Source organism: Elgaria multicarinata, chromosome 5 (assembly GCF_023053635.1).
Source record: "Elgaria multicarinata webbii isolate HBS135686 ecotype San Diego chromosome 5, rElgMul1.1.pri, whole genome shotgun sequence".
Taxonomy (NCBI): domain Eukaryota; kingdom Metazoa; phylum Chordata; class Lepidosauria; order Squamata; family Anguidae; genus Elgaria; species Elgaria multicarinata.
This window is the reverse complement of record NC_086175.1, coordinates 45,955,492-46,182,614: the sequence shown is the minus strand read 5'-3', so window position 1 is coordinate 46,182,614 and position 227,123 is coordinate 45,955,492. Positions and strand designations below refer to the sequence as shown.

General features: G+C 40.8%; 4 protein-coding genes across 7 annotated transcripts; 1 reads left to right on the top strand and 3 right to left on the bottom strand.

Moving 5' to 3' along the window:
• Positions 1–3,789: 3,789 nt before the first annotated feature.
• INPP4A (inositol polyphosphate-4-phosphatase type I A) lies at positions 3,790–116,535 on the bottom strand. Of its 3 annotated transcripts, XM_063126294.1 has the most exons (26): positions 116,319–116,535; positions 75,282–75,460; positions 62,535–62,753; positions 61,059–61,103; positions 59,512–59,630; positions 59,298–59,414; positions 57,927–58,006; positions 56,983–57,094; positions 55,506–55,596; positions 53,232–53,379; positions 48,379–48,509; positions 46,034–46,138; positions 43,264–43,372; positions 40,910–40,927; positions 37,775–37,958; positions 36,863–37,081; positions 33,272–33,410; positions 27,781–27,813; positions 25,058–25,230; positions 23,277–23,400; positions 20,751–20,877; positions 18,291–18,431; positions 17,005–17,102; positions 13,154–13,266; positions 12,034–12,188; positions 3,790–5,427 (listed from the first exon to the last, which is right to left on the bottom strand). In XM_063126294.1, the coding sequence occupies exons 3-26, from the start codon at positions 62,638–62,640 to the stop codon at positions 5,295–5,297; spliced, it is 2,820 nt and encodes a 939-aa protein (XP_062982364.1). In that variant the 5' UTR covers positions 62,641–62,753; positions 75,282–75,460; positions 116,319–116,535; the 3' UTR covers positions 3,790–5,294. The 3 variants fall into 3 exon arrangements, with proteins under 3 accessions (XP_062982364.1, XP_062982363.1, XP_062982365.1); XM_063126293.1 differs by lacking the exon at positions 40,910–40,927 and having other exon boundaries at positions 33,146–33,410; XM_063126295.1 differs by lacking the exon at positions 40,910–40,927.
• Positions 116,536–121,646: 5,111 nt separating this feature from the next.
• LOC134398788 (cytochrome c oxidase assembly factor 5) lies at positions 121,647–124,841 on the bottom strand. The gene is made up of 3 exons (XM_063126296.1): positions 124,595–124,841; positions 123,718–123,801; positions 121,647–121,944 (listed from the first exon to the last, which is right to left on the bottom strand). The coding sequence occupies exons 1-3, from the start codon at positions 124,694–124,696 to the stop codon at positions 121,903–121,905; spliced, it is 228 nt and encodes a 75-aa protein (XP_062982366.1). The 5' UTR covers positions 124,697–124,841; the 3' UTR covers positions 121,647–121,902.
• Positions 124,842–126,029: 1,188 nt separating this feature from the next.
• UNC50 (unc-50 inner nuclear membrane RNA binding protein) lies at positions 126,030–137,278 on the top strand. Its single transcript, XM_063126286.1, has 6 exons — positions 126,030–126,194; positions 130,926–131,209; positions 133,384–133,504; positions 134,510–134,649; positions 134,730–134,831; positions 136,918–137,278. The coding sequence occupies exons 2-6, from the start codon at positions 130,930–130,932 to the stop codon at positions 137,052–137,054; spliced, it is 780 nt and encodes a 259-aa protein (XP_062982356.1). The 5' UTR covers positions 126,030–126,194; positions 130,926–130,929; the 3' UTR covers positions 137,055–137,278.
• Positions 137,279–138,001: 723 nt separating this feature from the next.
• MGAT4A (alpha-1,3-mannosyl-glycoprotein 4-beta-N-acetylglucosaminyltransferase A) lies at positions 138,002–210,206 on the bottom strand. 2 transcript variants are annotated; one of them, XM_063126283.1, is made up of 17 exons: positions 210,048–210,206; positions 207,306–207,636; positions 173,454–173,621; positions 171,477–171,617; positions 168,076–168,209; positions 160,815–160,861; positions 159,729–159,842; positions 159,019–159,094; positions 155,848–155,962; positions 154,881–155,011; positions 154,004–154,111; positions 150,605–150,798; positions 147,394–147,472; positions 145,748–145,814; positions 144,182–144,294; positions 141,265–141,320; positions 138,002–138,512 (listed from the first exon to the last, which is right to left on the bottom strand). In XM_063126283.1, the coding sequence occupies exons 2-17, from the start codon at positions 207,397–207,399 to the stop codon at positions 138,377–138,379; spliced, it is 1,773 nt and encodes a 590-aa protein (XP_062982353.1). In that variant the 5' UTR covers positions 207,400–207,636; positions 210,048–210,206; the 3' UTR covers positions 138,002–138,376. The 2 variants fall into 2 exon arrangements, with proteins under 2 accessions (XP_062982353.1, XP_062982354.1); XM_063126284.1 differs by lacking the exons at positions 138,002–138,512; positions 141,265–141,320 and adding an exon at positions 142,232–142,768.
• Positions 210,207–227,123: the final 16,917 nt, after the last annotated feature.

Below are 227,123 nucleotides of genomic sequence, written 5' to 3'. Positions count from 1 at the left end.
CCAAGCTGTGTTCAAAAGACACTTTAAACCATGGCTTTAACCATGGTGAATACAGCAAAAAGCCTTATTCACCATGGTTAAAGCTGTGGTTTAAGATGTCTTCTGAATGGGCCCAGAGAGAAATGAGATTCTGCAGCAGAAAAATCTGGGAAGACCTAACTGTCCATTTCTTTGTGTATCCATACGGAGAAGCTGCCCTCTGCTGTAGGTCCTCGGAGATCTGTTCTTTGCCCCTCTGGTCTCTTGCCAGAGGGGCAAGAGACTAAGGTCCTTGAGGTGCCTTAGAAAATCCTATGACTTTCAGGGCACATCTACATGAAGTGTTTTCCCCAGGGTTGCTTCGCAGTAGCAGCAAGTCATCTATATGATGTAGCCGCCATTGCAAAGCCATCTGGGGGCAAACCCTGGAAACTCCGCTCCAAAAAAGTTATGCACTTACCCCAACTTTTTTGGCAGCAGAGCCCATGGGTCCCTGTAAAAGTAAAAACAAAACAAAAAATGGGGGGGAGGAGGAGAGGAACAGTCATGTGATGTAAGTCATGTGATGAACTTGGGATGGTTATGCTGCCCCTGATTACGCTGATAAGGAGGGGGAGGGGATATTCGATCCTCCATTTTGGGATCCAGTATTCTCATAAGTGTTTTCCCTTCTGGTCAAAGCACACAGACTCTATTGCTGGTGGATCACTGAAAGAAATCATGTAGTTTTTATAGTAATAAAGCAGAAACTAATTTTAGATTCTGTTTTCAGGAATAAAAGTAAATTAAAGCCAAATTGGGTAGCATTACCTAATAGAGGGGATGAGCCCTCAGAGAACAAAGTCCCAGCTTCTGGTGGCATAAAATCCTCCTCCTTCACTGTAGAGCCCTGCTGCAGAACAGCTAAATAAGATGTTCTCTGAATCTCACAAAAAGTAAAGGTAGTTTAATCTAGTCACCCATCCACCCTGCCAAACTTATCTTTTATAACATCTTGCCTGAAGAAGAGATCTGGGGATCTCAAAACCTTACACAATTTTGGGTGTTCTTTTCATTGGCCTAATAAAAGCATTGCAGCAACATGGATTTTAGAAATTGTCTTATGGTCAACAAGGCTACCTTTGCTTTTTTGTGCATAACCAAATGTACAACCTAAATCCTTGAGAGTTGCACCATCTTTGTAGTGTGTTTAAAAATAAAAAAGTCATCTCAATGTTCTTGTCAGTTCTTTATTATTTTTTATCCCTAAAGACTAGCACATTTACAGCATACATGAATTGGATGAATAAAGACTATATAAAACAGTAACCATATGTTTATGGTATATTAATACTGCCCCCAAACAAATAAATAATAAAATTTCAATGCACAAAGCTTGGCAAATACAACTGTGTTGGGACAAAACTGTGCTCTATTTTACCATAGCTCTACATACATAAATGAAACCCAAAGGCAACTGTGCTGTGGGTGCTTTCACAGAACATACACAGAACGTACTTGGCAGCAGTTTCTTTCGTACCCCTCTAGTATGTTTCATTTTTAAAAATGTACTTCATTGAACTTTGTGTAACAGTAAACTTTAAGAATGCCTTTTCTGTGCAAAAACAAAACATTACAAAAAATAATAATTTACCCACATGAAGTTTCCTACATGGATTTATGATTTCACAGTTTCCCATTTCTGATCAAGCCCTATTCAGCCTATCCTTCATGGAACCCTATGTGTATGTTTAGTTATCTATATAAAACATTAGCTGGCTAAGTTGGTCTACACATGGCAAGCAGCCAAAAGAATGAAATTGGGAGTATCACATCCCTTCCCCACATTTAATGCAGTATTATAACCTCGTGATCTGACACTCTAAAAGGGGAAGGGTGGGCAAAGCATGCACATAAGTTTGGAAATTATTTAGAGAAGTACTGCGTGCCTTCTGTTAGCAGAGCCTCCCTGAAGTGAATGCAAATTTATTTTAAAAAGAAGCCATTTTTAGTAGTGTAATTCAAGTAGGAATGTAAAATGAAGGCTCATTGTAATTCAGAGGGAGTAAAACTAAACATTTGATTCTAAACATTTATTGCCTCCATTCTAGCCTCTTTTCAGTGCTGCCACGGTCCCAATTCAGAGTTTTATTTATCTTCTGGTGCATATATATCTCTAAAGAGAGCATGCATGTGGGTTTCATATTCATTTCCATGGAAAATGCATCTCTGCATGCATCTCTTTGCATGTGCAATGTTTTCCTTTCCCATTAAAAGAATACAGAAACACTTGTAATAAGTGGAAGCCCCCATGCCTGCAAAACATGGCTGAAACAGGCCAAGAATGATATACCATGTCATGTCATGCTGGAAATAGTCTGTAAATTCAATCCTAAACGTTTATTGCTGGCAAAATGTCTTAGGATCCAGACCATTTAAACTAATGCAACCTTCTCTAATAACTTCATAGTTCTTCCCTCCAAAATAGCATTTTAAAACTGAAGTATAATAAGTTAATTGTTTAAGTAAATTTAAAAATAAGAGGGTGGTGAAAAGAGTATAAATAAAAACTAATACAAGTTTAACATTGATCAAAAGGTAGTTTGCCTGCTAAATCAGTAGGAGTTTTTCCAATAGTACAATTTTAACATAGTCAACACAATTGTACATTTGGTGCAGAGTTCTGAAGTTAAACATGTTACGGGGTCCTTAACTCTGAAACTGCAAGAACAGTTGAAATAGTAATAAAAACCCCTAATTCAGCAATATCTTAATCAGCATGTGTAAAAACACAGGAAATCTGCTAAACTGCTAAAGGCTAACGATAACGATGAAACAATTTTCTGTGGGCCTAGAATAAACACTGAAAACCGCCAAAAAAATTAAAAGTGCAAAGATAAGTAACAGGGAGAATTAAAATACATTTAGAAAATGTAACAGATTCTAACTTTGTCTAGAAAAAGTGAACCGCATTTCCCATTAGAAGGCCATGATACCAAGCACACTTATACTGTTTTGGATTACAGCTTTAGAATGAAAAGGAAAAATGTTGACTATCATATATGGGATTAAACAACTCTACAGAAAATTAAGTATGATACAATTCAAAAAGTAATGCTTAATTTACATTTTAGAATACATACTGTTTACAGGGACTCTTTTTAAAAAGAGCTGCTAATCACATATTAGTGGTTAACAGAGGAATGTACTGTTCTTCCATGAGCATGATTCACATCTTTTTAGTTAAACTGATACAATCTGCAAGTAGTACTTCATGTCATTCTCTCTAAAGTTTGTGTTTGATGCCTGGTATCTTCTCACAAATATCTCCCAATAGCAGACAATGACCCAGGTCAGATGTAAGGCTAAACAATGGTTTGCCGTTACAGCAAGCCTCAGGCCCATGCACTCCTATCCCCTCTTCTAAAGCAACTGTGCAGAGGAGATTGAAAGCATCTGCTTCCTGGTTTAAACTAACCAGAGATTCTTGTTATATCCACACTGGGAGCTTTCATTAATGTAAATTATGTGTTAAAACAAGCAGGAGCAGAAACCAGTTTGATCCTGATTTGTTCCAATAAATCATTGTTTAATCTAACCATTGTTTCTGGACATAATGATAAACTCTGGCTAGCTAAACAGGAAGTGGATACTTCCAATCTCCTGCTCAAGGCCAAGCCAGAGAAGGAGAGGAGGGAAGTGCGAAATGCCAAGGTTTGCTCACATAGTAGTACTAAACTAAGGATTAGCTGTATGTCTGACCTATGCCAATGTGGTAAAACCACCATGTGTAGACTTTTATCCCAAGTTGAAGATGTGAATTGGCTTTACCAGGACTGGGATGAATGGCATTCTAGATCTTAGAGGTCAAGTGTTCATTAAAAAATAAATCAAGGAAATGTGTTTCCTGCAATATACCATTCTGATAATGCAAAGATTGATGCAGTTTTAAAAGGGGGAGAATGGGTAACAAATCTGAAATAGTGGGATAGTCTGAAATTCAGTGTTAACATGCTCAATTGTGGATATTGATTTGGTGAAAATTAATAAAAAGTCATGGGAAACTTTGTGTATAAAACAATGTTGCAAATGTAAGAGTCCTTAGTTTATAGTTAATAATTGCCATTTTCAATGGAAGTAGTTGAAGGGAGAAGAATGGGAAGTTAAGGAACAACTGATTTCAATGGGCTAAAGAATATCTAAATTCTGTATAGGATCTACCTGTCAATCCAGCAAATATTTTATGTACTTGGAAGAAGCCTTGCGTGTATGTAACAGCTGTCCTGTGCAAATAAGCTTGCATAAGATCCTGTTACTCATGACAATAATGGATTTAGAGTTCTACCTTCTGCATTTAATGGTTTTCACTGAATGTCAGTGTGCAGTAAACTGTCAGAAAGAGGTTCAAATTGACTGGGATTGGAAACATATCAAGATGTAGATGTGCTGGTGACTTGGCTTCTGCAATCCTCACTGGCACACTTCAAAGAACAAATGAGAATGCACTTGCCTATCTGATCTGTAATGCCAATAAAAAAACATACCTTAATTGCTACCCCAGATCCTCTGCTTATACTCTCACGCATTACTATTTCTTGCTTAGGCCTTGCATGTATTATCTGTGAGCTCTAGCTGCTCAAAGCTATTGAAACATAAGATGTTTCCCAAATCAAATGAAACCATCATAGGTCTAATCCAGTTTCTGAACCAAGTAGAACTGGGTCCCGTGTCAGTTCCTGGCCTTTTATATCACAACTCTCGCCCACCTCTTCCCATTAAGATAGTGTTCTAATAAAGTTAAACATTTTAAGCTTATGGACTTATATTTACTGTGCTGCCTTATCTTAAAAACTGAGCTTAACTTTCTCCTGCATGATAATGCCTCTTGTACTTCTCAACCTGCCTCATGTCAAATGTATTTACTATTTACAACTCTGAGGTTTTAAAAAGTATTATGAAAGTCTTAATCTCAAATCAAATCAGTATAAAAAGATGAGTGAAGCAGCTGCCTAAACATCTTTCATAAAATCCTTGACAGTCCGGGAATTATATTTCTTATTTAGGCATATAGGTAAGAAATCAATGGTATAGTATACTCAGGCATCTTACATACACTGATGGCTAGTTACGTGAGCAGTCATTACATTATTTTCATGTTACAAGGGGTCAGCAAATAACCTTTTTCCTATGGAATCCAATTTAATAAAATTACATGCTCAGAATTACCTAGTGAAACATAGAAAAATTGTTGCTGACATTGTTGTCAAAGTTCAAATACTAAAGCTGAGTGTATCCACATGTTTTAATGAAACAACTAATTACAAGACACAGTAATCTTATGATTCAACTTTTCCATAAGTTCCTTCGGGAGGCCTGTAATACTTGGGGAAAGCCTTCAGCTGCAGAGAATTAAATGCATACTTGCGACATCCAACATTCTTCATTGTATTTTCTCTTCGACAACCCTCACTAGGGAAAAAAGACAAGCACAAAAAAATGACAGCAGTAAAAACAAAAACAAACAAAAGCAAAAACAAACAAACAAAAAACCCAAAATATTTTAACTATAATGAAGTGCTTGAATAATTTGCCATTGCAAATATTAAAAGCAGTGAATCACTAAATGATGATGGCACATGAAATAGAAACATGCCGTGTCTAGTTGCTAGTCTTGAAAATCTAAAAAGCAGCAATATATCTAGTTGCGATGCACAGTAATATCTGCAATGTTCTCAAGTATTTCATGGCATATATACCGTGAAGTTTTAGCTCATTCCATTGCACAAAGAGACACTTGCTATTAACGCTGAAAGAAAATACTATACTCTAAATAAACGCTTTTCAATAACAATTATTCCCTTCATATCAGTTTAGCAATGGCTGTACTGAAGGTTAGAAGAATAACTGGATAACCTGACATGCATAAATAGCACACTTGGTGGGAAAATCAACTAGTACTAACACAATCACAGTTCCTTCATATTTATACTATTTGATTGTTTGAAAAACACTTTTTTCATGTACAGCCATCAACCATATATAATGCACTTTCAACATTTAGGTTTGCAACCTTTCTTTGTATTTATCTATTATAGGTGTAATGCTGCTAATCTCCTAAACTAGGAAATCAAGAGTGGACTGTGGGCTTGTGCAGTGTCTTCGCCACCCCTCTCCAGTGCAAATTCCCACTCCCTTCCCTTCCTGGCTTTAGCTATGATGCACCAGTGCTAACTATAACTAATGGTAACCAGCCAGGTTCTCTCCTCACCAATGCTTACAAACCAGCTTCAACCCCTACTTACAATGGATATCTGTTTTAGCATTGTTACAAATTGTAAGCCATATTTAAAGCCAGGAAGGGGAGGAAGAACTTGCATGAGAAATTGGGAGGCCAGTATGTTCCATTAACCATAGTTAAGAGACTGGCAGTATAATGTCTATTCCAGGCCACTGTGGCAAAGCCCACTTTTTTGTGTGAAAGGCAGTGCTACAGTCAGGGCCTTTGCCATCTGGTTCTGAACTCTATTGCACTTTTATACAATAACCCTGAAATCTATTGTAAAGGCCATTAGATTTTATAAAACCAAAGAGCGTTCAACGGCAGCTGTACATGGAAGCACATCATTTTGGTTCATATAAATTAACTTAAACCATCAAAATATATTTTCCTTTGGCTCCTTTGAACACAGAAGATTAAAAAAAAAGTTTCATGATAGGCTATAAGTGTAAGGTTATACACAAACATATGGCTGAGACAATTTATTCATGTTTTAACAACTAGGGACAGCAACATTTAACATGCTCCTGGTTAAATTATAGCAGCTTTGATTCCAAGGTGCACTGGGATTTCAATTTATAAAAAAATATTCCAGTATCAGCATAAGGCAAGATCCAGCCAAACAAGCTTTTTAAAAGTTCTGTTGATTTCAGTGGCAGTATTAAGCAGATTGTTAACTCCCTCATATTGAAATCAACAGGACTTAAATGTGTTTTACCTTTTATGGATCATGCTCATATTGTTATAGAAGTGGAACTAACTGACTTCATTAACTAAGTTGGTATTCTATAATATTTTTTATACTGTAATTTCAAGGCTACGTGATTTTATTGTCCTTTTAAGACACTCCACTGGAACCTTGAAAGAATTTATTGTATCTGTAGTGACTTCCATTTATACTATTCAGTGTCCCTTCTATCCATTTTAAAGCACAGAAATTTTCTAAGAAAAAGTGTTACATTTGTGAAAACAATTTGTATACATTTTCTGATCTAGCAGTGTTACATGAGAAAGTTATGAGTGTATTTTCTGATTTAGTGCGCTCAACATATATTTATACAGGGTGGGCACCAAAACTCATTTAGTGGAAACCTGGTTTCTTCTGGATTCCAATGTGTACACAAGGCTCTGCAGATACAGGAGCCACCCTGTTCTCTCCTTCAGTATCGCAGAAGAGGAGGGAAGGGAAGCTGAACGTTGCAGAATTTACTAACCCATTTGCCTTACGTTAATCATTTTGTGGCACATTGATAATCAGTGGATTTAATGATAACTTCCAATGCACAGGCAAAGGTTCCTGTCAGACAGGAAAAGGAAATGAGACACTGTATAGCATGCACTATGTAGAAATAAATTTGATTGCTGTCATGCAATATGCTCGGATTTGGAGCAAAAATCTTGCACTATATTGTAATAAATTTGTCAAGAGGACCTGTTACTATTACCTGAATAGTGTGGCTGCTGCTCACACACTATTCTAGTAATGTCTGTCAAAAACAGGCTCATGAGTCTCACACAACTCCCCACAGCAATGTCCTTGCCCCCTAGGGAAAAGGCGACGTTGGCGTGTGAAGTAACCATATGATGGCTTCCTACAAATATTCTGGGCCAGCAGAGCATTGAGTTACAGGGAAAGCAGATCCCATGCCACTCTAGTAACATACAAATCACTCCATAAAAAGCAATAGTCGAGCCTCCACTTCTTTATGCCAGGTGTCAAAATGAATGTGATCCAACACACTAGCGTTAAGTGCAATATAGAACAACAGAGCATGCCATTTAAAATTCTTTTTTAAGCCTTATAACTATTATTAATATTTAATGATTTTATCTACAAAATCATAAATTTAGTATTACAGCTATAAAAGCCATCTCAATGCTGCCATATGCATATTTGAGCAAATGCATATAATAACCATAGAAAGTAACTGATAATTCTCTGTTGCCCATTGACGTTTTAGGTAATTTTCTGGAAACAGTCACTGGTGGTATATGTTAGCATCTTTCAAATATTTTAGCAGTGAGTTGAAAGAGCTAATTAGTGCATCTTTTATGGTAATATTTAATGTCAGTATTAACATATGATAATACACATACTGTAAAAATATTTTTTTACGAATATTTAAAGGAAATTACAGCTACTCTTTCTACATACTGTTCCCTTTTTGATGTAATAAAAAGTAGATATATAAATATCCTGAAATTATATTGCATGCAGTTTACTGCCGTTCAAGTTTATTTTTTTTAAAAGCTGGTATAATAATGTTGCAACAGATTTAACTAGGAGAAAGGAAACAAGTACATGAGCAAGGACTGATCGCTATAATATAAAGGTTATGTTTGGAAATCATACTAGAAAGGTGCTTAAGTATATTTGTTTAGATCAACATATTATAAACCCCCACTTTTTTCTTCTCATATTATGTAAATATGAAAGGCAAGATTGACACACTTTTAAGAATATACAAAAAGATACAAATTCTTTTTAGACAGAGTTCCTTTCTCTGGAATACATGAAACATGTGAAACAAAACTGTATGTATCTATAGAGAGAGAAAGAAAGAGACTCAGGATTTGGATGCCTGAAAAATATTTGGTAAGAGAAACTAATCTTCAGGTCGGCTAAAGTGCCGAGATAACAGGCTGCTGTCAGACTGTTACAAGCACTGGAAGCGTAACAACAGTTTAAGCGTTCAATAACAATTCCTTTTCATAAAATAATTTGATGTGTATTTACAAGTTTAGTACAAGAGAAACATAAAATTGTAAGGCATAATAATAATTCTTGGCAGACAATGCTATGAGACATTCTTTTGACAAATAGGTACCAGGTGGCAATAAATATTCTGGCACTTCATTGGATTTTTGCTTTATTTGCTTATTAACTCGTCTTCACTTGCAACGTAATCTGGCCACCAGATATGCAATGCTCAGAAACAGCCACACAACCAGTAAATTGGGGCTTAGAGCTAGTAAAGGAATAGAGTAGAGAAGACTGGGATCTAGCCTGAAATCCCGGATGGGCACCAGGCCACACAAGTTCTTCTGGGTGACTACCTCCCGTGTTCCAATACTGTGAAAAGGAAGAAGTTTGGGGAGAAAGGAAAATAAGAGGAAGAAAGGGACACAGACATGCAATGGATGTACCAAACGATAAGAACGAACCAACGAGGCAAAATAAAACAATCAAATTAAGAAGAGGGGGAGGGGGAGAGAAAGAAACTTTGAAGAAGCCACAACAGAAAGTAGAACGTGTTAGATAAAAGAATAGGGAGGTGTGCCAATTTAAAAAAATAATAATAAAAGGCGCAATTACAGAATAAAGGAGAGAGAAAGAGAATAAAAAGAGAAAATAAGAAAGAATACTGTAGTCTACTGAAAATAAATACATGTAGGTTGAACAAGAATGGTTTTCCATGTTCATTTTCTCATTTGGCCAAGCAATGTTCCATGCTGCTCTGCCATGCTTCCACATGCTGCAAAGAAATGGAGCTCTGAAAAGCAAAACTGAACATGAATAACCATTGTAGCATTTGACCATTTCAAGAATTCTTCAATGCAAGTGAACTGAATTAGTTTAATAATCTAGCTATCAAATACAGGAGCGTAAAAAGTGCCTTAGCCTCAATGCAGGTTATTTCTAAAAATTATTTCCCAATAGACATAAAAAAAGAGGAAAGAAACATAATGATCAAGGTAAATTGGCCTCTTTCCCAGCCAAAAATACCACCTGCTAAGAACAGGGTGTGAGTTTAAAAGGTGTTTTGTCTGTTTTTTTATCTACCATTTATTGTGGACCACGATTCTGACCTTATTTGCTGTCCCATTTAATTTTTTTAAGGAATTTTAAAGTTTTTGAGCTCGCAAATACCTACAGATCAGAAACAAATCTCACCACAGGTAGCTTTTGCATGTATAATCACCAACATAGTTTAGGCTGAAGAGATGCAGCCTGAACTATGCATAAAAACTATTGCACGTGCAAAAAATTAGCACTAGGTCAAGGTGTCTGTATAGAAATATAAGCCTTTCAGGAAAAATTAACTATTTGTAGCAGTCCTTGGTAGCATTCCAACATTCATTTCAAGTGGCATGGATGAATTTTACTTGAACTTTGTCCAAGCCACCAACTAGCAGCTATTTAACAATTTAGTAAGGTGTTAATGAAACAATCCCAGGAGAGAGAAGTAACTTTTGGATATTGCATCTCTTCAAATCCAAACTAACATGGGAGGCAGGCAAGTGTGTCCTCCTATCTCCATTTTATTTAATGTTTATGTTAATGTGGTGTCTGATGATGATGCAATCCTTCCACACGTCTTCCGCTCCTTCTGTTATTTTCCCTGCTTCAAAATACCACTCAGAAAATTCGATTCTTCTAGTTGTAATGGAAATTGGCACTATTTTCTGCCGTGTGCAGGAGAGGCTGCGCCATAAAAACGCCCACTGAATGGGCCACGTGGTCGTTGCTTGCTTCCTCTTTCTTCCCGTGTGAGGAAAGAGGAAGCTGCTTGTCCCATTGTGGGACAGAAGCAGGAGGCAAACTGACAGTAGGAAAATCTGATTTCCCCCTGTCTGATGATCCTCTAAGTCCAGAATTGGGCTAAAAATACTAGCTGAACTCAACTGGACTTTAAAGTGATTGTTTGACTGGATTGTGTCCACTTTTATTCAAAATGTAGCTAGTATTATCAGAAGGACAACAATGAAATATTACAATGGGAATACATTTGAGCAGATTTGATCTCTCACATATTTGGTGTGACATGGTTTTAATCAGGAAGCTTATTTAATAATACTTCAGCTGCACTTCAGGACAATTCCACATTATGGGATTCTGTGGCTAATATACTAGTTTCTGTGTAGGATTCAGAAAATAACATTTGCTGAAGTAATAAGGTGACACCAGAAAACATTTTTTACAAATAGAACATTGAAGATTTAGAAAGGGTCAAATAGCAAAAACATACAGAAAGGATAAGAGAATTGAACACTTTTGAGAATTTGGTGAGAAGACACACAGTACAGTACATTCAGCAAGAGTGAATGTTGAAAACAGGACTCCACAGCAGTGTTAAACTACACCGATAAAGACTAAAACTGGATTTCTTATCCTTTCTTTTTTGGTATGTAAAATTGTAGCTTTCCAGCAGTGCTTGAAACAATATATTGAACAACAGTAAACAGATTCCCTTTTTTATATATAAAAATAGAAAAGAATTTTGAAAACATGTCTGCTGCTTCAGAAAACAGGTTAAACTGATATGACCACAGTACACCGACAGGTTGTGATGGATTTTGATTGCTGTATCATGAAACATTCATAAAGACACTTTGCTGAAAGAGCAAACTGTATTGCTTTGAGGAGTAAGCATAGCAAACCAATGCAACCTGCAGATGTGTATCCTTTATAGACCAGGTAATTATGCAGAAAAATGACAGCCAGGGCAATGTCACAATTGCATAGTTTTCACACTGGTAGAGCAGCAAGAGCTGCATGCCACCAATACTTTTCGTTATATCTCAGTTATTATCCAATGAACTAATACAAAGCTAACAAACTATTTTCCTCTTTTGAAGAGCTTAGAAAAAAGTACACAAATATGGCAACTATGACAAAAAAGACTAAGTGAGCTCTAAAGTGTGTCAGGCAGCTGTAGTCCATGTGGTTAATCTTTCTTGATAGTTATATTTGTTATATAATTATCCCCTTCAAAGATGGAGAGAACCACCATCTGCAGTTTACATGGCTCCAGGATTGGGGCGGGGGAGTGGCTAGTGAGCAGACGATTTTTTACCTTCTCATGCACTCCAAGGCTTGGGTGAAGACCTGTGGAGCCATTCCATGTTCATGTTGCAATATTAGACACTGTTCCAGTGTCACCGACATGGCAGTCCTATCCTTGGCACTTTTACAACTTGTAAATCGGACACCATTTAGTCTGCGGCAAATCTACCAAAAAAAGAGAGTTATCTATCAATTCCACCGCAATGCCAAGAAAAAGAATATGACCACTCCAGAGTTATTAAGAGAACGTCTACACAGTCTCTAGACATGGGATGACAGTAGAGCTTGAAAAACAGGAAATTAAATTGAGTCAGCTTTGAATCAATTTACACGAGGAATGAGGAGCCTGTTTCCAGCTAGTTAGGTACACCAATCAGGTGGACCTCTTCCAGTCAGGTTTTCTAGGTCAATAGATAAGGAAGAAACAAGTGGCATTTACCAATATGTCAGTGTTTGGAATGAATCTTTGGGAAAGGCTGTCCACCACTGCTTAGTTTGCCTTGGATTTTCTCACTTATCTCATTGCCAAAGCACACTCCTGAAGGAGCAGTATGTCATCTAAGATATAGGGGACTCTGTCTTGCCTACAGTCATGGGAATTCATGGCTGTATACTCTAGGAAGGAAAGAGATGGCAAGGAAGGCTCTCTCCAAGGGAGAGTGGAGCAACCCATCCAAATAAACAATAAGTAATTCCCTCTCCCTCTGACAAATTGAAAGTGCAGAAAAAGGCAACTAAAATGATCAAAGGGCTGGAGCATCTCCCCTTTGAGGGAAGGTTACAACAGCTGGCATTGTTTAGCTTGGAAAAAAGGAGGCTAAGGGGAGACATGATAGAGCTGTACAAAATGATGCATGGTGTGGAGAATGTGGATAGGGACATATTTTTCCCTCTCCCATAATACTAGAACCCAGGATCATATAACAGACACAGCGCCAATTCGCAGCCCCCACAGGGCAAAGACGATGGTTAGACAACCCTCAAGAAATGTGATATGGTAATGTGGATGGTAATGTGCGCAAGCAGGCACTGTTTGTTGATTTGCTGTTTACCGTTTTCACATGGGGCAAGTGGCAGTGTGCTCTGTATCCATTAAAATGTTGCTAGAATGAGCTAACAATAATAAATACCTCAGCAGCTTGCCAAAGAATATCAACATTCTTGTTTTTCCTTGCATGTACATTCTGTCCAAGGAACCGCAACAGTTCAGGCAGGCACGTTTGACTACGGGATCGAGGTAGACCTAAGAAACAAAGAAAGAAAATACAGAGAAAGTGTAAGGGCATGACCTGTTCCTAATGGTCAGTATCTGCACAAGCATGTGTCATCCCATTCATGAAGTGCGGGAAAAGCAGGATATTTGCAAAAAAATTCAGTATGAACTTTACATTCAATCATGTTTTCGTCAATGCCTTAAAACGTTTGTAGGACTACTAGTTGATCACATGACGTTTCATACTTCGAATCTATTTAATAAGAACCTGGGAAACTACCATGTCACTGTTATATAAATCACAAGTATGGATGCTGGAGAAATCCACTGCAGAGTCAAATGAGACCAGATTCCAAAAAAGTTAACCTTCAGACTCTACAGCAAACCTTACTTCTGTGTCCACAAGTGTTCCTGCAAGGTGGCTCTACAGCTTTCAAAAAGATGTGATAGGCTAACGGTGGCCGCCATTAGTGATGGCCACCAATTTGGATGGCTTTAAACGGGGGTTGGATAAATTCATGGAGGCGAAGGCTATCAATGGCTACTAGCCCTGATGGTTGTGTGCTATCTCCAGTATTCGAGGCAGTAAGCCTGTGTGCACCAGTTGCTGGGGAACATGGGTGAGAGGGTGCTGTTGCACCATGTCCTGCTTGTTCATCCCTGGCTGTTGGTTGGTTGGCCACTGTGTGAACAGAGTGCTAGACTAGATGGACCCTTGGTCGGATCCAGCATGGCTCTTCTTATGTTCTCAAAGCTGGAGGACCACTCTGCAAACTCTGGTGGACTTGGCAGGGCTCCGTGGAAATCTGTGGGGCTTCAAGTGGCCAGATTTCCCTACAGCGGGCCCCTCCGCAGACCGAACATCATGGCATTCGCCCATCCTTAACCAAAAGTTTAAAAAGTAGTTTTTAATTAGGTCTGCACAGTTTAATAATAAAAACCCCACTCTGAATTGATTAAAAAGGTGTCCTTAATTTTTTTTAAAAAATTAAAATATAAAATTTTAATGCAAGTACTTTAAAAACTGTGCTTGTCAAGAACATCTTCTAAGATGAAACCTGCATATTATGAAGAATACTTCCTGGTTGTACAATATTGTTTTGAAAATATGCAATAGAATATAATGATATGTACACAAGACCAGGTTTTTAAAAAAGAACAAACAAATTTAAAATACAAAATCTATAAAATGAAGCCATACTCCTATTTAACAGTTTCAAGAATTAGTTAAATAATTGAATAACTGCATTATTTATTTATTTATTATTACATTTTTATACCGCCCAATAGCCGAAGCTCTCTGGGCGGTTCACAAAAATTAAAACCATAATAAAACAACCAACAGGTTAAAAGCACAAATACAAAATACAGTATAAAAAGCACAACCAGGATAAAACCACGCAGCAAAATTGATATAAGATTAAATACAGAGTTAAAACAGTAAAATTTAAATTTAAGTTAAAATTAAGTGTTAAAATACTGAGTGAATAAAAAGGTTATTATTTCAATTATTATTATTGAATTATTATTTCAATAATTCAGCCCAATTATTTACTTGAATTTGATTATATCTATTCCAATATTGAAAGACTTCCCAAGAGCAACTTATCTCTCCTACATATCTCCCTTTACCTTCTCTAATGGACATGGCTTGTACATTTTAAAGACATCAACATGGACCAATACTTTATCTCAATGTTGGTGTTTTGCAAGTCCCACCAGCATTGCACAAGATTTTTCCTCCCATTAATAAACAAAACATTATCTCTTATTGGAACCAATGTCCTTCAGATATCCTAACATCATAATGAATGTCATGGTACTAACATTCCAACCATTAATTTATTCATATTTATTTGTTTATGAATCACCTTAAAAGAATTTCTAAGCACTGTACAAAAATACTTTATGCTGGGATTTATTTAATTATTTTTTGCAGTAGGCACAGGCTAGCCCCTGTCCAATCTGTAGTGGGAAAGAGTTCCAGAGAGTGGGCACTAGGATACTAAATGCCCTATTCCAAGCCATCATGGAACAGAACTCTGAAATCTTGGGCACTACCAGCAGAGTATTGACTTGGAGGGTAAGAGGTCAGGCAATCTCTTAAGAATCCTGATCCTGATTTGTTGAGGGCTTCCGTTACTAGCCTAGCTGCAGCATTCTACTCCAACTGTAGTTTCCAGACTAAACTCAAGGGCAGACACACATAAAGGGCATTGCAGTAATCCAATTTTGAGTTCAACAATGCATTGACCACAAGCATTGGACAGAATGGCTGTAGCTGTGTTACCTGCTGGAGTGGTAAAAGGCACTCCTAGCTATCAAAGACACCTGTTCCTCCAATGATAGTGCTGGATCAATGAGCCCCACAGACTATGCACCTGCTCCTTCAGGGGAAATATAACCCATCCAGAGCAGGCAACTGACACTGGAACCACTCACCCACTGAGCCTTCATCTTGCCAGGATTCAGACTCAATTTTTCTGGGCCTCATCCAACCCACCAGTGCATCCAGCCCACCAGTCCAAGGTTTGCACAGCCTCTGATTCACATGTTATAGAGAAATAGTGCTGGGTGTCTTCAGGATACTGATGGCTGGTTTCCCCATCTCTCAGCAGCAGCACCCACCCTCCAGTGCAACCTCCCATACTATTTCTGAGAATTGTGGAGGTTTTAGGAGAGCATAGGAGACTACAGGGGGATGGAGCAATCAAAACAATCACCTCCTTCCCTGATCAGACAGCTGGATTCCTCTGCTGGATCAACAGCCTTCTATGGACTGAACGAGCCCTTCCATTTGTTGGAGTCACAGACTGGATCCAAGCCTTTATATTTGGATTAGTCCTTATTGTTATTGCCAGATTTAAGACAAAGATGTCAAAAATATAGAAGATAAAGGGTTCCTGTCTACTGCCTCAGCCTCTACCCAAGAATATATTTTATACCTTAAGCTGAAATCCTATCTACAATGACATGTTTGTGCAGCCACATGAGCAGGTTTAGGATCATTATTTACTATTTATTTATTCTTAACTTTTATATACCATCTTTTTCGCTAAAAAGCCATCAATGTGGGGCACAACAATTCAAAACTATTTAAAGTAACAAAACACCAAAAAACCAATAAAACAGTAAAACACAATTTAAAAGGCTATTTTAAAAAAAGATGAGTCTTCACACCCTTTCTAAAACCAAGAGAGTGGAGCCCAATTGTAATTTTGTGGGAAGCACATTGCTCAGTTTGGGAGTGACACAGGAGAAAGTCCTTCCACGTGTGCCCAACAAGTGGGCCTTTGCAGGCAAAGCTGCCCTCAAGACCTTGTTACAGTTCTTAATAAGTGGACAAGTTTATAACAAGACAGGAGGTTCTCTTAAACAGGTCATAAGCCCTTTAGTGCTATAAGTTAAAAATCAACACCCTGAATTGAGCACAGAAAGCAATTCGCAACTAGCGAATGTCCTTCAAGACAGGTGATAGACAGTCCCGCTGCTATGCGCTGGTTAGCAGCCTAGCTGCCTCATTTTGTACCTACTGAAACTTCTAGGCACTTTTCCAGGGTAGCCCCAGCTAGAGTGCATTGCAATGCTTGCATAGATAGTTCAAATATTTGATTTCACCAAGTCCTGCTGAACGCATTTGGGAAAAACTAGCTGTTCATCTTTCCCTATCTGGAAAAAAATCATTGTATACAATCAGTGGTTTGAGTTAAACATTGTCTAATTTAAATTCAGGCATATTGGATACAAGTATTTGCTCTTCACACTTACAGTCTTCGGGCAAAACTTCTTTGAACTGCTCAAAGTAGGAATTCAATCTTACTAAGCTTTCCATGTTAATCATTTCTTGTAATGAGGTGTCTCCAAACCTTTAAAGATCAAAAGGGCCACATTAGCAAAGAAATATTCCACATACATACATACACCTTCCAAACAAAGCTACCTCTTCAAAGTCTTAACATTTTCTATTCATGCTATCACATTTTATTGATTACAGCAATCTCGTTGAACATAGGACAAGCAACCTGGCTGTTTGAAATTATGTTTTTAATTGTGATACTGTGTTTTATGGTTATTCATATTATACTCTCTGCTAACCTCCTATGGGGACTTTGCCCTAAATGCACAAATAAATAAATAAATAATAAGATACATTTAAAATGTTCACTCAAATCCATGAGCATAAAAAGTGTGATGATAGGACCAAATAATGGCCTGAGGGCACAGCAGATCAGGTTCAAAACTTATTTACTGGTCCTTATAGCATAAGTAGAGACAAACACAGACTCTTACATGGCGTCTTGTGGACCAACAGAGTAAATCCAGATGCGATGCATGGGCACAGTAGCCTGACCCTGATTTAAGTTGGTTAAGGCACTTTAAAAATGGCAAGCATTGAACACTGCTGTAATTTCAGCAAAGGAACCCATCAAGACAGGGCTGCAACTGTAATCCCAAATAACAGACTTTATATATTACACAGCAGTTGGGTTTTGTGAAGGTGAACAGCAACCTGAGGAACTGAGATAAGGTAAACATATAATCAATGCTTCAAACAGGAAGTTGATGTAACTCAATCTGGTTTGATTTTTCTAACTTCAATTAAGCATGAAGCATTTTAAAAATAATATATTTATGAAATGATGGTACATATACCGATGGACCCACTGTATGTTTTACTTGGTTATGTTAAAGATTTAAATTTAAGCTGTGATTTGGAGCTTACTGTTAATCTTTTAACAGCTAGTAAAATACTGATAGCTTCTTTCTGGAAGAAGATCAAGATCCCAATTAATGCAGATTGATTTCAGAAGGTCTAGGACAAGATTCATATAATAAAATTAACTTATTTAAAAAGATATAAAGAACAAGTCTCTGTTAAGTTTATTCAGAATTGGTCACTTTTTGTGATGTATTGGAATTCTAAATTCATGGATGGTTGGAGTCCTTATGTTATGCTTACAATGTTGTAAGCGTCCCTTCTTTTCTTTACCTTTTTCTTGCTGAGATTTAGGAAAATAAGTTTTTTTTAAAAAAAAAATAGTGTACATATATACTTCTCTGCTAAGGTTTGTTGTTCATTGATCCCCACGTTGAAGAGAACAGGCTGAACTCTCAGCAACATGCCACTCTGGATCTCGCGGGGCAACGCATCAAACAAGGTGCTTGGCAGGGGAATTCGCACATTAAACCCATCACTAATGGTAGAACAAGAAAAAGAAAAAAGGTTAAACATAGATCAGACTACCCACTTTTTAAAGGAGCCTTTCTTTTAAGGCAGAGAAATGTGTGACTGCACAGCAGGTTATCAATTCAATTAAAATCAAGGCTGCTAGTACCTTCTTTTAAGCAACTTCTTCATAAAGTCCAGAAAGAAGTGGAAATGTAGATTAGGAGCAGACACATAGACCTGGTTCACACATGAGATCAGGAATCCTGGCTTAATAAACCATGATGTGCATGAGAAGCATGCTAGTGCATGCAGTCTGTTCACTCCTGCTTTGCTCCTCCCTTTGTATAAGTGTTTAAGCAAACCAGGGAGTAGTAATTTTGTGTTACATTTAAAACCAGGATTATGGTTAAGTGTACCCAACCAAGGCAAGTTTTGTAAGTGAACTTTAAAATCTGATTTTAAGCTGACTTCCGATCCTGGCTTGTTTGAGCACTCACACCTATAATCTTGGGTTTGGACACAAAAAGAAGCCATCCTTTCCTTGTTCATCTGCTCAGGGTAAAGCAAGAGAGAACAGGCTGTGTGCACATTAAGCCAGGCTCAACATGACAAGCAAACTGGCCCTATCTCTCCCCATGTATCTTCAAATAGTCTCTCTTCCTCACACTGTCAAAATGTTTTTGTAAAAGTAAAGATGATTTTCCCATTCTTTCAGCACTGAAGAATGGACATAGCTTAGGAAAAATAAATGAATTTTTACTGTGCCCCATAGGAAATTAAAGGTTAGTTAAATCTAGTGCAATGAACCATTAGCTTATGTATTAACGAATCCTATATAGCATTCATTTCTTTTCTCCTTAACTCTGTTTCCTTAACTCTGTACATTTTAGTTCAGCGACTGAATTTATTATTGGTGATTCTTTGAATATGTAGGCAAGGATTGCAGGGAGGGGTGCTCAAATTGGTTCAACTGTTCTCTGTTATACATTCAGTGAGAGCTGTCTTCAGTCAGTCTTGTTTCTAGAATACCTGGATTTAGCTGAAAGAAGTAAACCTTCAACTTATTATGTGGCAATTATAATTCCTGCACCCTCAAGAGGGCTGGCCTTAGTATGCCAGAATTTTGGCAAGTTTTGAGTTTGAATGACATCTCAAAGGTAAAGTCTGGATCTGTGACAAAAATGGTGCAGAAACAATTTTATGTAGAAAGAATTTGTATTGGGATAAAGATAGAAATACGATAGGAAAATATAAAGTTAAATGGATGTTCTGCCAATATTTTATTTGATTCCCCCCCCCCCGAACTTTGGGGCAGGCGGTGGGATAGGTGGAGGTGCAGAATCACAGTTTCCTGCTCTTGAATAGTGCATGCTCATTTTAAGGTCAGAATAGAGTCCCTGCACTTTTGGCCTTCTCCGAGGCTGTTCAAACTACTTGCTAAACCACACTGTGGTTGAGTGGATTGTTTTGAACCATGGGTTCATGTGTTGTCTGAATGCAGCCAGGGTGGCTTGTTAACCACCCTGAACAACCAAAGAACAAACCATGGGTTAAGGTGGGTTCTTCAAGAAAATAAGCTACAACACAAGGTTAACAAGCTAACCTGCATTCAGACAACATGATAACCCATAGTTCAACAAACAACCCACGGTTCAAAACAACCCATACTCAACCAGTGAGTGTGGGTTAGTGTGTTTTGCCAACAGCCCATGTGATCAGGAACCCTAACAAAGCAGGGATCCTGACTGCACTTAGGGGACCATAATAATATTTAAGATTTGTGTAGCGCTTACAAGTATTCAAAGCACAACACATTATATTATTGTAATCTTTACAACACCACAGTCCTGTCACCAATCTTCTCCCATACTTTTAACACCTAAATTAGTCTTATTCCACTTCCAGGGAAAGGAAATGCTTTATTTTGCAATATTTTGAGCAAACAAAGAAGACTGGTGACAAGCAACATTTCCTCTCAAAACAGAAAATAAAAGTGCATTCCAGTGCACCATTAGTCTCCCACCTTGCATACATGTGAAACAAATAGTTTGTTAAATACTATTTTTCTCCAAAAATCACTTCTGAGATGTTAATACATATTCAGAAAAATAACAGAATCTGGATTTTGGGTTGTTTTCTAGCCTCCTTTAAACTGATCTAGGTAAAATTCAATGTTGACTAAAATCAGGTTCAAAAACATTTCTGTACAAGACAGCTAGACTTTTGGCCAGAGTTTTGCTTTTATACGTGTCATTCAAGTGTCCAATCTTAATCAGAACTTGTTTTCACGACTTCTATTCCCTTGTTCCCCTCACCACCACCACCACCCATTATTATTTTTTACCGATTTCCTGTAATGACGGGCAGCATGTCAGCAGACGCATTCGACGTGGCCTGGGTTACTTTAAACGTTACATTCCTCAAGTCCATTATACCAACACTCATATCCTCTAGCATTGCCAGCTCTTCACCTAAACAAAGAAAGCATCATAAGAAGTATTTTTTACATACAAAAAGTGCTGCTAACTGACTATAGCCCTATTTACATGTTAGTTGTGGGTTGGGCAGTGCTGCAGTGAAGCAGGAGATGGGTGATGCTTCTGGTGCTGCCTCTGAGGTGACATGTTAAACTTGCCCTTCCACATCCACATGAGTGGGATTGTCTGCAGAGGAACCCCTACAGCTTAGAGGTTCTGTTATAGACAATCGTGCTCAGCATGTGGATGTCGGAAGATGGGGCCAGCACAAGAACACAATGGCCGGAGCGGGACCAGAATCAGAGGCTTGCTCCTGCTTCTCCATGGGACTACCTTACATGCAAGTAACACAGAAATAGGTCTTAGGAGTCAGACACACTACATAGGAACACAGGAAGCTGCCTTATACTGAGTCAGAGCATTGGTTCATCTGGCCCAATACTGTTGACATTTTCATTGGTTCTCCAGATAAGGCAGGAGATTTTCCTGCCTTACCTGGAGATGCCAGGGATTAAACCTGGGACCTTCTGCATGCAAAGCTAATACTCTACCACTGAGCCACGGCTGCTCCAACATAGTATAAAGAAGAAAATGTGTGCTCTTCTCATACATGCCCCCCTTGCCCATTTTACACAACTCTATGGGCCCATCCAGAAGACACCTTAAACCATGGCTTTAACCATGGTGGTTAATCCAGAAAGCCAGGCCGTGTTCAGAAGACACCTTAAACTATGGCTTTAACCATGGTGAATAAGGCTTTCTGGGTTAACCACCATGGCTAAAGCCATGGTTTAAGATGTCTTCTAAATGGGGCCACTGAAAAGTTAATCTAGCTACACTCCAAAGTGTTCTCCACTTCAGTTGTGCTGCAAAACCTATATGCTTAGTTCAAGGGCCTAGCATCTGCCACATGTATTTTACAAAGGGCAGAAAATATAAATGTATTTTCATGTTCTTATCCTAAGAGAAAAGTAATTTTTACCAATATTTTGATATTTCATCAAACTCAAGTTTCGCTGCTGTGTAGTTTTCAGTAAAAATGAAATGTTGGCACAAACGCAAAAAAAGTTGGGAAATTCAGAATTTAAAATACTGCGAATCAAAAAGAATGCATTTGAAATTTGATGCTGAGACAAACGCAATCTCAATGTTCTGAACCTATTCCATCTTTAATTGGAAGTAACAATTATTTCCAGTGAACCTGCTTCTAAATCAATGCGTTAAGCTATCAGGCCATTAGTTTTGTGGATACATTTTAAGGCAATAATGTCCAGTATGAAACTTGTTGAACTCACTGGTTTGCATCCAGATATGTGTCTATGGAAGATAGAAATCTGGACCCACTCCCTGCCAGTCCCCAGAACCCCTGATTAGGGTGGTTTGTGATGCTGGGGAGGGGGTTGAATGGGAAGGAGTTCATGGAAAGTTGGGCAGACACCTTGTGTGAATGGGACAGAAGCTCTGTCTCCCCCTGATTTTCTGCAAACTCCACTCTGTGACACAGCCCACCTCACTCAGCAGGATTGCCTTACCCTTGGGGGAGCATTTTTAGTGGACTCTAGGGACTAGCAGAGAGATATGAAGGTGGGGAAATCAGCTTCCACCTACCTCTTGCAGAGGGAGATATCTGGATAAAACTCAGTACTATTACACATTGTTTCTATGAACAACAGCCTTGATTAGTTGGGAATATTGGCGGGGGGGGGGGGGCGGAGAATCAAACTGGGTGGTTTTTTTTGTTTTAGGTTTTGCACCAAATTCAAATTAAGATAACTTGCTCAAGAGTTTCCCCCACAATTTGTTTCAACTGTGTTATTTCCAAAGCGTTTGGAATCTTGTTCATTCTTCCACCTTAACTCCTCATCTGCTCTTACAGGTGTGTGTTTGGCTACCCCCTAAGTAAAGCTTTGTCACTATTTGAAAAGAGAACATAATCCAGAAAACTATTTTCATTGCATCCAAAAAGTATGTGTATCTAGCAGGATTTTATTTATTTTTACTTTTAAAAAACTGGAACAATAGGCAGCCATTTTGAAACTTATCCAAGTCCCTGATTATGTGGCACAGTGGGAGGCTGCTCTCTTGGTGCTTGAGAATACCCTCAGAGCCAATAGCACAGTTTCTGGATTTGGACAAAATTCATCAAAGTACAAACACATTCTTCTACTTTTCGTTGCATAGCATCTTATGTATGGATTTAAAATATAACATAGCTTCATGGTTCTGTTCTAACACACACCCTCCTTTTGCTGCTGAATAGCAAGACTTGTGTAAATCTTCTACATACACCTTGTCAAAGCACTTCTTTGGATGAAACTCAGTAAGTCATAAGTGAAAGGATGTGCTTGCCCCATGCAAAGTCGTGTTGCTGGGTTGTTGTTGGTTTTTTTTACCGTAAGTGCTCAAAAGGCTTTCAAACTGTGCCAGCAGGCCAATCGTGTAGAGCTGCCTCAGGAATCCATTATCATGCAGGCAGTTCCTCAACTTGATAATGAAGCCACAGATAAGGGCTGTGAGCTGCACAAGAGAATATAGAAATAAAGTAATTACAGAGTCCCCTTGCCCATACTTTCAAAAATCTTCATGCCACCACACCAATCTGCTTCTGGACAGGTAGCCCCAAGCACTAATCATCATTGCTTTTCCACTGTTCGCTACAAGCAGAACTGCAACTGATTTTCCACACTAGCAGGGATATTGCACTGTTTCTGTAGTTCATCACATTATGCCCCTTCCATGCCACTGAGTGTGGCAGAGCTACAGTGGGTGGGGAGGTGGAAGGTCCAATCCACCTAAGCAGCCATTTGAAGCTGAGCACATATTGCTATAACATTTGCAGTGGCCACCATTTTATAACTCTATGGTGTGTGTTTTTAAATAGAGCTTTTAATTAGCACTGAAATGTTTATCCAGATAAGATTTTTTAAAAAATAGTGAAACACTACTTAGATGAAATAGTGTTATATGGATATTACACTAAAATGCAACAATGATCATTCTTAACATGATAGGGGGAGAAACTTTTCCATTTTACCAATGTGATTAACAGTGGTGACCAGAAAGTTTATAGTGCTGTAACACTCTCTGATGTCAGTGATATTTCACTGTTTATTTATTTTTAAACAACACCTAGGAATTTTACCACTCTTTAAAAGACCAATTAAAAAGAAACAAAGGGGGTGATAAAAAAGGTGCCCACCACAAAAGTTACAGTGAAGGTGTGCTGAGTTGTGACTCAGGGTTTGCCTGCCTGATACATCACTGCCTACTTCCAACCTCACCCTTTTAAAAAGATGTAAGAGTAGCACTGTGGGCATCTATGTCTGTGGAGCTTGTGCTACTCTTCCATTCATCTCGGGGTGGGGGTGGGGATCCTGGACTTTCTGCAGTCTGAGTAAAGAAAGAACTGGGAACAGACAAGATGATCATTATTGGATGACGGCGTTGTGAGGACACCCCATAAAAAATGAGTGGACAGAGTAGGGCAGTTCCACACTAAATGTGGGAGCAGCCTCAGTAGCTCAATCCTTAATTGTAAGAGTAGCTGCATATTTAACTTCAGTAGTTTCATAATGCACCTGAAATGCGAAGCTGGACCAGAAAAAGACCTTTGAGAAAGGAAGCCCAACTGTTCTTGTGAAAAAAGATAGAAATTTTACACATCCAATAGTTCATCAAAACAGAAGCTCTGTTTAACAAGCAAACATTTCCACAATCACTTGCTCAAAGGCCCATAGGATGCTGAATAAAAACACTAGAGGGAGCTTTGTGCCTTCAGGTATGGCACCAAGTGCAAGTTATGTGATGATACTATATCGCACTAGGGACGCTGTTTGCTAGTTCCAGCATTTTCACAAAGCTATCTAAAGGCAGCAATGCAGGGATTCAAGGGTCCAGTATCTCAGTCACCTCTGACAATAGGGGACCCATTATTGGTAGGTTAATGTGGGATTAAGTGGACTTTGAGATATGCTGGTCCAAATCCTAAACGGCTTTCAAACTGTGACCAAGGACCCAGGAAGGGTTGCAGCTGGCACACCAGCCAAAGCTGGTGAAATAGAGTATGTGGCAGGCGTTTAGCAATGGTGCAATCTATCTCACTGCTTTCAAAGTTACATCTTTCATAATACACATATCCCGAGCCTAACGAAATCCATTCCCCTTTCTTGCTTACAGTTTGGCAAAAGACAACATCCCTCCGGTATTGAAGGCTCAAGCAAAGAGCTATTGTAGGGGCACTATCTTGCATCAAGAGAAAGACCATTGCTTTCTTTGCCTTGTCACTCATCATGGCCACACAGTCTGTGAGCGTTGTCAGCAATGGGTAAAGGGCCTCACTCCATTCACCTATAGTTTTGAGAAGGAAAAAGAAGACATTTTTTTTTTAAAAGGCAGCTTTTAAGAAGAATTCTAATACAGATGTAAGAATGCATATCTCTCAACCGTAGTTAAGTGGTTGGAAGTGGACCTAGGGGCTGTTCACCCCTTTCCCCTCCCTTTTCAGCATTAACCACAGTGTAGGAATCGTTCAACAATATAGCTAAAGGAGCTACATCCACATTGGGCCAAAGTAGAAAGCTATAAATATCCTAAGAGTGCAATCCAAGCTGGCTGGGGAATGCTGGGAGTTGTAGGACTTTTTTGCCTGAACACACAAAGGACTGTGCACTGTTACATATAAACGTTTATTTCTCCTGTGTGGCCTTTTTACTATCTCTAGAACTATATATTTCCCTTTGATATTAATGTGAAACAAGCACCTGAAAAACAGATTCTAACATTTGAGGTACAAGGATCAGGAAGGGAGTTCTAGAAAAAGGTCTCATTGGCTTTCATTGAGAAAGATTAAGAACTTATTTGTGAAAAGCAGATACAATGGAGCATTGACACAGACCACATAAACACATGCAGAGACTTTATTATGTGTGTAGAGAGGGGCAAAATTTTGTGATGTAAACAAAACAAAAAAAGGTTAGATATGCAGCATAGCTGAAGACATTTTGGGGGGTCAAAACTTCTTTACAAGGTTCAATTAGCAAAGGAAAATTACTCCAATCCTTTACCACTCCTAAATTACCTACCAAATGTCTATATTTAATTAATTTATATCACACCTTTCCACCAAACTATTCATTCTGTTTGTTATGTTGCATGGAAAGATGAGAAGTATAAGCAAAATATGAAAAATATACTAACTACTCAACATCTCTAGATGGCAGAGCTGGGTAGGCTTTGACTAGAGAGATCTCCAAATCCTGGAGAGTTGCTCCTTAACCCTTTATTAAAAACCTACCCAAAATCCTCAGACAGGGAGTGGTATAAAAATATTGTAAATAAAATAATAAATAAAATAGTGTCCCATGAAACCTTTACTCTACTTGCAAAATAGGATGTGTGTATAGCTTTCTAACACACAGCGTCAAATTTTATCTTTGAGATACAACAGAATAGGAGTAGACGCCCAACCACTATTAGCTTTTAGCATGCAAAGTGGCACACGAGACTTCTGTAATTATTAATATAGGGAAAGGTCACATCAGGTCTTTGCCTGGAACTACAATTAACTTTGATAAATATATATATAATTGCGCAACTACTTTTAGTTCCTTGACAGTCATCCAAACAAAGGGCAGCTATGGAAAGTTTTAAAATAAAAATAAGGGACAAGATCAGCAAATGTGATGTTTTAAATCTGTGTCCCGTCTTGAAGATAGATGATCAAACAAAATACGTGCAGACAAGTTATTTGGCTCTATTCCTCAGCACACAGTTGGATTCCTTTAACAGGAAAGTTGTTCTTTACAATGCATTTTTTCCAAAACAATCCAGTACTCTAAAAGAGAGATCTAACTATGCAATTAAAATAAAGACTATTCTTTGAAATGTTTGCTCTGAAAAGCTTTTAATAGATTTAAAAAAACAAAAAAAAACAAGAATAGTTCTTCAGGCACTGTTATTTCCAGCATACAGAAATTAATAAACATTTCTTTAAAATAGCCCAGATAAAGGGACAAAAATTCAAAATAATGATAATACATATCTGGTAATGTGGCTAAAACTAATGGAAACTTTAAAAAAAATCATGATACACTCATATTCACAAATCTCAACGTTTTAATTTTTAAAAAGTGCTGAGGAGCAATTCAAGGTTTTTCCTTGTTACACTGAAATTTTACAGAGCAACTGAGATTAACATGGTTTTTGGATACAGGTTCAAATCCTCTCAGTCACAGAGCTCACAGTGGGCAAGTCACCTGCTCCCAGACTCATTTACTTTTCAGGATTGTTTTAACGGAGGGCAAACAGCACTGTCTACCCAGAAAAGTACCACAGAAATACTAAAATGAATAAAAATGCTGTCAATAAATTAGTGCAGCAAGGAGTTTTCCATTCCTAGTGTACAGACTGCTTCTTGCAAATTAAAGCAGGTCAGATTCAGACGGGTGAGGGCCATGTAGTACCAATATAAGGGCTTCTCACATGGCCCATGCAACAACATGAGGAGGGTGTCACCTTTAGTCTCTAACCACAAGAGCTAAATTAAGTGTTACCAGCATTCTGCAACTACATACAGGAAGAGGCAACTCTGAGCTTAACCACACAGCTGCAGTTCTATATCGCTGCCTCCTCATCCAATGTATTTCTAAATGGCTTCTTCATGGCTCCCTCTCACACAATTGCTGTGTGTCAAAACCCATTGGCAAGGAAAGGCCAGGTAATAAGAAGATTGCTTCAGTACTTCCCGCTCTCAAAGATACTAAACTAACACAATACTTTTGTCATTGTAGTACACACTTTAGTACCAGCAAGACTCCATTATGTTAAATGCAAAGAAACTTTTTCTTTTGCAGTCTTTCAGAAGCAAACACCATGAATGGAGGAAAAACTCAGACGTACCTGGGCTGGACTCTTCAGGAGTGGGACTGCAATCTGCACAAAAATGGAGGTGTAACGTGCATGATTAAGGGGAAGCAACACATTTTAAACATAAGCAACTGAAATGCTTAGCACAGCCATTCTCAAACATGTTTTTCTTTTTGGCATAGTGGTTCACTATAGGCAGTTTGTCCGATGGGCCATTTCTCCTCTTGGTTGTGTCAGAGTAAAATGCTTTGAACCCAACATCTGTGCTCTGAATTATTTTTAGTCTTTGGCTAAAACTAGGAGGAGAAAGGAGTCCTGTATTGGAACAAAAACAGCTCTCTGTGGTCCACCAGCAACAACTGTATATAAGCCACAGACCACAACAGTTTGAGAACCACCAGTTTAATGGCTTGCATTAAAAGCAGCTAAATAGAATAGCAGAACACCAACAGATTTAGGGTGGACAAAGTAACCCTAATGTACACGTGTGACATTTTTAAGGTGTACATCTCAGATACTTTACATGTACGCTTGAAAATGTAAAGTATGAATACAACATATGCATTTTACAGGGAAGCTCATCAGGCAGCACATTCAGCTATCTTGTACAAATTTTGAATGGGGAGGGGTATATAAATATTGTAAATAAACAAACAAACTGGACAATGACGTCCCACCAATGATTAAGCTTAGCAATAGGACAACATCTTCCCATTTCTTTCAGTGTTTCTTCACACCAAGAAATGCTTTTTAAGCTTCCCCATTTTTAAAAAAGCAGTTTGGGGCTTTGGGAAAAGAAACAGAAACGGATGAAAAGGGAAACGTCTTCTTGGGCACTCACACTTTCAACAGTCCGTGTACCAAACGGTTTAAGAAACCAGTGGGGATGCTGATGAAAGGGAAAGTACCAGAGGAACGGTGTGCATCGATGTCTTACATATAGTACGCCTCTGGCTGGTAACCTCTGTTAGACTCTAGCAAATGGGGATCTGTCTTCTAAGCACACTCCTCTGAGAGCACCATTATCCCATTTAGTCTCCTTGACTTCTTATATTTCTCCAAACCTATTTACAAGGTAGGTATGGGACTGATTCACATGACAACTAGATTATTGCAACACAGTCATCTCCTTACCCAACATCTAATAATCCTTCAGTTCAAATCAGAGCAACAGCAGACTTTTAAAGTGCAAACATAAAACATAATAAGTTTTTCCCCATGCAATGATATGACCAAAACCTGGCTGGAACTGTCTATAGGGGAGACAGCAGAAGAATATTAAAGACAGAAGGACCTTAGCCCAACAGAACCTACATAGGTAGGTTATGTTTATTTTTTCCACGCTTGCAAAACGATTCATAAGGCGTTTCGCTCAGAAAAAGTGGTTTGAAACTGACGTTCCATTATGTGGAAGTTCTTTAAAGCAAATGCCTAAGTGAATGAAGGAGTAGGCATTTATGCTGTGTTGGTACATTTTAACTTTTTTCTTAGAGCAGACCCATGTCTTTCTGATTTCACTGGGTCTACTTTAAGCATGACTAAATCTGGATCCAACTCATTCTATGGGTTCGATGGCAAATTCCTCAGGAGTTTTTTGGTATGGGGGAATGAGAGTCAGTCAGGCCGGAACTGCACATTATAACAGTCAAAAGAAAAGAGCAAGCCTGCACCTTCTCATCCTCCCTTTCTCTCCAGCAATACAAAACGTATGACTTCAGGTCACTGCACTATAAGCTTCCTTGCCCCTGCTCAGCTTCACTGGCTGCTGCATGCAAGGGCAGGAAAAACATGCAGCAGACGGCATCACATCACCTGTTTTGTATTGCAAGACATTACCAGGGAGAGGGGAACAACAAGAGGTGGGTTTGCTTTTCTTCAGCTGCAGCCCTGCATCTGTCTGAAATCTAATTTTAGCCCGAGAATGCTAAAATTGATAGATTTTTGCATAAATTTAAATATTTATTCCATTTATATACTGCCCCATAGCCGAAGCTCTCTGGGCAGTTTACAAAGGTTAAAAACAGTGAACATTAAAAACAACTATAAAAATTTAAAACCATCAAAAGCATAAAAACAACAATGTCCATTTAAAACAACTATTCTGGGGTCATTTAAAAACTCAGCATATGTTGGTAACTGCCTGGGAGAAGAGAAAAGTCTTGACCTGGTGCTGAAAAGATAATAATGTTGGCGCCAGGCAAGACTCGTCAGGGAGAATCGGGGGGCCACCACTGAAAAGGCCCTCTTCCCTTGTGGCCATCCTCCAAGCTTCCCTCGGAGTAGGCACCCGGAGGAGGACCTTAGATGTTGAGTGTAGTGTATTATTATTATTATTATTATTATTATTATTATTATTTATTTATATAGCACCATCAATGTACATGGTGCTGTACAGAGTAAAACAGTAAATAGCAAGACCCTGCCGCATAGGCTTACATTCTAATAATGTAATAAAGTAATAAAGTAAATAATAAATAAAGTAAATAAGTAATAAAGTAAGAGACACGTTCCATCAGGCTTTATGGTCCCAAGCTGTGTAAGGTTTTATAGGTTAAAAACAGCACCTTGAATTGGGCTTGGAAACATATAGGCAGCCAATGCAAGCAGGCCAGAGTCGGTCTTATATGCTTGAACTTTCTGGTTCCAGTTATCAATCTGACCACTGCACGAACCATCTTCAAAGGCAGCCCCATGTAGAGCGCATTGCAGTAATCTAATTTGGAGGTTACCAGAGTATGGACAACTGAAGCTAGGTTATCCCTGTCCAGATAGGGGCGTAGCTAGGCCACCAACTGAAGTTGGTAGAAGGCACTCCGTGCCAAATATTAACTCTAGAACAGATGCAGATAAAGCAACATAAACATCTTCAGGTAGAAAATGAAAAGAACTTTTTTATCATTAAAATTATGTTATTCTGTTGGCAGGTTTAATATTACAGCTTCACAATGCAATAACTTTATATTTTTCTTCTACTAACTGCTCTTTGCATTGGCTTCCCATTCCATTCTACATTCAATATAAACTGCTCAATCTCACTTTAATGTCATTAGATTACATTCTGTTCTCTCTATTTCTTCCCTGATCTCCCACTATTCTCCAACTCATTCTATGTTTCTTTGATTTTACTTGTTAAGGCACAAATCTCTGCTTCATTTGTGTACACACCCAAACTCTCTTGCCTCATTTTACAGGTGGAATTCTTTACATTTTTCTTGTTAAAACTTACCTCTACCTATTTGACTTTGCACCTCCTGAAAGTACTCTTAACAAAAGTTTCTATCTATGGTAGCATCACCTTTTAATTTTTTTTAATTTGTTATTCCTTCACATACCCTTTCCTTTTGGTGCCTTATTTGATAGATATGTTACAAACTTTATTGCTTGTCATTAAAAGGCCATCATAGTCTGTATCTGTAGTTTATAAGCCAATGACAGAGAGGCTTGTTTGATTTTTAAATTGTATGGTGCGTACCACAACATCAGCTGCTTTATAAAGTTAAAAACATCCTGTTTTCAGGGATATTCCACATGAAGCTGATGTAGCATCTTAATATGCTTTTGATTGCAAATTAAGGTACTTGATTTGAAAACGCATTTCAACTCTGTGCATGTTAATATAAAAAGAGCAAGAGACACATCTTGAGCTGAACACAACTGTAGACATTGAAACCTACTGATAAACAATTTCAATGGTTCTCGGACAATAAGTATTAGGAAATGCTTGAGGAATGTACAGAGAAAATTTTCCCATAAAAATCTTGCTATGTTTTAGTCTACAATAGAGTGCTATATATAAAAGATTGAGGTAGGCAACTTGTGGCCCTCTAGATGTTTTGGTCCCATCATCCCTCACTTTTGATTATGTTGGCTAAGGCTGATGGGAGTTGTAGGCCAAAATACCTGTAGGGCCACAAGTTGCCCACCCCTGTAATATATGCTGGCTGAATTGCCCAAGTGACAGGAGTGATCATAGAAATCTTTAGCCATGACTGTTATTAAACTTATTTAGCCAAAAGATTTTGTCCATGTGCTCACACAGGTCCTTCATATATATTTAAAAGTTTTTAAAATACAGTTTTGGATCTGCAAACAGCTGAAGCATCATTAGTTCTCATGTTCTATAAGCCATTTGACAGAGATCAACACATTCAGCTCTCCATTGTCATATCTTGCTAATATCTAACAACATATGAAATGAATAAACACATAAACAGAAGGCTCAACAAATCAGTCATCCAGTTCTATACCTAAGAAGTTAAAGGATACATTTCAGTTATTTCATATGACAGCATTTCACTTTTTTCTACATGTTGTACTTCAAAAATATTAATGATGAAATGACTGAAATCACAAACACACAACACTGTTGTAAGGAAGTGTAATGAAGAGACAGTATGAGAAAAACAATTTCACTTTCTGAATCATATTTTTAAAGAATTTTTGAAATGTCATGCAAGCAAATGGAACAGATTAATTTCTCACTTCTATGCAATTCTGACATCTCTCTCTTTGGAATGTGATCTATACTTTGGTAGGGCAGCCTTACACATTGTAATAGGCATGGGGGAAAGTGCCGTTAATACCTGTTTCTGTAACAAACATGTAACATGTGAAAACCACACATGTGTACATGTAACTTTAAAACATTGGTATACATATGTCTAAGGAAATTGGTCCAATCTAACAACTATAATGTGTAGACATGCCTTTTCTTGTATAAATTTCCCAAACTGTTCTCCCTTTTCAATATGTTGCTTTTCCAACAGAAAACACTGGAATAAGGATCCTTTGTCTTTTCCTCTTCTTTCAAGGATGCTGCTACATAAATGAGTAAACATAGCCATGTTTTGCTTGAAAGTAAGAGCTGGGTTGCATTTTATTTTTGTCAGATTACTTGTGCCTTTAAGTGCTCACGTCAGAGGAGGGGGATTAGGGAAATCCACAGATCACCTTCTATGAGCAGGGATTTTCTGTTTCAAATCACACCTCCTCACAGAGCAAATATGTAGGGTTCCTCAAGCTTCATCTTATAGCACGAGCTGGTAAACCATTCATGGTAATGCACAAAAACAACATCTGAACTGGCCGGCATCTTACTTCAAATCTGGCTGGCATCTTACTTCAAAAGTACTCCCTAATTCTTGCCGTAAAAATTAATGGCTGCTCACTATACGGGTGTGTGACATGCATGGGAAAGACCTGTGCAATGGGCCCTGTGGCCACATAGTGCAGGATCTTTAAAGGTTGCTCCTGTATTTTTCCTGTAATGTAATGTATAAAAGGCACCTGACATACGGATAAATAAAAATCACATGGAGCACGATCATGAAAAGGCTAAGAAAAAATGCCAAAGCAGAGCAAAGCAGCAACAGGAAGAAGCCATGGCTGTCATACGCACTTGTGATTCTGGGGCAATGGCATGCAGAGGATGATATGGATGAAGATGATGGTAGGGATGATGAAGATGATGAGATCTCATTTAAGGCGTTTGGCTTTATCCAGTATGCACGGGTATCCCGTTTACCTTTCTTGCTAGAACAGCTGATGTCGCACTGGAAAACATCTTCGCAGCTATCACTTTGTAATCGCTCTTTCTGGAGAAGTTTGTCCACCCTCTGAATAATGCATTCAAGACTTTTGTCAACATTCACCCAGACCTTTTCCTGGGAAGGAAAATACAAACAAAGAAACAAACAATTAAATGCACTTGTGATTTAAAAATAGGCAAAAGAAGGCACACAGGAGGGTCTTTTCTGATCTCTGTGCGGGGAGAATCCTCAGACAAAATAGAACCCGAAGAGACCCAAAGTGTTAGAGAACAAACTGTTTAACCCAATGGGCCCAGTTGAAACCATATTGATATTATCTTTCAAAAATGCATTTTCCATTGGTATCAGTGTTCTCATATGAAGATGCATTTTATAGGCACACCCTGAAAGGCAGTTAGAATATTTGCTTTTATTTCACTGGATAAATTGCCCCTTCAAAGTCTATTCCAGTTATTTTAATTGAACAACAGGGTTAAAAAAATCCATCAGTTTCCATTTGGGCAAAACTGCAAACCTTGATTCAAACTAGAAGCTGTTATAGCACTGTTGCTTTCCATATCACATCATCACATCCCTGTGAAGGCTGAAAAACCCATTTAGATCTAATGGCTTAATTTTGATAGCAGGGGTGGGCAACTTGTGGCCCTCTAGATGCTTTGGCCTACAGACTCCCCGGGCCACCTAGCCAATGGTGAAGGATAATGGGAGCTGTAGGCCAAAACATCCTGGAAGGGCACAAGTTGCCCATCCCTGTTTTAAGGGCAACTCAGAAAAAGAGTGAGGGAGAGACACATTTTCTAAATATTTAGAGAAAACCATTAAAATGGTAAACTATTTCATACTGGCATAAATCATCAAAGTTTGGTTCTGTTTTGGATGAAAAAGGCCTTTGCCACTTATCAGTTAATTGACAGCTGGCCTACTGGAATTTATTTATTTATTTATTTTTATTTATTTATTTATTACATTTTTATACCGCCCAATAGCCGAAGCTCTCTGGGCGGTTCACAAAAATTAAAATCATCATAAAACAACCAACAAGTTAAAAATACAAATACAAAATACAATATAAAAAGCACAACCAGGATAAAACCACGCAGCAAAATTGATATAAGGTTAAAATACAGAGTTAAAACAGTATAATTTAAATTTAAGTTAAAATTAAGTGTTAAAATACTGAGTGAATAAAAAGGTCTTCAGCTGGCGACGAAAGGAGTACAGTGTAGGCGCCAGGCGGACCTCTCTGGGGAGCTCATTCCACAACCGGGGTGCCACAGCGGAGAAAGCCCTCCTCCTAGTAGCCACCTGCCTCACTTCCTTTGGCAGGGGCTCACGGAGAAGGGCCCCTGTAGATGATCTTAAGGTCCGGGTAGGTACATATGGGAGGAGGCGTTCCTTCAAATAACCTGGCCCCAAACCGTTTAGGGCTTTAAATGTCAATACCAGCACTTTGAATCGGGCCCGGACCTGGACTGGCAGCCAATGAAGTTGTAAAAGGACTGGCGTAATGTGATCTCGCCAGCCAGTCCCTGTTAGTAAACGGGCTGCCCTGTTTTGTACCAGCTGAAGCTTCCGGACCGTTTTCAAAGGCAGCCCCACGTATAACGCATTGCAGTAATCCAAACGAGAGGTTATCAGAGCATGGATAACTGTAGCTAGGCTATCACTGTCCAGATAAGGGCGCAGTTGGTATATCAGCCTAAGCTGATAAAAGGTGCTCTTTGCCACTGAGTTCACCTGTGCCTCAAGTGACAGTTCTGGATCGAAGAGCACCCCCAAACTACGTACCCGATCCTTTAGAGAGAGTGCAACCCCGTCCAGGACAGGGCAAACATCACCTCGCCGGACAAATGAACCACCCGCTAACAGTACCTCCGTCTTGTCTGGATTGAGTCTCAGTTTGTTAGCCCTCATCCAGTCCATTACCGTGCCCAGGCACTGGTTCAGAACAGCCACTGCCTCACCTGGGTTTGATGAAAAGGAAAGGTAGAGCTGGGTGTCATCCGCATATTGATGACACCTCAGTCCACATCTCCGGATAACCTCCCCCAGCGGCTTCATGTATATGTTAAACAGCATAGGGGATAAAATAGAGCCCTGCGGAACCCCATGGCTTAGGAGCCACGGCACAGAGCAATAATCCCCCAGCACCACCTTCTGGAATCGGCCATCCAAGTAGGAGCGGAACCACTGCAACGCAGTACCTCCAACTCCCAGCTCAGACAACCTATCCAGAAGGATACCATGGTCGATGGTATCGAAGGCCGCTGAGAGGTCCAGGAGAACCAACAGGGTCGCACTCCCCCTGTCTCTCTCCCGACAGAGGTCATCCCACAGGGCGACCAAGGCAGTTTCTGTTCCAAAACCAGGCCTGAAACCCGATTGAAATGGATCTAGATAATCCGTTTCATTCAAGAGTGCCTGGAGTTGTCCTGCAACCACCCGCTCAAGCACCTTGCCCAGGAAAGGGATATTAGCCACCGGCCTGTAGTTGTTAACCTCCTCCAGGTCCAGATTAGGCTTCTTCAGGAGTGGTCTAATTACCGCCTCTTTTAAAGAGGCCGGCACCACTCCCTCTCTCAAGGAGGCATTTACAACCTCCTGGACCCAGCCGGCGATCCCCTCCTTATTTGATGTAATGAGCCACGAGGGGCAAGGGTCAAGCACACAGGTGGTCGACCGGACTTGGCCAAGCACCTTGTCCACATCCTCGGGCCTCAATAACTGAAACTCATCCAATAAAACTGAGCCGGACGGCGCTCTGAACGCCTCTACTAGTGGTGCTGCATTAAGTGTGGTGTCCAATTCATGACGAATCTGAGCGACTTTATCTTCAAAGTGCCGTGCAAACTCGTCACAGCGTGCTACCGAGGGTTCAACTATCTCACGCCCTGGCCCAGAGTGTAACAGGCCACGAACCACTCGGAAAAGCTCCGCCGGACGACACCGAGAAGACGCAATGCTGGTGGAAAAGAACTGCCTCTTTGCCACCCTCACCGCCACAGAGTAGGCTCGATAGTGAGCTCTAGCCCGTGTTCGATCAGACCCAGCACGAGTTTTCCTCCACCTGCGTTCTAGCCGTCTCCCCTCTTGCTTCATCACCCTCAGCTCAGATGTATACCAAGGAGCTGACCGGGCTCTGCTCAGAGGGAGAGGACGCTTGGGCGCGATCGTGTCAACCGCCCGAGTCATCTCTGCATTCCACAGAGCGACCTGGGCTTCGACAGGAGCACCGGCCATATCAGCAGGAAAATCCCCCAGAGCCCTCTGGAATCCATCGGAGTCCATTAGCCTCCGGGGGCGGACCATTTTAATAGGCCCCCCACCCTTGCAGGTCTTCCACTTACTGATTTCATTACTCGTTAGCTTTTGTTTTCTGTAGAACGTTCTTCTAAAGAATGAAATGATCGAAGTATCACTACATCACTGTTTCTTAACCACTCTTTGGATGGTCTGCCTCGAAAAGCCTTCCAAAGACAACTGCATGGCATGACATTATGTAAAGGATGTCTTCAAAATAACTCCTATATCAGTGTAGAAAATGAACCCTAAGACAACAAACCTACCCATTCTTCTTCATGCCAGTCCACCTGCAGAGAAGATCGGCTATTTCTTCCTGTCCATCTGGCCACCAGAGTGTCTTGGTCATTCCTTAGCACCACTTGTTCTTCCTCTGTAGAAGTTGGAGAGGCCTTGGAGGCTATATAATCTGGTCTTGCGGCATTCAGTGCATGTATAGAATTTGCTAACAGCTTGCAGTCACAGACAGTGACAAGCTGCCGTGTCTGGAAAAGATCAACATAACACACTTTTTTAGAAAAAAGAAAAAAGTATTGCTCATTTTTCAATTATTTCTACACTTATTATTTCACTATGAAAGTTATGTAGGGTTGCATACATTTATAACAAAACAATAATAAAAAGCCAACATGGCCAGCTGGATGGAAGAGAGGCGGCATTGATGTGGATAGCATTACCTTCCACTCACTTCCATGATCATATTATACCCAGAATGCAAAGTGGTTTCCAAGCTATAGACCTTCAGATTGAGCCCTTTAAGGAGAATCTCAATGGAACTGTAGCCACTTTCATTTTTTATTTTGCCTTTTAAAAATGATTTTAATATATTTAAATGCCTGATACAGGGTCCAGAGCAAGCTCCAATGTACAATCAAACCTCTTAATAAAATTAGGCTACGTAAGCTCAAATCCCAGATATTTAGAAGCTCAACACTGGCCACCAAAGGTAGCCCAAATAAAGAAAAAATTGAAAGTCTTGCAGCACTTCCAAGAAATACTCAACAGGCTTTGGTAGGCTTCTGAGAGAAAGAGTTCTACAAGTGCAGGGCAACCAGCAAAAATATCTGCTATTGACTTTTGCAGACCAAATATTAAAACAGGATAATCAAGAAGGCATTCACAGTTAACTAAAGGGGATCGCAATGGGACATAGGGACTATTGGTCTTACATCCCATACCTTATCTGCCAAAATGGCAAGTGTTCTTTCAAGTCCATTGGCTGATCTGTCTTTGGCCGCTCTGGAGAGTCTTTCTGCATAGTAACTAACTTGAGTTTTCAGGGTATTGATTTGGGCAATGATCTCCTTTGCTCGAATAATATCCTGTGGTATGTACACTATCGACTGAGAAGAGGTTGCAGTGCTAGAGGTGGGGGAGAAAAAGGATCCATTTTAAAAATAAATCCGAGAAATGGGCACTGCAATCTCATTTTTGTTCATGCTAAAAAAACAAGTAAGTGCAGGCAACAGTTTCTCTGAATTAACTCTCAAAAGCAAAAAGACTGACACAGTACACTACACTGCAAGGTCTCATATTCAGACAACCACCGTGCAATTCTGCATTTAATGAAAGCATTTGGATGCAGATGTACACATTGTACATGCCAAGTGCTGGCTCAGAGGTCTCGCAGAAGAGAGACAAAAGCCCAAACACATGAAATAGCAATCACTGAATGGTGACAGAATTTTAAAGAAGTGTCCCCAAATGTTATTTTTTCCTCCTGAAAGAACTCAAGGCGGCAAACATAATCCTCCTCCTCTCCATTTTTATCCTCACAACAGTAACCCAGTGAGGTAAGTTGGGCTGAGAGTCTGTGACTGGCCCAAAGTCACCCAGTGAGCTTCTATGGTTGAGTGGGAACTAGAATTCATATCTCCCAACTCCCAGTCCAACAGTCTAACCACTACACTGGCTCTTGTGGCACACATCTCTTGCTTAGATCAAATGGCTCTGAAGTTCCTAAATTTGAGGGATCTAAATTCTAAATTCTGCTTTTTAAGGTGGGCAACCTGTGGCTCTGAATCTTTATTTTTATTTTCACATCTTCAATGTGCATTGAATACATTGAGTACATTGAAGATTTGAAAATAAAAATAAAGATTCAAAGCACCAGAGCTTCGCTCTCCATTTTTCCTCCGTTTGGTGTGCTTCTTTCCCTCACTTTTGCACCAACCTGTGGCTCCCCAGATCTTGTTGGAGTACAACTCCCATTATCCCCCACCATTGCCTATGCTGCCTACAGATGATGGAAACTGCAGTCAAACAACTTCTGGAGGGCCATATTTTCCCCACCCTGTCTTAAAGCAATGGATTTGGAAATATATATTTACTGAAACTCAAGTATCAAAAACAGGTAGTAATTTGGCATTGATCAAAGGTATTTGAAGAGATTACTGTAGGACTTTCCTTTAAGAGTGAGATAGAGAGACAGTCTTTTTACGAGTTGGGTCATTTAGGGTTCTCCTGATCATCTGTTTTAACAATAGCATTCCTCTTTCCTACAAGGGGCAGGCGTTTAACGATCTTTACATCTTACAAACATTCACATCAAAATGTCTGGATTTGACAACAGATATTATTCTTACATTATAGGAGAGATACCATGCAGAATTAGGATATAATTGGCAGCAAACTACATGCAGCATTATTCTAGCCAAGCTCATATTAAAAAGAGAGGAAGCAAATCAATTGCCAAAATGAGAGGAACTAAATTATTTGATGGCATGAGGTTCACAAACACATCTGCTTTCTGAAACCACTTTCCCAAATGAACAGCTATCATCCTTCAGCGGCACCTTGAACTGCAAATTTATTTATTTTTTAAAAACAGATGATTTACATACATTTGTGGATGCACATAAAAGCTCAATATGAGTGCTTTCCGGAGAAAATCTACAAGACTTTTTTAAAGCCACATTTGTGGGCAACGTTTTTAGTGCAGACACTGATGAACAGGATATACTGTTATGACTAATTTAAATCTGATGCTCCTGTGATGCCCATAAGGAATAGAAAGTTAACACTATTTCCTTATCTAACGAGTTTGCAAAAAAAGTCTTTTAAGTAAGTTACTATTGTGCCGATTTTACAAACAGGAGATCTAAGAACACTGTTCTACAAGCCTTCCTGTGTAGTCCCATTGAACCCAAGAGCATCTAGTCTTGGATGAGTGGAAATTCAGGGTCCTTCCGCATGGAGGGCTCCTAGCACTAACAATCAAATAAGACATTGCACCTATTCATTATTCCCCCTTAATTTTTTTTTTTTTTTTTTTGTGGAAAGAAAAAAAGCTGGAAGCAATGGCAGGGAGAGCTATAAATTGAAGGTGATGACATCCAGACACCCCATAAAATTCCAAGTTTGAAGCAGTGCAATTGCACAATAATAGCCCTGTCTAGAAGCACCTGTAGGCTCATGTATTTGGATCAAATACCAATTCTAGACTTGATCCAGATCCACACACAGCTCTGCAATTACAGGCCACCCCATTCCGTTAAAAGGTGAAAGAAATCTGTGAACAGAGTCTTTCCTATGCATGGGTCTGATTTATCCATTGAAATGAATGAAGCAGCCATTATGGGTAAGGGAACTACATGTGTGTATCCAAAAATCTATGACTGGGATCCTTAAAGCACCCACAGGACAAAGAGTAGAGACATCTAGGCACCAGGATTTAATATGAGCTATGGTTCAGAATTTATTTTACCACCAGAGCCCAGTTTTGTAATTAATTAGAGGCATGTACCACCTCCTTCCCCACATATCACTGATGTCATAGCCTCCACATACTTGGAGAGACAAGGGTTTCCAGCCAGACAGTGTGATTTGCAAGCATTTTGAACCCAAGCACTCATACAAATTATGCATAATGTGTTCCTACAGTCATCCACTACATCAACATATAGTTGTGTTATTTATTAAATCAATACAAATATTAAATATTGTTAATCTCTGGGGGGTAACGTTCAAGTAGTACTTTGAGAAATTTCAGTTTCTAACAAACTGCAGTTATCTCAGCAAGTTGTAGAATTCTAATTAAATTGTCACCTAACGTTTCATCTACCAAAATTGACTTATAAATGTTAGCTGTTCATTAACAAAGCAAACGATGCAGGTCGAAAGGACAACTTCAGGCATACAGTACACCTCAGTGTACAACCACGTACATATAATGAAGCTAAATAAGCAAGAGCCAGGGTGCAAAGTATTAAAAATAATAAAGGGGAAAACCCTCCGTATATTAACACATCAACTTTTCTTTTAAAAGAGGTCAAAGAAAGTTCTATCTGCAAACTCAGAAACAGAAAACTCACCAACATTCCTCATAACTGCTAAAAAAAAATGAAAACCAAAGGAAAATTAGCCATTATTTATTAGCAAATACCGAAAGCAGAAAACAAAGCAAAGCAACATTAGATAAATGTTAATTGTTTAAATATTTTCCAAGAAGACTTGTTCACATCATTAAATTGGTATGTAAGCAAAACAAAATCACAGTTAATGCAAAATGGTAGATGAGTTGCAGCCCATTGATTTCTGGCTACATCAGGACAAGGAGCAGGTTACACATTACATAAGGAACCCTGCAAGCAAAATGCTTGAGTAGCTCTTCAATTTGATAGCACTAATTCCAGTATCCAAATATCTATGGCCAGGATCTAGAGAGCCACACCATTCATTTTGTACACATAGCAGGGAACGGTCAGGGTTCATGTTAGCCCTCCATACCACATGGCAAACTGCTTTTGAAACTGAAGGAACTTTCAAAAGCAGATTCTGAAATGCCATGAGTGTCTTCTGTCCAAAGTGGCAACAAAGAATATTTTTGAAAAAGAAAAAAGAACATCACTGGGTAGGCATCTCCAGCTCTTTAAATTTACTTAAATTTGCTCTTTGAATCCTGACCTATGTAAGGGCTTCATAATGAGACTCCCATGCAGATCCAAAAATCAACCCCCATTGCTGTGAACAGGGGACTTCCAGAGGCAGGCAGGCAGGCAGGGGGGCAGGCAGGATTGGAGATGATACAGAGTCGAGAAGCAAATGCAACAGGCTAGGTGGCTTCCTCTCCCGCCCTCTCAGCCATGCAACACTGGCATTATCATATTAAACATCCAACATTTTTAGAGGGCTGCAATGCCCATGTTCTCTCCAGCCACTGTTGGTATTCAAGGGATTACTGTGACAGCACATGGAAAAATAATACAAATCTGGCATCCCCAGAAAGGTTACACAAGTAATGGAAGGCAGTAGTTTTTAAGTAGTACTATATAAAGTGCCAAAAAGGCACACAACTACTAGTAGTTATTAAGTGTGCCTTTTTGGCACTTTATATAGTACTATCCCCAGAAAGGTTTGCATAGAAAGGGCCTCCTTAAAAAGAAAACCATTACAATTTTTTTAAAAAATGGGAAAAGAGATTTGTTCTAAACTTGAGGTTACTTTTCATCCTGTCTATTAGCGATCTGTTGCAAATTAAGTCAGAGTATGCAAACTGTGTGGATATGCTCTGTTTCAATTCTAACCACACCCTGGTGTTGCAAAGCATGAATTTGTTTTAGTGATACATGCATGCTTACCGAAGGAAGAGGAGGGCCAGAGAGACCGTGGCCCAGTTTGCATGGTCACTACTAGGCAAATACGCCATGGTGGGGATTAGCATAATTACCCTCGGTAGGGCAGTTTGCCATGTTGTGAGAACCCAGCCAAAGTGACTTGTTGCCATGGTTAACAAAGACATCCTAGAACCCTACAACAGCACATGACACATGTCAAAGCTTGTACTACTGATGCACAAATTCATACTTTGCACTAGCAGAGTAGTTAGGATTGAAACAGAAAACATTTGTCAATACGGGCAATGTTCTTATAATGGCATAATGTGCAGCATAGTTAAGAGATACTGTCATTGCCACTTCTATCAAATATTGAGGTGCTGGATAAAAGTATTAAAAGATTAAAAAAAATGTTGAGGTGCTGGGTTGGAGAGGAGGAATATAGCTCAACCTGGACACAGAACTCCTGAGCTCAAATCCCACATCAGTTATGGATTCATTGGTGGGTCTGGGCAAACCACCCTTCTGCTGGAGGAAGACTATACCAACAAAGAGAACATTTAAAGAATATCAATCTAGATTTTCCCCACAGATTATTTTTGCCATGCAATGATCTATTTTGTGTTGACAGTAATGCATCCGTAGGTTGGTAACAGATGCATGCCCAAAATTAAGCTTCTTCCACAGTGACTTCAAGGAAGGCAGCTCTCAAAATGGCCGTTGTCAGAAAGCAGTGCAGTAGCAGAATCAGGAGCAGACAGTGCCCCAAGAAGAGCGGCCTCTATCAAGTTTCAGAAGCTCAGGGCAAAGGCCCAAAGCAGCCCAGGTCCTGCAAGAAACGTCACATGCAGTCCTAACCGTCACACCTCTGCACAGAAAAGGCTCATACTTCCATGTAAAAACAGCTTAGTAAGCATTATCTACTAAAAGCTGAAGTAAAATTACTTTAAAAACCCAGGGGGAAAGTCTTCTACAGCACCACTCTTTGCATGAAGCACACCTAACCACTGTGGTCTTGGAGTGAAGCTAAATGGCAACTAAAACAAGGAAGGAGGTGCTTTTTACAAAACCGAGGCCACAGGGAGTGGGCATGCCATCATCATTCTACTTACTGCTTCTTGGCATCTTCAAATTTATGCAGCTTCTTCCGCAGGCCTCCAGCTTTAAAGGCTTGGCAGTGAGCAGCCGGTGCCCCTATAGTTACGATGTCATAATTCTGATCTAAACAGACAAACATGGGAAGAGAGTGGGGTGGAGGGAGGGTTAAAGGAGAGCGCTCATAATCTGGACTTAGAATGCAAGTCTGTGGAAATGCAAGCTAATCAAAGAGTAAGATCTAGTGCTCTGCTTGATCAGCCATCCAAATGTGTTGGATTGCATCTGCCATAGTTCCTGGGAATGATGGGAGTGGTAGTCCAACAGATCTGGTGGCTCCCAGCTTCCGGAAGCCTGTGCTAGATAATCTATTACTTTTATAAACTTTGTACAAACACTAAGGATTGCATTAAGTCATCTCTAGAACTAGCTGGATGCTACAAAATGTTCAGCTCTGGAACCATGATTGCCTAGTCATAAAGTTTTCTATGTAAAGATTATGACAGGATCTGATGTAACAAAGGTAACATTATTTATTAACCTGTGTGCCAGTTAACCCACGAGGCCACTGGAAATGCAGGGCCATCAAGCGCAAGAGCTGTTCACTGAGATGTCCAATCATGTAAACAGTGTCCATGCCTGTACCAACACCTGCCAAGAATGTGAAAATGAGGAAGTCCAAAGTCCTAAATTATATTAAAAAGCCTGATTTCACTACGTCAGTAAATCAATTATAGACCGGTGCTCTGATCAAGAGGGTACTTGAGCACAATAGAGAAGGAAGCTCCACGTGCACATCTTTGGTGCTCGTGGAGCTCCCTCTTCCACTGAAGTGAATAGGGTGCTCACTGAGGTCGACACTGGCAGTTTGCGGTGAGATTGTTACATGGCACATGCAAAATAAAACACTGCAGTTTAGTCCAGAGATTATACACTTGGATGGAACAGAAAATTTAGATGCTGTTAACATAGGAACATAAGAAGAACTGAAGTATTACACATAGGCCTGGAAATTCCACGTTGACTGCACACTGTCCGGGGGGGTAAACAAGCTTCTGTGGTAATCTTCCTCCCAGTTAATTGGACATTGTTAATTGTCTAAGAGAATGAGTCATGCTTTGACTTCCACCTTAATCCGGGAACAAACTTGTTAAGAGAGCTAGTTACCAAACCTCCTGTTTACCTTGTTTACCTTCTGCCTCACACAAGAGCAAGGTGATAATTGGGTTGCCTCACATAGGAACAGCAGAAGAAGAGGGGAGGGAAGAATAGTATATAAACCCTGGATGTATCCTCAATAAACGTGATATTCCATCATCACCCATCGTGTGCGTGAGTATTTACTACAAAGAACCATGCTGGATTAGACCAAGGGTCCATCTACTCCAACATTCTGTTCACGCTGTGGCCAACCAGCTGCCCATGGGAAACCCACAAGTGCAACTGCACCCTCCTGCCCATGTTCTCCAACAACTGGTGAACAAAGGCATACTGCCTCTGATACTGGAGGTGGCCATCTGGGCTAATAGCCATTGATAGCCTTCTCCTCCAGGCATTTGTCTAACCCCCTTTTAAATCCATCCAAATGGGTGGCCATCACTAAGTCCTGTAGTAGTGAATTCCATAATTTAACTATACACTGTGTGATGAAATACTTCCTTTTATCTGTCCTGATTCTCCCACCAATCAGCTTCATAGCATGACCCTAGGTTCTAGTATAATTAGAGAGCGAGAAAAATGTCGGGGTTGCTCCATTTCCCCCAAATGACAAGCAGGAATAATTTCATATGACAGAGAGCCTCAAATGTCTATGGATATGAGACATCTATGGAGAGGTCTGTTCAGGAAAATGCCAAGAATTATGTAGATAAGATGTTCAAAGCTTGTCTACCATCACTAACCCCCATTCCTTAGACTCAAAGGTCTTCACAAGCCCCTGCCATGACAGGCACTTTCCCTAATCAGCAAACACTTTTCCAGTATATGCGTTCACTCAAGTTTCCCATCCAGGCAGCAGAAATCCGCTCACTACCTTTTCCCATTCTTCAGCCCCTCTTTCCACACCACCAAGAAGCACACCATGGGCCTGTTCAGACAACAACTAAACTGTGGTTAAGGCGCTAACCCTTTCGCAGCAAATGGTTAGTGAGTGTGTTTAAACCGTGGTTATGTAGCCACAATTGTTAGGAATGGTTCACACGACACACTAAGCCATAATGTTTAAGTCAAAATGCTTAACCACTATGGCTTTAGCGTGTCGTCTGAACAGGTCATAGGGAAACCTAACACAAACATTTCAGTATTCTACCCCAACAACTGGGACCTGCAATAAAACATTGCAGTGTTGAGCTCTCCTATTCAGGATTTCAGCCAGCCATGACCTCTTCCAGGCTACTCCATTCTATCCCCTGGTCTTCCCTTTGTTTACTGAGTCCCTGTTGGAGGGGGGAGTTCTTAAAGATTTTTTCTACTTCTGTAATTTCTACTCGGTAATTCCCCTCAGTATGCTGATACCTCTTTTGTGTGTGGCTAATGCTATTTTGTCTATATACGCATCCACATTTGGAGAACTGAATTTGCTACTACCGTATTTCTTCAATTCTAAGACGCACTTTTTTCCCCATATAAACATCTTTAAAAACGGGGTGCGTCTTAGAATCGCGGGTGTGTCTTAGGGTTTTTTTTTTCTGTTGATGGTACTGAAATTAGCGTGCGTCTTACAATCGATGGCGTCTTACAATCGATGAAATACGGTAGTACATAGGATATGGGAGCAAGAAAAAGTACCTGATCCTGCATCATCCTGGACTCTCATTCGCTGTATGTGTAAATTCGTGGGTACAAATTCCAGCTTTTTATCAGCTTTCAGGCTACTTGCTTTGAATGATGGACCTGAGGACACGTATGAAAAGAGAAATTTCTGCACATTCAGTCCACAAAAATACAACCACTGAGAGAGAGAAGGGCAGTAACAAATTGCAGTACAGAAACCAAAGCATTAGGTTCACATCAGTAACTAGATTTTCTAGAGAGCCACTCCGATAGTGGGATGCTTTAGGGTGGATTCCTGCATTGAGCAGGGGGTTGGACTCGATGGCCTTGTAGGCCCCTTCCAACTCTGCTATTCTATGATTCTATGAGTCAGGTTTAAGAACCTGAACTCCTGTCCCCAAGATAGTCCATTGGGTTGACATAAGGGTGCTTGCGCTACACCCTTCCTTTGCTCCTATGGGCCAGGTGGTCCAGGCATTGCAGTTCGTGAAGCCTAGTGCAATTCCTCAAAAGATATAGAGATTTACAATGTACTGTTCATTATAATCACAGCTAATCCCCCAACCCACAGCTTGCCTCCTCATCACTTCTCTCCCGGTTTTCCTCTTCAGTGGAGCTCCAACACCAGAAATGGTCTTGGCTGGGTAAAAAGCACTTGGGAGCTGGAAGGAGGTACACAGGGCAAGTGGCTGGGAGAATTCAGCTGTTAAAATACAACCTAATCTTCCTATGCAACTGGGACAGTACTGGGTTTAGACACATGGAACTGCTCCCATCACCTCTAGTTTGGTCCTTAGTGGCAAGTTTTTTGTTCATTTGTTTGTTTTAAAAAGAGTAGGCCAAACCCCAGATAAGAGAATGGTGATGGGAAAAGTTAAGGGACATGATCCGGTTACACTAAAGACACAGTGCCTATGTGCAGAGAATCCCAATGGGACTCCATGGAGCCCTGTTTTCTCCCTTCTTTTATTTTTTCATGCACACAAACACCTCTTTGATATCTTTTATAGGACAGCCAAGGACCCTGCTGTTGTTTTGCACTTTTCATGGTATCTACATTAATGCTTTTAATGATTTTCTGCTGCTGCTTTTCTCTGCTGGACCTGCTGTTGTTGTTTGCCTTGTGGTTCTATTGCCATGTTTGAGGCTGCTTGTATTTTATTGCTTTTACTGACTGTTGTGAGCTGCCCTTGGTATTTGCATCCAAAGGGGAGGTATAAATCCTAAACCAACAAACATTTGAGGAATGGAAGGCAATTAACATTAATCCTACAGATACTGCAGTTCCTCTTCTCGGTGATTGCACAGCGGTAGGTACCTGCTGGTTATAGGTGAGGCTCATGTGAAAAGTTCTGTATTGTACCCATGGATGATATATAATGTCTATGGATTCTATAGACAGTCAATTGTGAATGGCCCAGAGAGCCTCGGCTATTGGGCAGTATAAAAATGAAATAAATAAATAGAACCATGTCTAGGCTTCCCTCTAGAAACTTGCACTGGACAGAGAAAGCTGACAGGCTGGGGATATGGTGTCTCATTCCTCCTAACGTCCTATCTTGCTGCATGTGCCTGGGCAGCCAGGGAAGCAAAGGAAGGGGAAAACCAAAGCTTTATTGAGCAAGATTGCACCTGAGATGCGAGGAGAGTGTGCCCACAATGTTCTTAATTGCAATTTTGCCTCTAAAGCACAGGACCCAAGGGCCAAATTCAATTTTGGGGCTGCCTTCTAGTGACAGGTGGTGGTGAAGGCAAAGGTGAGGGTCAGTACCTCAGCCTTAGGAGAGACATTTCCACCTCTTTTAGAAGGGGGGAGGCTGCACAAAAGCTGGGACATCACCATATGACTGGGGGTTGGCAGAAAGGTAATGGGGCTGGGGGAAGGGCTTGTGGCCCTGTGGAAAACCCCAGAGGGACAGATTGGAACTCAGAGGGGAGCCGGGCGGATTTGGACCCAGGGACCTAAAGCTCCCTACTCCTGTGCTGGAAGAGAAGGCAAAGGATAGCCAGTGTGGTGTAGTGGCTAAAGTGTTAGACTGGGAATCGGGAGACCCAGGTTCTAGTCCCCACTCGGCCATGGAAACACACTGGGTGACTTTGGGCCAGTCACAGACTCTCAGCCCAGCCTACCTCACAGGGTTGCTGTTGTGAGAATAGAATGGAAAGGAGGATTATGTATGCCGCCTTGGGCTCCTTGGAGGAAAAAAGGCGGGATATAAATGAAACAAACAAACAAACAAACAAATAAATAAATAAATAAATAAATAAATAAATGGATAACATAGTAGGTGATTATTTTCAAAAACAAAATCATAGCTGAAATGAGTAATTCTGTATTATAGAAAAGAGATGTCAGTTACCTTTGTATTGATGAAGGTTTGTGAGGTTTTCCTGGTAAGTCAGAATAATTGTTTGGTACTGAGTAACTATTTGCCGACGAAGACTTTCCCAACAAGGAGACAGCTCTCCCAGCTCTTCGAGTTCACAAACCCTACCAAAACATCCAAAGATAGCAAAATGCTATTAGATCAGCCTGAACAAAACAAAGTTCCCCCTTCAACCATGTGTACCTTGACCCTTCCCCAAACAGTCCAATCCCATTTTTTTAGACATTTATCAAACTCGGGCTGGTTTCTCAGTTGTTTCATTGGTTAACCTGACTGACTTGTAGATCAACAGAAGAGGTATTAATGGACATCCACCTTCATATCTTGGCTATTAAACTATCCCACCTTCCAGGTACTGAGTGGGGTTGAGAGCTTTATTTCTGGCATGACTCCCATGCCTTTAACATGCAGAAATTCAACAGGCGTGGCTTTCCCAATAAGGAAATACAGTGAGGGAAGAAGCTACACTTGTTTAGTTTCTCCCATCTGTGCAAGGGGGGGGGGGTTTCCCTCATATATATGAAATTTTGCCAGTCTGTATTTGAAATATTGAATTCCAAAAAGATTAGAAAGCTACATTACACACGTAGGGGTAGTATCCAACAGGGCCGCTCCACTAGTTTCATTGTGTTCACAAGACCAAGTGCTTGTGCAATGGGGACATGACACTTCTAAAAATAACCCCAGAAGCTAGCAGAAATGTTCATTTCTGGAATAGGGCTGGTCAATGGAGCTCCCTTCTGCAAGCTCTGCTATTCTGCACCCTTCCAGAAATGAATGTTTCAGTTAATTTCGGATTGCTTTGGGAACCACTAGGTTCCTATTGTGCTAGCAGGAGGTTCCACTGGAATACAGGCAGGATTGGATACTGCCCATAGAGACTGGCCACTTCCCTCCAACCAATTCCCTCTGCCTTCAGTTGTGGTTTCAACTGGAAGTTATATGAGGAACATAAGGTGCTGACAGCATAACACTTCAATGTGTACAACAGTGTTCTTGACAGAGGGATAGAGAAGTAGGTGTGTGAGTGAGAGGGGGGATTTTTTTTTTCTAAACAAGGAAACTACAATTGAACTTTGAGATGTTCATAGGATTTTCAAATGAGAGTCTGGTGCTTCCCAAACATAGGCTCATAAACGTACCAGATTAAGTTGTAGTTGTGTCTGATTTAAAAGCCTGCTAATATAAGCATCAGCTGTTGCTTGTTGTGGCAGATTGTATAGCACATTTTGGAGATAATATGTGTAACTGCATCCTGACACATTGTTATTTCTTAGGGAAAAAAGCCAAGGTGCTTTGGGAAGGAAGAGCTCCAAAGAAAGAATCAGCTGGGTAGAGAGACTGGGCCCCCAAGTATTTCAGCACCCCAACACACTGAAGTATTGATGCTTCTGTGAAGATTATATCCATATCACAAACCATTCTGTGAAAGCATCACAAAGGATCTCAAGGTGTTTGCTGACAGCCCAGCTGTACAAAACACTAGCTGGAAAATAATCAGATGGGGGACTGTTGTGCTGATGTCCTGCTACAACATGTGGCATTGCACTGGCATCATAAGCTAACACAGAATGCTGCACATGGCCCAGACACATGGGACAACATTGTGGTCACTCCTGTGGCAGATGCGCTAAAACTGGAGCAATGGAGAAAACTGCTGCACTGGCATGACAGAACTCAAGACACACAGAAGAGGAATACCATTACTGGGCAGAACAGGAGATTACCTGCATGCTGCCAAAAGGGCCTTCTGGCCGTCACAGAAACAGTTACATTAATACACTACCATGTGCCCGGTATTTTGTATTACAATTTATAATAGGATTAGAATGGATGTGTAACACAGCCAGAATGACAACCTAACTGGCCTTACAGAGGATCCTTAAAGTAGACATGCCAGCATAAGCTACCACTGGAACCACCACCAGGTAGGCCCTATTCAGGCATTCTGAACCTGAATAGGTCAAATGTCTGAGGAGAAGGAGAGCTTCAGCTCCGCCCCTCTCCTTCATCATATTCATTGCCCTCTACTCATGGAGGACAACTGTCTGAAGAGGAGAACTTCTTGTATCTGTGATGCAAGCCAGAATGCTGGAAAATCCATGTTCTGGCTCGTGTGGAACGCCTCCACAGAGGCGGCTTTCCTCTTCAGACAGTCGCCCTCCACAAGTAGAGAGCAAGGAATGCGAGGAGGGGGAGGGCTAGAACATTCCTTCTCCTCATGCATTTGCCCTGTTCATGTTCAGAACGCTGAAATGGGGCTGCAGCGATCCTCAAAAGCAAGATCTACTGTAGTGAAGTGCCTGAGCTGTAAGCAATGTTTCGCCATCCTGAGAACAATTTAGGCAGAGGTGGGGGGAAGGGGTCAGATGAGCAAGACTAAGACTTTAGGCAGTCGATGGCAGTTTGCCTGTGGAAGTAATCAATTCTAAATTTGCAATTCTAAAAAGGGCACATTCTTTGAAGGGTGAAAACGTAAGCGGTTGGCTCACTGTCAAGACTTGGAAGAGATCACTCCTCACTGTGTGGTTCGATCAAGCTCAGCAACTACCATCCCCTTCCAAAATACTGAGTCATTTTTTCCCCTCTCTAAATCCACTTCTTTTTCATTCCTCTGTGGCTTTCATGCATGTGAACTCGCTTAAGCCTTCTGAAATATTTTGCAGAGGAAAAGCTTGTGCGATACATTTTCCCTACATCAATTTTACTAATCCCAGAAGGGTAGCCCTGTTACTCTGTTACAGCAAAAGCAACAAGGAGTTTTGTAAAACTTCAAAGACCAACAGACTGATTATGGCATAAGCTTTTGTGGACTACAGTCCACTCCATCAGATGTGTCAAGCTTTAACCTGAGTTACAGGTATACATATACATACTCGGGAGTTGTAAATAGCGAGTTTAGAGGGAAATTAAATGCAGTGTTAACATAATCATCATCAAAAGACTTTTGCAGGCTAGGCAGGACGGAAATAGGTGGAGGACACCAAGAAACACCATCCAGCCAATTGACTGCATGTTTGGCTACAGGGGTTGAGATGGATACACAAGCCACACATTTGTGTGCCTTTTTATGGGATATATTTGTCTCTCTTCAAAGCAATGGAAATTGATGAATGCATACACAATTTCCTGTGACACCTACATTGACCCTTCCATTATTTTTTGCTATAGATGCTGCTGATTTTACCTTGGCACTGCCCTGCAGGGAATCCCTCAAGTAGGCAAGGCCTAATTTAAAGCTTCCCAATTCAATACAAACCCCTTGGAGAAAAGGGCAGAGTATCCCCAGGCCTCCATATGAACAGAGATCTTACTCCTCACTGCAGCATCCGAGCAACAAGGAAAGCAGATGATACAGGCAGAAATCAAACTTTCAAAGGTAGTATTTCATCACTTCCCCCCTTACTTTTCAACTAGGCTAAGGAACACCAGGAGCTTTTTTAACACTAAGAGACCACAGGAACCCATTCTCATTAAAGATTTACCTCAGTGCCTAAGGTTGCTTTTTATAGAACGGCACATTATCAGCTGAATAATATAATAGCAACAGCAGAACACCTCTTGGTTTATTTAACTTAACCTGCTCACACTATTATAATACTCGAATTAGCGAGATTCTCTTTATATCTACCTGAAGTATTAGGAATGGCAACCAAAAAGTCTTCCTTAACCTGGTGCCCTCCTGATGGGTTTTTGACTACCACTCCCATCAGCCCCAGCCAACATGGCCAATGGTCAGCAATGATGGGAGTTGTACTCCAAATCATCTAGAGAGAACAAGGTGGGAAGGCACTGACAACGCACAGTAGTACATAAGCTGCTAATGTCATCATGGGATCATTTCATTTGAGGGGGCAGAAGGGGATTCTTTCCTACCGGTTTGTTTACTAGGCTAGAAATAATCTATGACAGATATAGAAGTTATCTGACTGTGCCCTTAGCAGCCTGATACTCTGCAGATGTTATCAACTTCATCAGTACTTCATCTGATATATCAATCAATCAATCATCATGATTGCAAAATGAAAATCAAGTCCCTGCACACAAAAGCCAAATCCACTAAAAGAGGCATCCCCAAATCAATCAATCAATCAATCAATAGCTGCTCTACCTCAAAAATAGATAATCAGAGTCTAAAAGCTTCAACTTTGGCTCAAGTGTTTCAGTAGGAGGGGGAAAATAATTTCCAGAATAGTCAGGGAAGAGATCTTCCAACCTCTGTAGTGAACTGAGCATGGAACTATATGTTATTATTTACATATGAGGAAAAGACAAGGAGTTCAACAGTATGCTTTCCTTAATAGGCAAATGTGGGGGCGGGGACACTTGTGGAGGATCATTGGGGGGGGCAATGAATCCTTCCCCTGCCCAGTGACTTTCTCTCCTGCAGATTCCACCCACCATAAGGAAACCCAGTGGTCTTAAGGGAAGAATATGAGATTATCAGCAGGTATGGAAGTGCTTGTGCCATCCACCAGTTCTCCTGCATAAGTGCCACCCTGCACTGTTATCTCAAACAGAGATTGGGAACACCTGTTTACCTAGGCAACATGTGTTTGCAACCATGAAGCCCTGGAGAAAGTGCAAAGCAAACAGTGCAAGTGTTTATGCCGTCACATAGTAGTCATGGTTGCAAAATACTTACAGACCTGGTCAGGGATGAAGTAAATCAAAACAGGGAGCTCAACACAATGGCCAGGTAGTTACTACAAAACTGCATTACTTGCAACAATAACTTATTTCCCCTGTAATGTCAAAAGCACCGGTGTAACAAGCATTAGTGCACTGGCTGACATCTGCTCTGCTTTTATTTCTTTATTTTCTACCTTGCAGCATCTTCCTCAAGTAGCAGCTTCACAAACTGTCTGGGGATGTGTAGGGAGAGCACACTCTCTGCCATTTGTTCCAAGATCCTCAGGTGGTTCCCATCCGTGGTGGGGAAACGGTACATCCGGCAAATGGCCCCTCCGAAAACTAAGATATGAAAACAATGATTTAAGTACATATTTTGCAATTAGGGCATACAAATTTCATTCCCCTAATGCTGAAGTTAACTAACCAGAAATAACACAAATCTTTTTTTCCCTAAATGTACAAAACCTAGTTAACAAAACATTACATTGTCTTAGCTTATTTCCATAAAAGGAGTTGTATTCAATGAGGTTACTCTGCTAATGCAAAGCTTCTACCACTAGTGAAAACCCTAGTTTTATCCTCATGCAGGTGTCAAATCCAATACTTTAATTCTGTTTGTGCACAAAGCATTCTGCAAATCGTTGTTCAAGACATTGCACAACTCATTATGATTTCATTAAACTAGGTGTTGCTTCCATTAGTTATGCTAGTTCTGGATTATATCCAACATTGTGCTGGTGGGAAAATAACAAGGTAGCTTTGTTCTGCTAGTGGTTGCACAACTGCTGTCAGAACGAACACACCTAGTGCATGCGCTAGTAACTTCCCGATTAGACTACTGCAATGTACTCTACGTGGGGCTGCCCTTGAAGACGACTTGGAAGTTGCAGCTAGTGTAAAATGCAGCAGCTAGACTGCAGACAGGAACATCACGAAGAGACCATATAACACCAGTCTTAAAGGAATTGCATTGGCTGCCTATATGCTTCCGGTAAGAATTCAAGGTGTTAGCAATGACTATTAAAGTCCTAAATAGCTTGGGACCTCAATACTTGAGAGAGGAGCTCTCCCTATATATGCCTGCCTGAGATTTGAGATCTGTTGGAGGAATCCTCCTCTGTGTCTCACCAACATGAGACACGTGTTATGGAGGGACATGAGAGAGGGCTTTCTCTGTTGTGGCAACCCGGTTGTGGAATGCCTTCCCTTTGGAGGTCTGACTGGTGCTGATGGTGGCTTCATTTTAGTGTCAAGTTAAAATGTGGGTTTTTATTAAAGTCTTTGAGGGCTAAAGTTGCACATAATTTTAATTGTTGTTATTGCTTTGACATTTTCTGTTTTGAGCTTGTAAATGGTTTAATATGTTTTTAGCTGTGTACATTACTTATTGTTTTGTACTGTTTGATTTTCATCTGTATGCCACCCTGAGATCCCAATGATGTAGGGCGGTATACAAATGTTTCAATAAATAAAGTAATAAACTAGCGCAAGCGACACCTAGTCTAATGAATTCATAGTGAGTTGTACAATGACTTGTGCAATACCTGCAGTGGCGTTCCCCCCACCCCATTTCATCTAATTGTTTTGGATAAAACCTTGTAAAAACAACTACTTTTTTATCAAAGTCTTTAAGGGCTAAATTCCCCATGGTTACACATAGTTTAAATTTATTTTAATTGTTTTATTGCTTTTAAAAAATTTCTACTCGTTTTAATTTGTTATCAATTTAATAAATTTTTAGCTGTGCAAATTATGTTTATATTGTTCTAATTTTATCTGTACGCTGCCCTGAGATCCCAGTGATAATAGGGCGGGATACAAATGTTTGAATTAATAAATAAATCGATCAATCGATCGATAAATACTTGCCTTAAAAACTACTGCTGATACTGCAAATATGATACCACTGCTCACAATACTGTATGAACCTAAGCTCAGCACTAGCTTCAGCTATAGGGCGGTATAAAAATGCAATAAATAAATATTCACATGACTTATCCATGTAGCCGAGATGGGAACCAGTTAAAACTAACAGATGTGTCCAGCTGCTTTTATGTGATCAAGACTGTGAGGAAGCTTACATCTGAAGATTAGAAAGCTACAAGTGGGACCTGCAACAAAACACTGCAGTCCACAGTATTCCCTGTTCAGTATTCCAGCCTCTCCATTCCGTTCCACCCTCCCAGTCAGTCAGTCAGTCAGCCGTCTGTAGCACTGAGCAGGCTCAGTTCCCACTGGGCGGTTTTGAGTTCTCCCCAACCCCCTTAGAACACTGTTTTCTAAATATTTTCATGTACGTCTCTGGGGTTCTGCCAAGCCTGCTGATACCTCCCTTTTGTGCATTAGTTTTGGCTACATAATCAACGGCATTCACAATATGAACATCAAAAATAAAGGACTGATGATTCACTAGACCATTCAGGTGTGAGACCCAGAAATATGAAGCAGCACAGATAACTACTTACCAGATTTTAACAAAACATCTTTCCGTAATGAAGCATATTTGGATCGGATACCTAAAGACTCTGTTAAACTTTCATCAACTGGCAGAACAGTCTGAAGAAAAAATGTAAACAATAAAAAAAAATAAGATGTCAAAATTCATCATCAGCCCTGACCAAAATATGCTCATGACTGAGTTAGAAAGGGCTGTTTACTTCCGAAATAATTGCTCAGAGTTTTAACAAGATCCGCTACCTTTTGGCAGGTAAGAACACACAAATAACATATGATGCTGCTTTATATGCAGCTGCAGCTACAACTCCCATCATCCCTAGGAGTCATGTAGTCCAAAACATCTGGAGGGCATCAGATTGGGGAAGGCTGAGCTTCAGAATATACAATTACAGTTAAATTGGTGCAGGGGATTGTTGTATCCTGCTACCCATTGTAACCTTCAGTGGAGTCCATGGACTATCTACATGGTTCTGACTTCCCCCTTCTGTGATTACCATTGGCTTTAAACAAATAAAAATGATATAAATGGAACTTGCTTTTCAAATTTTAATTTCATGAAGAATTTCTCAGTCAGTGCAAAAGAAAATTCAGAAGACAGAGTTTCATATAAACGTCCAACCTTTCAGTTTCTTGAGACCTTATGCATTGAAGGACCAGAATGGAAGTCACTAGAATGGTGGACTTAGGCCAAGGAGATCCTGATTCAAATCCCAGGGTCAATGGGGTGACATTGGGTGAGTCATTCTCTCAGCTAAACCTACCTAGCTAGACCACCGTGAGAACAAAATGATGGCAGGACCATGAACACCACCTTGCACTTCTTGGAGGAAAGCTAGGAAAAACACAATAAGCAAATAAAATGGACTGACTAGAGTGGGCGTCTAGATGTATGAAACCCAGGTTCAGATCAATGAGTGGTTTGTGGTAATTCAGTATTACTCAGCATAACCTACTACACATAGTAGTAGTGATTGTTTTTAAATGGGATAAGTACGTATACACTGTATTAAACTCCTCAGAGGAAGAGAGAGAGATAATTGTGGCTAATAAGCAAATATAAGAAACAAAAAATTGATTGTACTAAAAAAAGAAAAAGACAATTGCTTGCTCACTCTTTTTAAAAGATAAAGGCAGTTTGCCTTTAAAAACCATGGACCAATTCACGCAATATGCTTTTCCATAGGCTTAAAGATCAAACAAACTGGGCAAATATGACAAGCAGCAAATCCCTCTGAGCATAGTGGCACTTGTGAGCATGAGAACTGTTGCTGGTCATATTCATCATTGCTTGATTCTCAAAATATGTTTGCACATGAAATCTTGTACCCAAGCAAGGTCTGAACTGCCGGGGGGTTGGGGAGAAAGCATTGTGTGAACAAGTCCATGAGGAGAGAGGGCTGGTAAAGTGTGGAGAAAAGGAGATGTTGAGGCAATTGCCAATCACATCATTTATATACAGTACTGTCCTGAGATGGAGACACTCACCCTTCCATTGATAGTGTCAGGAGACCTGGTAACAGGAGGCCTTTGGTCTGTTTTTTCCTCCATTTGCCATCCTATGACTGTAATGTTACCGACACGGTCACTTTCAGCAGATCTGCAACACATACATTATCGCTGTGATCAATCCGATAAATAATCTTAACTGTTACATATTCAGACAAATGTTCAGACCCTAGTCTTGACAATAGACTATGCCCATCACCCTTTATAGCTACACAAATAGTCCAGATGCAAACTAAAGATCAGGATTCAACCCTGAAACTACCAAAAAAAAACACAAATTAAGATGTAAGGAAGATTCCAAACATATGGATATGTGCAGCCTAGGAAAGGCAACTGCATCAGGGGCAACTGCAACTGCAAGGTTAATTCATTGTAGGCATACTGTTGTGCTTTAAGAAGTTTACCATTTAAGTTTCAAAGGCAGGGGAAGGCAATGAAGGAAAGATGTTAACATCTAAAGTCCTATACAGCTTGGGATCCCGGTACCTTAAGACCTGCCTTCTTTTCCCTCCCTGCATGCTTCTATATTATCATATGAGGCACTACTTCAAATCCACCAGCATCATGAAGTTTGGCAGGCAACCACAACATCTAGAGCAGGGGTGGTTATGGCTTACAACTGCCAGCATTCCTCACCATTGGTTATGCAGACTAGAGATAATGGGAGCTGTAGGCCAAAACATCTGGAAGGCCACAAGTTGCCGCCCCTTGGTCTAGAGCCCTCACTGAGGTTGCAGACACCTTGTGGAATGCTCTATCAACAGAGATTTGTCAGGCCCGAACAATGTACAATTTGAGGTGGGTTTTGGTTTTATCCAAGTTTATAGAGCATCAGTTGTGCAGTTAAATGGCCTGGTTGTCCTGTAATAAGCACAGCTGTTGCTCACCAATCTGTTTCAAGTAGAATAAAACCAAGTACGAACCTTAGTGTTAAATGCAACCTATGGTTCCTCTCCTTAAGTACGTCCTTTACAGTGAAGATCACAGAACCCAATAAATACATCTGGAAAAGACAAGCATGGTAAATGCAGAGGACATCTCAATAGCTTATTGGCTGACCAAAATATATGGTCAGTGGCAATATCAGAAAAAATAACTCACAATTTGCTTCTAATCCAAGGAAAAACAGAATCGCTATCCTTTTATGCTATATGGAGGAGATTTATTCAACATACATCACAACCGGACTTACAACAATATATGCCCACTTGAGCTTTGAACATTTGGACATTGTAACAACAAATGAAGATCATACAGCATACTTATTAATTAGTATAATTGTTTATTTAGTTATTTTTATATTATTATCCTGGGCTTCTCTCCCCAGCCACAACCTTCCTGAGAATTCCTACGTGGCAGTGACCAATAGTAATATATATATATATATATATATATATATATATATATATATACTCAACAACTTCTTTGCAAGGATTTATTCATTTATTTACAATATTTATTTACTGCTCCATATCTATAAGAGATTCCAGAGTGGTGAACCTTAAGAAATAATACAGTAAAAAGGTAAAAACAGCATATTAAAATCGTTCATTTTAAAACTATCAGTAACTGCAGCAGGAGGGGTGGTTTTCAGGAAGAATCACAACTGGGAAAGGATTAAGGGCTCATCTACACCAAGCAGGATATTCCACTATGAAAGCAGTATGGAAGCAGTATAGAAAAGGCAGGAGCCACACTACTGCTTTATAGCGGTACTTAAGTGCACTGACAACTATTGGGGCCCATTGACACATACCATATACTGCTTTCATTCAACTTTCGCAGTCTTATATCCTGCTTGGTGTAGATGTATCATGGGCCCCAAAAGTTGTCAGTGTACTTCAATACCACTATAAAGCAGAAGTGTAGATCCTACAGTGCACTCCAATACCGCTATAAAGCAGTAGTGTGGCTCCTGCCTTTTATATACCACTTTCATACTGGAATATCCTGCTTGGTGTAGATGAGCCCTAAGACTCCCTCCTGCATGCTATCATCCTGATGCAGAGTGCCCGTGAGCTTACTTTTAATGTAAAAATAAATAAATCCATTAACCATTTTGTGGTTAAGAAGCATGGTTTAACGTGTTGTCTGAACGGGGCCTATGTATTTAACATAATGTGTAGTTTGACCCTAAGGATCTTCAACTACAGATTTACAATCCTAGCTCCTAACTTTCTGATGAGTTAAAATAAATGCTGGCCTTTTGAACAAGCCCAGGCATCTGGGACCAGAAGCGTGCAAAATTTGCAGCAACATAAATGACAACGAAGACATTTGTAAAGTAGACTTACAGTTCCCTGAGATCTATCTTTAACATCATATACAGAAAGTTTTATTTGTGTCATCTGATTAATAAGAGAGTCTTGAAAAAAGGCAATACTGCTGAGAAAGATAGGATTGCTGGTTCCCTGTAATTAAAAACAAGAGAAACAGAAATGTTAATATGGATAATTTGGGATCAGATGAAATTAACCACTAGGCCACAGCAAACATGCGATCACTTACCTCAATAATTTCAGTCTGTGCATGTTTTGTCCAGAATGCCTGAGGAGGTGTAGTTACACTCACTGCTACAAAACTATTTGGCTTTCTATCAAGAGATGGAGTAAGCAGCTCACTGCAAGCTATAGGAAATCAACAATATCAGTTTTACATACTGAGGCACTGTGTCGCACAGATATAATATGCAAAGAATAAGGGGGCGGGGTGGAAATCTGCCCACTTTTCACTTGTCTGGATGCAGTACAATTTTTGTAAACCGCCCAGAGAGCTTCGGCTATGGGGCAGTAAATAAAATCAATCAATCAATCAATCAATCAATCAATAAAATCTCTGAGCCTGTTGTTAAGCAAAATAGGCTCTTGTCTAAATTGACAGGGGGCGGGAGACCAGAGGGAAGGAATGAGAGAGACAAAAGGAAATTATGTCAGTAGGTTCTGTAACATGCACTTCCAGCTGGGAATGAGGCAGTTCTTGATGAGGGATTTGAAGGAAAGAAGAGAGGTGGCACGAAGTATATGGTCCGAGAGAGAGTTTCACACACAGGTGAGATCAAGGAAAAAAGGTTGGCATCATTTAAGGAAGCAGGAGACCTTAGGTTGGCTGAAGGTCATAGTATTGAAGGAGCAGAGGTCACGGGTGGGGGGGGGGAGATGCTGATTTGGTTTTCTGCTGCTTAGTTTTGGTTTATTTTACTATATTATTATTATTATTGTTATTATTATTATTATTATTATTATTATTATTATTGATTTTGTTTTACGGTTGTTTTATTGTGATGTTTTGTTTTGTTGGTACATCATGAAGGCTTCCCCATCCCCCAGAAAAGTGGAATAGAAGCAAAATATACAATTGAACAAATAAAAACAAACAAACAAAAGGCTAAAAGACAGAGCGTGGTAATACTACATACAGCTTTAAGGAGTTTGTGCTGGATAATGTAAAAAGTACTTTGCTATCCATCTGGGAAAGTAGGCTCTACATATAAAAGTATATCAGAGTATATTTGTTAGTTTTTAAGGCAGGGATGCAGAAACTCTTTCAGCTTGAGGGCCAAATTCAATATCAAGGATGTTTGTTTTTTGAGGGGGGCACATTCCAGTGGAGGGCGGGTCTGAAGGAAAAAGTGGCAGGCCAAAAATATACCAATATACCAAAATTAATAGCATATTTTAGTTTAGAACTCTTACTTGTAGTAACTACATTTTAGGAGAGGCATTTCAACCTTTCAGAATAGGGGAAAACTGCAAAAGTCAGGAAAACCAAATGCAATAGGCAGTAGGGGGAAAGGGAGTGGAATCAGCGAAGTGGGCGTGGCCATTTGAGGAAAGCTGGAGGGCCAGACTGGATTCCTAGGAGGGCCGGATTTGGCCCCTGGGCCTGAGGTTCCCCAACCCTGCTTTAAGGTCTTACAGGGCCATGCAGAGTATAATCTACTTTCTACTCACTACATATGACAAGCAGCTATTTATATACAATGACCTTCACATCAACAGATACAAAAGAAATATTTTAAAAGCAGCGGGGAAAGAAAGCATCACAAAGCTACTTACCTAAACTGAATTCTAAGATTGGCTCGTCTGGATCCTGGATGTTTCCTACAAAGAACAAAAATTACTGTAAGTTCTACAACATACTGTTCTGATGCAAGTCAATTTTATTCATATTCAAATGTAAAGAAGCTGTCATTAGAAAGCAGAGGGTTTTCTTTTTCACAAAAACTGAAATGATTTGAAAAACAAAAAACAAGTAAAAATTAAACAGGCCAAGACTCAAAGAACTATGTAACTAGCTCGCCAAGGGAACTTCAGTTTTCATCTATCTCAAAGAGCACCCCACTACCACCACACCCTAATTTCAAACCACTTTCGAAATGGATGAGAGGAAGAAAGCTCTAATGGTGTTCAAAAAAATAATAATAGTGAGGGGACAGGAATCCACTTGGTTATCTTATTGTCATCTACTGTATTCTTTGGATGGAGACCTATTTTTAAAACCTGCAACTTGTGATGTAATTTAAAAAAAAAAAATTAAGGGAGTATGAAGTGAAAAGCTTTGATGAAAAGTATAGAAGTTGGTAATGTTCAGAGGAGGGCAACCAGGATGATCAGGGGTCTGGAAACAAAGCCCTATGAAGAGAGACTGAAAGAACTGGGCATGTTTAGCCTGGAGAAGAGAAGATTGAGGGGAGACATGATAGCACTCTTCAAATACTTAAAAGGTTGTCACACAGAGGAGGGCCAGGATCACTTCTCGATCCTCCCAGAGTGCAGGACACGGAATAACGGGCTCAAGTTACAGGAAACCAGATTCCAGCTGGACATCAGGAAAAACTTCCTGACTGTTAGAGCAGTACGACAATGGAATCAGTTACCTAGGGAGGTTGTGCGCTCTCCCACACTAGAGGCCTTCAAGAGGCAGCTGGACAACCATCTGTCAGGGATGCTTTAAGGTGGAGTCCTGCATTGAGCAGGGGGGGTTGGACTTGATGGCCTTGTAGACCCCTTCCAACTCTGCTATTCTATGATTCTATGAAATACATAAAATGCACAATCTCCTGATCTAGTTTGTCCTCTGTTCCTTGTTTAGGCTGTTCCCAACTCTAGTCTCTGCCTGCTACATATAACCTGGGGCGATGGGAGGGGGAGAAGGTATGTATTACAATCTGTCTGTGTGCATGTGTGTGTGTTTTCAACATTCATTATTATTTATTTGTTACTTTCCTATCCCACCTTTTCGTCCAAGGCAGCGTACATGACCTCGTTTTTCTCCATTGTATCCTCACAATTAGGGTTGGTTTGAGTTAGGTTTGACTGAGAGTCACTGCTGGGCCCAAAGTCACCCTTCTAGAACTCAGATCTAATGTGTCCCAGTCCAATAATATTAATCACTACTCCATACTAGTTTTCCCCATCATCATTTGGGTGGGGGAAATCTACTGAAAAGTTTCAAACTTCAAACATCAAAACAACATGAATGAAGAATTAAATACAAGTGTGAAAGCAAAGGAAGACGAAAAAGATACTCACCTGACAAAGACAAACCTAACATGTCAGAAGCAACATCAATAGTTGAGGCCCGCTGCATACTGCGTGATTTTGCACCATGCCGGGGGCTGTGTTCTTTCGTTGACATGTTGTCATGGGGAAAACGCCTCTTTTCACTGTTTGACCACAGCAATATCTTGGTGAAATGTCAAAATACAGCAGAGTGTCGTCTTCACTTGCAGCTCTTACAACGTTAGCATGCTAAAACATTTTAAAAAAACACCCAATTTTAATTAGGTGCCACATTATGCTCATTTAAATGCTCATTTTATCAAGGAATAGTTTAAAGTAGGGATGAACAACCTTGGTCAATCTGGGGGCCAATTTCACCCCCCTATACCCCACCAAGGGCTGTGCTCCTACCATGGCAGCAAAAACATAAAATAAAATAAAGCTAAATTTGTCTATGCTAAGCCTCTGTAGCAATTTGGCACCGAATTTCAGCCCCATACCGCAATTTTACCATGGCCTTCTAAATAAATAAATTCTAAATAAAGTTCAAAATAAACAAGTTCTAAATAATAAATAAAAGCCCAGTAAGCCTCACATTCACACACTCTCCCCTCCCTTTCTCCAGCATGGCTATCAGTCCAGTTTTGTGTAGGGCACCCCACATCCTTGAACAACTACGCTTCTGACAGCAGCTTCCCACTCCCACCGCAACACTTCAAAATTGCTTTCCCCCAGAAATGTCTTGGCAACCCTGCCTGCCAACCACAAACTCAAAATTGTCCCTTCCTGCTAGGCATGGCCTAAGGAAACCCTCAGGTAGGTGTGAGCTGAGCTTCTGGGTGATCTGTTGTATGTATTGCACATCCAAGTAGCATCCAAGCCAAGCCAAAGAAAGGCTTTGACTAATACAGCAACAAATAAGATTAGTAAAACAAGAAACAGGAATAAGTCTTCAAAAGGAAAATGTTCTAATTGGGATTTTTCACACACACACATCAAGTTTGAGATATTTCCCAGGATTATACAAGTATTCTACCCACCCAAATTGTGAACTACAATCAGTTTACACGAAGCTCCTCACAGTAAGACAAATTTCATCGTCTGTGTGACATTTTATACTAAGCACCTTTATACTTAAAGGGGGTTATTATCCTCTTGGGTACGACTTGCATGGCATTGAATTTTTTAAAGGCGGATTTATTTTCCCATCTAAAAAACAAAACACACATTCTGTTATTCTGGCAAAGCATCTAAAATTGTTATTGATTTTAAATACATACTTCTATTTCGACTTGTAATCGTATCTGATCGCTTTGCCACTGTGAACTTCACTGCTGTAATCACTTTAGGTGTGTGATAAGGATTTTAAAGTGATTCAACAATAACACTCTTAAGAAGCTTGCCGACTTTAAAACCATCCTATTTCAGAAAGGGGAGCAAGCAGCTATAAAAGCAATGAACTTATGTGCAATGGGAATTATCTCAAATTAGTACTTTACTAATTATCCTTTGCTACTTGTTAAGTAGTAAAGGAAAACAGAAGAAAAGCTATAAGCCCAGATAAAAGCAAGGCTTCTCTATGGTTAAGTCTTAAAAAAAAATCCAGGCTCATAACCAACCATTATTATTATTATTATTTATTTATTTATATAGCACCATCAATATACAGGTGACGTGATGTGTGATGCACAGCACTCCAACAAAACAAAACAAATCACCACTATTAGTGCATCCAGTTTATAGATTTTTATATAGATTTTTAACATTCTTAGATGTTTTAACATTTAAAATTTTATAGTTTTAAAAATTTAAACATATATGAACAGATTTTAAATTGTGAAACGTTTCGGTATAAAACACCACCTTCAGTCCCCTCTATTGTAGGGCTTCATAACCTCTATGTTAGCCGCAATCAAAAATGGTTGCGCAGGCTGTGATCTGCAGAACAAAGATATTTATAAGGAAATTCTGAATTCAATAAGATCAGCAAGATCTCTAGGTTTTGCTCACTTTTGGAAGTGTGACAGAACTCCAATTGAGGTTGAGAGCAATTGTCCGAGACGCCCGGATGGGGCTGGCAATTGTGTGTGTTTATAAATGCCATGCTCAATGTTTCCACACTGTCACAAACATCCCAACTTAACATCCTGAAACAGGCCTCACAGCAGACCAGTTTGTTGCCCCTCCCATCAGCTGCCTCACCACCCTTGAATGGGGGGGGGGGAGAACACTGGCCCCCAGGTCACATGTGGTCCCTGACACGCCTGCTGCATGCATATTGCCCCTCCTACCCCAGAATTCATTACAATTTGGAGGGAGAAACCACTGGCATCCTTAGCAACTACATAGCACCAAAAGGGCCAAAAATAGTGCGCTTGCAAGCTAATTTTGATTGTTTTAGTGCTCTGTAGCTGTTATGGATGCCATTTTTATTTTATTTTTTAAAAATGGTGCTGGTAAGGGGGGGGGTCAGCCCACTGGGGGGATAAAAGGGGGCAAAAATGGCCCCTGGACCTTCCACAGTTGCCCACCCCTGTCCTAGAGCAGCAGCAGCACTTGATGCTCCAGGGTGATATGTGGCTGCCTGTACGGCCTGCCATCTCACCAGCAAGAGTGCTCAATGGCATTGCTAGGCACTGGCAGGTAGGATCTTGGAAGATTGCCACAACATCCGAATCAGAGGGCCCACAAGGCCCAGCAGTCGCAGCAAAGGCACTGCAATATGGCAGCAACGCCTGGCTTGCATTATGAGCTCCTCACTAGCCAACAAGTAAATGAATGAATGAGTCAATTAATTAAAGTGCAGAAATCCTCCAAATTTTATTGACTTTTAGGTTAAGTGTTATGCCAAATAAAGGAACATAAGAAGTGCCATGCTGGATCAGACCAAGGGTCCATCGAGTCCAGCACTCTGTTCACGCAGTGGCCAACCAGATGTCGGCCAGGAACCAACAACGCTGGACATGGTGCAACAGCACCCTCCCACCCATGTTCCCCAGCAACTGGTGCACACAGGCTTACTGCCTCGAATACTGGAGATAGCACACAACCATCAGGTCTAGTAGCCATTGATAACCTTCACCTCCAGGAATTTACCCAACCCCCTTTTAAAGCCATCCAAATTGGTGGCCATCTCTCTCTCTCTCCCAACTCACTCTTTAAACTCTCTTCCCATGTAAATAGAGCATCATGGGAGCCACTTCCCCGTGGTGCATTACCATGTGGCTTTGGTATGTGTGTCCAATACCAGGAACATGTGGTCAGGGCCTATTTTGCAGTCGCCCCCACTAATGCAGTTTATTTATTATTGCATTTATACCCCGCCTTTTTTCTCCAAGGAACCCAAGGTGGTGTACATAATCCTTCTCCTCCTCTCCATTTTATCCTCACAACAACCAACCTGTGAGGTAAGCTGGGCTGAGAGTCTGTGACTGGCCCAAAGTTACCCAGTGGGTTTCCATGGCCACGTGAAGTCTAGAACCTGGGTCTCCTGACTCCCAGTCCAACACTTTAGCCACTACACCACAGTGGCTCTAGTTTCAGAATTCAGACATATATCACATGGAAGAAGAATTGTACTAGATGAAGAAATGGCACAGGGTGCCACTTGGGATGGATGCCTATCAAATCGCAGGTCATTCCTCAGGATTATTGCAAAATATAAAAGGTGATGATAATCAGTGTTCATCATCAATATACTTTCCTTTCGCACATTTCAAGAGGAGACAACTGAATCATAATTTGAATTCCATCACATTGAATCATTTGCCACCGCCTCCTACCACAATTGAAAGGGCCCCTTTTACTCTGGGTACATGTGAAGAGGAGTTAGACATGAGTTATAATGGGTTGGTTTCTCCATTTTGAACCTACTTCGAAACCAGGGGCTGAAAATCTTGTCCAGGCAGACACTTTACGCCTACCTGTGTACAGATTAAGCCACAAGTAACTGTTTCCACTGCACAAATGTCCCACATCACAGCATGATGTTCTCATCTCTAATAACTTCCTGCCACTAGAGACATGCTTTTCTGACCCCAGAAAGGAAGTAATTAGTTTCAAGAAACCTATCTTAATGGCGGCGGCAGTAGATCTAACATCTGATCCAATATCAGTCACAATTAAATTTGAAAGTGTTGAACTGAAATCTACCAATTTGGCCAGGAATTCAACACTCTTGTGGATGGAGACTGTATTCACAGCAAATTTATAGCCTGCTTCCGTTCTTTTATTTGCTCATTCTACTCTAATTAATATTATTTTCTCCCAGCTACAATATTCTAATTACTTTAATTCAAGTTCAGTTCATACAAAATAAGCACGCCTACAGCCAGAAATGAGTACTCATTAAGGAAACAAATAGAGCATTAAAGCAGATAAGTTTCTGTGCCATAATTTAACATAGTTTAACTTGGGGAGCTCCAGACAAGGCTTTTATCATGCAAATTGCCCTGCCTCGTTCACATAATTTTAACCCCCTCATTTATAACCCTCTCATTTCTTCCCACTGTTTCTTCCACCTTTTTACTTTACAGAAAAGAAATCCATTAAGAGCAGGGGTAGGCAACTTGTGGCCTTCCAGATGTTTTGGCCTACAACTCCCATCAACCCTAGCCAGCAGAGCCGAAGGTGAGGGATGACGGGAGATGTAGGCTAAAACATCTGAAGTTGCCCACCCCTGACCCAAAGGCTGCACTGGTTACTCATTAGTAGCCAGGCTCCCCTCAAAAGTGCTGTTTTAACATTTTAAACCCTAAATCAGCGCTAGGGAATGTGCAACCCTCCAAATGTTGTAGGACTGCAATTTCCATCATCCCTCACTATCAGCTATGTTGGCTAGGGCTGATGGGAGTAGTAGGCCAAAACAGGTGCAGTCCAAAAACAGCTGGAAGGCTATGGCCCTGGCTTAAACAGTCTGGGTCCAAAGTATTTGAAGGAACACCAGCTCTTGTAAGCTTCACCTCAAGATCTGCTGAAAGACTCTACTCTACACACCCTTTACTGACTGAAGAACAGTGAACGTCTCAGAGGCCTTCTCGTTTAGGATTGCCAGGTACCCAAGGCTCAGACTCTGGGAGCTAATGGCGGTACCTCACAGATTGGCCAGAACCTAGTGAGGCCTGGTGGGAGCAGGGATGGCACCTGGTGCATCGTGGCAGATCCTGGCAGCTCAGCTTGGAGCCTGAAGAATAGGGAGATCTTGGGAAAGAGGTTAAAACTCAAAAACTTCAGATCAAAACCTAAGATATGGCAACCCTACTCTTGATGCTGGCACTCTCACTGTGGAACTCCATCTTTGAGAAGACCCATTTAGCTCATCTCTTCTGGGCTGGATCTATACCACTGCTTTAAAGTGCTTTAAAGCACTTTATAACAGTTTTGAGAACTGTATATGGAGTGTGTCCTGGGCCCCAACAGTTGTCAAAACTGTTGCAAAGCACTTTAAAGCACTTAAAAGCAGTAGTGTAGATCCTGCCTTGGTCCCTCAGGAAACTTGTGAATCCTTTTCTGTTTTGGTTGCTGATGCACTGGGATGGGCTTAAATGGGTTCATGCTAATACTGAAACTTCTGGTAAAGAAAGATGGCTGATTGGAAGGAGCCAAGACTGAAGTGGTGACTCATACAGAGAAGCAGTGGGCAGCCTCCTCTGGATGTGAGTGCTGTAAGATCATACGAACTTTTCATATTTTAAGTTTCTTTAGTGCTTGCAGCACATTAGCAATTCTCTCCTCATATCTGAATGTATACTGGCACACAGTTTAAGAATTGTTTCTTTATTATTATTATTATTATTAATAATAATAATAATAATAATAATAATAATAATAATAATATAACTGCCCCCAGAATAAAATGTTTTGCTTACACCACTAAAACAACAGAACATTTTCCCACTATAACCAAGAGGAACAACCCACCTGCTTAGCAGAGGAGAGTTTTTCACATTACCATATATCCAGAATATGAATTTATTCTTGCCAGATGGATGGGGATTTAAAGTGATAGTGTGAAAGAAAAAATCTTTGACTAACTAGCTTTTAAAACAGGGTGATCTCTTTTATTTTCTAAGTTTTTAAGAAGCTTCATTCTTTTATTCAACATTCAAACTGTATGTTTGTTTTTAATAGGAAACGTACTGCCAGAGTTAAGAGTAACCACCAAAGCAAAGTCTGAGAGGAATTAAGAGAATCCTGCCAAGGAGAAATACTTCATAGGACTAGTGACATTTTTAATAGTAACAGTTTTAGTACTAGTGTCAACTCTGATAAGACTAGTGCCATTTCTCAAGGATGTAATCAGAATTAAGGTGCCAACCATGGCATCAGTTTTGCCGTTCCATTTTTTTCCGTAAGTTTTTTCTTAAGTGTAGTAATCTTTTCAATTTGAGAAGTCCTGCTGTCCAAGAAGCGCAATGTGCCTTTGTGTCCATATTTATAGAACAAACTTCCCCTCAAACCAATTTAATTCCAGTTATAAATAGAAAACTGCAGGAGTCTGAAGTTTCATGACTATGTTCCCCCCCACCCCCCTCTTCATTCCTTCTAGGACTCGGGACACATTATCTAAGTATGGATTTTCAAACAAACTATGAAGATATTTTTAGACTTTGGGAGGGTGAGGGGTGCCCTAGTAAAAAAATAATTCAGATTTGAAATCCCATGAACTATGTTCTCATAGAACAACAAGATAGAATTTGGAGAAACTTGGCTTCTTGTTCATCACCTGCATGCTGCTACATGCAACCTGTTCGCTCCCACTTGGCTCCTACCACCAGCAAGGGTGACTAAACAGGAAACAAAAGCTTAATCTGGCATCTAAAACGGGACTCCTGTCTTGTTGTGCCCCTTACAAGCCAGAATCACAAACCAGGATTTGTTCTTGGTTGACAGTTCTTGGCTTGTATAGCCCCACATCCCCATGACACCCTTGTGCAATTCCCAGCATTCCTGATCATTGGACATGAGCCCGGGACTGATATGAGTTGAAGTTCAAAAGATCTGGAGACTACCAGGTTGGGGAAGGCTGTTCTATACCTCCCTTTACTGTCTACACCACTTTCCCTCACTGGAGAGCCTAGTTTGGGTCTTCTTCACCCAACCAGAATAGTGTTTAAGACAGTATGTTAAGTTTTGAATATGGTTTGAGACTGTCACAGGCATCTACTGACTAGTGCCCATGTCATTATTATTATTATTATTATTATTATTATTATTATTTATTTATTTATTTATTTATTTATATTCCATACTGACTGTTAACAATATTGTTTTCTATTAACAGTTCAATATTAACAATTAAAGTATTATACGAGCAGAGCTCTTAGAAAGATTAATAAAGCAGTAATCTACCAGATTTTCTGAAAAAGCATTTACCTGTTAATCTGTATTTAGATTCCATACTGTCACACTCTATATCCACCAAGTCAATGCTAGTTTGAAAACTTACTTTAAAATATGTTTAGTTGTCCCTCTTTGTTTCCTTAAGAGCAATCTCCACCATACCAATTCAACATATCTGCTATTGCAGATTTGTTTAAAAGTCTTTTTAAAGCTCTTGCTGAACACCAGTAACAAAATCCTCTTCTCCTATAATATTTCTCAGCCATTCTTTCGAACATCCCCCTTTTAAAAATGTAGCTCTAGGCAGTGTGTTCCATAGTGTATATTCCCATTATTTAAACAGGGGAAGACAAGGCTGCTGCAGTATGTTGTTGTTTATTCATTCAGTCGCTTCCGACTCTTCGTGACTTCATGGACCAGCCCACGCCAGAGCTTTCTGTCGGCTGTCGCCACCTCTAGCTCCCCCAAGGTCAAGTCTGTCACCTCCAGAATATCATCCATCCATCTTGCCCTTGGTCGGCCCCTCTTCCTTTTGCCATACCATACCATACTTCTTTATTGTGATCCATAGATCCATGGAAAAACAAGACTCAAACATGAAATCATACAGTTAGAGCTATTATCAACTTTAGTCTAATACACAGAGAGCTCTAATCCTGGCCGCCACTGTAAGAAATTTAGCAACAGCCAAAGTTACTCTTGAGGACTTATCTTCCAACAGAAACTTAACATAAAATTTGTCTGAACTTCTGGACAGTTTGCTCAACAATGGGGTGATCATAAGATGCCGGGCCTGATTATAAAAGCTACAGGACAGAAGGATATGCTCCATCGTCTCCACTTCCATATTCCTACAGGGGCACCGTCGTTCCTGATAAGCATATCTGCCCTGAAGTAATTCAATAGAACAAACATTGCATCTGGCCTTGGAGAAAGCAATACGATATTTAGCGACCGACAGGTTCTTTAGATAGTCAGCCAGCTGAAGAGGCCCAACGTAATGAACGTGCAATGCACTGGGAGAGCAAGAAACATGAGAGCAAGCGCGTAAGTCGCAGAAGGCTATATCCCACAGTCTTTGTTTAACAGATTTAAAAGCAAAATTCAAGCCCAGATTAAGGAGGAGAGAAGAGGAGAGACCTATTGAAGCTGCCTTCCTGGCAAGAAGCTTGGACCAGCTGTTCACATAGTTGTCCTGAGCCAGACATGGAAGCAGACCTGAGTCCCTCCCAAAAAGACTAACTTCCATCCAAAATTTTAAGGCAGACCACCAAGCCCTAAGCGAAAGAGAGCTTTCCCCGGTTTCCAACAAAAGTACAGAATTAGGGACACACTTTGGGAGTTGAAGAAGGGTCCTCAAAAACCTTGTCTGTAGCCTATCTATCTCAGATGTTAACCCCCCTATCCAGATGTTGGAGGCATATAAAAGCTGGGCTGCAGACTTGGCTTTAAACACTTTGATAGCAGACGGTCATTTACTAAATTCCCCCTTTAGTAAAGAAAAAGCGTGTTATTGCGGCTGACCTGACTGAAGCTTTATTAAGGGTGGCTGATCTATGGGCACTCCAGGACAGGGTATGATGGAATAACAGCCCCAGGTAAGAGAAATTTTTCACCTGTTCCAGGATATGCCCATCAAGGGACCACCGACGTTGAAAAAAATCTATTTTCAAAGACCATGACTTTAGATTTCTCAAAATTAATTTTCAGATCGTTGGTCAAACAAAAGTTGAAGAATTTCATTAAAAGATGTTTCAAACCAGGTCTAGAGCGGGAGAGAATAACAGCATCGTCTGCGTAAAGTAAAATAGGAATTTTCCTTGCGCCAAGTTTGGGCAAGTGTCCTTCGTGGTCAGACAGTGCCTCCTCAATATCGTTTATGTATAAGTTAAATAGCGTAGGTGCGAGGATACAGCCCTGTCTTACTCCTCTAGACATAAGAATTTCATCTGAAAGCTGTCCCTGTGTGCCACATCTAACTTGCATCCTGCTGTCGCTGTATAGAACCATGATAAGATTAAGAAGTCTTTTGTCCACCAGGAGCAGTCTGGCTTTATTTCCTGGAGTATGGACTGGTTTGATCTTCTTGCAGTCCAAGGCACTCTCAGAATTTTCCTCCAACACCACAGTTCAAAAGCATCTATCTTCCTTCGCTCAGCTTTCCTTATGGTCCAGCTTTCGCAGCCATAGGTTACTACGGGGAATACCATTGCTTTAACTATGCAGACCTTTGTTGTCAGTGTGGTGTCTCTGCTCTTAACTATTTTGTCAAGATTTGTCATTGCTCTCCTCCCAAGAAGTAAACGTCTTCTGATTTCCTGGCTGCAGTCAGCGTCCGCAGTAATCTTTGCACCCAGAAATACAAAGTCTGTCACTGCCTCCACATTTTCTCCCTCTATTTGCCAGTTATCAATCAAGCTGGTTGCCATAATCTTGGGTTTTTTGAGGTTTAACTGCAACCCGACTTTTGCACTTTCTTCTTTCACCTTTGTCATAAGGCTCCTCAGCTCCTCCTCGCTTTCAGCCATCAAAGTGGTGTCATCTGCATATCTGAGATTGTTCATGTTTCTTCCTGCGATTTTAACTCCAGCCTTGGATTCGGCAAGCCCAGCACATCGCATGATGTGTTCTGCATACAAGTTGAATAGGTAAGGTGAGAGTATACAACCCTGCCGTACTCCTTTCCCAATCTTAAACCAGTCCGTTGTTCCTTGGTCTGTTCTTACCGTTGCTACTTGTTCGTTATACAGATTCCTCAGGAGGCAGACTAGATGACTTGGTATCCCCATACCACCAAGAACTTGCCACAGTTTGTTATGATCCACACAGTCAAAGGCTTTAGAATAGTCAATAAAACAGAAATATATGTTTTTCTGGAACTATAGCCACTGCCTTTTCAACAAGACAACTCTGTCTCCACATCTCTTTCCCTGTTCATAGAAAGGGGGTTCACATAATCCTCCACCACATGTTGAAAGAACGCACGAAGGGCTGTGGGGCCATGTAGGCCAATATCACTCTTGCCCGCATGCTGCAGCCCTGCCCCAAAGTGTGCTACTGCCATGCCTTCCCCACTGACTGCATGCTCAGCCAATGTGTGAAGGGTCTCTAAGCACTCTATGCAAAGATGGCAAGGAACTTGGCTACTCCACACACCATGAGCAGGACTAGTCCATGTGGCTAGTTGAGCCCCTCATGCATTCTTTCAACATAGGGAGTAGTGTGAGTCCCCCTAGTGTGTGAGTATGAAACAAGGCCCGTATGGAGAAAAGACTCATGTTTAGATACAAGAACCTCTTCTTCAGTAACTCCATTTTGATTTCTTAGTTACTTTTCAGCTACCCAAAGAAGCCACCTATTACCTGTCAGGCACAAAGCATATATGCTGATAAACTGACTCCAGGAAACCTGCTCAGAAAGTACTATGTCTAACAGGAGCAGAGGGTTTTCCCGCAGGAGAGACAGGAAAAGATTCCCACCTTTTGATCTTTGGAATCCATCAATTTCTCCTATTAGGGCTGAGTGTTACATGCAAGACCCCATTTTCATAGATCTCATCCCAGAAGCAGTCTGTTGACCCACCTGACAGGCAAAATCTACTCCTATTTGATGCAGGGAAGAAGCCCACCTCCACTTCCTAGGAGATGACTGGGCAAACTGCCCACCCCCACCCACCCCTGAGAAGCAGAACTGAAATTCCTTTTCGAGCCCATGAAAATGTTGCCACAGCTGTTTTACCTGGAAAAGAACAGCTGGTCTTCAGGGTTTGAGTATCCAGAACTTTAGAATCCACCTAGATTTTCCAGATGTATAGGTAAGATAGCATGGGGTTGTTGTTTTTAATTTCTTTATTTTTGAACTATCTGTTTTGATCCCCAACTCTTTGTGTTTCTGTTTCCTGATCCTAAATAAATGTCTTTACATTTGGAGACCTGTTTTGGGATGTGACCTCAAAACTCAGGAGTTCCCGCCACCTACCCACCAGCTTAGCTGTTTATGATAAAGAGTTTGGGAACAAGACGGAAGAGGAAGCTAAAGAAAGCCTTTGGTCAATAGTGACTGGATGGAGGAGGCATTGCTCTTGCACAAATCCCCTCCAAGTTTTCTTCTGGCTACAGAGAAAGGGAGAATGAACCAGAAGTTGGTTCAAAGTAGGATTCAAAATTCTTCACTCGCCCTTGCTGCCTCCATTCCTGCACTCCACTAGCACAGCATGGATCAGAGTTCCCAATAGCTACAGCCAGGCTATGCGCTTTCCCCTTTCTGGCAAGGGGGTACATCCTAGCTTATTTTTCAACTTTGCTAACCAACATTAAGTCAGACTCCCTGGGTTTAGATGTAATGGAAAGCTCCAACTTACTACAAACCAGGATCTTTGTGCCAAAGCCAGTGCACTGTGTGAGGGATGGGGAGGAAGGGTGAAAGAAGGAGGACTCAGCCCCATCACTCATTCCTGCCTTCACCAGGGCTTATGAAGCCTCAAAGCAAGCATCTGAAATGTATACTTGAAGAGGGCTTATTTTTACTTTATCCCACAGAAGTTTCCATTTCCTCATATTTTCAAGCACCATCAATCTCCAACATCTGCTTAACTTCAGCCACTAGTGGAACAAAATGAAAAGAAAAGCTATAGACGACTAGTTACCCGGATCTTTTAAAGTAGTGTGCAGGTAGTTTTCAAACGTCCTGCTAACAGAAACCTTTTTCAAGTGACACCTGCTGACTGGGACCCCCCTGCATGTCAGCCATGGAATGCTATGCATTACTGAGCATTGTGGACATGTTCTAGGGTACACATTCAGTTCCTGTGAGATACTAACACCCCATGTGTGCTGATAGTGAGCACTAGAACACGCCCAACACAACTCTGTGGCTACAAAATGCCCACTATCACTGCAGTCTTTTTCAGTGGGGGGAAATATCTGACATGATGGATCTTCTCATTCAGGAACCCTTGATAAGCTTCCAAGGAATTTCAGGGTTCCCCTCAGAACACAGTTTGAAAACCATCACACTAAATAACACCAGAACAAAGTTTTGATAACAGTGTCTCTCATGATAAGGAAGTGCCCATTTGCTATTCATTGGCTTGGCTTGAATACATCTTTAAAGGTTTTTGGATCACTAAATTTTCATGTCACAATACCTGTTATGAAAACAAAAGGCCATAGTCTGTGTTCTAATTAAAACCAAGCAGCAACGTAACCCACATTCTGCAGCAAGGAAAGATTTCAAAGCAAAGTAAGATCCACACAATCTATTTATGCTTCTGCTAGTTATGGGAGGGGGGAACAGGACTAGCCATTTCTGTGGACATTTGCAAAAGTGCACTGGAGACCCACCCTCTGACCACTGAAAACCTATTTTAGCGCACGCACGCGCAGCCTAACACCAGAGACTAGTTTACTGACACAGCCTTAAGTACTAGAAACTTACCTTTCTGGTTTTCAAAGAAAAGTTGAAAATTGCAAGATAACTAATCTCAAATTTTGCACTTGTTCAATGTAATTGCAGAATCAGGAAATACATGCAGCCCCGGCCATGTTGTCTTAATTCATTGTCATGGGGATGTGCTGCTCTGGCTCCCAGACTTAAGTGTCTCCTATACATAAAACCTGAAAATTAAGAAAAGGGATTCTCTAGTAAGTGATAACAAATGAATGTCATAAATAACACTGTAAAAAGATCAACTCTCCAAAATTTCACTTGCAAGCTGGCTTGGTCCATAAAGGTCAAAATCATGTAATTTCAACACTTCATTGTTGGTTCTGGGAAGTGCACCCATCGGTTGATAAATATTTGAGCAAATTAATGAATTTAGGCAGAAACAAAAAGTACATTTTAAGTTGACAGGCATGTTTGACAAGTTGTGATTAAGGTCAGAGCACTCTCCAATCCCAGAAGAGTCGCTTCTGAAAGTCTATAGCAGAAAACCACAAGGGGCTTCCTGTGGCAGCCTTGAATATGGGCAAATATATTGTGGCAAGAACATTCATAGCCTTCTCCACCTGGGTTGCTCTAGAAAGGAAGTGAAGCCTCTCAGGACTGTAGTAGGGTCATGCCATGTCCTGCTTTGTTGGTACCTGGCCGACAGCTGGTTGGCCACTGTGTGAACAGAGTGCTGGACTAGATGGACCCTCAGTCTGATCCAGCGTGGCACTTATGTTCTTATGCTATACCACATGTACCAATTAAGAATGTGAGAATTAAAAATCTACTCTGAGATTTCAATGAAGGTTACAAAATGTTTTTCTGCTCTTATGTCATTAGTTAATTGGGAGCCTTTGTGAATTATTGCATAAAAACTGACATTGCAAAACTCAAGGAACTATCTAGATCGCATACAACTAGGTCAAGCATCTTATTACAGAAAACGTCATGAATTTGCTTCCCCTGTTGCACTTAAACCCAGCATCTCCTGGGATTATGCCAAGGCTCCAGTACCCAGTCAGTGGCTCCAAATGACGTATCTGCTACTAGATTGTACCACTTCAGATTGCAAATAGGGCAACAAATGATTTACTCCTTCCATCCCCAATAAAAATAAAATCCCTATACATACAAAACTAGCACATCTAGAAGAGATTTCTGGACTACTTTTGCCCAGCCATACAGATTTTCAAGGCATAGGGAATGTTTGTTTTGTTTGCATAAGAGAAGATCCAACATGCAGTCTCCTCTCTACAACTGGAAGTGCCACCGCCCAGCTATGAAAACACCAGGATGACAGTGCGTAAAATGAAAGTCATACACGACCCAGCAATCCATTCTAATGCAAGAAAGGAATCATTTTACTCAATGACAAATGGCCTTATTCCATGTTGCAATTACAGCTCCTCAACTGGTATGGTATAACAGCCTTGCACCTTATGAAGCAGTCCAGTGAAAGGAAAAGTAAGAGACAGAAATATCAGCTTTACATAAAACAATAAGGGTTGCTCTATGGAAGCACAAGATGATTATTTACAGATCCCCTTAATAAAAGGAAAACATCACGTCAAACAATTGAAAGTACTGCTGCAACCAGGCAATCAATTTATAGCACAACAGAAACACACTGCTTGTTTGTTGCACAGAATCCTAATGGAGCCCTAAAGATATTCTATTCAGGAATATCATATTTTCCCATCAATCAGTCAAAACATTTGCAATGCTGAGCAAGTGTCAAAGGCAGCTCCTGCAATGTTCCCAGCACTGAATACAAAGGTCAGAACTTTCCCCTGTCATGTTTTTCCCATGTTTTGATTTTAAACCCAGTAGCCGGACATCTATCAATATGGTAAGTTGAAAAGGTGGGGCTCCTGTTATTTGGATATTAAGTAAAAATGACAATAATCATTTCACCAATATTAACATGATTTCAAATACCATATATTCAAGTGAGATTCCATTGTTTTAATATACTGAACAGAAGCAAAACGTGCCCATTCTGACTACTTAATGCTTACTTAGCATGTATATACTGCAAGCAACAAAAATGCTCCACACATGTTACCCCAGTGCGATAACCCTCTAAAGAATGCAGTATTATCATCCCAATATTACAGAAGAGAGGTGAGCCTTCTTCCAATATGTTCTCATGCTGTTCTATCCCTTGTCTTTGGCAAGATCTCTTTAAAACAACGTTTTTTAAAAGTCAATTTTTCGGAGAGTTTAAGATCTTACAAAGTAATCATTTCCAATACTCCCTAGATATGTTAAAATGCCAAAATGCACTTTGTAACTCTTCAGTGCCCTGATCAAGAAGTTAAATACAAATGCTTCCTTCACTCTGCCAAAGATTTGCTTAAAAGTAGATGCTATTGTTAATAACTTTTTAAGCATGGCACCTTATAAGAATTGGAGAAAATTATTTGTAACTCCCAGAGAAAGGTTTTACTCTAGTTTGGGAGACGTTGTGTGGATTTTGTTCCTAAAATGTATATTCTCCTCCTTTGTATGGGAATATGGTCATTACTAAAGGATGTGGGGGGAGATGTTTTAGTATTGTGTAATGCTTACAGTGTATCACTAGATGCCACTATAGAGCAGAACCCAATTACAACTATTACCCCTCTAAGAAGAGGTGTCTATTACCTCCCAAATTGCTGCCCATTGTGATTTTAATGGTAGTAACAGCATAAAACATTTCAGTTCTGCAGGAGAAACATGAACATATTCACATCAATTAGTAAAGCGGTGAAAGGAGACAGAAAGAACAACAAATCAGAGGACCTTTGCAGGAAAAGGGCTGCTCAGAAATGTGGTTTTAAAAAACTGTACCTACAAAGCTTACGATACAGGCAACAGTGACCTGCGTGAGATAGAAGTAAGCCTTGTGAAAATACAAGGGTCCATAAATTTTGGCTGGTCTTGGAAGCTAGAAACAAATCTACTTGCTAGAGGCCCTGAACTACTACAGAGCCAAGGTCCCAGAGAGCCAGTGCAGTATAGTGGCTAGAGTGTTGGACTGGGAGTCCGAAGATCCGGGTTCTAGTCCCCACTCGGTCATGGAAGCTCACTGGGTGACTTTGGGTCAGTCACAGACTCTCAGCCCAACCTACCTAACAGGATTGTCATTGTGAGGATAAAATGGAGAGGAGGAAGATTATGTACGCCGCCTTCAGTTCCTTGAAGGAAAAAAGGTGGGATATAAATGTAATGAATGAATAAATAAAACTAAATACTAAATAAGGTTCCAGCCCTCCTCTTAGATCTAAACTGGAGGAGGGATGGGGAGCTGGTCCTTTCAGAAGGGATTGAAAAATCCGGTCAGCACAACTGGAAGGGCAAGTGCTTCTCTCTCCTCCCACCCCCATGGGATTTGGGGGGGGGGGCTGTCATCTCTGTTGCATTAGGTTTGGAGATATTTGGACGGTGCCCCGATGTCTCTTTGCTTTCTGAGTAACTCCAAAGTTCAATGCAAAGCCACAGAGAGCCCCAGCCTTTCCCCAGAGCATCAAGAAGATGCTAGCAAGCCTATTTGCAGACCTCCTGATTAGCTAACCAATCACATTTGAGATACTGTTCCACTGTATTCTTGCTAAAAGGGGTCAGAGCTGCTATTCACACACCAAAAGCACCATTTAAGGTAATGCACTTTGTACTTTAAAACAATGTGGTGGCAAAAATGCATATCCTGTCTCCGTGACAGCTTTCACTGCTGAAGCTGTGCCAATGCAGAAAAATACATACAAGGTTTCAAAGTCAAGAGAGGCCCAATTCTGTTCATGTTTACAGAAAAGCAAGTCCTGCTGGTTTCAAGGGAGTTTGCTCTCCAGTAAATGGCACATAATACCTGCAGTTTAAGGCTCAATTACATTCCCCCACACCACCACTTTTCATCAGACTCCCTTGTGCTTCAGTCTCTAAAATCAGCAACACCTTGCAGGGTTGGTCCACAATTGCCTGCATTTTATGTACTGCACATAAAAGTCCAAGACAGATAAAAAAATGAGAGACCCAATTAACGTACACATGCTCCCGGGACTTCAGCAATGTTGTGTGTTTTTCATTAGGAATTCAACAGTATATCCTGCACCTCAACCAGATCTTCCTAAGGATTCTTAACAAGAAAAATGTATACAAACCTAATATGCTATGATACTCATGTATTTTTCCAAGAAATAGCCAAGTATTGTCATTTGCCAGATGCTGGTTAGTGCTGAAGCAGATAAGAGACTTCAGTTATAAGTGAACAGTGAAGGGACAAGAGAATATGTATGGGAGCAGGGAGTGCATGCAAGCCCACACTATATAACACATCTCCCAAGTGTTGAGGAACATTTTATGTGCTCCAGGTCCTGCTGAATTAAGGTTGTTTTCTGATCTACAATAGGTTGTTTCTGATTGCTCCTCCGTCTTGCATCACGTAACAATGAACGAAGAGATATTAAAACTCATTATTAAACACAATGTTAGTCTACCTTGCCCCATTCATTTTAATGGGTCTACTCTAAGCTGAACCAACATTGGATACATTCCACTTTTCCCTCAAATGAGAGTGACTTTGTACTGCATAACCAATACCAATGCTGTCCAATACTAGAGTAATGCTCCTGTTTTCAAGAGGGAAGTGGAAGCTCAAAGAAAAACTAAGCTAATCCCAGATTTATGTTCTATCTATCTCAGAGCAGTCAGAATAAAAAAGAACTGGGTATCCTGTAATTAAACTGCTTACCAGCAAATTCAGTTGTCACACACTAGAACAGAGTTCATGGTGCGATATCCATTTCTGAAAGACTTGCTTAGAATAATCACATCTCAACTATGATCAGATCTCAACTACGTTAAAGACATTTCCCCTAAAAGGCAGTAGAAAAATGTACCTGAGCTGCACTCTGAATCACATAGGGACATGCATCATTTTCTGCATTGACCATTCTTACTGGTTGAAGAAGAACGTAGCTGCTAAGACTGAACCTATACAAGATCTAGAAGCTGAGTGTCAGCCCTAACACCAATAGTACCACAGAGTTTGTTGGCTGGCATATTCTGCCCCTCCATTTGTGGGGAGGAGGAAGAAATACTCCACAAGTGCAGGAAGCGTCCATGCAGGAATACATTAATATTAATACATTAATATTAATATTAATATTAACATTAATACATTAATAATACATTAATACACTAACCCATTAACTCTTTCAGAAACATGAGCCACAACCTCACTAATGAGGTGGCTGCAGGGCTGTGACATTTAGATGACCCAGTGCTTGAAGCCGCAGAATGCTTGTGGAGACCATGACCCACTTGGAAGAACAGTTAGAGAGGAAAATCTTAAATGGGGCTCTAAAGTATTTCCCAGCTTACAGAATTACCTCTGCTACTAACTCTACTGATGCTAAAGACTGAACATAATTCACTGATTAATCCAATGGTTTTACCATATTTCAAAATACTAAGCATTTGTATTTTCCACTTCAGGTATTCATCTGGCTTTACATACATTATCTCAGTAATTCTTACACCTTCCTGCTAAAGTAAGCTAGTATTCTTACATTGCAGAAGGAAGAAATAGTGGCTTGCCTAAAGCCACCTAGTGAGTTTATGGTTGAGGTGAGCTTTGAACTAGAACTTCCTGGCTCACAGACGGTATTCTGCATCAGCTCTTTGTTGGGAGAGGGGAGGGGGGTCTTTAATGTCAATCATGCCCAGAAACCAGAAGAAAAAAACAGCCGAAGTGGTACTGTTAATTATTTCCTGACTTAAAAAAGGCAATGTAGGTGAAACAGAAAATTGCTGAGAAAACAAATCGAAAAGAGTTATGCTTTCTGTGCAGTGATTAAATGTAAAGTGGCACATTTTGTTTTCTGCATCTTAATACCATGCCAAATTAATACATTATTGTAACAAGAATAATAGAGGAGTGATTGGCAGCAAGAACCAGAATGGAATAACAAGTGGAATTAGAAGACTTGTTCAGATTACATAAAACTGAGTAGAGTAAACATGCAAGGAGAGAACGCTTATTTAGAGATACGGGCAGGATCTACACTACTGATTTTAAATGGTTTATAACAGTAGTGACAACTGTTGGGCCCAGGAAACACTCCATATACAGTTTTCAAACTGTTTTCAAAGTGTCATATCCTGCTTGATGTAGATCTGGCCACAGACTACTTATATTTATGTATATATTTGAAATGGAAGTGTTCTTGTTTGTGCTCTTGTTCGTTTTTCTTCTTCTCCCCTTATCAGAAGAGATGTTAATGATTATTGTAGATTGATATGTTTTGTGATCAGAATTCCTCCCATTTTTTTGCTTTGTTGCTGCTGCTGCTATTGTGTTGCAAATAAATATTTTTTTAAAGTCATGCAAGGAGATGGAGCATGCTTGCCCTACCACCATCCTCCTCATGTGTCTGTTGCTCTGTGGAGGACAACGTTCTGAAGAGAGTCTTCTGTATGAAATAAAAATTATGGTTTAATTTTTTGTGAACCGCCCAGTGCGCTTCGGCTATTGGGTGGTATAAAAATGTAATAAATAAATAAATAAATAAATAAATGTATATGTATCCACGTGACCCAGAATGCTAGAAAATCAGGCGGGGGGGGGATGCTACTTCTCCTTCCCACCCTGTCAGCATGAACCAGGCAGAGCTTTAAATAAGGTGGTCCCTCCACCTTTGGTTTTCCACACACTGATGGGATGGCGTTCAGAGTTCTCCCCACCCCTATTGGTAGGATTGCTCTACTCAAGACTGACTGTGGGTATCCAAGGTAGCAACCAAGATATAGTTAGAAGAAACCATAAAAGAAACCATAAGATCCAGGTGGGAACAGCCAAATGGATAAAAGTAGCCCTACGACATATTCATAATCTAAACTATATAGAACTTGGCAGCTAACTTATGCCAATGGACGAAGCAATAACATGAAAAGGGGGGTTGCTTTTGAAAGTAGCAGCTTGAATTCATGGAATCTCTCACCCTGGATCATGCTTTTGAAGGACAACGTCCTTGATTATACGTCTACCAATATTAAAAGGAAAACAAACAATAAATAAATTCCAAGCTTCTCCCTTCTAGAGACCTTTGGGAAGATCAACCAGAATATAGTAAATATGAAATATGGTAAGCATGCGTATACAATGTATACATGATTAAACACAACATAAAAACAGCTTGCACAAGTTTATATTAAAAATGCATATCCTGCCTTAGTGTAAAGGAAAAAATAAATGGAACTCTCAAGCTGGCTTACCAATAGCTGAAACATACAACTGAAACACAGTAAAAACTTCTGCCAATTAAAACAAATGAACTAAGGCCAGTTTACATGAGTAACAGCAGCAAGGTTTTTTGTAAACCACCCAGAGAGCTTTGGCTATGGGTTGGTATATAAATGTAATAAATAAATAAATAAATAAATAAATAAATAAAGATCAGCCAGGGTCGCAAATGCCTGTCTTAGGACAATTACCCAAAATAGTTCAGAACCAGCTTGCCCAAAGTTGTAAGCCTTGGGCCCCTGGCATGCCAAGCCTGGTTTGCTATTTGCTAGATGCTTGATAAACCCTCTTCTTTTGTACTTCCCTTAAGAATTGCAAAACCAGGAGAGTCATCCAACGTCTCCTTGGCCACCATACATGACTAATGTTGTACATATGGCTAAGGCAGCAGACAGGAGCACAGCTCAATCTATCGAAGTAGTTCCAGAGCTAAAGTGGTTATACAGTGTCCAGGAATCATTCCCCACCTGCAAAGAGGGCTTAAATGCCAACAGTATACCAGGTCTACAAGTTCCTATCAGCAATCCTGCATACAGCCATGGGATGGAAAGACTAGCAAGTCAAAAAGCCAATGGCACAATCTTCAGTCTACTATATTTTGTTTCAGTGCATCAGTTCTGACCACTGCTATAACTATGCTCACTAGAGTGAAAAATACTGCTTTTGTTTGCTACTTAAAGAAATCAAACATATTTTCCCATCTACATACACATAATAAGTATATACTATAATATTTCACCACATCAAAATACAAATACTACCTTCATAACTAGGGGCTTTAATAACAATGAGTTTCCTCTGTAAGGTTAAGGTGAACTGTCATAAACCATTATTGTTCCATTCCATTACTTGATGACTGGAACTTCCCTCCAGAAAGAATAGAAGCAAACACACAAATGGTCAGACTTCCTAAAAGCCATGCTCCTTGATAAGGAATGTTTAGAAAGTCTTGTGTGCACAATGAGAACAGCTTACAATCGATAGATGCGTTGGCCTACTTTTCATACCAGAGATGCACAAAAAGGATTTCTAGTTAATTTAGATGCCAGAGAGACCCATCATAGACTTTCTTTTTGGGGAGGGTAAATAAAGTGAACAAAAAGCTTGGACAATTGCTTTGTGATCTTTCAATTGGTCTAATAATTGTATTACAGCAACATGGCTTGGGGGGGATTACGGTCAACACGGCTACCAGAGCTTTAATTGGGAATGTAACCCTGAACGTATTTGACAAAAATTACTACTTTTATAACGTTCCACACCATGGAACCAAAACAGCTTCTCATACAAGAGATTTCAGAACTTTAGGGTATTTCCACATGGAGAGATCCTAGCGCTATCATCTTTTCCTCCCTAACAGATTTTTTCTTGCAAGAAAAATGATGGAAACAGCAGTGGGAAAACATGGGAAGGCTAAAATGGAAGGTGCTTTCATCTGGACCCTCTCCTAAAATTCCAAGAATGAAGCAGAGCAATTGCCCAATAAAGGCCTCACCTGGAAGCACCCTCAGGAATTCAGTCTAAGTTTGATGCTCCTTCATGAGAAATGGAGCGACTCTTGTTCAATGTTTACTATGCCCCCAAAGCACTGGAAACTCCATAAATGCGCAGCTGCTATTCAAGTGGAACTAAGCAGGCCTCCAGACAACAGTGCAGAATCTGCATGACTTATTGGCATATTGACTACCTTTCAGAAACTTTGCCTCATCCCAGATGCATGGGCCCAATTCATTAATAGCTACAAGAAATCTGGGGAGAGGGATGAACATGCATGCAGATGTACACACTGAGTATAAATGCTGGCATAGAATCATAGAATATTAGAGTTGGAAGGGGCTTACAATGCCATCGAATCCAACCCCCTGCTCATTGCAGGAATCTACCCTACAACATATCTGACAGATGGCTGTTAAGCTGCCTCTTGAATGCCTCTAGTGTGGGAGAGCCCACAACCTCCCTAGGTAACTGGTTCCATTGTCATACTGCTCTAACAGTCAGAAAGTTTTTCCTGATGTCTAGCCAGAATCTGGCTTCCTGTAACTTGAGCCCATTATTCCGTGTCCTGCACTGATCCTCTGGGAGGATCAAGAAGAGATCATAGCCCTCATCTGTGTGACAACCTTTCAAGTATTTAAAGAGTGCTATCATGTCTCCCCTCAATCTTCTCTTCTCCAGACTAAATATGCCTAGTTCTTTCAGTCTCTGCTCATAAGGCTTTATTTCCAGACCCCTGATCATCCTCGTTGCCCTCCTCTGAACTCGCTCCAGCTTGTCTGTGTCCTTCTTGAAGTGTGGTGCCCAGAACTGGCCGGAATACTCAAGGTGAGGCCTAACCAGGGCTGAATAGAGGGGAACCAGTACCTCGCGTGATTTGGAAGCTATACTTCTATTAATGCAGCCCAAAATAGCATTTGTTTTTGTAGCTATGTCACACTGTTGGCTCATTGAAAATAGGTCCCATGGTTAAGCCCTGCCTCAAATCATCCTATCAGTAAACTCAGTAAAAATTAAAGCTCCTTTTCTAAATAAGTTACTTTTAAAAAAAAGCAACCTCACGTTATATGATTTTATACACACACACACCCCTCTACCACAAGGCAATTTTTTAAAAACTATCAACTGATACTGTAATTCAGACTCAGTCTTGCGCTTTACAAATATTCTAGGCCAGTGTAGGTGTTTGAGCACAACAAGTGAGGGGGACTGGCATGAGCTTGTTCAAAAATGAATAACTGTTTGGATTATTCCTTAGCTCACCTTTCCTAAACTACAATGTGTAGGTTATTGTAATGTTCAGATTGCCTATGCAGAATGCAAACAGGGGTGAACAATTTTAAATTCTGTATCTTATGATGAACAATGTATTATCAAAGAACTGCAAGAGCTTAAAAAAAAAGGACCAAACTCACGGATTTGACTCTTGAGACTGCGAAACTACAGCGACTCCCAAAGGGCTGAATTAATACTATGTGCAATAACAACTCTTAGTAACAAGCACTCATCCTCCACTATGCCCAACATGGCTGTGGAGCATTATATCACACAGGGAGCCATGAATGCATATCCCTATTTAGTTTCCTAAGGCAAGCACTGCCGGTTAGCCATGAAATACTCTGTAACCCAATCCAAGCAGTGCTGAGGCTGCTTGGTTAAAAGTGACAAGGCAACGAAGATAGGCAACATCTGACAAAAAGCAAATAATCTGATAACTGATTTCCAAGTCTATCCAGCATGTTTGTAGAGAGTGGCTCAGATTGTTACCTTTGACGTGGAAGGCACATCTTCAGAAGAAATCATTTGGTTTTAATTTTTGTGAATCGCCCAGAGAGCTTCGCCTATTGGGCGGTATAGAAATGCAATAAATAAATAAAATGTGAAGATTTTATTGCTATTATTCTACAAAAGTGAGTTTCACACTAAACGTTTTTATGAAAATGAAATGCAACTTGTGCTAAGAAACGGATCTAAAATACGCAATAACTAAGGCTTGGCATTGACCAAACTACCCACTCCTATTCAATGATAGTAATCCAGCAGATATCAGTTGCACAGCAGCCAAGAGCTTCCTTATATAATCTTTAAACACATCCAGACCAATTGAGAACTTTAGTAGTCAAGGTAAACCCTCCCCTCCCCTGGGTACATACATTTATGCCTGGTATGTCCAGCTGCGACAAACCCCCACCCTGCAAGGTAGGAGAGGCAGGAAAACACCCTTTCATCTGTATTCCTCAGAAGTAGCAGTGCCACCACTCCCGTGTCTTTTTAATAGCCTGTATCTGCCCATGGGAGAAGGGGAGGGGACGTAGCTCAGTGGTAGAGCACCTGCTTTGCATAGAGAAGATCCCGGGTTCAATTCCCGGCATCTCCAGGTGGGGCAGGAAAAACTCCTGCCTGAAACCCTGGACAGCCCCTGCCAATCAGTGTTGACAATACCAGGCTAGATGGAGCAAAGTTCGGACTCAGCATAAGGTAGTTTCCCTTGTTCCTATTTTCCTAAAGGCTTTTGGCTTCTAGAGAGAGAGAGAGAAGAATAGGTGCCTGTTTCAGAGCTTCTGAACTCCTTAACAACCTGGTTAGCCTGTTTGCCAAGCACTCTGGCGCAAGAGTAAGACTAACTCTAGGCTAGACGAGACCATCAACTGAACGACAGTTTCCAGTTCAATACATGTATTAAAGAATCAAGCAGAGAGAACTTTAGAAATAATCAGTTGCTCTTTTTATTTTATTAAAAATAAAATGAAACATCAAACTAGTTCATCTTATTTATCAAGATCCTAACTCACAAAACCAGCATACCGGGGAGGGGGGCACACCTGGGACTTCCTGGCATAGCTAGGCTGATGTTGCCTCTTTGCTTTCACATGAAGACATAGGACATTTCAAAAATCCTGGGGAGTTCCCAGAGAGGGACATTCAAATTGACCAATCAATAGCCTAGGAGGCTTCGACATGCATCCTCCAGGTCAGCTTTTCCCAAGCTGGCACCATCCAGATGTGTTGAACTACAATTCCCAGAAATGCTGACTGGTGGTGGTGGGAGACTCTATGAGTTGCAGTCCAACCCATCTGGCAGGCTCCAGTTTGGGGAAGGCTGCTCCTGGTGATTTATACAATACCTCTAACCTGCGTCATAGAGGAAGCAAAGGCAAAGCTGCAAAGCCAGTCCAGAATGTATAGTGCTGCAAATTTAGATGTCTATTGCAGCCTTGCCTTGTTCTTGTTCAAGCATATTTCTATTAAAATTGGGTGGGGGGAGGCTTAGTTCATCCAACCAGAATTTCAATAAACACGTTGTACAATACACACATCCTGCTAAAGTCAACAGAAAAACTCCCATTAATTTTAATGCATAGTCCTTGTGTTTCACAAGTTCAGTATGAATATAGGCTTCCTTAATTGTAAAGATGCATGAATGCACATTTGCCCTCTAGGAAAAAAAAGTCAACTTGACAAATGATGCAGAGACCAGAACAGTGTCATCCAAGCCAGTCTTCCTGGGACTGTCCTATAAAGCCACCAGCCAAAAGAACAGCTCTGTTAAAATGTGCAGGCATGCATTTCATCCCTTTAATAAAAACTTTGTACATGTTTTTCTTCAGAAAATAGCAAAACGTATCTTCCCTTCCTCCCACATTTATAAACACAGAAGCTCTCATATCTTTTGCACCCAAACACAATTAAAAGAAAAATAAGTTGAATCAATTCAAATCTGTAATGTAGCCATTTTAGGGCACTTTAGCTGCAATCGTATCAGTTTCTTATATGGATAGAAGCACTCCTGACTCTTGTGCTATTTAGATTTTACAGCTGTTTATACTGCTATAGTTTGCCTCCAGCTCTGAGCAGTCAAGGGAAGTATCCTAATAAAAAATAAAAAAACAGTAATTATACATAATAAAGGGTTCCTCCCCTTGCAACGGGTTTTAAACAAAATTAGTTCCATCACAGAACGTATGTTTTATGTCTATAAGATCTCAGGCTCAGAAAGCAATGTGCACAGTAGCAATGACTATAGATTGGCTGTTGGGAAATACTACATGAAGGTGTGAGAAGTTCTATGTGTCCTTTGGCTTGAGGCAGGTCCCAGTTTATTGGAAGCAGAGCATATCAGGGCTTAAATCTTGAACCTGTTTCTAGTGCAAGGCTTAGATGTGGAACATCTGATGTAAAGTGGCATAGTCGGTACACCTTCCTCTCTTTCACCATTGAGCAATCACTTCCTACACACACCTCTTTCTATAATGCAGAATTTCCAGTCAGAAGGCATAACTTGAATTAGGGTTGCCACTGCCCTCTTCTCCCACACGTTGCCCGTGACTTTAAAAGAAGAAATTCTACAGGTGCATCTTTCCCCATCTACACATTCCTATGCTAAAGAAAGCTGCAAGCCGCAAGGCTGTTAAAGGCACAGAGCGGGGGGGAAAGGCAACAGAAACCCTTTGCCTGAACCAAGCATCTCTCTTATTATAAAATTAACTCCTTCTGGTCAGCTATGTAAAGATTTTGCCCCACTGCTCTCCATTTTAAGAATATCCCTCTTTCCACTGGCCTAGATAGCAGCCCCATCAGAACTGGACTCACTCCTGTTATCTTTTCAGGGGTAGTTATAATAAGCATGCTCTGTCCCAAATACAGCATCAACAGGGTACCATCCATCCTTTGAGAAGGGAACCTTTGCTTCAGAAGACTCAACAGATAACACAACATTTAGGAGAAAAGGTTTGCCTACCTGGATTTGTTTTGTTATGCAATTTTACAAAAGTAAAAGGGGTGATGCCATGCCACGGAAGAAACAATATCTGACTCGCACATCCATCGTTAGGGATGCTCCTTCCCAGCAGTGGCATGTCCGAGTGCTACAACTGAAAAATGTGCTGCCATAAATCACAGGCAGGGAGCAGCACTCATAACTATGGATGCATCAGACAAAGCTAATGCAGGCATTTTCTTCACGGCTTTATCTGTGTAGATAAGTGTTTGCATAAATGGTCTATGTATGTGAGGGTCTAAAGATCAGCTCACGGAAGATCACAGCAGCTGTTTCTACTCAACAAGTATCCCACTCGTAAAGGGTGGCCTACTCACAATGAAACTGTCCTGGCTGGGTCTTATGCAATAGTCTTTCCCACCTGGCCATTTAATCAGGAATGGAATGGAAATTGTGGGAATTCTGCATGCAAAGTATGTGCTCCAGGGCTAAGCTATGGCCCCTGCCCCCCATAACTACGGCGATCAGCTCCTTCAATGTCACACAGCTAATGCAAGCAAACCATTTATACAAAGAGACAATTGTGCAGCATTTGTGCCGTCCCCCAAACTAACGCCTGCTTTGGCTGACAAATATTAGTTCTACCACATGGCTGCAACCAGCCAGCTGCACAATGTGGAGGAATTTCAAGCACCTGAATTCGCCTGATGTAGCACAGTCTGAAAACATACCAAAACACGCCTGGCAATTCTTCTTGAAAAACCTCTCTCTCTCTCCCCACCCCCAATATTTTTTCTTCACAGGGAAATAAAGTACCTCTATTACAGATCATACTTCACTGGATAAGGCATTCCGAAAAAGTGACGGGGGGGAAACCACTCTCTACATTCAACTACGTGCTAGACTTCTATGAGCTAAGCTCACTCTCAAGAAATAATGCTTCTGTCATGGTTGCTTCCAATTTCTTAGACTAGCTTCCACAATATATGGACTGCTATCTTTCTAACTGAAATGGGCTGGAAATATCCCAGGTACCTACAAATGTGGTATAAAAAGAAAAAGAAGAAACTCAGCATGGCATAGTTGGCACTTTTAAATCTAATGCTGTGACAACTGGTTGATCTGCAAATCTACCCTGCTTGGTTGGACAGGCTGAAATACACTCTTTGCCTATATTCCTCAGAGGTAGCACCCACCCCCCACCCCCACGTCTTTTTAATATCCTGCCCACAGAAGAAGGCATGCTTTTGGCTTTTATATATGGAGAAGGATAAGATGCCTTTTTCAGCGCTCTCTTTAAACTCCTTAACAACCTGGTTAGTGTGTTTGCCAAGCAGTGCAGCACATGAATAAGACCAACTCAAATCAACTCGTTTCCTCTAGACAAGACCATCAATCAATGCCAGTTTCCGATCCAATATATTTATTAAAGAACCAAGCAGAGAGAAGCTGAGAAATAGTCAGTTGGTTTTAAAACCAAAATGAAACTTCGACCTAGCTCACAAAACCTAACTTATCATGGCCCTAAGAGTAACTCACTAAAGCAGCTTAAAACGTGGAAGTGAGCCTTGACTGTGCTCACTAGCTGAAAGACCAAGAAAGGATCGCACAAAACAAGTGTTTGCATGGGGACTGAGCAGCTCCCAGAGAGGGGAAATTCAAACTGACCAAGTAATAGACTGGGAGGACCTGGTCATGCATTCTCCAGGTCATCTCTACAATATCTCCTTAAAAGTCATGGATAGACGTGTAGAGATGTAAATTTGGAGGTCTGGCGCAGTCTTGCCTTTCTTCAGATGCCAAGGAGCAGTACAGATGCTAACACTTAAATATTTGTAATAGGTTTACCACCCTTGTGTTACAAAAGCTGGTCCTATTTGCACAGCAGGATGCGCTACCTAAAAAGGGGGAGACTTCTATCCCTAGAGAATAACCCCTATAACAACAGTGCTACTAGATATGAATCTCTACTATTTTCAAACAACTCAGGAGAGAGACAGTAGTGAACGACTAGGTACATTAAATCAGTTCAAATTAATACATAAAGCTTCATGAACAAATTTGCTCTAATGCTTTCTGGAGATGTGTGGACTGTTAACAGGCATATTTCCTACTGTTTTGAAACATGGAGCCCTCCATTTTAAATCAATTCCTCTTTAACTATTACGGAACTGATCCTCCATCCTTTTTCATGTAAATACTATCTGCTCATCTATTTCCTGTATTGGGAAAACCACTTCCGTCTTTGCTTGCTTCCACTCTGGGTCCCTTTAGCATTGCTGAGGCATTGGTTTTCTGCAATGAGCAGGAAGCAGAATTAAACTTAATATAACTTTATTTTCATAGAATCATAGAATCATAGAAAAGCAGAGTTGGAAGGGGCCTACAAGGCCATTGAGTCCAACCCCCTGCTCAATGCAGGAATCCACCCTAAAGCATCCCTGACAGATGGTTGTCCAGCTGCCTCTTGAAGGCCTCTAGTGTGGGAGAGCCCACAACCTCCCTAGGTAACTGATTCCATTGTCGTACTGCTCTAACAGTCAGGAAGTTTTTCCTGATGTCCAGCTGGAATCTGGCTTCCTTTAACTTGAGCCCGTTATTCCGTGTCCTGCACTCTGGGAGGATCAAGAAGAGATCCTGGCCCTCCTCTGTGTGACAACCTTTTAAGTATTTGAAGAGTGCTATCATGTCTCCCCTCAATCTTCTCTTCTCCAGGCTAAACATGCCCAGTTGTTTCAGTCTCTCTTCATAGGGCTTTGTTTCCAGACCCCTGATCATCCTTGGTTGCCCTCCTCTGAACACGCTCCAGCTTGTCTGTGTCCTTCCTGAATTGTGGAGCCCAGAACTGGACGCAATACTCTAGATGAGGCCTAACCACGGCTGAATAGAGGGGAACCAGTACCTCACGTGATTTGGAAGCAATACTTCTATTAATGCAGCCCAAAATGGCATTTGCCTTTCTTGCAGCTATATTGCACTGTTGGCTCATATTCAGCTTGCGATCTACAACAATTCCAAGATCCTTCTCGTTTGTAGTATTGCTGAGCCAAGTATCTCCCATCTTGTAACTGTGCCTTTGGTTTCTATTTCCTAAATGTAGAACTTGGCATTTATCCCTATTAAATTTCACTCTGTTGTTTTCAGCCCAGCACTCCAGCCTATCAAGATCACTTTGAAGTTTGTTTCTGTCTTTCAGGGTATTAGCTATCCCACCCAATTTTGTGTCATCTGCAAATTTGATCAGCGTTCCCTGCACCTCCTCATCCAAATCATTAATAAAAATGTTGAAGAGCACTGGGCCCAGGACTGAGCCCTGCGGTACCCCACTCGTTGCCTCTCCCCAGTTTGAGAAGGTTCCATTGATAAGTACTCTTTGAGTCCGATTCTGTAGCCAACTGTGAATCCACCTAATAGTTGTTCCATCTAGCCCACTTTTAGCTAGTTTGTTAATCAGAATGTCATGGAGCACTTTGTCAAAAGCTTTGCTGAAGTCAAGATATATGACGTCCACAGCATTCCCACAGTCCACAAGGGAGGTTACCCGATCAAAAAATGAGATCAAATTAGTCTGACAGGATTTGTTCCTGACAAATCCATGTTGGCTTCTAGTAATCATTGCATTGATTTCAAGGTGTTTACAGATTGACTTCTTTATAATCTGCTCCAGAATTTTCCCAGGGATGGATGTCAGACTGACTGGTCTGTAGTTCCCAGGTTCCTCCTTTCTACCCTTTTTCTCCATTAAAATCCAGCAGCGGCCGCCCTTCTTTGGTGAGGTCCTACTATATGTTTTGGCAGAAATAGCTACTGTTCAAAAGACACTGTTTCTTCCTGCAACTGGTCCTTGAATTATTAGCTTTTTCCTCCCCCCTCAACTTCAAAGTGGTTAATTAATTGCTTTCCGTTCACTCACCACATATTACTGAATTGACCCTATTCCTTTAATGGTGGCACCATTGGGGGAGGAGGGCTGACATTATTGGTTTCTTCTTTGTAGCCAGAACAATTGGTCATTAATTTTTTTCTCTTAGGACTGCAATTGTGAAATTGGGTTTGGTTTGGGACCTTTGAACCAGGCCATTGTAAGTCTAAACAAAAGTGAAAGATAAGCCTAGAGCCAATTAATTCTAAGTCAATGAGATGCTAATGATATGCTATTGTCTACTTTAAACAATTACATTTCTATATACTATCAATATTGCAGCTGTTCAAGGACTTCAGTTCTGTTCATTCCAAGCTTTTCTACACTGCTCTCTGTTAAGCTTAGCTATTCTGTATTCAACAAATTCAATGTTCTGGCAAATCGGCAGTGGTAGACTTACTGATTGTTCATTTTATGTGGCATCTTGCAAAATATATCAGTCTTAATACTAAAAATAGACTGAATGTTAACTTCTATTGTCTACACCAAGACTTGATGCAATACTGCAACACAACACAGATTTATTGGCTGTGTTCACACAACACACTAACTTACCATGGGTTATCATGTTGTCTGAACGCAGTGAATTTTCTATAGCATGGGTTATCGCAGCGTCTTTTCCACAGCGTAGCTTGTAAACCATGCAGTAGCTCTATTTTTCTCAAAAAAAGCCATCTTGAGAATCCATGGCTTATTTTTAGGTTGTTCAGGGTGGTTAACAGGCAACCTTGGAGAAAACACGTTCAATTCAGACAACATAATTACCCACCTGCATAAAAAGCATTGTGTCCAGACAACATTACAACCCACCCTGCGGAAAACATGCTGCATTCAGATAACATGATAACACACGGTTCAACAACAACTCACACTGGATGATTTAGCATGTTGTGTGAACCCAGCCATTTTCATTATTATTTTTAAAGATGGCCTTTTTGGATGTGTTTTTACATACCCTCCAGCATTTGACAGGTGAAAATAAGAACAGTCTTGGGAACAAGTAGAGGATGTTCTACAGTTCCAAATGCAAGCATGCCACAAGCAGAAAACTGGACTGAAGGAAATGCCTTATACACAGACCTGATTTGCATACAACGAACAACCCACGGTTAACAAACCCATCGGAGCATGTGGAAGTGAGCAATCTATCCCCCAACCGTTCAATTGCTTCCACTGCACTAAACAACCCAGGAACAAACCTGAAACTCTGAGTTGTTGAGGGGAAAAACAACCCAGAATATGAACCCATGGTTTGTTCTTGGTTTATAACTCTGCATTGTTCTCCCTTAACAACTTAAGAGTTCTGGGTTCACATGTCAACCTGGGTGTCCCTGTATTGTTTAGCACAGCAGAAATGGGCAAACTATGAGGAGTCAGCTCACATACTCCTAAAAAACCCACGGTTCGTTAACCCTGAGTTATCCATTGTTGGCAAACCGGGTCAAAGTTGCAAAAGTCTGAGACTGAGGTCTCTTTGCACTAACAGGCATCGTGCAGCTCTTCTGTCTTTCTCCTTAACTGATTTTCTGCAGTAAGGAAAATGATGGAGGAAGTCATGGGGGAGTACAGGAAGGTTAAGAGTGCAAGTCAACAAGATCTTCCCCTGCCCCTGTAAAATTCTGTAATTAAAGCAGGATGGTGGTGCAGTGAAAGGCTAGCTTGGAAGCACCCTGTGACCCCGTTCAGACAACACGCTAAACCATGCTGCTTAACCACAAAATGGCTAACGGAATGCTTAACCATGGTTTACGATAATCTGACACATGTTTTCCCTAACCATCTGCCCTGTTAACCACATTGTGGTTAGGCTCACTAAGGAAAACTTAACCAAAAAAGGGTAAAAAGCGTTGTCTGCAAGCATTCCGTATGTGGTTAACCACAGCTGAACATGGTTAAGCTAACCACAAATCCCAGAGTGCTGTCTGAACTAGGCCTGTATCGGATAAGTCACACTAACACAGCCCAGATGGCTCAAATGAGTAACTCAAGTGCAAAAACATCCCACACTTCTTCTGATCTGCCTACAGTTACCAGCTATGCCCCAATGATGAAGCAAACTCTGTTTTTTGAGAGAACTTGGTATATAATCTCCACAAGCAGTTACTAGCTTTTATTTAAGGCTCAAAAGACAGGCACCTTGCACTTCTCATCCTTATTATTTATTTCCCACAACTACTAACACTGAATGGCACCTCGGCTTGTTAATACTAATGCCCTTGATCTGTCTGCAGTACTTCCTCCCACTGCAACAGTCCTGCTGCAATAAGAAAGAGCGCCAGCATCTCCGACTAAAGAGTGGCAGCTACACTTGCTGGTTCAAGTCAGCCTGTATACCTTTCAAAACTAGCAGAATCATCACCGATTATCAATAGACATTTGCAACAATGTCAGGAAATTCGAGATAGCTTGAGGGTACGTGCTCATGGTAAGGAAAGGAACCTCTCGTGCAAGCACTGAGTCTTGGAGGGACGCCAGCTTTCGCTGACGTTTTCTTGGCAGGCCTTATAGCGGGGTGGTTTGCCGTTGCCGTCCCCGGCCGTTATTACCTTTCCCCCAGCTAACTGGGTACTCATTTTACCGACCTCGGGAGGATGGAAGGCTGAGTCGACCTGAGCCGGCTGCCTGAAAACAGCTTCCGCTGGGATCGAACTCAGGCCGTGGGGAGAGTTTCAGCTGCAGAAATTGCTGCTTTACCGCTCTGCGCTATCCAAATTCATTTCAATACAAAACATACAAATGCATCTGCGTACGTCGTAAGAGTCAAACACACACACCTCTAACTACTAAAAATAAAGAATCATTCATATAAATAAATAAATAAATTCCTTCACTTTCTTTTTATTTTGCAGACACTGAGGAACTCATGATTTAATTAACAAAGCTTGTTCAGAGGAGGGCAACGGGTATGATCAGGGGTCTGGAAACAAAGCCCTATGTGGAGAGACTGAAAGAACCAGGCATGTTTAGCCTTGAGAAGAGAAGGCTGAGGGGAGACATGATTGCACTCTTCAAATACTTGAAAGGTAAACCATTCATACAAAGAGACAATTGTGCAGCACAGAGGAGGGCCAGGATCTCTTCTCGATCATCCCAGAGTGCAGGACACAGAATAATGGCCTCAAGTTACAAAAAGCCAGATTCCAGCTGGACATCAGGAAAAACTTCCTGACTGTTAGAGCAGTACAATAATAGAACCAATTACCTAGGGAGGTTGTGGGCTCTCCCACACTAGAGGCATTCAAGAGGCAGCTGGACAACCGTATGTCAGGGATGCTTTAAGGTAGATTCCTGCAATGAGCAGGGGGTTGGACTCGAAGGCCTTGTAGGCCCCTTCCAATTCTACTGTTCTATGATTCTACGATCTATGATTCTATGAAAAAATAACAGTTTTGATTGTTTACAATGGGTCAGAATTTCCCTCCATTCCTTATTCATATGAAGAGAGCTACTTACGGAAGAGAACTCCATGCTTAAAAACATCTACCAGGGTGACAGCAGATCTCAACAGGACTGTGTGCATGCCCTTGTTCTAAAGTACCCAGGGGTACTTTAGAACTTGCTCAAAAGGGAAAATACATTGGCCCACATAAAATTAAAAATATGAATAAAGTTTGACAAGTCAAAACTTAAATTGACTTCAGATCATTTGGGAGATTATTCAAAAACTAGGCCAGGTCAAGAGAAGAAAAGCTGACAAGCTACAACACAGTTTCAAGAAATGCTGTTATGTGAGACCGCATACGAGTTGCAGATTCTCTCTGCAGTCTACACAGTTCCATGTGCTGAAACCCTATTGATTTCAGGGATTCTTCAGTAAATGTAAGTATGCACCAGGGTTCAGCTGAATCACAGATAGACTCACAACATGTCCAATCCTGCAGCATTTAAATAAAACCGAAGATGCCATTTTTAAGATGAAACCAACTGCAGAAATATGTTGTTGTTGTTTTAAAAAAATGTCCTTGATTTAGTCATTTCAACCATTGGAAAGTCAATTTTGCGGTTATTCTTCTATGCAAAGCAAAAAATGATGTAATGGACCAAAAGGTGCAGAAACCTGCTGTCATAGGAACTACCTGGCGGGGCAACCCTACAGGCCCTAGACTGAGTCTGGAAGGCCATAGGATAGCTTGGATTTTTGGACCTGAGATTGGAAACAACCCTCTGATCTCGGAGCCAGGAACCTAAGCTCCTCTCCCCCTCGTGCTGACTGCCTCTCTGAGCTCACAAAAGCGACCTTGGAGAAGAGAGAAAGGGGGAAATGCCGGTGGGTGGGGACATGACTGGGAGGCTAGTTTACACCACATCCCCATGCCACCCCAGCCTTGTTCCCTCCTGCTCTGCAGAGCCCCAACTAGGTGGGCGAGGAGCGTGGAGGTGAAGATCACTTCTGCCACTCCTCTCACTTCACACTGGATGGTCATAAGCCTCCAAGTTCAGAGGCTTACAGCCATCCTGGTAGGATTGCGCCCTTAAGGGATCAAACCTAAGGTCTATCTAGTAGAGATGCTCCTGAGAAGTTCACAATCAGAGCATGATGGCGAGAGCTACCATGTGCACAAAGTTAGATAGAAATTTAAATAAATAAAAATAATAATAACACTTCTCTGTTCCCAATCATGTCTCATGCATACTGCCATGAACATGAAGCTTATTTTCCTAGCTCTCATGGATTGCAGTTGACAGCCAGATCAATCCATCATCATCATCATCATCATAATTTATTTCTTACCCGCCTCTCCATTTTGATCGAGGCGGGGAACAAAAGTAAATATAAAATACATAAAACTGAATTAAAACATAATATACATTGTTAAAACATCCTAAAAACTGTCTAAAAACATTCATGATTATTAATTCCTTGTTAGCCATCCCTGTACCTTGTTGCAATTAATTCTCTAAGTTAAAGCGTTGGTTGAAGAAATCTTTCCCTTTGTGTGTGTCTTAAACCTCCAACCAATCAATTTCAGTGAATGACGCAAAATTTGAAGAGAGAAAACATACTACATAACAAAAAGTTTGTTATATTTCTCTCAGTCTCCTTCTTCCTGGATAAGAATTTCACCCTCCTCCTTTCACCTTCTACATTCTTAAGTCTTTCTTCAAAATGAAGACAAATTAACCCCCTAGTTTTATCTGTCTTTTACTGTACCTTCTTTGGCTCTAAAGGGTGACCAGAACTGCATACAGTATTCTGAAAGTAAACAAGCCATATATTTACATAGCTGGAGATAAAGACAAACGCAAGAATAAAAACATTCATCATCTGTAAACACCTCTCTGTGTCACCTCCTCTTCAAATGTCTTGTATCAAATCTATCCTACCTTGGGTCTGACTATTGTAGAACTAGTTTTAAAGCTAGGTTACATTGGTTTGGCAAGACAACTGGGTTACCCAACCATAATAGTACAGTCACATATTCAGATGGCTTTGGCAGCATTCCACTGAACAAATGTCAAAGAAATGTTTTGATCTTTCTTTCAGCAATATTGGACAAGTATATCAGGCCTGGTCAAAAGTAAAATCCTGAAATGGTAGAATGAGGATAGTAAGATGAAAGTGGCATGTGAGGATCACATTTTTGAATGCTTCTCATGTAAAAAACAAAAACAAAATACTCCCTGAAAGTAGAAACTATCACAGCAGGAATCAGACTGGGGCAGAACCTCTCCCCTTCATGCTATATTTTCTACTTGCAGGGTATTTGTTTTTTTGTGGATGGATATTTTTAAAATGTGACACACACTCACCCCACACACACACCTCTGAAGTGATATCACACTGGCTCCAATTTGGGAGGGGGTGCTTTGGGTAAAACACCCTCAGGGTGTCTCTCACCCACTTTGTAGATCCCAGTCCCTCAGTGGGTCTGCCTTCACTAGTGCCGCTGTGACTAACTAATGCTGCTTCTCACTATTGCTACCACCCAGTCACTTGCAAGTGAGAGAACTGGCAAGGAAACAAGTGGGTGGCAGCTGCTGTTGCTTCTCCACACTACTACCATCCACTTACTCACACACACCTCAGAACCAGAAGGAAAGGGTGGCTAAACGAGTGGGTGGCAAGGAAGAGGAGCAACAGCAGAACAAGGGTGCTCTTGAGTGTGGGCCTCACTCCTGGGACATAGGCATTGACAGGTGGCGCAACCATGCTGACCCCTCTGACATCAGGCCTGAGTGGTACTGTCTGCTCTGTCACTTTAAAATTGTATAACTTCATTCTGCTGCATGCGTAGACAACACTTCATATTATTCAGAACGTCATCCTAAAGCCACAAGAATGGAGTGTGTTTAACAATGGTGGAGAGACCTTGCCTGTTTGCTCAGTGGGGGCCAATTGTGTGCTATCAGTATTTTGGAAAAACTGCAGCACGCTTAACAAGATTGTGCCCGGATAGCAATGTTTGCACGAAACAAACTATGCATAAACTTCCCATTCCAGTTGCCAAATTGTCAAGGGGCAAATAGCTTTATATCTGGTTCTTAATAGTGGCATCACCCAAGAAAAGGAAAAGATTAAGCCTTGACCTCAATGGTACTCCTTAGTTGACCCCTTCACTTCCTCCCGCGGATATGAATGGCTGCCATTTATTCCTATGGAGAAAAGTAAAGCACTGCATTTCGGAACAAAGCTTGCCCTTTCCTTCTTAACACCAAGTAGTCACTGACAAGGATCCTATAGAAAGGCACAAGGTGAGTTTGTGCACTAAACATGCAGAAAGGTACTTTATCCTTTGTAATATAACATGCGCCTCCCTACACACACACACACACACCACTCCATAATGGGAGATTTGGGGCCGTATCCAATGGTATCTGCCCATCCGTAGAATGAAACATGTGATTTTTCCCTTCCCCCATGCGCATGGGTGTATGTGGTGGGGTGTGGGGGGAGGGGAGCAAGGGAAAGTCCTATTGCATGAGTAGAAGTCCACTCACATGTTAGATGTAACCCCCCTATTCTTGTAACACAAAGACCAAAGATTTCAAAATAGGTTTCTCACCCAAGCCTCTGGGGCACATCTATTTTTATTACCAACCCAGCAAAAGCTAATTTGCTAAGTTCCACCAAAAATAGGCTACATAATTTACTTTGGAAACCATGCAGAGAAAAATACAGAAGAAAAACATCTAAATCGGACCTTTCTACCGACCGCAAAAACACTACTTTAGAAACCAATTTTTAGAAACTGGTTTGGTTTTCAAGAACTTCTTCAAGGTCTCGAAGGAAGATGCCCAAAGAGAATGAGGACACATTGGGGGGGGGGGGGGAAGCACATGCAATTGTTGTTGGGGTTAAAAATGAAACCAATGCACTCTTGAAACAATTTCTCATCAGCCTAATTGAAGAGTGCGTGTTCTATTGCAACCTTTCCCAAGCTGGTACTTTCCAGATCTTTTTGGACTACAACTCCAACAGCACTAACTGGTATGGTTAATGTTCAGGGATTATGGGATTTATAGTCCAAAACATCTGGAGGGCACCAAGTTAGAGAAGGCTGTTCTACCGGGTTTAAAAGACACACCTCAACTTTGGAGAAGTCACCACACATTCAAAACTGTGCTCGCTAGAATTCTCTAGTAGCATTTGTTATTGCCTAAATACCATTCGCCCACCCTTGTATTATGAAATTCCACTTTCCCTATACCAGGCAATCCTTACAGATTAGCAGTGGCGAACATGTTTCACAGTCCAGGAGTAAAAGCTGCAATCTAATTTGTAGTCAAATCTAATTTGGAAGTCAGGAATGTTATCAGTGGTGTGTGTGTGTGTGTGTGTGTGTGTAACAGTTATAAAGAGGAAGGAAACTAAATATGCCAGCCTCACAGCGACATCTGGATGAGGATAACAAGCTCAAACTGTAATGGCTTAAAAAATTACAAGAAAAAATGGTTGCACTTTCGAAACGACTCTCACATATTCCTTCCACTTTTGGCACCATGTGCCACACAGCCCTAAGGGGAGCTGAGGCTGGCCTGTAAACAATGTATGCATTTGGTCTTGTGCAAACAGTAAAGTTATTTAAACTTTACTCGCCAGCATATGGATTGCAGATACAGGGAAGGGCTTTTGGGGGTCAACAATGGGTGACATACAAATTGTTTATTAGTGATGCTTTAAAAGTCAGTGTGGTGCAGTGGCTAAGGAGTTGGACTGGGAGTCAGGAGATCCCGGTTCTAGTCCCCACTTGGCCATGGAAACCCACTGGGTGACTTTGGGCCAGTCACAGACTCTCAGCCCAACCTACCACACACGGTTGTTGAGAGGATAAATGGAGAGGATGAGGATTATGTATGCCACCTTGGGTTCCTTAAGAGGAAAAAAGGCCGGATATAAATGCAAAAATAAATAAATAAAAGTTGGATTTTGTTCTACTCACCGGGCCTAAGATTTCTTCTTCTTTTTCTCTCTCTCTGTTCTGCTCCTATGGCATGCCCTGCTTCCCAACATATGGCCAGCTCCATCTGTGCCTATATATTTAAATAGCAGCTGACGTCCCACCTCTTTCCTCCTCAATCCCCCACCCCTTTTGAGCCTGACTAGTCTTTAAGACTGATTTCAGGAGTTCCTGGAAGATTTCAGGGGTTCCTGAGGTAACTGGAGGCAAATATGGTACTCCATATAGTATTTGCATTCCATTTACAAATATACAGGTTGAGCAAAGGTGGAGGTTCACAGCTTAGCACTCCAAAGTTCACTGCCCCCCCTCAATCAGATTTTGGGGTGGGGGAGCCAGCACCTGATGATCCTAGCAAAGAGCAACTCAGCCCCCTGTCTCTTTTAGACATCTCCCCCCACCCAAACTTACAGTCTGAACTTTTCCTTGCCTGCTTACAGAGAGAGAGAGACCTTGATTAACACATTCCATAGTGGAAAATATCTATTTGGATCTTTGCTGGGCTACTGAAGAAGACAGCCATCAGCTAATCTCCATAACCATTCTGACCATTTCTGAAGTCTCTTCTTACAATCACAAAAGCACACAGTTGGAGGAACCCAAGTGATCATCCGGCTCAACCCCCAAATTCTACAACAATACTATGCTACTTGTGCATACTATGCTACTGGTGCAAGAAAAGCTACTTTCTTGCAGCCATATTGCACTATTGGCTCATATTCAGCTTGTGATCTACAACACTATATCCCATGCTGCCTGTAATGAATGAAAGGCATCACCTTGCCCAGAAAGGAGATCATCTATTTGCCACTTAAAGTAAAATTTAAAAAACAAGCCATAGGAGGTGTGTTATTTTTAAAGTGGAAAACAGATTATCCCTTCTCAGCAGTGAAACCTTTTCCATCTATTACATATAGGAAGGGGTATGGGATACTGTGCTCCGGGGTAGGGATAGGATTCTGCATCAGTACAACATTATCCCATTCCTGTCCAAATGTAATAGATTAAAGAGTCAGCGCTGCTGTATAAGGGGAAATCTGTTTACCACTTTAATGAAATGGCTAGCATAAGTATAAATTTCAGAGGAAAGTTGTGGGGTAGAGCTTCCTCCTATCCCAAAAAAGAGTGCTGGAGAAACAGATGTAAGCCTCTCTGAACTATTTGAAGGAAGCAATTACTGTGTACTGTGCTTAAAAGATATGAATCAGTAAGGAGAAAACCTGAAGCTTGCAATCCTATGCACACATACTTCAAGAGTAGGCACATTTTGAACACGGTCGGTTTCACTTCCGAATGAACATATACAGCAGCCTCCGCCCAAGATGGTACCCTCCATCTGCGTTGGACTGCAAGTCCCATCATTCCCATCTGGGGGGCACTGGGTTGGTGACCACTGATGTACAGGATTGCAATGCATATTTGCAATGAAGGTCTTGAGGCGCAAATAAACTGAATGCTGAGGTTTAGTGCTTTTTTCTTTCTTAGGTGGATGGAGAGGTTTTGTGGTTTTTGTTAAAACAAAGTCATGTTAAACTTATTGCATAACTTGCACTACAGCTGATCTAAACACACACACACTGAACTAACACCTGCAGCTGTATTTTCTGTTTAAAAGCAGGTATTCCTAGCTAGATTGACAGGGCCTGTCAGGGACATATTCTTTGGCCAATTTCTTTATTCATCTTTTCCCCTCAACACCCACATGGTTCTTACCTATTCAGCCCTGCTTATTTTGGAAAAAGTTAACCACTGGAAAGTTTTTAGTTTATTCTTAGCTTCTCTTAACCTGGCTTACAAAGTGGAAACAAGGCAGAAAGCCAGAAACATGCAACCAGACAAACCCCAACCAAATGGTTGGCTTGGAACCATTTGCCCAATAAGGAACGATAGGGGCTGTTTGTATGACACGACAGCCCACCGTGGGTTATTTATTTAACCCATGTTGAGGCTGTGGTGAGTGCGGACACCATTTTGAATATGCAACACCCGCTTGGGGGTTGTCATGTCATGCAACGCCAGGGTAATTAAACAACCCTCATGTAACACATGGTTTATTTAACCCTTGCATAACCCACGCTCACAGTGTCAGCATGGCATGGCAAGCCCTGAGCAGGGGGTGCGGCTTAAATAACCTATGACAAGCTCTGCCATGTCATCTGAACCCGGTCATAGAGTTGGAAGAGACCGTGGACATTATCCAGGCCAACCCCCTGCTCAATGCAGGATCTGCAATGTAGGATGTAACCACAGCATGCCTGACAGATTGTCATCCAGCCTCTGCTTAAATGCCTCCAAGTGAAGGAGAATTCACCGCCACTTTTTCACTGCTGAACAGCCCTCATTGTTAGGGTGTTTTCCAAATGTTTAGTTGAAATTGGCTTTCCTTCCAATCCCACCCCCTCATTGGTTTTAGCCCTTCCCTCTGGAGCAACAGAGATCAAGTCTGCTCCATCCTTTGCATGACCACCTTTCAGATCTTTAAAGACTGCTATCATTCTTCCCTAAATCTTCTCCCCTCCAGGTAGGCAATGAAGAACTCATGGGGCACCCTCCCAAGGGCTGCCAGGCCAGGCCTGTTGCGGGCAGCCTGGCCAAGCGCTCAGCAATGCACACTTTCAAGGGCCTATGGAAAGTGCATAATTCCCCTGGCATGCCATTAACATGCTGGGAGAATTGCACACTTTCTGGAGGCCCCAGAAAATGTGCTTTGTCTCCCCTCCCCACCACACCAATAGTGATCTTAAAGGCCCTCTTAAATTAATGGCATGGTTGGGGAAATCTGTGCACCTCCCGGAGGTCCAGAAAACAGTCACACACACACACCCACGTGCCAATCAGGGCCTGAAAGAGCCTCTTACTGCAAGCATTAAGAGGTCCTTTCAGGCCCGATTGGTGCAGGGGGGGGGGGGGAACAGAAGCATTTTCTAATGGGGGCCACCAATGGGGGCCTTAAAGGGAAGGGAGAAAATATGCAAATTCCCCAGCCTTGGGAAAATCATGTTTCTCCCCCTACCTGCAGATGGGGGTCTTAAAGGTCTTATTAAAGGTCCTGTTGTGAAGGGAGAAAATACGCCATCTCTCCATCCTTGGGGAAATTGTGTATTTTTCCCTGCTGCATAAATGGCTGCCGGCCACCATTAACTTGGTGGGGGAAAGGACAAAGGGTGTATGCAGGTCAGGGTAGAAGTGAGTTCCTCCCAGACCTGTGCCTCCTTTGTCCTCAAAGCAGTGATGGGGTGAAAATCTGCCTGGTGTGTCCATCGAGGCCCAGGAGGCCTGGATGCAGGGGCCTCTGCTGCCCTCACGGTCCCTGCCGGATTTTTACCCCATCACTACCTCCAGGCTAGACAACCCCAGCTCTTTCAATCATTCCTCATAGGACTTGATTTCCAGTCCCCTCAACAACCTGGGCACTCTTCTCTGAACATGCTCCAGTTGTAGATGTCAACAGAAGAACAATGGTAGCGCGTATATAAATATTTCTCCCAGCATGAATGTTCCAGTTGTATTGTAGCCCATTCATTTCTAAGATTGACCAAGTGTAGAAACAAACCAAAGTGTTGCAACTTTCAGCATGCCAAAAAAAAAAAAAGATACAAGTAGCCAATTTCTAACTCCAGAAAGTATGGAAACTTCTCCATAGCCTTGCACAAAATATTAAACACACTTCGTAAATATGCAGAATTGGAGCACATTCGTTATGTAGAACTAAACCAAAGTTTGTGGTGCCTTTCCTGTGCTTAACATTCCAAAGGAGAAAAGAAAGCTGCAGAAACCTGGGAGAAGGGGGAATTAATGTTCAACTCTAAGGAGAAGGGTTTCTAAAAGAACCGATTTTGACCCACAAACATCTAAAGTCCCTCCCAATCCTCTTTCCTTTTGTGTCATGTTTTTTAGATTGTAAGCCTGTGGGCAGGGACTGTCTTAAGAAATATTGTTGTAAGCCGCCTTGAGGGCCCTTTTTGCTAAAGGGCAGGATAAAAGTGCTAAAATAAATAAACTTACCAGCAAAGTGTTACCAAAGATGCACAGGCAATGTGTGCACAAAACCATTTGACAAAATTCTTGCCTCCTCTTCCGGTTCTGGGGTGATCAACAGCCAGGTCCTATTGTTAGTTTGTAAATGGTGATGGTGAAATAATTTAGAACACTTTCAAAACACTCGCTTTCTTTGCAAAATATTGCAGACGTTTGAAGATTTGTTGCTCCGGCTTCCCTCCCAAACCAAATACCAGCATTGGGGGGGGGGGGAATTTTTGCCAGGTCTGTAGCATATCATGCACCATTTTCCAGATCCTGATCAGGAGCCCTTACAATTGCTATTTAATGTTTTTTAAAAGACTCATTCAGCTGAAAAATTAACATGATGTGTAGCTTGGCCCTTGAGACCCAATGTATGCATTACAGACCTCATATGAAGCTTTCATGAGGCAGCAATTTACCACATAGAGAGATGTTCCTGTGCAAGGGTTCACTGTGTGTACATAGTCTGTGGGACAAAACAGACATTACTTTAAATCTGCATCTAGCAGCTATGCCTTTTCTTCATTTTTACTCTAGAGTAGATGCAGAGGGCCTGATCCAAATGTTAAAAGTTTTTCGACATACACAACCCGCCATGCTACGGTCCGAATACAGATCAGGGGCCCTGTGCCTACTCTAGAGTAAAAATGAAGATAGTCATAAGCTGCCAGACCCAGATCTAAACTCTGTTGGCATTTGGTGTATGCGGGATTATCTTCTCCACACATTCAGAGATCCTTTTTGGACATAAAACAATTTACGATGTAGTTACATCTGCCACGTGGAACAATTTAAAATAGCCTCCATATGCTCAGTGTGATTCATGCACTATTTTTGCCACTGAAATTCATTTTGAGATCTCTTATGATTTCAAAACATACTTCCTGAAGCTGCAAGGGAGTTCTGCTTGTGGAAACAGGTGTATCTGCTCATAGGTGCTGTGCATACACAACTTAGCAGATCCGAATGTGAATCAGCAACCACACTGAAATGTTCGTGTGGGCCCCACTGAACCCATTGCATGCATCTTTGGATGAGAATGGAAATCCATATATCCATGGAGGACTACTATCTGTTGCATTAGACTACTATGCTACTAGAGGTGTCTCAGGGACATAGCTCATCAAACTACCATGTCCATATGATGAACTTGAGAGAAACACCTATCATCAAACTTACAAACAGTATTTTTATATTCTTACATAAGTTAAACCAACTTTACTTAGCCTCCTCCATTATCTTTGGTTGGTTTTTTTAAAAAGAGCATTTGCTCTTAAGCTTCTGCAAGTAAAATTATCTACCTGAAAATCCATGCATACAATGCACAATGCAAGTATGATTTGCATTGTGCAAGTCAGAAATCAATTTAAATCTATAAAGAAAAATTAACTAGGTATAAACTAAAGCAACAACTGGTAATAAATTCTGTAAGTAACCAGAAGTTAAGAAATGAATATGCTGGGAGAGTCGGTAAATGCATATTTGTTATTATGTCACAGAAATACAATGTTGCAGTGACAGAGAAGACAAATTACACATTCTGCTCTCGGTGTTAACGGTAGCAATAAACAGTGCAATACTATATCCAGAAATAGAGGAGGCTAAAAAGAGAGGAAAATGTGCTAAAATGGAAAGAAGCAATCAAGTAATTACACCTAGGACTTCACCCCATTAGTTCATTTCTCCTTACTCCTTGAGGACTAAAGAAAGGTCTACCAAAAACATCAGGAATCAATGCAAATGCCACCACTCCAGAAACTGCACTTGCACAATCATTGCACCACAAGCCAGGCAAATTTTCTTTGGATGCTTAACCAAGGTACAAAAATATATACAGGATGAGATCACAGTTACCAAGCATAGAACAAGCAGGCGTTTCCTTGTACCCTTTTTACCTCCACCCATCCTTGTGTGCATTCAGTCTGACGAACAATTTGTCCATTCAGTCACTTCTAAGTAGGCCTATTTCCACCCCCCAACCCCCCGAATTGGAACAAGGGTGGACAACTTGTAGGTTGCCAATTAATTTGGCCTACAGCTCACATCAGGCTTCATCAGCAATGGTGAGGAATCATGGGACTTGTAGGCCAAAACATCTGGAAGGACATAAGGTGCCCATCCTTGCTCAAATTTCTATTTGTGTTTTGCATTTCTGATGTGTTTTACTGCACAGACTTGAAGCTGGGCATCTGAGCTAGCCATGGTTACATATGCCTAAGTTACATGAAGACTGGATACCTGCAATGCAGTCTCCAGAAACTTCCAGAATGCAGCAACAAGGGTGTTAATGGGTGCTGATCATGTTGTAGTGGCAAATTTTGCAGGGCAGGCACTCATCATAGCCACAACCTCAAGGAAAGTCCATAAAATGCAAGCAGTTGTGTTGATCAACAGAACAATTCCAGCCATTTTAATCTACAGCAGGACCAAAAAACACAGAAGGATCAGGGAACTGGAGGGAGGCAGAGGCAGATGACTTTATTATCCCTGCTAATGAAAAATCTGAGATCCTGGAAGCCCTGGCTCCACTAGACGACTGGTGGTCATTCATGGGAGCTTATCACACCCATTCTACAAAAGGTTCACAGCTTGCTGATTCATTCCTGGGCACAACTCCCAAGTGCTGGAGGATAGCCTTTAAGATCCTAACTTGCTTGGCTCCAGGACACCCAAGGGACCATCTCTTCCCAAAAGTCTGTTTGGTCCCCTCTCTCTTTGCCTATTGCCACCCAGCCTTTTAACAAAAATTCTGGGAGGCACTTGACCTGCCAGGTTAACCCACACACCTGGCTCTGCTTTGGTTGTAGTTGTTGGGTTTATAGTCCTAATTTGTGTTAGATGGTATTGCTTTAAAGTTGTAAACTACCCTGAATTCTGTACGTAGTAGAAGGGTGGGATATAAAATGTTCTAAATAACTACAGAAATAAACCTCCTGCAATAAATGCAGCACATTAACCCCACATTATCTTCTGGCATATCAGCTGAGCTGCTGTGTTAAAAGACTCCTGACAAGCATTCTTATGGCTAAGGATCAGCTGCAGAATTCTGACATTCGGTCCAGCTGCTTTTATGGGAAGGAGAAGTCTGGAGGTATTTTCCTCTAGCAGAACCACATGGGGACATGAGGGGATATGTGGTTGGCAGGAAGAGGAAAGGCAGAGTTCCTGTGGAAGCAGAGGGCTTGACCTAAGCTAATTCCTTTTTAAAAAATGTGTGTTTGTGTGGTATGAGAGAACACATTTGTTCTGTGACTTCTGTGACAGTGCACATTTTTTGAAATAAAAAATTGTGGGCATTCTATTTGGAAATATTTATGACAGTCCTGAAATACAAAATTGAAATATTTAGTAATTCTTTTAATAAACCACGAACCTGCTGTCAGCAAACTTCAATGCAAAAGGCCTACATCCCAGAATAATTCCTGAAAGATCCTTGTCAATTACTTCATCTGAAACCTGCTGGGCCAACTAACAAGGTGTTTTGCAATCCTCAACCACCTAAGGTCAGTATAATTTCTGAAAATTATCTTTTGTTCTATTTTTAACCAGGAGCCAGACAAAAACAACTTCTAACCAACTACATCAGAACAAGGTGCATGACACCTAATGAGAAAAGCTTATGTTTCCACAGACTGCAAATAGCTTGGGCTAGGTTGAAAAAAAGCCATCTTCTGAGCAAAGGGAAACTTGTCATGCATATACATTCACTGCAGTGTCCACCCTCCATTTGTACCTTCATACAAAAGTATGATTTCATTATAAATCTTTTCCCACTCCAACAACCCCTTTTATTTCAACTCAAGGCACAGCAACAACAATATCGTAGGTTGCTGAGGGAAAATTCAAAGACACAGATCTATATAAGAAGAGCCCTGCTGAATCAGACCAAAGGCCCACCCAGTCCAACATCCTGTTCTCACAGTGGCCAACCAACTGTCTATAGTGCAACTGGCATTCAGAAGCACGCTGACTCTGAGGTAATATATAGCCATCATGACTAGGAAACCACTGATTGCCTTATCGAGGGTAACCATGCATAAGGCTTAATAGGGCCACAATGATTTCAAAATCCCCACCCAGCCCAGTGCTTTGGGCTTTTTGGAGCAGGACAGCAGCCTACCCAGTCCCCTCCCCTCCCAGCCAAAGAGGAGGTGATCGCTTTTGGTCACGGTTAGAGCTTTAGAGTGCCACAGAAGGCAGGACAGCACTGCTTTCAGCCCGAGGGCTGAATTGGGAAGCTCTTGGGGACATCCCACAAATAATTTAAATACTGTATTATCTAGGTGTTTTTGTGTGTGTGTTTTAAAAAAGTGAGATTACCGGGGAAAAGCATGGGACACATCTTGGAGGTTGACAGAATCATGTAAAAGACTCCCAAAGTTCTGTGAGTGGCCAATCGCAAGTGTGCAATAAATTGCTCATGTAGAGAAGCTTCCAGGAGAGCATAAATCAAGACTAAAAAAAAAAAGGCTATGCACTTCAAACCAAGTAAGATTTCTTCAAAAACAGAAAAGAAAGGAGTGTGCATTTCCTGGAGCAGTGCTAGTGCCATACAAAAAAGGAAGGGGGAGAGTACCTAATTCAAGAGGTACCAGATAAGCCACTGGAGGGGGGTGTTTTGATGCCACAGTTGCTGTGCCACTTCTACCAATCCTGCTAGTCTATTTAGGATGCAAATCCATGCACATATAGACAGAAAAAAGCCCTATAGTATTGCTGGCAGGGGAATGCTGGGAGCTGTAGGATGTTTTCCTCATTGGTAGCGATCACACACAGATCATCACAGTCTCCATGTGGATTGTAGGTGTGGAATACATTGACAGAGCAAAACCTGTCCCTTGCAAAAAGTCTCTGGATAGAAAGAAGCTGTGGTGTTACACCCCACAAGTCAGTTCCCTAATGCATGTCTAGAATTTGTAAGTCTGGTGTGTTTAGAATGTTGACCTGAGTGGGTGGAGTTAGAATGTCTTGGGAGTGGGAGGAGTGATATATAAGGGAATGACTGAGGAGATTGTGAGCTCTCTCTGTGTTAGCTCTGTATGTTAGCTCTTGGTGTGTAGATAGGTTCTGAAGAATTTGAGGTTCAGTGTAGAGAGTGGTGTCTTTTGAGGGTAGTGTGCTGATAGTCAGTTGGTGTATATTAATCAATACTGATAATAAAGAAAGTTCAAGAGTGAATGTGTGAGAGAAAGGAAAGTGTGTATGAGAAGAGTGAAAGGATTGGATGAGAGGCTTTAAAAAGGTTTTTTTAACTGTTTTATTATGAAACAAAGCTTGTGAACTTTTAAAATAAAATTTTAATCAGTTTATTTTAACTACCACAAAAATCCCACGTGTCTGTTTAGCAATTATCATCTGCAGTTATTTACATTTAACACCCACTCTGTCAATAATTCTCCTCAGTACATATAATTCACAGTGCTTTAATTTATTACTGAAATCCTTCCAATTTAACCCCTTTCTCCACATAGTTTGGAGAAAGGCAGTGGTTGTCCCTCGCCTCAGGCTCCTCAAGTGGTGGGACTTCGCTTGAGCAGGGAGTGTCCGCAGCCAGGCCTGTTGTTCAGAGCCTGTGTTGTGGCAGAAGCACTTTTAAAAAACAAAGCTAAATCATCTCCAGAAATTTTCCAGAAAAAGCCATCAATTTGATTGCACAGTCCTCTCATTCTGAGAACGGAATGAGTAAACCAACTTTTGCTTTTTATCCCTTTTCACTAGATGAGTCAGTGACTGATCACACTCTTCATGTATTTCTATTAGCTCATTTTCTTAGTGTGTGTATGCAGGGTAGGGGAAGTGATGTAGAATTTTATGTAGAATAGCAACAACTAGGTGGGTTTGTTAAGCACATGAACAGCTCACACTATGGAACTGTCAGGTAAGAAACATGCTTTGCATTTAACATTTATGACAGCCTTCACCATCCTTGTGCCCTCCAGATGTTTTAAACTACAATTCCCATCATGCCAGTAAGCATCCGACAAACTTTTTCCCGCTAGAAATGGTTTGTGGGTGAAGGAAAAGGGAAGGAACCTAACAATCACAATTTTGGGCTTGGCTAGTAAGGCCAGGCAAAAATGGTAGACCCCCTACTTATAAAAAGTCTACAAAAAATTGCTAACTGCCAACAGGGGCCTGCTAATGGACATGCACCAAAATCACATCTTCTATGTAATTCACTGTTCAGCAATCCAGCCTAAGGTCAAACAGCATTTACATAAGGCAACAGCCTAATTTCCCAAACAGAAAACAATCTTTCAGAATAATCAGAAAGCCATTGAACAGATCCCCCTCTTCAACTGCAATGGCTTAAATACCCTTCTCTGTCCTCATCTATTATGAATAGTCCTAGGCTATCAGTGTTAGTGATTCATAGAAGATTCCCAGCTAAACTAGGAACTTTGCCATCATTTTGCAGTCAACATTGATTAGTAAGATTAGACAATACTGCAAACAGAAGTCAGTATCTCTGACACCATCCAGGGAACCAGGATTTCACATTCATGCATATGGGCTTTAGCATACATAGCAATCCACAACAGCTTATTCTGAGATATCAGAAAAGGAAGCATTTTTATACTGGTCAAGAAGAAAAACATTCTTCTTTTCAAGAAGAAAAACACTGACCTACTTTGTAAAGCATCAAAAAGTCCTTAACTGGCTTTCAAAATACAATCTAGGGAACCGTGGGTTTCCTCAAAAGCTTACCAGGAGTTCCACAGGAAGATGGTTAATGGTAGGCAAGCTTCCTGAAAGTCAGCTTGCTCATCTCTACCAATCTTCTACTTCAATATGCAGTCCCAGCGGAGTGTTCTTTGTGCTGTAGAGCATCTTCTCATTCCATATGAAGCAACTGTTCTTATGTGGTAAACTAGTCCAAACTATCTTCACTCTGGTTCACATCTTTTACTTGTCCATGTTGGACATCCCTATGACAGATATAGGAAGCAGCAATTTCCATGATTTTGGGAGCTAAGATACTGCCACGTACTGCTCTCTGCAGGCCTGGCCAAAGTCACCCAAGATGGAACACTTCCCCAAATCCTAAGCGACAACAAGGAGTTCCATCACAAGACATGCCAGGGTTTACATGAAAAAGATTTCCCTGAAACTAGAACATCTGAAAACCATAGTATGAGATTAATATACAATTTCTTTTCCATGTCTGAGTGCCTTTTTTGGTAGAAAGAGAAAATACAACTGTAATAAATGATGTAACATAAAATGAATAAATGCTTCCCCCGCCAAGGAAAAAATAAATAAAAGCCAACTCAGTGCACATAAAAAACAAGCACATCGAGAAGACTCTAGGTTGAACTCTTTACCCACAATGAGCTGCAGTGGGCATCAAATTGCATATGCAACCCCCACCCAGGAGTTATCGGGTTGTATGAACCCAGTAAGTGTGGGTTATATGAAGATTAAACAACCCATGTATAACCCACAACAAAACAACCCCCAAGTGGGGATTGCACTCTTCAAATAATTGAAAGGTTGTTACATGGAGGAGGGCCAGGATCTCTTCTTGATCATCCCACAGAATAATGGGCTCAAGTTACAGGAAGCCCAATTCCAGCCGGACATCAGAAAAAACTTCCTGACTGTTAGAGCAGTACGACAATGTAACCAATCACCTAGGGTGGTCATGGGCTCTCCCACACTAGAGACATTCAAGAGGCAGCTGGACAACCATGCAAACTGTCATCCAAATCCATTTGGCGGGGGGCAGAGAAATGAGTACATGCCCTGAGAGACAGAACATTAATTTTTGGAAGTGTGGGGGAAAGAAGTTAAGGTCACATTTGCACAACTGTGAAAATCCATACCTGAGGCAGAAGGTATTGCAGAATTCTATGAGAGCAGTACATGACAATATCTCAGCCACCAAAACCATGGAAATTGCTGCTTCCTATATCTGTCATAGGCATGTCACCACATGGGCAAGTAAAAGATGTAAATCAGGCTGAGGATAGCAGGGAACAGTCTTTCATAACATAATAACTGTATGTGAACCAGACCCTAGATCAGAGGTGGGCAACTTGTGGCCCTCCAGATGTTGCAGCCTACAGGTCCTATCTTTCCTCACCATTGGCTGTGCTGGTTATAGCTAATGGGAGCTGTAGGCCAAAACAGCTGGAGGGCTACAAGTTGCTCACCCCTACCCTAGACAATATGTATTTTTAAATGCATCTCACGTAATTATTATGACAGACAGTCAAGTGACACATACTAATAAATCCAACATTCACTTTAGATTTTCAACTAGGTTTACACTCTTGATAGAGGTTCAGTTCAGACAAAACATTTCTCAACAGTGGTTTTAGAACTCCACGGTGTTGTTGTTACACCAACGTTGACAAATGTGTTGTCTGGAGGGAAACTCCACCCCAGGGTGGAGGATTTTTTAAAAATTTTTTTTAAGAAAACACTCCGCTCTGAATATCCACACTGTGCAAAGGAGAGTTCCTGCACAACCGTTGTGTTCCGTGTTGTCTGGAGGGCTCCAAGGAGTTTCTTGCTGCACTGAGTGGAGTTTCCCCACTGGCTACAGTTCAACAACAACCCATACTCAACCACCGAGTGTGGCTTAGTGTGTTGTCTGAACAGTCTCACACATTTGTCTCACAAAGTCTCACACATTTGTCCTGCAGTTCTGAACAAATGCAGGATTTAGACTCCAGAAATGACATCAGATGAAACTCACAAATACAACCGATCTGAGTTCACCCCTAATGTTAATCACTGAATGCATTATTGATTGGTCACTGTTGGAAAACTTGACTTTGATATGATCCAGCTAAACAATACTTTTATTCTTTGTTCAAATAGATCAACATTTCAAACAAAGGCTTTTTAACAGAGGCAATTCATACCTTAAGCTGAGAATTGAGAGAGAAAGACTTGCATCATTTTCAGCCTTCACAAAGGGCTCTTTCGTGACCACTGGGACCATTACACCTGTAATACCCACATGTCTTATTGTAAAGGGTGCAATTTATATCCTGCCTCTCCTCCAATAAGCTCCAGGGGCATAACCAGTAAAAAAAGAAAAGAAAAAAGGATGCATAAAGAAGTTTCAAAAATCGAAGTATAAAAAGAAGAATTTAATCTAGAAAGGGAAGAGGACCATTCTCCACCAATCAGAAACACACACACACACACACACACACACACACACACACGGATGGGGAACAGGGAAGAGAATGGGTTCTTGGCCTCCCCTTTTTGAAATTGCCCAATCCTATTGTTCTAAAATGGACAGATAAATGGATGAAGTTCAAAGCATTGCATCAGTTCAACAGAACATGTGAGAGATGTTAGCACTATAATGTAAGAGGCAGATACATTTTCATCTATGTATTCCTCAGAGGTATTATTAGAAGACCTCTGAGGAATACATAGATGAAAATATACATAGCAACACAGGTAAACCCACCACAGTAGCAAGGGGCTATAGAGCCACCATTCCAAGCAAACACTTGCTACCACTTGAGCATAAGGCAAGAAAAAGCCACCAATCTGAGCCTCCTGGCACACATATACATGGTTTCTAAAAATAAATTAAAAAATACATGGTAACATGACATTCTAAAATGGATAATTCTTTTAAAATTGAATTCATGAAGAAGCTCTACAAAAATCAAGATTGAGGGCCATGAATGGGAGGTACAGCACATTTGGACAGCTGATTTCAATAACATTTATGTCCAAGTAAATGTACTTAGAATCAAGGTGACAGATTCAAAACTTCAGCCAACTATAATGCTCAAAGCCTACAGCTACTGTGGGAATAAAGAATTATAGAGTACTTTGTATACAAAGTGAACAGAAATTATGAACAAAGAAGCCCAAGATTAAAATCAAGGAAGTTAATTCAGCTGTTTGCAGGATGCATTCATCATGGGGTTGTTTACATTCTTTTTAAAGTTTAACTCTATACTTTTATCAATGTGACAAATATTTATAAGTATTTCCCCAGCAAAAATAAATGTTCTCTTTAAGAACAGTGTTCTTAAAGGTTTTGGCATGGAAACCAGTGGCACTCTAGAGCAAGGGTGGGCAATTTGTGGCCTTCCAGATGTTTTGGCCTACAATTCCCCTCACTATTGGCTATGCTGACTAGAGCTGTTGGGAGTTCTAGGCAAAAACATCAGGTGGGGCCACAAGTTGCCCATCTCTGCTGTAAAGCAACCTCCCCCAACCTGGTACCCTCCAGATGTTTTGGAATATGACTTCTAGAATTCCTGGCCATTGGCCATGCAGCTTGGGGTTAATGGGAGTTGAAGTTCAAACATCTGAGTGGAAGGCCCAGTTTGAGGAAGGCTGCTTTAGAGGAAAACGCATGATCTTCAAACAGCTTTAAAAGATCTATTTTGCTGCCATAAGACCTTTCGGATGCCTTTGTGAAGCATCAAGGCCTTTTCAAAATGGATGTTCCGTATAAGCGCCTTACTATCTTAGTTTACATGGATTAAGGAGCAAGTAGTGCATATATAATCTAGTTTGAGTATAACACAGCACACGCAGACTGTTTATTTCTAGGTTTACAAAGATCACAGAAGCAAAGCAACGCCCTCCACCAATCTGGGCCAAGAAGGCCTGTGCGCCTAGTCCCCCAAAACAAATCCTCAATGCCCTAGCAACAACGCAAGCACCTACAGATCGGCGATCTCACTGCAGTTCGAGGATTGTGCCTTTTCCTGCCAACGGATGCCCTCAAGTTTTTGCATCACACAAAGCCAGCGCCCAGACACCACCACAAACAAGCGCGGGGAGGGGAGGAATACACCAACATCCATCCTGCCGCTGTAGCTACACGTCAGCTGTCATTACAGATGTCCTCAACGCAGCATCCGCGTTAAAAGCAAAGCACGGCACGCTCGGCTTTCCCAAAGTCTTCAGAACAAAACAAAAATAATAAAGCCGCGCTAAACAGGAGTAAATCATGAACCCTCCCTCTCTCGCTGGCTCTTATCTTGACAGCTCCTTGCGAACCAGGAAGCCACCCGAGCTAAGGATGGGGAGGACTCCCGATCACCTTTTCTCTCCCCACTTCGACTCCGTCTTGTTTTGGCTGCCAGTCTCTTTGCTGCAGAGATTCAACACGCCCTCCCCACCCACCCACCCACCCGCTCCAAACAATTCGCAGGCAAGGGGGCTCGGAAGCGGCGGAATGAGAGCCCATTTGCAAACAAGCCCCTCTTACCTCGCAGCTCTGCTTCGGGGTGGGGGGGAGCCCCGACTCTTTTCACCAAGTCCTGCGCAACATGCTTGACAGGATCGTACCCGCTTTGGTCCGGGGAGCGACTGCAGCCCCTCCTTCCTGCGGCGGCGGCGGCGGCGGCGGCGGCTCCCCACACCCCAGGGCAGCCTCTGCCGCTGCAGCAACCCCGGCACCCGAACGCGCATACACCCAGCCGGCTATGACGCCACAAACCAGTAGCCCGGCTCCTCCTCCGGCTGGGTTCCTGCTCTTCAGCAACTCCGCCCCCTACAGGATCGCTGCAGGCAGTGCATGCTCCTCGGATTAATTCAGCCTCTAGCATAGGCTTCAGTGCAACGTTGCGCACGCGTGCTGAGAAAGAAGCTTCCCTTGGTACTTACCTTGGTTGTTTACTCCTGAGTAAACAGGATGTCTCCGAGAATCGTGCTGTTTGCTGGACGCCACAGCTGACTGCATTATTCCGGAGGGAGCGCAAGCAGTCCATCCAACTCAAGGGCGACATCTGTTTTCTTGGGGGTTGTAGCCAATATTAGTCCTACAGACCCATTGAATTGGGCTTAAATTAGACTAACATTGGATACAAGCCTTGGTCGCGCCTCTACCCTCCTATCAGAACAGGAGCTAATTTTTCACTTTATGGTCTAGTTATTCATGATGTGTACCTAACACTCAAGAAGAACCTTCCCTCACTACATGTTAGAAGTTGAAACAATGTTCAGTTCCCCTTTTAGTATATAAATTCCTAGAATCAAACCACCCCAGTAGGTCAAGTGGGTTACAGTTCCTCCCACCGTCCCCAGGTGTGTACCTAACTCACACAAACCTTCATTGCCATTTGTTTGAAATATAAAAATGTCTCCACTGTCAAATTCACTGGTTACTGAACTGTTCCTAAAGGAGTGTACATATCCCAACCTTATTTTTTTCTCTGTAGTGCAATATAATCTGGATAACTGTAGGAGAAAAGCAAGAGCTCCATCAGACAAGCGTTTTATTGCACACTCGTTATTGGGCACTCACAGATTTTTGCGGGTCTCTCTCACTACATCATCTGCCTCTTGCGTGCCTCCAGTCCCTTCTAAGCCTTCTTCGCGCAACAAAAACAACACCCCAGTAAGTCCAACTTATTTTTAAAGGCGGAAGTTGCCGCTATCTCCTGCTGTGTGCAGAAGCAGCAGAATCAAAACGGCCCACTGAATCAGCCACGTGCACGTTGTTTACTTCCTCTTTCAAAAGAGGAAGTAATGAGGGACAAACACATGGACGGAGAAGTGACGGTAAGCAAACGTGATTTTCCCGTGTGATGACGCTCAAAATGAGAACAGTGGATAGGAACAAGGTTATAAAAGACAGGCAAAACTGAAGTAGTTCTATCTTTTTCTCCTTTACGAATAAGGATTTTTAAAGACAGATTATTGTTCAGAAGTTCAAATGTGGGTTCTCGAAAGACATGACCCTGCCCTCTTAGCCCATTGTTACTCTATCCTCCAAAAGCTTTGAGATTCAACTTCCACGTTATGAGCATCCAACTGGTTCAAACTGGGGCACAGGTTATTTCCTACAGCTATGTTGATCTCACCTGCTAGCTGTAGGAAATAATCTGATATTCGGACTCAATTCAAAGCACTGATGCTGACCTTTAAAGTCCTGAACAGACTGTGCAAGTCTTCCAATGGGAACCTGCCTGAACACCAGATGCCTTGTTTCGTATTCCTCTACCATTGGATCTGTCGTGCATAACACAAGGAGCAGAGGGGCTTTTATGTTCTGAAGTCAACTTTGAAACATCCCTCCAAAGAAGGGTCTGTCTGGCTCCATCTTTAGGCAGGCTGTAAAGATGGGTTTATTTCAGTAGGCCTTTGGTTCCTCTTATTCAAGTTTTTTTTAACTACTTAGCACCTTTGTCTGGATTTATCTATTTTTGTTTGTTGTTCTCAAATTAGACTTCTATATTTGGTGAGCCACTATCTTCTTTGACAGTAGAGCAAGATGAGTTTTTTTTTAAAGCCTTTAAAATAAGTAGAGGAAGACAAAGCTTGCTACTTTCCTATGCTAATAGAAGCTAAACCTGGTATTTTGCAATCCCAGAATCTGGTTATTCCATAGTCCCTATCTCAAATCTAAGATAGGGTCTACATACATACACACACACACTTCTGCTAAGATTAATTGCACACTATAACCCCTGAGCTGGCATGTACAAGAAACAAGTGAATATTTTTCGCAGGAGGAAATGGCAAAAAAGAGAAGAAACATGATAGAACTGCTAGACAGTATTCCCTGACAGGAATATAGTTTTTTCACTTCAAACCATGTTTAAAAATGGGTGAACATACACCATTATATCCTGGGATCAAGTTCAAAACCAGAGCCACAAACATGGAGTGCCATTAACCTAGCCTTGCAGGCGACCACTCACTTAGGATGTTTGGCACTTCGTGGTAAGTGCAAGCCGGCAGGCAGTCTAGCAACATTTGTTCTACTCCCCTGCAGAGCTGTGCTGTCGACTGAAAAGCCTCTCTTCGGGTTAAAAAAAACTTGAATGTCACAACATTGAGACCATGAAGGATATTACTATTAGTTATTGTTACTGCTGCCTCTGTTATTAAATACTTATAATGCATCCAAATTTTTCTAAGGATTATTTTATGTAGCTATTCTTTCATTTAAAAACAAAGATCTGCAAGTTTAAAAACAAATATCTAGAGTAGTACCCTATTCAGCACTAGTGCCAACATAAATTATGTTACCCTAAGTGTAAGCTACATTTAGAAACTCAGCTGCTTTGAGACCACAACGCAATATATATATATATATATATATATATATATATATATATATATATCGTAACTAATTGTTGTTAGTGATCTGCTGCTAACAACAATGACAGACAATATTAATAAGAACATAAGACATGCCCTGCTGGATCAGACCAAGGGTCCATCTAGTCCAGCACTCTGTTCAGACAGTGGCCAACCAGCTGTCGACCAGGGACCAACAAAGCAGGACACGGTACAGCAGCACCCTCCCACCAATATGCCCCAGCAACTGGTGCACACAAGCTTACTGCCTCAGATACTGGAGGTAGCACATAACCATTAAGACTAATAGCCATTGATAGCCTTCACCTCCAGGAATTTATCCAACCCCCTTTTAAAACTATCCAAATTCGTAGCCATCACTGTATCTTGTGGTAACGAATTCCCTAATTTAACAATGCACTGTGTGAAGTATTTCCTTTTATTTGTCCTGAATCTCCCACCAATCAGCTTCATGGGATGGCACCAAGTTCTAGTATTTTGAGGGGGAAACATGTCCCCCTATCCATATTCTCCACAACATGCATGATTTTGTACACCTCTATCACGTCTTCCCTTAGCCTCCTTCTTTCCAAGCTAAACAATGCCAGCTCTTGTAAACTTCCCTCATAGGAGAAATGCTCCAGTCCCTTCATTTTAGTTGCCCCTTTCTGTACTTTTTCCAGCTCTATAATATCCTCTTTTTTTAGGTGTGGTGGCCAGAACTGTGCACAGTATTCTAAGTGTGGTCGCACCATAAATTTGTATAAAGCTTGTAGTTTATTTGTGGCTTGCTTTGAGACTGGCTACAATTCTGGTGCACTTACTTGGAAAGAATTCTTATTGCAGTATGGCTTGCTTCTGAATAAACATGCTCTGGATCTGGCGACATATCAGCTTAAATGCCAGCTGGATTTATAGGCAATTTCTTCCACTAACGGTATGCTGGATTTAAGGCCATCGTATTTCATAGAACTGTATCTTAGGTAAATGTGCAGTTATGGATATTTTAATCAGAAATCTATGAAATCAAATTAGAAAGGGATCTCTCTGGAGAAAACAGGTACTTAGCAATTGAAAGAGTATGCTAATGAATAGCTTAGGAGCATACAAGCTATAATAAAACTACTATCTCTATCCTTATAAATTAACCCAAGTGGAAATGAGGATAACCTCAAATCACCAGTTTCTACTTATAAAGTACAGAAAAAGCAACAAGAATTCCTGTTGGGATACCAATTCTACCGTTCCACCATTTTATTTTAGTCTCTTTATACTAGTGCAAGGGTAAGAAACCTTTTTGGGCCAATGCGCACATTTGTGCTGGGCACCACCACAAAATGGCTGCCATGCAAAGCATGGCTAGTCACAAAGGACAAGTAACCTGCCCAAAAGGCTTAGTGCAAGGCATAGATGGGTCTGAGCCTCAACTCACAGAACAACTCCTTTGAACCCAGTTTTCAGTGCCAACATAAACCTATTTTACAGGGGTGTGTGTGGTTTCTCTCTATGCCATCCATGCTGGTTCCCCGACCCCACCACCCCCAGCCGACTTATCACTGCTCTGTCCCCCCGCCCTGCAAGTTTACCAGAGAGCAAAGACAGCAGACCCTTTTTTCTTTTCTCCCTTCTTTTCCTTGGTGGCAGGGCACACTGCAATGGAACCCTTGGGTTATAGAGGAACCTGTACGTTATTCTGCATGCTTGCCAATGTTTCATGGATGATGATGATAATAATAATAATAATAATAATAATAATAATAATAATGCATTTATTACCCGCCTCTCCCTCTGGATCGAGGCGGGGAACACTAAATGGCACTGTCACTTGCAGCAAATACCCTTCAGGCTTTAAAGAATCCCAGTGCTGAAGATTGTTGAGGAGATTCGCCTCCTCAGTTGTCTAAGTTGCCAAAGCTAGTTACAATGTTCAGTTATGGTGTTTTATAAGTATTTCTCCAAATGCCCTACAGGGGAACCTGAAGAATCCTATGGTCCCTAGGACCATAGGATTGCTGTCTTACTGACTTAGCTCAAGGGATGAATTTGATAAATATAAGTTAATCTTATACATAAAATAACTATGTATTAATAAAATGATGTGATAGGTAAAGAATGCCATAGAATACAATTTTACCACTTTATTATTGAGCATTAACCATCTATTGAAACTACTGTATTTGCAGAAAATGATCCTGATCCAGCTCTAAGTGCACACAGCAATTAGTGGGTCTGAATGGGTGTATACATACTGTTCTACATCAAACACATGCACAGCTAGTTCAACAAGGCCTGGATGAACATTGTGACTGTGCTGATTCCACACTTGGATGTTCTTTCCAGGACTGGAGCATCTCTCCCTCATGCGAATAAACTGTTTAACTACTTCTGTATCACTGAGAATAATTGTAAGCAAATTAGAAAGTCCAGTACTGTGTGAGTTGGGAGAGATAAGACCTATTCAATCTTTCAATTTCTAGAGGAAGTAACTCCAAAGATGAAGCAGTTCAGGTGGAGTACTTATGGAGATATATTTATTTGGAAAATATATCATCACCACGAATTTCCAGACTTGATTTTCATTTTTGTACATCTAGGAGTCAGCAATATTAGTCATTCAGCACTTAAAAGACAAATAGTTTTCATCCACAAGAGTGAAGAAGGGCTTGGGGGAAACACAGAATGTAATCTCTTCATTCTGGTTCTTTAATCTTGAGGTAACAACACATGCAGGATTGCCCATGCTTGCTGTTTCTTAACAGAGAGCTTCAGTATCCCTTTTTTCCTCTGAATCTCGCTCTGCAATCCAACTTTTAAGAAGAAACAAATTTAAATTAGAGTTATAACATTCCAATACTACAACTACCAGTCTTCTATTATTGGTAACATAAAACACACACACAAGAGAAAATACAATAAAGAAAAGTTTATAACACTTAAGATGTTATTGAGATTATTTTTGAAGGAATCCTAAACAGATAGCTGTCCATTTAAAATATTCATAAACCTTCTTTCATAAATTTAAGATGGTTTACATAAAAATGAAATAAAGTTGGCCAATATACCACAAAAGCAACAAATCCAGTGATTTACATCAGCCACCCATCAAATTAGCCTCCAATGCTACCAAATTCAGCAGAAGCCTAAAACGGAAGAATTAGATTTGACATGAACAGGGATGTCGTTGCAATTGGGCCAATCGCAGTAAAAGGCCCCTTCTCCTAGTTCTTGATGACTTTACCTTACATAAAAGGCTGATCAAAATATTTTAACCATCATGGATGTTCATATATGGAGAGGTAATATCTGAAATATTTTGGTCCAGGCCAGTAACACTTTAAAAGTAAGCACCTTAAATTGATCCTAGAAGCTTCCAAGTAAACAAATGCAACTGCAGCATAATTTGTTTTATATGTTCTTGCCTCCCTATATTCATCACGGCTGTGGCATTCTGTTGCAGTTTTGGAAGTCCCACATAACAGTAGTGGGCATACTTGAGCTTTCAGGGATCTTCTTTGTTTTTAGAGTCCTGAGTTGCACTGAGAGATTGGAATAAGCCTATATATACCAGTTGAAGGGGAACATGGGTGGGAGGGTACTGTTGCACCATGTCTTGCTTGTGGGTCCCTGATCGAGAGCTGCTTGACCACTGTGTGAATAGAATGTTGGAATAGATGGACCCTTGGTCTGATCCAGCCATGTTGCCCAGCAACTGGTGTATATAGGCTTTCTGCCTTGGATACTGGAGGTAACACATAGCCATCAAGACTAATAGCCTTTGATAGCCTTTTCCTCCAGGAATTTATCCAACTCCCCTTTTAAAGCCATCCAAATTGGTGGCCATCACTACATCTTGTAGTAGAGAATTCCACAGTTTAACTATGTGCTGTTAACTATGTACTGTTAGGGGAGATGTTCCAGTCCCTTGATAATTTCAGTTGCCCTTTTCTTCACTTTTTTCATCTCTACAATATCTTTTTTTTAAAGTGTGGCGACCAGAACTGTACACAGTATTCTAAGTGTGGTCAACACTGCAGTTCCAAGACTGGGAGTCAATGATTTATATGTTACAAAGTAAAGAGGCTCCCAAATCTTGGCATCTGTTTCCAATTCAGATATTGAGATAATGGGAAAGCATCGGCTTAAGGATACCATTGGAATAGGGTTTACGTACGCTCCCTTATTTTCTCCTATATAAAGACTTCATTTCCAGAGTTCAGGAAAGTAATTAAATACCACAGTATTTCCTGTCTCAAAGTTCTTGGTTTAATATTATTGACTGAAAATACAGGTAAAAGTTATTACTCATACATGCACCTTCTATTCATTTTACAACATGGTGACCTTTCCCTCAACAAAACTCTGTACATTTTAACAAGATGTTTACTTAAGCTGTCACAGCAAACTTTCCCCAGGTGATATATAGCTGTATCTTCTGCTGCTTTATGGGAAAGAAATGAAATCTGTACATAAAATAAAGCAATCAGAAGGGCCAACTTATCCGCAATACACTCACATTGGTCTTATAAAAATGGCACTTTTAAAAAAGGGAGAATAATTTGCTGTAGAATCTACCAACTCACCATTGATCTTTTGCATTCAAAAAATGTATATGCTAAAGCTTTACAATGTCCTTCTTTCAAGCACAGTCTGGGCGTTTTTCCTTCCTGTCACAAAAGATAAAAGAGTAAGCACCCAAAAGGCACAGAAAACAGACACTCAACAAGCACATTCAGCACAGAAATTTTAATTTATTTATTTAAAACTGCCTTTCAAAGTAAAACTTTCTAAGGCAGTTTATAGTATGTAAAAACAATAGTATTTTTCTTTTCATAGGTTTTAAAATGTAAATATTTAAAATTTTGTAAGGCCACCTTGGGCAAAAGGTGGGATACAACTAAATATAATAACAACAACAACAACAACAACAACAATAATAATAATAATAAATATAATAACCACCCTATGCATGGTTCTCAGAAATCAATTCTACACCGACAGAGTTGCCACCCAAAGGGCTCCAAAATAAGGAACACACCATGATACCATACCAGATCCACACCAAGCAGGATAAAACACTTTGAAAACAGTTTGAAAACTATATATGGAGTGTGTTCTGAGCTCCAATAGCTGTCAATACTGTTATAAAGTGTTTTAAAGCAGTAGTGTAGATCCTGCCCATGTTACATGCACCAGAACATTAACCCTACTTCAGTACTGTTGTTCTGCACACGGGATATTTGACCTTTCTTGAGCAGTTGAGAAAAGAGTTTCATTTTAATACATGAATAAAGAAGCGGCGGCAAGACTACCCACGGACTTGTGCGGGAAGCACCCCCCCCCCATTAACCGTAGTAACGCGGGGGGAGGAGGAGGAGGAGGCCGCCCTCCTCACAAGCAAAGCCCTCTCCCCCCCCCCGGCGTTGCCTAAGCGACGCCTCGAGTGTCCCCCTTCACTACCTTGGCAAAACAATCACAGGTGATCAAGCAGTCTATCAAGTCCTCGCGCAGCCCCGCGCACGCGCGCCCGTCCGTCTCTTTGTCTTCGTAGTACTTGGGCATCACGGCTACCCCGCAGCCCCTGCTCTCCTTTCACTCTCCCGCGATTAATCAGCTCAGCGATGGCAGCAGCGGCGGCGGCAGCAGCAACCGACTCTGGCCTCCCAGCCCAGGAGGCCACCATCCCGGTCAACCAATCACCTGATCAAGCTCCCACAGAGCTAGAAAAAGGGTATAGAGAACTCCCGCACTGTCCGGATATGTCATTTCCTGGCTCCTAGTCGAAAAGCCATTTTTAATGGACCCTCCGTGGCGGAAGTGAAGACTTAGCTGCCTGTAGAAACCAACGGAGAAATCCCAAGATTTAAACGTAGCTGCTATTTGGCAGCAGCGTGTGCACCCCGCAAACAAAAGGCAGTAGCAAAGAGGAGTACCTGTTCTTTCCAGCTTTATCCGTTTCTTATTTTGCGTGAAAAAGTATTATTTTTTAGTCTTTTGATAGTTAAATAAATAGACCTGCAGTGCAGCTACAAATTCAGGTCAGCAAGTCCCTATTGCAGTTGGGAAGGGTCTGTAGCTTATATGACAGCCCTGTAGTGGCATTGACTTTGGCTATTGGAAGTTGTGGAGGCTGAGATTTACAAGAGTGATTTACAACAACCCTGCGATGCAGTCCAGTAGTTAGACCCCCCGTTCAGGGTCCTTTGGATAGTTAAATAGAGAAATGGTACAGAATTAGACAAATATTGTAGATCGGGCTGAGGCTTGGAAAATAGTATACCACAGGCTCGTAGCGGGTTTGGGGCCAGGCTGAGATAACAGCAGTCAACGATCCTGCAATGTAGTCCCCGTATCCCACATACAGGATGGGCGGGGCTGTGCGGAGAGTTGCTGATTAGAGCCTTGCAAGGTAGCACGGATTTTCATTTTTTAAAACCCCCATACAAAACGGCCCCTCGGTCAATCAGCTTCCATTGCCTCCTCAGACCTGCCTCAAGACAAATAGAGCACGCAGTTCCATGCATGAGCCTCATACTCCACTGAGTTCCGTGCAGATTTCACAGACTCAACATAAATTTTCACCCGAAATAAGAATCGAGTTTGAAAGAGCAGGAACTCATACTTTGCAGTGACACGCTTCGGTTTGTTTTTTTGGTTTTTGCTGCTGCCCAATCACAGCTACGTTACAAGGCAGCTTTAACTTCCGCCACATGAGGAAAAAGGGAAATTAGTGAAACCCACAAGTCAAGCTACGGTTCCCCTCTAAACTTTTAAAAGCTCTGTACACTTTACGAAACAGCGAACCGTCACCATCTCACGCCTGGAAGCTACCCGCCATGCACCGCGGCGCTCGCGCCTGCGCTTTGCCGCGTTCTTGCCGGAAGTTACGGGGGAAAACAGCAGCTCAGCTGTTGTGAGTTGGCAACGGCGGGGTCGGAGGCGAAAAGAAGAGACCCTTTGAGCGGGGTGGGCGGGCCTCTTTCAATCCCCCCACCCGGCGCAGCAAAGAAAGAGGCGGGGGCGGGTCGCCGCAGTGACGCGAAAGCGGGTGGAACGTTCGGTGAGTTCTCTGTGCGGGTTCTAGAGCGTGGAGGTCCCGGGAGCGGCCGGTCCCCGCTCGTGTCTTTAACAGGCGCGCGCTCACGACTGCCGCCCCTCCCCCCTGCTTTTTCTTCACCCTCGGAAGACACCGACGGGCTTCCCTGTGCCGTTGCCTGAGCAGCTGCTCTCAGCTTCGCTCCTCTCGTCAAGCCAGCCTTACGAAGGGGGCGGCTTATGTTGCCTTGTGACATACTTCTCATAGAATCATAGAATAGCAGAGTTGGAAGGGGTCTACAAGGCCATCGAGTCCAACCCCCTGCTCAATGCAGGAATCCACCCTAAAGCATCCCTGACAGATGGTTGTCCAGCTGCCCCTTGAAGGCCTCGAGTGTGGGAGAAGAGCCCACAACCTCCCTAGGTAACTGATTCCATTGTCGTACTGCTCTAACAGTCAGGAAGTTTTTCCTGATGTCCAGCTGGAATCTGGCTTCCTTTAACTTGAGCCCGTGTCCTACACTCTGGGAGGATTGAGAAGAGATCCTGGCCCTCCTCTGTGTGACAACCTTTTAAGTATTTGAAGACTGCTATCATGTCTCCCCTCAATCTTCTCTTCTCCAGGCTAAACATGGCCAGTTCTTTCAGTCTCTCTTCATAGGGCTTTGTTTCCAGACCCCTGATCATCCTTGGTTGCCCTCCTCTGAACACGCTCCAGCTTGTCTGCGTCCTTCTTGAATTGTGGAGCCCAGAACTGGACGCAATACTCTAGATGAGGCCTAACCACGGCCGAATAGAGAGGAACCAGTACCTCACGTGATTTGGAAGCTATACTTCTATTAATGCAGCCCAAAATAGCATTTGCCTTTCTTGTAGCCATATCGCACTGTTGGCACATCATGCGCTTAGTCCTACCTTCTCCACCCTTGGGCCCTCAAGACGTTTAGGACCACAACTCCCAGCATTCCTGACTGTTGGCTGGGCGGGCTGGGACTGATGGGAGTTGAAGGGTGATTTTGGAGCTTGTCTTGTGACTGGCTGAAATTCTGGGCACAAACTCCATGGGACAGACAGCTGACTGAAGTGCTGAGGCTGTGCCTGTTTTGGTCTGACTTTGTTAAAAGTGCAATTGTAGAGCTCCTTGTTTCTTTCCTTGTAAGTGGGCTGCCTTTTTTTGTTCATCCCTCCATCCCACATCCATGTAGCTGGCTATATATAGCATTCTGGTAAAGCACAGACTGTAGTGTTGTTTTAACACATTTCTATTGTACATCTTTCCTATCCACAGGGAAACCGCCTTTGCAAATGTTCAGTCGCTGCTCTTTATCTTTCCAGTTCTCTTGATTGACTGTTGTTATTTCCTTCTGTTCGTACTCATGTCTGTCATATGCGTTCATGATCCCCACCCCTCACTGGCTGATTGAGAATCTTGTTTTAGAAGTCAATGGGAAAGATAGCAGCTCAGTTGTTCCTTATTTGGTTTTGTTGTTGTTGCATATACAATTGGAACTTTTTACCAGGTACTGTCATTCACTGCAACGTTACAGTGTGATTCTACAGCATCCCATGCTTTAAGGTTGGACTTCTCTCCTGAGAGGCCTCAGAAAAGGGTATTTGGGAAAGATATACAAGGGGTTCTTGTTCGTCAGTTTATTCTTTGGTTTTTTCAGCTTTTTAAAACTCAAAAGCTTTTATCTGATGAATTTAGGGATCTTTTAGAGGTGCTTCATGATGTAAATGATGCAGGATCTGATCCTTACTTAGGCCCAGTTCTCGGTGAGAAGATAAACTCATACCTGGGCAGTACTGGAAGCATAAATCTCCTCTTCTTAGGTTCGAAGGTGAGGTGGAGCACACAGACCCAAGGTCCATGGCTTTATTTGTTATTTCATCTGACCTGGACCTAGGTGTCAGTGTAGTTTTGAATGGAGGAGCATTTTAACAGCTGTGAGGTGCTATATTGTAGATACAGGTTTGGCCACCTCTGAGAACCGTGTCTTTATAAAAGCCAAAACACAGTTTCTTTCCAAGGTAAAAGTGAGGGGCGTAGTCAGGAGTGCTGCATACGGTTAATGATATTTAACTGAGTTTTATGGTTTGAACTAGTCTACAATAATGGATAGACTTTGGCCTAGGAGAAGGATTCAAATTCTCACCATCCTGAAGCTAACTGGGTAGCTATACTTATATCTCAAGATAACCCTCCCTCACTTGAATTATTATTAGTATAAAATGGATACCCCCATGCATGCCAAATTGGAGTAAGGGTGAACCACAAACTATTAAAATCCACATAGATTGCTGAATCTATGAGGTTAGGTATTTTGCACATATTTTGAAATAAATGGAAGCACATGTTAAAACTTATGAATATACCCACCAGTAATCTGTAGTATAGTCTTTAGGAAACTTGCTTGTGACCAAATTGTTGAAAGCAAGGAGATATATTGACCCTTCTTGGTGTTTTAATGTATTTGTTTTATTGTTTTCACAACAGTTTCTTTAGGGAAAATGCTTGGATCATTGTTTTTGATTGAGCACCATTTTTTGGTGGCAAGTTAAGGTATAAATGAAATGAATATTAAATACTTTTAACAGAAGAGCTAAAGTAGCACCAGTTTCCATTCCATATAGCTCTCACTGCATGTAAAGACAGAGCTTTTAGCGCTATACAGCCTTTGAGTTTAAAATTGAACAAAATAATCAACATATTTAAAACAAGCCCTATTTTATCTTGGGTAATATGAAAGACAAATATTGGTTGCACCACTGATGCATGAATGTGTATAACTAGGCACAGGGCTGTCACTACAAGCTCTTGACAATGGTAACAGGACAGAGTGAATTGAAAGTAACACAGCCTGGAATCCTAGGCATGCTGACACCCCTGTCTTAACCCCATCTACTTAGATATCCAACTGATACTAATAATAGTTATTTAAGGAAGTCTTATTATTGCAGCCTTAGTTGCAAGTAAGTTCTATAGTAGTTTTCCAAATAGCTTGGGGACAATTGCCCATCCCTCCTCTGCTTACCTGCTCCAATCTTCTCTGCTTCTGCTTGGTTCTCCTCCTCCTCCCCCTGCTCCCTGTCCTCTTTTCTTCTTTTGAAGTTTAATGGTAGATCAAGGCCCCCCAAAATCTTTCCTCTCCCACCGCCATACCACCATGCATACCTAGTTTCCATCTCCCCTATTCTCAAAGAGCTGTGGGCCAATTGTAGCTTGAAAATAGTGGAGCCGAGTCATGCGTGCCATTACTGAGTGCTAAGTCATGTACTCATAGTGCCCTCTGAGACTAGAGAAGGGAGCAGCATCTATATGATCCAGCTTTGAAAGAGGTTTTTAGATTTTAAGATTATTTTAAACATTGCTGATTTTGTTTGTTTACCACCTTGAGTTCCCTGTTAAGGAAATAAGTGAGATACAGGCTTTTAGATTAAAATAAATTTAAAAAGCAAGGGAGAGTGCATTTGCTAAGTGTCACTAAGATACTCAGAAGTGATCCTACAAAAAGTTGGAAGTGACCCCCTCTAAATTTGTGGAGCTGGTAACAAATCATGAATTTGAATTACAAAATCTGGGCTTGCAGTCCAGTGTTAAGTCAGGTGACAAGGGTGTGGAATTTTAAACATGCTCGGCTTTATATTTGATTCCTCGCTCTCCTTTATTCCTCATATCGAGGCAGTAGCTAAATCTTGTCGTTTCTTCCTGTATAATATTGCCAGGATTCGACCATTTTTGTCTGTCTCTTCTGCCAAGACTCTCGTTCACGCACTGGTTATCTCTCGGTTGGACTACTGCAACCTCCTTCTCTCTGGCCTCCCCTCATCTCACATCAGTCCGCTGGTCTCTGTCCACCACTCTGCCGCTAAGATCATCTTCCTGGCCCGCCGCTCTGACCATGTCACTCCGCTTCTGAAATCTCTTCATTGGCTTCCAATTCACTCCAGAATCCAATATAAACTTCTCCTGTTGACCTTCAAAGCTTCTCACGGTCTAGCTCCTGCCTATCTCTCCTCTCTCATCTCACACTATTGCCCCGCTCGTGCTCTTCGCTCCTCTGATGCCATGCTTCTCGCCTGCCCAAAGACCTCCACTTCCCTTACTCGGCTTCGTCCTTTTTCCTCTGCTGCCCCTCATGCCTGGAACGCTCTTCCAGAACACTTGAGAACTACCAACTCAATCACTGCTTTTAAAACTCAGCTAAAAACTTTTCTTTTCCCTATAGCTTTTAAACTTTGAGTTTGTTCTGACTCTATACTGTTAGCTTCACCCTACCCGGTGCCTGTTTACACTTCCCTGTGCCTGTTTGCATTCTCTTTCCCTCCTTATTGTTTACTACAACTTTATTAGATTGTAAGCCTATGCGGCAGGGTCTTGCTATTTACTGTGTGGTCTGTGCAGCACCATGTACATCGATGGTGCTATATAAATAAATAATAATAATAATAATAATAATAATAATAATAATAACATGTAAGCATGTCTAAGACTAGGCTGTAAGATCTCCACTTGAACTCTTTCCTGACTGGTTTTGTTTCACAACTGGTAAAGATTCACTTATTAAAGTATTACATGCTTAATAGCAGGATCCTATTTATCTTTACTCATAAGTAAAACCCACTGTGTTATTTGGGGCTTACTTCCTAGTAAGTGTTCAGGACTGCAGCCTACATGTGGTCACTTACACCTGTTGTCTCAAAGCTATGACTTAACTTTATTTTAAAAAAAATATCCTGTTTTCTTTTCCTTTAGCAAGATGTTGCCGACTACATCAGTTAATTCCCGAGATCAGGGCAATGGATCTATAAACTCTATGGAAGCGGCAAGGCACACAGCAGGAGCAAAGCGGTATAAATATTTGAGGAGACTCCTTCACTTTCAGCACATGGACTTTGAATTTGCTGTATGGCAGATGCTGTATCTATTCACTTCGCCGCAGAAGGTGTACAGAAACTTTCAGTATAGGAAACAAACAAAAGACCAGTGGGCAAGAGATGACCCTGCCTTCCTTGTGTTGTTGAGTATCTGGCTGTGTGGTGAGTACCTGAGAACATTCTTGAATACCTTAGATGCCAACAATGTAGGCGCAACAGTTATCCTTGGGGCTGGGCTTGCACCAGAAAAAAACATCAAGCAATAGTTCTTAGTTGCTTTTAGCTAAAACTCAAGCCTATGATCCTGATGTAATGAAATCATAAATGCAGTACATATTCCCTCTTGCGCCTTGCCTGTCAAAACCATGATTTGTGAGAAACCTAAAGATTTCAGTGCAAGTGATTTTCACACTGGTAAACGTTGACCTGGTTCCCACAACACGGCAGCCCATTGTGGGTTAGTTTATTCTCAAGGAACTGCAATGCCAGCTGGCCACCATTATAAAAAAGCAGCCCCCAATCAAGAGTTGCCATGGCTTGTCATGTCAAGTGAACCTGGCTAGCAGGGGCTATTTGAGGGTTAAGCAAGCCTCACATAATCCACAATGTTTTAGGTTATGAAAGAGTTGTTTAACCTTAAAATAACCCTTCCCTCCTGACTGGCTTCATACAACCTGACAACCCGCAGCAACCTCTGGTTAGGGATTGCATATTCATAATGGTGGCCGGCATGCACCACAGCTCCTCAAGGGTAAATTAACCTACAGTGGGCTGTTGTGTCATGTGAATTGGCCCATTCTCTCGAATTCTGGCTGCCACTTGTTTATATCATTGCATTTAGTTTCAGTATATGATCTCTGGCAAGCTGCAAAGAATTACAGGCTCCAAGTACTAAAAACTCAAGTATCCTTGCAAAATTATGAAACAGGAATCTTGTGATTTGAGAACTTTATGGGTTTCTTTATTTTTGCACCTTTCAACAAGAAGTGACTGGCACTTTTAAAAAATGAGAATTTGACTCTCTCTTTTTTTACCATCACTCACACCCTATGCAAAGATTCACCAATGGCCATACAATTTTCCATTTCTTGCTTTATTTATTAATGTAGAGAATATGATCCAGTTAGCCCAAGCCATGCCTGACCAAAGCTTTTAATCTCCTCCAGATTATAGTAATAAATGATTCCTCAACAATATATTTTACGCTGTGTTCCTTCAAGAGTACAACACTAAAGAATTGAAAGATGCAAGTACTGTTCCTATAAATTCATTAAGATTATATGCAAGTATTCACATATTCAGTTCCTGACTATATGTGGACTAACTCAGCCTTGCATTTAAGCACTAGCTTGGTAGCCATAGGTGACCAGGAATTCCAGGTGGCTGAGAGGGATTGGTGGAGAAGTGGTGAAGCACTCCAGTCCTCCTCTGTACCCAGCATAGAAACTAAACAACTAGAGGAGGGAAGCTCCCCTCCTCTGTGCCTGCCATAGCAAAGCAGCTGGCCATCTCTCTTCTGCCAGCCTGCAGCAGGTTAGATAAATAATAATAATAATAATAATAATAATAATAATAATTATTATTATTATTATTATTTTCTTACCTGCCTCTCCGACTGGACAACAGCAAGCATAAAATACATAAAATACTGATTAAAAACATAGTATACACTGTTTAAAAAACATCCTAAAAGCATACTAAAAGTATCCTAAAATTCTACTGGATAGGCCTGCCGGAAGAGATCAGTCTTGATAGCTTTCTTGAATGCTAAAAGATTGTTAAGCTGACGAGTCTACTCCGGCAGGCTACACCACAGTCTGGGAATAGCCAGACTGTGAGATAGATAGGCAGGCAAGCAACTGAGCTTATTTACAGGGCTGGACTAACTGGTGAATTAAAAAGGTTATTAACTACATCTCTAAAGAAGAGTTTTACAAGTTTATAAATGTTTAGCTAGGAAGATGTTACTGAGATGTACCAAGTATAAGAGCCATAATTTTTCATCTGTCAGCAAAGGAGTAAGAAACATTTGGTTGAAAAGATGGGCCTCTCCAAGCAGGATAATTTTTAGGGGATAACTGCATATACTGTAATTTAGACAGTGACTAATGTTTGATGAAGGCTCTTTGAATAATATGATTTAAGTCAGACTTTTCCAATTTAGTTCTAGGCTAGCTGGGGATAATGGAAGTTGTAGTCCACATCTGGAGGGCACAGGTTGGGGAAGGCTGATCTAAGTGAAGGAAATTCTGGGCCTGTGGGTATTATTTGAAGGTTTAGCATTTTGCATGCCAAGAATTAATCATGTGTTTCTGCTGTTTGTTTTCCTCCTTTAGTATCCACGATAGGATTTGGCTTTGTGTTGGGCTTTGGATTTTTTGAAATGATTACGCTTCTGCTTTGGGTTGTGTTTATAGACTGTGTAGGAGTTGGTCTCCTAATTGCAACTTTAATGTGGTAAGTCCCTTTAATCTGAGTACGGATTGAAGTGTGTGTGTTTAACATTTGAATCTCACAATATACTGTATGATAATAATTATTAGAAAAGAAAGACTTCAGCCCTAAGAATGTATTGTTAGAATGAGCCCCACTGAAATGAGTGGGTTTATTTTAAAATAAATATCTTTACAATCTTGAGGGCTAAATAAATAATGCTGTACTGGCAAAAGACATCAGTTTTAAAGTTTGGCTAAAACGCTACAACACTTGAAATATACTATATAAATGTTAGGTGGTGGTGTTTTCACAGCTACCAACTCAAATATCAGAATTAGCTTCTAAGGTAGCCACAAAGGTGGAAAAACTACTGGTAACAGTCTGTTTGCTGCCATATTAGTCAGCATTTTAGTCTAATAGAGAGAGAGAGATTTGTGCATTAAAGACAAAATGCAAGTGCCGATGACTACAGCAGCCTTCTACAACGTGGTGCCCTCAAGATAGTTTGGACTAAGACTGCCAGCGTTCCTGGCCATTGGCTGTGCTGGCTGGGGCTGATGGTGTTGAAGTCCAAAGCGTCCAGAGGGCACCTGTTTGGGAAGGCTGGAGTACAGGATGACTAGAAAAAATGTGTGCAGTGGGGGTTTTTTTTTGGTTAGAACAGGGCATATTGAAGTCGATACAATGGGAAAGAAAGAAACCTTTCCTTGCATACCCTGATTCTGGAGGGGAGGCTGGAAACAAGCAATCTTCCTACCGAAGTATACGTTTGTATTTCTATTAGCCCGTTTGTAGGAAATAAAAAAACTTCATGCATTTTCAGTGATTCTTTTTATTTATTGTGGATCTCTGGGCCAAAAGCATTTGGCTTTATGGGTACTACAAAACATGACAAATGGTAAAAAGTAAAGGCCAGCTTTTTCCATGTGTGTAATTGCAATCTGATGTTAAAACGGTCAAGCTTGGCACTCTTGTTATATATATATTTTTAATGAATTGGTTTTGAATTTTCCCTTTCAAAAAAAGGTTCATCTCCAATAAGTACTTGATAAAGCACAAGAGCAGAGACTTTGATGTGGAGTGGGGATATGCCTTTGATGTGCATTTGAATGCTTTCTATCCACTTCTTGTCATCTTGCATTTCATCCAGCTGATCTTCATTCACTGTAAGTAAAACCTTCCCTTTGCTTACTTAAAGCATTTTTGTTTCCATGTTGTATATCAACACTATAATTGTCTCTTCCAGATATAATTCTGTTGGATTCATTTGTTGGCTATTTCGTTGGGAATACCTTCTGGTTGATTGCAATTAGTTATTACGTCTATGTGACATTTCTAGGATACAATGGTAAGTAATGTCTCAAAAGTCCTTTCTTCTTTTCTTTATGGAGCATTTTCAATTATAAGGAGACTTGGGTGGAAAGGATGTAGTGTGTGTGTGTGTGTGTGTGTGTGTGTGTGTAAAAGAGAGAGAGAGAGTCTTAACTGCAGCTGTACAAGGTAGGTAGGTACTCATCACTTGAAATCCAATATCAGAGACAGTAAGCCTATATGTTCTCCATCACCACTTGCTGGGGAACATGGATGGGAGGGTGCTGTTGCACCGTGTCCTGCTTGTGAGTCCCTGGTTGACAACTGGCTGGCCACTGTATGAACAGAATACTGGGCTAGATGGACCCTTGGTCTGATCCAGCATGGCTCTTGTTATGTTCTTATGAAATGCTCTGTATAAATAGCATGTAATGGTTTTAACTCACATTCCAAGATTACTTTACCACCATTTCTGAAGGCATTGCGCTAGCTGTAGCTGGGACTTGGAGCAAACAAAATATCAAAATGGATATTTTGATCTAAAACTATACATGCTTTTGGTGTGAACACTGCACATGAACTTTAACAAGTGAGACCTGCAACATGATGTTGCAATGTAGAATGCTGCTGTTGAGGGTGCCCGCCAGTCATGCCCTTTTTCCAGGTTACTCTTATTCCAGGGATGAGGAACATGTGGCCCTCCAGATATTGTTGGACTGCAACTCCCGTACCCCTCTCTATTAGCTATCCTGGCTGGGACTGATGGGAGTTGTAGTCCACCAACTACCCAACACAGTCCTATTCCATCCCCCAACAGTCAGCATTACTTGGCCATTGAGCATGGCATTATTTTGGCATTCCCACTTAAGTGTGTGTGTTTTCCTAAAGATTTTTTTTCTTCTGTAAACCTTGGGGTTCCCCCAAACCTCTGAGTTACCTCTCTTTTGTGCCATTTTTGGCTACATACAGATCCGCACTCTCATAATTAAATTGCTATTAGAATATCAAGTTGACAGTATAAGTAAGTATGGGTTAGGCTCACATAGTAGGATTTAATAATAATAATAATAATAATAATAATAATAATTTATTTGTTACCCGCCTCTCCCTCTGGATCGAGGCAGAGAACAACACAAATAAAAACACTATAAAACACATACAACTAATTCAAACGTTTAAAACCAGTGCATCATTAAAAGCAGCACACCATTAAAAAAGGCATCTTAAAATTCAGCTGGGTAGGCCGGCCGGAAGAGATCAGTCTTTATGGCTTTCTTAAATTCTGGAAGACTGTTAAGTTGACGAATCTCTCCCTGCAAGCCATTCCACAAACTGGGAGCAGCAGAAGAAAAGGTCCTCTGGGTAATAGTTGTCAGCCTTGTTTTTGTTGGCTGGAGTAAATTCTTCCCAGAGGACCTGAGTGTGCGGTGTGGATTGTACGGGAGGAGGCGATCCCGCAGGTAGCCTGGACCCAAACCATGTAGGGCTTTAAAGGTGATAACCAACACTTTATACTTTGCCCGGAAACTAATTGGCAGGCAGAGAATAGTTTTTAAAACTGGTGTAATGTGGCCACCCCTAGGTGTACTGGAGACCAACCTGGCTGCCATATTTTGAACTAGTTGAAGTTTCCGGACTAGGCACGAAGGTAGCCCTATGTAGAGCGCATTGCAGAAGTCGAGCCTCGAGGTTACCAGCGCCTGCATTACCATCTTTAGGTCTTCCAACTCTATATCCATTTGCACTTCTTTGAAGCAGCGGATTGTGTCGGGAGTGGGCAGTCTGCTCCTCTGTACACAGAACCAGCTATGTGATCCCCCCCGGATAACAACCAGTGCTGTTCTACTTAATTAGCCTTTACTCTTGAGCCCTCTCTCTTTCTCTTTGGAGCTCAATATGTTCATTTAAACCTTCCTTTTGTGTGAAGAAAGTATGCATTTTACTAGAAATAACAATTGCTCTTGGAGTGTGGGTTTTGTTGGAGGCTCTTTAGCCTTCAGCTTTTTTAGGGTAGCAGATCTTAAGAAATGGGGGATCCCCACACAGTTTCCTGTTGTTGACCTCAGTGGAAGAATGTGCTGCCTTGCATTGTATTGAAGCTCCCACTTCTTTCTCTCTCTCAGCACTGCCGTTCCTGAAGAACACTGTCATTCTTCTATATCCATTTGCACTTCTTATCCTGCTCTACGTGGTTTCATTAGCGATGGGATGGAATTTCACAAAAGCACTTTGCATTTTCTACACATACAGAGTGAAATAAACTGGACTCTTTATCAACAAATTGGTTGATCTGGCCTCTTGTACAAATAGGTGAGAAATATACTCTTGTAAATTACTGTAAATAACTTGCTCTTCGCTGTAGATCAGTGTGTACAAAATACCTGGTTTTTAAAATACAATGGCGGGCATACTAATTCTGTATTCTTCTGCTGTCCTTTCCTCATTGAAAGAGTTGTACATCTCCTAATAAAGTTTTTTTTTTAATCAAGTGTTTGTGGCTTTGAACAGCATAGCTATGCTGAGCTACTTGCAGCAGCATTATTGAAGCCATTCACAAGAAGTGTTTAGTTTCAAGATAATTGGAATGGCTTCAGTTCTGAGGGTGGTCCATTTTACATGTGAACAACTTCTGTGCGTCTATAGAAATCTTTGTTTCCTGCTGGGGCATTGGCTACGCTAAGAAGAATCAAGAAGAGTTGTCGTTTCGGCGTTTGTCACCTTCTAAATACGTGGGGACTGAAAATGGATGTCGAAATATTAAATATGAGGGCTCAGGAGAGAAAGAAAACTGATTGGTGGAGAGTGTTTCTGTACGCTTCTGAGTTGTAAGCCATCTCTTCACAATTTCAAATCTGATACCCAGCCCAAGCTGCAAAAGGCTTAGGTGAGCCTAAATTCGACTATTGGGCGGTATAGAAATGCAATAAATTAAAGTATTTTGGGCAATTCTGTCAGTAGCAATAATACTGGCAGTTCAAAGATCTTTCCTAAGCAGCAGGTCGCCGTCATAATAGAATGCATGTTCATTCAGTTCTAATACCAGTAATTGTTTGAAGATGTATATAGCAAACTAAAGTACTAGGTGGCATTTTACAGATAAAGACAGGTTTCGGGTCTTCCCACTTTATGTATATATTTTTGCTAACTTAATGATTCCAGAGAGCAGTTGTTTTTTAAAATATTTATTTCAAATATTACATGGGCAGCTGTGGCACATAGAACATTGATGAAAGGCACAGTTAACATGACCCAGTTAGGTTTTCAAATATAGCAGCAAGATTAACAAAGTCAAAAATCTAGCTCTAAAAGGAAGTTTAACAGCAGCTACTGTAAATGGAAACATGGAGTGTCCGAGAAAAAGGCTGGTTGTAGAACCAAAGTTGCAGATCATACAAGAGCAAGAACAAACACACCTATAAAGCAGACAGGCTGAAGGGAATGGGGCATCTCTCTAAATTAAGCCATTTATTAATGATGATCAAGATATTCAATTACTAAAATTTATTTATTTTTCTTAAGAAAAAGAAAACAGACCTGTGAGCCATTCTTACTCTATTTAGCCATTATTAAGGCTTATAACATTCAAAATGGCATGTTCAAACCTTGGCAAATATCATAATTCAAGTAAAGCACACACTTGTTTAAACCTTTCAGGAAGCGAGAGATACAATCTGTGAGGCTGATTGTGTTGTAGTGTAGTTCTAAAGAAGGGACGTACCTGGCCCACAAGAAAATCATGATGTCATAGTTGCTCTTTGCAGGGTGGGTGGGAGGGAGGGAAGGAAGGAAGAAAAGCAGGTGGTTCCGGAGCCCCTACTTTTTATTGGGGACCTTTTAGCACCAAAGATGATCCAAACACCCTTTCATTAATAAACATTTGAAACTGCTTTGTTTAATCACTTTCAGAAAAACCTTGATCCTTTCGTTTTAAGATTCATGCTCAATAGTGTCAATAATGAACAGTTCAACAACATTTGCAGTAAGAGTTAACCACTCAAAGCACTCAACTGTGAGGGTACACCTTAACACATAATTTGAATAATGTACCATCACTGGAAGAGATCATTTTCACTTTTCTATTTAAATTGTTTTATACCATGAAATCAAGCCTCGCGCCTGCGAACAGAATCTAGTTTTCTAGTAGCCCTACAAGCACTATCCAATCAGTACCGCTGCGTTCAAGTTCTGCTCACTTTATTTGTGAAGGTTGTCTACATATCTGCTGAAAAGCAGTAATTTTATTCAGGTATTTATTCTTAGAATCAATTGTGAAAATAAAATATAAATAAAAGCTTTTATACATCTCACTCTTTTTATAAAGCTTAGGCCTTTCCTGATCTATTACTACAACATAAAACCCAACATGTGTAATGTTATCCTTAATAGTTTCTAGCATATCCTCAGATATTCATAGAAAGCATTCAGCGTAATTTTCCAAAACCACAATGTTGCTACAACAAGCAGCAAGGGCTAGTGCATAGGCTCCTTTCTTTACTGGGGCAAGGGCCAATACGGAAGTTTAGAGTAAGACTTAAATTTTATGTTGTTACACTGGTTGGCACATCCAGCTGTCCTTACACAACTGTCCAATAGGAGCATAGAGTCATAGAATAGTAGAGTTGGAAGGGGGCTATAAGGCCATCGAGTCCATTTGGGGTTTGATGTTGTTACCTGATGTAAGATTGCGCCAGAGTTTGATCTAGTGCTGCTGGGGCAGGTTGCCTACCCCTTAAAAAAAAACCTGGCAATATAGACAATTGTTAGCCATTTCTTTGCTGCAGGACATTTTCCTTATTTCCAATTAGCAATACAAAAAGCTTTGAGTTGGACCTACAATCTGCCTTCCATGGACAGAAGGGCTCCACCCATGAAAGCTAACTCCACTTGATTTGGGGGGATTCCCTCTCCCCTCATGGTTCACCATTCAACAAGGTTCCCTCCAAGCCTCTGTGTACTATTTTCAGGGGGTTGGAGGGGCTGCCAGGGGAGGAGGACAGAGTAGGGAAGTCTACTTCTGCCTACAACTGGATCCAACCTTTTCGTGGTTGTTCTGCCACTGTGCCCACACTGCATCTGTGTGTTTGTGACATGAGGTGGGTTATAAGTTGGAATTTATTTCCATAAGGGGGTGTTGTAAGTTGCCAAAAATTTATGCTAGGACTCAGTGTAGAGAGACATGCTGAAATCCTAAATACACTTATTAGGGAATAAACCTCACTAAATATGGTGGAATGTCTGAGTAAACATGCAGAGGATTGCACTGGAAGAAGTAAGTTTTGATTTCTGTATAACCCTTTGATTAATTAGCAAACAAAACCAGGCGCAGTAGTAAACAAGCCACTTTTCCCAAAGAGCATGAACTCAAAAAGGGGACTGATCTGTTGGTCTCTAGAGTTTGGTAAGAGAACAGCTCAATAAACTCAATAATACTTTATCGCTAAAGGTTAGACCAGCCTTTAATTCATAGCACCAAATGTTGATGAATTTCCATAAAACCTATTGGAATAAAGTGTTGGGAACAGCAATGTCAAGCTTACAGTCAGGAACTCAAAGCCCAGTGATTTGCTGCGTTAGCAGGACAGATGCACCAATTGATTGTGTAGTTGTGCAGCTTGTTAAGAGCAAAGGAAAGATATGTTCATTTTCACGTACTGTGTTTGAATAATTAGTCCACATGGAACACAAATACAAAGTGGCTATTTTGAACATTTTCCAACCAGGTCTCAGAATTTTTCTTATCCAACTCTAACTTTGAATAAATACGTGTCATTCCCAGTGCTCATGAAAAATTGATCCTAAGTGTGCAACTATCCAACTTCTTAGCTGGTTTGTGAATACTAAAATTCAATTCGATACATGTTTGGTGTCGTAGACAGCTTACAGCTTTTCTAATGACAATTATAATACTTAGTATATATATAGCAGTCTGGAGGTCAAAAACTGTCTTGCATTATCTCATAAATCTTTACAACAACCCTGTATTATTATCCCCATATCTTAGATGTAGGGCTAGGTCAGAAAAGATGGCTTGCCGAAAGTCCATCTGGGGATTTCATGGAAGAGGTGATATTTGAAGATCAGGCCTTTAGCCACTGTACTACACAAGTTCTTAAAAGCATATGCATGCTCCCAGCCAAAGAATTCCATAAATATAGGCTAGACCTAACTAAAGAAAAGCAGAAAAACCTCTCTATTGTGGAAATACCTTGAACCTATTTGAAATTTGATTAAAATTTGTTATGATATTGTGGTTACTATTTCTTCAGAAACAGTCAGGCTCACCACAGACTCAAAGAGAAAGCAAAGTAGGCCGACACCTAATTGCATCAATATAGTACAAAATATTATGACCCTTGAGAGAAGGCAAGACAAAACAACAATTTTTGGCAAAAGCCTATATCCAAGACACAGAAGTATCTAAGAATTAGCTCCTGACACAAACTACCACCATTTAAGTAAACTTCGTTTACCTGCATGACTCACGTATGTGCAGGTGAGGTAAAAAGCTTAGCTTCTCATTTCTTGGCTGGGGTTGGTTAAGAAAAAAATTAATTTTGTTACTATTATTAGTTTACTATTGCATGTTTACTGTGCTGCAAAGCACAAAGTGCTTGAATTGCCTCTCTTCAAGGCTACTAACCAAGCATCTCATTCTTCTTGAAGTACAAAAGACAACAAGCATTTGGATCACATGAGCTCTCCCGCTTCAGTCAGTTGGAGTGCAATGCTTTTAGCGGGAGCTGGGCCCTCTTAAGGAGGAAAAAAAATCACTTCAACATTTAAAGACTGACACAGTCACGTTTTAAAAAGCTCAGCTGAGGTTATTGTGTATCTATTTCTATTATTATTCCTAATAAAATGGTCAATGTAGTCATTCCAAAGGACTGAATGGAGTTCGTACAAAAGGGGAGGCAAAGCAAAGAAAAAAAGAAAGGAATCTTAGAATGCTTTTCTATCCAAATAAATAACTTGGGTGCATTTCTGAAGATTTTACAAAGGTTAAAAAGGAACCTGTTATCAAAATTTCCCTTTAATGGGAGATGAATCAAACAACTGCAGATTTCACACACCATACTGAAGTACAAAATTCCTCAACATGCTAAGATAACATGTTTTGGACTGCGAACATTATGGGTGATGTTCTTCAAAGTCCTTGCATGTCATGTGTATTACGCCTTTGAACAACATATCCTAGTCAAGACACAGCCATCGGGAAGTTCTGTGCAAGCCCTACTCAATGGGCTTTATGCAGGAGAACTTTTCAGTGGACTGTGTCCTTGGTATGGTACAAAAGTGCTTCATTTGCAAACTTAGTTTAACTGTTCTAACCATGGCAGTATATTACAAAATATGGTTACTTCATTATCAAAGCAAAATGTAGACTTAACTCAAGAAGTAAGTTAATTCATTAAAAAAACTGCATCGTTATTACCTGCATAAAAATATGTACTTTTCAAATCATTTAATAAATTAAATATCCCTAATGCTTTTGAATATATATCCCTGATAATCTATAAAAGAGGGTTTGCATTAGCAAAATAAATGGACCTCCAAAAAGTACCCCCTTCATAAAATGTATTTAACAATTATATATTTTTTTCATCTTCAAGGAATGTAAGAATATGTACAACTTTTACCTAGCATATCCCATCACTGCTGGATAGTTTAAAGAGATTACTTGATCCTTAGGCAGCAAAGTCACGTTCAAATGGATAAAATCGTGGATCTAGATAAATTATACCAGCAGAGTATCAGTTTCTAGATTGTAATAAACCCTTCTTGTTGCATTAATCTTCTCATCTACAGTAGATTCCACAGGAGGTAGAGTTTCAGTGAGAAATAAGAGTTGGAAATAAGGTGCATGCTCATTGTCTTCACTCTGAAGTTTGGAGGACTTCGTAGAAAAGCATTTAAAAGATGAAGATTTTTTTTCTTCCTCTTGACTGATTAATTGGGGAGCTTTTTAATATGAATCTGCAATAAAGAATTGAAAAGTGGCTAAGAAATATGCACTTGTTTATTAAGACGGCCAAACATCAGAGCAAAACATAGTTCCTTGTGTTTTTTTCTGTGTGGTTTAACCATATTTTCTGCAAGTTTTAACAGGTGCTTGGGCAGCACAGACCAAACACAGCTTCTGGATGTACAGTACATGTACTGTATTGTCTATTTTGACACCAAAAATGCCCTTTAAATGTTAGAAAGAAGAAACAATTGTAGAATCACAGGGGCACCTATGATGATGATAATGATGTATACGTTTGCTCTAGTGAGCTCTTAGCCACAACTTCCCAGTTAATCTAAACTTATTTTTCATACAGAACGATACAGTTGCAAAAGACATTCAATTGCTCTTAAATGTTTTCGAATTGCAGGTGGCAATGAATTGGATCCAATAACTCCATGGGCAGTTATCCTATTGTGCTCATGCCCAAGCTACTGACCTCTAATGCAGTAGGGAGTTAGCGCTTCTCAAAGCGATCCTAAGCAAGTGGAAATGCTGGTTTCTAGAATGGGGCAAGTCAGTGGAGCTTGCAGAAGGAAACTCCATTTCCGCTTCTTTCCAGGGTTGCTTTTAGAACTGCTAACTCCTCATTGTGCTAGTGTTCGGTCCAACTGGTGCAACAGAATTAGCGGGAGTGCAGCGGCCCCATTGGATACTGCCCCATGAACAGAACTCTGTTCACAGAAAGGATGCTCCTAGCGCCTTCCAACCGGAGAGAGGGAGGAAGCAGTTAGTGCTGATTTCCCTTACAGCCCCCTTCAAATCAGCATCCAAGGATTAAGGGCCCTATAGAATAGCACAGAAGGTGGTTCAGGGGGCAGAGGCAAGATCTAGGGTCCTTCTATGGATAGATGGGCAACTTCGGATCCAACCCAATATCCTAAGGTACGTAAGACAGCATTAGAAAGTGCTCTCAAAGAAGCATGCAAAAAGTCAATCTGCTGAGTTCTGCATATGATTCCAGCATTCATATGGCCTCAGTGTATGGCAACACAGATTGACTATGTGCATGCACACATGCCAGCATGGAGAGGTTCACCAGTGTGATGTAGTGTTGGACTGGGAGTCAGGAGATCTGGGTTCTAGTCTCCACTCAGCCATGGAAACCCACTGGGTGACTTTGGGCCAGTCACAGACTCTCAGCCCAACCTACCTCACAGGGTTGTTGGGAGGATAAAATGGAGAGGAGGATTATGTATGCTGCCTTGGGTTCCTTGGAGGAAAAAAGGCGGGATATAAATGTAATAATAATAATAATAATAATAATAATAATTAGACCCATAAGCATATCAAAAAAATGTTTCTGAAAAAAGGGGCTTAGAGTTGAAATACATGGAGGACCTGTGGTCTTGCTATACAAGGCATTTTTGTTTAATTCTTACCTCATTTAGAATTGCCCAGACAGACGAATTCTGAATTACCAGAAGCCGGATAGCTGCAATTGGATTTAGACTGGGATCAACTGCTCCTTCAGCTATACTGTTCTCAAATTTGCCTTCAAAAAGCAAAATACATTCTAAACAGGAACATGCTAAACAAACCAAAGCCATCAGACTTATAGACACCTCTCATGCAAATTACTCAACTTAGGGTGGGGCTCACACCTGCAGTAGCTCCACACTATTGGCTCTAAGAGAATGTAGAGATGAACAAACAATGCTTCAAAGGCTAGTAAGCCAGTAAAAATAACCAACCTAAATAAAATGACCTGGTTTCCACATAATATGAATCCACAGTTTATTTAATCCATTGGTTGTTGAATTTTGAGTTGCTGTGATGTGCAAAACCATCCATACTAACAAATCATGGTTTGTTAACAACAAACAACCCAGAAAGAAAACCCATGGTTTGCTGTTGGGTTGTGCATTCTGGGTTGTTTAAACCATGGGTTGTCATTATGTGCAAACCCTAAAATGTAGGTTGTTCATGTGTTGTTTTAGCAGGCTACAGAGGTGGCATGCGAGAGTGGTAAAAAAACCAGCTGCTCTACTTGCCAATACTATAGTGCCATAAAGGTATTTGGGATACAGGGAAGGGAGTGGGTGAAGAAAGGGAAAACAAGAGATGGAGAAAATAAACCATGGTTTGTTTGTCTGCCATATAAACCTTGGGTAGGGCAACAAACCATGGGTTAGCTTTATGTACAAATCTGGTCATTATTTTCAAAGTTATTATTCTTCCAGATATATTGTTTAGTTGTAATTAAAGAATAATTTAAGCACCTCCCTTTAAAAAATCACCCCTTATCTAGAACCTACGAGGGAAGGTTACATCAACGGGGATTGTTTAGCTTGGAAAAGAGGAGACTAAGGGGAGGCATGATAGAGGTGTACAAAATTATGCATGTTATGGAGAATGTGGACAGGGAGACATTTTTCTCCCTCTCTCAAAATACTAGAACCTGGGGTCATCCCATGAAACTGATTGGTGGGAGATCCAGGACAAATAAAAGGAAGTACTTCTTCACACAGCGCATAGTTAAATTAAGGAACTCAATACTACAAGATGTAGTGATAGCCATCAATCTGGATGGCTTTAAAAGGGGGTTGGATAAATTCTTGGAGGTGAAGGCTATCAATGGCTACTAGCCCTGATGGTTGTGTGCTCTATCCAGTATTCGAGGCAGTAAGCCTGTGTGCACCAGTTGCTGGGGAACATGGGTGGGAGGGTGCTGTTGCACCATGTCCTGCTTGTTCATCCCTGGCCGATGGCTGGTTGGCCACTGTGTGATCAGAGTGCTGGACTAGATGGACCCTTGGTCTGATCCAGCATGGCATTTCTTATGTTCTTAGAAGTTCTACTAAAATCAAATCACAGATCCTGAAGAAATTCAGGAATAGGTGCAATTATTATTTTAGCTGGGGGGGAAATGCTGTTCAAATAGTGTAAAATTCTCTGTTCAAACACTGTAAAATGTAACATGTTATTCCTTTTTACCCAAGTATTACCTATTCTGAAATACCCATCTTCCAACCGTTTCTCTTTGGTTTCTTTGCCTAAAACCAGCTCTTCAGTCTGAAAACCAAAATGTAACATATAAGCACTACTATATATAACAATGTAGTAAGACATGTTTTTACACCTATTTTACAAATCAAATGAATTTTATCTTTCCTTTCTTTTCTTCTGTCTGATAAGGAGCCTAGTATCATAAATAAGGGTCACATTTGGACATCACACTAGCCCACGACGAGTTAATAAGCTCCTCACAGTAGCTTGTTTTTTAAATAGCCCATGATCCTGGCCACACAAGCAGGCTAATAAGCTACTGTATGTAATCTGAGTCATCCCCCTCCCCATGTCCTGCTGCAGTCTTCCTGCCTGAGCAGTGGTGCTGATTCATCTCTGAAGCACTGGAAGTTTGCAGGATTGGGACAAAACTTCATACACCACCTCCCCCAGTCAGAAGGCACCCAATCCACCATCGAACCTCTGAGTGATAACTCACCAAGGAGGGAAAATCCAGAGTGCACCAAAAAGTGGGAAGTGGCTAGAAAACCATGGGGGTTTGCAGGATCAGGATGAAACTGCACACACAGCCTCTCCTAGTCAGGAGGCATCAGATCCACCATCAAACCCTACACATTTACTACACTCCATTGTTATCTATCCTCTACTTCAATTTACTGGATCTCAGTTCAGCATTTCTAAACCGCTTCCATTTAGCATGAAATTGCCATTATCTTGATATAGCATGAAATTGCAATTCTCCCCCTCCAAAGTATGTATGTATGTATGTAAGTATTTATTGTATTTCTATTCCACCCAATAGCCAAAGCCCTCTCAGCATCAGCTCCCAGTATCAGAGCAATTTCGGCATGTGGCTATATCATCGTGTAGATATAAGGACGAATAGATAAATTGTTGATATATCGACGTTTGGCTAGTTACAAGGAAGAGTTCTAGGATACCTTCCACTATTGTTTAGATGGAAAATGTGCTAGCAAGCAAAGCTGTTGGTGCAGAACTGACTACTCAGGTTTCCAGACAGAAGGCTATGCTCATTTTTGAGGATGCCTCATTCCCTTCACTATGGTTTTCTTTTCCACAGAGCAGGAAATAGAGAGGGGCAGGAGAACAATGATTCCAGGCTGATGTTCATGTAGACTGCTGGGACTCTATCCAAACCATCGGAAAATAAAGAGTAGAGTCCAGTGTGACTGCTGTAACCACTTGGTTTGGGAGAGGCATCGTCCGTGTTTTTTAGGTCCATGAGACCCTGTCGTATCGGAGCGGAAATCATCAGATACACTATGAAAACCCAGTGTCCTAATTCTGAAAGCAGTGAAAATCCTAGGTGCACCAAAAAAAGGGGAGATGCCCATAACACCTTGGGGGTTTGCAGGATCAGGATAAAACCTCATAGCCAGCCTCCTCTACTAAGGAGGCACCTGATGCATTATGAAGGTGCAGTGTTCAACAAGTCAACTGTAGTTGGCTTTTGGAGGTGGATCGAAGCACACTTTTTTTATTGTTTCAGCAAAAAGAAAATTGCATTCTCTTACATCATTAGAAGTGCCATGAATGAAAAACAATAATTTTTACTCTTACGGACATGCAAAGGAGGAAGAAAAAGACTTCTCTATATGCATACCTTAAAAGGCAATACTTCCACTGTTGTATTGACAAATACATCTCCTGGATGTTCTGGGTTGCCACTATGGAACAGGTATCTTTTCATGCAAAAGAATAGGGAGGGCCGGGGGGGGGGGGGGTAAGATCAGTCATGGCTAATAAGTACGGAAGCACACACAGGTCATCTCGAAGATATTCATACAGTACAATCCTAAACTTATTTACTGGTGGTAAGTAAGCCTCACCACGTTTAATTGTGCCAAAGACACTAAAAGACTTCCCAACAAAACATGAAAGACGGCTTTGTTCTTGTACAAACCAAAGGACTCAAATAAATGTCTTATCTTGCATTTTCGAAGATAAATTTATATCTTGGGAAGATAAAATGGGACCAGAACAGAAAAGCAGAATTAAAAGGAACAAGACCATTTGTCTAACATTTTAAGCTTCATTTGTCTAACATTTCATGGACTAGTACCATTCAGAGAAGGGTTTTTAATTAACAAATAGTGCACCATACAAACAAATGAAACAAATCTGCTTATACACTTCTGGATATATAATTATCATTGGCCTGGTTTAGATGATCAACTAAACCATGATTAGATTACTGTGAACAAACTGCAAGTCTTGGGTTTTTGAATTCCTTCTCCCCTTCATACCTGAAAGGTGGAAGCTTCTAGTTTTAACCAATATATAGTTGCCACTTATGTATGAACATGAGGAACTATCACTCATTCTAACTCTAGTTAGTTATCAAACCATGGTTTGAGTCTCGTTCATTTTGACTAACTTTGATTAGTAAAAACTAGAGTTCCCCAAGTTTGGGTGTAACATCGAAATGTGTTTTTTGTTCTAAAGTATTACCTGAGAAAAGGCAGGAGCATGAGAGTCCAAAGTTCACTGTGTAGTGGTTCATTTCCAGTCACCTAAATCAGCTGACTGACTGAACCAGGGTTTCTGGCTCCCAACTGTCTAACAATGGCTGCAACTAAAACATTTTCCTTAATTAGGTTGCTATAAAGGAACACTTGTGGGTAAATAAAGAATGGTGTGTGGGTGAAAAGACTTTGGAACTTGGTTCTGGTACTGATCACAAATTCTTGGGTGGAGGATATGCTCAGAGGCACACTGCTCCTTAACTGTTAGCATTAGCTGCCCACTAGAATCATTATTTCACACCTGGTTCTAGTAAAAAATGAAGTGGATCCTGCCATTGTTGCCATTTTTCTACTTTGAAACCATGACTGAGAATCAATATATTCATAGTTGGAGCCTGTGTGAATGAATTAATTTATGCTATTCAGGTTGCTTAAAGTTAAAAAAAAAGCCAATGACTTCCACACAGCAATACACACTATATTTAGTATGTACTGCTGCTATGCAATGAAAGGAACCAGTCAATTATACCACTAGGTGGTATCTCTGCTTATGAAAGTATTAATACAGTTGATAATTTCTAGAATACAGACTAGCTTTCAGATTAACATCCACAGAGAGACTCTGTGTAGCCACTTGGATTTTGTACTTAAATTCAAGATTTTATTAACTGAGTTTTTAGTAAACTAAATGCATAGATTAAAAAAAAAACCAGACCCAGAAATCATTAACTCATTTCAACTAGAATTTTAAAACAGATTAATGTAAAAGGCTATCTGACATAAGGAGTAGAAATAACTTTGCCAAACTCTCAGGATATATTCTGCCCTAGGATGGGTCATACCTGCATAGCACAGAACACTTTGGGGCCCCACCTCAAACATCCATGATGACATTTTGACTTATCATTGGAACTCCAAAGTTAACGTAATTATATTTTCATGTGTCTGGTCTGAGAGTCTTGGACCCTTCCTTCACAGAACCGTGTTGATGCCGCTCTGCTGCCAAACCCGGCTGTATCGCTGCAGCGGGGGTGGCAGTGAGTAATCCTAACTAGAGGAGGTAGTACAGGCTTTCCAACAGCCATTCAGCTCGCTGGGCCCTCCCCATGCCCCTTGCCTGTCTTTTGACAACCAATCGGAGGTTGCCCTCTGCCCAGGAATGCTCCTGGGGCGATGCCAGGGCAAGATCAGACAATGGAAAAGCTGTAGTGACCTCACTGCAGAGGGAAAAGTCAGAGAAGTCCAACTTTTCCAATGCTCAGGTTTTCAGGAAAAAAAACTCATGCCAATAAAAAATCACCCTAAAACACATCTAGGAGCTCATCAGACCGGAGTGGGGAAATCGCTGGAAATCACGTTTCCTTACTGGTTCTCTCTGGCTTTCAAAACAAGTACTTTTCACAGAGATGAGACCTCATGGCCTGTAGATTTCAATGGGGACACGGCCCTCTAGTAGGCAATTTATAGTGCAACCTCAGAAGACTCAGATTAAACAGGTTTATTTTGTCACTCTAAAACTGAGAAAAGGAGCGGGAGGCGTGTAGGAGACGGACGTCGTCATCAAAAGGACCCTTGAAAAACCATGATTGGCCAGTAACCAGCATGCAATAAAACGCTCATCCGATAACGCTCCTAAACTATGGTTTGGACATTCGTCTGAACTGGTAAGCTAGTCTTTTGACATACTATAGCCACTGCAGTGGAGATTAGCAGGGATAGGTAAGTTTTTATGAGAATTTTTTTTAAAAAAAACCAAATTGCTTTATGTACTTCTATCCCACACTGCAGCTTCATATAATATAGATGTGTACATGTGTATGTGTAATGTATAAACTGTCAATAGCAGAATTTATGGTTCTGCTGCCAACTTTGTTGAAAAAGTGACAGAATTTCTCATGTGGCCTATTTTTTTAAAACTGGATGGAGGTGACTACAGCTGGCAAAGCTCTGCTTATGGAATATGCCTTTGCTCAATTTCCAGGGATCCTTCTTCCCCCCTCAGGATCCTTCCTTCCCTCTCAGCCTCCTGCACTACAGCCTGACCCATTCAGTAGGGTCCCCCGAACTTCTGTGTAGCATTTTCAGGGCCTGGGGAAGTCTGCTTCTGCCAGACCCATTGCACACATCTCAGTTTGGATCCAAGGCAATTAGGTTTGGGGAGTTTCCTCCACCCAAAGGAATGCTGATTGAAAATACAACAATTTAGAAGAAAATGTTAAAAGAAGTAAACTACTCATTCAGTTGGATACTATGAGCAGCCATTTTTAAAGTTGTTAGATTTACTGCTATCCCAATTTTATCTGAAGGAACAGCAGAAGTTTAATTTTGATTTGAAAACCAAACACGTACCTTTCTACATTGACTGGCTTGTCAAATTTAAACAGGATATAATCCCCAGCAATTGGCGTAACTGCCCAAAAAAAGTCTTCACCCATGTAGGCTTTTTCAAGAGCATGACCTTGATAGACCTTTAAAGTTGTAGATACTTCTGCAGGTGGATTCACATGGATTTTATGCAATAATGGTTTCAGGAAGTCTTTATCCTAAAGGAAGATAAGATATGATGTTAGGCTGAGAACATAATAACAAAACAGAAGGGTAGCTGCACATTAGATATGGTTCACAACTAATGTTAAATGTTTCATGATAAAAACTGCTTGGGAAAACTTTTCACTACAGACTTTGCTGAGGTGAGCTGTAACGAAAATTTGTCGTAGGCAGATTTTAATCAAGAAGCATTTAACATTTTCTCAAAACATGTTGGAAACCACATCTATTGTGAAACTGCCTCCCCCCCCACCCCCTACAGCTGCTAATGCTCCTCTCTATTTATGTTGAAAAGCTGACCATCGACATTGATTCATTGTTTCCCTGCTACTGGCTTATTTTGCTTTACTTTAGTTTAAATTAAAATTCAGTGCCATTTCTTGCACATGCTATATATATATATAGCAAGTCTTGCTTGGATTAAGCCAGTTACAAATCTGCAATTTTTAAAGTTTTTGTTTAAAATTTATTTACGACATAGAACAGTTTTTCTAAAAGACAGAAAAAGACCCCTTGTAAATAATTTTATCAGCCTTTATTTTATTATAGTGGATGAAAATTTATTCTTGGATTATGTCATTAAAACCCTTAAAATGGAAGATTGTTTTATACCACTGGCCTAATTAGCAAGCATCGTTTCCTCGGATTGGCATTGGCTTCCCTGGATCTCAGCAACAGTTCTTCCCACTTTCTTCTACTTAGGAAACTTTTAACTGGAGGTGCTGAAGCAGCCTTCCCCAAACTGGTCCCCACTCCTCCTAGTATTTCAGAGCATTGGCAAGCGCTGGCTGGGGCTGATGGGTGGGGGTAGAGCCCCTGTTTTGCATGCCAAAGGTCCCAGGTTCAATCCCCGGCATTTCCAGGCAGGAATAAATGATCTGGAATTAGGAGCGAGCAGTGAAGTGGCCAAGTTTGCCAACGACACCAAATTATTTAAGGTTGTTAAAACACAAAGGGATTGTGAAGAGCTCCAAAGGGATCTCTCCAAGCTGGGAGACTGGGCATCCAAATGGCAGATGCAGTTCAATGGGAGCAAGTGTAAGGTGATGCACGTTGGGGGGGGGGGGGGGAACAACTTCAAGTATAACCTAATGGGATCTCAGCTGGCGGTGACCAAACAAGAAAGAGATCTTGGGATTGTGGTGGACAGCTCGATGAAAATGTCCACCCAGTGTGCAGCCGCTGTAAAGAAGGCAAACTCCAAGTTAGGCATTTTAAGAAAAGGAATTGAGTCTAAAACAGCCAGTATCATACTGCAGTGCGACCACACTTAGAATACTGTGTACAGTTCTGGTCACCAGATCTAAAAAAAAAGGATATTATGGAGCTGGAAAAAGTGCAGAAAATATTTGATTTGATTTATTACATTTATATACCGCTCCATAGCCGAAGCTCTCTGGGCGGTTTACAAAAGTTAAAAACAGTGAACATTAAAAAGTATACAAAATTTAAAGCCATCAAAAACATAAATAGAAACAATGGTATCCATTTTTTAAAAAAACAGTTCTTTATGATTAAAATGATTAAGGAGCTGGAGCATCTTCCCTACAAGGGAAGGTTACATCAACTGGGATTGTTTAGCTTGGAAAAAAGGAGGCTAAGGGGAGACATGATAGAGGTGTACGAAATGATCCATGGCATGGAGACATTTTTCTCCCTCTCTCAAAATACTAGAACCAGGGTACATCCCATGAAGCTGATTGGTGGAAGATCCAGGACAAATAAAAGGAAGTACTTCTTCACACAGGGCATAGTTAAATTATGGAACTCACTACCACAAGATGTAGTGATGACCACCAATTTAGATGGCTTCAAAAGGGGGTTGGATAAATTCCTGGAGGCGAAGGCTATCAATGGCTACTAGCCCTGATGGTTGTGTGCTATCTCCAGTATTCGAGGCAGTAAGCCTGTGTGCACCAGTTGCTGGGGAACATGGGTGGGAGGGTGCTGTTGCACCATGTCCTGCTTGTTCATCCCTGGCCGATGGCTGGTTGGCCACTGTGTGAACAGAGTGCTGGACTAGATGGACCTTGGTCTGATCCAGCAGGGCACTTCTTATGTTCTTATGACTGTAAAAAATCCCGCCTGAACCCGGAAGACCCATTCCTGTCAGTCAGTGTCAACAATACTGGGCTAAATGGATCCAGGGTGCAACTCAGTATAAGGCAGCTTCCTAGGTTCCTAGAAAAGAGAGAAGTCCAATGTATCAGGAGGATACTAGACTGGAGAAGGTGTCCCTAGAGGGGCAGTACTAGGGTCTGAAACTGTAACTCTGTGAATGTTTATCTGAAAACTAGTCTGTATTCTAGAAATGATAAACTATATTCATACCTTCATAAGCAGAGATATTGCCTAGTGGTATAATTGGCTGGCTTCTCTCATTACCCAACAGTACACACTAAATATAGTAGGTTGTATCCAGATTTATGCTGGACCAACTGAACTGATGGAAGTGGACTTCCCCAGCCTTTTCATAGCAGCCTCCTACAGCTCCCCTAAAATACCACTGGGTTCAGATGACATGATAAACCACAATGGGTTAAATAAACCACGATGGTTTATTTAACCCACTCTGGGTTATCGTGTCATCTCTTGGGCACCATGGGTTATTTTGACACATACAGAGTTGTGTGAGAAGAGTGATTCAAATCACTGCCGCCGCTCTGCGCCTCACAGGCATTCTCTGTGTAAGAATGAATGAGCTGTACTGTGTTGTGGAGAAGCTTTGTGTCAGGTCTTGCCCCGCTCCTGCAAAGTTCCAAGGGTTTACAGATGCCACCCCTGTTCCGGTGAACCCAAGATTTTCTCTTCCCTGCATGTAATTAAGCAGGGTTTTGGTGCATCAGGTGCCTTCCTACCAGGGAAAGCTGTGTCAAGTTTTGTCTCAATCCCACAAAGTTCCAAAATGTTTACAGACAACACTCCTTTTTTGGCACCCAGGATTTGTGCCTTTAAACCCATAGCAAATATTTCAGTAGCTGGTTTCAGCTGTCCCCCCGCAGTTGTGTGTTTTAACCCATAGGAGGTACTGCGATATAACGACTGAGCAAATTAGCTCAGCGGAGGTATTGGGGATAGCTGAAACCGGCTACTACAGTATTCTCTATGGGTTTAAAAGACTCTCATTACATCAAGGTTGACTAATATACAAATTATTAAAACCTGGTCTTGTGAGGAAAGAAAAAATTCTGAAGTACTCACAGTAAGTTTTTGAATTTTTCCTGCTAGAGAGGAGTGCAGGCCAACGTGCTGGAAAAGCGAAGGCCTGAAGCGTATTCTAAGATTTGATTTTTGTCGATCACAATGTTTCTTAAAAGGAAAAAGAGAAGGGAAATAACTTTTAGTAGCACAGAACGTTCAGTTGTTAAGCAGCATCATTTATGCATGCCATGGTCAAAGCATTTACTGCACTCTTGATCCCAGTTTTCCACAGCCTGACAGTTTTATTTGACAGACATGATGCTCTGCCGTTCTTTCAGGGTGCTTCCAAACGGAGGGCTTCTAGCATTGTCAAGCATTGCTCTTCCCCTGTAAGCTAAAAGTATAATCCCACTGATTGTCCACACTTCAGGGGGTCTATCTCTTTTGGCCTGTGCTTCTCACTATGTTCTGTTTACATAGTGGCCACGATACAGCCAAATGAACAGTGCTAATCCATCCCCTTTCCAACCCCTCATGGACACCACACAACCCTTCTCCTGCCATTTTAGAGCTGGCCCTTCTCAGTGATATTTTAGCACCCTGTTTTATGTGTGTGTTTAATTTATTATTTTTTAAAAGCGTCTACAGCATAAGGACAAGTGGAATGCACTTTTACTTCCAAATAAATATGTTTATGATGAAGCTGTAAATCCTAGCCTTTTCTGGTCAGTTTCCAACCCAGCTAGGAAATTGAGAGAGCTTTGGCTACTGGGCGGTACAAAAATATAATAAATAAATAAATAAATAAAATGTCTCTTTCTTTTCTAGAGAGAGAGAGAGAAGAGACACCACTATCTTTCCTCTTAGTGTGATTACTTACATTCACATAACATAGACAACATTTGTTAGAGACATTAAATACTCAAACAAAACTTACTGCATCTTTCTCAGGGTTGCAAACTTTCACCCAAAGAATGTGATCCAAGAGCCAATCAATGGGTTTCTCTTTATAAAACATAAATATGAACTCTACAATGAGTGTAATATCTGGAGACTGGAACATTTTACCTGTAAACAATATGAAGTTAAATCAACAATTATCCAGCACTTTCTAACTGTAAACCCAGCCTCCCACTACAAAGTGTGACGTCAGTTAGCGTGAATAAAATGGTATTAACAGAAATTCGTGAAAAAGCAAGCTGTAGTGGGGTGTTTTTTTTTTTACTTAAACTCCCCACTAAAAAGTTTTGGACTGGTGTTCTTTTTATGTAATGTTGCCACAAATAGAAAAAGAAAAGGTAGCACTCAAAGAACTTGCAGGGGGCAGGGTAGGGTTACTGAGGCAGAATGACAGGAGGCTGTGGATCTTGGGGAGAGTCAGGGGAAAGTGCTGTTCAGAACCTTCCTTGGTTTTTCATCATTTATCAACAACCACTGACCATGTGTCATTCCCCCTGCCCCCACATCTTCAAGAATGCTTTAACCCTTCTTTTTAAAACCTTTGCCAAACTTGGCTCCCGTAATCTGCATTTAAGTTTATTTTCAATGTTTTTTTGTGGCACAAACACATCTTTTGAGCTAATTGTATTCCTCTTCCTGGGGCTGTCTATACGTTGTGTTTGCCCCGGGATGGCTCTGAATTGGCGCTGCATTGGTTATATTGTGCAGCCACCAATTTGGAGCCACCCTGGGGCATCCCCTCTATTTTTCAGCAGTTGGATTTTATCACACCAAGCTACGTATAACCTGACACGTCAAATTAACACTGGAAATGTTGCAGTATTAGGTTTTACATTTCCATTATTTTAAAACGTTGAGTCATTTTTGTGGATTATCTGAACTTAAAGTGCTTCTCCTCCCTGCCCCCTCTTCAAATCTGCTGAAGGGTGTGTGTTTTTTCTTACCAATGAATCCCAGCTGAGAAAATTCTAGAATCATCCAGTCTTCAGATGCCAACTGAAGTGCAAAATTTTTTATTGTGCTGAAGTAATTCTGCTTGACAACGATGTCATCCTCAAGCTAAGGGAACCAAACAGCAAGAAAGCCAAAGGAAAGAAATGAAATTGGGGGAGGGGGAGGGGATGATAGACAAACATCATTTCAAACACTCTCTCACATACATATTTACGCACAACTAACATATTTGCCTGGTGTACAAGCCTGATCAAATCTTATACTCACCTAGCTGGACGTAAGTCCCACTGAACTCAATGGGACTTACTTCTGAGTAGACTTGCAAAGGATTTTGCTGTTAATCCAGAAATTAAGTGGAAAAGAAACACACACACACACACACCCCAAATTGACCTCCACAAAATGCACTAAAAATAACACACAGAGAACACCACACACACATACAAACCCCCACCTAAATACAAAAAGCCCAGGCAGCAGCCCCTTCAACCCCCAGACAACCCCCCCCCAAAAAAATACTCTCTAGAAAACAATCCCCACACATAAAAAGCATCAGCACTCTCCTCCCGAAGAGGCAACAAACACACAGGCACCTTTGGGCACTGTGCTGGAGACCCAGCTTTAGAGACTATCAACATTATCGGAATAACTGGGCCTGTTGGGTCTGTATGATTAAAATCTTTTCATGGGAGGCTGTGTTTTATTTTATTTTTAAAAATCCTGCCCTACAGCAATTCTCTCCTTTCCTCCTTGCCAACCTGTAATTTATAGATAGTCAGGCACGGCTAACTTTATATGGGATGGGCAGGACAACGTAGGAACATTGCATAAAGGTTAAAACACAGTGGGGGTCTGTGTGAAGAGACCTCAAGTACTAGATCCACTGGGTTAGCTTGGGCTATCTCCTACTGCTAAACCATGGTTTGGGAATCAGACTCTTACACTCTTCCCCCCTTTCCCAAATTCCCTTTCTGATAACAACTACGCCCCGTGACATCTGAACCAGGCCATTAAAGCCCATTAAAAGTCCAAATTTTCTCTCATGATGTCGGATCTAAGCCAGTTATGAAAACGATTGTGCAGCTCCAAAGTTATTACAAGAGATTGCCTTAAATCCCATTCAAGCAAGAAATGACACAGCTGCTTGGTTTTACAGGAGCGAATTAGTTTCACTGAATTAGTGTCAGCTACTCGGAGTGTGTGAAACTAAGCATGTGCATCTCTCTCTTTTTCGGTGTGACCTTACTGCAGCCATATGTGACATATTTACAAAGCATGACCTTGGCAATTATAGATGCTTCCGAAGATATAAACAGAGTCTTGGCTCTGCAGTCAGAAGTCTGGAAGGGAGCTTGGGGGTATTTTTTTTTTTTAAGAAAAATTAAGTCATTTAAATAATGCATGTTAACATTTTAAATTAAACTGTTTAATGCAACAGTCTACAAAATCAACTTGCTCGATTAGCTTCCTTTATTTTTTCCCACAAAATGTAATTTATTTTCTGTTTTTTTCAATTATACCATTATTTATTAGTTGCCCTTCAGTCCCAAAGGAAACATATAAATTAAAACAAATAAAATAAAATATTGCAATGAACAAATATTATGTTAAACAAGTTAAAAGCAGGAGAAAATTCATTTTTAACAGCACAATTACATTTGGAATAATTCAAACACTAACCATGAAAAAAAAGCATTTAATGGCCTGGCTAATACTAACAAAGGAGGAGCCTATCTAACCCAACGTTAAGAGTTCCACAGTCAGGGTTCTGCCATAGAAAAGATGCGGTTCTATGTTTCCCACCAACTCCAGCTCTCTTGGTGATGGGATGTGCAGCAGGCCTCTAAAAGCAGATATTAAACTACAAGTAGGTTCATATGGGAGGATGTGGTCCTTCAGATATCCTGGCTCCAAAAAATTTAGGGTTTTACAGGTAAGCATCAGCATTTTGAATTGTGCCCAGAAACAAACTGGAAACCCATGCAGTTGGTATAGGATCTGTGTAATATGTTAAGGAAATGCACATCTGAAAGCAATCTGGTCACCACACTTTTTAGCGGCAGCCCCGTGTAGAATACACTGCAGTAGTCTGGCATAGATCATGGTGCCCAGATTTCTCCAGGAAAGACAAAGCTGGGCAAGCCACTTCTGGCCACTGGAGCTACCTGACCCAAAAGCATTCCCAAGCTATGAAATGGATCCTCCAGCTGGGGTGGAACCTTATTCAGGACAGGTTGTACCCCAATCCTCAATGCAGCTACTGACCAACAGTACATCAGTTTTGTCTGGGCTGAGTGTCAGCATGTTAGCCAACATCTAATCTATCACCACTTCCAGACAACAGTTCAGGGCTTCAACAACCACCTTGGAATCAGTTGAAAAAGCGACAGAGCTGGACATCATCAGCATAATGAGACCCAACCCCAAAACTCCAGATGACCGTTAAAGGCAATTAACCTTTAAATACCCTGCAAAAAACTGAGTTGTGCATTTTGCGGGCATGAGAGCTGCTGCACTGGAACTTACTCCTGAGTAAATTCGCATAGAATTGAGCTATTTTTGTATGCTTGGTGGGAAAATGTCCAAACTGATAGAATTACATCTGGCCTTTCTCTTTCCTTAGTCCCACCACCCTGCATCCTTAGCCCAGCTGACTACAGGCCCTGAGACCCTTCCCAAATTGGAATTTGGCCCCTAGGCAAAAAATGTTCAACACCCCCTGTCGTAGGCCAATGGCCAAAAAGCATTAGTTGCCTACCCTGCACCACCTACACGGAACACTCAGTCAGATAAGACTGGAACCACTCCGAAACAACACCCAATAAGTCTTGTACTGGCCAAAAGAACCAGAAGAATACCATAGTCAATGGTATCAATTGGTCCAGCAGAACCAACAGGACTCAGTGTAGGTCATCCATCAAGATGACCAAAGACAGGCTAAATTAGCTTTATTTATTTATTTTTGTTTAGTCTACACAGGTTTAGACTACAGATATATGACTACTTCCCATATATTATGCCTAAATTGCAACTCAACTAAATAAATTGCAATTAATCTAAATTAAACCAAAAAACTGTACTTATGTCATGCTTATTATCACGAGTTCTTAGGCACGTCTTAGATATTAGGTTTTACAAATTAAAATGTATAGACATTTTACCTGAATGTAGTAAACACCTTTTTTCTGTGCATACATCATAAGAAAACAATAGTCCAGATTTTGCTTTGTCCGCCATCTGAAATTAAATATAGTGAGATAGTTTTCTAGACTGAACATCTCAGAAATCACTGAAAACATACAGATTCTTCAGAAGGAATTTATGGGGGACAGAAGGCCACCCATTCACACAGAGGTGAGGAGTAACAGCAGAAGCAGCATCCACTTCCTAAGGATCTTCCTGTCAGCCAGTTCATTGGAGCCTCTGGGGAGGTCAAAGAGGCCATCAGTGGCTACCCAGAGTTCTCCACTGTACCCACTTCCTCTCAGCCATCACAATTCCCTTAGCGGTCCAAGGCTAATCACTGTGTGTGCTGCCCTCTGTGGGCAGGAATATTCACCAGCACCATGAGAAGTGCATATGTGCAATCCTTACCAAGGGCATTCTGTGGAGAAGCCAATTCATTCCAACCACGCTGGCCTTCTAACATTAGGCCAAAGTATGTGTGATATGAGAAATCCATGAAAGGGGTCTCGTGTGGTTTAAAAAAATTTTTTAATAATCCCCTGCAGCCCCATTATTGTGGCACTTGGGGCAGGAGGGTTTGAATCCTTTCCCCTCTATATAATTTCCCAATTAAAATGAACTCCCTCTTCCAATGCTATTTGTTCCAAGGAACAAACACACACACACACACAGAGGAAATTCTTACCTGACTCTTTCTTTTGAGTCTCCAAATGTTTCTTTTAGATTCGTCAAGTCAGGATAGTAGGATGCAGGTGGAGCTATTACTTCCACCAAGCCAGAACTGATTTCTGTAGAAAATCTATTATTGGAGAGGTCAACTTGGTTATTTTATTCCAGAGAACACTATATTCTAGACATTCAGTATGATGAAATAGACAGAATGTTGGACTTGGGTTCAATTTTCCATCCACCCATGATGCTCACTAGGTGGTACTGGGCAAGTTTAATATCTTGAACTGCAGATGTGGACACATAGATCAAGCTAGGGGCAACATCCAATGTTGTCACAGTATTAGCACTAATGATGAAGTTACACTATCATAAATCAATGCTAGTGCAATGTCATTAGTCCTTGATAGGCAAAGGGAAAAAAACAGTGATTTGCTGCCTAATTGCCACCACATCACCACTCTTTCCCTTTGCCTAGCAAGTATTAATGATGTTGTACTCGTGTTGGTTTATGCCAGTGCACCATCATTAGCGCTAGCGCTGTGACAGCATTGGACACTGCCCTATAAATATATGCTGTGATCCAAAGACTTGTGAAGTGGCTTCTGTGTGCACACACCAGGCCTTTGATCTCCCCCTCCTAGAATAGTTCCCCATGTCCCTTGAACATCCATGCCAGAGAGTCATTGATACAGCATCAACGATGCATGAATGGCTGCAACCAGACAGGAAATATCAGCCAAGTACTCTAAGCAAACAGAAATACTTTATGCATGTCATAATCTATTATTTAAAGCCACCATATGCATTAACTTCTTAAGTATGTGGGCATTCTCTTCTGTACTTTAGCATTAACATAGTAGCTTTAGTGTGGGTCCCACACAATCCATTTATTTCATTCCAGCATAATCTGTTTAGGCCCGTCTGAATCTTTTAATCCCATTTGCTGTTTTACTAGTGAACTTATTTAAGTGCTCCATGCAATTGACTATAATATACAACCCATGCATCTGTCCAAGTTATTACTTTTGAACTGCAGCGACTATAAGAAATAGCAGGTAACTAAAACATTTCAATGATAACGTATGTAGAACAAACTCACTCTTTTTCTAGGCTTGCTACAACTCCATTTACGTAGTCAAGATCCGTCTAGAAAAAAAAAGTTAGCTAATTAGTCCCAGGTGACTACAAAAAAATTTATAGCCCTTTTTAGTATTCAAGTAATAGGAGAAACACTACCACTTTTCAACCAAAAGGTCGGCATGAAGTTAAGCACACAAAACATGTTCATTAGAACACTGCATACAGAAAAATTAAATCGCACTCACAGAAGCTGGCCATCACAACTTTCAATTCAGGAAATTGTCTTTATAAATATACCATTTTAATTTGTTAAGCAAATGTCAATGTTAAGCCTGTCACTCCTAACAGAGCCAAATAAGGTGACATAATACCCATACTTTACATCAATTGTGAATGACATTTTTTTTTAAAGCACTGCTTTCCCTGGCAAAATAACAAGCAGAAAACGATGGGCAAAGGTGCAGGGGTGCATCATATGCAAGAAGTTGGAACACCTGAATATGGACGCAGTGTACAAAGAAACTTGACAGAATCCAAATCTCTCTCCTGTCCTTCTTCTTACCTCTCGCAAGTGTTCCCCATCCTCACTGAAACAATGCATATGCATATTTGCGTATCATTATGTCTTGGTACAAAATGAAATTAGATTCTAAGCTGATTCTGGAAATAAAATGGCTTTTAGTGTGTGTGTGCTCTCTCTCAAACTTGAATGTGCCCCAAGACACCCTAAAATCCCCTAATAAATTCATTCAAAAAATTGTTCAACTTTGATTGTATACTAAAATGGTACTGCTTAAATGGTGACTTTTAGTGCTGCAGTCCATCTCTATCTAATAAAAATATCATTGTTACTTACTCTGCATGTCCCATTTTATGATTCCAACACAAGAACAACCTGAATTATCTACTTCAAAGAACAACATAAGAGAGACAACAAATATCAGAAGAAAAGCAGAGAATGCTCTGTATCTTTGGCATGAACATTGGAACAAGATCTGAAAAACAGAAATGTAGTTCAATAGATACCAACCTTAGTTTTTTCTTGATCAATCATATGCTGTTTGAAATGCAGAACTATAGAAACCTGTGTTCTTACAAACACAGGCACATTGCTGTAAGCATTTGAATATGAAGTATTCCCCACTTGTGGACAATACACATCTGCCGATTATTATTATTATTATTATTATTATTATTATTATTATTATTATTACTACTACTACTACTACTACTACTTATTACATTTATATACCACCACATAGCCAAAGCACTCTGGGTGGTTTACAAAGATTAAAACACAGAACATTAAAAACAAATGTACATAAAAAGCATAAAAGCAGATTACATATAATATCCATCTATTCTGGGTCAGTTAAAAAATCAGTATCTGCTGTTAAATGTCTGGGAGAAGAGAAAAGTCTTGACCTGGTGCCAAAAAGATAATAATGTTGGCGCCAGGTAAGCCTCATCAGCGAGATCGTTCCGTAACTGGGGTGGGGGTACAACTGAAAAGGCCCTCTCCTTTGTTGCCATCCTCCGAGCTTCCCTTGGAGTAGGCACCCGGAGGAGGACCTTAGATGTTGAGTGTAGTGTATGGGTAGGTTCATGTTGGGAGAAGCATTCCATCAGGTATTGTGGTCCCAGGCCGTGTAAGGCTTTATAGGTTAAAACCAGCACCTTGAATCGGGCTCGGAAATGTACAGGTAGCCAAAGGAAGTGGGCCACAGTCAGTCTTATATGTTCGAACTTTCTGGTTCCAGTTATCAATCTGGCCACTGCATTTTGCATAAGCTGAAGCTTCCGAACCATCTTCAAAGGCAGCCCCACATAGAGTGCATTGCAGTAATCTAACTTGGAGGTTACCAGAGCATAGACAACTGACTCCAGTTTTTCCCTGTCCAGAAAGCTGGGCCACCAAACAAAGTTGGTAGAAGGCACTCCATGCCACCGAGTCCACCTGAGCCTCAAGTGACAGATGTGGTTTTAGGAAAAAACCCAAGCTACATATCTGCTCCTTCAGGGGGAGTGTAACCCCATCCAGAACAGGTTGAACACCCAGTATCCAGTCAGAAGAACCACCCATTAACAGCATCTCAATCTTGTCTGGATTGAGTTACAGTTTATTAGCCCTCATCCAGTCCATTGTCACAGCCAGACACCAGTTCAGCACATCCACAGCCTCACCAGTTGAAGACGAAAAGGAGAAATAGAGCTGTGTGTCATCAGCATACTGATGACAATGCACTCCAAAACTCCAGATGACCACACCCAACATTTTCATGTAAATGTTAAACAGTATATGGTAATATATTCTCATGGAGGGATGAAAAGGAATATGGAATGTAACAGTGCATTCCCATATTTATTTATTTATTTATTTATTTATTTCACTTATATACCGCCCCCATAGCCAGAGCTCTCTGGGCGGTTTACAGAAATTCTAAAATTGAGATAAAAACAAGTATACAAAATTTAAAATTTTAAAACACAGAACATACACACATAAAGCATTAGAAACCATTAAAAAAACTCCCTCACCCTGTTTTGTCTCCATAGAGAAGAGTTAAAGGAAATGCGATGCAAAGCTTACTCCAGAAACCTCTCCTCTGACTAACTGCAGGTTGGATCCAGATTTAATCATTTTATTTATTTATTTATTTATTACATTTCTATACCACCCAATAGCCAGAGCTCTCTGGGCGGTTCACAAATCATGACTAACTTGAGTCACATTGATTTCAATGAGAATACTCTAAGTATGACTTAATCTAGATCCAACCCTACATCTTTCACATCTGTGTTTTTTCACCACTAAACGGAGCCTCTGTGATTCCTCCACCCTCCTTTTTGAACTGAAATTCTTTGGAAGAGCTGTGCTCCTGCAATCTCTGCCTACAGCCAGATTAATTTTTAAAAGGAACAAAACAATAGTAGGGCTACTCTGCCCCAGCCAACAGCAGGGTCAGGTCTACTGCTTAATAGAGGGGTTGTGAAGAGAACTGCTGGTGCTATTGTGTCTACCACTCAGCAATACATAACTGAATGTGGCTGATATGGGAAGAGAAAAGGGAGATGGGAGGAAATTGTTGTCTTGGGACTTTAGCTGCATGAGATCACAAAAAAGAAAAGAAAACTGCTTCCACACTACTCTTCCCCAAGCGGTCAAATTCAAGATGGCAACTATATCAACCATGCTTCCCTCCAAAGCTACTTTAATCTCCATTCATGGGGCTGTCTTTATGCAGTTTTCCCTGTGGCTTGGCTGCATTGTGAGATCCTTTGCGGCACATGACGTCATGTCCAGCATGCTCCCAACCAGCCGCTTTTGCCTGGAAAAGCCAGCGTATCGGAAAATCCTTTTACTCCATTCTTTTTAAAGCGGCTGCCAAGCACTTGATCTGCAATGTGCCCCTGCCCCGTGCCTCCACATTAAATCCTGGGTGTGCCTGTGACCTGCCTGCAATGTGTGCTGGTCCTACCCCCATTTACTTCTTTAGCATTCCCACTGAGAGACATCTATGCGCTTCCTGCATTAATTAACTCCAGAACTTTGTTAAATTGCTCCTGTGATGTGGTGTGAGCTCTGGAGCTGTGCAGCCTCAGAGTTGGGAGCTGCATTAATTGGTAGTGCACGCACTGGTAACTTCGAGGACTGACTTCTGCAATGAGCTGTACATAGGGCTACCTTTGTGCCTAGTCCAGAAACTTCAACTAGTTCAAAATATGGCAGCCAGGTTGGTCACCAGTACACCTAGGAGGTCACCATATTACACAATTTTAAAATTACTTCACTGGCTGCCAATTAGTTTCCGTGTGAAGTATAAAGTGTTGGTTATTACCTTTAAAGCCCTTCAATGTTTGGGTCCAGGTTACCTGCGGGATCGCCTTCTCCCATACAATCCACCCCGCACACTCAGGTCCTCTGGAAAGGATTTACTTCAGTCAGCCAAAACTAGGCTGACAACCATTACTCAGAAGACCTTCTCTTCTGCTGCTCCGAGACTGTGGAATGGCTTGCCGGAAGAGATTCACCAACTTGACAGTCTTTCTGAATTTAAAAAAGCTATAAAGACTGATACCTTCCAGCAGGCCTACCCAGTCAAATTTTAAGATGTTTGGCTGTTATTTTAATAATGTATTCATTTTATATGTTTTTAATCAGTTTTATGTATTTTTGTATTCAGTGTTGTTCCCCGCCTCAATCCAGAGGGAGAGATGGATAAGAATTATTATTATTATTATTATTATTATTATTATTATTATTATTATTATACGTAGTGTTAGGGTCGGTGTGATACTTTTGGAGTGGGGTTTATTTTGTGCCGGTTGGGTGCCCTCATGGGGAGCCAGTATTATGAGTTAGTTACTCCCCATTCCCATTCATTAAACTGTAGTGGCAGGGAAACCTAGAGAGGGGTGGGTAACAAGCCTCTCTCCAGATGACGTTGGCTCCTCTCTCTCTCCCCGCCCTCCCTGAACTATGTCTTTTCTGGCACTGAAAAGTCAGATTTTAGGGATGCCTGGCTCTGCCTTGTAACAATGAAGAGCCAATTCCAGCATACTGTGGAGAATAACAATGCACGCTCCTCCTGTGCTCGTGAAGATGAGGCCCATGTCATAACCAACAACCAAAAGGGGCATATGATGCATGCAAAACTACACATCAGTTGTAATAGAGAGAAAAATCCAATATCTGCATGGTGTATCACACATTTCTCCCAGATAATAAAAATATAACGGTCTGAACATTTTTTTAAAAAAAGAACCTGTGATATATCCACAAAAAAAGTACAACTTTGAGGAAAGACATGCTGCAAAATTAGAAAAACGCAGAGATTACTTGGAAATACTCTAATATTCTGGGACATACAGACTGCATTATATTTGGAACGAGTGGTATTTATAATCTCACCCAAAAAAACACCCCTCCTTTACATGCTATTCAGAAGCAGACAGGCTCAAATACAGGTTTGCATAACCTCCATGCTAACTCAGTTGCCGCTCCAGGCTCAAAGCCAGTAGTTGCTTCCGTTATTAAACAAGCAATATGTAGACATACTGCAACAGTCTAACCTTATACAGTATTTGCAGAGTTGGCAGCCTTCGTAAGCAAACAGAGTATATTTTCCCCAAATGGTAAAAACACCCCACAATACTCATTTTGTGCAGCTCAATCCATCTTACAAAGAAGCACATTTATATTTTTAATGAAGTTTGCTTAAGCAATCTCTTTCAAGCTCCACAGTTATGAATTTATAGGGTCCAAAGAAGTCATTCTGCACAGAGAACTGGCAGGTTTTCACAGTTCGTCTAAAATTCATCTGGCTGCCATTAAAGGCCTTTCTGCATGATCTGTCAATGGGTGCCTAACCACATTTTAGCCTTTCCACAAATCCTATTCCAGAGTCAACATAACAGGCTTGCTTCTATTATCCTGCTCTCCCTACCATATCCCCTTTTTCATTTTAACCTGCAATATGAAACTGGAAAAATATTACTGTCAAATGTGCCAGATTGGACGCTATCCAGAAATAGATCGTTCTTAGGATACAATCCTAGCATTCTTACCTGGAAATAAGACCCACTGAGCTAAGCGGAGCTTACTTCTGATTAAAGTTGCATAGGTTGGACATTTTACTTTCTGTGGTTTGTTCTAGTTGTTCACTGCTTTACTGTTTAACCTTCAATCCAAATATAAAATATATTCCAATGTTAACTGCACAACGAGAACAGGCTATAATATATGGTATTAATTAGGCATGTTTGAATGTCTGTCTCAGTGTAAGAAAATCCTTCCAATTAGAAAGAGCAGCAAGTTAGAACCTCAGTACACTTAACAGGTTTTACTTGAAGAAATAAAAATATGGTCTACAAAGGCTTCAGAGTAGACTTCTGCTACTATATTTGCATACAATTCAATTTGAACTAAACGCCATGACTCTGGAATAATGGTAGAATAAATATAGGCACTTTTGGTGATTCACTTAACATCTTTGATACAACTATAGAACCAAAGTATTTAAGAACTAGTCGGATCTCTGTTTTGCATTCTAATGGACTGATCTCCAGAAATAAGCAAGCTTTCTGGGAGACCACAATCAACCTTAATTTGTTTCAGCGATGCACATTCATTTTTATGTGTCTTATAACCTATTGACTAGTATTAATTTGGCAATTCAACAGCCGTGTGTTAACGTGCGTGATGTAGTGATGTATTCTCTATTGATTTTTTTAAAAAAAGAAGAGAGAAAGCAAGAGGTTCTATCCACTTTAGCTAAACCACTAGCAGTTTGTTGAAAGAGCTGCATTATTTTTAGAGCTAAAGCTTGCCTTTTTTTACTTGATTTATTCCAAAGAAAGCACCATGAACATGGATTCCATTATTATTAAAATCATCATAAAGCAGCTTAACACAAAATTTCTGCTGTTCAACTGCAAAGCATGGGATTGTGCTCAGGGATCTCACTGCTAGTTCAAGTGGAACCAAATAATTCCCCTTTTCCATGGCTAAAATCCAACCCCACTCTTCTGTATGGGAGAGTAGCAACCTCCCACAGTGCTGCTCTTGTGTTGGGAAAGAGCACAAATGTATGGTTCTTCTGTATTCAAGTGTGTTTAGAAATGGAGGCAAGGTGGCCCTTGAATCTTAAAGGCTGATAGAATGGTCTTGAGTGATTGAATGGCTGATAGTCTTGGCATTTGGCAGAATGCCTTTGCATGATTGTACCACACAGGAAGTGGAGAAATAGGTTTCCCATTGAGTCACAAGTATAAGTGAGCCCCGACCTATTTCGTGTACACTGCATATACCAAAATAGTTCTTATGGCATAAGCCTCTGTTTCCTCTGTATATGCCTGCAGCAAGTGATTATCATCAGACTTCCTATATTGTACCTTACTAGACTTTCTGCCACACATAGTTAGGCTTTACCCACTCACCAGAAAACTAACCAGTCCTTGATCAGAAAAACAGAACTCACCCAAATATCCTTGAATCTCACAGATGGACAAATATTCAAATGTGGAATATTTGAAAACCTATTTAATTCTCCCTCCCGAAATTAAGCCCAGGTAGTGTAGGACAGTGAAAGAAGATTTAATCCTACAAACAGCTGCAGTGATCCTCTTTGTATATTGAGAAACCAGAGTAATGATTTAGACTATGACAATATATCAGGAAGAGATTAAAAGTGATATATACAAGAAGCGTGTGTGTGAGAAAGAGAGAACTACTAGAAAAAGTAGATTGGGAAAAATCTGAAAATATATAATACAATTACCTCTCCTATGAAGACAATCATAACACAGTCTAATTTCTCTTCCGGAGACAGCTTATCGATCAGTGAGTGAAGAGTTTCTGTTAGGTAAGATTTTACTTTTCTCTTTACAGTAGGAATTCCCATTACTATAGAAACTGAAAACAGACAAAGATTAATTCGCTTAGATTGCTTGAACAGGAAAGTAAAGTGTTTGTTATGCAACAGTCACACATTTCTGAGACATTTTTTAAGCTATCACTCATGTGCAATTCTTTGTAGTAATCAAATTATTTCTGCACCTTTCTAGAAAGTGTACTCCAAACCCCGAAATCCATAAAATACAAGCTGCAATGCATACTGTGGTATTTCAATATGAAACATTCAAGCCCAAATTTCAATTCAATTATAAAACTCAGTAGGGTAGAGTGACCAGATGACATGGAAAACCCCAGAGACCTCCAAAAAACCCGAGGATCTCTAGGGCAATCAGGGCTGGGCCCCAATTTAGCAGGGAAAAGGCCCAGAGAATGCGTTCCTGGACTTCTGGGAATGTGTCCTCTGCCCCCAGAGAATGTGTCCTCTGGCCTTCTTCTTGGCTAGTGCAATTGCGCCGGCCAAGGAGAAGGCTCAGATCAGCCCTAGGGGCATCGAAGGAAGAAGCAAGTAGGAGAAGAAGCAAGAGAAGAAGCAAGTAGGTAAGACTGAGGTGTGTGTGTGTGTGTGTGTGTGTGTGTGTGTGTGTGTGTGTGTGTGAGAGAGAGAGAGAGAGAGAGAGAGAGAGAGAGAGAAAGAATGGGTGAATAGGGTGCATGGGGTATCTGTTTGTTTGAGTGGATGTGTGTGTGCATGTGTTTTGGAGTGGGTGATCCTGAGAGTGTGTGTGTGCCCATGCTGGCAATGTGTGAGTGTACTGATGTGATGATGTCTGAATGGGATGCCTGGGTTGTTTGATTATGGGTGCATATGCATGTTTGCAGTGCGTGTGGGGGGGGGGAGGGCTGTAGTTTTCTGTGTGTGAGTTAGGAGGGATGATTTGGAGGTGGTATTCCTATTAAATAATGCATTTTGACCCATAGACCTTCCTCTCCAATTTGTTTGATATAACTGGCATAACTATATTTTGTAAAAATTGCTGATAATTGTTCATCCTTCTTAAAAATCTTTTTAAAAAATTCACAGAGTTGCCATTATCATCATCATCATCTTCTATGTCTCTTTTCTTGCTTGTGGTGGTTTTTCTAGAAGAACATGATGGGCTTTGCCAAGTCATGCTGTCTTTTACTGATTCAGAAATTTCCTGACTATTGAACATGTTTTAAGTATGATTGCTTTCTGGATGTTGGCATGCATGTATTTTGATAGGCCTGATTTCTGAAGGTTTTCTGTAAAAAAAAAAATGATGTGATGCTGGTGACTGATGTGACTAATGGAATAATTGTATTTTTTTCCTGTTGCCATAGGTTTTTAACTTCCATAGCCAGTGTTGTATATTTTTCTCTCTTGTCCTCTTCCTTTTCTGCAGCATTTTTGTTACAAGGTATTGCTATGTCAATGAGGTAGGTGTGTTTTTCTTGGTTGTTTTTGACTGTTATGTCTGGTTGAAGTTGAAACAAGCTAAGAGGTGCTAGCTTTTAGTCCATTTTGTTCCATGGCTAACGTCTACAGGGTAATAGCAGTTTATACTCTTTCTGAATGCTTGGTTGCTTGTTAGTTGTACTAGATTTTTCTGTACTTGTCAACAGCTTCATTTGTTCAGTAGTAGCAGTATGCTGAATCTGAGTATGGATATGAGAAAGGTGATGGGGAAAGAGTGTTAAATGTTAGGAAAGCTGAGACTAGGGTCATCCAATGAAGGATTTGCAGTCAGAAAAGATATCTGAGGGAAAGGGAGACTGTATCACACAGAGTATAGCAAAAGCTTCAAAGTACAGCAAAAGCTACAAGTAGGAATAAGTGAAGTTAATTTCAGATACATTGAATGTCTCACTTGTTCTTCATTCCAGTGATTTTAACATTAAGACGTTATGTAGAACAGGTTTGTCTTAATTCTGTGCCTTGAAATCAGACATGTGACCAAGGCCATGTTTGGGTAGGAACACCCCTTTGGGGGCTGGACATGTTGTCCTCCTTTTTGATTTCCAAAATATGGTCACCCTACAGTAGGGTGGTACTCAGCACATCCCCATACTACACCTCACCGATATAACAATAACCTAGTAAGGACAAGTTTTTAAATGATATATACATATAAAGAAAGTGCCTTTTGCCTGTTGAACCATTTTCCTTTAAAAGCACGCATATAACCTACATTCATGCATGTGTATAACCTACATATAAAGCACAGTGTTTAATCATGTGCCTTTCATACCTGACATGCAGTACAACCAGGCATATTGTAAAATCAATGCAGAACAAAGCCTATAAGATGCAACATCTCACTATACCTAATTATTCTATAAACAAAAAGAAAAAAGCAAGCCAACAGGAAGTAGATTATGAAAACATCAGGCTCAGTAACAACCAGAGCAGAAGTAAAAATAATGCTTCACAGACATCTAATATACTAGTAAGCATTTCTCTGGAAGTATGTTCCTAACTGGGTCCTATTCATCTAACTTGCAGAACCAGCATCCAAAAGCATCATCATATGCATGAAAGAATAAAAACCAATTGCAGAACATGGAATGTATGGCACACTTAGCTTAATTGGGACCTAAGAACTACACACGCAATTGGTCTCCCTTTCTCTGCCCTGAGCTGCATAAAATGCTACTTCTGCATCATACTCTACATTTTCCTAGATATAGCAGGATACACACATTTACCATAATGTCTGGAGTATACTACAAGTTTTTTGTATCACATATACAGAGCTACAAGGCACTTCTTCATAGGCTGTGGGGAAGCTGGTACTGAGGAAAAGAAATATAATTGCTAACACTATGCAAGCCACACAAAAATGTCTACAGCTGCATAGGGAGGAGTTCACTGGATCAAGATAGTGTTTTAATTGAACTAGAGGTACAGTTTAAATACTTACATTTTACGTTCTATGAAACCTAGACAGCATGGAAACCTTAATCTACTAGTTTATGAGCTTCTAAAAATTCCATGCATTGGTATTTAAAAAACAACAACTTAATTTAAAAACACACACATGCTGCTTCAAATTAGTGCCTTTCATTATACCTTAACATCAAAAGTGTGGGATCTTCATGAGACAATGAGAGAGAAGGTTGAAGGCAAAGTTCTTTACTCTTGGAGTTCAACCTGAATTCTAAGAGAGACCCAACAAAGAAAATAAGATTCCTTTGATCTTCTGTTTGCCACACTTCATACTGAGCCTTGTTACTTCATCCACAGAGTTTCACAGAGCTTCATACCCATCTTTAAGCGTACCCATATAAATTTTGCCAGTTTACCTCCTGTTCGTCCCAGGCCAACCTGCACTGAAGGTCGAAGGCTTCCTTCATTTTTCAACAAATGAGGCAAGTGGTAATATATATTTGGCACTTGAAGAGCTTTTCGGCTTGTTAGCTCCTTTAACAATTTTAACGTTTCATCTGTAAACAGTTAAGATAAAATATGTAACTACAAATCCATCCAACTGTGAGTCCTAATGAAAATGTAATCCAAAATGTAAGCATTAGAAGCATTTTTCAGATTGATACAGCAGAGAAGACAAAAATAGAATCCCCCTCTAATTAGATAGTCATTAAAAGATAGAAAATAATGGTTCTGCTGAAAACTGAAGCAGGAGCATCTTATGCAATATTTGCAGCTCAGTTACATCTGAAGGAGAGAAACAACAAATGCAGAGGCATGGATAGAGATAGAGACAGAAATAGAGATAAAACTACTGTGGATTACAGCAAGCAGGAGAGAGCCCCAGTGACAAAGTGATGAAGAAAAGGACAAGGAGCCAAGCAAATTAAGAAACTGTGTAAGTTTAGAAACAGGGTAAGATAGCCAGTGCAGTAAAATCTCTTTCCTTCAGTACAGTAAGCTTAAAAAGAAGTATTACCTAGCCTCACAACTGTAGTAATAATAATAATAATAATAATAATAATAATAATAATAATAATAACAACAACAACAACAACAACAACAACAATGTTGCATCCAAAGTTACACAATTTGGAGTCTGCTTACGCAATGGAGACATCTTGCTCTATTCTGCCCCACCCCCGAACAGCCTCTCTCTAGGTTCAGGGAGCCTTCAGAAAAGGCCTGAGATGTGGTATAAGGAGATGGGGAAATCACTGAAAAATGATCAGAAGTAGTTTGTCCAAGCAGACATTATATGGAGAAGAGGAATGATCAATTATGAGGGACCTAGTGGTGAACTGATGTAGGTCAATTTATATGCTGCTTTCCCACAAGCAAGTTGCAGTAATAATACTACCAAAAGGATTAAAGTATATGGGGGGTGGGGTGGCAACCTACCTCATACCTGCCTTCAATCCCATCCTCACAACAGTGGAGGGGTAGGGAAGAGAATGTCCTCCAATTATGACAGTAGCACTCTATGTCAGCTCAGTAGGACCAATACCAGAGAGTGCACTGCTGAAAACATGCTGCCTTCCTCTATGCTGAGAGAGGCACGAAGATAGGGAATTGGCAAGCAGTGGGAGTAATACCCGCTCTTCCCAGAGCCACCTGAGAGCCCGGCTTCACACACCACTCATGTGAATCCTATAATCCATTAAGCAAGATCCACTTGCTACTGGCAAAAAAGAATGTTTCTCCCATTGCCCTCACACTATCCTGCCATAAAGTCCAGAACCACTAAATCAATTCGTGTCTCAAGATAATGGGGGGGGGGGGGGGGGACAAACACTGACATTGATCGCCATATTAGAAAAGGGAAGATTCCTTTCAGAATTTCCAATCTGAATTTGCCAGGTTTAAAGCAACACAAATAACCCCTTAAATTAATCCAGATGAGCAACATAAAACAAGTGCACAAATCCATGTACTGATGAAACCACTTACTTTCCACCTCTCCTTAAGGTGGAACAAAGTTTGTGCTAGCTTCTGAAGGAAAAAACACAGTAGGAGATGGAAGCTAAGGGGTGTAGTGGCTAAAGTGTTGGACTGGGAGTCGGGAGATCCAGGTTCTAGTCCCCACTCAGCCATGGAAACCCACTGGGTGACTTTGGGCCAGCCACAGACTCTCAGCGCAACCTACCTCACAGGGTTATTGTTGTGAGGATAAAATGGAGAGGATGTGGATTATGTATGCCGCCTTAGGTTCTTTGGAGGAAAAAGGCGGGATATAATTGCAAATAATAATAATAATAATAATAATAATAATAATAATAATAATAATAATAATAATGTATCTTTAGTTACAATTTCATTGAAAAATGATTTTTTACAAATACATAGGCCTGTACCTGAAACACTGCTCAGCGCATCCTTACTTCCATTTGTTTCTGCCACTGCCCGTCTGAACTGCTCCAAGATGGCATTCAATTCAGAGGAACGCTGCAGGGTTCTGTGCTCAGCTATGCGAAGACGTTCCTTCAAAGCATGAAATTCCCTTTGATAAGCAATCAGCTTTTCTAGAAGTGAAAATAGCTCAGGTTACTTGCTGTTAAAGGTAAAATAAGGGCTTCTCACAGCATGAATGAAACTTACATTTCAGCTTTTATCTGCCAGGAATTTAAAAACATTTTTTTGCATGCAATACAGCTTTGTGATCAGTCACATTAAGATTTGTCAAAATATCTGATAAGCAATATATTTTAAATTTCATTTATATTTTATTATCATATTTCAAGCACAACCATTTGAATTAGATTTTAGAACAGACATTTATTCAAGTCATGCAAGGAACACTTCCTTATTAATCTCTCATAGTGGGTTAAATTGTATCAAACACATTTACAAGTGGATGCAAGAGAGGTTTCATTTTGAAACAACAATTTCCCTATTTATTCTCTTCCATGTCGACAACCAACAAGTAATGAATATCAAATTATTTTATGCTACAGGAAGGAATGGGATATGGATTTATAAATGAATGTGACACAATAAGTGCTAATATCCAGTTATAAATTCAACTTTTTCCTATTGATTGGGAATAAAATAAATATTGATTGGGAATAAAAGCAATAGAACACAATTATGCTGCAACTCTAAGCCTACGTACTTGAAAATAAGCCCCAGAATGTGAAACCAAGCAGATGTCCCACGTAGAGGTGTATAAGAACAAGGTACTGGGTGAAGTGTACACTATAGCCGATCCAGACCTAGTGTTCCACAAGAGAGGCACCCTCCATTTGTGGACACTGTTTGGACTCTGCTAATTGGATGTTCCTGTTGGTGGAAGGGAGGGGATTTTTGTTGATTTCCCCTTACTTTTGCAGCCCCTGTGCTACTTCCCATCTTGACCCACTTCTTATGCTGTCCCAATCCTCTGGGCATAAAGGAGCAGCACACAGGGAGGAGGAATTGGCAAAAATCACCTCTCCCTCTTCCACTCGGAGTAAGTAGACAGTAAGTTAGTCTCAACTAACACGAAAGAACACTATTTTAAAGACTTATACTGCTGCTATTGAACACCTGTGAAATTAAGCAAAACAACAGTGAAGCTAAACAAACAGCTCATTAGAGATGTATAAGACTGAATGCAAACCGCCATCATATGCTGTAGTAGTGTAGAAGAGAGAGTGATCACAGGGGGAAAGGGTAATAAATTATTTGGAATATTTCTGGAATAGCCCTGCCTCTTAACCCATTATATCTTTTGATTTTTACAAGACCTTTGTTAACAGTTGGCATTAATGTTTATTATATTGAAGAGTATAATAAGATCATAATCAGATTATTCTTTCAGAATTCTGTTTCAAACTATGATCTCACTGGAATTGTTGCCATCCAAAAATGATGCTTCTGTTTATGGGATTATTATGTATATTCAATTTAACATCTTTACATCAACAAGGGAAGAGCTAAATGCATACAATAAATCCTGGGAGCCTTGGCTGAAGACCTAACTTGAAACAGATGTGCAAGGGTTGCACAATGAACTGTGCCCTTCCTGTGTAACTGTATCAATAAATATGTTTTTATTGTATAGAACAGAGAGATTGTGAGTAACATCCAGTATTGCCACTCTATGAATGAAAGGATCCATTTCCATGAACAGAAACGCCTTCTGTCCACATAGCAACAATGTTGGCTGCTGTCCATTATGCATGGAAATGTTAAGTGACTTTTCCCCCTTTTTCAAACTGTCCAGTTCTTAGAATCATAGCCTGGGGATATTGTGCGCAGTTTGCAATTGAGTGTCAGAGCAACCAGGAATGGTATAAAGCACTACAAGTTCTGGGCAAATATCCAACTTGTGCCCTCGGCACAAGCTAAGTGAGGAAACAATGTTTTGGCTCATGATGCAGGCAACACTTGGTTCAGGGGAAGAGGCCAAAGTGGAGTTAAGCAAGAGCTCCAGTTGTGTAATTTTAAGCTTTAAGTAAGGGCTCCCTGATCAACTGACTCCAAGATGGTCTGCCTCTTCCATCATCAAAGCCTTGCCCTAAACTGACCAGAAAGGTACAGGACTCACTTCTATCCAAAGATCAAAGGACTGCCTATCCCCCTTTGCCAAAAGTGTAATTTTTTTGTTGCAATGAGGTACCTAGCCCCTGTTGTGGTTGCAGCCCTGTGTGCATTCTTTGGAAACTTTGACAGCCAATGCATTATACTTGTAATCAATAATACTGAGTTATACCTTTTCCCTTTTGTGGTCTGTATTTCTGCTCATGAGTACACAGTCTATATATCCCTAGTAAACCTTTATACTGTCCAGTGTTAGTGCTTACACTATCATCAAGCCACATATACTATAACAAGCCGAATGAAATCAACCTAATCTCTTCTTCTCTTCAAATCCCCCCTCCCCTCCCCCATTCTAAATCCTCTCACCTCCTCCTTTTGCCTTCTGGTCCTATTTTTGAATCCTACCTTTTCTGAAAATTACAAACAGTCATATCTCCATAACATAACTGTTTGAGAGGTTTATGATTTATTTGCAACCTGGTTACTGTCCTTATACCCATGCCTCAATGCTTGCCAGTTTTCAGCAAATATTGTTATGATTGCTTTTTTTGGTACCAATCTCTGGCCTTTGGATTGCTATATTATGTCTACTTCACTAGGTTGTTGGGTGGACGTTTCTATCCACAGATTCTAAGAGTTCATTCCTTTGTGGAGAAACAGCCTTTGCAATAGGACTAAAAAGGCTTTTGGCCTTCAGAAATAAGATTATGTTATCCATGGCTAAGGCAAGGATAAAGGGATGTTTTTGTGGGGAATTCCTGGAATCCTATGATTTCTCAGTTTTCTCAATTGTTTAATAAAACCATTTTTGTTGTTCCTACAAGCCTGGTTAATAGTGATAAAATATCTTTGTTCATGGAGTTTTCAGTTTTGCATAATACTTCCCACGCTATCCTTTCCTTGTATTTCTTTAATTAAATCTAAGTGCTCTATTACTTGTGCTTCCTACTTTAGCCCGAGACACGGAAAAAAATCTGTTTGCTTGGACATTTTAACAAAGATATGCACTGTATGCAAAGTATTATGCAGTCCACAAGTCTACACAAACTAGGTTATAATTAAGTGAGATGACAAAACATGATTTTTAAAAGGTTCCTCAAGCCCAAAGAGCATCATGATTCAAACCCAGTGAGAGACTTGAACTTGTGATATACGGGGTATGCAACAGGAATTCAACCTGTCCATTTATCTCTGTCCAAAGGAGAGAAGTGTAGGAAGCTCAGGTGGATAAAATCCTGTTGATCTGTTTTGTTTGTTAAAAATAGATCTACCTATAACCATTTTTTAAAAAAATCTACCTAGACTCTCCTGAAATTGAGTGATTTGACCTTTACAAAAAAAATTAATTGAGGTGGCTTATGAGCAATGGGGAGCCACCTCATTTGACTGAGTGCTGTTTCTGTGTTTTGAATGGAGATCATATACCCTTCTGCACAGGGTGTTCCCAGTTGAGCACTTGACCACCTGCTCAGTTGCTGTTGAATCTTGCTTTTCCCTCAAACTTCTAGCAAATCTAAGGTCTCCTGGTGCTACCAGGAGACCCCATGGCCATTGTAGGAGGCAGCCATTGTGGTATCAGTGGTGACAAAGAGTGGGGGGGGGGAGAGAGAAAAAACTCACAACCCAACAGCCAAAGGATTTCGACAGGTTCAATCCCCAGTTAGTTGAGAGATGTGCCAGCTGAGTGCTTTAAGCACAAACACATTACTTGGTAGTTCCAGAAAGCAGTTTTAGTTTATTACTTCAAAATAAGCCTTTTTTTCCACTGCAAGAAGGAAAGCAGAAACACAGGAGAGATTACACATGCCTCTTTTCTATCCTATAAAGCTTGCCTGATCTTTGTGAGCATGGGGGTAGGGGAAGCCAAGTTGATGACAGCATCAATATGTCAAAAGCCACTTCGGCACTCAGTTTCTTACTCAAAGGAATTCTGGGTTACTTTCTTGACATTTAAGACTATGAAACAGAGTTTCGTTCTTATTCTATGCATTAAAAACATATTTTAACTTTTGTAAAAAAAAAAATGAGACAGGAAAATGTATACATACCACATAGAAAAGTTTCAGAACTATTAGAAAATATTTAGATCTTCAACATATTTAGATCTTATGGCAATATAATGAACGTTTCATACAAAGGACAAAATAACTTTCATCTCTTTTCTTGAAATTTATACAAAAAAAATCTAAACTAATTTTTTGCTGTTACCAATAATCCTTTCTTATACCAAGCAGTACACTATTCGTTACAAAAAAGAATGTTTATCAAACTCAGAGAGAGAGGGAGGAGCGGCAGGAAAAATATTTTTATAAAGTGAAATTTTTCCACAACTGTTTTAGGAAGCTAAGACAGATATAATGCATAGTTCAAAAATTGCCAGATTTTTCTCTCTCAAGAAACTGCAAGAGCCACATAAAAATAGTACTGTTTAATCTACATTACTTTAGGAATTAAATAAAAATATTTGGACTGGCTTGACATTTCACAATATGAGAAAAATAACTTTGTGTATACTTTCAGTGAGTTTCATTTAACAATGTTTCATCCAATATTTTCACCAATCTGAACCACAGAAACTGCGAACAGGTTATATGCCAAAGAAGAGGCCAAGTTAAGAAATCAACTTCTGCCTAGAAGTGTCCCATGGTGGAAAATGTACCAGGATCCCCTGCTACTTAAGGTCTATTCCAGTACATATGCAGGAGTACCACATATGCAGGAGGAGGGTTATAAAGCTCCATCCAACGAGCGTTTTATTGTACGCTTTTTACTGGGCACTCACAGATTCCTCAGAGGTAGCTCACATGGCGCCATCTGCCTCTCATGCGCCTTCTACCCCGATCTGGTCTTCCTTGCGCAGCAAGAAAAACCAGAAAAAGTCCGGTTGCTGCCCTCTCCTGCTGTGTGTGCGAGAAGCAGCATGTTCACAACGAGGGACTGAATGGCCCTCGTGCACCTTGTTTACTTCCTGTTTGAAAAAAGGAAGTAACTGAGTGTCCATGGAGAAACGACGTTAGCCAGTGTTTCTTCCAAGGCATAGTGGAGCTCATAGTCCTTTGACAAGATTCTTGCTTCTGACAGTGGGTTCGACCTGATGCCACAATAAAGACACTTTGAACATAAAGGGATGGTTCAGATGTGCCACTTGTGTAGGGAGAGTTTTCTCAAGAGATACTTCAGCCACCACCATTACTACCTAGGGAGGTTGTGGGCTCTCCCACACTAGAGGCATTCAAGAGGCAGCTGGACAACCATCTGTCAGGGATGCTTTAGGGTGGATTCCTGCATTGAGCAGGGGGTTGGACTCGATGGCCTTGTAGGCCCCTTCCAACTCTGCTATTCTATGATTCTATGACTATTATAGGAATCATCAAGAGTTGTGTGTAGATACATAGCTATAGATAGTTCCTTCAAAGGATCAATTCACACAGGCACTAGGGATGCTGGGGGAATCTGCAATGGATCCAAATGAGTTCTATGAATCCACCCAGCAGATCCTACAGTGGACCATTTTTAACTTTCCAGAATTGGATACAAATTAAGTTCTATGAAAATACGAATAATAAAAGAATCACCAATGAAAATGCACATTTCCCCCCATAGGCTAAAACATGAAAATGCACAGGCGGGTGTACTTCCCAACATGAATGCAAGTTCTAGAAATTGAGAAAAATCTGGTTCTGTCAATGAACAGGAGAGTTGCCTGACAACCTGTGAAAGTCAGATGAAATGAATCTAACAGATGTTGCTTCCAAATGACCTTGGCAATGGTGCCACATGTTCCCACCAGTGCTCACATGTGGGCTGCTGCATCAGAGCTACCTCTATGTTCCTACTATTCTAAGATTATTTTTCTAGATAAAAAACAATACACCATATACCTAATGCTGCTTAGTACCTTATGGAAACAACACTGTCCTTTAGTCTTGCAGTGGAAAGTTTGCAAAATATATTCATACGCAACTCTAGACCCTATCTGGTTGCTCTATTAGTAGTATCATTTTTCCTTGCACTGATGGATTAATCAGTCCCATGACATTACTGCTTTTTATTTAACTTTTTATTGTAATTACTTTATAATATCTATAAAACACAAACATTAACAATAATCAATAACACAAATCACACACATATGTGTTGCATCATTTTAGTTAGAAACAATGATTTAGACTCAGGGCTGACATTGTACATTACAACAGCCATACGGAGTGCCAACACTTTGTTTAATGTGGCCGCTTTAGAGAAGAAGAAGACCTCTACAAAATGAGGAATGAGTAACTGAAGGTTTTCAGTCTATACTGCTCCTGTTCACATATGCTATTAATCGAAACCAACTTTCTATGAATAAATATTTTCTGGATACTCCTCTAGATACTCTGTCGTATTTAGCCAACTTATCTGCAAATGCAATTTGCCAAATTTGTGAAAAATAACCATTTATTGTATACCCCGCGGTGGTTTACCAAACCTTTGCAATTTCCATTCTAATAAGAAACAAATGAGATCTTATGAGGAGCTTCTTCTATATGATAGAAGGGCTAACTGAGGATCTAAAGCTTTTAAAACTTGATTTTGTTCTGACTTTATACTGCTAGTTTTACCCTACCCTGTGCCTGTTTGGTGCATTCTCTTCCCCTCCTTATTGTTTTATTATGATTTTATTAGAATGTAAGCCTATGCGGCAGGGTCTTGCTATTTACTGTTTTACTCTGTACAGCACCATGTATATTGATGGTGCTATATAAATAAATAAATAATAATAATAATCTAGGGGTATAGTTTGCTGACATAGTTTGTTGAACCATTTTCAATACGAATGCCCAATATAGCTGGACTTCCCCACGACATGTGAATTAATGTGCCTCAGTCAGAACAACCTCATCAACATTTTGAAGAGAAATTATTCATTTATTCATTTAATGCAACTTCACTGGAGTGAGATGCCATTTACAGATCATTTTCAATGTGGCTTCCTTTATTCTGCCTGGTATTATTTTGGTGGGTGGTTTCTGCCAAATGGTATCCCAACCTAGAATTGGAGCCCCTAAATCAGCCTCCCAGACTGCCCTTAAATCCTTTGTAGATCCATAAGTTCCAAAATTATCATGGTGTGTTATCGTATGAGTTGTATTAGCTGCATGAGAAGTTTATGCATTAATTTTCAACATCCTTTCCCCTACTTCTGCCTGTATTGTTTTGCAAACCTTTATTATTTGAACTTTCTATATCCAGATAACATGTTGTCCCTTCAGAAGCTCTGATATTTCTCAGAAATTCTATCAAATCATGTGTTTTAAGAGAGCCCTGAAATTCACAGGTTCTATATTGTCTGTATTTTTGGAGTGCTTGAAAAGCCGATGATCAAGTAATGGGATGAGGGGATGAGACCTTTTCCCAAGCCTTCCATACTCTTAACGTTGCTTGTAGAAATGGATTGGTAAATTTCCTTAGTGTTGGCTATGACACTCAGTGCCTCTGTTCTTGGGCAGGCAGTTCTCATTTCTATTAGGACCAAAGGGGCTGATTTGTCATTCCTTATTATTGGAATCAATTGTTTTATTTAAAATCCATCACAATAGGTTTTTAGTCTTGAGAAGCAAACACACACACACACACACACAAACTTCTATACAGGTTATCTTTAATTATGTCTGACTTTTAAACTCCTGTGCAGAATGAATCTATCGTGTGCGTTTTTGCCATATTATAAAGTATTTGGTGGGGATACTAATTGGCAGACACTGAAAATTTTGGGAGGATCATAATTTTAACTGTTATAATTTTCTTTAGCAATGAGAAATTTAGACATTTACAATGGCAAAGCTTTAGCTCTCTTACCAGGTCAACATTTCTCCCTAAATTGCTTCATTAATTGTTAATTAATTGCTTAATTGTTTAATTAACACTTTATTTAAAAAGGCCCATTCAAGCCTATCAAATGCTTTAAATGCATCTAGTGACAGCAAAGCAGTGGTCTTTTTGTTAAAGTTACTATAGTGTATTACATTTAAGACACATCTGACAGATTCCATTAGTTGCCTATTTGCCATGAAGTCTACTTGATCTTCCTCTATTTAGCATCAGATAGTGTCCTGATTTATCAGAGCTATAGTTTGTAGGAGTCAGGATGTGTATTGTCCTGGTCTGGTTTAGGAATGTTCACTAATCTGCTCTGTCACCATGGGACTGGCATAGCATTCCCTTCTAGAATTTCATTGAAAAGCTTTTTCATGTGTGAAATTAGGATGTCTGTAAACATTTTATAAAACTCCCAAATGAAACCAACCATCCCTGGGGCCTCACATTGCTTTAGTTTGTCTATAGTTGCTTTTATTTCCAATTCTGATATTGGCTGATTCAAGAATACATTATATTATCTGTTACTGTTTGTTCAGAAAACAGTCTGTACTAAACACTTGAGGATTATCTTACTGAAATTGTAATAGAATTTAGCAAATTGTTGATTTGTATATTCAGAGTGATGCAATATTTCTCTTGTATTACTTCTGAGGCCTCTGATAAAATCCCTAGTAATTTTCTTTTTCAAAGCTCTCACTAAAAGCTTTGAGTCTTTATTGTGAAATTATAGTATTGCTCTGAAAATGTACTGGCAACATCAAAAAAATTTACCACTTCTGCAATCTGAAATTCATTCCACTTATCTATCATTACTCTCGGGACTTTGCTAGTTCCTGTGTTATTGTATTCCTTCTCTTGTCAATTTCTTCCTGCAGAATCTCCATGATCATGTTTCTCTTCTTCCTTTCTGCATTGGATTCAGTTATACAGAGAACCCTTACCATAGCATCTATTAGTCATGCTCACTCCATTTCAAGAGTAGCATTTGTGTAAAACACTGCTTAATGCCCTCATTAAGCGTATCTACTAGTAGTTTAGGTAATAGTGTGGGGTTAAGTTACCATACTGGAAATTTTTGCAGTGGTTCTGAGTGCTCAACGGTTACTGCTACAGAGACATAATCAACTGTTACATTCCTTATAAAGGTATCTTTAATATTTGGGATGAGTGCCCATGATATCAGCAAGAAGTCAATGTGGGAAGAGGATGCATGTGGGGGTGGGGCAGGGGTGGTGATGTGTAATTGCCCCTCCCCTTATTATATTCCCTTCATGTGTCAATTAAGTTGTGAGATTCCAGGAAGTTTGCCAAATGTCTTGCAGCACTTTCAGAATTCCCTTGTCCATGACTTCTATTTAGTCTTGGATGTAGGGTCATATTCAGGTCACTCCTTAGGATTATTTTTCTACTTTTCAAGCTCCGAAACTTTATCAACTTTACAAATATATATTTGACACAGGTTCGCTTTCCTCATCATTAAATGATTCTTATATAACAGTCATCCCTAAGCCTGGCAAGGACCACACTAACTGTGGTAATTATCAACCAATCTCACTAATAAAAGTTCATATTAAAATATGAATGACAATTTTAGCTGATAGATTGCAACAAGTCATTGCAACATTGGTTCATCCAGATCAAGTGGGATTTATTAAAATCAGACTTATTAAAAGTCTGATAATTTGAGAATAGTTGTGGACTTGATAGCTTTAAATATCAAGCTTTAAATATCAAGTCCAATTTTTTGGACTTTTCTACTGCTCACTTTCCGTTGTCAGATCATCACCTAGTTTCTTTCAATATTACTCATAATCCTCCTCCTTCACGTCCCGCTTCTCGCTCTTGTTGTGACTTGCAATCTATCAATTATGAGGCTTTTTCTCAGTCTCTAGCCTCCTCTCTTCCTTCTGTCTTTTCGGCTGTCTTCTTGGACTCAGCTGTCTCCTTCTTTAATTCCTCCTTATCTTCAACTCTTGATAATCTTGCTCCATCTACAACTCGGATAGTTCGCCCTTCTCAACCCCAACCGTGGCTCACCTCTTTCCTCCGCTACCTTCGCTCTTGTTCCCGGGCAGCTGAACGCCTTTGGCGTAGGACCAGGGACTGGGCGGACTTTGTCCATTACAAATTTGTACTCTCCTCTTTCTCTTCTGCCATTTCATTGGCCAAACAGCAGTATTACTCAACGTTGATCCAGTCAAATGCTAGGCATCCTCAGCGGCTCTTTGCGTCCTTCAATTCTCTTCTGAAGCCTAATCCACCATCTCTCCCCGCCTCTCTGTCTAATAACTTTGCCTCTTTTTTCAATGCTAAAATCCAAACTATTCGCTCTGATCTGGCCAGCTCTGCTCCTCTTCCAGTTCCTGTTCCTCATCTGTCAGTTCCTCCTGCAAATTTCTCTGTGTTTCCTTCGGTCTCAGCTGATGAACTGTCTACAATACTGCACTCTTCGAAGTCTTCCACTTGTTCTCGTGATCTGATTCCCTCTCGCATCTTTATTAATGTTATCCCTGCTATCCTCCCTTCCTTGCTTCATATTATTAATTTTTCTCTGTCCTCTGGTTCATTTCCTTCTGCTTTTAAACATGCTACAGTCTCTCCTATTCTCAAGAAACCTACTCTTGATAGGCTATCTCTGTCTAACTACCGACCTGTCTCTTTGTTGCCGTTTGTTTCAAAGATCCTGGAGCGTGTGGTCTACTCTCGTTGTCTTGATTTTCTTTCTAGTAACTCTGCTCTGGATCCTTTTCAATCTGGATTCCGTCCTTTGCATTCCACTGAAACAGCCCTTACTAAGATTACCAATGATCTTCTTACTGCCAAGTCTAAAGGCCATTATTCCGTTCTTATTCTCCTTGATCTAACTGCAGCCTTTGACACGGTTGATCATGATCTTCTTTTAGATTCCCTTCATGACCTTGGATTTTGTGGCTCTGTCTATAACTGGTTTGCCTCCTATCTAGCGGGTCGCTCTTTCAGCGTGTTGGCTAATGGCAGCTCGTCTTCTTCTTTTCCCCTTTCAGTAGGGGTTCCGCAAGGCTCGGTGCTTGGTCCGTTGTTGTTTTCTTTATACATGTTGCCCTTGGGTAATCTTATTCAATCTCATGGCTTCCAATATCATCTGTATGCCGATGATACACAATTATATCTTTCATCTCCGGATCTTTTTCCTGATGTTCACGATCGTATCTCGGCATGTCTTTCAGATATCTCAGCTTGGTTGCTTCATCGTCATTTGAAACTTAATATGGCAAAGACTGAATTGCTTGTTTTTCCTCCTAAACCTTCTCATCTCTCATTCTCTCTTACTGTCAATGATGTTACACTTACTCCAGTCAAGGAAGCTCGTAGTCTTGGCTTTATATTTGATTCCTCGCTCTCCTTTATTCCTCATATTGAGGCAGTAGCTAAATCCTGTCGTTTTTTTCCTGTATAATATTGCCAGGATTTGATCATTTTTGTCTGTCTCTTCTGCCAAGACTCTTGTTCATGCATTGGTTATTTCTCAGTTGGACTACTGCAACCTTCTTCTCACTGGCCTTCCTTCTTCTCACATCAGTCCGTTGGTTTCTGTTCACCACTCTGCTGCTAAGATCATCTTCTTGGCTCGCCACTCTGACCATGTAACTCCACTTCTGAAATCTCTTCATTGGCTTCCAATTCACTTCAGAATCCAATATAAACTTCTCCTGTTGACCTACAAAGCTTTTCACTGTCTAGCTCCTTCCTATCTCTCCTCTCTCATCTCACACTATTGCCCCGCTCGTGCTCTTCGCTCCTCTGATACCATGTTTCTCACCTGCCCAAGGGTCTCTACTTCCCTTGCTCGGCTTCGTCCATTTTCTTCTGCTGCCCCTTATGCCTGGAACGCTCTTCCAAAACATTTGAGAACTACAAGTTCAACCGTAGCTTTTAAAGCTCAGCTAAAAACTTTTCTTTTTCCTAAAGCTTTTAAAACTTGATTTTGTTCTGACTTTATACTATTAGTTTTACCCTACCCAGTGCCTGTTTACCCTACCCTGTGCCTGTTTGCATTCTCTTCCCCTCCTTATTGTTTTATTATGATTTTATTAGAATGTAAGCCTATGCGGCAAGGTCTTGCTATTTACTGTTTTACTCTGTACAGCACCATGTACATTGATGGTGCTATATAAATAATAATAATAATAATAATAATAATAATAATAATAATAATAATAATAATAGAAAGAATGGACCAGGCAGCCATTGTTTCTTTGGATGCTGAGAAGGCCTTCAACAAAATACATTGGAAGTTTATGCTTGCTACACTGAGTCATTCTGGCTTTCCAATCGAATTTTTGAAGTGGGTTAGAATTTTATATTTAACTCCAAGAGCCAGAGTTATGTTGTCAGCGTTTTTCATGCTTCAGCGAGGTACCAGGCAAGGATGTCCACTTTCTTCATTGATATTTGATCTATGCTTGGAATCCCTGGCTTGTGCAGTTAGACAGAATAGTAGTATTCACGAGTTTGTACATGCTGACCTAAAATTTAAAATTATTCTTTATGTTGATGATCTTTTATTGTTTATTTCTAAACTCCAGCCATCTATTCCTGCTTTGATGGAATTGATTAATACCTTTGGTGATCTTTCCAGTTACTCAATTAACTGGTCAAAGTAGGAGTTGAAGTTGATGCCGTTTGGAGATAGTATATTTTTCTAGTGTGTTGGCTAATGTCCAATTTTTGAGGTGCCCTCATTTTATTACTTATCTGGGAATACTTATTCCAAGAGAGATCTCAATTGATCAAAATAAACTTAAATAAACTGATTAGTGAGATTACATGAGATATAGACAGATGGGCATCGTTAAAGTTGAGTCTGTGGGGTAAAGTCAACAAACTTAAGATGAACCATATACCTCAAATTCTTTATGTCATGTATGGGATTCCTTTACTTATACCTGGAAAATATTTTCAACAACTTAATGCTTTGTTTCGTAAATTCTTCTGTGGTTCTTTCCCTTCTTGAATATCTTTGAAACAGATGCAGCCTCCAATTGAAGAAGCTGGGTTTGGTTTTCCAGACCTAGCTTTGTATCATCAGGCTTACCTATTGGCTTGTACTAAGTTCTGGTCCTTTTCTGCTCCCTCTGAACTGCCACCATGGTTAGTTCCGGAAACCTTATTGTTAGAACTTCTTTCCAAATGGATAGCACTCAGTTGTCACCACATCAAAATAAGCAAACCCCCTCTTACAAATTTGGCTGCTAGAGTGACATGGTGTACAATATCATGTCAATTACAGTTTGATCCATTCTGTCATGCAAAATTAACTATACGGGGAAACCAGATTTAAGAATTGGAAGGAAAGCATTTCTGTGGAGGACATGGATGAATAAGATGATTTTAACTCTGGATCAACTAATAGGTTCAGGCAATAAGTTTTTGCCTTTTTCAGACTTGTGTTTTAAATATAATTTACCTACTATGGCCCAATGGCAATACTTGCAACTGAAACATATGCTGGAATCTAGGTTTGGTCCAGCTGCTTTTACAGCTTCAGAGCCTCCAGCACTGCTAGAAACACTTATAACAGCTGAACTGACATGTCGACCCATATATATAAGTATTTAGTAGCAGTAAGTATTTAGCAGTAAGTATTTAGCAGCAGTTTTTGTGAACTGCCCAGAGAGCTTCGGCTATTGGGCGGTATAAAAATGTAATAAATAAATAAGTAAATATGATACCCATAGTTTAAGACTGGACTGGAATAGAGAATTGGAGTGCCCTATCTTGCCTAACCAATGGACAGTTGCCCTAATATCTACATCTGAAGCTTCTAGGGATCTCAGGTTACGTTTTATTCAGCAAAAATAAAAAAGGTTTTGGGTTTATTGGACTCCACAATGCCTTTTTAATAAGGGTTTGTCTAACTTGCACAATTGTTGGAGATATAATGCATCTAATGCTTCTTAAACTCATATGTTTTGGCAGTGCCCCGTAGTTGCCCCTTTTTGGGAGGAGGTAACAATATGGATGAACTTTGTACTGAAACAATCTATAATATGGAACAATGTCCATGTTCTCCTAAACTACCTACCAGCTGCTTGGAAGATAACACATGGTCAGCGCAGATGGATCTTCAGAGCCCTTATGACAGCCAAAAGACTTAGACATTGGAAGGACAAATTCACACCTCCCATAATGTAATGGATTGAGGGCTTAATAACATTATCAACTTTTTAACAGGTGTTATATAGAGGCAACTTGCAAATGAATAAATACATGGATATCTGGTTTGCTTTTCTTGAAACCTTTGTATAAATCTCTCCCCCTTGTATTAATGAACGGTATACACAATGGAAATCGACGATAATCCTATATATGTAATGTATGGGGTTTTTTCGGTTTTCACAATGTATTTTCTGTTCCATTTTGTTAATATTCACAATTTTTTAAAAAAGGATTATTATCCCCTGGAATTTTTCCAGTTCAAGACATTCTTTAGGAATTGGATATACCCTTGATTAGGACAACATACAGAACCCAGAGTGATCTGATCACCCCCTATATCACCCCTTAGAAATCAAGATCTTTGCCAGGGTCTTTCAGAACGTGCTGGACTGTAAAAGTACAGCTTTGCACAATGAAAATTTATCTCCCCTAACCCAGAGAGTTAGATGATCCCCTCACATACAGGCCTCAAGAACCCTCTTGATCCAGGTGACAAAAGAGGGAGAAGGACCATATCGTCACAAACAGAACTTATCTCCCTTAATCTAATTCTTAGGCCTCTTCTTTATTCACTTCATTCTTGCTGCACACAACAATGAAAGAACAGAGAGAAAAAGAAATGGAGAAATATCCCCCCGTATTAAACTGATCCCAACACATTTTAAATGGAACAGCTTCATCTAAACTGTGCCACCACCTCCAATGAAGAACACAGCAAGTCTGGTTTCCTTCTGTCTGCAGTCTCTAAGGTCATGTTTTCCCTCTCTTCCTGTTATCTCGATCATTTCTATGTGGGGGTACTTTTCACATATTTCTTTCTTTTCTCTTACTAGACTATAATCGAGGACTGCCAGCTTCCAATTGATCCTCCTCCTCCATTTCACAATCTGATAACAAGACCAAGCGGTTTAAGACCAGTTCTTTCAGTACATTAATTGCTTGTTTCCTGAAGCTAGCTGTCAGAAGTATCTGGCCTTGACTAATCATGAGCTTAAAGGGACAGCCCAATCAATAAGTAATGCCTGATTGACACAGCTGTTCTGTGAATGGTTTAAATCTTTTCCTTCCATGTAATTTTTATTGACTCATATTCTGGAATATCTGCAATTTTTTTCACCGTTATATTCCGGTATTCTCAGGTTACCACCAGCTTCAACTTTGACCAATTTGGCAGTTTGTAAAACCCTACAATTTAGTCTGGACTTATTCAGTCTCTCTATTTCAACTTAATAACAAACCCAAGTCAAGGTTTGGAAGTCCAAGGCTTTGTGTTTCCCATTGACTATCATAGAAAAAAAATTCTTGTCAGAATTGGATGAGACTTGCAGGCATAGTAACCCCTAGCAGAAGAATATGCCTGACAAATGTCAGAAAAATAGGTGCAGGGATCTTTGTGCTACGTATATTTTGATTGTTTAGAACTGCTAATAATGTTTTTATTCCTTGGTGGAATGGGATGGAATTTGTAGCGATAGCTATCCCACCTCTGATGGAATCAAGGATGGCAAATTTCAGAATGATAGCTGTGGAAGGTTTTGTGCAAGAGCAGCCTTAACATTTTGAGGGCCTCAAAAGAGGACACACTTATCCCCCTATGTTTCTTGTGGACCATTCTTCTGAAAATGACAGACATCTTAGTAGATAGATGCAGTGGTTCATGTGAAAAGGGGATTCTTCAAATCTGAGTATACATGCATAGAATTCCACTTTAAGGGCTCCTCTGAATGAGTGATTTATTGCACATCTGCGATTGGCCACTCATAGAAGACTTGGGTCCATTACATGACGCCATCAATGAACAGGACATCTCCTGTGATATCCCCTAGAAATGGTGCCATGAAATGAACCACTTGTAATGTGGAAAAATCGGGATCTTCTGAAACTAGATTGTGCTGTCTCAATAGAAGTGAAGGGAGGGGACGTATTCAGTTCAAAGCATGTGGTTGCTCCTCTCCAGCCATGTAATGCAGCTCATAACAATCACACAAAAGAACCAGGAAGCACAAAGTGACGGGTAAGCAACACGATCTCCCCTTATTGTAGAGGTGCTCTAAGTGTGCCTCTTACAGATCTGCAACAGGGCCTACTTTTAAGGGGTTAGGGGTGGATAGTAGGAATACAAGACCTTAGAAATAAACCACCAAAAAATCCTTCTCACCAAAAGCCAATATCTCCCAAGGTTTAATAAACGGTGGGTAAGAATGTATGTTCATTGTTAAACACAAGTGATCTACAACCGAATATCAGTACATTACTGCAAAATAAAATACATTTGTTTACATCGCTAAAGTGCCAAACTACATACTGTAGCCAAAATATGTCTGGGCTTTGTTGAAAGGGGAGTGGTGCATATGCCTTGAAAAGTTAATGTTATCTTGCCCCTGAAATATGGGTGATTGTTTTCTGTAGACTCTCTCAACCCTGTCCCTGACCGTACACACAAACACACTATCTGGAAGATGAAAGGGGGAGGGAGGAAAAAAAGGAAGGAAAATCCTTAAAATTCCAGGAGCTATTAAAACTGGAGGTTGGGGCTTGAGGTTGCATTCGCATGCACCTGGGAATAAGCCCCATTGAATTTAATGGTACTTCTGAGTAGACCTGTATAAGATTGTAGTGTAAGTAAAAATACCACCAAAAAAGGAATAAATATATATAGAGAGAGGGAGGTTATTGTTAATAGAGATGCTACAAATAGATGTTTTGAAGAAAAGCTCTGCTTGAGGTGAATGTTCTTTATATTTTATTTTGTAGGTTTAAATATTGAGAACTTTGGGTATGTATTATCAGTGAAGAGTAAGAAGTAGCCCTAAGCCTCATGTTTTCTTGGGTGGGGAGATTAATTAACCCCTTCGTCCTTCTATAAACAAGATGTTGATTTGTTAAATAAAGCTATCCCAGCTTTACACACTTAGATAATTTCTCCCTGACCATTATATAATCCATCAAGTCTATCTACTCCCACATTCATCAAGAAACAGTAATAAGGGCTGTTTCTCATGTTACACTTGGAAGACACAGGTGTCTTGGAGTCACACCAACACTTTAAAAATGCCCGTGAAACTGTAATGAGAGAACTCTGTGTTTTTGTCCTTGGGAGAAGAAACATATCAGAGTTCCAGGAAACACAGAACTTTTTTTCTTAGCCTTATAGTTTGGGGGGGGCGGGGAGGTGTTCATCCCAATTGCAGCTGGGGTAGAGATAAACCTCCCCACACACACACACAGTGTTCCCAACAACAACTCCACCACTGCCCACCACCACCACACCTGTGATTGAAAAAAACACTGAGGACCTGGCTGCACACTACATGCGTTCAGCATAATGTTAATTTGGCCCTCATCAGATATACGTGCATTATAATTTTAGACAAGACTGTACAAATGTTTCGTCAGGGGAATAATTCCTATGAATTGGTGCCAAATGTAACATAAAAAGCAAAGAGAGCCAGGTTGTCCCATAAGAAGAAAACCCCTCCAAATTAAAACTCAATACCTTCATTTGGACCCTCCAAAAAGCCACAAATGGCAACCTTTTCAGTTCTCCCAAACTCTTCATCAGGCTAGGTGGTAAAATACTGTTGTATGTTTGGGGTCAGTCTAAATTATCTCCAAGGATCCCTTATAACTCAGTGTCTCTGAGTAAAAGAGATCGAGGATCCACACACACACTATAACCCCTAAATGGGCAAGCTTTTGTCCAACAAGGCCTGAGGAGGTAGGAAGGAAGGAATCTGGAGGAAGGCTGAATTGGACACAAAAGGACAGCAGCTTTTGCCTTGTGAAGAGATCTACTGGGCAGCTGGGAAAAAGCAGGGTTTGCTTGGAGCTGGGTTGTAGTAGGCCTGAACTGAGTGTAAATAAACCTTCATAAAAGAAACACCACAAGTCTCCAGTGCCCTCCTTCTAGGAAACCGAGGTCTGAACTTGCAAGCACTGAAGCCCTTGCAAGTTCACCCCTCCCAGGACTGGGATGCAGGAGTGTAACTATTGCAAGAAATGGAGTGGTGTGTGTGTGTGTGTGTGTACACACAAAATACAAAATTGAGGCCAGATGTTGTGGCCATGAGGATTGCATTAGAGACCCAGTCTCAAGATGGAGATTGCAGACTGAATGAATTATTTCCGGCTAGGTGCTGTGGGTATCAGGTTACACCAAGGATTCTGGGACAAAGAAATAAACTCTGCCCCCCATTTCTGAAAACATTAAGGCTGTAAATTTTCCTCTTTATGTCTGCTCTCTGCTTACCCAGGAACTGGTGTGTTTCACCCAAAGCAAGAAACAGATCTGGGTAGCAGCCAGCCTTTATGTTTTCATAAATGGATATCAGTACATGTAAAAATAAGGAACTAATTTAGTTGAAATCCATTCAAGTAACAGAGGGAAGGAGGTGGATAAAAAAATTTACACTAATGGGTTCAATCCCAACATAAGTCATACCTTGAACAGACTGACTGATGTAGATCTCAATGGGTCTGATCCAAGTATAACAACATTTGGATACAATCCTATATTTTGTAATGATCTGTGTACCTTAAATGTGGCATCCAATTAATATGCTTCAGTTGGTCCAACATATGGCAGCAAGAATATTGCACCTTCAGGTAGGGCTAGGAAAGGCTCTTGTCTGAAACCACAGAGAACCACTGCTAGTCAGTATAGACTAGCTATCCCCAATCTGATGCCCTCCTGAAGTGTTGGATTACAACTCCCATAATCCCTGGCCAGCACAGTGAGGATCATGGGAGTTGTAGTCCAATGCATCTGGAGGGCACCAGGTGGAGAAAGCTACTATAGACCATAATGAGCCAGACAGTCTGATGGTCCAATGGTTTGAGGGCAGAAGGAAGCATTTAAGAAAGCTATAAAGACTGATCTCTTCCAGCAGGCCTAGCCAGTGGAATTTTAGGATGCCTTTAGGATGTTTTTAGGAAGTTTTAACAATGTATACTATGCTTTTTAATCAGTATTTTATGTATTTTATGCTTACTGTTGTTCCCCGCCTCAATCAAAATGGAGAGGCAGGTAATAATTTTTTTATTATTATTATTATTATTATTATTATTATTATTTGCATAAAGAGTTGCAGAAGCGTAATATAATAATAATAATAAAAAAAAAATATTTCTTATCCGCCTCTCCCTATGGATCAAGACGAGGAACAACATTAGTACAGGAATATGCAACAGATTGCACAACTGGACTGTGCAAGCATAAAGCACAACCAAACATGCTACCATATTTGTGCAAATGAAACTTTAGTTGGATTGTCCTCTTGTGCGTAGCTCAAAATGTAATTTCTGCTAGTGCATCATCCCTTGCACTAGTGAAATGACACAGTTGGATCTGCCTATAGGAACAAAGATTAAAACAAGGAGAAAATTATAATTTTCTCACCCATTTGCAACACCAAACTGCAGCAATCTACAAGTTCATTAACACTAAAAGCTATTTTGTCAATTCTGAATCAAATGTTCAGACAACAACTGGAACAGACATAAGACCGGTGTGGGGGAAAAAATCCATCATCAGACCCAGATGGAGGTCAGATCAGGCAAGCATATGGTTTGCTGTCTGTACATTGGTTTCAAACAATAAGGATAATTAAGTCCATGATCTGGATAGAAAGATTAGTTGTTCAGGATTTAGTTCCCAGTACATTAAGTTTGTTTGTGTGTTTGTTTTTATTCTCTAGTTTTGAATAGTATAGTCTGGCACCTAATCTAAAGTGTTCCAACAAACCAATTTATTCCTCAGCTTCCTTGATCAAAGCTTGGCTATTTGTTTTGTAGTTTTGACACGAGCTATATGTGGATGGACTGTGCAAGTTCCACAACAGGAAGAAACAGCTAAAACAACAGTAACAACAGGTTCCCACATTGAGTAAGGACCACAGTGAACTTTCAGTCACTCTGATGCTTTTACAGCGGAAAATATTGCAGACTGAAGTCAATAAAAATGAATAGGATGTGATCAGCATGACGACCAAGCAAAAACATTAAGACTACCCCTCCAAGAAAAGAATTGACTTCACAAATAATGCATTTCTCTAATACAATGTTCAGCAACCTTCTCAACTGAAAAAAAATCCCTATCATGACCATGTTATCTATCCTTTCCAGCAAGGATAGGAAGGAAGAAAATATCTTTGAATCTAGCCTGGGTACTTCAAGAGAGAGAGCTCCCAGCAATACTAGTCAACCTTTGCCCTCTCTCATATATGAATTGGGGGGGCAATGATGGTGGGGGCACAGAAAGCAAAAAAAGAACAATTAAAAGGTAATAGTGAAGGTGTGCCGCTGCCACCACCCACCCTCCCTCCCTCTTTCAAGAGAGAGAGAGAGAGAAGAGTTATGGAAATCTTTACCTGCAGAGATTATACTGTCCTTCTGATTTCAAAGAAGTTAGGTGATACGGAAGTACACAGAACAATTATTGGATGATGACTGCATGACATCATCTAATAATTGTTGTGTGCTCTTCCATATCACTTAACTTTTTTGAGAACAGAAGAATAGTGAATGAACAAAACACATCAGTTCCACAATATGAAAACCACTGCTCTCTAAAAAGAACAGTGCTGCCCATCTGAAGTTTGCTCAAGATCACATACATGAACATGATTCCCAAGACTTCTGGAACAATGTTCTCTGGACAGAAGTGTCAAAGGTAGAACTTTTGGACCTCAACGTTATGTCTGGTGAAAGACAAACAGAGTTCAAACAGAAGAACCTCATCTGTCAGGGATGGTGGTGGGAATGTGATGGTTTGGGCCTGCTTTCCTGCCTCAGGACCTGGATGGCTTGTTATCATTGACACAACCATGAATTCTGCAGTCTATCAAAAGATTCTGTGAGGTGAAGCTGAACTGAAAGTGAATTGTGCAACAAGGCAATGGTCTTAAACATATGAGCAGATCTACATAAAAAAATGGCTGCGGAAGAAGAATGGACTAGTCAAAGTCCAGACCTAAACCCCATCAAAATGTTGTGGCAGGACCTGAAGTGAGCTGTTCATGCAAGGAAGCCGTGAAATGTCACAGAGTTGAAGCAATTCTGTAAAGAGGAATGGGCCAAAATTCCTTGAAACAGATGTGAGAGACTGACCAACAGTTACAGAAAATGCTTACTTGAAGTCATTGCTGCTCAAGGGCGTGCCACCAAGAACTATATCTAAAGGTTTACATACTTTTTCACACATGAATATTATAAATGTTGAATCAGTTGTGGATAAACATCATGTTCGGTGTCATTTCTTTAATCAGGTTATCTGTTGTTCTTTATCAAGGATTATGGGGTTGGATTAAGATCTAATAACATTTTAGGTTGGAAATACGTGGCAATCCTAACAGGTTCACAAATGTTTACTTGGCACTGGAGCTGGAGCCAATATGGAATGATTGCAATTGTTAATAATGCCCACTTCCCAGTGCCTCATTCCCAACACCTGAGTTATACCATTTATTTATGTTATTGTGTTACAAGAATAGAAGCAACTGCCGTTACAATGTGTGTTTTTGGTGATAATTAACTTGTATTTTAAAATTTTAACTTTTTAGAAAAATGCAATAAAATGTATAATTAAAACAAAGACTTCTCTCTCTAATTTATATGTGTTGAGCTTTCACTACTGATTCTTGTAATACACATAAAGGTTTCATGACATCTTTCCTCAGATCTATTTTAAAAGCCATTACTTAGTGTTAAAAAGGATTTGCACCATAGGCTTTGGTGGTAAATAACTTAGCATTAGGAGATTTCAAACCCTAATTTGGGACTTAAATACATCACATCATCTGAATTCTAAAAAGCATCCAATAGCTTACTATGGACACTGTTATGTTTGCACTATTATTGTACTAAGTAGCATTTCATGATGGAGGCAACTTTTTGACCTGAATAATTTACAGAGAAGAGAAAATAGCAATCTAAACAAACACCAAACACAATTATCTTAAAGTTTAAACTCAAATTAGATAGTACAATTAATTCAATTTGCACAGACCTGTCACAAATTGCACTTTTCACCTAATTAGTAGATACTATTGTTTCTATCATTTTATACATGGAATGTGATTTACTTGGCTATCAGTTCTGAATCACATTTTCCAATATCTTCAAAATCTGAAGTAGCCACAATAATTCCCCCTCCTGAAAGTATTTCAAATTTTTCTTTAAAAAGCATAATCTGAGATAGGGATCACTAGCTCAGTCTACTTCCAGTCCATGTTAGTTTGCATGTATTAATTTATAACTCCATTCCATCCCATTTCTGCATCGGTCAGTGATATATATTTTTTAAAAAGCAATTCACCATCTAAATGTGGACATATATTCCCGAGAAAATATGTATTTTATATTAAAATATGTTTTAATGCACATTTTGGAAACTGAGCTGAAAACTTTATCACAAAATTTGAGGTAGTGCAAAAAGCAGAGAACAGCAGCATTCCAATCCATACATTAGTCCAGGAAGTGAGAATCAGGTCCATTTACTTAAAAATGTGAACTGAACAAAGTTTCAAACAACCTTTGAGACAAGAGGTTATGAACATGATCCAGTGACAAATCAAATGCTGCCCTCCCACTTCTGTACGCAAAATTCTATCCTACTGACTCTTTTCCCTCATTTGACTCCCTCCTGTGCACAGAGAGCTACATGCACTTACAGCTTAGACGCTGAATCATGCCATAAACACCATGCTTTATTACAACAAAAGCATATATTTTCTCGGCACTTTATTTAAATACCTTTATTCCTGTGACTACTGAGTACAGCCAGTATTCTGTCAGAGGTGGAAAAACCTTTTGAGCTGTTTTGTTACACAAATTTGGCAATTTGAGAAAATGTCCTGACAGCACCACAAAATGGCTGCCATGGGAGGCATACTTAGCCACAAAGGGCAAGTAACCTACTCTAAAAACTGAGTACAAAGCAGAGGTGGGACCTGAGCCCCAACACAGTAAACAAGTCCTTTGAATCCACAGTTTTCAGTACCAACAGAAACCTATGTCACAGAAGGCAAATATCCAGCATGCATGCATGCATACACACACACACACCCCTCTCCCTTCTCAATGCAAGCACATAAAAAGTCACACTTTTCCAGGATCTCTCCATAATCCTCCCTAAACCCTTTGTCTCCCTCTCTCACACACACATGCAGCCCTTGCCCATTCAGACATACAATCACACAAGTCTCCCAACTCTCACAGTTGCTCCTAGCTGGCTCTCTCGGTCCCTGCTGCTCTCCCTGACCCTCAAAACTGGATTACCCCTGCCTTTCTAGGCCCTCCTCCACTACTCCCCCTAGGCCCCCACTGCTCTCTTTAACAATATCCACCATCACCATACAGAATTGACAGGAGTACCTTTTTCTTTCCCCCCTTCTTTTTCTTGGGTTGCTGGGCACACCACAGACAAAAGCAGCGGTCTGCAACTGCCCACCATCTTCATTTCCTAGGGATGTCTCTGAGCCCAAAGTATACCCCAGAGGTATTCATGGGCACCATGTTGCTCGCCACTGATACGGTATGCCCGCATAACAGTTTCAAGATTCTGCCCAGACTGGAAGACACACTTCACTTTAATGTTGATTCAGGTTTAGCTTAGCTAACATGCCATTTTGTCAACAATCTGAGTCTGGGAAATGCACAGCCACGCCTGATAATGCAGAAAGATGTTCCTGTTATTACTACCTACTTGAGTCGTATGCTGTGACTGTTAACAATGAACTAAAGGTGTCCCTAATTTGCCACCCAGCATCTCTTCTCCATCCCAATCCCAAAAGTGTTATCAAAATCAGATTGATATGCTTATCTAAAGCATATCAGGCTGCACTTCCCCTCACCCTCAATATCCCTTTTGATAACTGGGGCAAATAAGAACACTGCATAGGTGTTACCTGGCCTACCTGCAAAGAAAAAAAATTCAAGTGTTGCCACCTCCTGACTCCCTTGACCTAAGTACCTATTTGTTGCAGATTAGATTACTGAACCTGCAATGCATATTGCAGGAATGCTCAGCTGCTCCAGATTAAAAAATCTGATTCCTGGGCAGAGGAGTTTTTTAAAAGGGTGAAACACCTAGAAATGCTGTTTTCACAAGGTTATTCATCAGACTGCATACTCCTTTTCTGAATTACTTTCCCTGTATTTCCTCTCTGGCATCAAACACCGAAAGAACAAGAGAAGTCTCCTCATAACAGTCACCCAGCTTCTGGGACCACCAGGCTGTGTCCTTCATACTTTTGTTCCTTCCCCTCCTACTACCAGTCAAATCAAGCCATCACTTCCGTCACCATAGCTACACCTCTTTTCATCTTTTATTGTGACACCTTCCCTTTCGAGAATGTTTTTGTGCATTTCAAGGTATCAAAGCAGCTTAGTCAAATATGGAGCACTCACACTCAGTCAGTTTGTAGTTTATTATTCACACAGTATATGAATGATGGCACGTACAAAATGTATCTCATGAAATAATAGAAACAATTATTCACCTAAAACATTTTTCAGTGATATTTTAAACTATTTATCCACAACCACTTGTCTAAAGAAAAATAAAATCACTACTCTTGGTTTTGCTCATGTTCGTATCAAGATTGTTGGCAAATGTGTCTTTCTTCACTGTTTCATGGTAAGCTTTTAAACTGAGTTTTCTTATTTTTAGATCGAATACAGCTTTCTCCAACCTGGTGCCCAGCCAGAATCCAGGATATATACTGGATCCTATGAATTGCTCACTGGCAACAGCTTATCAGATTGGGTTTAAGGACCCAGATTAGCCCACATACCAATGGAGCCTTTTGGATGACACAGGAATCTGGTTCCATTCTCAGTAAAATCAAAGCCATTAGCACTGGTACAGTAGTGCTTGACTTCTAACACTGCAGCAGAAGACATGTGCCAGGCAGCTAAAAAGGTATGTGTTGCCCTAGCAAGACTAATACCACATTCAGCATATTCAGCAGTTGAATATTTTTCTTCCTGTTCAGAGATGTAACGATAGGGAAAGCTTCACATGTTCAGTTTCTACCTGTAACATGGTTTCTAAAAGCAGCACTATGCCAATAAAACGTGGTTGCATATTCTGCTGCACCAAAGGATGGTTTTAATTTTAAATGTACATTCTGGATCTATACCACTCCCACTGTCGCTAAAACTATACCAAGATACAGAAACAGAATCTGCCAAAAAAATATTAGGCCCTTCAGAAAGATATTTTATATATGAGTTCATTTCATTGGTCTTAGTGAAAATTATAGAAAGTAACTAGCAAAGAATTGAACTTTACATTTTGACATGCAAATACTCAGTCAAATCAACTGAGCTTCTCATAGAATTACACATACATTTAAAATGGTGCACAGTGGGGGCCTGTCTAACTTCCACTGGCAGATCGTTCCATAACCGAGGGCCAGCAACTGAAACAGCCCTGGCTCCCACACATTCTGAGTTGTAGCAGGAGTCCGTCAGGACACCCTGCTCCTGTGAACGAGTCTGCCGGTAGTGGGGCACCAGGGCAAGGCAGGCACTCAAATAACCAGGCCCTAAGTGGTGCAGGGCTTTACATATAGTTAGTAAAACCTTGAAGCTCCAACATAATTTAAATTGAAAGGGTTGGATCCAAACTTAGTCATGTTTAGATTAGACTCATTGAAACCAATGGGGCTTTGTCATGACTAACTTGTCCCATTGACTTCAATAGGTGTACTCTAGGCATGACTAAATCTGAATCCAACCCCAAAGTATACAAGTGATGGAAAGGCAGCTGTTGTGTCACTGTTTAGCTAGATAAATGTTAAGAGCACCTGGCACAAAATGTAGATTCAAGAATGACATGCTGCACAACTAGAGAATTAAATACTATGGTATGAACTACGTTAATTTCAAATATGTTAAGTACATCAACTCAGTCAAGAGTCAACTTTTATGTATTCATAATGATGGAGGTTTTGTCTCTACTTTTTATGTACTCAGAGCCATGAGACAAAGCAAGATGACACAGGGGCACGATACGTAGATGACACTGCCCAATCAAGTCCTTCAGAAGAAATAAAAGGAATTGTTCAAGAAGCAGATCCATGAGAACTTGAATAACTCTCATTCACTTTAGTGGGTGTACACGAAAGAAAATTCTATGGCAGAGAGAATAAGGGATTGATTTTACACCAAATCAAACTTTGTGATTTAAGGAAAAAGAACATCTACACAAGCTACCATGTGATATTATGCAGTACATCTTTAAATATTCGTCACCCAGTTAAGTAAGCATAATATCCTGCAAAATCTAGCTATTTTGCTAATGTTCAGGTTCAGTGGTCTAGCATACTAACCAACTGCTCCAGAACAGATGAGACACACAACATATGCCCAATGAAGATGAACTAGCTAATCTGCAATGCAACCCATATGTTCCTTCCAAAAGCCATTTTCCTGTGTGTTCAGCCCAATTCTATAAACAAGGGCAGATTTACTTTGTTTACATAATCAAATATTTCAAACAACACCACTGGTAGAATAGTGGCAAATATGAAAAGCGTAAAGTATTTTTATATATCTTTAAAGATAAAAAGCCTTTTCAAGGCAATTTATAAAATAAAGACATAGAACAGACCTATAAATACGTGAGTGATTATAGCCTTGCATGTGTGTGTATATTATATAAACATACAATACAATACAAACACACATTTGGTTGTAAGAAGAGCCATGCTGGAACAGACCAAAGGTCTACCTAATCCAGAGAAGACAATAAAAGTGTCAGAAGTGCCATCCAAAAGCACACTTCAGGGCAAGACTGCAGCCTGAATACAGAAAACTTTAGACCATTAGATCATTTTCTTTGAAGTGGTAATGATGCTCCAGCTTTTGGCTCTTCTAAAGTCTCCCCCCTTCAATTCCTTGTCACCGGCTCAGTCAGTGTCTCTTGGAAACCTCACCATGAGTGATCATAGAATAGTAGAGTTGGAAGGGGCTTACGAGGCCATCAAGTCCAACCCCCTGCTCAATGCAGGAATCCACCTTAAAGCATTCCTGAAAAATAGCTGTCCAGCTGCAACTTGAAGGCCTCTAGTATGGGAGAGACTACACCTCCCTAGTACTGCTGTTACACTCAGGAATTTTTTCCAGATGTCCAGCCAGAATCTGGCTTCCTTTAACATGAGCCCATTATTCCGTGTCCTGTACTCTGGGATGATCGAGAAGAGATCCTGGCTATTCTTGTACAAAATTATATGAACTATTATATGACATAAAATTTTGAATGGCCATGTTGGAAGCAAAAATCATATGCTCACCTCATCCTTACCTGCTTCATCAATTTCATAAACATGAACTGGAAGTTTATCTAATTTGGTCCCTTTGCTAAAAAGAACAAAAATACCACTCCTCTGTGTGACAACCTTTCAAGTATTTGAAGAGTGCTATCATGTCTCCCCTCAATCTTCTCTTCTCCAGGCTAAACATGCCCAGTTGTTTCAGTCTCTCCTCATAGGGCTTTGTTTCTAGACCCCTGATCATCCTCAATGCCCACCTCTGAAACCCCTCCAGCTTGTCTGCATCCTTCTTGAAGTGTGGTGCCCAAAACTGGATGCAATACTCAAGATGAGGCCGAACCAGTTCTTCATGCAATTTGGAGACTATACTTCTATTAATGCATCCCAAAATAGCATTTGCTTTTTTTGCAGTCACATCACACTGTTGGCTCATATTCAGCTTGTGATCTACAACAATTCCAAGATCCTTCTCACTTGTAGTATTGCTGAGCCAAGTGTCCCCCATCTTGTAACAGTGCATTTGGTTTCTTTTTTCTAGGTGTAGAACTTGGTATTTATCCCTTTTAAATTTCATTCTGTTGTTTTCAGTCCAACACTCGAGCCTATCAAGATCTCTTTGAAGATTGCTTCTGTCTTCCAGGGTATTAGCTATCCCACCCAATTTGGTGTCATCTGCAAATTTGATCAGCGTTCCCTGCACCTCCTTGTCCAAATCATTAATAAAAATGTTGAAGAGCACTGGGCCCAGAACTGAGCCCTGAGGTACCCTGCTTGTTACTTCCCCCCAGTATGAGAAGGTACCATTGATTAATACTCTTTGAGTCTGATTCTGCAGCCAAATGTGGATCCACCTAATAGTTGTGTCATCTAGCCCACTTTTAACTAGTTTGCCAATCAGAATGCCATGTGGTACTTTGTCAAAAACTTTGCTGAAGTCAAGAAATATTATGTCCACAGCATTTTCACAGTCCACAAGGGAGGTTACCCAATCAAAGAATGAGATCAGATTAATCCGGCAGGATTTGTTCTTGACAAATCCATGCTGGCTTCTTGTAATCACTGCATTGTTTTCAATGTGCTTACAGATTGACTTCTTTATAATCTACTCCAAAAAAATTCCAGGGATTGATGTCAGACTGACTAGTCTATAGTTCCAGGTGCCTCCTTTTTGCCCTTTTTGAAGATAGGAACAACATTAGCCCTCCTCCAGTTATCTGGAACTTCACCCATCTTCCATGATTTTGCAAAGACTGTGGTTCTGACAGCTCTTCTGACAGCTGCTTTATTACTTTGGGGCCCTAGAGATTTGGACTTTTTTCAAACAAATTAGGTATTCCTTGACCATTTGTTTATCAACCTTAAACTGCAATCCTTCCCCTTCAGCTTGTACTTTACTTTTGCTAGGGGGTCATTGACCCGCTTTTGGGAGAAGACTGAGCCAAAGTAGGAATTGAGCACTTCAGCCCTTTCTTTGTCATTTGTTATAAATTTGCCATCCTCATTAAGCAGTTGAACCACCATTTCTTTCCTCTGTCTTTTACTACGCACATACCTGAAGAAAGCTTTTTTTTGGTTGCTTTTAGCATTTCTCACTAGCTTCAGCTCATTCTCAGCTTTAGCCTTCCTGATGCCATTTCTGCACTTCTGTGTTACCTGTCTGTACTCTTCTTTTGTAGCCTGGCCTTCCTTCCACTTCCTATATGTGTCCTTTTTTTTGTTTGTTTTCAGGCCATTTCTAAGATTTTTGTGAAGCCACATTGGTTTCTTCTGTTGTCTACCTTTTTTCCTTGTTGGAATTTTGTAATTGTGCCTTTAAAATTTCCTTTTTTAAATCTCCTACCCATCTTGGACTCCTTTTCTCATTAGGGCCACTTCCCATGGGACCTTAGTTACCATAGTTCTGAGTTCATTAAGATCAGCTTTCGCTTTCTTTAAAATCAAGAATAGTCACTTTCCCCCAGAGTTTCTGTAACTGCCACTTTATCAACTAAGTCATCCCTATTGGTCAGTATCAAGTTAAAGATAGCCGATCCTCTAGTTTCTTCCTCCACTTTCTGTAGGAGAAAGTTATCAAGCCGCACATGTCAGGAATTTCTTGGACGGACCACTTTTGGCAGAATTTGTCTCACAACAGATACCAGGGTAATCAACTACCCTATCAGTACTATATCACACTTCCTTGAAACACTGGCAATTTGCTTTTCAAAAGTTTCATCCTCATCTTCTACCTGATTGGGTGGTTGGTAGTAGACTCCAATTATCATGCTCCTTCTATTCTTTGCCCCATTTATTTTAATCCAGATGCTCTTGATGGGGCTACCAGGCTCATCCTCCTGTATTTCTGTGCAGAGGTAAGTATTCTTTAACATATAGTGAGACTCTGCCTCCCTTTCTATTTCTTCTGTTCTTTTTGAACAAATTATACCCTTCAATTGCTGTATTCCACTCATGGGAGTCATCCCACCAAGTTTCAGTTATACCTACCAAGTCGTATCAAGTCGTATTTGCCTTCATGGATATGATTACTGAGATTGGTCTGACATCACAGAATCTTGGAAGGTGCCTTACACTGAGTCAAACCATTGGTCCATTTAACCCCAGTATTGCCGACACTGACTGGCAGCAGAGGCTCTGCAGGGTTTCAGGCAAGGAGTTTCCCAGCTTTACCTGGAGATACTGGGGATTGAACCTGGGACTTTCTGCATGTAAAGCACGTGCTCTACCACTGTACAACCCTTCTACACACCACAGGTGAGAGGCCTGAATAAGGGAAAGTCCAAAATTGGCCAGAGTTTCATGATCCCAGGTCTTTCATAATACATGCCTCTAGAGCAACTGCGCACAATTTGTGACCCAACAAACCATACACAGTCCACTAGCTAGAAAGGATGGTCTACAAGGGCTCCATCAGCCTTCTAGATGCAGTGCTTGCTTTGGATTGCAAAAACCAAGTGTATGGAGAGATTCTCATCCACCAATAAGGGGTGCAATACTTGGCTGGTGGGCTGCCTTTGGCTTCGTGGGTCCCAATTTGTACACACCAGCTCTAAAGTAGCACACCAGCTCACATTAGCTTAAATCAATCCACTCCAAAGCAAGCATTTGGAAGATTGTGACTTAGCCAAAAATAAGTCCCTTTGGCAGTACGATAGAAGTGAAATAAGCTATCAGACTAGCAAGGTAATCTGCCAAATTGTTACAGAATGTTCTGTTTCCATCAGGGACACACATACACAGCTTCTACGAACCAAATATTAGTCCCTAGTTGGAGGCAAGCTGCTTCTACAAAAAAAATACTAGTTCTCAACTGCCTGAAAAGTGTCTAGTCCTCCTCTTGAGGAGGATACTTCTCCCTACTCGAGTCAAGCTGCTTCCTGACAATAGAAGTCGTGTTTGTTTGGAGGGTTTAAGGCAGCTCCCCCCAACCTGGTGCCCTCCAAAAGCGTTGGACTGCAACTCCCATAACTCCCAGCCAGCATGGCCAGTGGCTGGGTATTATATGCATTGCAATTCACCACATCTGGAGGGCACCTGCCTAAGGCTTTTGCTCGGAGCAGAAACTGACGACCCTATTCCTCATATTTAGAATTGTTCCTAAGTAAACAAGCACAAGATTGCAAGCCACAATTAATTATTTTGAAACAAGGCTACAGAAACCAGATCACCAACTGGAAATAGGATGCTGAATCTGTGTATTCATTGTTATTTATTCATAATTGTTTTAGTTCACAGTTAGATTCGCATAAGAGGCCTCTCTTCCCTTACTCTTTAAGTGCCTTTCTTACAGTGCAATCCTATGCAAGTTTACTCAGAAGGAAGATCACAGTGGACAAAGGGTCTCACTCCTATGTATGCATAGGACTGCCTTAGACTAGACTAGACTACAGGAAGCATTTATTGTACTCATCGTCCTCTACTCATAGTTGTTTACAGGTTCTTTAGACAACATCATGACTCTCCAGTTTTGCTTCTGTGTCTAACTAGCACTTTCAGCGAGGTTTTGGAGTTTTTTTAGAGCAGGGGAAATGCAGCATTTAATTGTGATAGTGGGGAAAAGTGTAGTTTCCTCTTGTGTATTTGTTATTCCACTATACCACAGTCCCACCTAGAGGTTATGTAGCAGAAAAGCAGGAAAGGAAATACTCCGCAGGCAGTACTCAGATCTTAATTCTACAACATATCCGAAAGTAGATACAGGCAATTAACAGCCTCATTTAGAAAAGCTCTAAAGCAGCTTCCCCCAGCCTGGTGCCCTCCATATGTATTGACTACAACTCCCATCATTCCCTGCATTGGTCATACTGGCTGGGCTTATGAGGGTTTTGGTGAAACACATCTGGAGAGCATCACATTGGGGAAGTCTACTGTAAGGATACATGACCTATCAATGCTCTCTATCCATGACCCATGCTGATATTACAAGGGCATCTCTTCTGTATGAGGACTCTTCTCCTTTCTAAGAGCAAAGTGAGAGAATATGTTTTGGCCAGGATTCTTTATTTTCACTGCACATTTTCAACAAGTAATAGGTGCATTATTTTTTCCCTAGTGGCAGCTGGCTCAGGGTCAAAGGAGGGATCATAGAGAATCTGCCTTTGTCCTAAAGCCAATTCTCCCCCTCACCCAGTTCTTTAGCGCCAGAAATGGCAAGCAGCCAACAAAGGCTTGTTATGTTCTTATATTGGCTTTTTGCTTTCTTATTTGAAAATGTCCTGATGGTATTACAAAATGCAAAACCTTCCCAGAGAGACATTTTCCATAAATATCACTAAGCTGAGGAGTTGCATGGAAGCCTTTGGTCACAGCAGTGCATTTGGACTTTACCAGCACTGTGTGTATGGGCTGGTTTACTGTAATGATAGTGCACATTGACTTTACTAAAAATAAGACTGTGGGAAGGTTTTATTTGGGCAACAGTACAATGGGCAAACACCATCACAGGCCACACTAAAATAAATATGAAGACATTATTAGTGCTGATGTATTGATCAATGCCAATCAATAATAAAAGCTTTTTTGAGAGAACCGCATGCTTTTCTGTGGGAAGTGATTTATTTTAACCCAGCTAAAATGTACGAGGAAACATCGTTTTAAAAAGAAAAAACCCAACAGTTTCCTTTCCCCCCAATTAACCAACCAAAAAGTGTTTCTCAGGAGAATACTGTGAAAGCATCCTTCCCATTTGTCTGTTGGTCTTGCTCAGACACTCCAAATGTTGAAGGTAAATAAACATTTATTCTAGTTATGCATGCATTAGATTATTAGCCAGCAGTTCAAGTAAAGGAAACATATAAAGGACAGGATCTCCTGCATTCTCTGAACAATTATTGCAATTCATGATCAGAATTATGGCTACTTTGAGATTCTTTTTCCCCCTTTTCTCTTTTGTAATGCAGGACCAATAGCTTCAACTGTGTGTGACCCGAACTCAATCACCATTGCAAACATAAGAGAAGAGGTGGAAACTGAAATCTTTCCCTTATGTGGTTGACAGAATTTTCTAGGCTCAAATCAAATAGGAAGGAGCAATCCATTACATTCTCATGCAATAGGAAAACTAGTTCTTGGGACAAAAACTGACAAACACACATTGAGGTATATAGTGAAAACCATAGGCTTTTGCTGCTTAAGGAGGTAATTGCCTCCTGCTCACTTCCTCCTGTGCTTAGATGACTTAAAAGAAGCAAGATATGGGGGTGTCTTCACAGTGCCGGGTTGGCACTGCGTCCCTCAAAGACCCATGCTTTCCCTCCCACAGGGTGACATTGGGTAATCCCGAAGCCAAGGAGGGAACACAGGGTTTCTAGATGGCCATCCGGGGACCAGAGCTGCCCCCACCCTATTCCTGGTGGAAGGCAACCAATTTCAGGACACCTTCCACCAGGTACTGCCTGACGATGCCTCCCCTATGATTCTAGAGTGAGGCTTTTGGGATGCCTTAATCTTGTGTGAGGACACCATCTTGTGTGTCCTCACCTTGCTCCAAAGAAAAAAGGAGGGTAAGTCCCCAACTTTTTTTCTCTGCAGCTTTGGCAGAAAGGCCCAGGGTGGGTGCGTGATTGCAGCACCATCATATAAACAATGCTGGACCACCATGCACTCACCCCAGGGCTTTCTGAGTGTTTGGACAGTGCCATGGTCAGACAGCTCTTTACATTCACTATATTATTTCAAGTCTTGAAATGCAGGTCTAAATGGCCCTATTCTGGGCAGAAATGGTCAGCATACTGCTTGTATTATTAGTCTAAACATCTTTAAACAGCCACCCTAAACTGAACTGCATTTCTCCATTGAGCTCACGTATGTTATAGACAAAGTTGTATGCTTCTTTTCAGAAAAGATGCCTCTTACCTTTCCCATTCTGCCATGCTGTGTACCAGGACAAACTAAGGAAAGATGTGATGAAAATTAACACGGTGGCCACAGTTCCATTTCGCAGCCTCATCTCATTTCAACATCACACTGGTTTATCTTTGGCCAGCGATCAGGATTTAAGTTTTGTTTGTTGGTTTGAAGCCAGTATAGTCCAACTAATGCTGCTTAGCCAGTGGTAAAGAAGAATGTAGCAGTGTCATTTCAAAATCATTGTAGAGGCAGCACAGCAGCTGTTGCATTGAAGACTGCTGCTCTCTCTTAGAAACTTTCGTAGAATTGACTCGCCATTCTTTATTTTTTCTACTCCCTATACACAAAGGGAGAAAATTAATTTCAGACTAAAAATGTAGAAGGCAATAGCAAATCAAAGTACAACACAGAAAACATGAAGTGCAACACATAAACCATGAACAATGATGTATGGCTGAGAAATTACATCTATCACATGCTTACTAGATGGTCTTTTCCCCACCCACCCCACTACCCCTCCTTATACTCATGTAGGTCTGTTTTATCTCTAACTTATAGGAGTGTTTCATGGATCATTGACAACGTACATGAAATGCTTTGACCATTCAGAGGGTAATCCTGTACATGTTTACTTAGAAATAAGTGCTACCAAGTTCAAAGAACTTACTCTCATAAGCATGCATAGGATTGCAGCCTGAAGCACTATATAAATATGTACTAATAGTATTTTCCAATGTTATGTCTCACCACTGTGTTATCATGTGTAATATTTTGAGTAAGCAGGCAATCAGAACAAATGCTTATTGTTATACAAAGCTTGGTGAGATTACCACTTCCAAATGGACATCAGAATCCTGCCTAACAAAAGTTGGGGACAAATAAAATTGTGTTGGATCCTAACTAAATTAGATCAATTTTGGTCCCATTGAAATCAATGGGACAAGTTAGTCATGACAACTTTTAGTTTCCATTGCCAAAAGGTGACACATGAATGTATGTATAAATAAAAATAAAAATAAGCGTGGACCCAACCCATTGTATTCAATACAGAGCACTAATGTTCAATAATGACGAAGATACTCCAAAGGTTACACAAAGATACAAAAACTGATACACACCAGTTGTCATTGATAGCAGTGCAAAAGAAACAAAAAGGGAGGCAAACTCCAGCGCTAAAAAGAAAAAAAAACATTGTGCTCTACACGTTTCGGCAATGTCTCCTTCAGGAGCTGTATGTAGCTATTCAGTTTCTTGACTCCAAAACAGGCAATAATTCATTCTTCTTCTTCTTCTTCTTCTTCTTTTTTTTTAGGTGCTTGCACACATGTTTTTCAAAGCAGCAGTTCACAAGAATCTGTCAATATATAACCCTAAACCAATTATTCCCTATTGTAATTCTAATTGCTTATGCTGATTTCTACTACTTTCTGCTATTGCCACCAAGTTATTAACCAAACTTAAAATTTAATCATAACAGAAAACAGTGATGGGGGAGTTAAGAGATTGTTAGAAGTTTGGTGTACTAAAATTGCTCTGCACATCCACCTCCATGTCACACACATGCAGCGTGAGGCTGACTGCAGAGAGTAACACATGCACAAGATAAGAGACCCAACACAGATTACTGTGACACCTCAGTACAAGGATAGGAGCAGAAGTATGCAGTTAAGGTTTTGCTTTAATTCAGTAACTTCAATAACAAACATTAATGTTTTAAAGAAAGCTTTGTTCACTACTTTTGATTATTTTTTAGATTAAAAAGCAGGGCAGAAATTATCCAAAACAAAATCAGTCTTGGCACAAAGTGTAGTTTACATACACCCTTCCTAGTCTACTTTGCATAGCCCTCATGCTTATTTTAACTCCTCTTCACACATTTCTGTCTTTCCCCCTCAGTACTTTATTACAGCTTATTTCTTCCACTCTTGTACACGTGGTACACCTATTTGTCATGTTTTATACACATATACAGCAGGATCTCTCTCTCTCTTTCACACACACGTAATACTTCAGGTGGGGCTAAGAGAAGAGTCAGGTTCTTTTCCACATTCCTCCCACTCCGCTTCAACTGAAACAGCGTCGTGTCACACAATAAGTACTCTCCCCCCCCCGCCACACGCACACACACTACCAGGCAAAAGGTGGCCACATGTCACAGAATCAGGTACAAAGCAGGCGCAGCCCACAGAGAGCGCCAGTCGCTCTGTCTCCTCCTTTCTCTGATGCGCATACACGCGGTCGCCACACACAACGCGCGTTTGCCGGCGTACACTCATTCACACGTACATTCCCGCATCTCCCTCGCCTGTCTGGATAGCAGCATGTCCTCCTGCCACTCACTTCTTGCCTCCCTCCCCCACCTCTCTCTCTCGTACCGACGCCTGCGTATACACACACACACACACACACGAGAGAAAAAGAGAACTGTCGCATTGCACAGTCCTTTTACTCCAGCGCAGTCCCACTGACTGACTTTGGCAGGACGAACCCGGGGAGGCGACTGCAGCCGGCCTGTACCCCCCCCCCCCGCCCCTCACTCCCTTCGCCATGCACTCCTGCCCGAACGCCGGCCAACCCGCCACCCTCCCAGCCCCGCACTCGTCTTAGCACAAGCCATTCCCCATCCCGCGCGAAGCCATTCCACGGCCTCCGGAGAGGGCCCCCCCCCCCCACCCAAGAGGACAAGCCACAGGAGCCTCGAGTAGATGCCGGGCGCTCCGCCGCCCTCCTTCCCGACGCGGCGCTCACCTTGGTCCTGCAGACGCCGCCCTTCGCTCCTGCAAGCGGAGCGCCGGGTTCCTCTTCCGTGCGCCCGCGCAAGAGGCAGCAGGTGCGCCAGAACGCCTCTTGCCGCGAGCGCCGTCGCTGCAGGGCAGCCTCGTCCGCACCGCTCCTCTTGCAACCGAGGAAGAACCGCTCCCAGGGCGAGAACTGAGTCCAGCCGGCGCAGCCCTCACCGGCTACGCTCAAAGCACCCGCCTTTTTTCAGCTACCCGGACGGCCATTGGCTAAGACAACCCGAAAAAGGAACCAATTAGCAGCCTGGGTCGGATGATCCTATCTAACCGATGGCGTAGGCAAATGTCAATCTCAGACCCAAAGGTTTTATATAGAAATCTCGCGAGTTTTCTTTCTTCTTCTATTGACGGCTGAAAGTATGCTTAGGGAGAGCTGCCTAACCCAAGTATGATTACTCGGAAGCGAGCCCTACTGAGTTTAATGGGGCTTGCTCCCAGGTAGTTGCGCATGAGATTGTAACTCTGTGCTGTAGATAACGAAAAAGGTGTCAGGTCCCATCATTCAGAACGTAGACGGAAAGCAAAAGGGCCGTTTCTTAATAGCTAGGCATGAGATTGGTTAGCGGTGGATCTTTGACATCTTTGCTACAGTCTAGGTCCGTGATCTTGTCTGATTTTAGACTTCCTTTTGGGTTTTTTATTCTCTGAGGTCGTTGTCTAGTACTTTGCATGCAAGATCTCAATCAGGCTGGATTATTGCTCTAAGAAGAAAAGAAAAATTAACAACAGGCAGTTCTGTAGGGTGCAATTTACAGAAGGAACCGATGCTTCTTAAAGATTATGTGGAAATTCTACCTGAAGCAAAAACATTACAGTGGAGCAGATACTACCAACATTTTGCCCCCACAAAAAAATGTTGTAAGAGTAGTTTCTATTGTGGGAAGGAACAACCCTACATGGCAGGTGTGACAAAATTATTTTTAAAAATTAAAACATCTGAAAATAGTTTCTGGAGTTTTATTTATGAAAATGTGGATTTGTCTCTAGAAACCAAGTATGAAATATTTTTAGAGTAGATTTTGCCATATCTCCCTGATTTCAATGGGGCTTATTTTCAAGCAAGTTTGCTTAGGATTACAGCCCTATAAGGACGAAACTCTGATCATGATTAGACTAGAGAGAACCTGAGTAGAGATGCACAAGAATTTCCCCCTGTAAATATTTTTTTAGAGTGAAAGAAGAGGCTTGCAGGGAAAGATTCACACATGCAAAAGGCAATGAGGTAAGGGGGTAAGGAAAATACTGGCAGTTGCAATCAACTGGCCCAGTGCTTCTGATATAGCACCGGCCCATTTTAAGAAATAAATAGCTACAGCTGCTGCAAAGAGGTGATGAACAGCAGATCAGATCCAGCATGGGTGCATGGTACGGTGGGGCAAATGCTTGAGAGTATGGCACCCACAATAGGGGATGCTAGCCTCCTCTTTAAAATTACAACAGCCTGTTCCCAATCTGCTACTGCCCTCCAGATGTATTGGCCTGTAACTCTCATCACCTCCAAGCAGCATGGTCATTGGCTGGGGTTCATGGGAGTTGTAGTCAAATACATACAGAGGGCCGCAGGTTGGGGAAGGCTGGACCTAAAGAATTGAAGGCAAGAGAGGGCTGGGCTGGCGGGAGGGTAGGGTAGGGAGGCCAAGCAAAAGAGTGAGGCAGAAATGAATGGAAGCTAGGAGAGAGTGAATGTGGGTGTTACTAGCTTCAAGAGAGAGAAAGCAAATATTACAGGGGTTATAAATATGAAAGTGACCAGATTTAGCCATTGAGTATATATTGTAGAGGAAGAAGAAAGAGAAGAATTAAGAACAATAGTGTGAAGGGTGAAAAAAAGTATTCTCTATTTTATGATATTTTAAAGCTTGCCAATGACCAAAGTTCACTGGGTGTTTTAACTGGTGTACCAGTTAAAAACAAAAGTATAAAGCAATAAAAATAGAACAAATCAGATAAAAGCTCATAACAAAACCAAGTCAAATAGTGCAAAGTCTACAGCTGCAGGGATAAAACAGTGCACAATCTTAAAAACATTACAAATTGTTCCTATGTATATAATTGATTACTTTTCTGTACCACCCTTTACCTGAATCACTTCTTGGTTCACAAAACAAACCTTAATTCCATAATTGTAAAACACATCTTCACCTGGTGTGAAAAAGACCCTAATATAGGTGCCAGGTGAACCTCTCTGCAGAAGGCTTTCCACAGCTGGGGTGCTACCTGTGAAATAGGCCCTTTCTTTTATAGCCATCTGCTTTGTGTTATTTGGCAGGGACACCTAGAGAAGGGCCTCAGATTATGACCTTAGGGTCCAGTTGGGTAAATATTGGAAGAAACGCTCCTTCATGTAATCTGGCCCCAAGCTCTTTAATGGTTAAAACTATCACTTGTAAGGGCTTAAAGGGCAGGACAGATGACAACACATTGGTGCAATATGAGTGTATACTGCCAGTCCCCATTAACAAACAATCCACTCTGTTTGGATTAGTTAGAGTTTCTGGACTGTTTTCAGAGGCAGCTCCACATATAACCCATTGCAATAAACCAAACATGAAATTGTGTTGCTTACCTGGGGCTTTGCGCTTTCTGGTTCTTTTTTACAATTATTATGGGCTGCATTACATGGGCATAAAGGAGTGACTATGTGTTTTGAATTTAATAGTGGCAGAAGTTCCCACATTTTTCTGGATATTACCACATTAAAAATGGTTCTTATAACAGGATTTCCAGGGGATAGCTCATGAGACATCCTGGTTGTTGTTGATGTAATGGACCCAAACACTTCCATGAGTGGCCAATCATGAGCATGCAATAAATTAGAGGAGTCCTTAGCCATCTGTGCTTTAATGACTATGATACATCCAAGAGTTGTCCTAAACTATGCACCCAAACCCTTAGGGGGAGTTTAATCCCCTTCTGAAATCCACTCAGCCTAACAGAGAAACCACCCACATCTCATGTGGATTCAATGTCAGTTTATTGGCTTTCATCCAATCTATTACCCTACCCAAGCACTGTTTCAGAACATCAACTGCTTCAGCTGTATTTGAACATAAGTGCCATGCTGGATCAGACCAAGGGTCCATCTAGTCCAGCACTCTGTTCACACAGTGGCTAACCAGCCATGGATGAACAAGCAGGACATGGTGCAACAGCACCTTCCCACCCATGTTCCCCAGCAACTGGTAAACACAGGCTTACTGCCTCGAATACTGGAGATAGCACACAAACATCAGGGCTAGTAGCCATTTGTAGCCTTTGATGAAAAGGAGAGGTAGATCTGGTTGTCATTTACATATTGGTAAAACCTTTGCCCACTTCTCCAGATTACCTCTTCCAGTCGTTTCATGTAGATGTTGAAAGGCACGGTGGGGGAGGTAAAGCAGCTGTCATGGGGCAAAGCAGTCATCCCCTTCTGGAATTAGCTGTCCAGGTAGGAGCAAAACTACGGTAATACTGTGTCCCCACATTCCAACTCAGACAGCCTATGCAAAAGAATACCCTGGTGAATGACACTGAGAGCTTATCTACACAAGGCTGCTAATCCACTACATTGTCAGGGTCCAGGGCGTGGGCGGCAAGGCCTCAGCACAAGAATGCTGTGCCAGGATGGACAGCGGTGGAATTGGCAACAGAGTCCAGGCAGAACCAGAGGCAAAGGGCAAGGTCCAGAAGCAAGCTGGGTTCAGAGTCCAGAGGCAAAAGGCATGGTCCAAAGATGAGCAGGGTTCAAGCAGGGCCAGGGGCAAAAGGCATGGTCAGAAGTCACAGGAGCCAGGAATGGGCTACAGGAGACCGTGTTGCTGTGGTAAATGCTGTTGTGGAAATGCCGTTCTTATATAGCCCTTTCCTGGCTGCTCCCAGCTGGACTGCATCAGCTCATCTGGGAGTGCTGCTGATACAGGCCTGGGTCCTGCAACTACTCTGCAACTGGCAAGGTGCACTGCGGCCACCAGATGGTGCTGCAGGACAAATCCTGACATGCCTCTATTTTCTGTTTTATTACAGAGTTGAGATATGAGCATTACACGAAGAGCATTTCCTTTCCCACTTTTCCACTGCATAACCTCTAGGTGGCACTGTGACATGGTGGGATTGTGCAAATACACACATGGAAATAATGTTTTATTTCATGGTCTTTAAATAATAACACATTTTCTCTTCTCTAAAAAAACCTCACCAAAAGTGCTGTTTAGAAGCAGAAGTGAAACTGGACAGTCACAACATCGTCTAAAAAAACTGTAAACAAGCCTGAGTACAGAATGGCGAGCACACAATAAATGACTCATGTAGAAAAGATGAGGTCCAAGAGAACCAACAGCAAGGTCATAGTCCTCTATCCCTCTCTTGGCATAGGTCATCCCACAGGGTAACCAAGGCAATTTCTCTTCCGGAACCAGAAAAACAGTTTCCTTTCATCCAACAGTGCCTAGAGTTGATCAGCTGTTACTGAGTTTAGTAGAAGATAAAGTAAGAGTGAAGAAAAACAAAGTTTATCAGAGTCTAGTTCTAAGTAATAAGAAGCCACCCAAGTGGAAAGAATATACAATTATTCAGAAATCTTAATTATGGAAGAAGGAAGAGGATCAGACTAAAAAGAGTTTAGAATTCCCCCATTAAGAAAATCTAATGGCTTTTTCCTTTCTCCTACCTGTGCCCTATTTGATGTAACATTCCTGTTAATCAAAACCCTATTCAATAAATGTAATGACCTGTAAAGTATGTATACAAATGTTGTTGTTGTTCCCAGTAGACTATTTTAAAATGTAAATAATATGTGCTGTTTCCTAACCCCAAGGCTCCTGACCTATACAGTATAAACTACAGCTTATCCACTTGAAAAGTTGTAAATCAAGTTGCAAATAATTGAGTTGCAAATTGTTTTGCATGATTTAGACAGTTTGACACATGCCATTACTAGAAGATATTCTTCAAGGCTTCCTAGCGCTTCCAGATATTTTCGCAAAATCAAAATAAAGATGGGCAGTTGTCCAGACGTCTGGGTATTTTGTTGATATGAAGATACACTGCTTTCCATCAGGAGCTACTTCAAAATAGATGAATCACACGTCTAAATCGTTAGGAGCTGTTGTTTCAGCTAGCAAGCCTGGCTCATTCACAATGTAGACTGCATTTTTTGGACAAATTCAGATCAAAATATGTTGCCATCCCTTTCAAAAATTGCCCTTGACTCCCTTGCAGCAGTGGCAATGGTAAAAAAAAAAAGTGCATTTTGCACACAGTCCTCCTAGAAGGGGTGCCCTAGAGCAGCCTTCCCCAATCTGGAACCCTCCAACTGTGTTGGACTACATCTCCCATAATCCCCCAGCAAGCATGCCAGCTGTGTTGGACTAGGACCGGGATGGGAAACCTCAGGCCCAGAGGGCAAATCTGACCCCTCTTGGGGTCCCGTTCCAGGGGTCCCCAGATGGCCATGTCCTGTTCCTCTGGCCCCAACCTATTTCTCCCAACCCTAGCTCAGTGTGATAGAGCACCTGGTTGACATGCAGAAGGTCCCCGATTCAATCCCTGGTTTCTCCAGGTAGGGCAAAGAAAGGAATCCTGCCTGAAACTCTGGCGAGCCACTGCCAGTCAGTGTCGACAATACTGGGCTAGATGGACCAATGCTCTGCCTCAGTATAAGGCAGCTTCCTATGTTCCACTGATGTTTGGTGGTTTCCTAGCTTTCAGGCAGTTTTACCCCATTCTAGGCACTCGCAGTAAAGGCTTTAGCTAGTTGGGGGGTGGGGCGGTTGCTGGTTTTTGTTTTTAATACCGCTGTTTTGCCTTTGGCTCCATCCACTGTTGGAATGTGCCCCCCAAGAGCTTCTTTAGAATTGGATTCAGCCCTCAGGTTGAAAGAAGTTCCCCATCCCTGGACTAGGAGGGCAATGGGAGATGTAGTCCAACACAGCTGGAGTTTGGGAAGGCTGCTCTAGAGATTACACTTTTTTGAAAAGCAGCTGCTCTAGGAAGCCAGCATGAACTATTCATGGTGAAAACATCTTATTTATTACATTTTTATACCACCCAATAGCCAAAGCTCTCTGGGCAGTTCACGAATCTTGGAAGTGTTTCGTCTTCCTCCCATGGCAAAGGTAACAAATCCTGTGCCTTGAGTTGTTGCTCTAGGGGAGGTGCCATCTTTTCTAAAATAGGCCTGTCTTTATGACAGCCACTCTAGGGAGACCATGGACAATACCAAGATGATGGCAATTTAGGGGTAATCACTACCATAAAGCTGCAAGGGAGTTCACTCAGTGGAGGCAGATGACCAAGCAATGATGGTGGCTCAGTGGCTTAGCTTTTTTCCTTTCTATTTCATTGGTTATAAATTTATGAAATTTAGGAATTTCCAAAATTGGGGGACCACTTAACAAAAATTGGGAGTACTCTTTCTCTCCCCTGCCCCCACTGGTTCCAATCCAATACACACAAAAATTATCACAACCGAGAACATTGCTAGTAATTTTCTGCAGAACTAAGTAGTCCTAACAATTCCTAACAAACCACTGAATGTTGACCCTGTGCAAATCTTATTGGATGAGCATTGCATGGGAGCTACACCAAGCAGGATATAACACTTTGAAAGAGGTTTGAAAATGGTATATGGAATGTGTCATGGGCCCCAATAGTTGTCGATACTCTTATAAACCATTATAAAGCAATAGTGTCGATCTTCCAGTGTCCCCCTCAAATATGTTGTTCTTACAACTTGTTAGAAGTAACTCTTGTTATAATCAATAAGAAAATACCCATTTAAAATAGGCCTCTTCCATTATTGTGAAGTGATGTGAACCCATGGATGTCTTTGAGGGGACCCTGGGCAAAGTGTCCTCTTGTGGATGCAGTGGTGCAGCTAGATAAGTCTAGACCCTGGACATAATGGTCTTTATGTATTACATTTATATCCCACCTTTTTTCCTCTTGCAAGGCACCCATGGCCCTCCTCCTCTCCATATTATCTTCACAACAATCCTGTGAGGTAGGTTAGGCTGAGAGTCAGTGAGTGGCCCAAAGTTACCCAGTGAACTTCATGGCCAAGTGAGGACTAGAACCTGAATTTCCTGAGTCCCAGTCCAACATTCTAACCACTGCACCATGCTAGTTCTTACGGGGATCCTCTTTAGATGGCCAAGTATATTACTTCAGTTGTGAAGGACACGGCTAACATTTGTCTTCCCCCCACCCTCCGTCCTACCTGGCCACAACCATTCCATACTTTACAACTGCTTCTGCAATCCTGCTCTGTTAGGGCAATAACAACACAATTGTTTGCAACACCCTGAGGGTGATAATAATAGTAATGCTCTGGACATGTATAGTTTTGCATTTTAAACTCACTTAAATCATAGCAATAGCATGACTATGGAAAAACAGTGGGGTTTGCTTCTGACGCCTTCATCATCTGCTGCTCTGTGATCTTGGCCCCAAAGTCCAACCCCAACTGCATCACTGGTGAACCCCTTCAGGTTTACCTGGCAGCTGTGCTTTGAGTAGTGCTACAAGAAGCACAGGGTGTCTGAATTTCAATGCATTTTAATGTCCTTCAGCGAAGTTATACAGTATCAGGAGCACTCTTTGACCAATCTGCCTAGTGTTGCTCAGAGCCTGACTTCCCCCCCCCCCATGGGGGTTCAGGGAAGGCTTGGACACTGGGTCCTAGTTCCTGCCCAAAGGTGCCTGTTCCTAATGCAACCCCCCAATGTCTCTGCATTCACCAACACCCCAATTCCAGAGCTGTTTAAAATGTGAAGAGCTGGGAACAGACCTTCACATTTTAAATAGAAACATTTAAATATAACTGGCAGGCACAGTTACAAAGTAATTAATAAACCATGCCTGAGGTTGGTGAAGTGCCAGAGATGACAAATCTGATAACTACAGAAGCTGCGTTGCCAACATCATTTATGTCATGATTACAATTCCTCTGTTCCTGTGATTCATGGCCTTGAAAGGAACAAAGCTACAACATCTAAAATCTGACACAGACATGCTCCTGTTGTATTTTGTACTCCAGGTAGAAGTGTAGGGAAAATATGGCAATGTACCATTTAAAAGTGCATAGCACTGGTGGCTCTTAGTACAGCATGATAGCATAGCAGTTTATGCATACATGTTACCTTTTTCAAGAGGCCGCTGGTACTCTTAAGAGTAAACGGAAGGAACATTCATTATTTGAAACTTTGAGAGAGATGTTCTTTTCCAATCTTACAGCAATTACTGTAGTGAGTATTGTGAAGGAAGTGGACAGCAGGCAAACAAATTACCTGGTTGACTGCCACCACCATTTAACATCCTATCCAGCCTGAGCCTGGGGATACACTGACCTGTTAGGACACACTTGGGGCACAGAAATAAGGGTTCAAGCTATTTCACACCCCAAGCCCAGAATTCTAAACAGTAGCAAGACCAAAGCAGAAGGCTCTGAATTCAGTACTGAGGTGGAATAAAGCACACACAAGCTTTGAAATAGGAGTGAAAGTTATTATCAATATGGAAGGGGGAAGGAGTAAAAGAGGTGTATCAATATTAAGGGAAATCCAAGGAACCATCAGAGAAAAGCTTTAAACAATAGAGAAACCCTTTGAAGCAATGCTGCAGTCAAAAACAATAAAATACCAATTGTATCCCATTCTTTACTGAAGTATGGGTCTGCCTACAGGACAGGATTCAAAAGTTCCCAGGCCAAATAGCAAATGAAGTCTGAAGATCAAAACAAAGACCAGGTTGAAGACCAGATTCGAAGACCGAAGACTCAAGTGAAGACCAAGTGGCAAAAATAGTCCCTCTAGCTGTATACCACTCCAGGCCCCTGAGATGTGTGAGGTGAGCTTCCATAGCCAATCACAGTCAGGCTGGACATCTACCTTAGCTTCCAGGAGGGGAGGGAGAGTGAATTTTGGCAGAAATTCAGCCACCTTAAAGGCCTGGAGACTAGAAAAACATTTGAGAGTGCACGCAGGTGTTTTAAAGCATGCATGCCAGTCCCTCCTCACCAAATCAAGTTTGCTCCCAACAGCTGAAGTCATGGCTAGACCAGGCCTATATCCCGGGATTGTCCTGGGATCATCCCTGTGCATCCAAATGACACAGGGGATCCCGGGAGTAGGCAGGGACGACCCCTCCATTTGCCTGGGATAATCCTTAGGTCTAGCAAAGGCCTAAATCTCAAAAAGAAAAATGGATTTCTTGATAAATATATCATGCCCAGGCATGAACAGAGGAACTCGTAGAAATTTATTTTATATTTAACGGAAGTGGTAGATGTGTTGGTCATAAAAACTTATTACTGAAACAAATTAAACAACAAACTAACATTACCCCATTAGTAATTGCTTCCTAGGGCTCATCTACACCAAGCAGGATATTCCACGATGAAAGCGGTATATAAAAGGCAGGAGCCATGCTACTGCTTTATAGCGGTATTGAAGTGCACTGACAACAGTTGGGGCCCATGACACATACCATACACCGCTGTCATACCACTTTCATAGTGTTATATCTTGCTTGGTGTAGATGTGTCATGGGCCCCAACAGTTGCCCGTGCATTTCAGTACCACGATAAAGCAGTAGTGTGGCTCCTGCTTTCATAGTGCAATATCCTGCTTGGTGTAGATTGGGCCCTAGTCTAACACTCACTTCTATAAACTGTAATCTTTTCACCCTCACTCAGTTAACTTTTCCCTCACTTTCCAGGGTTTATTTATTTATTTATTTTGGAAACAACAGTCACAGAGCCCACTACACACACGCACACACACACACTCCAAACTGGGACTGTGGGCACTGAGAGGGGGTTTGATTCCCAGAATTCAGCAGGTTTCTGAATTGTTAATCTGCATCGTTTTCTATTCAGAGGCTACAGTATGGGGATGTTTTCAAGAACCTAATAGGATGCCAAACATGCAGTCCCTCACCTGCCGTGTATATTGCTCGCATCCCAAAGCAAAGGGTCTCAGCAGACACTTGCAGGACTGGGACTGAATCCCTCAGAAGGAATCCCCATATTATCAAAGTATCTGCCTGAAAAAAGAAGAAGTGCTCCTATAATGATCAAGGAAGGTCCATTAATATGGAAGACCTCTTCTTCTAGTAATAAGAACAGATGGTGTTGGTGGAGAAAGGTATAGAAAATGCAAAGTTAAACAAAGACAACTAGCTTTGCTATTTGCTTTGCCCTGAAGAAAGTTTCCACATAACTTATTAAAGCACTACTTCTTTCATTGGACGGCCGAAGAGAGAAAATATTCTAACATTTTCCTGGATGACCTCCACTTAAGCTGTTTTAGAGCAATTCGCAGATAGGTGTTCTGGGAATAGAGCCAATATACACAGGCGAATGAATGGAAAATCCAAGCAACATGTAGACATTGAAAGGTCCCATAGCAAAGGAGACAAGACTTCGGAAAACTATTTTTTTTGTACCTGTATATTAGAACATTAAACAACATTTACTTAAAATATTTGAACACCATTTATAAATCAGATGGCAGACCACAGAAAGTTCATATTGTAGAACCTCACAATTTTGCTCCCACTGGTGTTAAGCAAAAGCAAGAAATGCTTGATGCAAGCACCCTGGTACAAGACATTGGTACTACTATGTTTATTTACTTGGGAGTGTCTATTTGAATGGAATGAGATTATTTTTGAGTAGACATGCTCAGGATGCCCTGTTTTGTGGACATAAGACCTTCATACATGATAGTTTAAGACTTTGCCCAGTGGACAGTTTCACTTGAGAGTTCTGCGAAGAGTGCCATGTGCAAAACATCTTACTCTGCTATCTTATACATATTAAATCAGAAGCAAGTCTCACTTTACTCAGGGGGTTTACTCACAGGTAAATTTGCAGAGGTTGCATCCAATGCTGCCTTTACATTGCCACAAGGCCATTTCTCATCCTTGCATGAGGGAGTTGTGTAAGAAAAGCCTGTTTAAATCTAAAAGAGCAATGTCATTAGTGCAAGTTGTTACACAACAGCTGCATGAACTGTTCTGCAAATCTCCCTCCAGTTTAGTTCTAGCACATACCTCAATCTTTTGTTATCTCCATCACCCTTGCAAACTAAGTGCCCTATGTAATAATGTTTTTCTCTCTCGCTCTCGCTCTCTTGTGGAATTTCTTCCACTAGTATTTGTAAAAACATTTGTAGAACTGCACCACTACATATTGTCTTCCCACTAGCATAACATTGGATGTAAGCCTAATTTTCATTTCCCCATATAACCTTATAACTGCAGAAGAGTCTGCCTAGAGTGGAGATCTGGCAAGACTAAGGCAATCAGCAAGCAGAACTGTACATTCTTGGCTGTACGCTCTCTAAATATATGCAAGATAGAAACTCAGTTTTAAATTAAGGGCTCCATCTGAAAAGCGTTTTATTGCACGCTCGTTACTGGGCACTGAAGGATTTTTCGCAGGTCCGTCACACGAAGTTGTCTGCCTCCCATGTGCCTTCTACCCCTTCTGGCCTTCCTTGTGCTACAAGAAAAACCACACAAAGTCTGAAATATTTTTAAAACCAGATGTTGCTGCTCTCTCCTGCTGTGTGCAAGAGAAGCAGTGTGATTAGAACAACCAACTGAATGGGCCTTGTGCTCGTTGCTTACTTCCTGTTTTGAAACAGGAAGTAACTGAGCAATAAAACCAGGAGCAGAGAAGTGATGGTAGGGAGTGTGTTTTCCCGTGTGTGATGGAGCCCCAAGTGTATATGCTACCCAGTGTAGTTTAAATTCACATAGAGCTCCATCACACCAGCTTTTTAACACACTCTCGACATGCCTGGTGTCTGGATTTGCAGCACGGTACTCACATGATGTCATACCCATCCTACTGTGATCTTGCTGTGATTGCGCTGTTTCCCCCTCCTCTTTTTTTGTACGAGGAAAGTCCGGTTCTTTTTGCCATGTGTGATAACATCCCTGTTCTGTTTCTGTGTAATTTCCTTTTTGATGCTATTTCAGATCGTCCTGATTTTTCTGCTAGGGGTGTGTCTCTGGAAGGGCCTGTGTGTAGGGCAATGTCACTAACAAAAGCAGAGGACAGGGTGGTTCTCGTCCAACACACCATTTCGATTTCCTTTCATCATTCTCCCTGGGAACGCCTGCTGGATTGTTGGTATGGTGTTCACTGAGTCAGTCCATCGTACTTTCGGTCCTCAAACTCAGTTTATAAGGATCCTAGGGAAAGCATTGTGTGTTCTTTTTCTTTCCCCCCTTCCTACTAAGTTTTACAATGCAACAATACTTTGTTGAAACAAGGATAGGTAGACCAGTCTGTGGACATGAAAGGGATTGACTTCCCCTAATCCCTTAAGTACACCAATGCATTATTACACCATTTCAGCCTACCAGAATTGCATTCAATTGCATTTGCTCAGAAATAAAAAAATAAAACATTGGAAAATAAGAATTATGGCAGGGGAAGGAACCCACATCCCACATCCATCTCAAAGTCCCTCCCAGCCACAACAATGAACTTCAAGGGGAAAGAAAAGGAAGGAGACAGGACAGTATGTTAGTGATGCGAGCCTGCACAAGTGAAAGGATACACGCGCTGAAATTGTGTAAGAATGCACACATGTAAAAGTGATCAACACTTGAAGCGCTGTCGAAATGGAGGTGGATAGTGCAGGGACAACCCAGGGGGGAGGGGGGAAACGTGGTGTGATGGAGCTCATAATCTGCCAGGTATCTGTTAACACATTATACAGTCAGTAATGTCTAAACAAGATATTCTGGAAGTAGAATGTTTATTACAGTTCTCTATACAACATTTAAAATAATTTAGTTGAGACATTAAAAAATTAGGCTGCAATCCTAAACACTATTACAAGGGAGTAAATCCTACTGAAAATAGCATTTACTACCAAGTAAACATATTTAGCTTGTGCAGAGTTGAAAGCTAGGGTAAAGTAGATAACATTATATGACGCAAAAAAATTAAATGGTGCATTTCATGAAATCTTAAAAGCATTTACAGTATTGTTAAAAGTATAAAGCACAATTAAATTTACATAGTACTGAGCTATTTAGAACCAGGAGAGCTCTCAGTCTGAAACTGACCTTGTGCTTTACTCCATATCAGAAAAAGTTCATATGTAGTACATCAGTTTTGCTTGAGAGGAACAAACAAAAAACCTGCCCCCTACTACTTCCTACTTCCATTAATTACTTTTATTGCAATTTAAGTAGCAGTTAGTTACTTTATATACATAACCTATAACTGACCATGGCCTTGTATTTCTTCACAAGATGTTGTAAAGTATGCAACAGCATTTGTTGCAGTTACTTGACAAAAGAGGGTATGTAGTACATTGTGGAGCTTCTGGATTTAAACGAAACGTTAGTTTAAAAACTTCTTAGCAAGTTTTTAACTTTGCAATAAATATAAAATGTAAGCCACTTTGTTCACTAAAAATTTGTAATGCATATCTTGTTTGCCAAATTTAAGCGTATCAAGGACAAAAGTTAAGCAGGAAATGAAATAGTTTTATATCGAAGTTCTTTTAGCAGTTTGAGATAAATCCCAGTATTTATTAGCAATAAATCAGTTTATGAATAACTTCCTAATGTAAGTATCTTAATTTATGCATTAAATATGCTGAAAGTCTATGGCTCAGTACAGACATAACAAGAAACCATGGTTTCCTACTATGTGAATGATCCTGGACAATCCTTGGGCTCATATGCTTACCCTCCCCTCTTCTTTCATGCACCAGGTGGAGGAAATCAAAAGCATCTGCTTTTGATTTTAAAGTGCACTTTCCTGTGATGTCCAGACGTGGAGAATTATGGCTTGTTTAAACTAGGGTAAGAACAAGCCAGAATCAAAACATAGTTTCAGATCCTGGCTTGTTCTCACTAACCAGATGTGGGGAACATCTGTCCCTCCAGATGTTGTTGGACCACACCACCATCATCCCTGACTATTGGACATGGAGCTGATGGGAGTTGTTGGACCTGGAGGGTCACAGGTTCCCCAACCTGGTTTAAGCACACCACCATTCCTCAGATTCAGACATTACAGGGAACAGTGGTTAGTTTAAAAGCAGAAGCAAACATTTTCTGTGTGATGTTCAGCACTATGCATAGAAGTGCCTGCTTCTTCTGTGCTTACTGAAATGCATGAAACATTTTCAGGGAGCTGGAGGGGCTGAAATGGGGTGGAGGAGAGTCATGGAAACCTTGTTCCACCAGCTCAGTTGTACACTACAAACCTATCCGTCAGTGGCATACCAATTTGAAGTTAAAGCAGCTCAGACTAAAGACAATACTATAAAATAAAGATAAAATCAATACACATACTGAATCAAACATTCTTAAAATTATATTAATGGTCTATCCTTTAAGATGTTTTGTGTGTGTGTAGAGTTTAGAGATAGAGTTTAGACCTGAGCCTTTGTCTTCCAAAGTGAGAATCTGCTTCTGGGAACCAGAATGGCTGTCTATTGACCATTGAGCCTCATACAAAACATGCTCTCTGTTGCTGATGTAGTACCTTTTTGCATTACTGCCAGATACCTCAGAACTTCAATTCAGCTGATATCACACCTTCATGAATCCTGAAGATGCTAAAACATTAACTTATATATGAAATCTGAGGATTATTTTTGTTGCCTTTAAAGGTACTTTACCTAGTGTCCCATTGGGTCTATTATCTCAAACTATCAAAGAGACAACAGGAGAAAAATGACCAACGTTTGATTGTATACTAACAAAATATCAGTAATCACCTATAGAATAATTTAAAATGCGTACTGAAAATGCATGTGCAAAGAAGGCAAAAACAGAGTTGCTCCTCCAAACAACTTTGGATGAGTGTGGAGCAAGTGTGAACTTGAAAATCCATTATTAGGCCTACACCTTTATTAGAACCCAGGAAATATCATAATATACAAGCTTTCAAGTTCCCCACAATTCTTCATCAGGCTAGATGATAAACAAAGAAATTGGAGGGAAGGAAAAATGCTAGCTAATACTAGAGATGCTAAAGCCATGGAGTTTGCATTTAGTCAAAGCTTCAAGATCGAATGTCTACTACCTTCTCCCACTGGAATATATGAAGACTATTTCAACATTGTTTAGGTTCCCCCTTGCTTTGTTTATCATTTAGCCTGAAGAAGACTTCTGGAGAATTCAAAAGCTTGCATGATATGTTGTAGGGTGACCCTATGAAAAGGAGGACAGGGCTCCTGTATCTTTAATAGTTGTATAGAAAAGGGAATTTCAGCAGGTGTCATTTATATGCATGCAGCACCTGTTTAAAGCTGCAGGAGTCCTGCCCTCTTTTGTACCTGGTCACTTGATCAGATACAAAAGAGGACAGGGCTCCTGCAGTTAACAGTTGTGATGAAGAGGGAATTTTACCAGGTGCTGCATTCATACAACTAACACCTGCTGAAATTCCCTTTTCTATACAACCATTAAAGATACAGGAGCCCTGTCCTCCTTTACATATGGTCACCCTAATTTTGTGATATTACTTCAGAACTTTTCTTATGGAGATCAGGACTACCTTTGCACTTTGAATGAAATATGCTCTTTTTTGTTATATAAACATAGTATACAAAAGCTTCATTTTACAATTAAATGAAAAAAGCTACTAAATGCAAACTTCTCTCCTTTCTCCATATTAGGGATGGCTGCTTTGTCACTCTACTCTGCTGACCCTGAATTCACCTGAACTACATTTATTCATTGGCTCCAATAACCTCAGCTGTGCAACCAGGGAAGCATGTACCACTAGCCAATTTTATCTCTAATTTTCTGCTATGATTTTGCAAGCATGAAATTGAAAACTGGACATCATTGAAAACTGTGCAAAACTGCAAACTCTTGCAGGCATTGTGACTGCTTTTCAGTATCATGCTTTTGATACATTTCCCACAGTGAAATAGGAAGTCAGTACGAACCCAACTTTTTAGATAAAGGACAGGACTACGGAAAGAAGGCTAATTTGCAACCTATTTCTCCACAAAGGTATGGATGAACACATCAGCTGTTTCAGATTATAGACCATGGGGCTGTTCAAAAACTACTTCTTCTCCCTGAACTGCTACATGTAGCAAAATCAAAAGTGTGTTCCTTCTTCCAACCTTCACTATATTGCCAGGGTCTCCAACATGGTGCCTGTAGGCACCCATGTGTCTGTGAACACCTCTCTTGGTCCCCACCCCACCCCACCCCACCCCACCCCACCCCACCCCAGCTCTCTAACCCTCCTGTTTTTTATTTCATTTCTTAAGTTTTTTAAATGGTTGTTTAGGGATATGCTGGGTATGCTGCTCTCCAAAGCCATTTTCATTCGGGTTAAAAGGAGTGGCTTTGTGTTTTGGAGCTCAGACCATACCTCTGCCTTGTACTTAAAATTCTTGGACAAATTACTTTTTAGTCTCACGTTTGCCTCCTGGGAAATGATTTTTTGCTTGTGTGACCAGCCATGCCTACCACGGCTACCCTTTTATGAGAGCACCCATGACACTCTGAAATTTCCAAATGTGCCCACAAATGCAAAAAGGTTGGGGACCCTTATTATATCATCTAAAACGCAATAACCATAACTGGAGACATTGATTCTTTTTTTAAAAAAATTAGTATCACCCTGTTCCAATGATACTTGGAGTTTAAATAAATAGGGGATCTTCCAGTGCAGTCATGACTTTTTCTAAGGTGTGGTGAAGGGGCATAGGAGTGTATGAGTCTTATACCTGCTTCTGATCCTACAGTGTAAAGAGATCTGGGGGGAGTGGGGAGCGAAAAGTAGTGATTTTGAAAGCCCCAAGAATAAACTACTGTCCTATCCTGCCTTGAATAGCAAATTCTGTTATTTTGTTTTCTATGATCTACCACTCCAAGGACAACTTGTTTTGCATATGCATCTAGGGAGGTATTTTTGCTACATTCTGATTAAGTTATACGTCTCAAAAAAGAAATTTTGATTGGAGGGTAATTGACAAAGTCACAAAATAACGATTGACCAATGTTTAATAAATATTCTAAAAATGTTTGTTCCTGACAAACC

What these genes read in the sequence shown, in the direction of transcription:
- INPP4A (XM_063126293.1), bottom strand. Translation starts at nt 62,640, where the DNA reads ATGTCAACGAAAGAACACAGCCCCCGGCATGGTGCAAAATCACGCAGT. An exon ending in CACAGACTGAAATTATTGAG is followed by an intron (nt 59,415 to 59,511) that starts GTAAGTGATCGC and finishes TTTTAATTACAG; the next exon opens with GGAACCAGCAATCCTATCTT. An exon ending in CAACAAACCTTAGCAGAGAA is followed by an intron (nt 17,103 to 18,290) that starts GTATATATGTAC and finishes TGATCTTTAAAG; the next exon opens with GTTTGGAGACACCTCATTAC.
- LOC134398788 (XM_063126296.1), bottom strand. Translation starts at nt 124,696, where the DNA reads ATGCCCAAGTACTACGAAGACAAAGAGACGGACGGGCGCGCGTGCGCG. An exon ending in CCTGTGATTGTTTTGCCAAG is followed by an intron (nt 123,802 to 124,594) that starts GTAGTGAAGGGG and finishes CTTTTGTGACAG; the next exon opens with GAAGGAAAAACGCCCAGACT. An exon ending in TTGAATGCAAAAGATCAATG is followed by an intron (nt 121,945 to 123,717) that starts GTGAGTTGGTAG and finishes TCTTCTTAAAAG; the next exon opens with TTGGATTGCAGAGCGAGATT.
- UNC50 (XM_063126286.1), top strand. Translation starts at nt 130,930, where the DNA reads ATGTTGCCGACTACATCAGTTAATTCCCGAGATCAGGGCAATGGATCT. An exon ending in GTTGAGTATCTGGCTGTGTG is followed by an intron (nt 131,210 to 133,383) that starts GTGAGTACCTGA and finishes TTCCTCCTTTAG; the next exon opens with TATCCACGATAGGATTTGGC. An exon ending in CTAATTGCAACTTTAATGTG is followed by an intron (nt 133,505 to 134,509) that starts GTAAGTCCCTTT and finishes TTTCAAAAAAAG; the next exon opens with GTTCATCTCCAATAAGTACT.
- MGAT4A (XM_063126283.1), bottom strand. Translation starts at nt 207,399, where the DNA reads ATGAGGCTGCGAAATGGAACTGTGGCCACCGTGTTAATTTTCATCACA. An exon ending in TGATTGTCTTCATAGGAGAG is followed by an intron (nt 160,862 to 168,075) that starts GTAATTGTATTA and finishes TTTTTTTTCTAG; the next exon opens with ACGGATCTTGACTACGTAAA. An exon ending in GCAACCCTGAGAAAGATGCA is followed by an intron (nt 154,112 to 154,880) that starts GTAAGTTTTGTT and finishes TTTCCTTTTAAG; the next exon opens with AAACATTGTGATCGACAAAA.